The sequence below is a fragment of the Mobula birostris genome, chromosome 24 (assembly GCF_030028105.1).
Source record: "Mobula birostris isolate sMobBir1 chromosome 24, sMobBir1.hap1, whole genome shotgun sequence".
NCBI classification, from domain to species: domain Eukaryota; kingdom Metazoa; phylum Chordata; class Chondrichthyes; order Myliobatiformes; family Myliobatidae; genus Mobula; species Mobula birostris.
In genome coordinates this window covers 15,991,499-16,279,856 of record NC_092393.1, presented here as the reverse complement: position 1 = coordinate 16,279,856, position 288,358 = coordinate 15,991,499, and the positions used below count along the sequence as shown (strand labels likewise).

The 288,358-nt window shown below is 41.5% G+C and overlaps 1 protein-coding gene across 1 annotated transcript; it reads left to right on the top strand.

Moving 5' to 3' along the window:
* Positions 1 to 64,088: 64,088 nt before the first annotated feature.
* Positions 64,089 to 235,815, top strand: gsg1l2b (gsg1-like 2b). Its single transcript, XM_072242008.1, has 5 exons — positions 64,089 to 64,606; positions 65,908 to 65,955; positions 93,231 to 93,383; positions 219,268 to 219,379; positions 235,512 to 235,815. Exons 1-5 carry the CDS (start codon positions 64,306 to 64,308, stop codon positions 235,813 to 235,815), a joined length of 918 nt encoding a protein of 305 aa, XP_072098109.1. The 5' UTR covers positions 64,089 to 64,305.
* The last annotated feature ends 52,543 nt before the right edge of the window (positions 235,816 to 288,358 follow it).

Genomic DNA, 288,358 nt, shown 5'->3' with positions numbered 1-288,358 from the left:
TTAAAAACGTGGAAAAACAGAAATACTGCATATTTTTTTAAAAAGTGAGGTAGTGTCCAAAGATACAATGTCCATATAGGAATCAGATGGCAGAGGGGAAGAAGCTGTTCCTGAATGGCTGAGTGTGTGCCTTCAGGCTTCTGTACCTCCTACCTGATGGTAACAGTGAGAAAAGGGCATGTCCTGGGCGCTGGAGGTCCTCAATAATGGACATTGCCTTTCTGAAACACCGCTCCCTAAAGACGTCCTGGGTACTTTGTAGGCTGGTACTCAAGATGGAGCTGATTAGATTTACAACCTTCTGCAGCTTCTTTCCGTCCTGTGCAGTAGTCCCAGTGATGCAGCCTGTCAGAATTGTTTCCACGGTACAACTATGGAAGTTTTAGAGTATATTTGTTGACATGCAAATCTCTTCAAACTCCTAATAAAGTATAGCTGCTGTCTTGCCTTTTTCATAACTACATCGATCTGTTGGAACCAAGTTAGACCGTCAGAGATCTTGACACCCAGGAACTTGAAGTTGCTCACTCCCTCCACTTCTATGAGGATTGGTATGTGTTCCATCATCTTACTCTTCCTGAAGTCCACAATCAGCTCTTTCTTATTACTGACATTGAGTGCCAGGTTGTTGCTGCGACACCACTCCACTAGTTGGCATATCTCACTCCTGTATTCCCTCTCATCGCCGGCTGAGATTCTACCAACAATGGTTGAATAGTCATCAAATTTACAGATGGTATTTGAGCTATGCCTAGCCATATAGAGAGTAGAGCAGTGGGCAAACCACACACCCCTGAGGTATGCCAGTGTGGATCGTCAGAGAGGAGGATATGTTATCAACAATCACCAATCCACACAGATTGCGGTCTTCCGGTTTGGAAGTTGAGGATCCAATTGCAGAGGCCCAGGTTCTGTAACTTCTCATTCAGGATTGTGGGAACATCCTGTTAGCAGGAGTTCTGTGAGAGAAACACCTTGTTAATGAGATAGTTCAAAGGAAACCGGCCAGACTGGTTCAAGCTGACAGGAAGGTGACCGTAATTCAAAATAACCACAGTGTCACAACAGTGGTGTGCAGAATAACATCTCTGAAGACACAATAAATGTCAAACCTTGAAGCGGATGGGTTACAGCAGCAGAAGACCAGGAACATACACTCAATGGCCACTTTTTATATAGAGGGGGCACCTAAGATAGTGGCCACTGAGTGTGATACCAACAAAAATCTAGAAGTAGGCTCCATCATCTCAGTATTGAATTTGCATCAGTGACATAAGCATGATTCACCAGTGGAACTGCCTGGGTGAATTCCTGAAGATGATGACTGCAATCACATTCCATTTCCATACTAATAGGTTTCTCTGTGTGAAAAAAAAACACTACTATGCAAAAAATTCTCAGTAATTATATTTCCCCATCTCTTATGTCCTTCATGGAAGTCCATTTCACATCCTCCACAGACAGACCTACATATAATTCTAGATCGTTAGTGAGAAACAATCTGTTGGGTGGGAAGAAAGGAACTGTTAGCGTTAAGGGTGGAAACCCTGCATTAGGATGATTTTTCCCTTCCACGGAAGCAGATTGACCCACTGAGTTCCTCCAGCAGATTGTTTGTTGCTCCAGTTTCCAGCATCTGTAATCCCTCATGTCTCTAGATCTGTAGAGATGCTCTCAACTCTTCTCCATCCTCTGAAACAGACTAGCAAGCCACTTGTGGTTAGGAGTAAATGCTGGCCTTGCCATCAGCACTCTGATCCTGAAAGGGTAAAGTAAGGGAACGGGAAGTCATGGCTCAGCAATCGCATTCTTACCTTTCATATAGACAGCTGTGGATTCAAGTTCTCTGCCTGAGAACAAAGGCTAACTCTACAGGGGCTGTTTACAGATTGAAAAATCAACTGTGGATATATTTGCCCCATCTGAGAGACAGGAAAGCCCACAGTGTTACGTTTTGTTTTACTTCGAACCATTAAGTTAATTCAAAGTAAGACACGAGAGTCTAGGAATACAGGCGTAGCTCGAGTTTATTTTAAGTGAGGCAGACACATATTATGTGATGGTGTGACGATGTAGGCAGTTAACATATTTATACATATAACCCAAACAAGAAACAAACAAAATAGATTAATCTAACAATTGATATAAAAGATTACTCAAATATTGTTGAAATATCAATACACAACACAGGGCACTGTTTAATGAAATACAGGCAAATTGTTCTGGTCAGCATTAATCCCTCCACAAAGAGCCTGATAAAAACAATTGGGTGATTACTCATCATTGCACACAAATTTCTGGCAGCATTTGTTTAGAACAAATATTAGAGCAAAATCAGACTGGGTGGATCAGATGTGAATTTTCCTTTTTTTTATCGAGTGATTCAGGATAAATTTATGTTTTAAATATGCAGATAACAAAACTTCATGGTTTTTACAGATGGCCAGCGGGGACTCAGTGGACATTAACACAATATAGGAAATACCACCGTTGGTTGAAAACTGTATTCCTCTAAAAAAAAACTCCAGTTAAGCTTTTATTACTGGAGATTGATAAAAATCCTTGTTGACTAAGAGCCTTGTAAACATTTCAACCCACTAACAGGCTTATCTCAATTTAATATTTCAGGTTCTGTAATCACGGGATCTCTGGATTATACAACATCATCTTCAGCACAGCACACTAAGCAGGTTAAGGGAAATATTAAATTATCAATTCTTCTATATGATCAGCAACATCTTGGGTTAAAACAAGAAGGTTGTAGCAGCTTCCATTCCTCTCTCAAGTTTGCTGGTCAAAGACTCTCACAGAGTCCCATTCGTTATTATCTCAAAGAAGGTGCCAGTTGTAAAAATGAAACAATTTGAAATCTCCTTACATTTGCTGGTGAGTGATGTTTTTTTCTCATTAGATTCACACTGAACAGGTTGAATACACACTCATTGTTGAATTATATTTGCCAACTGCATCCATGAATGACAGGACAATTGGGAGTATTGATGAGCAGAGGGATTTTGATGTGTAAGCCCACAGTTCTGTGAAATTGACAACACAAATTGATAAGGTGGTACAGCATGCTTTTTTTCATTGGCCAGGGAATTGAGTATAATAGTTGACAAGTCACATTACAAAATCATGTATAGAAATTTGTTTAGAGCATGTTTGGGGTATCATATAGAGTTCTGGTCATCACACTTTAGAAAGGATGTGGAGCCTATGGAGAGGATGCAGAAGGGAATTACTATGATGTTGCCCAGACTGGAGTGGATTAAGCCTAGGATAGGCAGCTTGGATTGTTATCTCTGGGGCATTGAATGTTCAGGGGTGACCTTATAGAAATGTATGTAATATAAGAATAAACAACAGGGTAAATATGTCGAGTCCTTTCCCTAGGGTGGAAATAATTCATGCTAAAGAACAGCAGTTTAAAGTGTGAGGGAGAAAGCTTAAAGGAAATGTGTGAGGCAACTACTTTTTTTTCCCCTGACAGTTTGGTAGCTGGAATGCACTGCCAGTAGAGCAAGTAGAATTGATGCAGGAACAATATTTTATGATTGAGACATGATGAGGCAGGGAGTAGAGAGATATGGACCATATGTAGGCATATGTGATTAATTTAATTTGGAACGTCATGGTCAGCACAGATATGATGACTTACAAGGTCTGTTCCTGCAATGCTATACAAAGGTTCTAAGGTTGTATCCAATCTACAGCACCAGCATAAGAAATAAACTTTCAGTGGCATATCGGCATCCTTCAATAACAAAGGATTATGTTCTTAAAAATAACATTTCATTTAGAGAATATTTGTGAATTAAAAAGGCTTTTCCTATCAAGGAAAATATTTTTTTCAATATAAAAACTCTCAGATCTCAGGAGCTTCACGTAAAAAAACACAACATTTTAAAAGATATCAATGCAATTATCTAAAGCAATAATACTCTGTTCTCTTAAGACTTAAAAAAGATAGTAAAAACAATATATTTGAACAAAAAAAACTGTAAGTGCTTGTAATCTTCAAACAGAAAACAAATAATATTGGAAGTGTTCGGCAAATCATGCAGCATCTGTAGAGAGAGAAGAGTTAACTTTTTGGGGAACAAAGCTGACTTTTGGTCAGTACTAGCAAAACAAGATAAAGCTCTTTTTTAAGTTGCAGAAAGAGGGAAATGTGCAAAGTACAAAAGGGACTGGTTGGGCTAAAGGAGATAACTACTTTTAAAACTCACAGTTGCAGACAAGTAAAGAAAAGTAAGAATCAAAGTCAAATAGATACCAGCACGTCTTTGGAGAGAAAGAAATACTGGCTGTCTAATTGTTAAACTGAGGTTTGCAGCAGCATACTGCAATGAGAGAGAAGTGTTTTTCTCCAAGCTTACTTTGGGCATTATTGGAACAAAATAGGAGCCAATGTCAGACCAGGAGTAGGATGGAAAATTGGAGCAACAGAACAATGGAAGCTCAGGGTCATCTTGCAAGCTGATCAAACATATTCTAAAAAACTTTCAACCAGACTGAATTTAGGTTCTCAGGCATGGGAGAGAATACAATATGAACACCAAATGCAGTACAGCAGGATGAGACATATGCAAGTGAATTGTTGCTTCATTCTGAAAGACATTTTATTTGGTTCTCTTGATGGGGGGAAAGGGAAAAGATAAAAGGAAGATAGACATATCAGTAACAGGAAGGGAAGAAACAGTTGGGGACCTTATGAAAGAGAGAGCAGGGTCAAAGTAGAAAGCAAGAGTAATGACATCTTTGGGTGTTGAAAAGGTGCAGTATGCAGAGCCCATGTAAGAGAGTCGGGTCTAAATTGAAATGATGCAAGGACTGTTCCGTGCATCCAACAAGGAGACTAACAGAGCTTGGGTCCATGAGAGTTCCTGTGGTAACCCTCGTCTAGGAGGGAGTGGGGTGGAGTTGAAAAAGGAATTGCTCAATGTAAGACTGAGTTCAGCAAACCAAAGGAGCATGGAGATAGAAGGGGATTGGTTGCAGATGTGTTCAAAGAAATAGTGAAGGGTCCTTAGATCATCTGGGTGAGGGATAAAGGCGTAGGTGGACTGGATTGTAAAGATGGCATTTGGCATTTGGGTTTTGGAGATGATTAAAGTGATGAAGGGCATCACACATGTCATGGATATAAGTGGAAGGGCATGGATAAGGGGAGAAAGAATAGATAGAAAGAAATAAGATCTTGAAAAAAAATAGATTGCAACAATGAATCTGCTTGGACAGACCTTTCTGTTGCTCTTGGAGAGGAGGTAGAAGAAAACTTCGTGGGGCTGGGAGACTTCATTCTGGAGGAAAGATCTCCTGAAGATAAGATCAGAGCCTACCTGAAAGACAATGGTTAGTGAGCAAAAGAAGTCAGAAAATTGATAAATATATTGGAAAATTAGTTTATTATTGTTGCATGTTCCAAGGTCCAAGGAAAAACCTTGTTTTGGATGCCATCCAAACAGATTGCTTAACAATATGTTGAGGAAGTGCAAGAGAGTATTTAATAATATATTGAATCTCTTGCTTTGTCACTCACCTGCTTCAAGACTGATTCACTTATACCTGTGGCTGAGAAGAAAATGGTAACCTTACAATTGTGCAGTTACACTTAGATCCACCGCGATGAAGTGCTTTGATAGGCTGTGATAAAACATACCAACTCCACCGAAAAGATAGGATGGCTGACACTTTTTAAAAGTAGAGGAGGTGGAATATAGTTCACGATAACTCATCATGGTGAACAGATGTGGCGGCTGGGTTTCATCCTGTTGATCCATGCTGGAAAATCTAGCAGTCAAGTGTCATCCATTTTACCTGCTGAGGGAGTTTTCCACCAACATCCTGGTAGTGGAGTACATTCCACCTCAGACCAATGGCGGGCAGACATCAGAGGAGCTGAGCATCATGATCAGCAGTCGCAAAACAACGCACCCTGATGTCTTCTCAATCATTGCAGGGGACTTCAACCAGGCCAACTTAAAGAAATCTCTGAACAGCTACCACCAAGATATCACCTGTTGAACCAGAGGCACCAACACATTTGACCCTTGCTACACCACCATCAAAAACGCTTACGGTGCCATCCCACGCCCACACTTTGGAAAGTCCAGTCACCTGGCTGTACTTCTACAACCAGCCTACAGGCAGAGACTAGAGACCATAGCGCGAGCGGCGAAGGCCAAAAAGCTATGGTCAAAAGAGGCAGAGAAACACAAGGCTACTTTGAGTTGGTACTGGACAATACTCAGGGATTGATCCTTCATTTTAAATTAATGCACCACAGTTGTCACCAGCTTCATCAAGACATGTGTGGATGTGCGCGTGGCTTCGAGAACATACCGGACATACCCAAACCAGAAGCTATGGACGAACCAGGAGATTCATGGTTTGCTGAGGGGTAGATCTATGGCATTCAAGACCAGTGATCTGGAACTATTCAAGAAGTCCAAGTACAACCTACAGAAGGCTACCTTAAGAGTGATAGAACAATTCTGACTGAAGTTAGAGATGGAATCGGATGTACATCAACTCTGGAAATACTTACAGACCATTACTCCGACAAGGCGAAACCTAATATCATGAATGCCTGTGATGCTTCACTCCCAAATGAGTTTAATGCCTTTAATACATGCTTTGAAAGGGAGAAAAAAACTATACCTGCTGAAAGCCCTGCAGCATCTCGTAACCTGTGATCTCTGTCTCAGAGGCCAACATCAGAACATCTTTTAAGAAGATGAACCCTTGCAAATCATCAGGCCATAATGGTGTACCTGGCAGGGCACAGAAATCCTGTGTAAACCAGCTGGTGGGAGTGTTCAAAGATTTCTTCAATCTTTCGCTGCTGCAGTCGGAGGTTCCCACCTGCTTCAAAAATGCGACAATCACACCAGTGCCCAGAAAGAGCAGGGTGAGCTGTCTCAATGATTATCGATCAGTTGTGCTCAGATTTACTGTGATGAAGTGCTTTGAGAGGTTGGTCATGGCTAGAACCAACTCTTGCCAAACAAGGACATGGACCCGCTGCAATTTGCCTAATACTACAATAGGTTTACAGGAGATGCAATCTCACTGATTCTCCACTTGGCCTTGGCCCACCTAGATTGTAGTAATATCTACATCAAGCTGTTGTTGATTACAGCTCAGCATTCAACAAGCTCCAAAACCTGGGCCCCTGTAATTCTCACTGCACCTAGATCCTTGACTTCCTCACCAGGAGACCACAGTCAGTGCAGATTGGAAATAACATTTCCTCCTTGCTGACAATCAAGGAGGCACCTCGAGGATGCCTGCTTCGCCCACGGCTCCACTCACAGTGACTATATGGGTACTGTCACGTAATCCGTGACGGAGATTAAGAAACCAGCAGAAATAGAAACCACTTGGAGTCTCGTATTGCTATAAACTACTTAAGTTACTTCCAATGCCTTAAAGTGACAGTCCAACCATTGATCTTGGTCTCTCTCTCCTTTCCAAACAAACCATCAATGATAAATGTCTCTCTCTGTCTCTCTTCAAACAGTTAATAGGGGCACTCCTGGATCCCCTCACAGGACACACAGGCCAAATGCTATTTATTAATTTGCCAAGGACATAACTATTGTTAGCAGAATTACAGATGGCAATGATTTGGTTGAATGGTGTCACAACAGCAACCTTGCACTCAATGTCAATAAGACCAAGGAATTCATTGTGGGCTTCAGGTAGGTGAAGTTGAGGGAACACACACCGATCCTCACCGAGAGATCAGCAGTGGAAAGGGTGAGCAGTTTCAAATTCCTGGATGTCAACATCTCTGAAGATCTATCGTGGGCCCGACATATTGATGCAATTACAAAGAAGGCACTACAGTGGTTATATTTTATCAGGAGTTTGAGGAGACTTGGTATAACAACAAAGACTCTCACAAGTTTCTGCAGCTGTATCGTGGAGAACGTTCTAACTGGTTGCATCACTGTCTGGTATGGAGAGGCCACTGCACAGGATCAGAAAAAGCTCCAGAAAGTTATTAACTTAGCCAGCTTCATTATGGGCACTAACTTCCTGAGCATCAGGGATACCTCAGAAAGGTAGCATCCATCATTAGGAACACCATTACCTAGGACATGCCCTAGTCTCATTGCTACCATCAAGGAAGAGGTACTCGAGCCTGAAGCCACACACTCAATACTTTAGGAACAGCTTCTTCCCCTCCACCATCAGATTTCTGACTGGACAATGAATGCATGTATACTACCCCAATATTTATTTTTCTATTGCTTGCTTTTTGCACGACTTATTTAATTAAATTTTTGAATGCATTTCCAATTGGAATTTATAGTTTTGTTATTATTATGTCTTTCAAGGTACTGCTGCCACAAAACAATAAATGTTACAGTATATGCCAGTGATTTTAAACCTGATTCTGTTTCTGACATAATGCCTCCCGCCTGCAACATTAAATCAATTTTTCTTTCTCCTGATCTGCAAGTGACTCCCAGTATTCATTTTTTGTTTCAGATTTCTAGGTGTTGTTGCATTCAGTGTCTGACATTTCCAGAACATTGTTTTGTTATTTTTTGGTCTTTAACTTCTGATGTTCAATTATTAACCAAACATCTCTGAAAGCTTTGTGTAACCTGGACAACTTTGGTCTCTACTCTATCACAGGCATTACTTCTGTTATCTCACTTTTCCAGTTCCAATGAAAAGTCATTAACCTGAAACATCTGTTATTTTTTCTCTCCAAAGATGTTGACTTTATACAGACAAATGGTGTAGGAGGGGGAAGAGCGATGGGAAGATGAAGATACACTATATATAGGCAGACAGTAGATGACTTGTGTGTATGGGGCTGATGTCAACTGGGGGCAATTGTCTGTGCAGTACTACAAATATTATTAAAGACATAATGGAGTGTGAAGTAGTTTATTTATTCTCAGTGGCATGAAGACAACAATATTGGACAGAGTTCAAGGAAACCTCTTTTTTCTTTGACAAACTTTGACAAAAGTTATTGCATCTCCATAGAAAGCTCTGAAGTACAGAAGAGGCCATTCTAAACCTTGTTGGCAAGGCACCCTCAATTGCCCTTCCAAACCCAAATAAAGTATTATGAAAGGGATTCAAGTTCAAACCTTTACTTGTTCAGAATCATAAGCTGGAGTCTGAATAGACAAGTGCAATGGATGCAAAACATGTGCCTATTAATTGCCGGTCAAGAATGGTCTGGAGTCAGGCCACAAACAACAGGTATTACAGGTACAAGTTTCCCCATAGGAGAAAGGAGGAGAGAGGAATTGGATAAGGAAACCTTTAGATGATAGATATACACAAACAAATACTTGGTTTCTAGAAAGCCAGCATTCAATGCCAAGAGCCTGGTAGTGTTCAGCCTCATTTCTGCAGGGATCCTTACACATTGCAAACTTCCGCAGCACGCTGGTAATAAGCAACTCAATACAAATAATCAAAATGCTTGCTACTGCCTTTAAATAGCACAGGCATTAGGGTCATCCCTCTCAGACGTTACAGCATGGGATGAAGGTAGCATCATTTGTGAAGATTGAAAAGAAACTACAGATACTCAGAATGGAAGAAAATATCTAAAAGCTAAATACTGGAAATAGTCATCAGGTCAGACAGCCTCTGTGGTCTTCTTCCCACAGGTGTGGTCTGACTGCTGAGAATTTCCTGCATTTTCTGTTGTTATTCTGAATTTGCATAGTTTTGGTAGCTGTGGTGTGGAATCAGCTTTTAGATACAACAGTTTCCTCCCATCTCTTAAACTTTGGATGGTGTATCAACGTTCCTAACATTAAAGCAACCAGAGTGAAGATTGCCACTAATGTGCACATATGCAGAGGTGCCAAACTGGAACCAGTAACACCTAATTAACAGGTGGTGAGGATCAGATTTCTTGGATTGATTCGTCCCATAATACATCACAAATTAAGCGTGCAGAATAAAGCTCTATTTATATAGTAAATCATCTGAAGGCGAAGTTGAGAATAGGATAGACGCCAATGGTGCACAAAGTGTGTTTTAAAATAATATCCCAATGGAGAGGGGCAGAGCAGTTAACGGATGAAATTCCAGAGCTTTGGAACTTGGCAGCCAAAAGCAATGATGTTGATACAAAGTGATCGTGCCCAAGAGGCTAGAATGGGATGATTGGAGAAATTTCAGAGGATTAGTTGGCTGGCAGGGGTTGCAAAGGAGGGAAATAAACTGTTGCACATCCTGCCTAGCCTAGGACAACATAATTTAGTCAATTAGCCACTGAACCAGTGAGAAACCCAAGATAAATCTCTAGAGGTTAGGAATAATCACATCACTTAATTGGAAATTCTAGTTACTGAGAACAAAACTCAAAGTGTTATTGCATAGAAATTGGATTTCTAGGTGCATGAAACTGAATAATTACCATCCCTTTCCGAATTAGTCTCCAGGCTTTTCAGTTGAGAGCCAAGCAATATAGTGGCACAGCTGTTAGAGCTGCTGCTTCACAACTCCAATGATATGGGTTCAGTCCTGGCCTTGGATATTGTCTGTGTGGAGTTTACATGTTCTCCATTTGACTCCATGTGTTTCTTTTGGGTACAGCAGTTTCCTCCCATCTCTTAAAGATGTACCATTGCTCGGTTAATTAGCTGCCTTGAGTGTATAGGTGGGCTGCTGAATTTTGCAAGTGCTGATGGAAATGTAGGTTGAATAAAACAGGATAAGGGCAGGATTAGTGCTCAAAGTTTGAAGTAAATTGATGATCAAAGTACATATATGTCACCATACACAACCCCAGGATTCATTTTCTTGCAGACAGTCACAGAATGCACGAAACACCATAGAATCAATGAAATGACATCCCCAACCAATGTGCAAAAGACGGAAAACTGTGCAAATACAAAAAGAAAAGAAAAGAAATAATAGTAATAAATAGTTAAGCAATAAACATCAAGAACATCCATAGGCTCTGGGAACAGTTCAGCAATGGAATGAATGAAGATAAGTAAAGCAGTGAGACGAGAGCGTGGCCTGGGTGGTGGGTGTCCTTGGTGCTTTCATGTAGATGTACTCATTGGTGGGGAGGGCTTTACTGTGATGGACTGGGCTATATTTTTTTGTAAGCTCTTCCATTCAAGAGCACTGGTTATTTCCAAACCAGGCCATGATACAATCAGTCAATATACTCTGCACAACACTTCTATAGAACTATAGTGCTGGAGAGTTCATAGAAATGTAACTTAGGGCTTGACAGTTGGCACAGACACAGTGGGCTGAAGGACCTGTCTCCAAGCTCTTTGATTCTTTATAAATATTGCCTTGTCACACAGTTCATGTTGTATTATATTCTGTTAAAGTCATCCCTCTCATTAGCCTCAAAACTTAGTTGCTAGGACTTTATCATGGAATAAATCAGAAAATCTACAGCACAAGAACATAGCAATTAAATACAAGTACATGAGTGGAACAAGTTGCTGCTTCAATCTGCTTTCACAATATTTAAACTTTTGTCTGATAGGCCACTCATACAGTATGGAAAAATAATTAAGCTGACTTAAAGCATCTGGTGTTGATCTTGAAACATGTTGGGAAATTTGGAATTCTGGGTGTATGCTGGGTATCCTCTACTTATTCTACAACGCACTCTCCCAGTTTCTTGGAAAGAAGGTGAAAGACTCAAACTTTGCTCTAGGCAACATAGGTAAACAAAGATAGAAAAAATAATCTGGAAAACTGATGTGAGTTGCAGGAGAATGTATTTTTTAATGGAGAGTCCTTTACTGAAAAGTTTTATAATTCATGAGACCCGGGGTATCATATGCAATAGATAGGTCATGATTCCTGCAAAGGTCAAAATGAGAGAAATGGCAAGTTTTAGCCATTATTTCAGAAGTTAGTGGAGTCACAACTTTCAGGATCTTGTCAGGTTGAGTGCAGCTGAGGTCATAATAATCTATTAGGAGAGGGTTGGTGTTGTGATTGCATGTGGGTAGTGGGTTGCTGTGAGGAGTGAATATGTTAACTAAAGTCAATTTCAACCTTATCATCAGGTCTCCTTTAATCCAGGTTGAAGATTATTTCACTCTCTGAAGACTCTTTTACATGAATTGTCCACACCGTTTCTGTATCACTTCTGTGTAAATGAAGAATGGGGCATCCAGACATGAGCTGTTCATCACATATACCCACACATTGACAGTTCAGATCCATGTGGTGGCCGGAAGGAAAGTAACACATTTTGTGGAAAGATTGGTAAGTACTCAATCATTCTTTGTCCTTGGATTCCCCAAGAAATTTTATTGTAAAGCACACATAAACATCACACTGCAAATAGAGTTTATTAAACACATTCAGTAAATGATCGATTGTCCGTTGTACCCAACGACGATAGTTAGGACCTGTGCGGGAGAGTTTTTAAAGAGAAAAGCTTTGCACTGAAGTAGTTCCACTCTCTTGACCTCAGAAGTCTGGTTTCAGTGCAATGGGCAGTTTTCTTTGGTTGCAGGGGACGACCATGACATCTATGCCACGCCATGCCCTTCGCTCTCCATGGAGCATGGCAGAACTGCTTTCCTGACCATTGTATCTCGCTGTTGATCTCATCTGCCTAGTCCACTGGAGCTGTCTTCGCACATTAGGACAGGGGCTTGAGACCCGTCAGTTGAAGCGGTTACTGGGAATGTGGCGACTGTAAGATGCAAACTGTTATTTGGAGACATACGTGAGAGTTGAGTGTCAGGTGGGAACCGAAGGTGAGTAAACCACACAGAATGGACACGACAAGCCCCTTCACCAGAGATGCTAACCCTCCCTGGCCATCCTGTACACCACTATTCACCCCACTGTGTCAACATATAGCAATGTATCTACACCAGATGGAAAGACCATTGGCTCAGTTTTATGTTTCTCGTGGCCTAGGTGCACTTGGTACTGGAAAACAGAGTGCTGTCTCTCAGCATAAGACAGTTATTCATTGAGTGTATTGTAAAGCTGCAATTAATGTATGGTTGTGATGCAGGTGGAACTATCTAAATCTTGGGTCAGCCCACCCATGATAAGATACATAAATTATAAAGGTCATGGGGAAAGAATGACTCCTGAATTTCTTTGATGGATGCGAGAACTGAGTTAAATTTTGCCTAAACCCTTGGAGACATTACCTACAACTTTCCACACCCATACGTACCTGGTCCAGATATGCAGGCCTAGTCTCTTAGATCCAAGAGATTTAACCAGTTATAAAATGTTAATTTGTCCTTCGGTTTCAATGATGAATTGTTTCAGATTTCTAAATGTCTCCCTATGGAGAAAAGGTTCCTGAAAGCAATGCTGAACTGTTCAACTCTAATAAATCTCCTTTTTTCATATCTCAGTATATCATTCTTTGCCCTGTCAATTCCTCTAATCATATTAAACACTACAATAAAAACCTCTTTTTAATCTTCTATGCTCAAAGGAATACATAACCTAATGTATGCAGTCAGCTCTTTTACACTGGTATAATTCTGGTGAACCTTAAAAGAGAGGGAGCAACCAAAGGAGAGCAACAAGGCGGTAGAAGGAACAAAGAAAGCAGAAGCTCCAGGTGATGATAATGCTTCAGAAGTGTCTCCCAGTAAGAGAAGACATGAAAACACAAGGGAGATATGTATAACCAGTAGCTGGAACTCTCGAGCACAAAGGCAATCCAAGAATGAGGAGACCTCAAAAGCTAAAGACTTGGAAAATAATGCAAGCATTATACCATGGCACAAAAGCAATAGCACCACAACTGCAGCACACACAGCTTGAAGACTAAAGGAAAAGCCAGCTCCCAAAGGGAGGCAGAAAGAAATAAATGAAGTAGAAAATTTTAGTAAAAGCACAGTATTCTTGCTGTGGGATTATATATATATCCGTGCATGTTGGAAATTCATGTCCCCTCTATTTTGGGAGAGATATATGTTTTACGGTTCATATCAACTCTTCAGCAATGCCATTTTGGAGTTCCATGAGTTCAGTGAAAAACCAAGCAAGGGGAGAGAATTGTAGGGGAGCTGAATAAAAGGAAAGTGTGGTGGCACAGTGGTTAAGGGAACTTTATAATGTTAAAAAATACAAATCAATGCATAAGGAATTTCACTTCACAAACTCAATGGGTCCATTTTTCCTCATCCATCCCAACTGACCCAATAATTCCTTAAGTAGTTAAACAAGTTATTTTCATGTGATAAGGATCTCTGCTAGCACATTCTTTCAAGCAGTGAGTTTAAGACCCACATTACTCTTTGGAAGAAAAGAAAATCTCAACTCACCTCTAATTTTTCTGCCAGTTCTGGTTTTGCGACCAGGTTTGTAGACAATACAAAGACTGGTGGAGGGACAGGTAGTATTGAGGAAGCAGGGACTCTACAGATTAACAGATGTAGGGAAGAATGAATAAAGACTTACACTGTTTTCTAAATGTGTAGAAAAAAATCAGAAATCAGAGGTGCAAAGGGACTTGGGAATCCTCATGCAGGATCCCATAAAGGTTAACTTGCAGGGTGAGTTGGTGGTAAGGAAAGCAAATGCAATGTTAGTATTCATTTTGAGAGGACCAGTATATAAAAGCAAGGATTAAATGCCGAGGCTTATATGGCATTGATCAGATTGCACTTTGAATATTTTGAGCAGTTTTCTGCCCCTTATCTAAGAAAGGATTGGAGAGTGTAGAAGAGGTTCACAGAGGAATGAAAGGCTTAATGTATGAGGAACATTTGACGGTGCTGGGCTGTGCTCACTAGAGGTCAGAAGAATAAGGGGTGATCTTATTGAAACCTATCAAATATTGAAAGGCCAAAATAGTGCGGATGTGGAGTGGATGTTTCCTTTAGTAGGGAAGTCTAGGATCTGATGGCACAGTGTCAGAATAGAAGGATGTCCCTTTAGAACAGAGATGAGGAAGAGTTCCTTCAGCCAGAGGGTTGTGAATCTGTGGAATTCATTACCACAGATGGCTTTGGAGGACAAATCATTGGGTATATTTAAAACAGAGGTTGATAGGCTCTTGATTAGTCAGGGTGTCAAAGGTTATGGAGGGAAGGCAGGATAATGGGTTGAGAGGGACAATACATCAGTCATAATAGAATGGCAGAAAACACTCGATGTGTCATGGTCCAGATCGGGATCCCTTTAAATTTACTTTGTTTATGTTACGATCCAGACCGTTGATTCCCTGTTTTCCCGTGTCCCTCGGCTTTGGTGATTAGAGACAATTAACAGTCAGCTGAACCATCAGTTTATAGTCTCCGGCTTTCAGTCGTTCGGCGCGGGAGCGTCTGCGAAGTCATCAAAGTCACGGTGTGCCAATCTCATCTGGCCAGAGCAAGCCTAGTCTCTGCCGAAGCGAGTGCCGGTAATTCGTCCTTCCTCACCGGAGCAACCCTGTCCAGTTACCTCACCGAAGCGAGCCTGCAAAGTTTCCTCACCGAGGTGGTCCGTCAGTTAACCCACCGGAGAGAATCAGGAGCCGCTGTCTACTGTTCCTGGGCCAAGTCTAGAGCTTGCCACTACCCGAAGGTTCCAAGTACCACGTCCTGGCTTCGGCGACATCCAAGTCAGGCTGTCTTGCCGTTGCTCCACGGAGGGTCATGTCTTGTCTTGTCTTGTCCTCGCCTCCGCGGGGTAAGTCAGGCCGTCTTTCCGTTGCCCCGCGGGGGGGGGCAGGGTAGTGTCATGAGTCCCAGCCCTATGTCCTGTACCCAAGGAGGGGTCCCGGCTCTCTGTTCTGTGTGTGAGTCCCAGCCCTATGTCCTGTTTCCAAGGAGAGGTCCCAACTCTGTGTTCTGTGTATGTGTCCTGGTTCCATATACCTGCTCTCCAGAGACCGAGGCTCTGTTTTTCCATGTTACTCCTCTCCCTAGCCCATGTCATGTCCATGCCTGGTTCTGGGATCCGAGCCCGAGGCAAGACCCAGGTACTGTGTCCTTGCCCAGTCTCTGGCTCGGAGTCCATACCCTAGCCTCTTCATCTCCTCTAGTTCTGGGAGCCGATTCCGAGTCCAAGCCCAGACCCTTGGTCCCAGCCTAGTCGTAGTCCTCATCCTGTTTGCTATTCCTCCTTCTGCTTTGCTCTCCTGGTGTCAAACAATAAACTAAATCTAATTAACCTCAGAAGATGTGTCTTGCATTTGGGTCCACCCTTGCTCCCTGTGCCCCCCCCCCCCACTGTGACACGATGGGCCAGATGGCTTAATTCTACTCCTATGTTTTATGACCTTTTGGTCTTATTAACTTAAAGTTTCAAAGGTTCAAAGGTTAATTTTATTATCAAAGTATGTATACAGAATACAACTCTGAGATTCATCTTCCCCAGTTAGCAATGAAATACATGGAGGTTGTTGAAAAAAAGACATCAACCTCCCCCACCCACATGAAAAAGAAACAAAAACTCAAACCCCAAATTCCCCCCACCACCCCTCCATTACACAAAAACTAACAGATAGTCCACCTGCAAAATGGCAGCTAGGACATCAAAACCCCAAACTTCTAACCCCTTCTTCTTGCAAAAAACTAACATTTCATCCACAAGGAAAAAAGACAGCAACAATAAAATCAAGCCCCCAATTCCCTCTCTCATCCACAAAAAACACCAACAAGAACACCAGAACCCAAATCCTAAACCCCAGCCTCGCACAAAAACTAACGTATCACCCTCAAGAACATCAAACCCCCAAATCCCACACCCCAACTTGTCAATCGGCAAAAGAAAGAAAACATAGAAAACTGAAGAAGACCAATATAAACTACAGTCCACACCAATAATGACATAAATCTCAGAATTTCAGAAACATCCTCCAACAGCATCGATGAGAGTGGCTGCTTGAACTCAGTCCTTCCATAGAGAGCCTCTGCCGACCCACGGCCTCTGTGGAGAGCGACCATTGACCTGGCCTTCTCCGCATTCAGCTCAAAATCTTCCTCGATGCTCTGATCGGTGAGTAATGGAGTTGATCATGGCCCACACCCCTTCTTTGGTCTCCTCCTTGAGGCAGCTCATGCTCATGGTCCTCTCCTGGAATTTTCTTGGGGAACAGCAGAGTGTTAGATCACTCGATCAAATGCCAAACTGTAAGTCACAGGCTCCAACAGCTTCTGAAACAAAATTAACATAAAAATTAAAAGTAGAAGACACAGAAAAAGTAAAATAATTGACTGTCTGGAAGATGTTGCCCAATGAATCATTGTTCATTGGTGTCATCTTGACCAGGATGATTGAAATGCTTGTGTCATCTAGTTATCTGCCAAAGGAAACCTTTGCTCTAGAGCCTGGATAATCTCTTTTCTTCCTTCTTCCAGAAGGTTAAGAGTCTGGTGTTCTCTGATAATTCCACAGAACTCAATGAGTAGGAGAGAGAAGACAGGAAATTCCGTCTGATATTTAAAAATGGAAGATTTCCTCACCAAGAACAATTCCACCCTAGGGTACAGTTCAACCAGGCACATTGAGCCTGTGCTTCGAGAATTAGGAACAGGTTGCATGCTCTGGCAAGTGGCTCACACTTTGACTACTCCAAGTAAACCTCTCCATAAGCTAGAACATGATGTTTGAAGTGTGATAAATTTCTCATCAGGATTCCTGCAATCTCAGCTACAAGAACGATCTGAAGCCTTAGCAAAGAGATCAATCAGTGATGGGCTATTGCATTCAGAATGCGCACTCTTCAGTACTATTACATTTTCACTTGAGCCTACACCATTTGCAATGTATAATTAAACAATTATAAAGTTAATTTTACTGAATCAGCAGAATCAGGAACATCACTGATGCTATTTCACCAGTTTAGGATTAGAGTTACTTTCCTCCATATGGAAAAAATCATTTGGCCAACCAAGTCAGTTTCCATTCTATTCCCATCAATGTCATTCCCCATTTTTTTTTCACTGTAACCTGTGTGCTGGGTGGTGTTGGTCAGAGTCATACAATCTGAGTGCCCAAGAGATGGGGTAATTTGTGGTCTCATTTATTATCATAATAATACAGAGCACAAACAAACCACAGACAATGCTACGTACTAAGTAACAAAGATCTTAGGGCTCATGAGTCTTAGTCACCACTTGATTGTTGCTGTTGTTGGGGCAACTCCAAAATCCAACTCATGAATTCACCCCAGATCTTAGCACCAATTGTAATACCTAGGTCAAGGGGTGAAGTCCCAATAAGCGACTGAAAGGTACCCCAATAAATAAGAGTTCCACCAGTGTAGAGAGACATACAGAGACAGGCAAACCCTTTGATCTTTTGCTCTCATGCCATTAACTCAGCATGGTTTCCTTCATTCAGGCAACTTATGTGTTCATTAACACGGTATTCAGCATCGCCGTTAACAGACAACCTCATGTTAATGGTGCCTGAGACTAAGAAAGGACCCATCGATCATCAGCAAACATTAGACATGAACGAACATACAATGTTTAACTTGTACAGACACTCTACATGCTGCAAGCTCACAAAGAGTTAAATTGTCACATTGAACCATTCAGACGTTCATCGAGTATTCTATAAAATTTAATGCAACACAACTGTGTCTGACTTCCTCATCAATTCTACTCACATTCTGCTGCCATCTTATTCCATGAAGGTTAAGTTACAGTGGCCAATTATCCAACTTTCCAACACATCTTTGATATGTGGGAGGAAACCAGAGCATCTGAAAAATAATACACAGATTTGCAGACAGAAGTGTGTGAACTTCATGAAGGCAGCCACAGAGGTTAGGATGGAACTTGAGCTGTTGGACCTGTGAGGCAACAGCATTACATGTCATGCCACTGTGACAATACACACCCATGTACTCATCTCTCTGGTATACATCCAATTAATTTCAACAGAAGCATTGCCTTTTCTCTAGATCCATGATCTTGGGATTGCTTGAAACTGAAACAGAAAGCACTAAAAGCACTCACCAGGCCAGACAGCATCTGTGGAACAAGATTAACAGAGTTTACATTTCAGGTCAACAAATCATTCCAAGATAGCCCTGAGCAGCAAACTCCAATGAGTCATTGCTCAGATTTAGTTGTTTTTAATTATTTAATTGTTTAATTTTTGACTGCGTTTTAGGTTCATAGGGTTGGATGGTTTTGGGGATGGAGAGGAGAGTTGGTGGTCAGGTTAGAGTTTCAGAGTAGGTACATGGGAGATTTAGAATACAGGCTGTAGTCTGAATCTCCACTCCACATTCAAAGACCAGCAATCCGGGGTCGGAAGTCAGGTGCTGAACCGGCAAACAGTAGCTGAGCGCACCCCACCACAACCCCCAGGTCAGCAAGTAGTCGGCATGTTCCATGCAGGCTGGGGGAGAAAGTTCTGATGACCCCCGCCCCGGGTTTGTGAATCAGTGAGACCTGAGATCGAGGCCTGGTGCTTGGGATCCCGTCATCTGCGAGTCTGGAGTTTGAGGCCCAGTGTTCTGTGATCGGCATGTCATCATATCGATGATGAGGATCAAGGCCAGAGTGTTGAATTGGAAGTCCGGAATTTGAGGCCTATTGAGGCTGAGTCTACGAATCTCTGACTTGCTTGGAGAGGTCAAAGCCCGTTTCCTGCAGACCCAGGACGCGTCTGTTGGAGGCCTGTGTTATGTGCTTGGGTTATGGGCTTGTTTTTGCTGTTGTAATCTCCTGCTTGTTGCATTCTGCATTGGTATGCTGTACATTCTGGGTATACTATGTTGACGTCAGAACATGTGGCAACACTTGCAGGCTACTCCTAGCACACCCTCGGGTGCTTTGGTTGCTAACGCAAATGATGCGTTTCATGGAATATTTCGATGTACGTGTGATAAATAAACTTGAATCTTGAATCTGGGAAGTGATGGAGCAGCAAACAGTATGGAAGAACTATAATAGAGTGAAGATAGAGGAAGAGTGGAGTCTCAGCCTCAGGTGAAAGGAACGTCTCTTTAGGACTGAGATGAGGAGGAATTTCTTCAGCTAGAAAGCAATGAATCTGTGAAATTTGTCACCACCAAGGGCTGTGGAGGGAAAATCATTGGGTATATTTAAGGCAGAGATTGATAGGTTGTTTATGGATAAGAGAGTTAAGAGTTTTGAGGAGTATGCAGGAGAATGGATTTGAAAAAAAAATCAGCTTTGATTCAATAGGATGAATGACCCAATTCTGATTTTATATCTTATAGTTTTATGGTAAATAGTAGGAATTATTAAATGGCATAAAATGAATGAAAGGGTGAAGAGAGTGAGTGATAATGGGATAAGAATGTAAAGAATCAGTGTCTGGACTTCTGTCATTTGTGATATATACAAATGATCTGGATGAAAATGTAGGTGGTTTGATGGGTAACTTTGCTGAAATTGCAAAATCAGTGGAGCTCTGGATCATTTGGAACATTGTCAAAAGTCACAGCAGGATAAAGATCAGTTGGAAATCTGGGCAGAGAAATGGTGTTTAATCTTGACAAGTGTGAGGTGTTACAATTTAGGAGGTCAAATGCAAGAAGAAAGAGGACAAAAATGGCAGGAATCCTTAGAAGCATTAATGTACAGGGGATCTTGGGGTTCAAGTCCATTAGGCCCTGGAAGTGTCTGCGCAAGTAGGTAAGGTGGTAAAGAAGGTGTTTAGCATATTTGTTTTTATTAATTTGTATCCCTCCATTCCTTGCCTGTTAATGTGGCTATCTAAACATAGATATTTTATCTGTTTTCACCATTTCACCAGATAGCATGAGCTGGCAACTTCCATTCCCCCCATTAAGAAAAACAAATGCCTCATAACTCTGTGTTAAACCTTCCCTCTCTCACCTTACTAATGAGCGAAATGTGTTCCTTGGTCAGAGTTGATACGACATGACAATCACCATCTATGTAGGAATATAGTCTTTGATCAGAGCGTTTGCTGTTTATGTGGCAGTGGCTTTCGTTGCTGGAATAGCTTCCACCCATCTGGAAAACTTGTTCCACTACTACCAGTACGTCTGATTGTCCTTAATACTTCGGTAAAGAAATATAGCCCACTTGTAAAATATAAAGATGGACCAGGTGGGGAAGAACATTCAATTGTGATATATTTTCCAATGCTCCTTAAACTATTTTCTGGCATGTCATGCATCTTTCATAGATTTGTCAAGCTTGTGCCATGATCTCTGGATTCTCCCAACACAGGGAGAATCTGTCGATCATCGTTTGCACTCCAGTGTGTGCTAGGGAGTGTATCTGCTGTACCAGACAGGGAAGAAACATAGTTAGAACTATGGCCTATGACAGGAGCCATATCTCCATACTCCAACACTGTTTAATCTCCCACCATTCTCTACTCAGAAACACTTTTTCTGTTTAGAGCTTTGAGGTTGCATCTCAAATATTTTTTATGTTCATCTGTGATAACGAGTTCAACTTCGTTTCTATAATTGTATAATTTCAGTTGTCTTCTTGGTACTTCTTTTATTTCTTTGACCTTTCTTACTTCTTTTGCCCATTCCTCTGCTGCCCTTTTTGCAGTTTCATCCACAAGTGCGTTTTCATGGCTTCCCATTGTCACTTTAGAGCGGCTTTTACATTTTAATACAACAACTGCTGACAGCAGTCGAATGACATCCATAAGTTCATGTACTAATTGGGTATTCTTGATTGGGGTTGCTGTAATAAATCCTCTTTGTCTCCATAAGTTTTCAAAATCATGAACAACTTCCAAAGCATATCGAGAATCAGTGAAGATGGTAGCTGATCTTCCTTCTGCCAACTTACAGGCTTCAAACAAAGCTTTTAGTTCTGCGTGTTGCACAGAGGTGCCAGGAGCCCTGTTTCTTGATGCCAGCTCTTCAGGTTCAGAAACAAGTACCCATACAGTCATTCAAATTCTTCCCTCAATAGATGAGGAGCCATCAGTGTACAGAATTAGATCTGGAGTTGATAAAGGTGTTTCTTTGTAATAGTTTGCATCTTCATGGAATATTGTTGTCCTTGCACAGTTGTGGCCATCATAGTCTTCCATGTCCAACGATAACAGAGCTGCATTTTCTGGACTTGCTTGTTGAATGATGATATTAGGTACCTATTTCTTCAGCAGTTTGAATGGGGCATGACTGTGCAAGCGCGTGGAGGTCGGCCAGTGAGAACAGCAGGAAGGGATTAAAAGTGAGCACAGTTGAAAAGGTGACAGTTATTTCTTCAGCAGTTTAAACAGGGTACAACTGCGCAAGCGTGTGGAGGTCAGCCAGTGAGAACAGCGGGAAGAGTTTAAAAGGAAGACAGATTTACAGAGCAGGCGTCAGAATAGTGGGAGACAGAGTAGGAAGGCTTTGGCTCAACGGGGTTTCTGTGATTAAAGGGCCAAGGCCAGGTAGGTTAGCTGTTTAAAATAAAGTCAGAGAGTATGTGTGTGAGGCTGGTTTTCTGTGTTCAGTGTCAGATGTGGGAGGTCCTAGAGACTCCTGGCCGACCACATCTGCACCAGGTGTGTCGAGCTGCAGCTCCTTCGAGACCGCCTTAGGGAACTGGAGATGCAGGTCAATGACCTTCGTCTGGTCAGGGAGAGTGAGCAGGTCACAGAGAGGAGCTATAGGCAGGTAGTCACTCTGGGACCACAGAAGACAGAGAAGTAGGTAACAGTTAGGAGAGGGAAGGGCAAGAAACAGGCACTAGAGAATACCCCAGTGGCTGTCCCCCTTAACAATAAGTATTCCTGCTTGAGTACTGTTGGGGGGTACGGCATACCTGGGGGAAGCAACAGTGGTCATGCCTCTGGCACAGAGTCTGGCCGTGTGGCTCATATGGGTAGGGAAAGGAAGAGGATGGCAGCAGTGATAGGGGACTCTGTAGTTAGGGGGTCAGATGGGTGATTCTGTGGATGTAGGAAAGAAATATGGGTGGTAGTTTGCCTCCCAGGTGCTAGGGTACAGGATGTTTCTGATCGGGTCCTCACTATCTTGAAGAAGGAAGGAGAACAGCCAGAGGTCATGGTACATATTGGGACCAACAACATAGATAGGAAGATGGAGGAGGTCCTGAAAAAAGATTACAGGGAATTAGGAAAGAAGTTGAGAAGCAGGACCTCAAAGATAGTAATCTCAGGTTTACTGCCTGTGCCACAGGACAGTGAGTATAGGAATAGAGTGAGGTGGAGGATAAATGCGTGGCTGAGGGATTGGAGCAGGGGGCAGGGATCAGATTTCTGGAACATTGGGACCTCTTCTGGGGCAGGTGTGACCTGTACAAAAAGGACAGGTTGCACTTGAATCTGAGAGGGACCAATATCCTGGCAGGGAGGTTTGCTAGGGCTCTTGGGGAGAGTTTAAACTAGAATTGCTTGGTGGGGGGGGGTGGGAACTGAACTGAAATGACTGAGGAAGGGGAGGTTGGCTAACAAATAGAGAAAGTTTGGAGACAGTGTGAAAGGGAGGATAGGCAGGTGATAGAGGAGGGACGCGCTCAGTCCAGTGGTTTGAGATGTGTCCATTTTAATGCGATGAGTATCATGAATAAAGCGGATGAGCTTAGAGCATAGATCAGCACTTGGAGCTATGATGTTGTGGCCATTACAGAGACTTGGATGATGCAGGGGCAGGAATGGCTACTTCAAGTGCCAGCCTTTAGATGTTTCAGAAAAGACAGGGAAGGAGACAAAAGAGGTGGGGGCATGGCACTGTTGATTAGAGATAGTGTCACGGCAGCAGAAAAGGAGGAATTCATGGAGGGGTTTTCTATGGAGTCTCTGTGGGTGGAAGTTAGGAATAGGATGGGGTCAATAACACTACTGTGTGTTTTTATAGACCACCCAATAGTAACAGGGACATCGAGGAGCAGATAGGGAGACATATTCTGGAAAGGAGTAATAATAACAGGGCTGTTGTGATGGTGGGAGATTTTAATTTCCCAAATATTGATTGGCATGTCCCTAGAGCGAGGGGTTTAGATGGGGTGGAGTTTGTTAGGTGGGTTCAGGAAGCTTTCCTGACACAATATGCAGATAAACCTACGAGAGGAGAGGCTGTACTTGATCTGGTATTGGGAAATGAACCTGGTCAGGTGTCAGGTTTCTCAGTGGGAGAGCATTTTGGAGATAGTGATCACAATTCTGCCTTCTTTACCATAGCATTGGAGACGGATAGGAACAGACAAGTTAGGAAAAAGTTTAACTGGAATAAGGGGAACTATGAGGCTATCAGGCAGGGACTTGGAAGCATAAATTGGAAACAGATGTTCTCAGGGAAGAAATGTGGCAAATGTTCAGGGGATATTTGCGTGGTGTTCTGCGTAGGTACATTCCAATGAGACATGGAAAGGATGGGAGGGTACAAGATCCGTGGTGCACAAAGGCCGTTGTAAATCTTGTCAAGAAGAATAGAAGAGTTTACAAAAGGTTCAAAAAACTAGGTAATGATATGAATCTAGAAGATTATAAGGCTAGCAAGAAAGAGCTTAAGGATGAAATTAGGAGAGCCAGAAGGCGCCATGAGAAGGCATTGGCGGACAGGATTAAGGAAAACCCCAAGGCATTCTACAAGTATTTGAAGAGCAGGAGGATAAGACATGAGAGAATAGGACCTTTCAAGTGTGACAAAGGGAAGTGTGTATGGAACTGGAGGAAATAGCGGAGGTACTTAATGGAAACTTTGCTCCAGTATTCACTATGGAAAAGGATCTTGGCGATTGTAGGGATGACTTGCTGTGGATTGAAAATCTTGAGAATGTAGATATTAAGAAAGGGGATGTGCTGAAGTTTTTGGAAAGCATCAAGTTGGATAAGTCGCTGGGACTAGACGAGATATACACTAGGCTACTGTGGGAAGCGAGGCAAGAGATTGCTGAGCCTTTGGCAATGATCATTGCATCATCAATAAGGATGGGATAGGTTCCGGAGGATTGCAGGGTTATGGATGTTGTTCCCTTATTCAAGAAAGGGAGTAGGGATAGCCCAGGAAATTATAGGCCAGTGAGTCTTACTTCAGTGGTTAGTAAGTTGATGGAGAAGATCCTGAGAGGCAGGATTTATGAGCATTTGGAGAGGTATAATATGATTAGGCATGCCTTTGTCAAAGGCAGGTTGTGCCTTTGAGCCTGATTGAATTTTTTGAGGATGTGACTAACCACATTGATGAAAGGTAGAGCAGTAGGTGTAGTGTATATGGATTTTAGCATGGCATTTGATAAGGTACCCCATGCAAACCTTATTGAGATAGCAAGGAGACACGGGATCCAAGGGAACATTGCTTTGTGGATCCAGAACTGGCTTGCCCACAGAAGGCAAAGAGTGGTTGTAGACGGGTCATATTCTGCATGGAGGTCGGTCACCAGTGGTGTGCCTCAGGGATCTGTTCTGGGACCCCGACTCTTTGTGATGTTTATAAATGACCTGGGTGAGGAAGTGGAGGGACGAGTTAGTAAATTTGCTGATGACACAAAGGTTGGGGGTGTTGTGGATAGTGTGGAGGGCTGTCAGAGGTTACAACGGGACATAGATAGGATGCAAAACTGGGCAGAGAAGTGGCAGATGAAGTTCAACCCAGGTAAGTGTGGTTCATTTTGGTAGGTCAATTATGATGGCAGAATATGGTATTAATGGTAAGACTCTTGGCAGTGTGGAGGATCAGAGAGATCTTGTGGTCCGAGTCCATAGGACACTCAAAGCTGCTACGCAGGTTGACTCTGTGGTTAAGTAGGTACACAATGTATTGGCCTTCATCAATCGTAGGATTGAGTTTGAGAGCCGAGAGGTAATGTTGCAGTTATATAGGATCCTAGTCAGACCCCACTTGGAGTACTGTGCTCAATTGTGGTCGCCTCACTATAGGAAGGACATGGAAACCATAGAAAGGGTGCAGAGGAGATTTACAAGGATGTTGCCTGGATTGGGGAGCATCCCTTATGAGAATAGATTGAGTGAACTCAGCCTTTTCTCATTGGAGTGACAGAGGATGAGAGGTGACTTGATAAAGTTGTACAAGGTGATGAGAGGCATTGATCATGTGGATAGTCAGAGGCTTTTCACCAAGGCTAAAATGGCTAGCATGAGAGGGCATAGTTTTAAGGTGCTTGGAAGTAGGTACAGAGGAGATGTCAGGGTTAAGTTTTTTTATGCAGAGAGCGGTGAGTGCGTGGAATGGGCTGCTGGCAGCGGCGGCGGAAGTGGAAACAATAGGGTCTTTTAAGAGGCTCCTGGACGGCTACATGGAGCTTAGAAAAATAGAGGGCTATGGGTAAAGCCTAGATAGTTCTAAGTTAGAGACAAGTTCAGCACAGCTTTGAGGGCCGAAGGGCCTGTATTGTGCTGTATGTTTCTATGTTTCTATCTCAGGGACAGCAGACGATTTGAACCACCAGGTAGCTGTTTCTTGAGAGGCCCTATTCATAGTCAATAAAGCGTGTCCCGAGAGTCAATATCGAATATTTACAGTTTGATCAAGCATGACGCTATAAACAGCCATGACTGCCAGATAGATTGCCTGCACTGGTGACAGTCAGACTCCATCCTAATGCTACGTTATCCTAGTATTGGAGATTCCTAATGCAGCTGCAATACCCGCTGTGAGCTTTAAACTTTGAAACACTTTCAGTTGTTCTTCACTAAGAGTTACAAAAACGTCTGATCACTTACTGCCTTTCGGCAGATTGTTAAGTGGTTGAGCAACAGTTAACGGATCTGCCACTGGAATGGTTAGCTTCCCAATACATTCATTAGCAATGGCCTCATCTTCAGTCCTATTGTACATGTCTTCACTTCCTTGGTCTTTATTGGAGGAAGCTGAAAAATTGCTTATTGTTTCATCGCTGTTATCTTTTGCTTCATCACTGTCATCCTCACTTGAGTCACGAGGAGTTTCTGTGGAGTCCATATAATGGCCATCCTGTAGTTGCACATAGTTCAAATGTGTTGCTGTCTCGGAGGACTGTCCGATGTTGGCTGTCGTTCTTCGGAGTTTGCATGGTGTCACTGTGTCAGGGTACAGTCCAATGTAGGGAGTGTTTCCCAGGGTGAAGCTTCAGTAGCAGCTTCACTGGCATCATCACCAGAAGTGTCACTGTAAGTACCGCCCACTGGGCTGGCAGAACCGTCCACCTTAGGTCCTGTTCAGTTCTTTGAAAGCGACTCAGCTGGCTTTGAAACTTTATACACTGCACATCGAGTTGATAACATTCATTGTGTTCTTTTTTGCTTGTTCAGTTAACGCAGACATTTGGTTTAATTGTACCCACTATTTTATTACTTTGACCATGATCTTGAAGTATTAATAGATTACAACCAAAACATTAATAGGTTGTCCTTCAACCCAAAGTTTTCACACATACTCCACTGGCTTGCCCATATTGTGCCTCTACTGTTTGTACATACAGTATTTATATTTTTTCACCCCACGCTACACTAGCCTGCACTTATTTAATGCTTTTTGAGTTCCACTGGCTCACACATGACTTCATCGCTTGTAAGCATTTAATTATTAATGCTCTACTAGCTTGCTTTCAAAATTATTTTCTACTGGCTCCATTGGCTTGAGTATTTAATTTTTATATTCTTGTTTTATTAAAATAGCAATGTTGCAGTTTCTCACTTCTAATTCCCGTCCAATGATGTATTGAAGCCAAGTTGTCAAGTTGTCTCAGACAATTTCTTACCTCCTTTGTTTGTACACTAAAAATTTCTACTTGATCTGCAATTCTTCCAAGTCCTTAGTCATAGTCATTGTCATACTTTATTGATCTCGGGGGAAATTGGTTTTCATTACAGTAGCACCATAAATAATAAATAGTAATAAAACCAAAAATAGTTAAAATAGTAATATGTAAATTATGCCAGGAAATAAGTCCAGGACCAGCCTATTGGCTCAGGGTGTCTGACCCTCCAAGGGAGGAGCTGTAAAGTTTGATGGCCACAGGCAGGAATGACTTCCTATGGCGCTCTGTGCTGCATCTCGGTGGAATTAGTTTCTGGTTGAATGTACTCCTGTGCCCAACCAGTACATTATGTAGTGGATGGGACACATTGTCCAAGATGGCATGTAACTTGGACAGCATCCTCTTTTCAGACACCACCATCAGAGAGTCCAGTTCCATCCCCACAACATCACTGGCCTTACAAATGAGTTTGTTGATTCTGTTGGTGTCTGCTACCCTCAGCCTGCTGCCCCAGCACACAACAGCAAACATGATAGCACTGACCACCATAGACTCCTAGAACATCCTCAGCATCATCTGGCAGATGTTAAAGGACCTCAGTCTCCTCAGGAAATAGAGACGGCTCTGACCCTTCTTGTAGACAGCCTCAGTGTCCTTTGACCAGTCCAGTTTATTGCAAATCGTATCCTCAGGTATTTGTAATCCTCCACCATGTCCACACTGACCCCCTGGATGGAAACAGGCGTCACCGGTACCTTAGCTCTCCTCAGGTCTACCACCAGCTCCTTAGTCTTTTTCACATTAAGCAGCAGATAATTCTGCTCACACCATGTGACAAAGTTTCCTACCGTAGCCCTGTACTCAGCCTCATCTCCCTTGCTAATGCATCTAACTATGGCAGAGTCATCCGAAAACTTCTGAAGATGACAAGACTCTGTGCAGTAGCTGAAGTCCGAGGTGTAAATGGTGAAGAGAAAGGGAGACAAGACAGTCTCCTGTGGAGCCCCAGTGCTGCTGATCACTCTGTCGGACACACAGTGTTGCAAGCACACGTACTGTGGTCTGCCAGTCAGGTAATCAAGAATCCATGACACCAGGAAAGCTACGCAACTAGACTTGCTACTACACCAAATTGTTGGATTCTGGTGTTTTTAATCCAATGTTCTTTTGGAAATCTGGAAAGAGGCACAAAACTTGATGTTTCATGATCTTTTTGGAAAACAAAGTGTTAATAGAACAAAGAAGGTTGAAAAACAGACAGTAACAAGAACAGAAACTAGTGGCAGAAGGCAGAACAAGGACTAAAAGGTAAAAATGATACTGCCGTGTAGTAAGCTTTTACACACATAGATAAGAAACATTCTATTCAGATTTGCAGATAAGAGTCAACCAATCAGAAAGCTACTATTCAAATAATTCAGACGATTTTCTGGAGCTTTCCAGATTCAGGCAAATATAACCACACACACAGCTGTTCAGTGTGTCTGCTTGTGGTTATGTTTGTCTGAGATAGATAGATAGATAGATATACACACAAATATACATAGATATATACGTACACACACACACATACACATATACATACACATACATATACATACGCACATACAGTTGAAGTCAGAAGGTAACATACACCTTAGCCAAATACACTTAAACTCAGTTTTTCACAATTCCTGACATTTAATCCTAGAAAACATTCCCTGTCTTATGTCATAAACACAAGGAAATCTGCAGATGCTGGAAATTCAAGCAACACGCATAAAAAGTGCTGGTGACCGCAGCAGGCCAGGCAGCATCTATAGGAAGAGGTACAGTCGACGTTTCGGGCCGAGACCCTTCGCAAGGACTGTTTTTTCAAGAAAGAGAAGGAAGTCCGTAGGCTTATAGTAGACATCAGTGGATAATCTGTCTCCAGAGAGAGAGACTGAAAGATCTAGAAAGGGGAGGGAGGTGTTGGAAATGGACCAGGTAAACTTGAGGGCAGGGTGAAAGTTGGAGGCAAAGTTAATGAAGTCAACGAGCTCAGCATGCCTGCAGGAAGCAGCACCAACGCAGCAAAGGAAAAGTGGGGGACAGATACCAGTATAGGCTTGGAATATGAATTGTTCCACAAATCCAACAAAAAGGCAGGCATAGCTGGGACCCATACGGGTGCCCATGGCTACGCCTTTAGTTTGGAGGAAGTGGAAGGAGCCAAAGAAGAAATTATTAAGAGTAAGGACTAATTCCGCTAGACAGAGGAGAGTGGTGGTAGAAGGAAACTGGTTAGGTCTGGAATCCAAAAAGAAGCGGAGAGCTTTGAGACCTTCCTGATGGGGGATGGAAGTATATAGGGACTGGACATCCATGGTGAAAATAAAGCAGTGGGGGCCAGGGAACTTAAGATCATTGAAAATATTCAGAGCTTGAGAAGTGTCACGAACATAGGTAGGAAGGGATTGAACAATGGGTGATAAAACAGAGTCGAGGTATGCAGAAATGAATTTGGTGGGGCAGGAGCAAGTTGAGACAATGGGTCTACCTGGACAGACAGGTTTGTGGATCTTGGGTAGAATGTAGAAACGGGAAGTGCGGGGTGTGGGAAAGACAGGTTTGTGGATCTTGGGTAGAAGGTAGGAACGGGAAGTGCGGGGTGTGGGAACTATAAGGTTGGTAGCAGTGGATGGGAGATCCTCTGAGCTGATAAAGTTGGTGATGGTGTAGGAGACAATGGCCTGGTGCTCCTTAGTGGGGCCATGATCATGGGGTAAATAAGAGGAGGATCCGCGAGTTGTTGCTATGCCTCGGCAAGGTAGAGGTCAGTACGCCAGACTACAACAGCACCTCCTTATCGACGGGTTTTATAGTAAGATGAGGATTAGTGCTGAGGGAGTGGAGAGCAGAGCGTTCGGAAGGAGTGAGGTTGGAATGGGAACAAGGTGTGGTGAAGTCGAGATGGTTGATATCCAGTTGGCAGTTCGCAATAAAGAGGTCCAGAGCAGGCAGAAGACCAGAGAGGGGTGTCCATGAAGAGGAGGAGGGTTGAAAATGAAGGGTTTCAGCCTGAAACATCGACTCTACTGCTTCCTATATATGCTGCCTGGCCTGCTGTGTTCACCAGCATTTTTTATGTGTATTGCCTGTCTTAGGTCAGTTAGGATAACTACTTTATTTTTAGAATGTGAAATGTCAGAATAATAGTCGAGAGAATGATTTATTTCAGCTTTTATTTCTTTCATCACTTCCCAGTGGGTCAGAAGTTTACATACACTTTGTTAATATTTGATAGCATTGCCTTTAAATTCTTTAACTTAGGTCAAACGTGTTGGGTTGCCTTCCACAAACTTTTCACAGTAAGTTGCTGGAAGTTTGTTCCATTCCTCCAGACAGAACTGGTGTAACTGAGGCAGGTTTGTAGGCCTCCTTGCTCGCACACGCTTTTTCAGTTCTGCCCACAAATTTTCTATGGATTGAGGACAGTAAATGATGTCAAGTCTGGTTCATCCTTGGGAGCAATTTCCAAATGCCTGAAGGTACCACATTCATCTGTACAAACAATAGTACACAAGTATAAACACTATGGAACCACGCAGCCGTCGTATCGCACAGGAAGGAGATGCATTCTGTCTCCTAGAGATGAACGTACTTTGGCGCGAATAGTGCAAATTAATCCCAGAACAACCTTGTGAAGATGCTGGAGGAAACACATAGACAAGTATCTATATCCACAGTAAAACGAGTCCTATATCCACATAACCTGAAAGGTTGCTCAGCAAGGAAGAAGCCACTGCTCCAAAAATGCCATAAAAAAGCCAGACTACAGTTTGCAAGTGCACATGCGGACAAAGATCTTACTTTTTGGAGAAGTGTCCTCTGGTCTGATGAAACAAAAATTGAACTGTTTGGCCATAATGACCGTTGTTATGTTTGGAGGAAAAAGGGTGAGACTTGCAAGCCGAAGAACACCATCCCAACCGTAAAGCATGGGGGTGACAGCATCATGTTGTGGGGATGCTTTGCTGCAGGAGGGTCTGGTGCACTTCACAAAATAGGTGGCATCATGAGGAAGGAAAATTATGTGGATATATTGAAGCAACATCTCAAGACATCAGCCAGTAAGTTAAAGCTCGGTCGCAAATGGGTCTTCCAAATGGACAATGACCCCAAGCATACCTCCAAAGTTGTGGCAAAATTGCTTAAGGACAACAAAGTCAAGGTATTGGAGTGGCCATCACAAAGTCCTGACCTCATTCGGATAGAAAATATGTGAACAGAACTGAAAAAGCGTGCGCAAGCAAGGAGGCCTACAAACCTGACTCAGTTACACCAGTTCTGTCTAGAGGAAAGGAACAAAATTCCAGCAACTTGCCGTGAGAAGCTTGTGGAAGGCTACCCAAAACATTTGACCCAAGATAAACAATTTAAAGGCAATGCTACCAAATACTAAAAAAGTGTATGTAAACTTCTGACCCACTGGGAAAGTGATGAAAGAAATAAAAGCTGAAATAAATCATTCTGTCTACTATTATTCTGACATTTCACATTCTTAAAATAAAGTAGTGATCCTAACTGACCTAAGACAGGGGATGTTTTCGAGGATTAAATATCAGGAGTTGTGAAAGACTTAGCTTAAATGTATTTGGCTAAGGTGTATGCAAATTTCTGATGTCAACTGTACAGATACATACACACACACACATACATGTGCACATATATACATGCACACATACATTTACACATATATACATACACAAATACACATACATACATATACATATATGCACATACATATACATGCATACACACATACACATACATATACAGTGGCATGCAAAACCTTCAGCTTGCAACCCTTGAGGTAGTCCATTGTGGATTTTGACGTGTGTTTATCATTATCCTGTTGGAGAAACCATCTTCTTTTCATCTTCAGCTTTTTTACAGATGGTGTGATGTTTGCTTCCAGAATTTGCTGGTATTTAATTGAATTCATTCTTTCCTCTACTAGTGAAATGTTCCCTGTGCCACTGGCTGTAACACAAACCCAAAGCATGATCGATCCACCCCCGTGCTTAACAGTTGGAGAGGTGTTCTTTTCATGAAATTCTGCACCTTTTTTCCTCCAAACATACCTTTGCTCATTGCCGCCAAAAAGTTCTATTTTAACTTCATCAGTCCACAGGACTTGTTTCCAAAATGCATCAGTCTTGTTTAGATGTTCTTTTACAAACTTCTGGCTCTGAATTTTGTGGTGAGGACGCAGGAAAGGTTTTCATCTGATGACTCTTCCATGAAGGTCATATTTGTGCAGGTGTCGCTGCACAGTAGAACAGTGCACCACCACTCCAGAGTGTGCTAAACCTTCCTGAAGGTCTTTTGTAGTCAATCGGAGGTTTTGATTTGCCTTTCTAGCAATCCTACGAGCAGTTCTCTTGGAAAGTTTTCTTAGTCTTCCAGACCTCAACTTGACCTCCACCGTTTCTGTTAACTGCCATTTCTTAATTACATTACGAACTTAGGAAACAGCTACCTGAAAATGCTTTGTTATCTTCTTATAGCCTTCTCCTGCTTTGTGGGCATCAATTATTTTAATTTTCAGAGTGCTCAGCAGCTGCTTAGAGGAGCCCATGTCTGCTGATTGTTGGGACAAAGTTTGAGGAGTCAGGGTATTTATAAAGCTTTGAAATTTGCATCACTTGGTCTTTCCTAACAATGACTGTGAACAAGCCATAGCCCTACGGGTTAATTAAGGTCTGAAACCTTGGTAAAAGTTATCTGAGAGCTCAAATCTCTTGGGGTGGCCAAACTTTTGCATGGTGCTCCCTTCCTTTTTTTTCACTTTAAAATTGTACAAAACAAAAATAATACACTAATCTTGTTTAAAATGTTGAAAAGAATGTTTCATCTTTAACTTTATGACTTTTGGAGATCAGTTCATCATCTACTCACTTAACTATTCACAGTAACAGAAATTTTGACCAGGGGTGCCCAAACTTCTGCATGCCACTGTATACATACGTACACATACATACTGTGACCACTAGGAAACATACTAAACAGCTGACAATCAATTGTTAAAATGCAAAGAAAATAACAATTAAACAATCAAATCGAAGAATGGAAGCATCTGATAGATCATAGGTGTGAAAAGAAGTGTTAGATCATTCGCTAAAATGACCAAAGAAAAATAATGTGCTTGCTGAGAATCAAAATGTAAGTAGAGAATGCAGAGAGTGCTCTTTACCTGAAACTTTTGAACTTTGTTGAATACAGAAAGCTATAAGGAGCAACAAACTGTTGTCATGACACCATCACCCATTTAGTGATGCCAAAACTAAGAGCTAAGGAAATAATACCTTAAAAAACTGGTGGCAGTTTTTATTATTAACATTATTTCACAATGTTTGCCTCATTATAGGAAGGACGTGGAAGTATTTAACAGGGTGCAGAGGAGATTTACCAAAATAGAGAACATGTCTTATGATGAAAGGTTGAGTTAGCTAAAGTTTTTCTCTTTGGAGCAAAGGAGGACGATTGGCAGCTTGACAGAGGTATACAAGATTATAAGAGGCATAAATGGAGTGGACATCGATTGGCCTTTCTCACCATAGTGACAACAGCTATACCAGCGGCCATTCTATTAAGATGAGTGGAGGATGGTTTAAGGGAGATGTCTGAGGTGTTTTTACTTACACAGATTTGGAATGCACTGCCGGGTATGGTGGCTGAGGCTGATGCATTGGGGATATTTGAAAGACTCTTAGATAGGAAAATGAATGTAAGAAAAATAGAAAATGATTGACTATTTAGGAGGGAACAATTGGATTGATCATGGAGTAGGTTAAAAGGTTGTCTGAAGTCAAATCAAGGCAAGTTTTTATCATTTAACTATATACATATACACCCTCAAACAAGACAACGTTTCCCCAAACCAGCGTGAAAAGCACTGTAATACACCTAACACACATATAACTGATGAAAGTAAGGATGAAGTCTACAAATGAATTATGCATGAATAAACATAGTAAAGGGCTTAAATTAAATATTGTAGGGTACAGAACAGATTAACTGGTGACACCTTGAATGTGATGCGGCAGACAGCTCAGAAGCCTAATGGCCTGCGGAAAGAAACTGTTTTTCATCCTGACCATTCCGGAATTTATGCATCGTAGTCTCCTGCCAATGGTAGGCAGTCAAAGAGGATGCTGAATGGTTGAGTGGGAACCTGATTAATACTAAGGTCCTGCATAAAAATGTCCCTGATGGATGGTAGAGATCCTCTCAGCCATTCTCACAGCCCTTTGCAGGGACATCCAGTCCAATGCCCAGCTGCTCTCATACTAGACAGAGATGCAACTTGTCAGGTGCTCCTATAAAATGCAGTTAAGATAGGCGGTGAGCGAGCCTTGCTTGTCTCAATCACCTTAGGAAATAGAGGCGCTGCTGTGCCTTCCTGTTCAGGCAGGTGATATTGATGGACCAGTGAGGTCATCTGTGATGTGATCTCCCAGGAACCTGTGCATGTAACTCTCTCTACAGAGGAGCCAATGCTCTGCCATGCAGTTCTATGTCCTAATTTCTAGAAACATAGAAAACCTGCAGCACAATACAGGCTCTTCAGCCACGAAGTTGTGCCGAACATGTCCCTACCTTAGAAATTACTAGACTTCCCCATAGCCCTATATTTTTCTAAGCTCCATGTACCTATCCAAAAGTCTCTTAAAAGACCCTATCATTTCTGCCTCCACCACTGTTGCCGGCAGTCCATTCGACACACTCACCACTCTCTAAGTAAAAAACTTACCCCCGACATCTCCTCTGTACCTTTTCCCCAGCACCTTAAACCTATGTCTTCTTGTGGCAACCATTTCAGCCCTGGGAAAAAGCCTCTGACTATCCACATGATCAATGACTCTCATCAACTTATACACCTCTATCAGGTCACCTCTCATCCTCCATCGCTCCAAGGAGAAAAAGGCCGAGTTCACTCAACCTGTTTTCATAAGGCATGCTTCCCAATCCAAGCAACATTCTTGTAAATCTCCTCTGTACGCTTTCTATGGTTTCCACATCCTTCCTGTAGTGAGTCGACCAGAACTGAGCACAGTACTCCAAGTGGGATCTGACCAGGGTCCTATATAGCTGCAACATTACCTCTCGTCTCCTAAATTCAATTTCATGACTAATGGAGGCCAATACACCATATGCCTTCTTAACCACCGAGTCAACCTGCGCAGCTGCTTTGAGTGTCCTATGGACTCGGACCCCAAGATCCCTCTGATTCTCCACACTGCCAAAAGTCTTACCATTAATACTATATTCTGCCATCATATTTGACCTACCAAAATGAACCACTTCACACTTATCTGGGTTGAACTCCATCTGCCACTTCTCAGCCCAGTTTTGCATCCTATCAATGTCTCGCTGTAACCTCTGACAGCCCTCCACACTATCCACAACACCTTCAACCTTTGTGTCATCAGCAAACTTACTTACCCATCCCTCCGCTTCCTCATCCAGGTCATTTATAAAAATCACAAAGAGTAAGGGTCTCAGAACAGATCCCTGAGGCACATGACTGGTCACTGACCTCCAATCTGAATAGATGACCCCACTTCAGCCTTAGTTAGAGAGCTGTGCCCATTTTTGCATATAACATTTAGGATGGATGAAAAGACCTGAGGAAGTCTCAAAGGAGAGTTCACTAAAACGATGTGGGTTATTAGCCCTAGGGAGACAAAGAAGAACCTGAGCTTCTCCTTCTCAGGGAAAATAAGGCTGGTAGCAAAGTTCAGAAACAAAAGCAGTCTGTGGAATGTGTATGGAACTGAAAGGTCTCCACATTCACTGGCAGACTGGCACGGAAGATGCAAAGATGAAACAAGGATAGCAATTCTATAACTGAGCTCTCATAACATGAAGTTCATTGCATAAAATGGAAAATGTAGTCATGATTTTTGAAGAGAATCTCATAAATGAGAAGAAAAACAATTATTTATTTAATTTAATTATTGCGATAGAGCACAAGATAGTCTACTCCAGCTCTTCAAACCACGCCATCCAACACCCCCCGATTTAATCCTAGCCTAATCGTGGGACAATTAACTTACTAACCGATAGGTACATTTTTGGACTGTGGGAGGACACTGAAGCACCCACAAGAAACTGACGCAGTTACAGGGAGAACATGCAAACTCCTTACAGACAGCAGCAGGAATTGAACTCGGTTCGCTGGTACTGTAAAGTGTTGTGATAACTTCAATGCTACCGTGCCACTGCAAATTTTCCTTGTGCATGGGGAAAATGGGGGTGCTAATTTAGTTAGCTCTTCCATAGAGCCAGTGGGGGCTGAAGGGCCTCTCTTTCTCTGGTGTGATTTGTCGGGTTTACTGCAGCTGCAATGCAACACCATCAGACAGAAGACAAACAACTGGCCATCGAAGGGGCATTTTAAAACTCTCAGTTAACAAGAGTCATTTGAGCTTCTCGTTCTTACACTAAATGGTTATCATCCTTTGTGTGCAAGTAGGATTCTGTTAACCTCATTGGCAGGTAACAGCAATGCAGAGACACTGGTAGATCTGACAGCACCCCTGTACCAGCAGCATAACAATATTCAGGTCGCTCAGCAGGAACCGATCAGGATGGGGAGGTTTATGATTTGATGGTGCAACTGCAGTTTTACTTTGCAACCATGACAATTGTTTTAATCGGTGATACAGCTCGTCAGAGAAGATCAGATGCATGAATATTAATTCACCATTAGTCTGAATTTCACAATTATTGTTATTATTGGAGGTATATTTTCACAAGAAGGTATATCGATAAAGTAGGTGTTTATTAACATTTTACATGCGTAAAGGTAGCATCTGCCACAGGAGAAAACTCAAATTTCATTCAGGCAGGTTTTAAATGGGATCACATTATCTGGCTTATATACTGTGAGCATAATTGTCTTCACACAGACAAGGACACTGTGTCTGATTCAATGTCACAATACAGTGTCTTTTGTAGGGTTGGGCTGTGGAAGACGTTATATTGAATTTTGCTGTTTTGCAATTTAATCCTGTTGCATCCCAGATTACTGAACTTGATTTATGCTGAGTACATGGATTGATATTATATCTGCCCTGAATGCATCTCTGATCTATAAAGTATTTGAATAGATTGAGCACAGTCTAGTGCTGGAAACAAATCAGGCATTTTGTAAGAGCAGTAAATTCCAACTAAGCTAAACCAACAACCATATAATTTGACGTTAGTGTGGTTGGTATGGTGTAAAATTCAGGATCAGGTGCTATACTCCAAATAAATCAATGCAATTATAATTAATTAACCAAATCACAAAAACAAGCGGTGTTTAAAGCAGGATTATTTGAACCTTTGTCTCCAAGAGCTACTTACAGAGATAAAGTATTGCTGGTGCTTCCTTCCATGTGATGTCTTGACACACAGCCAATAAGATACGGGAAAATTCCTGTCTGAGATAAAATCTTAACTTTATTCTAAAGACGCGGGAAAATTCCTGTCTGAGATAAAATCTTAACTTTATTCTAAAGACGCGGGAAAATTCCTGTCTGAGATAAGATCTTAACTTTATTCTAAAGACATGTTTAGTCAACTTTACCCATGCTAAGGAAGATAGATTGTGAATAATATTAAAAGTAAAAGTCAGGCATATAATGGACATAAACAAAAATTTACAGAGCAAGCAAGGCCTCAACAACATTGAAAGAATCCTTAACTAGATAACGAAGTCTAAAGCAAAAACAGTGTTCAAGGAACTCAGCATGTCAGGCAGCATCTGTGGAGACACAAGGGTAGTTGATGTTTTGGATGAAGACCCTGAATCTGTTCTGAAATGAAGACTAAGGCCTATCTGTCCATCTTTTTGCAAAGAGGTGTTCTCTTTAATACTTCATTACTATTTTCATCCCAGTTTCATCTTCACTCATCTCACTGCTAAAAGACCCCACAAAGACTCAAATATTTTTTCCTCCTTACACCCGTCAAACACATCACGCTCCCCAGAGACAGTAATCGAGGAATAGCTGTAGTTAATAAAATACCTCAAATGATGATCTAATAACCAAATCCTTAAAATGGTGGACAGACTTCTCAACGACAGTGCTGAAGGGACACTCCCTCTGTTGATACCATAGGTTTATGGGTGAACTTGTCTCAAAGTGAACCTGGCAATGGGGCCTAAAATTATCAGGTACCTACATCAAACATAAGTGCACCAGGTTGAATTGTTTTGAATAGGTCTGCCTTGTCACAATGTAACCAGATTGATTTAATAGAAGGCATACCTTTAACTCATTGAATCAGTTGCTTAAACATCTGCTAACACCTGAGAAAATAGTTTGCAGCTGCCTAGTTAGCGCATTGTCCTGGCACAGAAATAACAAGGACACAGCAGGCCTATTTCCCCGGCTGCACTGGGACCTGTAGATCCCATATGCTTGCCCTTATCCTGACTGGATATGGAGAACCATTCTCACTAACTCAACGTTCCAAAGTACAAAACAGAATGATCTGGAACTGTCTCAGAATCTTCCAGGGATGTTGCCAGGACTTGAGAGACTGAGTTATAGGGAGAGGATAACAAGCTGTGACTTCAGTCCTTGGAACATAAGAGACTGAAGGGTGATCTCATCGAGCTGTATAAAATCATCAAGGGCACAGGGAGAATGCACACATTTTTTCCCTGAGGGCTGATATCAAGAACTAAAGGGCATAGGTTTAAAGTGAGAGGGGAAAGTTTTAATAGGAATCTAAGGTCTCAAACACTTTGACAATAGCATTATTCGCAATAGTACAAGGATGATATCAATAACTGGGAAAATGCTTGAATCCATCGTGAATGTAGTGATAACAGACCTCGTGGAAATGAAGTCGAGTTCTGTGAAAAAATGACATGGATTTACAAAAGAGGAGATGCAACAAAGGTTTACCAGATAAATTCTTGTGATTTGTCACTTGAAGAGAGGCTAAGCAGACTGGGGCTATCAAGTTCTGAAGAAAGAATGGTGAGTTCATTGGAATGTACAAACTTGTTATGGGGCTTGACAGGAAAAATTGTGTGCCTTAAGGATTTGAGTTGGGACCCATACCTTGACGGGCAGACACTCTGTCTGGCCACAGATGATGTGAGGAAGATCCAAGCAAGAAGCGTCAACACATAAAGTTGCGGGGCCTGATCACATGCCTGGTTGGGTGCTGAGGGACTGTGCAGCCTAGTTAACAGAATTTCGTACAGTCATTTTCAACATCGCTCTGGGACAGTCCACTGTGCTCTCAGGCTTCAAAATGGTCACCATCATCTCAGTGCCTAAGGGAGTGACAGTAACATGACTCAGTGACTACTATTTAGTGGCACTGACATCAACAATAATCAAGTGTTTTCAGCGGCTGCTTATGGATCACATTAAATCCTATCTTCCTGCTACATTGGACACTTTCCAGTTCGCTTATCACTCCAGTCGGTCCATTGATGATGCCACAGTCTTTGCACTCCACTCCATCCTGTTCCACCTGGAAAATGGTGTCTCATACACCAGGATATTGACCACCTTTGTGATTAATACAATCATCTTTCAGAACTTGTCCTCATCGAGTCTCAAATCCTCTCTCTGTAACTGGATCCTGGATTTCTTGACAGAAAGGCTGTCATCAGTCCATGTTGGCAGAAACCACTCTAGCTCAACACCTCCTCTTTGGTCAAGAAAGCACAGTAGTGTCTCCACTTCCTGAGGAAATTGATGTGAGTGAAGCTATGACACCCCTCTCCGACCAATCTAACCAACTTTTACAGGAGCACCATTGAGATTGTCCTGACCAACTGCATCACCATCTGTTATGAAAATTGCAAGACATCTGAACACTAGTCCCTTCAATGGATTACAAGGACAGCTGAGAGGATCACTGGGGTCTCTCTTCCACCTGTCAAAAATATTTATCAGGAGCACAGTGTATGCAAGGACTTTAGCATTGTCAGTGATTCCTCCCACCTGTCCAACAATCCCTTTGACTGCCTACCATCAAGCAGGAGGTGCCATAATATTTGGACAAGAACTGTTAGGATGGGAAGCATCTTCTTCCTCCAGGCCATAAGTCTACTGAGCTCTCGGATACCACCCAGGTCTCAGCTGGCTTAAGGCGGCAGTAGTGTTATACTGTTTATTTTTTAACTTGTGTTATAAATGCACCTTATTATTTGTAAATTTATGAGTGGTAATACTACTTCATGTGTTATGTGTGAGCTATATGACTATGTTGTGCACCTTCGTCCACAGGAATGTTGTTTCATTGGACGGTATACAGGTGTCCTCCGCTTTTCAAACGTTCACTTTACGAAACCTCACTGTTATGAAAGACCTACATTAGTTCCCTGTTTTTGCTAACAGAAGGTGTTTTCACTGTTACAAAGAAAGGCAACACATAGGGAAAAGCAGCGTGCGGGAAAAAAAAGCGCGCGATAAAAAAAAGCAGCACGCCGTGCGCCCTGAGCAGCCGCTCTCCTCCCGATTCGGAACGGCATTCTCGCCGGCATTGCTTAAACACGTGCCTGTGAGCAGCAGTTTGCAAGATGAGTTCTAAGGTATCAGAAAAGCCTAAAAGAGCTCGTAAGGGTGTTACACTTAGCGTAAAACTAGACATAATTAAGCGTTTCGATCGTGGTGAACCAAGTCAGGACAAAGTGAGTTTGGCTTGTGGAAGCTGACGAAGATGATGTTGAAGAGGTTTTGGCATCCCATGACCAAGAACTGATAGATGAAGAGCTGAGGCAATTGGAAGAGGAAAGGATAACAATCTAAACCGAATTCAGGAGCGAAAGTGAAGTCATCCAGGAACTGAATGTGAAGCAACTACGTGAGATTTTCACTGCAATGATAAAGTACGACTTTAATTTTGAAAAGTACATCGGTTTAGGGCATACAGTATTTGCCACATGGTTTGAGTGCTTACAAAGAACTGTATGATAGAAAAATGCGTGAGGCTCAGCAGTCAAGCATGCCTTCCACATCAGCCACAGCAGACGACGAATCTCGATTTTGACATCAAGGCGGGCAGTCATAGGAGAAGATGAACTGTCTGCCCTGATCGATGATGAGATGACACCCCAGTGTCCCACCACCCCAACCCCCAGGCCGTGGACAGATACCAATTCGCGGAGAATGCAGCGGTAGCCGGGAGGCACCCAGCACATCTTTAAGAAAAAAGCCAAAATAAACAAGCTAATTAATTAGGTGCTGCCTGGCATGTAAATGTCAGCCCAGATCAGAGGTGATTGCCGACAATTACGTGCCAGGCGGCACCTAATTAATTTTCTTGTTTATTTTGGCTTTTTTCTTAAAGATGTGCTGTGTACCTCCTGGCTACCGTTGCAGCCCTGCGTGCTTCGCGGATTGGTATCAGTCGGTGGCCTGGAGGGTGGGGGCCACTGCACCACCCAAACTCTGACAACTCAGCCTAACACACCATCATCAGTGTGCTCGGCAAGCTGCCTTCCCAATTCCCGTAAGTGATACTACATTGTACATACATTATTTCTACTCTATATCAGCTGTGTATTTTTACATGTTATTCGGTATGATTTGGCAGCTTCATAGCCTAAAGGGTTGCTGGAGAGAGAGTTACTGGAGAGCCAATAGCGCTTGCGTGAGATTTTCTGCCGAGAGCGCTTGCGTAAGATTTTCTGCCGAGAGCACTTGCGTGAGATTTTTGCTACGGAGAACAGTGCAATGATTGTGGAAAAGTATTTCTACTTTATATAGGCTGTGTATTTATCATATCATTCCTGCTTTTACTATATGTTACTGTTATTTTAGGTTTTATGTGTTATTTGGCATGATTTGGTAGGTTATTTTTGAGTCTGCGAACGCTCACAAAATTTTTCCATATAAATAAACGGTGATTGCTTCTTCGCTTTACCACATTCCGGCTAACGAACCGTTTCATAGGAACGCTCTGCCTTCGGATGGCAGGGGAAACCTGTACATGAACATGGTGAATGACAAGAAACTGAACTTGAACTTGAAGAAATACAGAGATGATGTTTCACCTGGCTGAAGAAATGAGAGTCAAGGGTCAAAATCAATAAATAAGGGTTTGTCCATTCAGATAGAGACGGGGAGAAATTCCTTCCACCCAGTAAGTTACTGTTAGATACATGGGTTATGACCAAAGAGAAACAAAATAGCTGGAGTCACTGAGCACTTTAGTGCAAGGGTGTTTATTAGATACATCAAAAATCAAACTTACAACTAAATCAAACTATTAACAAAAATAGTGAAAAGAAAACTGTCCATAATTACAAAAAGATATCTATCAGAAAATGCAATAATAGTTTCCGAATTTTTTTTCCGAATATTTTTTTTCCGAATGAACTCCTTGCAGGCCCCATCTCTCTCACTGAGGGCAACAAGTTTCTTTTTATTCAGCACTATGACATACCATCTGTAATCACTAACAAAATTATCTTAAGACCACACATGAATTACAATACGATGCACCACACAATGTGGTTACGATCATATTACAAAATGAACAGTAATATCTACCTTAAATACAGTATAAAGACAACATACACGCATTTACACATCTCTATTATTAAAGAAATGGAATATTCCACCATGTATGGCAGGAAAGGTTCCATAAATCCAATCCGAGAGCATCATCTCGATTTGGGATCCATGTTGAGAATATACTGGGGAGACATTGAAACGTGTGCTGTCAGCACAGTAACAGCAGAATGTCTAGGCAATATTTGTGTGTGTGTGTGTGTGTGTGTGTGTAAGAAGTATGTTTAACAAGTGCTCTCCATCACATTCTAAGTGCTTGGAATTCCCTATCCAAAGGATTCATGGAAAATCATTCACTGGACCATGGGATTAGTGGTGGAAGTGGCACTAAGGTAAAAATGTCAATGATGGCCCATTGAATATAGAAGCAGGAACCTGGAGCTAAATGGCCCACTGCTGCTCGTGTTTCTTATGTCCTTAACTCTTGTAATTCTGCACAGGAACGATTTAATCAGGAAATACTGGCTCCATGCCAGTGTTGTTAAAGCTGGCTTATGAACAAGCTATCTCATTTGTCCTGTTGCTGGTGATTACAGAAACAGAGTTATGGCACATATACACTGCTTCATCATGCAATTTCAAAACACGGGTCAAAGTAAGAGATTTAAAATGATAGTTGGTGACCTCGAGCTCTTTATCATAACACCATGGTAAAGGTGGAGAAGATATTAATATAGATGCTTATAACTTATAGGTCAAGGAGGAATGAAGTCTTTGAGTATGCTAATACATTTTCCCATTTTTATGTTGAAATATGATTCAAAATATCCCCACATATCATATGTTTCTAATGCATCTTGAGATACGGAAATATGTTTATTTAACATATTTAAATTAAGCTCCAGAGTAGGGGTCCCCAACATTTTTATGCGATGGGCCAAGATTCTAAGGCAAAAAGTCTGTGGACCTTAGGTTGGAAAGCCCTGCTCTGGAGTAATGCTGAACGATTATGAAAGGGGTAGAGGGAGTTACAGAGTAGCTCCTTAGGGGAAGAAATCTACTTCCAGATGGGGTTGATATTACAGTGACATAGATTAATGGGGTGGACGGGCTCTGTATCACTAAAAATTACGACATGATAACGGTAAATTCGAAACCTTAACCACACACTGCATAAAATACTTTTCCTCATGTTAGTTTTGGTTCTTTCGCAAATCAGCTTCATTCCATGCCTCATAAATTTCAGCTCATCTGTTAATGGGAACTGTTTCTCTATCACCTCCGGCCATAACTTTCATGATTTAAATATCTCTTAACTAATCCCTTCTCAACTCCTTCTGTTCCAAGGAGAACAAATCCAATTTATTCACAGAATTAAAATCCCTCAGACCCAAAATTATCTTCATAATTTTTTTATGCAACCTGTCTAAGATCTTACATCTGATGTTAAAACACCTCAGTTGCACCCTGAATCAGGGATTTATAAAGGTTTAATATGACCTCCAGTGACCTCCTTTCCTTCTAAAGCCCATGATTCTGAAGGTTTTAACTACTTTCTCCACCTGCCCTGCCACTTTGAATTAACTACTTGCTATTCAGAATACCAACATCTTGCTATTCAGACAGCACTTTTAGAATTGTACCCTTTAGTTTATTTTATGTTTTCTTAATTCTCTGCCAAAATATGACAATGATGATTTTTCAGCATTACATTTCATTTGTCATTTATCCACCCCTTCCATCAACCTACCTCTATTTCCATGAGGTCTATTGTTGTCCTTGGCACAGATCACTATGCTTCCAAATTTTGTGTCTTAGGGTGATAGAGCTATACAGAAGGCCATTCGATCTAACTCAGCCATGCTGACCAAGTTGTCTACTTGATTCAGATCCATTTGCCTGCATTTGGCCAATAATCCTCAACACCAGAGGTTCCCAAATGGGATCAATGGACCCCATGGTTAATGGTAGGGATCCATGGCATGAAAAAGGTTATGAACCCATCCTCTTAGCCTTTCCTATCCACATACCTATCTCAATATGTTTCAACAGGTACATTTAATGTCAGAGAAATGTATACAATTTACATCCTGAAATTCTTTTAAATGGCTTCTAAATGTTTTAATTGTGTCTAGTTCTACTGTTTCCACCTCAGCTGTCCCCTCTACTTCTGAGTACATTTCCATTTTGTTTTTTTTATTGCCCCACTTCTTCTCCTATCCTTTCACTAATCAAATGATTGCAGAACATTTTTGGTTCCCTATTTTTGTCTACCACTGGTCTTTTCTCACAATCTCTCTTCGCCTCACTTATTTCCCTTCTTACTTACCCTCTGAACAATTTTCAAGTTTCAGTTTATCATTCAGCCACACATAACAGCGTTCCTCCAGGGCCAAGCTGCAGAACACATTACCAACAACACACAGCATACTGCTCATACCACATCTAACAAGTAGCACATGTGCCTACAATTTCAGAAAGACATGCAGTCACAGGGAGAAAAAATAATAATAATATAGCCCAAGTCCCTTGATTATCCTGGTCTAGCTTGTGTTTCTGCAAGGGGAGAAAAAAACCAGAGGACATGGGTTAAGGGTGAGGGGGGAAAAGTTTAAAGGGAAAATTAGGGGGGGCTTCTTCACACAGAGAGTGGTGGGAGTATGGAATGAGCTGCCAGACGAGGTGGTAAATGCGGGTTCTTTTTTAACATTTAAGAATAAATTGGACAGATACATGGATGGGTGGTGTATGGAGGGATATGGTCCATGTGCAGGTCAGTGGGACTAGGCAGAAAATGGTTCGGCACAGCCAAGAAGGGCCAAAGGGCCTGTTTCTGTGCTGTAGTTTCTCTGGTTCTATGGTAAGTGAACAGAAAAGGGCAACACGAGTGAACACTAGGCAGCAGTGCCAATGGGAGGGACCTGTCACTAACCCAATATGAAATCCAGCTGCATGCAGCCAGCTCCGGCATCTCCTTCACCTGTGACTTCTACAGGCCTCTCCAAGGCCTGAAGGCCCTGCCTGTACAATAACTGAGGCAACACTGCACCCCCAATATTGACCTTGCCAATAAATCAGTGAACTGAACTTGCAGTACCTTACATTGCCAATGTTCAACAGGGTCTTGCAATCACAATAAAAACATCCAAGACAATCAGTCACACCAGTTTTTTGGACCGCACACCATCTCAGCACAATGGTACACAACAGGTCCAGGTAACAACACAACAACGCATACAATCAGTCCAGCTCCATCGATATTGAGCAACTTGCTGATGGAATAGTTCTGTAGTATTTGACGTTCTTACTATCCAGCAGTGACTTGCGATCATAAAGGTATTGTACAAGATGAACAAGTACATATTTGACTGGCCCTGGAGTGGCTGCTGCATCCGAGTGTGCTGCCATCTTACCAGAAGGCAACCTTTTGCCACTGACTTGTGTTCACAACCTGAATCTGCTGTGTCTTTCTATATTTCTGCTCCACTTTACTCTCTGTCTTGGTCATTCGGGTAAGTAGCTTCACTTTCTGTTGTCCTTTTTGCATGACCCCAGACTGTGGTTGAATCACTTACAGTTTAAAGATTCAAAATTGTAATTCTTCAACTAAGTTTTGCCTGTGATGCTTTAGTTCCAATTTAACTAGCCTATACCTATTCACATCCTGCTGTAATTAGCTGTCCTTGAGTTGACTATATTTACTTCAATGGTTCAATGGTTCGATTTAATATTAGAAAACGTATACAGTATACAACCTGAAGTTCTTGCTCTTTGCAGACATCCTTGAAACAGAAGAAAACCCCAAAAAATGAATGACAGAGAAAATGTTAGAACCCAAAGATCCCCTCCCCCTTCCCATGAACAAGCAGCAGCAAAGTGTCAACCCTCCCCCCTCCCACTTCTCCCATTTGATGCATCAGGAAGCATCAGCCCCCGCTACCCTCCAAGCAAGTAATAGTAAAAGCCCCCAAACAGACCATGATCTAGACCCATCAAAAACTGCAGTCCGTAACCTAGCACTTTGATGTGCCACAGGCTCTCTCTCTCTGGCAAGTGAGAGGGGAGACCAACTTGGAATGATCTATTCCCTTTTTCATAGTTATTCTAAACCTTCTGACAACAAAATTGTCAATTCTTTTGGAAACACAGTGAGGAAATTAAACTGTGGAATTCTATTCATTGAATTGAACTGATTATTCAGGCGCTTTGCACTTACTTTTGTTCAGAGCAATCAAAGGGCAAGGAAAACTGTATCTGTATCTTCAGGTGAGCTACACCATAATTTTGCTAGTGAGCACCACTTTGTCAGAAACATAAGAAATTCTGCAGATGCTGGAAATAAACAGTCAATGTTTCAAAGGTCTCAGCCTGAAACATTGTCTTTTATTCATTTCCATAGATGCTATCTGACCTGCTGAGTTCCTCCAGCATTTTGTGTGTTCCACACTGTCATGGTTGTTTGAACTGTGCGTTACCTGAGTTGGAGTTATAATCCAGGCATTAGAAGCAGGGAAGCCTTACCCTGAGATCTTGAAGGAGCAGGGAAAAGATTCATCTTTACAGTGTTATAGTATGCACCCGACCACACCAGACTCTGGTGTTTATATGCTTTGATTCTCTTGAGTAAAATAGCTAGTGTGGCCCCTTTAAAGATTCTGGCCTACTCTGCTAATTGGCAAATATGTTTTCTCACCAAGATTTGGATATTTACAGAGCATCTGAACCCTGGTTCAGTGCTCAATTGTCACCTCAGCTTTGGTTCTGTCTGCAATTGCATTTAGAATTTCTGTCTCATTTGGATTCTTGCCTGGTCTCGTCAGGTTTTCATTGAGTACCTAGTCAAGAACCCTGTTCTCGTCTCAGTCTCGAAGTTGTGTCTCGATTCTAGCCTCGGATACTCCACCAGTTGGACCCTTAATATCCTTGCCTATGCTTCTTGTCACCTACAGACTCTTTTCACAGGAATCAATGATCTCACTGCCAATTCTACAAGGAATATTTGATTTAGAGGCTAAATTTTCCAAGACTGTGGTAACAGAGACCTGTAATCTTCCTACCACATGCATGTGCCTCAAACTATTCTTCCTCTGGAAGAGGAGACCGTCATCAATTTAGGTTCCTAGTTCCTGATTCATTCTAGTTGATAGATCCCAGGTGGATACACATCACACACGTGAGCACATCACAGATGTTCTTCACACGAGGCATATGATGGTCCCCCTTTTCCGTCAGTGGATATATTTATGCAGAAGAAAAACATTATGTCATTTTGGGTGTCTTAAAGATTTGGAGTGATGAATTCTTGTGATTTCTTCAGAACTTCAGTGGCACAGGCAATAATTCCATTTGTGTACAACCAGCATATAGCCTTGAAAAAAACAAGAGTCATTGTCAGAATCACGTAGGTCAGGAGACCATGTGACTATTTTACCCAGACAAACCGTCCTCTCCTGCTATTTTTTTTTCAATATCACTCTGTATATGGACCAGACTAAGAACTATCTCTTTGACAAGCCAGCGAGCACTGTGAGGGTCATGTTTTTTGACTTCTCCAGTGCGTTCAACACCATCCGCCCTGCTCTGCTGGGGGAGAAGCTGACAGCGATGCAGCTGGATGCTTTCCTGGTGTCATGGATTCTTGATTACCTGACTGGCAGACCACAATACGTGTGCTTGCAACACTGTGTGTCCGACAGAGTGATCAGCAGCACTGGGGCTCCACAGGGGACTGTCTTGTCTCCCTTTCTCTTCACCATTTGCACCTCAGACTTCAACTAATGCACAGAGTCTTGTCATCTTCAGAAGTTTTCAGATGACTCTACCATAGTTGGATGCATCAGCAAGGGAGATGAGGCTGAGTACAGGGCCACGGTAGGAAACTTTGTCACATGGTGTGAGCAGAATTATCTGCAGCTTAATGTGAAAAAGACTAAGGAGCTGGTGGTAGACCTGAGGAGAGCTAAGGTACCGGTGACGCCTGTTTCCATCCAGCGGGTCAGTGTGGACATGGTGGAGGATTACAAATACCTGGGGATACGAATTGACAATAAACTGGACTGGTCAAAGAACACTGAGGCTGTCTACAAGAAGGGTCAGAGTCATCTCTATTTCCTTTAACATCTGCCGGACGATGCTGAGGATGTTCTACGAGTCTGTGGTGGCCAGTGCTATCATGTTTGCTGTTGTGTGCTGGGGCAACAGGCTGAGGGTAGCAGACACCAACAGAATCAACAAACTCATGCGTAAGGCCAGTGATGTTGTGGGGATGGAACTGGACTCTCTCACGGTGGTGTCTGAAAAGAGGATGCTGTCTAAGTTGCATACCATCTTGGTCAATGTCTCCCACCCACTACATAATGTACTGGGTGGGCACAGGAGTAAATTCAGCCAGAGACTCATTCCACCGAGATGCAGCACAGAGTGTCATAGGAAGTCATTCCTGCCTGTGGCCATCAAATTTTACAACTCCTCCCTTGGAGGGTCAGACACCCTGAGCCAATAGGCTGGTCCTGAACTTATTTCCTGGCATAATTTACATATTACTATTTAACTATTTATGGTTGTATTACTATTTATTATTTATGGTGCAACTGTAAGGAAAACCAATTTCCCCCGGGATCAATAAAGTATGACTATGACTATGACTATGACTATTTCTCTCTGACACGAGGAAATCTGCAGATGCTGGAATTTCAAGCAACACACATAAAAGTTGCTGGTGAATGCAGCAGGCCAGGCAGCATCTCTAGGTAGAGATACAGTTGACATTTCAGTCCGAGACCCTTCATCAGGACTAACTGAAGGAAGAGTGAGTAAGAGCTTAGAAAGTGGGAGGGGGAGGGGGAGATCCAAAATGATAGGAGAAGACAAGAGGGGGAGGGATGGAGCCAAGAGCTGGACAGGTGATAGGCAAAAGGGATATGAGAGGATCATGGGACAGGAGGCCTAGGGAGAAAGAAAAGGGGAAGGGGGGGGGAAAGCCCAGAGGATGGGCAAGGGGTATAGTGAGGGGGACAGAGGGAGAAAAAGGAGAGAGAGAAAAAGAATGTGTGTATATAAATAAATAACTTTCAACAACAACTTCCTCTCTGATTCTTGATTTCTGTCCATGCTGTGATTGATACAGCAAAGTGTATTTACAATGAGAAGCATGGGAGCGTGGAGTGAAGGGTGTCACCAGTGTCCTCACATTGGGTGTTTTTATCACTCAGGAATCTCTTACAGTACCTTTCCTAGAAACTTAGATACTTCATTATTATTACACCCTGGTTAAGAATTTACTGTAATGCCGAAAGGTATTTCACTAACAGTTTTCTGTGGAAGCAGTGTGTTCTGCTGATAGTTTGGGTTTCTAAGGGTTTGTGAATGCTGTGTCACCCAATCAGGATGGTGGAATTGGGAGAAGGTTCTACAGCAAGCTGGGTGAAGAGGTTTTGTGACAGACACTGGTGTGGGTTGAGATCCTTTTGGTGGCAGCTGGGAAAAGACAGGAAGAAGATGGCTGAAGATGCCATCCCAGTTGCACAGGGTGCTTTGTACAGTTGAATAGTGTCAAGCAGGACGTTCAGAAGATAGTGTGTGCTTTCATGCAGACTGTGGGTACAGCAAGTGAGTTAAAGACAAATTCAACATGACTTCCAACTTTATGTGCAATTTTGGACTGGGTTAACTGCAATGCGCTCTTTTATTTTTTATTTTTCTTTTTCCTACTAACTGTTCGATAAAGCTGAAATTTGTAAATATAATTTTTTATAATTATATGCAGTGTACAATCTGTTATTTCTTGCCGACAGCTAATTGCGTGGGGGCAGTATTTACGTGGTTTTTTTCACAGCTTGGGTGATTGAAGCTTCGCAACTTCCCAGCTGGTGGGACCCAAGTCATACAGACCCTAGATGCATAGTGTTTTCTCACCTCTGGGTCCAGTGGCTGTTAGCAAGCTGTGTTTCTATAGACGTCTAGTAAAAAGGAGTTTCATTATCATTTGCTGAATACTTCATAACCTTGCCAAACATAGCAACTTTCCTTATGATAATTTTTCAATATACTGTATTCAGAAGAATTATTAAGTGGAATCAATAGGACCGCAAAGGTAGTAATCTCAGGATTACTGCCTGTGCCACGCGACAGTGAGAGTAGGAATGCGATGAGGTGGAGGATAAATGTGTGGCTGAGGGATTGGAGCAGGGGGCAAGGATTCAAGTTTTTGGATCATTGGGACCTCTTTTGGCGCAGGCGTGACCTGTACAAAAAGGACGGGTTACACTTGAATCCTAGGGGGACCAATATCCTGGCAGGGAGATTAGCAAGGGCTACTGAGGTGACTTTAAACTAGAATGGTTGGGGGGTGGGAATCAAATTAAAGAGGCTAGGCGTGAGGAGGTTAGTTCACAACAGGGGGATGGGAACCAGTGCAGAGAGACAGAGGGGTGTAAAGTGAGGGTAGAAGCAAAAAGTACTAAGGAGAAAAGTAAAAGTGGCAGGCCGACAAATCCAGGGCAAGCATTAAAAAGGGCCACTTTTCAACATAATTGTATAAGGGCTAAGAGAGTTGTAAAAGAGCGCCTGAAGGCTTTGTGTGTCAATGCAAGGAGCATTCGTAATAAGGTGGATGAATTGAAAGTGAAAATTATTAATGATTATGATATAATTGGGATCACAGAGACATGGCTCCAGGGTGACCAAGGATGGGAGCTCAACGTTCAGGGATATTCAATATTCAGGAGAGATAGACATGAAGGAAGGGGAGGTGGGGTGGCTTTGCTGGTTAAAGAAGAGATTAACGCAATAGAAAGGAAGGACATAAGCCGGGAAGATGTGGAATCGATATGGGTAGAGCTGCGTAACACTAAGGGGCAGAAGACGCTGGTGGGAGTTGTGTACAGGCCACCTAACAGTAGTAGTGAGGTCGGAGATGGTATTAAACAGGAAATTAGAAATGTGTGCAATAAAGGAACAGCAGTTATAATGGGTGACTTCAATCTACATGTAGATTGGGTGAACCAAATTGGTAAAGGTGCTGAGGAAGAGGATTTCTTGGAATGTATGCGGGATGGTTTTTTGAACCAAAATGTTGAGGAACCAACTAGAGAGCAGGCTATTCTGGACTGGGTTTTGAGCAATGAGGAAGGGTTAATTAGCAATCTTGTCGTGAGAGACCCCTTGGGTAAGAGTGACCATAATATAGTGGAATTCTTCTTTAAGATGGAGAGTGACATAGTTAATTCAGAAACAAAGGTTCTGAACTTAAAGAGGGGTAACTTTGAAGGTATGAGACATGAATTAGCTAAAATAGACTGGCAAATGACACTTAAAGGATTGACGGTGGATATGCAATGGCAAGCATTTAAAGGTTGCATGGATGAACTACAACAATTGTTCATCCCAGTTTGGCAAAAGAATAAATCAAGGAAGGTAGTGCACCCGTGGCTGACAAGAGAAATTAGGGATAGTATCAATTCCAAAGAAGAAGCATACAAATTAGCCAGAGAAAGTGGCTCAGCTGAGGACTGGGAGAAATTCAGAGTTCAGCAGAGGAGGACAAAGGGCTTAATTAGGAAGGGGAAAAAAGATTATGAGAGAAAACTGGCAGGGAACATAAAAACTGACTGTAAAAGCTTTTATAGATATGTAAAAAGGAAAAGACTGGTAAAGACAAACGTAGGTCCCCTACAGACAGAAACAGGTGAATTGATTATGGGGAGCAAGGACATGGCAGACCAATTGAATAATTACTTTGGTTCTGTCTTCACTAAGGAGGACATAAATAATCTTCCAGAAATAGTAGGGGACAGGGGGTCCAGTGAGATGGAGGAACTGAGCGAAATACATGTTAGTAGGGAAGTGGTGTTAGGTAAATTGAAGGGATTGAAGGCAGATAAATCCCCAGGGCCAGATGGTCTGCGTCCTAGAGTGCTTAAGGAAGTAGCCCAAGAAATAGTGGATGCATTAGTGGTAATTTTTCAAAACTCGTTAGATTCTGGACTAGTTCCTGAGGATTGGAGGGTGGCTAATGTAACCCCACTTTATAAAAAAGGAGGGAGAGAGAAACCGGGGAATTATAGACCGGTTAGCCTAATGTTGGTGGTGGGGAAACTGCTGGAGTCAGTTATCAAAGATGTGATAACAGCACATTTGGAAAGCGGTGAAATCATCGGACAAAGTCAGCATGGACTCGTGAAAGGAAAATTATGTCTGACGAATCTCATAGAATTTTTTGAGGATGTAACTAGTAGAGTGGATAGGGGAGAACCAGCGGATGTGGTATATTTGGATTTTCAAAAGGCTTTTGACAAGGTCCCACACAGGAGATTAGTGTGCAAACTTAAAGCACACGGTATTGGGGGTAAGGTATTGATGTGGATGGAGAATTGGTTAGCAGACAGGAAGCAAAGAATGGGAATAAACGGGACCTTTTCAGAATGGCAGGTGGTGACTAGTGGGGTACTGCAAGGCTCAGTGCTGGGACCCCAGTTGTTTACAATATATATTAATGACTTGGATGAGGGAATTAAATGCAGCATCTCCAAGTTTGCGGATGACACGAAACTGGGTGGCAGTGTTAGCTGTGAGGAGGATGCTAAGAGGATGCAGAGTGACTTGGATAGGATGGGTGAGTGGGCAAATTCATGGCAGATGCAATTTAATGTGGATAAATGTGAAGTTATCCACTTTGGTGGCAAAAATAGGAAAGCAGATTATTATCTGAATGGTGGCCGATTAGGAAAAGGGGAGGTGCAACGAGACCTGGGTGTCATTATACACCAGTCATTGAAAGTGGGCATGCAGGTACAGCAGGCAGTGAAAAAGGCGAATGGTATGCTGGCATTTATAGCGAGAGGATTTGAGTACAGGAGCAGGGAGGTACTACTGCAGTTGTACAAGGCCTTGGTGAGACCACACCTGGAGTATTGTGTGCAGTTTTGGTCCCGTATTCTGAGGAAAGACATCCTTGCCATAGAGGGAGTACAAAGAAGGTTCACCAGATTGATTCCTGGGATGGCAGGACTTTCATATGAAGAAAGACTGGATGAACTGGGCTTGTACTCGTTGGAATTTAGAAGATTGAGGGGGGATCTGATTGAAATGTATAAAATCCTAAAGGGATTGGACAGGCTAGATGCAGGAAGATTGTTCCCGATGTTGGGGAAGTCCAGAACAAGGGGTCACAGTATGAGGATAAAGGGGAAGCCTTTTAGGACCGAGATTAGGAAAAACTTCTTCACACAGAGAGTGGTGAATCTGTGGAATTCTCTGCCACAGGAAACAGTTGAGGCCAGTTCATTGGCTATATTTAAGAGGGAGTTAGATATGGCCCTTGTGGCTATGGGGGTCAGGGGGTATGGAGGGAAGGCTGGGGCGGGGTTCTGAGTTGGATGATCAGCCATGATCATAATAAATGGTGGTGCAGGCTCGAAGGGCCAAATGGCCTACTCCTGCACCTATTTTCTATGTCTATGTTTCTTAAGGACCCTTGGAGAGAAATGCTAGGATTAAGGTTTTTATTCTTGTACTGAATAATCATCCACACACTTGATTTCCTTGTTATGGGGCAGAGCAGATTAGCATTAGTCTGACTCTCTGAGCCTCGCCCCAACACACTCAGTATCTGCATTAAAATATTAGTTGTCAGGTTATTGGCTGCAGCGTGAAACCAGAGGCATTTCTTATCAGAGGCATCAGTGGCGTATGGGACTTTGTTCCACTCCTTAACTTTTTGCAGATTACTGTGGCTGTGATGAGCATTCAAGCTTGAAGGACAGTTCAAAGCCTATCAGATGCTCTGACCCTAGAGTTTACCATGCAAGGAATGGAGATTATTAACAATGCAAGCTACTGCACTCCCTTAGGCAGTTTGGGTGTCCCGTTTTCTAATACATTATAGCCTAGAATATTTGATGGAGGCTTTATTGGTACATTCTAAAGGACCACCATTGTAGCCAAGAGGAACGATGTCCATTCCGTGGAAATATTACCACTCAGCAGTAGCATCACTTCCTGTTATTCCACATCCTTTAGCAAAAATGAGTGACGAAGGGTCCCGGCCTGAAACGTCGACTGTACCTCTTCCTAGAGATGCTGCCTGACCTGCTGTGTTCACCAGCAACTTTGATGTGTGTTGCTTGAATTTCCAGCATCTGCAGAATTCCTCGTGTTTATGTTGAGCTTTGAATGGGCACATGATGCAAAGATAGTTTACCTTGCATAATGTAAATGAGTACTATCTCCCCTGCCTGATGACATCACCATCATGGTGCCTTCACCTGCATGGATATTGGTATTGGTTTATTATTGTCGTATGTACCAAGATACATGTCTTGCATACTGTTCATACAAATACTTATTACTGTTGTGCATTTAATATTTCAGTTATATTTGAGGAATCGTGTATACATTGACCTGCACTTTGGACTCCTGTGACTTCCTTTGATTAGTTTAATGTTTTGAAGTTACAAAACATAACAATTATACCTTGCATTGAACTAGAACAAGGTAAGACAATAACAATGCAGAATGAAGTGTAAGAGCTACTGAAAAAGTGCAGTGCTGGTAAACAATAAAGTGCAAGATCATAACAAGGTACATAGTGAGCAACATGCCTTCTGTCTAAATATGATTCTCCAACAATGTTGTCAGATGGTGCCAGTCTAGAGAAGGCCCAAATTTCCTCTGATCTGATCCCGGAGTAATAAATTACTTGGAGAAAAGCTGGAGAGCAAGTTAACAAGACAGTGCGAGCACTTTCAAAGCCTCTGGTCCCAATCCACATACCTAATCTCTACCTCATATTTCACTGCTAACTGTCAACTCTGAGCACTCTTCAGCACATTGATCTTGTTTTTTTCTTTCATTCTGGGATGTTAACCGTGCTGACAAGGCTGAAATTTATAGACGGTCGCTAATTATCTTGACATTGAACAGGCAGGTAAAATTCTACAACATCAGTTGATCTGGATACATATGTTGGCCTGATCAAGTAAGGAAAGCAGTTTTCTTGACCTGAGGATTTTAGTGATCCAGAACTTTTTATACAGGAGCTATTGTTCTGAAACTATTTTTGTTTTTGTAAATTTCAAAAATGTTTAATTACCCAAACTTAAATTCCCCAGCTCTGCTGTGTGATTCAAATCTCATGCCTCTGGATCAATGGACCAGAACGCTGACTGCCAGTCTGGTAGCTCAACCAATCTGGCACCGTCCCCATCTGCAGATGCTAAACAGAAATGTCACGGCCACAATGTGCCTTCTCTCACAAGCATACATTAACTAGATAAAGGTCACCCACACAAAGAGCTTGGCACCATGTAGATTCTGTTTTCTTTCAAAGCTTCCCACCCACCACACATCTGCATGGTTTATTAAAGCATCTAGGCAGAAACAAATTGGTTAAAAGATTTAAATGGACAGATTTTATTTTTATCTATTAAAGTCAAATGTAACTAATTGGCTTAGAAATTATGTTAACTAAGTATTCCAATATTTCAGTTAGTGTTATCTTTCCAGCTAAGCTTGCCAATATTTCTATTTCTGGGCAGCAACTACAGTGGAAGCCAGCTGATGGAAGACCATTCACTTTGAATTGCAGCACCTGCAAGGATACCATGGGTGGCTCAGTAGTGTTGTGGTGAGCACAATGCTTTACCGTACCAGCGACCCAGGTTCAAATCCTGCTGCCGCCTGCAATGAATTTGTACATTCTCCCCCTGCAGCTGTCTGTGTGGGTTTCCCCCAGGGGCTCCAGTTTCCTCCCACAGTCCAAAGACATACCGGTTGGTAGGATAACTGGTCATTGTAAAATTTCTCATAATTAGGCTAGGATTAAAATTCAGGGGGTTGTTGGTGGTGTGGTTCAGAGGGCTGGAAAGGCCTATTCCAGGCTGTATGTCAATAAAAAATCAAATGAAATAAAAGATTAGCTTTACTTGTCACATGTACGTCGAAACATTGAAAGATACAGTTCAATATGCCATTTGCGTCAATGACCAACACAGTCAGATGATGTGCTGGGGGCAGCCTGCAAGTGTCACCATGCTTCTGTTGTCAAGATAGCATGCTCACAAGTCACTAACGCTAGTCTGCAAGTCTTTGGAATGTATGAGGAAACTCGAACACACAAAGGAAAGCCACACAGTCATAACAAGAGTGCACAAACTGTTAACGGACAGCAGTCTGTTAAAAGTTAACCCAAATCACTGGTGCTGTAAAGCATTATGCTAACTGTCACACTACCATGGCACTCCGTGAAAGTGGAGGACTACAATCAACTCTAAGCCTCAGCGATCCAGCTGCCAACTGCACCATCTTGGGGCTCAGTGAATGCAGTCTGGGCACATATGCTTCACCATATCACTGGTAGTCTCCCAGAACCACGCATCCACCAGGCTCCACATTCAGACTGCACTGCTGTGGTCAGCTTTGGTGGGGCAGCAAACTGATGCCTTCTTCAGTAGCATTGTTCAGAGTCCGTGATACAGCAGTCTGCTCCCAAATGGAAGCAACAAGTATTCTTGTTGGAGTATCTTGAAAATTCACTAAAATAAGAAAACTTTGTATTGCACTGCTTTGTTCGTCAGTGGAAGCAAGAAGCTGATCCATCACTTGGTGAATGGTACGAAGACATCTGCTGCTTCCCAAATGGCAGGAATGTTCTCAGAAAATCCTACAAGAAGCTGAAAGAACTATATGTGCACAACTGAATTTTATATATATGCTGGAGCTCTGAAATAAAAACAGAAAATGCTGAAGAACCTCAGCAGGTCAGACAGCATCTGCAAAGAGAGACACAGTCAAGGTTTTGGTCCTATGTCTCTTAGTCATAATTGCAGACTTTAAAGATTCTTGCTGTTTCTCTTTGCACAATGTTCCTTGATCTGGTGATTTTTTTTGCAGCATTTTCCATGTATTCAGAAGCTGGAATAGTATTGGGTCTGATTTAGAGTCCCTGAAAAACTAGGATAGCTCCTTTCTCCAAATAATTTCCCTAATTTTTCTTCTATTTAACAGGAAGAATAGGGCAGGCTGCATTGTGGTCTGGTATGGCAATTCAAATCAGCAGGAATGGAGACAGCAGTGCGCTCAGCCCAATACACTGGGGGCACATCTCTTCCCACCACTGGAAGAATCTACATGCTGTGCTGTCTCAAGAAGGTGACATTGATTATCAAAAATCCTCACCATATGGGCCATGATATCTTCTGCAGCTACCTCCTACCAGGGGCAGGAAGTACTGAAGACTGAAGTCCACCAGTTTCAAAAACAACTACTTCCCTTCTGCCATTCAGTTCTTGAACCAGCTGGCACAACTCTAATCACTACCTCTGTACGGTAACACTATGACCACTTAGATCATTTTACACTACAATAGACTTTGTTTTGTTTGCTCTAATTACATCCCTTCTTGTAAACCAATGTATAATTTATGTTTCATTTACATTTTTTTCATCTGTATGCTGCTTATCTGATGTTATATGCCTGTGATGTAATTGCAAGTAATTTTTTCATTGCTCCTGTCTATAGATGTATTTGTGTATATGAGAATAAACTTGACTTTGACTTTGACTTTCAGGATGATAAAATACATGTTTCTGGCTAAAATGGAACTGTCAGCTTGAAGCATTGATATCTAGGCAAAGTCTAACATGAGAGAGCTTAGAGATAAGCAGATGAACTGGAGAACAATTCCAATGCCTCAGTTCAACAAAACAAAATCATATTAATGTTGCATCCTATTGTAATCTTGGACCATCCCACACAGCTCATTTCCCTATTTGTATCTGTTATCTTGATATCAAAAGGAAGACAAAGACAAATGATGATGGTGACAGCAGATAGAGAACAGGAAATGAATACCAATGAATTGATTCTCTTGACCTGAAACAGGAGTGTGTGGCCATGGCAGTCAAAGCTCAAACTGGGCATGGCACCTGATGATGATGAGGATGATGATCTCGACAATAAACTGAATTGCTGATCCTGTTTCTCTTTCCGCAGATGCTGCCTGATCTGAAAAGTATCCTAAGATTCTATGCTTTCATTTCAGATTTCCATTCTTTCACTTGTGCATAGGGTTGATCAATTGACTTGGACCATTCGTGGCAGATTTTAAATGTTGCTAAGACAGAATAAAAACAGCTTTCCTCAGTTCATTATCTCCAGCAATCTTTTAAACAAGTTTATACTTCTTGCTGCCTCAGTAAAGCAGCTGACATAATCAAAAACTCCTCATATCCTGCACTTTTTCACTTCACACCAGTCCCCATTGGACAGAAAATGCAAAAGCCTGAAACCACATGCTAACAGGCTCAAAACAGCTTCTCCCCTACTGTGATAAGACTATTGAATGGATCTCTTGCATAAGAACTTAAGAAATAGGTGCAGGAGTAGCCCATCTGGCCCGTCGAGCCAGTTCTGCCATTCAATAAGATCGTGGCTTATCTGGCCATGGAATCAGCTCCACCTACCCCATAACCCTCAACTCCCCTGCTTTACAAAAATCTGTCTAACTTGTCTTAAATATATTTAATGAAGTCGCCTCTACTGCTTCCCTGGACAGAGAAATCCACAGATTCACTACACTGTGGGAAAATCTCATCATCCTAAATCTACTCCCATGATTTTTAAGGCTATGTTCCCTAGCTCTAGTCTCACTTACCTGTGGAAACAGTTCACCACTGCTGTCTTATCTATCCCTTCCATAATTTAATGTTTCTTTAAGATCCACTCTCATTCTTCTGAATTCCAGTGGGTATAGTCCCAGATGCCTCAACCTCTTCTCATAGGCCAATATCTTGGTCTCCTGAATCGTCCTGGTGAGCCTCCTCTACACTATCTTCAAAGCCAGTATATCTTTCCTCAAGTAAGGAGATTGAAACTGCATGCAGTACCTCAGGTGTGGCCTCACCAGTGTCCTGTACATTTGCAATATAACCTCCGTGCTCTTAAATTCAATTTGAGCAATAATGGCCTTCTAGATAACCTGTTACCCCTGTAAAGTAAACTTTTGTGATTCATGCAAATGCACTCCCAAAAATCTCTGCAAAACAGTCACGATCTTTTGCCATTAAGAAAAAATCAGGTATTTTAACTTTCCTTGGAAAGTGAATGACCTTACATTTAGAAACATTGTACTCTATCTGCCATACTCTTGCTGACTTTTGAATTGGGAAAAATGGGTGTTTCTCTGGTTGACAATCAGTGGTGAGCTGAGTGACGAGTCAATTCTTGGCCCGCAACTGTTCACAATATACATTAACAATTTTAAAGAGTGGACCGAATGTATCATATCTAAGTTTGCTCAAGATACTAAATTGAGTGGAAAAGCAAATTGTGCAGAGGATGCCGATTCTGCAGAAGGATATAGATAGGTCGACTGTCCTGACGAAGGGTCTCGGCCTGAAACGTCGACTGCACCTCTTCCTACAGATGCTGCCTGGCCTGCTGCGTTCACCAGCAACTTTGATGTGTGTTGCTTGAATTTCCAGCATCTGCAGAATTCCTGTTGTTTAGGTCTATAGTTATCTGCCTTTTGCCTACATCCTTAATTAAATAATGGTGTGACACTTACTGTCTTCCAATCTGATTAGGATCCAGAGAACTTTGGTAAGTTATCACAAATGCATCTGCTGTAACTTCTGCCATTACTTTCAGTGCCCTGAGATGAATCCCATTAAGTCCAAGGGACTTCTCTACATTTTATGCACACTAGTTTGCTCATCACTACTTCTTTAGTGACAGCTATTACATTGAGGTCCTCACGTCCCATTACATCCTTAATGCTTCTCTTCGGCATGTTAGGTTCAACCTTCACCATGAATACCAACAGGAAATAATCATTCAAGGTCTCAGCCCAATATTAATTCCCTCTTCTCATCTTCCAAGGGACATATATTCACTTAGCCACACTTTCCTGTTTACTATCTGATTTTTTTTTTACATTTTGTGTTGTTTACTTTTATAATTTATCTTCCCCTTCCTTTGCTTAGAGTCTGTGTTACTTTTTAAAGTTTTCCCACTCTTCCAGTTTCCATTACTCTTGGCAATTTGTATGCATAGGGTTTTAATACGATGCCTTATTTTGTTTCCTTAGTTATCCAAAGCTGGCTTTTGCCACCCTTGCTGTTGATGCTTTTAATGATAAGAAGTCATGAATGATAACATGGACCCTTGACCAATCTCCTTCATCATGGCTTGCACCTTATTATCTGCCTGCACGACATTTTGTCCATAACTGCAACACTGTATTCTAAAGTTACTGCTTCTCCCTTTGAACTACCTCAATGTACCAATATGATGAAAAGATCTGTTTGATAGCAAGCAAAAAAAAAAGGTTTTTACTTCAGTACATGTGACAATTTACCAATAAATGCCAGACAACCACTTAGACAATAAGTTGAATTAGATATACAGAGAACAAAATAGATAGAGAGTGGTGATAAAGTTCATTTAAAAGGAAATGATGTACGTGAAGGAAAAAGGAAAAAAAGAAAAAGAAAAAAAAGAAAAGAAAAAAGAAGAACAAACATGCTAAAGTAGGCTGAGAGGAGGCTCATTTAGACCAGAAGCACTGTGATAAGCCCATTGGGCTAAATGATTTGTTTCAAACATATTAATTCTGTATAATTCTCTATAATACATTTTACAGAAAATATGACTCATTTTTCTAGAGGCAGAAAGCAAAGCAAAAGTTTCACTTGCCTTCCCCTTGACTCTGATCTACTTGGAAGTATCCTTACCTGAACCATGAAGGTTGAATCATTCAAGCCTCACTTTACAACTCCAACAAAAGCACATAGGCTATCTTAGCTGTCCAATGTGCTGACTTGTGGAAGATAAAGTGAATGGAGACCCGACATGCATTTTCCGATTTGGCTTGAAGGATCTTTCCACAATGGGCTGGATGATAACGAGACCTATGGTGCACTAATTTAAATTGTCCCAAACCTCTGTACATGTCCTGTGAAGCTTGGGAATCTACTGACAGGAAAGCTGAACCTTGCTGAGTATTAGTAGCTGGTATTGTCTAGCATTGTGGAGATGAGACCTGGATCACAGTCAGGTATCGCTCAGTGTTACCCACACCTCTTTGTACTGCACCATTGGATATCAGTTGACAATGGATACTTGGGACAGACCTTCCTCATCAAGCCCAGTCAAAGGCTAGTGTGGGACCCAAGGTACTCCAGCATCCTCTAACCCATCATTTTGAAGAGGTGCCGGACTGTCTTCTGCATGTTGCTCAAACTCCATTAATCAATGGCATCTGATTATCATCCTTTTTTGTATAGGCGCTTGCTGTGTTAAAATAGGGATATTAAGTCTTTTTTTTCTGGAGTTGTTTTGTGGGAAGCAATAGAAAGGTGTACAGAGAAAACGATTAGTGGATGTACACAAAGCCTTCTGGAAGAATTGAAACATCCCATTGACTCCCTTGAATCTCTGGTACATGACAGCTCAGAGTACAAGAACACCAATGGTACTGAAAACCTCATGGAGGTTCTTAAGTCCTGAAGGAGTATTCTTGTATTTCAGTAATAACAATAATGCACTTTATTCATCATAAAGGAACACATACAAATTTTAAAACACATTTAGAACCAAGTTATTAATTTCTTAGCATCATGTGGTCAATGCATTGGGAATTGTTATCAGTCTTTTTTTGTACCGAGCACCGCTGCCTCTCATGTGGCCCCTTGGTGTGATACGCTCTCCCAGTGTTTGAGGGACTTCCCCACTAGACTCAACCCTCAACGTCCAGTCGCAGAAGGAGCCCAGACTGTGGTCCTTCCCTACGGAACCTGCGCATTGGCAGTGCCCTGCTTCAGTGCGTCTCTCAGCACGTACTCCTGTCGCCTAGAATATGCCATTTGACGGTGTTCCCTTACGGACACGTTACCGTGCTGGAAGACCGAACAGATTGAAGAGGGTCTTTCACTAAATCGATGACCTTCCAACGGCACTTGATGTCTGCCTCTGTATCTGCCCCTGGGAACAGCTCATAGTTCATACTGGCTTCTAAACATAAATGCTCAGGATGAACTCAATTTAAGTCCATCTCACAAACTATCCATCAATTCACCCGAACTTGCACCTCCTACCTCACCCAGTGGAAGTGTCTGTGCTTTCGCCATTAGCCTCATCTGTCACCCCTAACCCAGGGAACTGGAGCGGAAGGGAATACCCTCCAACACGCAAGACGGCCTAAGAAGACCAGTTCCAGAAACCAGTGACAACACAAAATGTTTAATCGCTCTACGGTGCTTGGTCCGCCGGAGGCTGGGTAATGCGTCTCGGCGATGCAAACCTTACAGTCGTAATGAAGCCAAAACGACAGGAGGTTAATCTTCCCACTTGGTGAACAGCACGACCCAGTGTCGAAACTTAAAATTCATCAGTTCCTTAGCGAGTCTGTAGTCCCAGTCATTTGCTGAATAATCCATAATTCCACATTTATATTTAAATACGATAAAAGCAAACTTCCCAGAATTATATATACAGACTTTATTAAACTGTTTTAATTTGAGTTGCAGACAATGTCTGTGATTTTTTCTTGATGTTTTAACTGGACGCTTTGAGGGTCGCTCTCAATGCCAATGCGCCAGTTCAGGTTCAAATGACAGACTACTTGGCAGACTGGCTGAGGAGAATCACTTTCCTGGTAAGGCAGGAGTCCATACACCTGAGCCTATGTTAATTCATCCAAGGGGCTCCGTACCATATACAGTACCGTGGGTCAGTAGGTGGGATAACTTGTTGCACTGAGCTGAATTCCACTGGTTCGTGTGACCAGTGCGCGCTTATTTCGGTATGGTCGAATGAACAGAGCACGATAGGCTTGGATAACGAGACAGAAAGAGAAAGAAAGAGTGGGGGGAGGAGAGAGAAAGAGAGAGAGGGGGGACAGAGAGAGGGTGCGAGACAAAGAGGGAGCGAGAGAGTGCGGAAGAGAGAGAGAGAGAGTGTGTGTGTGTGTGTGTGTGTGTGTGTGTGTGTGTGAGAGAGAGAGAGAGAGAGAGAGAGAGCTCTGCGGATTTCAGAACGAGGAAATGCTGCCTCCTATCTGAGACAACCGCAACCCCAGTCACAGACACAACATGTAACGGGTGGACCTGCGAACACCGGAGAGCTTCAACAAATTGGTAAACGATGGGCTCCGAACAGGCGGCAGAACAACACTGGACATTTAAGAACTACAGGACGGATGACTGTATCTGAAACCTCCCTGCGTTAAAATGGGAATCGACAGGAGACACCGGGCGTCCTTAGCTCTTACTCTCAACTTTATCGCCCTGGTCTTTTGTGTCACCGCCTTCAGTACCAGCTACTGGTGTGAAGGGACCAGGAAAGTAGTGAAACCCTTCTGTAAAACTAACTTAAAGGAAAAGCAGAACAACTGTATCGAATATAACAGTCCGGGCAATAACGACAGCAGCGTGGTCCAATATAGTTGGGAAACCGGCGATGATAAGTATGTGATCTGTTATTTCCACGCCGGCATCTGGTTCTCCTGCGAGGAAAATATCAGTGGACAAGGTAAATAAGTCTAGCTACTCCTTTTAGTGTGCGCACATACAAGCACACACACGTGCGTATAGCTGTAACATATGTATGTGGGTGAGAATATGTGAATTTCTGTATATGTCCCGTGAATCTAAATAATACTTTATATTATCTTTATCTGGAAACCCAGCTATTAAATCTATTTTAGCTTTTCTATGCATCGAAATATCTTTAAAAGATAACTTTTTGTCAAAATTATTGTTTATTCCAATGCATTCATATAGCTGGAGCATCTATATCCATGTATATCATATGCATAAAATTTAAATGTGTATGTTCACAAATTTCCCGTTGAATAGGCGCACCCATATTAAAATAAAACTAGCACTAGGTGTAACTCGATTCAAATAGGAAACTCTCTCGGTGCGAAAGTTTGTGTAGATTATGTTCTGACCTTTTCCGAAGTCGATTCCCACCTTTAGTACACTGACAGCTGCGGGGTAGATTTGTTTACATCTGGACAGTGACGGCAACGGAGGCTAGAGATGATTGTCGCGGCCTCCAGGACGCCCGGACGCACAGACCTAGGACCGAGGCGCGCTGTGGAACTTTTTAAAAAATCATTGTCGCCTCCTCTCAGTATTTTCATTTTCATCCTTCTAATGTGACTGCGATTGATCTGCCCACACGGATAGGTGTTTGGGACAGGAGTGGGAGGGAAGGGATGCGAAATTCGAATGCGAATTTCTAAATGCGTTGGCAGTAGTGTTCCACCAGTGCGAAGACTACTGTATCAGGGAAACAGCGGAGACACATGCCGAGCCAGTGGCGCTTGCTCTATGACTGATTAGACCAATGCGAGACGAATATGCTTCGAAGTATTCGTCTTTCATACTCAGTGTCCACATCTTAAACGGGACATAAGACCCACTTTGGGGGAGGGGTGTATTTTGTTAACATGAAAGCTACAGGTGGGAGTTTGACTAAGGTAAACGCAAAATCAAAATTAACACAATGATATTTTCAATATATAAAATAAATAGGTTTTAATTGCACAGCTGTTATTGTTACATCGGTGATTCTTAAAGGATAGGTTATTTGGATATTTCAGTTTGCCCCGTTTACTGCCTTGTATTTCTATCGCGAATGTTGATTTGTTTTCGAGCTTTCCGAATAAAGCAGCGATTCTTAATGTCTTGCTGCACAATATCTAGAATCTCCTATTCCAACTCTTGTGTCATTGATAAATGCCTTGAATTGTATGAAGCTGATCTACATTTTGAAACGATTACTATGCAACATGCTTTAAGGACATTATTTGTGTTGTTTCGCAGGGGAAAAATGCAGAAGTTTCATTCATCTGACTCCACCTACTGAACGAGGTTAGTTTGGGGCAAATATATAAGGCCTACCCAGAAGTTACAGCCTCCATATTTTTCCCATTTGAGACTCCTATCATCTCTCTAGTTATTGTGGCCTTAACAAATGTCTTAATATTATGCTAAACTTTTACCTTCTAACTGCAGAGCATATCCAATTACTTAGGGAACCCTCCCATTATAAAGGCAGTAGGAGCCATCCTCTTCATTTTCCAATGGCCCACAGTCCACATGTTCCAACTTTGCTTCACTAAAATTTTGGAAATCTCTTCCTGGTAGTTCTGTAGAGGTGCCTTCATCATCGGGACCACAGCTAGACAGGAAAACTTCCAGGTTTAGCTGTTGATGTAAATCTCCATACATGTGGAGCTGACTTGGAGCAATAATGCTTCAAATCTTTTTTTTAATCTGCGGGGTTGGTGCACCCACGATAGAAGAAATTACTAAATTAATTGACAGGACAATAGGGAATAAGTAGTCATCAGTTCTGATTATTCTGGTTAAATAATAGTCTCCAGGATCAGACGAGCTTGCCTTTATCAGTTAGGGCATTGAGTACAGGAACTGGGACACCATGTCGAAATGGTACAAATCATTGGGGAAACCAAACTGATCTCCCAGTTACAAGAAGGGCGATATTAAGCTGAAAAGGTAAAGAAAAAGTGCATGAGGATTACACTGGAACTGGAGGGCTTGAGTTATAATGAATGGCAGGATAGTCTGTGAATGTTTTCCTTGAAGGATAGAAGGCTGAATGGGTGAATCTATGGTTATATATATGTAAAACGACAGAACTCATAGATCATTCGTAAGGCCAGTGATGTTGTGGGGATGGAACTGGACTCTCTGACGGTGGTGTCTGAAAAGAGGATGCTGTCTAAGTTGCATGCCATTTTGGACAATGTCTCCCATCCACTACATAATGTACTGGATGGGCACAGGAGTACATTCAGACAGAGACTCATTTCACCGAGATGCAACACAGGGTGTCATAGGAAGTCATTCCTGCCTGTGGCCATCAAACTTTACAACTCCTCCCTTGGAGGGTCAGACACCCTGAGCCAATAGGCTGGTCCTGGACTTAATTCCTGTCATAATTTACATATTACTATTTAACTATTTATGGTTTTATTACTATTTAATTATTTAACTGTAATGAAAATCAATTTCCCCCGGGATCAATAAAGTATGACTATGACTATGACTATGACTATGACTATAAGGTGGGTGGTAAAGGATAGAGATTTCAGGTGAGAGGGGAAAGATTTAAGTAGTACCTGAGAGGAAACCTTTGCACACAGAGAATGGTGGGAAGATGGAATGAGTTGCTAGAGGAGCATATATATGGATGTGCGGGTAATTATGGAAGACATTTAGAGAGGTACATGGGTAAGAAATGTTTTAGAGGGATATGGGACCAATGCAAGCAAATGGGATTAACTTGGATAGACACCTAGATTGGCATGGATGAGTTGGGCTGAAGGACCTTTCCCTGTGTTGTGTAACTCTGTGACTCTATAATCACAAAGTTGCAAGGAGCAGGCTTGCCACTCTTCACTCCAGATTAATCAATATACTAGCCTTTCATCAATATCCACATCCCAAAACTAATGTTTTGAAAAACAAATTACCTTGGAGTAATTTTACAATTTAGAGTGGTACCCATTAGGAGAACACTCAAGAATCCAGGATACCATTACCACGTGAGATGCAAGTTGGCAATTAGGTTTGCTTTTCAAATTCCTTAGGTGTTAGCATGCGATTGGTTGATGAATTCCTAACATATTATTTTGCACTCTATTTTAACAGAGATATTGTTTGTGTAAACTTAAAATTATTGTCTCCATTTAAAAACACAAGGGAGAAATTCATTAAATGTCTTTGTGTAACTCTTTGCTTGGAATAAATTAACCTTCAAACTACCATTATCTATTATCTTCCCAAATATGCCCTTCGGATAACCTTTGGAAACAGAGGATGTTCAATATTCTTCTGAATTACAAAATTTCCCAAATCTGCAGCCTACACTGGCCTACGAATAATGAAACTCCACACCAAGTGTGCAAATTCTATAATGTCCTCCTTGTCCTTGAGGAATCAGTTTAGATGGAATCAATTATAACGTTTTTCAGTAGTATGGAAGATAGTTGAAACTCACTTGACCCTTGGAGCTGAGGTGAGTTGTACATCTGATGAAACTGCAGGAGAAATGAAGCGACTCACCATAATTGTTGGCTAGCTCTCTAGAGAGTTGGAGGTGATTAGAAATCTATTTGTTGTTCTTCAGATAGAGTGGTGTCCTTATTTGTCTGCTACCATTGTCCTTCAGGGGAAGCAAGCTGTGGGTTCGGAGATGTTATAATGGCGGAAAATACTGAGGGTTGAATTTCCTTTGTTTCAAAAGCTATCAGGTTGGTGCAATTGCCAAACAAAAAAACAAACAATTAGCAAGGTACTTTATGCTAAGTAAAGAGTTGCATGCATATGTCAATGTATTTAATCCTTCCTTGTGCACTGTAGTGAAAGCAAAACTTTTTAAATTTTGCACAGACTCCTTTTTACGAAGTCCATTTTATATGCAGATAATTAAAACAATGTTTAAGCCAATATCTTAGGGAGATATCGAACTGTGGCATGCTAATGTTCAGATAATATGATTCATTCAGAAATAACTTTGAACTGAGACCCTATTTGTCCTCTTGGGGATTTGTATTTGAGCGAGAGTAGGGAAAGATTTTCTTGATGTCTTGGAAAAAAAAATCAACCATTAAAATAAACCATCTGAGCATTCATCTCATCAGTGGTTCTGATATCTTGGCATGTGCAAATTGGTTGCTCATTTCCCCAATGCTACAAGAGTGATTGTGCACCATGTGTGCTCTACTGATTTTGAAGCACTTTCTGAGACATTAAGGAAATGAAAAATTGTATATGAATTCAAATCCTCTTATTCTACAGACAATTTACATTTAAGTCAAGCCAAAGATATATCATGCTCATTTGCTTTCTTAAGAACCAAAGTTACTTTCCCCACCAATCAATCAAAGCAATTTCAAAGCATCACTCAGAAAATGATAAACTGAAAAGATGTTGGTAATGCAGGTTTTAGTCTGAAGTGGCTGGTTTGTTTCGTAAGGATGGTGACTAGGAGGATAAAGCAGCTCTTCTGGCTAAATGCTGAATAGTAAATAGATTTACAATAAATTGGACTCTTTTCAGATAGGCAGGGTTGGTTGATGGTTAAGGTGAACCACAGTGTCCCTCTGACTAATTTATTAATCATGTAGCTTACAAGCAGGTCCATTAATCAAATTACATTCCAAAACCTTCTACACCACTTAAGTAAGGAAATAAAATAGTTCACTAGTGAGTGGTGGGAACTGAGAACCAAAATTTGACAATATGGTGGAGGCAAAAAGTTTTACGACATTTACAAAACAGCTGAAGTAGCTGGATGTAGGCTTGTAAATGACTTTGTCCTGAGAAGATAGGATAATAAAAGTCAATAAGCTCCACCCGTGCTCTAAATGTGCATGGTTCTGTGATTCTAATATATGCTTGCAGTAAAAGGTTACAGATTCTCTCTGAAGGCATCACATTCCAAGAAAAAAAAACATTCTATCCTTGTATTGGTTTAAGATAGTGCTGGTGAAGCACAGCGATGACTTGCTGCTGGCAATCAAAACAAACAAAACTATAAATTACTGTATTAATCACACTTTTTCTGGGATATAATGACTGCAATCAGTTGCCCGTGGCTTCCCTTTTGGAACTGGGCTTTTGAATCACGTGTGCGGCCCGGTATTTCTGCAGTGTGAACAGAAGTCTTGAAGGTGCAGAGCAGTTCGGGCTGAATTGAGGGAGCAGGACCTGGGCTCTAGGGAGGGGAATAAGCCAATGTTTGACCATCACTGGAGTGGACGGAGGCGATTAGATGTGGCAAAACCAAGACGAGGTGGCGGGGTCCAGGCTCGACCCAAGGTTTGACCAATTTAAGCACCAGACCGAATTGGGAAGGTCAGGTACGGGCTGAATCAAGGCAACAGGGCCTGAGCCTGAGAGCACATTGAAGCAACAGGGCCTGGGTTCAAGACTGAGGAGCAGCCTGAGGCTTGGCCGAATTAAGCACCGGGCCATATTGAAAAGATCAGGGTGTACTCGTCTCTATGCTGAACTGAAAGCTGTGCCCTGCAACTAACAGGCTCCTGAAATAGCTGCAGTGATGACTGGCTTTGTTGCTGTGGACTCACTTTCGTGAACTTCAGTTCCGAATGTTAATTGCTTACTTTTATTGTTTACACAATTTGTTTTTTTCTACACATTGGGTGTTTAGTGGCCTTTTTTTAATGGGGTCTATTAGGTTTCTTTGTCTTGTGGCTGCCTGTAAGGAGACGAACCTCAAGGCTGAAAATAGTATACATACTTTGATAGTAAATGTACTTTGAACTCTGAACTAACTAGTAAAAAGCATTTAGAAACATTTCCCCTGGTTATTCTTAAAGATGGGTCATGTTAACAAAGGTGTTAATTTGTTCAACTGAAATCAAAATAATCTTCAGTGAACTAACTGTGTACCAAACAAATGATTTTACAAAATTTATTGCAGTAAGAATTCAGTGTAGTTTTAGTTCTGTTGATTTAGTCAAGTATCCTGAAGCTACTTGAATGATTCCTACAGGATTAGAATTACCAATTGCCAGTAGTCATGTTGTTCAGCTACTTTATTTCAAATGTTCCTTGTGTTCACATATCTAATTATATCTCCAGCCCTTGCTATTCCTATACAGTTGTCCAAGCATGATTTCTGTTCAACCGAATATTCCTTTTGATGCTACATTCTTTAGTCCTGGCCTAATTTCTTCTTTTTTCCTCTTCAAGCTTATGGTTAGTTCATGTCTCATCCTGTCACCTCTTCCTTTTGCCCAGTCTATGTAGTGGCAGAGTTACACTGCTATGTTGTCTTTGGATATGGCTGTCATCAGTGCTAATCCAATATATGTCCTAGGGCAGGGGTCCTCAACCTTTTTCGCACTGCGGACCGGTTTCATATTGTCAATATTCTTGCGGACCGGCCGACCGGGGTTTGGGGGAGGCGGTGGTAGGGTTGCCAACGAACAAGAGTAGCAGTCAAATACGTTGGATATACCCCGAGAAAGACTACAATGACCATGAAGCCTTGCGTGGGCACCAGTGCACATGCGTGTACGTGCCGATTTTTTTCTACAAATCGGTGTTTGGTGATTCTGTCGGGGGGCAGTGTTAATCATGAACGCAATATAGGTGATAAGTGGCTAATTCACTCAATTTTGTTTCTAAAAGGGTTTATCTAACGAATTTAATATTAAACACTCAGCGCATATTTTCCTTGCTTGAATATAGCGATAAATCAATTATCAGGGGAGCTTGAAGTAAGTCTTGAATGAACTTCCAGTAGAAGTAATAGAGGCAGGTTCGGTATTATCATTTAATTAAAAATTGGATAAGTATATAGACAGGAAAGGAATGGAGGGTTATGGGCTGAGTGCAGGTCGGTGGGACTAGGTGAGAGTAGCGTTCAGCATGGACTAGAAGGGCAGAGATGGCCTGTTTCCATGTTGTAATTGTTATATGGTTATATAAATCAATAGCATCATAACATTTTAAGTAATGTTTGGATATTAAACAAGCAGCACATATTTTCCCTGTATGAACATATAAAATCATTGCAACACACCAACATTGCTGAATCAGTGGGAGCACTGGGCTTGTTTTCCTGCAACAAGATGGTCATCGAGAGGTGACGGGAGACAGCGATACTCGAAGGGAGTTCCTTATATCCAGTCTATTCCGCAATTTAGTTTTCGTTGCATTCATTGCAGAGATATGTTGGAAATGGAAGCAACGTTTTCAGTGCTTTCGTGGCTATCTCAGGATATTCAGCCTTGACTATGATCCAGAATGCCGGCAGAGATGTTATGTCAAACATACTTTTCAGCCCGCCGTCATTTGCAAGCTCGAGGAGTTGATCTCCTTCTTTGCTGACATGGATGACGCGTGCGTAATGACCTCGCGTGCGTTCAAGCTCAACAGTGGCCGTGACAGGGAAAGAGAAAAGGTGCAGCTGACTCCTATCGGCAAATCATATCGTTTCTTCGCAGCCCGGTAGCAAATGCTCTGCGGCCCGGTACCGGTCCGCGGCCCGGTGGTTGGGGACCACTGTCCTAGGGTCTACTGTGAGGTGACTGTGCATTATATGTTTCTCATTTTTTCAGAAAAAGTAGCAGAGACACACCATGATTAGTGAGCTGACTTTAATTCTTTGGTGAGACTAGAGTACAAATTGTCGACCTATCTCTTGTTCTAAGAGAGAAACAATCTATGGCTCTTATGAGATTTCCATTGATCCTGAAAATAATCATTTTTCTGAACTAGCTCAATGTTTACAGAACATATTGCTAATCTTTATAAATCTTATAATTACCACACAGAAAAATGCAAATTGTATCCCCTCCCTTACACTCAGTGGCCACTTTATTAGGTCCTCCTGTTCACCTGGACTCTCGAAGTTCTGAGGAAGGGTCTTGGCCCGAAACGTTGACTGTTCATTTCCACAGATGCTGCCCGACCTGCTGAGTTCCTCCAGCAAGTTGTGCGTGTTGCTTTGACCCCAGCACCTGCAGAATATTTTGTGTTCAAGAGGTTCAGTTATTGTTCAGACCAAACATTGGAAGTGGGGAGAAATACGATCTATGTGACTTTGACTGTGGAATGATGCCAAATGGAGTGGTTTGAGTATTTCAAAATCTATGGATCTCATGTGATTTTCATACAATCAGTCACTAGAGCTTACAGAGAATGGTGCAAAAAAACCCCCCAAAAAAACATCCAGTGAGCAGCAGTTCTGTGGGTGAAAACACCTTGTTAATTACAAAAGTCAGGGGAGAACGGTTCAAGCTGATAGGAAGGTGACAGTAGCTCGAATAGCCATGCATTATAAAAGTGGTGTGCTGAAGAGCATCTATGAATCCACAACACATTGATGGGCTACAACAGCAGAACACTATATAGAGCAGAAGGCTGCTTTATTAGGTCACTGCTGTACTTAATAAAGTGGCCACTGAGTGTAGTACCGTACCCGAGTTACTAGTATACAACTGCTTTTAATGGACACCTTGGAGGTTTTTCCTAATAGTGTCGACCATTGGATATTGATTTTCAAACCCGTAATTCTTCCACTAGCTTTACCCCCGTCTGAAAAATGTGCCCCTTGGGCACCTTTTACATTTTTCTGGTCCCTTTTAAATCAATGTCCCCAAGTTTTAGACTCCCATGCCATTGGAAAAAGACTGATCGTAGACCTTATCTATGCCCCTCCTGATTTTATATACCTTTATAACGTCACCTTGCAACCTCCAACGCTCCAGGGAGAAAGGTCCCAGCCTATCCAGTCCCTCCTCATAACACAAAACCTGCAGCCCCAGTAACAACTCTATGAATACGTTCTGCACCATTTCCAGCTTAATAAAATTCTTCCTGTAGCTGGGTGACTGGAACTGCACACAATGCTCTAGCTGTGGTCTCACCAATCATTTGTGCATTTCTAGCATGATGTCCCAACACATGTCATAGAGGCAAAGAGTCATAGAACACCACAACATCTATCCAGTCCCATCGACCCGCACCTGAACTATAGCCCTCCATAACACTTTCCATCCATGTACTTATCCAAATTTCTCTTAAATTTTGCAAATGAACCCATATCCATTATTTTCACTGACAGTTTGTTCCACACTTGCACCAACCCTCAGGTTCCTCTTAAATATTTCACCCTTCATGCTAAACCCATGACATTTAGTTCAAGTCTCCGCCAACTTCAATGAAAGAAGCTTACTTGCGTTTACTCTATCTTTACTTCTCATAATCGTGTATCCCTCTATCAAATCTCTCTTCATTCTCCTGTGCTCCAGGGAATAAAGTCCCAATATTCAAACTTTCTCTATAACTCAGGTGCTCAAATCCTGGCAGCATCCTTCTGAATGTTCTCTTTACTCTTTCAATTTTACTAATATCTTTCCTGTAGATAGGTGATGAGGCACACAATACTCCAAATCTGGCCTCACCCATGATTTATACAACATCAACATAACATCCCAACTCCAATACATTGTTGTCTGAATTATGAAAGCCAGTATGACTAAAGCTCTCTCCACAACCCACCTATGTGTGACACCACCTTCAAGGAATTATATATCTGTATTCACAAATCTCTCTGTCTACTGCTCTTCTCAGTACCCTACCACTCCCTGTGTTAGTCCTAGCCTGTTTGTCCTCCCAAACTGCAACATCTCACACTTGTCTGCATTGAATTCCATCTGCCATTTTCAGCCCATCTTTTTCAGCTAGTCCAGATCCTACAGCAAGCTTTGATAGTCTTCCTTGCTGTCCAGTACACCCCCAATCTTGGTGTCCTCTCACAAATTTAATGATTCAGGTTAACACATTATCATCCAGATTGTTGATATATATACCAACTTACAATAATCCCAGCACTCCACCAGTCCTCCAGTCAGAGGCAACCATCTACTACCACTCTTTGGCTTCTCCCACTGAGCTAATGTTGAATCCAATTTACTACCTCATCCTGAATGCCAAGTGGCTGAACCTTCTTGAACAGCTTCTTATGAAGGTTTTTGTCAAAGGCCTTGCTAAAGTCCATGTAGACAATCTCCTTCTTCAACTCACCTGGTAACCTCCTCAAAAAACTCTAAGGTTGATTAGACATGAACTATTACACACAAGGCCATCTTGACTATTCCTAAACAGGCCCTCTCTATCCAAATACTTTTTTATATTCTGTCTCTTGGAATACTTTCCAATAATTTACCTGCTATTGATATCAGGCTCACAGTCCTATAATTTCATGACATAATGTCGAGTTTTTCTTGAACAACAAAACAATAGAACAACATTAGCTATCCTCTACTCTTCTGACACCTTACTCATGGATAATGATGTTTTAAATACATCTGCCATGCCCTGCAATTTCTGCACTAGCCTTGCACAGGGTCTGAGGGAACACCTTGTCAGGCCTTGGGGAGTTATCCACCCTAATTACCCTCAGGACAGCAAGTCTGTAATTCATATATGATCCTTGATCTCCCTTTTGTTTGCCTCAGTTCTATACTGTACTTATGTCCGACTACAGAGTATATACAAATGCAAATAATCAATTTAAGATCTCCTTTATCTCCTTTCAACTCCATGCATAGATGACCATGCTGATCTTGAAGTGGACCAATTTTGTCCCTTGCTATCCTTTTGCCCTTAATATATCTCTAGAAGCCTTAGGTATTCTCCTTCACCTTATCTGTCAGAGCACCCTCATGTCCTCTTGTAACCCTCCTAATTTCACTCTTAAGTGTTCTCTTGCATTTCTTATACTCCTTAAGCACTTCATTGGTTCCTTGCTGCCTATTCACACAATGCACCTCTTTCTTCTAACCAGAGCCTCAAAATCATCTGAAAACCAAGGTACCCGATAACTGTTAGCCTTGCCTTTTATTCTAACAGCAACGTACAAACTCTGTATTCTCAATATTTCACTTTTGAATGCCTCCCACTTAACAAAAATTATTTTGCCAGACAATAAGCTATCCCAGTCCGCACCAGTCAGATCCTTTCTGATGCCATCAAAATTGGCCTTTCTCCAATTTCAAATCTTAACCTGAGGACCAATCCTATACCTCTCCATAATTTGTCACAACCTTACTTTTCTTGCAACTATCCACTATCTCTCTGCAATTTGCTCTTCCAAATCCTACTGACTATTGGGAGGTCTATAACATAATCCTACTAAAGTGGTCACTCCTTTCTTCTTCCTCACTTCCAACCATATGACTTCACAAGCTTTCATGCTCAATCTCCTGATTCCTGTCTTCGTATGTAGGCACAACCACTCTACTAGTTCCACTGGTTCTCTGGCTCCCATCACTTTGCAGCTCTAGTTTGCTGCCCCTGGAGCAGTAATTGCAAGACTTCTCACAAGGAAATTGGTTCCTCTCCAATTCAGGGGAAAACTTCCCATCAGTACAGGTCCCACCTATCCTCGGAGAGATTTCTATGATCCAAAATCTGAAACATTCCCTCCTGCATCATCTCCTTATCTACATGTGAAGATTTCTATCCACACTAGAATGTGGCACAGGTATAATTCTTGGAGCTCATGTCCTTTAGCTTAGTACCTAGCTCTCTGAACTCACACTGCAGGACCCCATCACCCCTTCTGCCTATGTCATTGGTTCTGACGTGAACCACTGCTTGGCTGGTGAGCTTTCTTCTTAAGAGTGCTATGGACTTGATCTGAGGTGTCCAAGACCCTGGCACCTGAGAGGTAACATGCACTCCAGGAATCTTGTTCTTGTCCACAGAATCTCCTTTCTGTTTCCCTAACCAAGGAATTCCCTATCGCTATAGCTCACCTCTTCGACCCCGCCCTTTCTTTCTGAGTCACAGAGCCAGACTCAGAGGCAGAAACCTGACTGCTGTGGCTTTCCTCTGCTATCTTATCCTCCCCCACAGTATCTAAATCAATACACTTGTTCTTAAACAGGACAGTCATAGGGTTACTCTGGTTGCTTATTCCCTTTCCCTCTCTTGATGGTCTCCCAGTTAGTTGTGTCCCGCACCTTAGGTACAATGATCTTGCAGTATCTCCTGTTATCAACCCCTCAGTCTCCTGAATGATCATTCAGCTCCACTTCCAGTTCCTTAATGTGGTCTGAAGGCAGCTGCTGAGTGGTGCACTTCTTGCAGCTGTAGTCGTCAAGGATACTGATGGTCTCCTTGTCTTCTCACATCCCTCAAAAGGAGTATTCCTTTGTCCTGACCATTATTTCCATTGCTCTATCTGTGCAATAAGAAAGAAAGAAAGAAAAAAAGAAAGAAACAGACAAGATGTTTATGTTAGCCTTCTCATCAAAATTTCTTAGATTAGATTGCGAGGACACGCAGTCCTCTTTATTGTCATTTAGTAATGCATGCATTAAGAAATGATACAATGTTCCTCCAGAATGATATCACAGAAACACAAGACAAACCAAGACTGAAAAACTGAGAAAACAACAGAATTATAACATATAGTTATAACAGTGCAAAGCAATACCGTAATTTGATAAAGAACAGACCATGGGCATGGTAAAAAAAAAGTCTCAATGTCTCTTGAAAGTCCCATCACCTCACGCAGACAGTAGAAGGAAGAAAAACTCTCCCTGCCATGAGCTTCCAGCACTGCAAACTTGCCCTGGAAGCACCCGACCACAGCCGACTCTTGAGTCCGTCCAAAAACTTCGAGCCTCTGACCAGCCCTCCGACACTGAGCACCGAGCACCATCTCTGCCGAGCGCATTGACCCCGGCCCCGGCAACAGGCAGTAGGCAAAGCCAGGGATTAGGGGCCTTCCCCTCCGGAGATTCTCGATCGCACAGTAGCAGCGGCTGTGAAGCGGGCATTTCAGAAGCTTCTCCAGATGTTCCTCCGTGCTTCTCACGTCTGTCTCTATCAAATCAGCATTGTGCATGGTACCTGCTTACAAATACGATATCATTTCGGAGCGGCTGCGTGCGCTGCCTCAAGATCCCTCCTCTAACCTGATCCCACTCACGCAATGGCCTCTCCCACCATGGTCACTTTTTATTGGCCCATTTCAATTGCCTAATAAACCAAATGAACTCAAACCCAACACTTGTTTAAATCTTACATTTGCTCACCAAAAGCAGCAGACTGAACAATCTCAAGTCCGCCAAAAATACCTATAGGTCCTACCAGCTTATTTGAAATTTGTGCTCACTAAATGTACTCATTGCTTTGATCAATGAAGGCAGGCATGTCGTATGCCTTCTTCAGCAGCCTGTTTATCTGTGTTGCTGCTTTCAATAATCCATGTACCTGAATCTATAGGTCTCTTGGTTCTTTAATATTCTGCAGGGTCCCACCATGTTGTGTGCAAATCTTGCCTTGGTTTAACTCTATTAAGTTCTATCTGTCATTTTTGGTCCTCTTCCCCAGATGTTCTAAATCTCTTTTCCATCTTGAATGTATAAATGATTTTTTAATGATCTTTATAAATGCTGACCACTTATACTATTTATTTTATAATGGGATATAGATTTTTTAATGTCTTTTGCACTGCACTGCTACCACAAAACAACAAACCAAGGTTGCTTGTGATCACAGATCTGATTCTGATTCAAATGAATTGACTTCTCTATATATTCAAGATGTAAATAATCAGACAGGCCAAACAAAATAAAAAGAAATGTTGATTGTTAAGGCATTGATCATCAAGTTATCAGAACATGATGATTTGTGGACACATCAGCCATCTTGTCTTAATCTACCAGATAAATACAGATTATTTTAACTATTACTGTTACACACTCCTTAAATATCTATTATATTTCAGTTCTGAATTTCCACTACTTTATATTAATCAGAGCATTGAGTATAGGAGTCGGGATGCAATGTTGAAATTGTACAAGGCATTGATGAGGCCAAATTTAGAGTATTGAATACAGTTTTGGTCACCGAATTATAGGAAAGATGTCAACAAAATAGAGAGAGTACAGAGAAGGTTTACTAGAATGTTACCTGGGTTTCATCACCTAAGTTACAGAGAAAGGTTGAAAAAGTTGGGTCTTTATTCTCTAGAATGTAGAAGTTTGAGGGAGGACTTGATAGAGGTATTTAAAATTATGAGGGGGATAGATAGAGTTGATGTGGATAGGCTTTTTCCATTGAGAGTGGGGGAGATTCAAACAAGAGGGCATGAGTTGAGAGTTAAAGGGAAAAAGTTTAGGGGTAACATGAGGGGGAACTTCTTTACTCAGAGAGTGGTAGCTGTGTGGAACGAGCTTCCAGCAGAAGTGGTTGAGGCAGGTTTGATGTTGTTGTTTAAAGTTAAATTGGACAGCTATATGGACAGGAAAGGAATGGAGGGTTATGGGCTGAGTGCAGGTCATGGGACTAGGTGAGAGTAAGAGTTCAGCATGGACTAGAAGGGCCGAGATGGCCTGTTTCTGTGCTGTAATTGTTATATGGTTATATGGTGAATGATAAATTTTTCATTATAATCTTGCCTCTTTTGAAGGATATAAAAGGCCTCTTTTAGAGGATGAACCAGGATGAAAATGCAACCTGAGAATGGTTTACTGGATTGTAACTAGGAAGACATCAGTCTTACCGAAACTTTACCTTCCTTTGCATTTGTCTCAAAGGGATCTTTGCAAATTCAGGGCACAAATTGAGGAACACAAATGCTTCTGGAATATTCTTTCTACTGTCATTGAATTGCTGCCTGGGCTTTCAGTTAAAGTATGATTTGGCTTTCTATGGTAAGCCTGATTTTCACATACTTCTCACATTTTGATAGCAATAAGAATAATTGAGATGACCTTATATTTCTCACAATAATTTCTCACGCATACATTGAATGCTCCTAGGAATCTTACATATACAAGGGGTGATTGATAAGTTCATGGCCTAAGGTAAAAGGAGATGAGTTATTAACTTCAAACTTTCTGAATTTTCACTCAAAGAGTTGAACTGCACGTGCATGTAACGAGAGCTGTATAACTCATCTCCTTCTACCTTAGGCCACAAACTTATCAATCACCCCTGCTGTGGACCACCTGGAGGTCGAAGACGTTCTCATTACATGCATGTGCAGTTCAACTCTTTGAGTGATAATGCAGAAAGTTTGAAGTTAATAACTCGTCTCCTTCTACCTTAGGCCACAAACTTATCAATCACCCCTGCTGTGGACCACCTGGAGGTCGAAGACGTTCTCATTACATGCATGTGCAGTTCAACTCTTTGAGTGATAATGCAGAAAGTTTGAAGTTAATAACTCGTCTCCTTCTACCTTAGGCCACAAACTTATTAATCACCCCTGCTGTGGACCACTTTTACAAAGAAGGGATCTGTATGCTCCATGACCGCTGGACTAAGTGTGTAAATGTAGGAGGGGACAATGTTGATAAATAAATGTGCTAGGTTTTCTAAAATTGACTCCTTCTACTTTAGGTCATGTACTTATCAATCACCCCTCGTACTTATAGAACGATGACATGTTGCTACAAACAATGAATTGATTCATACTACTCTCTCTCTCTCTCTCTCTATCTTCCTCATCCCCACATCACATTTTCTGTAAGCTACTCTTCCAATATATGAAATTTAGCACACTTATGATGGGTGTTGCAGCAGTACTGCCTCTTGCTGCTGTGGATGATTGAACGCTGTCCTCGTTTCGATCACTTACAGTGAATAAGACCACAAAGTTCAGCTGTGTATAATCACATTTAACAGTGTTTCCATCTAAAATTGTGGCTAGCTTTAGAAAATTCAGTTAGAATTACTTTGAAAACTCATTGCATTTCAGTAGCCATCCATTTTTGCTACATTCATTAAATATCTGATTGTTTAATCACCTAAGCATTCAGGATTTCTTTCCATCACATTGACATTATTGAGGTGCTAGATGCTCTTAAGTCCCTTCTCTTCCAGCTGTGCTTCTGCTGCGTCATCAAGTTGTTGTGTGAAGAAGTCACAACAAACGCAGTAATAGGAATGTCCCGTTTTGCTAAATAACACAAAGACAAATATTTAGTGACCTGCCTGGGAACAAGGGAGACAAAAGAACCTGCAGATAAAGGAATCTGGATCAACTAATAAAATGCTGCAGAGGCCCAATGGGTCAGGCATCTGTGGAGGGAAATGAGCAGTCGACCTCTCAGGTCACCACCCTTGATCTTGGTCTTGATCTGAAATGTCGGCTGTCCAATTCCCTGCACAGATGCCACCTGAGGTGCTGAGTCCCTCCAACGTTCTGTTTGTTGCTTTAGTACAGGGAAGCCCTCATTTCAACGTTAAGGATGACTGGGTAGTCCATGAGGTGGTGTACTCCCTTTGTCATTTATGCTTGGATTATGCATGAATGCACCTTCTCCAATCTGAGTGGGCACTGGCCAAGGATTCACAGGAATCAGTAAAGTTACTACACTTTTTCAAAGAGATGCTGAGCGCATCCGAGTATATTTTCCTCTGTTTGATAATATCCTTCTGTGACAGAGCTCAGAATAGAGTGTCCGTTAAGATGAATTAATGCAGTGTGTGTCCTTGTGAATGAGTAAATGACTGCATGATTTACTGCATGCAATTCTTCACAGACCACTTAGGCAGTCAGTAATTAATTAGTACCTGAGAAAAAGTCAATGGTAGATGCACTAATCTGAATTTTAGTCATTGGCTAAAGAAACAAACAGCCCAAAAGCTCAAAGTGGACAGCAAATGAGAAAAGCTGAAGAATTGTGCTTAATCATCGAGGTAATTAGATCACCTCAAAGATTGTGTTAGTGACAGCAGTGCATGATTCAGGATAATCATGTTAAAGCAGGAGATCTCACCATCAATCAAACATCCCTTCCACACCAATAACTTCTGTATCCTTATTTCAGAAGAGCACCTGCTGTGTCATTCATGACCACCTTATTCCTCTCCAGCTCCCATAAATAATCTACCTCCACAACTGGGACTTGGGACGTGAAAGTAACATATTCTACCATGTCCACTAATCTGCCTTGTTCAAAATCTGATTGTTTCAAATCTACTTAGATATTCGCACTGTGTAGGTAGAGACACTTAATCTCTTATCTTGTAAGTTAGTCATGAAATTGTCACTGAAGCAGACACAGACTTTTTGAATGACAACTCTGTTTCTCCGTAGGAGGCTGGGTTTTTGCCCTTTACTATTAATCATAAGTGCTTTTTCTTCTCAGTTATCCTTATTGTTGTGCTCACTTATCCAGTAGGTAACTGAGATTCTCCAAGTTTTATACTACTCATAAGTTCTAATCGTAACAGTTGAACAGCTATGGGATGCAGGAGATGTAGCCCCCTGCGTATGTGTTGGTCCTAATAATTCACTCAAAGGAGCACAATAAAACATTCAGCCCATTCTGACTCTTCTGCAATTCATTAAGATCATAGTACATCATTTGCCTCAGCACCATTTTCCTGCACTAACCCCATATCCTCATATCTAAAAACATGCTGATCTTCGTTTAGAGTATATTTAGCATAGATCCTTCATACCTCTGTTGGTTAATGAATTCTAAAGACTTACTCATCGCTTGATGAAGACATTTCTCCTCATCGCTGCCCTAAATAGCCGATGAATGAGGAGTAATCTTATTTAAACATACAAGATCATAAGCGGCCACAACAGTGTAGAATTCTCTACCCCATAGTAATCTAGAGCCTAGATGATATTTTGGAGGTAAATATACCTGATAAAACTGAAGGCTGTAGTGGCACAGAGAGGGAGGCAGGGCCTGGGGCAGATCAGAGATGATTATATTGAATAGAAGGGCTCATGGTCTATCTAGACTTGACTTCCGACTCTTTACACTTCAGGTTCCTGTCTGCAGTCTGCTAAGCTGAAATCCTGCAAAAGAAATTATCCCAGTAGACTCCTACCTAATCATCCTCACAAACTTGACCATTTTTCAAATCATCCTCTTCCCCACTGAGCTCGGACAATGATCTTGACAGACCTGTGTCTCATCTTCTCTTACTCTCCCGCAGTCATCTTTGAAAGTACCCCAGTCACCTCCCCATGTCAACACACACTACTCAATGCCCCCCTCCATCCCTCATCTCACACCTTATTGCCACTTGTATGTTTTGCATTACAGAAGAATGCCGAAATTGGACGTTTTGTGTTTAAGTGGCTTTTGCTTGCCCCGCTAATGGGAAAAAGATAAAATGAATCACGAATGAATGATGTGCAATTCTAATTTTTGTTTACATATTTTTAATTTCTACTTTTAATCAGCATTTGACCAAATTGAGTATTTTCAGTTGTGAAATAAACGTTAAAGAGGTTCATCCATTTTTGATCTCCGTGAAGTTCAATTAAAGCAGAAGCTCAAATAAAACAGAATTATATTAATATTCATTATGGGCAGATTCAAGCTTTAATTATTGTTTTCTGCATATCTATCACTTTTACAGCCTATATCAGTAACATGTCACCAACCAGCCACCCTGCAGAGAAAATACATTGATCAGTAATCTATTTAAACATTACAAGGCCCACATATGCACCTTAAAGCAAATAGTCCTGCATGGTTGGCCTTCTAACATAGGTTTATATCAGTAAAAGCAAACTTAGTAGAGGTGAACTTATAGAAACTTTAATAGACCTGTACAAGATAGTAAGAGGCATAAATCGAGTAGAAAACAAGAGATTTTTTCCCAGAGCAGAAATGCTAGTAGGAGCGGGCTTAATTGCAAGATGATTGGATGAAAGTATGGTGGGGGGGGGGGAGAATATCAGAGGTAATTTTTTTACACAAAGAGTGCATGGAACGTCCTGCTAGGGGTGGTGGTAGAAGCAGATACATTGCTGGCATTTAAGGAATTCTTAGATTGGCACATGGATGATGGAAAGAATAGAGGGTTATATAGGAGGGAAGGGTTAGATTTATCTAAGAGTAGGTTCAAAGCTTGGCACAACATTGTGGGCTGAAAGGCCTGTGCTGTGCTGTAATGTTCTATATTCTACAAACGTTTGTATGTTATAATTTTTCAAGTACTCTGTCAGGGGTGTTTCATTGTTTTTTTTTTGTTTAAGAATCAAAATTTCAAATGCAACTGTTTCCATGATCAAAAAACTTAATTGTTCCATTTTCTGTTCCAAAGAGGACATCCCATCTTTCCCAGTTTTCCTGCAAAAATGAATCCCTATCCCATAGCTCCATGCTGCTAAATCCCTTAAAGCATTTTCTATGGGGCTTTCATGCCCTCCTCAAAACGTAGTTAGCACAGTGCTCCCAACCAAAGCTTTGTGAAAATTTAATGTTACTTCCTTAGTGTTATAGTCTGTCTCCATTTCATTAAATCTGCTCTTTCACCTTTAAAATAATTTGTGTGTGTATACCCCAAGGCAACTTTGTTCTTATCTGTGACAGCTTCAACTGTCTTAGACCTTCTGAAGTCTTTTGCTCTTTGCACTAATGCAACAATTTCACATTCAGTTTTGGTGGGCCAAGATACTAGTGAGTTCTCTTATCCCTGGAGATTTACTTCATCATAACTCATAAATTGCAGAAGAGGGTGAGGAAAAACAGAAATAATTTTGAAGAATATCTTTAGGATAACACATAAGCATATATTGATAAAGTAATAACGTCCTTTACACAGAGAAGATGGCCTAGCCGATTCACATAATCTCAGTTGACATTTCAATGCTGCATCGAGGATGCCAGATCGTCAGTGTCACTGTTCAGTTGAAGTTTTAATTACTGAGGATCCACGTGACTAGTTGGATGGATAAAAAAAGATTCTGTTCAGGTAGAGCAGAAGAACAGGAAGTTGTCATGGTTTTCCACACATCATTTATCCTCTAGTGAATATAATCAGTATAGGTTAATTGGCCACAACTCATTACTCCCTGTGGGATCCTGCTGTGTACAAATTAGCTGCTGCTTCACTTCCCTACAGAACAGAAGTGGCTTTACGCATATTTTTGGAGGCCCTGTTGATCTGACTGACCAGACCGTCTACACATTGCACAATGTTAAATACGACTGCTTACACTGACACTAGGTGCCTCCTTCCAAGTCACTGTACAATTTTCATTGCACAGGACATCTTCAGTGACATCATACAGCTTGTTTTACCAACATCATCATCATCATCAGGTACCATGTACAGTTTGAGCTTTGACTGCCATGGCCCACACACTCCTGTTTCGGGTCAAGTGGATCAGTTCATTGGTATTCATTTCCAGTTCTCTGGCTGCTGTCTCCATCATCGTTTGTCTTTGTCTTCATCTTGCTTTCTTCCCTTCAATCTCTCCCATAATTACCGTGCATTCTAACACCTCTTTCCTAATCCTTCCTAATGAAGTTACGTTGCCTTTTCATGATCTCATACATTATTTTTCTTTTTATGTTTGCTCTGTTCATGACATCCTCGTTAGATATTCGCTTTGTCCATGATATTCTTTGCATCCTCCTCAAAAACCACATCTCTGCTGCTACAATTCGTTTCCTCGTGTTACTAGATATTGTCCAACATTCTGAGCCATATAACATAACTGGATAAACGTAACATTTTAGTACTCTGAGGCGGATTATCATGCCTAGTTTAGTATTGGTCAGTATACTATTCATTCTCATAAAGGTGTCTTTTGCCATCCCTATTCTTCTTTTAATGTCCATATCACACCTGCCATCTGATGTCACCCAGCTTCCTAAGTAACAAAAGTTCTGTACTTGTTTCATGTCTTTGCCATTTATTCTCAGCCTGCAGATAGGATTCTCCTTCTTTTTGGATATCACCATACCTTTTTGCAATTGATAGATAGACACATTTTTGCACTTCCTTCAACAATTATATCAATTAACTTTTATAGTTCTTCCTCTGTACTTGCAATTAACACAGTGTCATCTGCATATCTGACATTATTGATGTTTTCACTGCCAACTTTGATTCCCAAGGTGTCTCTTATTTTTTGTAATATTGTCGCACTGTACACATTAAATAAATCAGGGGAGAAAACAGACCCTTGTCTAATGCCTGTCTTGATTTTCATAAGCTGACTCACTTCTCCATCTAATCTTACAGCGGCAGTTTGTTCCCAGTACAGATTTCTAATTAGGCAGAGGTCTTTTGAACAGATTTCTAATTAGGCAGAGATCTAGGGTTTTCTGTAATATTTCAAATAACTTATTGTGCTTCACTTTATCAATTGCTTTTGTGTAGTCGATAAAATAAACAAACAAATCTTTTTGCACTTGAATAGCTCATTCTGATAGTATCCTTAACATCAATATTGTGTTTCTTGTACCTTTGTCTTTCACAAAACCACATTGTTCTTTGCCTATTTCAGCTTGTATCTGACTTTTAGCTCTTGTCATCAAAATTCTTAGAAGTATCTTGGTGGTATGACTCATTAAACTTATGGTCCTATGTAATTCACATTCTATTGCTCCAAGTTTCTTAGGAAGAGTTATAAATACTGATTTTTTTCATCTCTTCTGGTACTACTCCAGTCTCATAAACGTCGTTGATTAAATCAGTAAGTTTTTCAATTCCATAATCTTCAAGGGTGATAATTTGTTCCATTACTAATTCATCAGGACCTGCTGCCTTTCCTTTATTCATCTTATTTATTGCATTACGAACTTCAGATTTTAAAATAGTTGGGCCTTCAATGTTTTTCTTAATTTCTGGTTTTTCGCCTCGATCGTCTTCAAACACCATCACCCGAACCAAATTCCAATTCACTCTGATGGCACAAGCCTTAGGTACCTGGATGCTGAGATTGACTTTGATGTTGGTAGAAGTACCACATCTATAACCAAGGAGTGCAGAGCTCTGTTTTCCACCCACAAACCCATGCTGCTGATATCCTCACTCCTCCCCAATCATCTCACCATCACCTTCTCTTAAAAGCCTTTCCTAGCCTGACCCCATCCCTCTAAATCATCCCAAAAGATACCCACCTAACCATCCCCTAAATTCTTCTTTGCCCACCTGTCAAATCACTTCCTCTGCATGAATTTATCTCATTTATCCTCACAGACCCATGCTTCAAATTCTCCTAACTCTTCTCCTTTATCTTTCAAATTATCTTAGTCACCGTCCCACTCTAACTCATTTCCCTCAGTGCCGATATCTCTCCATCCCTCAAGCCACTTTCCCATTATCTTCCTTAGTGACTTATCTAAATCATCATGCAGTTGCCCAGAGTGTCATCCCCCAAACTCCACATGTCCCCACAGACTCTCGAGTCACTCAATCACAATTGTCCTGGCTTACTTCCCAAGCTATTTCAGTAGGTTGTACTATCAGTCAGCCCCTAATCTAATTGGCCACACTGGCTTCACATCAATCACCGGAAGAGCAACACCTCATATTCGATTTGGTTAGTCTCAAACTATATGGCATGAACATCAGTTTCTCTAACTTACAGTAACCACTCTCTGCTGCCTCCCCCACTCCCCCTTTTGTTTTCTTCCTCCATCCGATGGCCCTCTCAGCCCCTTCTCTTCTGTCTTCCAACCTCAAGATCTGTCCATCACCTCTCTGCAGTTCTCCACCTTCCCTTCATTCCGATGAGATTCTTTCTTCAGCCCTTTACCTCTTCCACCTCTCTCCTTTCAGCTTCACAACATTCATCCCTTGCTCACCCACTCACCTTCCCCCTCACCTGTGTCACCTGCTAGATTGAACTCTTCAGCCTCCCAAACCTTCTTATTCTAGCATCTGCCTCCTTCCATTCCAGTCCTGATGAAGGATCTTGACCTGAAACGTCGACTGTTTAAATCTCTCCATAGATGCTGCCTGGCTTGCTGATTACCACTAGCATTTTGTGTGTCACTCCCAATCATCTCTGTGGCCCTAACCCCACCACCTCCTTGATCTCCCTTTTCAATGATCTCCCTATGTGTTGTCCTGCTCACCCTCTAACCTGCATTCACCCTCATTTTATTCTTGATGGATCATTATTCTGCAGCCCACCCCTTCATCCAATCATCAAAGGGTCTTGAGAATGACAAAGTGTGAAGGTTTGGGAACCTTGGACAATAAAGGTGCAGGTTTCTTGTGCATTGTCAATATAATATGCATTGTAATGTCTATTTGCAGATTTTTTAAAATGAACTACATTCCTGGAGAACAACTCCATGCACAATATCAATGATCACTCCCTGATAAAGACTAGTTCCTTCTCTGTACCCTGTAGTACAGCAGTGCAGAATGCCAACATGTTCTGTAGGCAGTGGTCCATGACCAGCGTATTCCTGTACTCTGCCAAGAAGAAGAATATAAAACAATAAGAAATTGATAGAGCAGAATTTTTACGCTGAACTAATTCAAGCTCAATATTGGTGTGAAGTGACTCATATTAACTGACTATGTCTAGGAGACAGTCTCACTCTTTTTTGTCTTCTCACCAATTTCTGAACATGTATGCTCAATGCAAAGTCAACCATGTCAGAATTCCTGGTTCTTCAATAATTTAAATTGTTTTTCTTTACTTTTTAAAGGGTGGCGCCTATTTGTGTGGCATCTCGCAAGTCTAAGTGTAAACTTTTCCCTTTGCCCGCCTCTGCAATCCCCTCCCCCACCTGTTGTGTATTTAATATTTCAGTAATATTTGAGTAATCTTGTAAATACATATGCTCGATTAAGCACTCTTGTTTGTTTAAATAATTCATTATGAATTACATGTATAAATACATGAATTGCATATATCATCACACTACCACGTGATATGAGTGAGCCTCACTTAAAGTAAACTCAAAGTTAACCCACATTTTCAGACTCTCATGTCTTCCTTTGAATGAGCTGAATATTATGAAGTTACAAAGCATACCACCTGCCCTTCATTTCCACCCCATCTGGTTCCACCTATCACCTACAATCCTCTGTACCTATCCCTCCATTTCTTTCCCAATGTTAGATACTGGCAATCTTACTTGTTCGCTCTCAGGACCCCATATTCCTGATGCAGGCTCTGGTCCTGAAATTACATCCTTTGCCTTCATAGATGCTGCTTGAACTATTGTGTTCTTCCAGCGTTCTGATTTTTGTTCTAGATTCCAACATTTGCCGTCTAGTTTGTCTTTCCTGGATGACCCAGTGCTACCTTCACCTACTATGATGGATAATACTGGTCCATCTGTAGTTCTTACAGTAAAGTATTTGCATTTGGAACAGCATCTGTTTTCTGTTAATTTATCCTAAACAATTCCCAAACCTGTCAAATAAAAAGGCCAACCCTCAAAATATTTTACCTTTCCTTTGTCTTCCTCTTGTCGCTGTGTAAACTCTACGTCTACACACTAAGTGTTGACTATTCAATTTTGCTGGATCTACTCAGCTGTGAGTGTTGTGATAAAGCAGCTCTATCTTCATTCATTCAGTGAGGATACACTTGTGTCTTGATGAGATGACTGTATACCTAACAAGGTTCAAACACGTCAGCTCCTTTTCTGTTCACTAACAAAACATATTGCCCCTAGTCCTGCCCTAGTTGAGATCTGCCAGCTCAGAAGATGCCAAGTTACTCTCCCTGTTTCAGTTAATACATGGGATTATTTACCTGAATTGCTCATCTTCCAAAATTATCTGGAAGCTCCTAACCTGCTGCTTTCAATAGAAAAACACCAAAAGGTAGTTTGAAAAGAAAGGTGTAAAATTTTATTTGGAATAGTTGTAATTCCCTTAGGTCTCAGTTTGTTGAATCATCAATTTTTTAGGCATTAAATTCCTGCAGCTTATATTCCAAGATGGTCTGCTGTCCAAGTATTAATCAAGCCTGCTCTGCTGAACTGGATAATCACAAGCATGACAAAAAAAGGAATGGAAATTCATTTATTTTCTGTACAATAGAAGAGTCATGCTTGCAATTGTTTGGTCTGAAAATATAGGAGTCTAAATAAAACAAGCCATTGTGTTTACAGGATTTTAAAGCTGTTCACACTGAAGTCAACACTATGGGGACATTGTGAGTGTGCAAACTTTTCATGCAATGTTAGACATGATTTTTTTAAGAATGGTTATCATTGAGGCTGACCACATTTCCCCTAGGCGCCAAAAATAAATGAAGTGTAACTGGAACTTGACAGCAATAGAAGCAAAACACTATAAGGTATAAAATATTATCCGTGTGGCCTAGAAATAATAGGTCATAACAAATAATTCACATACAGATTGTTATTTTCCTAACAAACATATTTACTGCTAAAACCAAGAGAGGACCTGGAGCTGAAGGGACAGATTGATGCCATTAGTGTAAGGGAGCTGAATTAAAATAGGCAGCACCCTGTGTTGGTCAATGGAGGTTCAGCTTTGCAACACAACTGGCTCTGGGAAATTTGTCCAAACCCAAATATAAAGCAGAAAATTCTACAAGCATGTGACAGATCAGGCAGCATTTATGGACAGAGAAACAGAGTTAATATCTTGGGTCAAAAATCCTTTGTCAGAAATGGAAAGAGAATTTGTTGGCTTTGAACTTCAGGGAGGATGGGAGAGGACAATGAAGCCCCACTATCTCTGAAATTTAAAACAAAACTGTTTTCTTTCCTCCTAAAGTAACCTGGGAAATTATAGGCCGGTGAGTTTAACGTCGGTAGTGGGTAAGTTATTGGAGGGAGTACTAAGAGACAGAATCTACAAGCATTTGGATAGACAGGGACTTATTAGGGAGAGTCAACATGGCTTTATGCGTGGTAGGTCATGTGTGACCAATCTGTTGCAGTTTTTCGAGGAGGTTACCAGGAAAGTGGATGAAGGGAAGGCAGTGGATATTGTCTACATGGACTTCAGTAAGGTCTTTGACAAGGTCCCGCATGGGAGGTTAGTTAGGAAAATTCAGTCACGAGGTATACATGGAGAGGTGGTAAATTGGATTAGACATTGGCTCAATGGAAGAAGCCAAAGAGTGGTGGTAGAGAATTGCTTCTCTGAGTGGAGGCCTGTGACTAGTGGTGTGCCACAGGGATCAGTGCTGGGTCCATTGTTATTTGTCATCTATATCAATGATCTGGATGATAATGTGGTAAATTGGATCAGCAAATTTGCTAATGATACAAAGATTGGAGGTGTAGTAGACAGTGAGGAAGGTTTTCAGAGCCTGCAGAGGGACTTGGACCAGCTGGAAAAATGGGCTGAAAAATGGCAGATGGAGTTTAATACAGACAAGTGTGAGGTATTGCACGTTGGAAGGACAAACCAAGGTAGAACATGCAGGGTTAATGGTAAGGCACTGAGGACTGCAGTAGAACAGAGGGATCTGGGAATACAGATACAAAATTCCCTAAAAGTGGCGTCACAAGTAGATAGGGTTGTAAAGAGAGCTTTTGGTACATTGGCCTTTATTAATCAAAGTATTGAGTATAAGAGCTGGGATGTTATGATGAGGTTGTATAAGGCATTGGTGAGGCCGAATCATGAGTATTGTGTTCAGTTTTGGTCACCAAATTACAGGAAGGATATAAATAAGGTTGAAAGAGTGCAGAGAAGGTTTACAAGGATGTTGCCAGGACTTGAGAAACTCAGTTACAGAGAAAGGTTGAATAGGTTAGGACTTTATTCCCTGGAGCGTAGAAGAATGAGGGGAGATTTGATAGAAGTATATAAAATTATGATGGGTATAGATAGAGTGAATGCAAGCAGGCTTTTTCCACTGAGGCGAGGGGAGAAAAAAACCAGAGGCCATGGGTTTAGGGTGAGGGGTGAAAAGTTTAAAGGGAACATTAGGCAGGGCTTCTTCGCACAGAGTGGTGGGAGTATGGAATGAGCTGCCAGACGAGGTGGTAAATGCGGGTTCTTTTTTAACATTTAAGAATAAATTGGACAGATACATGGATGGGAGGTGTATGGAGGGATATGGTCCGTGTGCAGGTCAGTGGGACTAGGCAGAAAATGGTTCGGCACAGCCAAGAAGGGCCAAAAGGCCTGTTTCTGTGCTGTAGTTTCTATGGTTTCTATGGTTTCTATTTCTGACAGTCTTTGACCAGAAACATTACCCCAGTCTCTCTTCCACATATCCAACCTGGTTAGCAGTATTTTTTTGCTTCTGTTTTATTTTTCCAGGACCTGCACTTGTTTTGATTTTCACTTTCTGTCCAAAACCAAGTTTCCCAATAATCTCACACCAGTGATTTCAGATAAGTGGACTCTCAACCTGATTAAAAAAAGATAAACCAGAATAGACTTGTAAGAAATCTCTTTTGAAAGGGAGCATTCACATAATAGCACAGTTAGTAGAGCCACTACCTTACAGCTCTAGAGACCCAGGTTCATTCCTGACCTGTGTAGCTTGCACATTCTCCCTGCAACTATATGGGTTTGTTTTGAGGAACCTCATTTCTTTATAATTGCAAAGATGCACAAGTTGTTAGGTAAATCGCCCTTGGTGTATGAAGGAGTGGCAGAACGAGGGTAGTTAATGCGGATGTGGTAAAATAAAAAGCAGGATTAATAGATGATTGATGGTCATTGTAGAAATGGTGGACCAGTTTCTGTACTGCATGTCTCTGTGACTCTAGATCTGTTGCTGAATCTGAAACTTTAATTAGAAGTTCAATGCTGATGTGCACATCTTTGATGTGAACCATTTTGCAAAAAAGTTATGTTTCACAAAATAAGTGCATTTCCACTGAGCTAATCTGGATTCAAGCTAACATGCCAGTTCTCTTGGGCACTGGGAATGAACGAATTAGTCATGTGATGGCAAGTTCCAAGTTGCGGTAAGCATCCTCCCCGTGAGCTTAAAGTTAGAACTCTGCAATTATATCTTCAGCCTCTTGTGCTTTTGCTGCCTGGTTTGGTCCAAATTCCATCCAAAATGTTGAATTGCTCTCTTTCCCTGAGTTGCTAAGCTCAAAGTCCTATATTGGGGAGACTGTAATCATCCTTGATCATTGCTCCTGTATTTAGAAAACACTAAATACAGGAGCATCAAGCTGATAATTTAATACTTATGAACAGAGTGCGTCTGGATGTTCATAAATCTTGGAAAATCCCGTTGTGTTCCTGGAATGTGACACTGCCATGCAGATTGCAAGGTTGTGTACTGACAGCTGTGACATCCTGCACTCGGTAATGCATGTGCTGAGAAGGACAATCTGCAAGGTGAACAATGCTGTAGTCATACATTGCAAGTTAAGCTTATGATTTTTTGCTGTGATTCTTTAAAGACAGTGCTATAGTCGCATATAATGCCCATGTTTTATAAAAGGCAAATGAATTTCTGAGCTTTCATGATATTTTAAGCAATTTTTCCCCAGTGATTTTCTTTCTATCTTTTCTCAAAGGTAATGAGCTTTGTTACTGGATGATTTGACAGGTGTCATCACCTCAGCAGAGTGATCATTATTGTGGATGTTAGCTGATCAATTCATGGTGATTGTTTATACGAGGCACTACAGCCAAGGTCAGCCCACATCTATTAGAAGCCACAGAAATAATCATCAGATCAGACATTGCCTGGGAGGAGAGGAACATTTAACACCTCATCAAGTTTCACCAGTAGCTTTCCCCTGATTTTAACAACCTTGCTATCGGAAGAAGGATATATAATCATAAATAACAGATCAGAAAAGATGGTTCCTTCGATTAGTAGCTTAACAATGTCTAGTTAGTGGTTGCTTTTAATCTGATGGTTCCTTACACCTTACACTGGAGGTACAATTATTTCTCTCATTCATCTGTTTCTTTAGGTGTCCTCTGGTTGTCCATTGTGGCTGAAATCCTTTATATTCTCTTGCTGATCGTTGGCCTCAGTCTCATGTGTATAGAGATTTGCCACTACACAAATGTGATCGATGGGTTAAAGCTGAACGCCTTTGCTGCTATCTTTACAGTTCTATCAGGTAATTGTTACTTAAGCATTATGTATTTGTCCCTTGGGGAACATTAAGATCAATATATATTTTATTTATGTTCTGAGTTTGAAGTTTGGCATGGTTTTGGACAGATTACAGCAGCAATTACTCTGAATATGTAGCTTGTGCTGTAGGTGTTCAGAAGTTAACTAGTTACTGAGCCTGTATATCAAACAAATTTGTAAAATTGAAGGAAAAGAGTATATACATAGTCTGGATACCAAGACATATATTTAAATGCTTAATAGGTAAACAAGTCCAAGCTAGTGGCATTGTGGCATCAGCGCAAGACTGCAGGGTGGGAGGTCCCGAGTTCGAAGCCAGCTGGCTCCCCTGCACGCCTTTCATCTGTGCTGGGTTAAGAGCTGGTGATCTCTTTGAAAAACTCACCAGGCAGAAGGCAATGGTAAACCACTGCTGTAACTTGCCTCGTATGCGATTCCCAACTACGTCAGAATGGCGTAGGAGGAAGTTGTCCACTAACTGGAAAAATTCCAATGCGACTTTACTGAGGTAAACAAGATATAGAGAGGTGGGATAATATGTAAGGCATGTGGTTTAATGAGATTGTCTATGAAACATTGTAACAGAATCTGATGGTGACCTGGTAATTGAATGATAAGAATTAATGTATGAATAGATTTCAGCTACAGATGGAAATGTATGACAAACTGATTTAAGAAATTATTCTTAAATTTGCAATTATCAACTATGTCAGATGATTTTTTAAATTAATTTTCCCAATTTTAGTAAAATAAATGATTCTGAATCAGCTTCTAAAACTAAATACGAAAAACTAAAGGTGCTGTAAATCGGAAATATAAAAAAATTATGCAGATAATCAGCAGGCCAAGCAGCATCTGTGAAGAGAGAAGCAAAGTTAACATGTATCAATCTTTCAGCAGAGCTATCCTAAAACTTAAACTCTGTTTCTCCCTCTACAGATAATGCCTGATCTGTTGATCATCCTCAGTATTTTCTAATGAAAGCTTGTTGAACAATTGGGGAACTAAAACTTGCATGTTCCTTCTCAAGATTAGTCAAAATTTTGTATGTATCAACATCTTTACCCTTCACTCTATAAAATAAAGGCAATTGTCAGTTGTAGCTAACAATGAGCATACATTATTAAATACAGAAAAGCTTATGACATTAGAAAGCATTAACATTGTGATTTCCTTCCAGCTTCCAAAGCCAGAGATCTTTGGGGTTAATATCCTCACTGAAATGACTAATCAATCACATACTTAAATTCTTAAAGTGGTGCAGTTTTGAAATAGCAGTCCTTGTTAACAATGAGTATTACATATGACACATATGTTGTTGTTTTGTGTCATTACTTTTTATACATATTGACTTAGTCTAAACATACAGATTTAAACACCAAATGAGTTTCCTCTTGATGGATATGATCCTTGTGCACATGGTCATGGCTAATAATTTGAGGAAGATAGTAAATGATTGTATAGCTCCTTGTTGGCAGTAAATCAGTCATTGCACCACACACACAACAGGTACTGTTCAAATGAATTTTGTAGTCAGATACTTGTAACTACAGGGGTCAAGCTAATATTGTTCAGGTCATAGTTGGAGTGTTAGATTAAGTATTGATTGTCATTACTATTTCAACAACAGATATTATGGAATGGAATATGAATAACTAAGTAAAGGGAATTTACCCTCGGCTAATTAGAAAGAACTTGGCCTTTGGTTGCTCCTGTCAAATGGCAATACACAGTAGTGCTGCAGCCTGATCTCTGATAGGGAAATTCAATCCCATTGACTTCGGTACATTAATGCAGGAGGGAGAGAACAGCATGCAGCCCGTGCTTCACATTGAAATCTGAAAATCTCAAATGCGGTTGAATTGCTGAAATGTTTGAGCCTACCAAGCCAGCTGAATGAGAGTAGACATAAAAAGATTTTGAAAATAATGTTTTTCTTTTAAACACAGCAAAGTGGTCAGTAGTTTGATAGATAAATAATGAGTTCTTCAGTATAGCATTTGGGGAAATGACAGTGCTGGTGACCTGGAAGACGGAGAGCAAATAAAACAAAAACACGACACTTACAATAGTGGGTGACTTATACTGGTTTTATCGAGGTTAATGAAATGGTGATATGATATATCATGCAGAATATTTGATCAATTTGTTCAAGACTCGAGATTCAAGATTGTTTAATGTAATTTCCTGTACTCACATGTAATGGAGATGAAATAGTCGTTACTCCAGATCTGAGGCAATACAAAAAAAAGGCACAAAAGATAAAGAACAAATAATATTAATAATAATAAACTGAATAAATATTGTGCACAGAACAAATTGCTGGCGAAGAAAGCAACACTCTCTCCCAACTCCTCCCCAATACTCAGCGACATCCTCCTTCCCAAATTAAGCAGCGTAGTGTCCCAAATAAACAAAGAGAATTCCAGCTATTTTCTTGATTAGTTTTTATTTGTTTTTTAAGAGTTGTCCCAAATAAGCGGCTGACCTGATTAACCGATGGGCTAATTAACCAGAATGCACTGTATATACTATTTACTAATACTATTTACTGATAGTAATATTACTATTACTATTTCTATTACTATTTATTATTTATGGTGCAACTGTAATGAAAACCAATTTCCCCTGGGATCAATAAAGTATGACTACGACTATGACAATGTATTTGCAAGAATAGTTTTTTTTTGCCCAAGCTTCCCAACACTACTCCAACTACAATCTGTTCTTTAGCTGTCATTTTAGTTTTTGAGGTACAGTTTGAAATATTTACAGCTAAGTATTTTACACATCCTAAACAATTTCCAAACATGCTTTATTTTAATATAGCATTAAGTAAATTGATATCACTTGGATATCATGTGCCTCTACTCCAGCCAATTTCTAAAGGTCCAGCCAAACAGCAAATGAAATTTGCTCTTGCCATGATTTCTTCAAAGACTGGAATATCCATGCTCAAACCAGCACTGACCGAAAGCAAACTGCTGTTGGCATCATAATGAGGAGGAAGGCCAACAACTATATTTGCATTCATGGCCATCGATCAATCATTCAGCATTGTTATAATAGTCAGCACATTTTCATTCACATCAATAAATTTAGAATGATTTTTGAAGTAGAAAAAGACAGATGAAAGAAAAATAATGCATGTGCTGTAAAACTACTAATAAATGCTAGGAACACTCAGCAGGTCAGGCTGTAATCTCAGGAGAATGAACATGAGTTGACATGTCTGATTGGACTTCCTTCATCAGCATGGCAAAAGAGATAGAAGGGTAACACACACAAAATTCAAGAGGAACTCACCAAGTTAGGCAACATCTATGGAGGGGAATAAACTGTTAACCTTTTGGGCTGAGAACTTTCATGAGGGCTGGAAAGGAATTGGGCAGAAGCCACTATCATTCAGTGAGGGGAGGGGAAGGAATATGAGCTAGCAGGTGATACATGAGACCAGGTGAGGAAGAAAGGGGGAGGTGGGTAGCATAGTAATAGATGAAGTGAAAAGTGAATAAGATAAAGAGCTGGAGATGAAGGAATCTTCTAAGAGAGACAGTGAACCATGGAAGAAAGGGAAGGAGGAGGAAAACAGAGGGATGTGATGGACAGGTGAAGTGAAGAGAAAGGGTGAAAGGGTAACCAGAATGGGAAATGGAAAAAGAGGGAAGGAGAGCTGGGAGTGAAATTACTGGAAGTCAGAAAATTGATATTTATGCCATTGAGTTTGAGGCTTCCAAGATGGAATATAAAGGGTTGCTCAACCAACCTGAGTTTGGTCTTGTCATGGTAGTAGAGGATATTTTATTTTATTTATTTTATTGAGATACAGTACAGAATAGGCCCTTCTGGCCCGTCAAACAATCGGCCCAGCCTAACCCTAGCTTAATCACAGGACAATTTACAATGACCAATTAATCCACCAACTGGTTCATCTTTGGACTATAGGTGGAAACCAGAGTACCCAGAAGAAACCCACACAATGATAGGGAGAAACTCTTTGCAGACAGTGGTGGGAATTGAATCCAGGTGGCTGGTACTATAAAGCACTGTGCTAATCACCATGCTACTGTGCTGCCCAACACGGTATGATGAATATTTCAGAATGGGAATGGTAAGCTGAATTGAAATGGGTAGCAACTGGGAGATCCTGCCTTTCTCAGCAGACAGAGTGAAGATGCCCCAAAGGAAAGAGAAAACCAGTCCTCCAATCTGTGTCAGGTCTCAGAGGTGCTGAGAAAATACCACAGAAGCATCAGAGAAGGGTCTTCAATCTAAAACATTAAGTCTGCTTTGCTTTTTGCAGATGCTTCCAAACTTGTTGAGTGTTCCAAATTTTTTTTGCCTTATGTTAAAACACAATTTGAATTATGTTATTTTTATTCTGTTTATTAATGCAGTAGGTGCCCCAGCTAGGGAGGGAACTGTGGTTTTCCTTGTAGTGTCTATTTAAACAGAGATAAATTAGACACTGAGTGGAACTGTGAATATCTGGCAGAGCCTAACAGGCCTTTAATATCTTGTATATGATAATTAACCATTGGTAACGTTTCCAGTAGAAGATTTTTTTTTTGGCTTAATTCTTCATTGAGAGTAAAACTTTATGATTTCAGTCCAACAGGGCAACCTTTAGTGCTCAGGTGTTCCCAATGACAGTTCACCATTGTCAGACCACAGAGGTCATCATTTGGCTAATTATGCCTATTCCTATTTCAGTCCCAATGCAAAGAAGATTTTAGATGGAGGTCCAGGTATTTAATCCCAACACCACACAATAATTTCAGATTACAATCAAGGTGTCATTCCATTTAATTTATTTTCTGTGTGATAGAATAGAAGAACAGGATAGTTAGTTATTCTGACACTTCTCAGATATCAATTTTTCTATAAATTGGTGTTTATTGCCAGAATCACACAATCATTTCAGATTACATCCAAGAGATTTTTGTTCAAAATCACCTTCTGCCTCGAATATACAGATTACTCTCTCTGTTGGGGAATGCTCCGAATTGGTAGCATTTTTGATTTCATGATGGTAAATTGTGGGTTTAAGCCCCATTGCAGACGAGCAAATGATCCCTGATTTCACCTCAGGGGGTTGGAGAAGCATTTCTGCATGAAGTGTTAAAAATCCATGTTAATGTGTCCATGGGTGTTCACATTTGTTTGTACACCAACCCAAAGGCCAAATGACCCAGTCACAATCATCTTGCTTTCTGAGGAACTTTGCTGTTGCAAAAAAGGTGACTAGTTTCTGTATGAGTCTCCATACTTCATAAAACACAAAACTGCTGGAACGCACTTTAAAATGTCCTGCAGTGAAAAGTGCTGCATAAATGAGATTCTATGCACTTATTTCTTTCTTTCCCAGTACTTCATGGTTGAGCAATCAGTGTCTCAATTTCTATTGCTACTTCCACTCTGGGCTCTGTGTGCTCGGCTGTAATGCTTCATGGTTCAATGCCTTTCTTTTTGGCATCCTATTAGTGCTTACAGCAATGGCTCTTCATTAATTTGCATTAATCCCTGCACAAATTTCTCAGCCAATGTTGCAACTCCTTAAATCTGAGCTCAATATCATATTCGTGTCATTACAGTTTCCTTCAATGGTATGAAGTGGTGGAAGACTTTATGCACAGAATTATGATCTGATAGCTATGGCATACAGGCTCCTGGCCTTTTCCATTTTTATACCAGCTTAAAGAGGATGGTGAACAGCTCCCATAACCCATTGGATGACAGATACCCTTTCATTGGTACGTGTATTCCTCTGGATGTTAATGTAAATTTTAAACCCAGACTTTGGAGTTAGAATCAAACTCTTTGTCTTGCTGGGCAACTCTGCAAATGATACCATTATTACAGCTATATAGGACCCTAGTCAGACCACACTTGGAGTACTGTGCTTATTTCTGGTCACTTCACTACAGGAAGGACGTGGAAACCATAGAATAACATAATAAATAGAGGAGATTTACAAGGATGTTGCCTGGATTGGGGAGCATGCCTTATGAGAATAGGTTGAGTGAACTCGGCCTTTTCTCCTTGGAGCGACAGAGCATGAGAGGTGACTTGATAATGAGAGGCACTGGTCATGTGGATAGTCAGAGGCTTTTCCCCACGGTTGAAATGGCTAGCACAAGAGGGCATAGTTTTAAGGTGCTTGGAAGTAGGTACAGAGGAGATGTCAAGGGTAAGTTTTTTACGCAGAGTGGTGAGTGTGTGGAACGGGCTGCTGGCGGCGGCGGTGGAGGTGGAAATGATAGGGTCTTTTAACAGACTCCTGGATGGCTACTTGGAGCTTAGAAAAAAATGGGTAGCCATGGGTAAAGACTAGGTAGTTCTAAGGTAAGGACTTGTTTGGCACAACTTTGTGGGCCGAAGGGCCTGTACTGTGCTGTAGGGTTTCTATGTTTCTAAAGACTGACTACCCCAACTGTACTGAACACAGTGACTCGATTTCCTCCCAATCTCTATTCCATTTTCTGCTGAGGCGCCAATGCCTTATCCTTGGTGCTATTAATTTATTACTAGTTCATATCAAGTCACACATTTTAAAGTAATTGAGAACCCTTGTGAATACTGAATTGACAAAAATGTTAAGCATCTGATGGTGCATGCCCCTTGTTGCTCTAAATACAGAAGCACAAGCTAATTATTTAATAATGGATTTATTCCAAACTGAGATTCCACCCATTATCCCAATGCACTTGTCTTTTATCTTGCCTATTTGGGAATATCTGCAGATATATCAGAAACAGGTTAATGATCAATAAAGCATAAGTTCTTTCAGGCATAACATCAGGACCATATTTGTTCAGGATTTCTTACATCATCTTTACGTTCCTGTATTCCTTGTTTAGTATTATTAACAAACAGCTTTTGAAATATTAGGTGTAAGGAATTCTTTGAGACTTCAATGAATCTACAACAAAGAAACTATATATTTGTTTCCACTGGATAAATGGGCAGCACATTAATAATATGAGGTATATAACTAATCCTTTGAATTAATAAAATATTCTCAATCCTAAACCTCCATCTTCATTCCTCTGCAATATATGATTATTCACTTGAAAATAAGATGGAATATTTCTTGTTAAGTGTCACTGATACTTTTAGTGTTATTTTGTCACTGAGAAGATGATTGTCTTTTGCTCATTTATAGTCGCCTCTGAGAAGGGGCATACAGTTTATGGTTGGATAGTAATTATGGACTAATGATCTGAAGATATGAATTCATGTTTCTATCCAGGCAGATGTGGAATTTACTTGATTATTTTGTTGAATAAATTGATGATAAGTTACCAGACCGATGACCACACGGATGTCTTGTTCTATAAAATAAAACATGTAGTTTACCTTTTGCCTTCAGAGCAGGAATTATGTCAACTTGGCCCACACACGATCCAAGTTCTCGGTAGCGTGGCTGATACTAAATTCCCATCTGAAGCAGCCCAGAAAACTTGTGGTTACTTACACATAACCGCACATTCCGTGCATGTATCTACATCTCATGGTCTAGGAGGCATTTCATTACCACCTCCTGAAGGGTAATTAGGGGCAGGTAATAAATATTGAACTTGGCAGTAATGTCCACATCCCTCATAAAATATTCATCATACACTGCTTAAATAGTGTGTCATCAATCTACTTTCACAGTCCTGTCGGGTATGAAGTTCAAGGACATTAACCCAACAATGATGAAGGAATTGCGATTATTCTGAGGAAAACTGAAAAAAGAGAAAGCACGAGGGACAGAAAGAGGCAGCTCAGGAGCACTGCAAGCAAGAACATCAGAGACTGCAAAATGACGAAGCTCCTTTGGAACGAATGACCTCCCTCACACCGGAGGATGTCATTTGGAGATGTGCTGTGATATATCCATAATTTACAGATCAAGGTATCACCATAACACAGGATCAAATTGAATGTTAACAAAAACACCTGTATCAAGGGGCTACTCCAGAATGAAGCCATGACATGGAAAACGTATAAAACTCCAGATGCTGGAATCTGTAACAAAAGCAGAAATACTGAAAGAACTCAGCCAGTCAGGCAGCACGTGTGGAAAGTGAAATCAGTTACCATTTCAGGTCAGAGACCCTTCCTCAGTTCTGGGGAAGAGTGGGGGGGTGTCCGCTCGTAAGGTGTAGCTGGAAGGAGAAGTGTAAGACAAAAGTCTAAGCAGAGATCAGTTAAAACGGATCAGGTGATGACCAACGTGAGCTGCATTGAGGCATTTAAGGAACTGGAGCGAGAAAGGGACTTGGCACTGAGAGGGCAGTCTGACTAAAGTTGGAAAATTAAGTATTCATTCCAGAGGGTTGCAAAGTGCCCAGGCGTAAGATAAGGTGTGGTTCCTCTGCTTAACTTTGGGCCTCGCTATGGCAGTAAAGGGGAATGCTGAGAGATAGTTTGGAAGAGGAATGGGACTGAGAACTAAAGGGCTTGCAACAGAAAGCTAAGCTCAGCCTACAGCCCGAGTGCATGTGCTCTGCATTTGTGTTTGGTTTCTCTAACGTAGAATAGTTTAACCAATGAACCTCCTTTTATTGTTTTTACCAATCTGAATAACTTCACGCTTATCCACATTCTACTGTACGTTGCTGTTTTTTTTTTGCCCTTTTTCTCAATTACCTTGAACCCTTTGTATCCTCCTCATAACTCACAGTGCCACCCATCACACAGTTTAGTGTTACAGGTAAACTTTTAAATTATTACATTGTGATCCTCATCCAGAGCTCCATTACCTCTGGTACCCATGAACAGTCAGAATTAGGTTTATTACCACTGGCATATCTTGTGAAATTTGTTGTTTTGCAGCAGCAGTCCATAATAATAAAAGCTATAAATTACAATAAGTTTATTTTAAAATAGTTAAATCAACTAAGTACAGTAGTGCAAAATGGGAGAGAAAGAAAAAAAATACTGAGGTAGTGTTTGTGCGTTCATTGTCCACTCATAAATCTGATGGTGGAAGGGGAAGATCTGTTCCTGAAATGTTGGCGTGAGTGTGTGTGTGTGCCTTCGAGCTCTTGTACCTCCTCCTTGATGATAGCAATGAGAAGAGGGCATATCCTGGGTGACGGGAGTCCCTAATGATGGACACTGCCTTTCTGAGGCATTGCCTTTTGAAGCTGTCCTTGGTGATGGGGAAGCAAGTGCCCATGATAGAGCTTTCAGCAGTGTTTTCCGATCCTGTGCCATGGCTCCTCCAGACCAAAGAGTGGAGCAACCAGTTAGGATGCTCTCCATGGCATACCTGTAGATATTTGCGAGTGCCTTTAGTGAGATGCCAATTCTTCTCAATCTCCTAATGAAATGTAGCCGCTGTATTGACTTCTTTATAATTGCAACAATACATTGGGCCCAGGATAGATCCGCGGACATTTTGAGACCCAGGAACTTGAAACTGTTCACCCTTTTCACTTCTGACCCCTCGATGACGACTGGTGTGTTTTCCTTGATTTCCCATTCCTGAAGTCAACTATCAGTTCCTTGGTTTACTGACACCAGGCACCTGGAAAATGGCTATTTATTGCCACTCTCTGTTTCCTGTCTATCCATCAGGTACCAATAAATGTCAACAAATTGCCCCAATACCACACACATCAATTTTGCACATTAATCTTTTATGTGAGACTTTGTATCAAGATTTTCTAAAAATCCAAGTTGACTACATCTACAGGTTCTTCTTTACCTATTCTCCCTGTTACAAACTAAAAGCTCTGGCAGATTTGTCAAACACTGGATCTAAATCTTAAAGAGGCCTTTCAGCCTGATACCTAGTGAGTTTTGAATGTGGTCTTTTAAACTGCAGAAACATGTGAATTTTCTGGGTTTAACCAGGCAAGCACAATTCGTGTAGATTGGAAAGTAAATTTCAATTAATGCCTGACACTGTGGGGGCCAGTCCTTTGTATTGCATCCATCAATCTGAGGGCTCAAAATGGTGTGTTGCTGGCCAGAAAATGTCTTGTTCCAGGACCTTGTGCTATAGAAATTTTTCAGCTCATTAGGTCTGTCGCATTCAGCTAGGTAGTGTGGCTTACACACACAAGGACCTGCTTATTCTACCATATAGAGAGCTCAAAGGAAAACGGGCAAGTCCTGAGTCCTGAAGTTACGGAGGGTGGAAAGGTGTTCAGTCAATGGTTGCGAGGGAGGAAGATCCTTGTAGAATGTGAGTGATGGATCTCGAGTACTATTTCTGCAGTGGTCCAGTTTGTCCAGTTCAGTCAGTAGAGCACAAAGTTGAAGACTGGCAGGGAGAAGAGTTGGAAGACTGTTAGGCAAGAGATTATTGGGGATGATGAAGACCTGACAGGGCTGGGAGTGGACTAGGGAAAAATAGAGGCCAGCCATGCCAACAAATATCTTCCTTAATGAATATCTCCTGAGATGAGCTCTCAGTACTAGACTCTGGGGTTTGACAGTAATGCTGGCATTATTGTTTTAAGTAATGACAAAGCAGATCTTACATAGGCTGTAACTGTATGAATGTCAATGCTATTCACAGCACACACACTGCTAGGCCAAAATCATGGCCTTGCATACTTTCCAAACCATTGAATTACTCTATCCCTGTCTGGGCTCCTTTTTAAAAGGTCAGATTCACAGAAAATCAGAAAATTGCAGACTTCATGAAATTCACAGGAAGTTCATGACTTTTCATTGAAATAATACCACAGCACACAAAGCATGGCCCCAAACAACCCAGTATCTGGATTGCTTAGAATTATGATTGTATATGTGGACTTTGCATCAAGACTTTAGTAAACAATAGCTCGGCATTTAATACTATCGCTCCCTCAAAACTAATCAATTATCTTCAAGACCTTAGCCTCAATACCTCCTTGTGCAATTGGATCCTTGATTTCTTCACTTGCAGACCCCAGTCATTTCAAATTGGCAAAAACATCTCTTTCACAAAATCTATCAGCACAAGTGTGCCACAAGGCTGCTCTACTCACTATACACTTATGACTGTATAGCTAAGCACATCTCCAATGCCATATTTAAGTTTGCTGACAACACCACTGTCATAAGCCAAACCAAATGTGGTGATTAATCAGCATATAGGAGGGAGATTGAAAATATGACAACAACCCCTTACTGAATGTCAGCAAGACCGAGGAGCTGATTATTGACATCAGGAGGAGGAAAGTAGAGGTCCATGAGCCAGTCCTCATCAGGGGATCAGATGGTGGAGAGGGTAGACAATTTTAAATTCCTTGCTGCTGTCTTCTCAGAAGACCTGTTCTGGGTCTAGCATTAATGGAGAAAGCACAGCAGTGCCTCTACTTCCTTAGGAGTTTACAAAGATTTGGCTCGCCATCTATAAATCTGACTAACATCTATGCATGTGAACTGGAGAATATATTGACTGGATGCAGCCAATAAATGCCAATACCCTTGAATGGGAAATTCCACAATAAGTAGTGGATTCAGCCCAGCCCATCGCGGGTAAAACCCTCCACACCAATGAGCACTTCTGCATGGACCGTTGTTGCAGGAAAGGTCCCCCGAACTGATGACACCAAGGAATTTAGCATTGCTGACCCTCCCCACCTCTGATCCCCCAATGAAGATTGCTTCATGGACCTCCAGTTTCCTCCTCCTGATGTCAATAATTAGCTCCTCGGTCTTGCTGACATTGAGTAAGAGGTTTTTGTTGTGGCATCTATCGTCAAGGACACCTACCACACAGGTCATGCTTTCTTCTCGCTGCTGCCATCAGGAAGAATATACAGGAGCCTCAGGACTTACACCACCAGGTTCAGGAACAGTTATTGCCCCTCAACTATCAATCAGGCGCTTGAACCAGTGGGGTTAACTTCACTCAACTTCAGCTGCCCCAACACTGAACTGTTCTCACAACCTACTTTATACCTTATTGTCGCCAAACAATTAATACTAGAGCGTACAATCATCACAGCGATATTTAATTCTGCTCTTCGTTCTCCCTGGAGTACAAATCGATAGTAAATATTAAAAATTTAAATTATAAATCGTAAATAGAAAATAGAAAAGGGAAAGACAGGTAGTGCAAAAAAAAACGAGAGGCAGGCCCAGATATTTAGAGGGTACAGCCCAGATCCGGGTCAGGATCCGTTCAGCAGTCTTATCACAGTTGGAAAGAAGCTGTTCCCAAATCTGGCCGTGCGAGTCTTCAAGCTCCTGAACCTTCTCCCGGAGGGAAGAGAGATGAAAAGCGTGTTGGCTGGGTGGGTCGTGTCCTTGATTATCTTGGCAGCACTGCTCCGACAGCGTGTGGTGTAAACTGAGTCCAAGGATGGAAGATTGGTTTGTGTGATGTGCTGGGCTGTGTTCATGATCTTCTGCAGCTTCTTCCGGTCTTTGACAGGACAATTTCCATACCAGGTTGTGATTCACCATAGAAGAATGCTTTCTACGGTGCATCTATAAAAATTAGTGAGGGTTTTAGGGGACAAGCCAAATTTCCTTTGCTTCCTCAGGAAGTAAAGGTGCTGGTGAGCCTTCTTAGCAGTGGACTCTGCTTGGTTGGACCAAGTCAGGTCAATTGTGATATTGACCCCGAGGAACTTAAAGCTTTTGACCTGTTCCACTTGCGCACCACCGATGTAAATGGGGTCGTGCGGTCCGCTACTCCTTCTGAAGTCAACAACCAATTCCTTCATCTTGCTGACATTGAGGGATAGGTTATTATCTTTGCACCATGCCACCAGGTTCTTAATTTCCTCTCTGTACTCAAACTCATCATTACCCGAGATACAGCCTACAATTGTGGTGTCATCAGCAAACTTATATATTGAGTTTGATGGAAACTTCTGGTTAGCCTGGGCTTCCAACTTGGCTTGATATTGCCTCTTGGCGCCCTTAATGGCTTTCCGGAGTCCACGCCTGGATTCCGTGTAGCGACTGGTATCCTCGGACCTAAAAGCCGCAGCTCTAGCTTTCAAAAGGGACTGGATCTCATAATTCATCCAAGGTTTCCGGTTAGGGAATAACTGGATCGTCTTGCGAGATACACAGTCCTCTGTGCATCTCCAGCTAAAGTCCATGACAGCTGAGGCATACTCATCGAGGTTAGCTGCCGAGTCCTTGAATACTAACCAGTCCACCGATTCAAAGCAGTCACAGAGGACCTCATCCGTTTCCTCCGTCCAACGCGACACTACTTTTGACACCGTGACCTCCCACTTCAGTTTCTGTTTATAAGCCGGGAGGAGGAGTATGGGCTGATGGTCCGATTTTCCAAAGTGAGGTTGTGGGACGGAACGGTAGGCATCCTTGACTGCTGTGTAGCAGTGGCCAAGTATATGGCCAACCTATGGACTTACCTTCAGGATTCTTTATCTCATATTCTCAATATTTGTTGCTTATTTATTTATTATTATTATTGTTACATATTTTTCTCAGTTCAAGCTGGTAAAACTAGAGGTTAGGGCATAGCCAAGCACGCTGATTTCTCAATTGCTAGGAACTTTCAGACTATTCTAGTGGTATTTAGTATTGTGGCTTTTTGGAGATTTACATAGATATTGCTAGTGTAGCTCCAATTGTTTAATGTTATTGTGTCGTGACTTTGGGATAAACATAGCAAGATAGAAAACCTACAACACAATACAGGCCTTTCAGCCCACAAAGCTGTACCAAACATGTTCTTACCTTCGAACTACCTAAACTTACCCATAGCCCTCTATTTTTCTAAGCTCCATGTACCTATCCAGGAGTCTCTGAAAAGACCCTATTGTTTCCGCCTCCACCACTGTCACCAACAGCCCATTCCACACACTCACCACTCTCTGCGTAAAAAACTTCCCCCTGATACCTCCTCTGTACCTACTTCCAAGAACCTTAAAACTGTGCCCTCTTGTGTGAGTCATTTCAGCCCTGGGAAAAAGCCTCTGACTATCCAAACAATCAATGCCTCTCATTATCTTGTACACCTCTGTCAAGTCACCTCTCATCCTCCGTCTCTCCAAGAAGAAAAAGCCGAGTTCACTCAACCTATTCTCATAAGGCATGCTCCCCAATCCAGGCAACATCCTTGTAAATCTCCTCTGCACCCTTTCTATGGTTTCCACATCCTTCCTGTAGTGAGGCAACCAGAACTGAGCACAGTACTCCAAGTGGGGTCTGACCAGGGTTCTATATAGCTGCAACATTACCTCTTGGCTCTTAAACTCAATCCCATGGTTGATGAAGGCCGATGCACCAAATGCCTTCTTAAACACACAGTCAAACTGGCGGCAGCTCTGAGTGCCCTATCGACTTGGACCCCAAGTTCCCTCTGATCCTCCACACTGCCAAGAGTCTTACTATTAATGCTATATTCAGCCATCATACTTGACCTAGCAAAATGAACCACCTCACTCTTATTGGGGTTGAACTCCATCTGCCACTTCTCAGCCCAGTTTTGCATCCTATCAATGTCCCACTGTAACCCCTGACAGCCCTCCACACTATGCACAACACCTCCAACCTTTCTGTCATCAGCAAATTTACTAACCCATCCCTCCACTTTCTCATCCAGGTCATTTATAAATGTCACGAAGAGTAGGGGTCCCAGAACAGATCCCTGAGGCACACCACTGGTCACCGACCTCCATGCAGAATATGACCAGTCTACAACCACTCTTTGCCTTCCATGGGCAAACCAGTTCTGGATCCACAAAGCAATGTCTCCTTGGATCCCATGCTTCCTTACTTTCTCAATAAGCCTTGCATGGGGTACCTTGTCAAATGCTCTACCTTCATCAATGTGTTTAGTCACATCCTCAAAAAATTTAGTCAGGCTTGTAAGGCACAACCCGCCTTTGACAAAGCCATGCTGACTATTTCTAATCATATTATGCCTCTCCAAATGTTCATAAATCCTGCCTCTCAAGATCTTCTCCATCGACTTACCAACCACTGAAGTAAGACTCACTGGTCTGTAATTTCCTGGGCTATCTCTAATTCCTTTCTTGAATAAGGGAACAAAATCCGCAACCCTCCAATCCTTCAGAACCTCTCCTGTCCCCATTGATGATGCAAAGATCATCACCAGAGCCTCAGTAATCTCTTCCCTTGCCTCCCACAGTAGCCTGGGGTACGTTCCATCCAGTCCCGGTGACTTATCCAACTTGATGCTTTCCAAAAGCTCCAGCACATCCTCTTCCTTAATATCTACATGCTCAAGCTTTTCAGTCCGCTGCAAGTCATCACTACAATCATCAAGATACTTTTCCGTAGTGAATACTGAAACAAAGTATTCATTAAGTATCTCCCATCGACCAAAGTCATACCAGTTGGTAGGTTAATTAAGACAACAAACTATGCAAACACAACAAGAAATAATAATAGTACTATATAGGACAGAAGGAGTAAGGGGAATTACGAACATTAAAAAATTATACAGCAGTCCAATAAAACTTCTGAGGATATATTTTCATCAATGAACACTGGATTCAGTACTCCACCTGAGCATTTGCAATTCTGATAAGAAACACAACATAGAAAAAAGAAGAATTTATCACTGCAGAAGAAAAAGTTAACCAATGGAAGAGCGTGACCTTCCATGGAAGACATACCCATGATCCAACCACTGCAGATGTCAGCAAGGAAGTGTCAAACGCCTGACTCAGAGTTTGAGAACCCCTCACAGAAACAAAAAGGTTCCTTGTGGCATTACAGGACCAAGTGAATAACACAAAAACTTTATCAATAATACATAATAAAAACCAACAATGTCAAGGTGATCATTACAGAAAGTGGCAAGAAAAGACACAAGCAATCCAACATATTAGAGGGTCCTGCAGCAAGTTTACTCGATCTGATTACTTACACGAGCACAATCAAGTGGCAAACATTGTTCACCAAAATCTTGCTATAAAATACAAGCTCATAAAATAAATCATACCTTTCTACAAATACAAGTCTTCTCCAGTTTTAGAGTCAGAGTCCCACAAATCATATTACGACGGATTGGTTATAATAACTGTCCTGATAAGTTAATACTGGATAAACACGCAAGAACAACCTAATAGATGTAGCCATTCCAAACATACATAACATACAGAAATCAATCAATGAAAACACCAGAAATATGCTGAATTCAAAGAGGCAATTGTAAGAGTATGGAACATGAACAGAGTAAATATTGTCCCACTGGTAATATCTACAACTAGTATTATTATTACTTATTTTTACATTTGCATAGTTTGTTGTCTTTTGCACACTGATTGTCCGTTTGGTGCTGTGGCCTTTCATTGCTTCTTTGATTTATTGAGATACCGTGTGGAATAGGCCCTTCTGGCCCTTCTCGCCACACCACCCGGCAACCCCCAATTTAACCCTTGCCTAATCTTGGGACAGTTTACAATGACTAATTAACCTACCAACTGGTATGTCTTTGGTGTATGGGAGGAAACCAGAGCCCCCAAAGGAAACCCATCTGGTCACGAGGAGAACGTACAAGCTCTTTCCAGACAGCAGTGGGATTCTATTATAGTTGTTGGATTTATTGAGCATTCCTGCAAGAAGGTTATTCCCAGAGTTATAAATGGTGCCATGTATGTACTTTAATAATAATGTAGTGAGCATTTGGTCCTAAATGACAGATGAGGAAGGTCATTAACACAACAATCGTTTTATTGTGACAAACTCAATACAGACCTGGCACCACGACCCGGAGAGTGAACCCAACCAGTCTCACACCGACGGGGAGGTGACCATCACACACCCCGGTTACAGTTTGGGTGATCCACAAATACACAAGCAATTAACTGTATAATCCAAGCTAAAATGTAATGATAAATGAACTGGAACTTCCCATCATAATCCCACAAAAGCATTTTAACATAAGAACAATAAACAGTACTGGTCATTAGAAATGCAGGGGTGGGCTGTCGACCACGTCCCCCAACAGCATCACACCATCCCCACCCAAGGGGTCAGCCGTCCCTGGAAACCCCAGGGTCCACAGCAAAGTCCAGAAGTCCTGGTGGGCATCGACACTGCCGCCTGTTTGTGTGAGGCAAGAGGCAGGGCACCCGGAGTGTCACTTCCTTCCTTCAGCCTCGCTGGGTTAGTGGTGGCCGAGGACTGGCACGGTGCCAACCGGTCCCGGTGCAGCACGTCTGCCTTCCGCTGCTCAGGCAACCACACCCGATATACCACATTGAATATGCAGTCGAGCACCTCTCCCGGCCCCTTCCAGTGGCTTTCAGGCCTGGAGAATAGTCTCTTCTTCTGGGAAGGCCAGTAGACCCATACTGGGGCCCCCACCATGTACTGCTGCATTGGTACCCTAGACTGGCAGCCCAGCCCCTTCTGGGAAGTGCAAGCTTCACAGCGGTGTATGAACAGCCCTCCGTCCTGCCTGTACCCAGGCCAGTAGAAGCGTTCACACAGCCTATCCAATGTCTTTGCAACTCCGGAATAGCCGTCCCCCTCCAGCCTGTGCATGACCTCAGTATCGTGGCGCGGAGCCCCCGGGGGACCACCAGTTGCAAAAGGTGTCTGTCACCGTCAGACAACTGCCACCGCCGGAACAGCTACCTATCGCGCACCTCCGTCGTTCCTCACAGCAAGTATGGGGCTTCGGTCTCTGGGTCCAGGCCGGAGACCTCGGCCCAGTCCGGCCGTCTCCCACACTCAGCCATTCCCTCACCTGGACCAACACGGGAACGCTCACCTGTTGGCTGCGCAGCTGCTGGTCCGTGGTGGCGAGATCGTCGTGGGCTGTCACCTGAAGGGCCGTCACCGTCGCTTGCTCCTGGTTCAGCTGTGTTGCACTGGGCCGCTGCCGGGTGTGCTACACCACCGCGGGCCGCTGTGAAACCGGTGGTGGTTGCTGCTCCCGCTGAGACTACTTTTCGGAGCTGCCCTGCCGGAGGGCTATGGCATCAGCACCGAGGTAGAGTGTTGCCCCCGACACATACACATGCGCTCTCCCCCCACCACCCAGCAGGGCAGCGGGTCCAGGCCAATGATGTAGGACCCTTGGATGCTGGCGAGCCACACCTCGTGCTCCACAGCAATGTGCAGCCTCCTCTTCCCTCGCTTTGCCACAGTCGTCGGTGACTGTAGCCAGCGGGACAGCCGTCGCTGTCCACCCAGGTGGGGATAGCTGATTCGTGTTGGGGAGAACACCGGGATGGATGATAGTGATGGTTGACCCCGTGTCCACCAACGCCCGGCATCTGATGCCCTCCACCATGCAGTCCGCGTATAAGCCTTGCTCTTCAGACAAACAGTCCACCCGGAGGGGTGACCATGGAGGGATTCTGCTGGAGGACGCGGGCGGCACTGCCCAATGGCTGCTCTGAGCTCTGGCGTGGTGCTGGTGCAGGGCAGTCCTCACCACACTGGTAGCGGAGATCGTTTCCTGGCCGCCAGCGGGGTCGGTGCGGCACTGGTCGGACCTGTCTCATGGGCTCCTCCTCATCAGTTTCCTCCTCTGCCTCGGTGACACAGGCCTGAGCTCGCTGCATGTGGGATGATCCTTGGGAGGCTAAGATTGCTTCTGCCCTCTCCACCTTGTCTAGCGACAATGCTGACTTCAGGCGAACATGCTGCTGAAGGCACTGAGGCGTCAGTGCCTTGACAAAGGCATGGAGGGCAACCTCTTCTTAGGCCGCGACAGGGAACTGGGGTTAGCCATGCCGAGCACAGCGGTGGAGACCATCTGCCAATGCCCCCAGACTTTCTACCATACAGTGCCGTCCGCTACATAGCTCTTCCCTCATTGCTTCCGCCCACGGCCTCTGCTCGAAACACCGCTCCAGTGCCATACGAGTGCCCTGTAGTCACACTGCTCCGCCGGCGTTAGGTCGAGGAGGGCCCACAGGGCACCTGCCACCAATGCCAGGGCAAGGTGTACCACCATCTCGGTGGCTCCATCCGTTGTGCCCCACGGTAAGTTTGACCTTCGACAGGTACGGCTCCAGGTGGCTGGTACGGTTGTATCTGGGGAGCTTCAGGGTAGACCTTTTTTTTAGATTATGAGGACACTCAGTCCTCGTTTATTGTCATTTAGAAATGCATGCATTAAAAAATGATACAACGTTCCTCCAGAATGATATCACAAGAAAACACAGGACAAACCAGGACTAAAACTGACAAAACCACATAATTATAACATGTAGTTACAACAGTGCAAAGCAATACCATAATTTGATGACGAGCAGACCACGGGCATGGTAAAAAAAAGTTTCAAAGTCCCGATAGACTCATCATCTCATACAGGCAGCAGAAGGGAGGAACTCTCCCTGCCGTGAACCTCCAAGCGCCGCCAACTTGCCGATGCAGCACCATTGGAAGCATCCGACTGCAGCAGACTCTGAGTCCGTCTGAGAACTTCGAGCCTCCGACCAGCCCCTCCGACACAGCCTCTCTGAGCACCATCCTCTGCCGAGCGCTTCGACCTCCCACCCCGGCTGCCGAGCAACAAGCAAAGCCGAGGACTCGGGGTCTTCTCCTCCGGAGATTCTGGATCACACAGTAGCAGCAGCAACAAAACAGGCATTTCAGAAGTTTCACCAGATGTTCCTCTGTGCTCTCACGTCTGCCTCCATCAAATCAGGATTGGCACGGCACCCTACTTGACAAATAACAGACATCACCACCGGAGTGGCCGCTGCGAGCTGCGTCACACTGCCATCTTCTCCTCCCGCCTCCCGACCGTGAGGCGTAAATCGAGGCGGCCTTTTCATCTTCCTGTTTCTCCTGCAGGGTCTGCCATGGTGCCCATCCTCCCATGGCTACAGATTCTTGGGTTCTCCAGTGTGGGCCGCGGCGGAGGTGAATGACGCGTTCTGCTCTGTCCCTCGGGTTGGGGAGCCTCAATACGCTCGCTCCGTTGGGGTTCCCTGGGAAGGCATGATGCTCATTTCCCAGGTCCTCCCTCCAGGTCTCGTCTTCATGAGCCCTGCCCGTGGGTACAGGGGAGACATATTGCTCGGTCCTCGTCTTGTTCCACAGATCTTAAGGCACTCTACCTGATGTTGTAGTTCTTCAATCTCATCGTCAATCTCACATCCCACTCCTGACACCAATTTGGTGAGCGTTTGGTCCATAATGACAGACGAAGAAGCTCGTTAACTCAACCACCATTTTATTGTGATAGACACAAAACAGACCAGGCACCATGACCGGAGAGTGAACCCAACCAGCGACCATCACACAAATTGTATAATCCAAGCTAAAATGTAACAATAAATGAACTGGAACTTCTCACCATAATTCCACAAAAGCAACTTAACACAAGAACAGTAAACAGTACTGCTCATTAGAAATGCAGGACAGGCTGTCGACCACACACCCCCCATCCCCAGAGCATCACAATAAATTTACTTCAAACTTTGAACTTCTGTTATGTGGATTGACTGAAAAATCTGGGATTTTTCTTGTTAAATGAAGGATTTGCGAGGAGAGCTTACAAAGGATGTATATGGGGTGAATAGGGATAAACAGCTCCCATTGGAAGTGGGATTAAGATTGAAGGGACATAGAATGACACTGATTGGCAAAAGAATCAAAACATGAGGAAAAATGAAAAAAAGAATTTGGACCACAGAAAGGGTTGGTGCTAACTCAATGAACTCCCACCATCCCACAGCCATTCTGTGAATTGTTTTTTTTTCTGAAATTTGTCTCCTGTGAGACACCTTGAGTCATTTTATTATGTTAAAGGTACTCTGGCAATACAATTTGTTGATGTTGCCTTTGGCACTGGAGGCAAGTTTCCTAATTTAAAGGACACCTCACCTCGTTGACTAGCACTAATTGATTAGATTAACTTTTATTTGTCAAATATAAATTGAAACCTACAGTGAAATGCATCATTTGCATCACAACCAGCACAGTCCAAGGATGTGCTGGGGGAAGCCCACAAATACTGCCATACTTCTGACACCAGTACAGCATGTCCACTACTTACTAACTCCTGTGCGAGGAGACCAGAGCACCCAGAAAAATCCCGCCCAGTCGTGGGAAGAATATATAAGCTCCTCACTGACAGTCGCAGGGTTGAACCTTGACCGATAGTGCTGTAAAGCGTCATGCTAGCTGCTACACAATCGTGCGGCCCATGCTGCCAATTGGTTGGTGTTCCCATTAGTAATCAAGAGGCTAATCAGAATTTAGCATTACAAAACGGTGATGAATTTCCATTAGTTCATCTCCATGAGAAAGCCGCTGTGTAAAATAGTAGATGATCAGTTTTATGGGTTGAATAGTTGTCCTCAAAGGCTAACAGGTTTTCAAGTTTTAAAAATTGGAATGATATTGAAATTATGCGTGATATTTAGCAGGATGTAACAGAATCGGATCAGGATGTGTGAGCAGCTGTGATTATTTAAATAGCAGAGAGGTCAGTGTCTTCATATTCTCGAGCAGTGGATTAACATTTCAATGCAGGATTCATTCTGTTTCGGAGTACAAAAGGTCAACCGTCAAGCGAGACTCTCAGCTACTATATTCTCTGAGGAATGTTATTTGATTTTAGGGCACAAGTTCTTATTGCTCATACAAAGTAATAGCTATCATTCAACCTTTCTGACATGTTCAAAGAGAAGGAATGGGTCAGCAGGAACCCTTCAATTTTGTTCAGCCTTGCATGCAGGTCATTTCTGTTGGTATCGAAACCACAACATGCACTGCCATTGACGACATCTGTAGTGAGGATGAGAGGATTATCCACTTCTTTATGGACTGTGAATTTGTATTGGCCTTCAAAAAAATACAAGAACCCTTGTCAAGGTTAATACTGAGCATTGGCTTAATAGGGTTCTGATCTGCAGGCTGTTCCTGAAGACATACACCAAGACGGACATCCAGTGCTGCAGAAAAGTCATCATCTTAAGAAAGTTGTACTGTTCTATGGTCTGTCCAGAGCTTGACGGTTTGCCAACTCATTGAACTATCTGTAAAGGGCTGCTGCTGAACGGCACATCCCAGGCTGCTGGTGTACATGCTAAGGAATGCACTGAATTTTGGTGCAGCCACTGCAAGCCTTTGTCAGGAAGGACTGTAATTTAATGAACCAACACACATCAAAGTTGCTGGTGAACGCAGCAGGCCAGGCAGCATCTCTAGGAAGAGGTACAGTCGACGTTTCGGGCCGAGACCCATCGTCCTGACAAAGGGTCTCGGCCCGAAACGTCGACTGTACCTCTTCCTAGAGATGCTGCCTGGCCTGCTGCGTTCACCAGCAACTTTGATGTGTGTTGCTTGAATTTCCAGCATCGGCAGAATTCCTCGTGTTACTGTAATTTAATGCCCTGCCACCAATAGAGGTTGAGGGACCGAGTCCTGAACAAAGGCCACTCAAACTCTTGAGGCCACACTGGTGGCAATGGAACCTTGTAACTACAAATGCGCATATCCGGAATGTTACGACTGGCTGACACTATGAATGTAAAGAAAGCCAGGCACTCTTTCTTTATTGCGATCATTGTATATATCTTTACAAGCAAAGTTTCCATTTGAAATAAAACTAGAGGTCTCCAACGAATATCTGAAAGTTTGGATTCTTGTATGTTTCTCCCAGCTTGCTGCTGGCATATGTGACATTTGACCATATTCTCTACCCTAACTTCTAGATTCTTCTGGTAACTTCCAGTAACTAACAAGAGAATAGGGCCCCTCAAAGATCAAAGTGGAGTCACAGGCAATGAATATTTCTACTCTGTTTTTACCATGGAGAAAAACACAAATAATTCAGAACTACGAAAGATACGTAGAGAGGCAAATAAGAGGCTGGAAAGTGATGCCTAAATCGAGGACAGCAATTTGAATAACAGGCAGGAGGATTGCCAAGGGTGGGCAAAGTCTATTGGATTAAATTGTATTTATTTCAATGCAAGAGGTCTGACAGATAAGGTAGTTGAACTTAGGGCTTGGATAACTACGTGGTACTGGATTAAGCGCAACACCCCTACTTTGGAGCATAGGCTGCTGACAGCTGCTGACAGCAACTTGCCAGAGGCTTCTGTCCTGGGCCAATCTTTCAAGTTGTCCCCTGGTGTAACCCACTTTCTTAGGAAGATCCTGGGATTTGCTTTTTGGAGCCTCTGTTGGTGTTTTCTCTGCTCTGGGTTTTTATGGGATGGGGTTACTAGCCCCATGCCCAATCATCCTCCAGGCGTACGACCATTCATGGTGCAGTCACTGCGATAAAATAGCCGTTATGGAAACATGACTAAGGGAGGGACAGGACTGGCAGCTTAGGAGGGAAATTTCACTCTTCATTAAGAGGTCAGAGATGTAATTACTGAAAGGTCATCCAGTGTGTTTTTAGGTTTTATCGTACCATAGGCCCCCGAATAATCAATGGTATTTAGGAAGACAAACATGCAGAAAGATTGTGCGAAATTGCAATATTAATAAGGTTGTCACAGCAGGAGATTTTAATTGTCCCAACCTAGACTGAGAATGCAAAAGTATTAAGTACTTAGATGGTATGGAATTTGTTAAGTGCTTGAGGAATCTTTATCTGAGTACCCCACTAGGGAAAGGGTGATGCTTACACTACCCTTGTGAAATGTGGCAGGATAAGTGAGGTGAGCTGACAGGGAGAGAGCACCTTAGGGCCCAGGACCATAGATGTATATGCTTCAAAATAGTTATGGAAAGGGACAGGTCCACAGGTTCTAGTTCTAAATTGGGGTATGGTGAATTTTGATGGTATGGGTCAGGAGCTTGCAAAAGTTGATTGGTCTAGGCTAATTGTGGGCAAAAGGACCACAGGCAAGTGGAAGGCTCTTAAAAGTGAGGAAGTGGAAGCTCAAGGTCACTGTCTGCATGTTCCTGTTAGAGTGAAGGGCACAGTTGATAGGAGTAGGAAATCCTGGATGGCAAGGGATATTGAGGCTCTGGAGAGCGTTGTCGAACAGAGGAAACTTGGAGTACAAGTAGATGGCTCATTTATAGTGGAGTCACAGGTACAGAGGATGGTTAACAAGGCCTTTGGCGTGTTGGCCTTCAGCAGTCAGGTCATTGAGTACAAAAGCTAAGAACTTATGTCACAGTTGTACAAGACACTGTTGTGACTTCAGTTGGAGTATTGTATTCAGTTTTGAACACCCTACTATAGGAAAGATGTTATTAAACTAGAGAGTGCAGAAAAGATTTACAGGGATTCTGCCAGGACTTGTGTGTATTCAGCTGTCAGAAGTCTTTGAGGCAGGTAGAAGAGCAACTTTTATAAAACAAGTTGACAGGTAATGAATTAGGAGTGTGGGCCAAACGTTGGCAAATGGGACTAGCTTGGATGGGTCATCTTTGTTGGCATGAACAAGTTGGGCCAAGTGGCCTGTTTCTGTGCTGTATGACTCCATGATTCTGACATATTCTTCCAGTTCTGCAATAGTCAGCATTTACCAAGTCCAGCCCATGTACTCCACTGACGTCTCCAAACCATTCTGTTCATAGGACACTCATTTCAAAAGCATCCAAAATGATAAACAAAGCCAAATATACAGTGTTACGTAACCCGTAACTGGGTTGCCAAACCAGCAGAAATGCACCACTCAGTTGGAGTCTGGATTACTGGAACTAAGAAAGTTTTATTAAAGAAATAAGCAACACAGTACTCTAATCGAAAGAATAATAAATGCAACAGTTCAGCAATGATAAACACGCATGTCCACAGAACTAGGATAATAGGATCAATCAAGCTCTATCGTCGTCTAGGAGTAAATGACCAGTTTCAAAGTGACGCAAAGTTCAGTTCACAGTAATCACTGCAGTGCCGGTGGACGGGGTGGGAGTGGGGGGGAGGAGAGAGAGAGCGAAAACGAATGAATATTCAAAACGGCTTCCACTCAGACCTTCGATATTCCTCTCAGTCAGCTTTCCGGCGAACCCTTTGTAATGTCTTCTGAGGTCACCGACTGTGACCCCTCCGTTTCAGATACGATCGTTCTTCCGCGGTGAACCCAGCACCCAGGCAAGGGTGGACACACACACCAGGTTCCCGCCGATCTGTACCTTTCTACCCTGTGCGTCTCTGGCTTGGTCCCACGAGCAGCCCTCCAAAAACTCCTACCGACTTGTGGGAGGCGCACCGCTTCCAGGGTCTCGTTACCTCATGGTGTCGTGTGTGTCCTGCCTTAGCGAACCTGTCCCTTTTTATCCCCCTGCTGGGGTATCGCCTGTCCATCACACTTCAAACAGTTCAGGGTTCAAAAAAAGGAGCCGATCTTGACAGCTCTCAGACCGTGTCTCCTTCCGTTAAACTCTCCCGTCTCTTCATTAACATTTCCAAATGCTGCTCCATTGTCTTCCTTATCTCTCTTTCTCCTGAAGACAGGTGGCAGATCAACTGTTGATCCCACTGGTGCCAGCACAGGACAGTTAACATCTTAATCTATGTGTACTCTTTGTAACCCTCTTTCATCACAACAACACCTATAAAAATATTTACCTCCCACCCATGGAAGGATTTATATTTTATTGTTTTACAACAGTGAACCAGTGGATTTAATTTGGCTTGACACCGATGAACAGAAAAAGACTCTTCTGTGTCAAAGTGAAAACAGATCTCTAGAAAGTGATCTAAATTAATTACAAATATAAAACACAAATTAATTGATTGCATATGTATTTAGCTCTTTAATATGACACACATAATCATCACTGGTGCTGCCAATTGGTTTTAGAAGTCACATAATTAGTTAAATGGAGATCACCTGTTAAATGGAGATCACACAAGATCACTTGTGTATAGTCAAGTTGTTTCAATTGATGGTAGGAAAAAAAACCCGTGTATCCGAAAGGTCCAACTGCTGGTGAGTCGGTATCCTGGCATGAAGATAAATGAACACTTCAAGCAAAACCGTGAAAAGCACAATTCAGGAGATGGATACAAGAAAACTTCCCAAGTCAGTTAATCATCAAGAAATGAAAATAATACACTACAGCTGTAAATTTATCTAGAGTTGGCCATCCTCAAAGTCTGAGTGATGGTGAAAGAAGAGGACTAGAGAGAGAGGCCACCAAGAGACCTTTGACAACTCTGGAGGAGTTACAAGCTTCAGTGGCTGAGATGGCTGAGAGACTGTGCATACAACAGTTTCCTGGTGCTTTATGGAACAGTGGCAAAGAGAAAGCCACTGTTGGAAATAAAACCTCACAGGAAATCTCAGCCAAAGTTTGCCTGAAGGCATGTCGGAGACTCTGAAGTCAGCTGGAAGAAGGTTCTATGGTCTGGTGAAACCAAAATTGAGCTTTTTGGCCATCAGACTAAACGCTATGTTTGGCATAAGCCAAACACCGCACACCATCAAAAAGACACCACCCCTACCGTGAAACATGGTGGTGGCTGCATCATACTGTGGGGATGTTTCACTGCAGCAGGCCCTGGAAGGCTTGTGAAGGTAGAGGGTAAAATGAATGCAGCGAAATGCAAGGAAATCTTAGAGGAAAACCTGATGCAGTCTGCAAGGGAACTGTGACTTGGGAGAACTTCTGTTTTCCAGCAAAACAATGGCCCCAAGTAAAAAGCCAAAGCTGCATAAAATAGCAAAGTTAATGCCCTGAAGTGGCTAAATCAGAGTCGAGACCTCAATCTAACTAAGAATTTGTGGCTGGACTTGAACAGGGCTGTTACAAAGGGACATTTACAAACACAGGTGTGTAAAAAGGGCCCTAAAGATCATTGGGAACCCGAGTCACCTCAACCAGAATCTGTTCCAGCTGCTACCATCCGGGAAACGGTACCGCAGCATAAAAACCAGGACCAGCAGGCTCTGGGACAGCTTCTTCCACCAGGCCAGCAGACCACCAGACTGATTAATTCATGCTGATACAATTGTATTTCTATGTTATATTGACTGTACTGTTGTACATACTATTTATTATAAATTACTATTAATTGCAAATTTAAATGGAGACATAACAAAGATTTTTTACTCCTCATGTATATAAAGGATGTAAGTAATAATATCGATTCAATTCAATTCACTTACGATCCCCATGCAATCTGACAGAGCTTGTAAAGAAGAATAGGGAAAATTGCAGTGTCCAGATGTACAAAGCTGATAGAGACCTATCCACACAGACTCAAGGTTGTAATTGCTGCCAAAGGTGCATCTACTAAATACTGATTTGAAGGTGGTGAATACTTATGCAATAAATTATTTTGTGTTTTATATTTGTAATTCATTTAGATGACATTGTAGAGTTCTATTTTTACTTTGACAAGAAAGAGTCTTTTTCTGTTGATCAGTGTCCAACAAGCCAAATTAAGTCCACTATGATTCAATGTTGTAAAACAATAAAACATGAAAACTTCTGGTGGGGGGGGGGGTGAATACTTTTTACAGGCACACTTTGTTCTGACTTTAACAATACTGTATTACTTTTTGTTCACTTTTAAGCCAATCCCATCTTTTATTAAGTCTACTGATTTTCAATTTCTTTAAAAGCAGTTTCTAAAGTCCTATGCCAAGTCATATGAAATGTTTTACAGTCGGCCCTCCTTATCCATGAGAGATTGGTTCCGGGTGTGGTGGACATTAGGACCCGGTGGAGGAGCTCTGAATCCGCAGTGTTTCTGTTCTCGAAAATAATCGCCATATCAATTGAAAATAAAGTGGAGCTAATAAAGCGGTCAGAAAGAGGTGAAACACCAACGGTCATTGGAAAAGTTTTAGGCTACAGTCGGTCAACGATCGGAACAATTTTAAAGGATAAAGTGAGAAAGGCCCTGCCCCGAGAAAGCTACAATTATTACTAAGCAACTCAGTGGTTTAATTATAGGGTTTTGGGGTTTTGGGTTTTTGATCCTGCACATCAACCCGGCAGGGATGGAGAGCGTGCTTGGGAGCGGTCTGTCACTGATCGAACTCGGGAACTTTCGTTCCCGACTCGGCGCTGAAACATACATTTCTTAAGTGTTTTATATGCATAGAAAGGTAAAATATATACTATATACTAAGACAAATATTTGACTAACTGACCCTAAATAATATCGAATGTACCTGTCCCAACTTACTTAGTAAGAGAACTTCCATTTTTTTTCCGATCCCAATCCACGATAACCTACGCACATTCTCCCGTATATTTTAAATCATCTCTAGATTACTTATAATACCTAATGCAATGTAAATGCCATGTAAAATAGTTGTTATACTGCATTGTTTAGGGAATAATGACAAGAAAAAAAAGTCAGTACATGCTCGAACAACAAGTGCTGGAAGAGCACTTCCGGGTTTTCTCGATTCACGGTTGGTTGAATTCACGCATGTGGAACTCGTGGATAAGGAGGGCCGACTGTATTTTACATTATAAGTTTTTTTTTGCCAGAGCAACAATTCCACTACACAATGACATTTAAACCTTGCAAATCAGTCGCGGACTGAGATTTCATATGATATCTGGTTTACAGATGGTGGTTGAGTACAGTATGTTTCAATTTTGTTTTGAAAGTTATTAATTGTGAAAATTTGAGTTTCACCATTCTCCAACACTTCCTAACAGTTTCATCAGTCCTTTGCTTGCTGCAAGATATTCTGGTTCCCGCATCCATTTTAACTGCAATCCATGTACGGAAACTGGTACATCCACTCTGATCTTACCAAGCAGGAGTTCTGAACCTTTTTTATGTCATGGACTCCAACCACTAACCAAGGAGTTCATGGACTCCTGGTTGGAAACTCCAGGTGTAGAGGGAATTTGACAACTATATTTGAGTAGATGAGGGAGTTAGAAAGTAGAGAATGCATATAAAGGCAGTGGGGTGCAATAGTGTTCTGCTGCTGATCTCGGTATGGTAATACAGCAGAATAGACATTAATCTTGAATAGATATCCTTAAAATTCAATTTTGCTACCGCTTATTTTCTGAAACACTTGGTTCAATGCCAATGAAAAGCTGTTAACAAAGGAAATGTCCAGACTCACTGCAAGTCCCATGCAGTCAAATTTTCACTCGTACTTGATTCTTGTTACAACGGTGAATGAGGTTATTCAGGCCATGAAGTATATGCCAGATCTCAGAGCCTCCTATCTCCCCTTTCAAAAACTGCAAAAATTATCCCAAGAAGCTTAAGTTCAAGTTCAACTTTAATATCCAACAGTATCTAGTGTTGGTAAAAAAGACAAAGAAGGAACGATGACATCTTTGTTTGACCGAGAGAGGATGCTGTGACTGGGCACACCGCCATATAACCAGAAAATCAGCCGCAGGTCTACCCCACCAGCTATTTGCTTGATAGCGGAGGAGATAGATTTGTTGCACGCCGGGTTGCAGTCTGCTTCAGCCACCCATGAAAAAATGCATCAGAAGTGGTGCACGGTCCATCAGGTGGTTCTTATTTTGATCACAAGACCCTGCTGTAAACTGCTAATGCCTTATGCCTTGGGGTCACCTATTGCAGCCACCAGAGCTGGTTGTATGCCGCTGGATTCCAGGCTGTGCTGGCCGTTGGTCCCTCATGTCAGTGCTGCCCTCTAGCATTCACTTGTCTCTGATTGCACTTGTGTGAGATTAGGAATTGCTGCAGGCTTGTTCTTGCAGGAACATGGCTTCATGACAACATTCATGTACCATCAATCTGTAGACATGACCCCCAGGGACTTGCACTATATTTTTTAAATATTTTTTGTAATTGTACATTATATGTGCTATATGTGCTGTGTTCTATGTGTGACTATTGGTACTGTGGTTTGCACCTTGGACCCAGGGGAATACTATTTTGTATGTCTATATTCATGTCTATGGTTGAATAACAATTAAATTTGAACTTGAAATTGATAGTGGGCCTACAATGTCTAGGAGTGGAGACACATTGGAAGTGCACTGGGACACAGTGTGTTAACAAACTGCAGAATACTTAACATTTCATCAAAGTGGGAAAAATAAAGACAATTCTCTGCAGAAAAATGCAATTCACTTGCAGAGATAGGACTGGTAATTCTGTAAGCAGAGAAAGCATTTTAACATTTTGACATCTACTGCAATACAGCCTTTCACCCACAGATGTTTGAAGTTTGAAAATTAGAGTGCTTGTATCGAATCCAGTTCCCTGGTACAAGGGGCACTTTGGCCTGCTGGGATTAACCAGCCTGAGTTTATCGTGTTGATTTTTGAGCTGACATGATTCATATCAGAATTTGGAAAAAACCTAACGTCGTTCAATGCTTGAAAAACCCTACATTCTGGAATACTGGGTGTATCCCACTGCTGTCCATTCCCATTCCTGGCCTCCTCCTCACTCCTACTCTTGACCCTTCTCCTACTTCTGCCTCTCTCTCACTCCTACTCACAATCTCCTATCCAGCTCACTTTCACACTCCACACCCGACTGTTCCTAACCTCCCTTTGTTCTCCCAGTCCTTCTTGCCTACCTCTCCTGGGCTCCCTACCCTCTTACTGCTTAATTCCAAAACTTTCTTCTCCCAGATTCTCTCATTTTCTACCGCCATTCTCTCACTCCATCCTGCATGCAATTGGAAAATGTACTCTGGGGTTCTCTGTCCTACCATTACCAATCTCTCTTTGCTCTTACCCCCAGACTTCCTGCTCCCAGAGTTAGAAACATAGAGAAACATAGAAAACCTACAGCACAATACAGGCCCTTCAGCCCACAAAGCTGTGCCGAACATGTCCTTACCTTAGAAATTACCTAGGGATACCCATAGTCCTCTATTTTTCTAAGCTCTATGTATCTATCCAGGAGTCTCTTAAAAGACCCTGTCATTTCCGCCTCCAGCACCGCAGCCAGCAGCCCATTCCACGCACTCACCACTCTGCATAAAAAACCTATCCCTGATATTTCCTCTGTACCTACTTCCAAGTACCTTAAAACTATACCCTCTCATGCTAGCCATTTCAGCCCTGAGAAAAAGCCTCTGACTATCCACACGATCAATGCCTCTCATCATCTTGTACACCTCTATCAGGTCACCTCTCATCCTCTGTCACTCCATGGAGAAAAGTCCGAGTTCACTCAACCAATTCTCATAAGGCATGCTCTTCAATCCAGGCAACATCCTTGTAAATCTCCTCTGCACCCTTTCTATGGTTTCCATGTCCTTCCTGTAGTGAGGTGACCGGAATTGAGTGCAGTACTCCAAGTGGGGTCTGACCAGGGTCCCTGCCTCTCACTTTCCGGTTCCCAATCTGCCACTCCCAGACTATCATTCCACCTCTCATACATGTTCGTGGGCCCTCCCACTCCACATCATCCCTTCCACTCTCAGAGTCCCACTCCACCTCATTCCAATTCACCTCTTGGCTCTTCCACTTCCACTCTCCTTCTCTGTCTCTCTACCCACCCCCCACCCCCTCATTCTTTACCTTACCAGTTCATTTTCACCCTCTCGCAGCTTCGGTTGTTGTTCCAAGCCTACACTGGAGACCTTCCTGGACTTTTCCTAAACTACATTGATGATTGCATTGGTGCTGCTTCCTGCACCCAAGCTGAATTTGTCGACTTCATCCACTTCGCCTCTACCTTCCACCCTACCCTCAAATTTATCTGGTCTATTTACGACACCACCTTCCCCTTTCTTGATCTCACTGTCTCTATCTCTGGAGACAGCTTATCCACTGATGTCTATTATAAACCCACAGACTCTCACGGCAACCTGGACTATACCTCTTCCCGCCTTGTTACTTGTAAATATACCATCCTCTTCTCTCAATTTCTCCATTTCCACTGCATCTGCTCTCAGGATGAGGCTTTTCATTCTAGAATGAAGGAGATGTCCTCCTTTTTCAAATAAAGGTGGTTCCCTTCCTCCACCATCAAGGCTGCCCTCAGCTACATCTCTTCCATTTCACATATGTCTGCTCCTACCCCATCCTCCTGCCACCCTACCAGGGACAGAGTTCCTTTTCTCTTGACCTACCATTCCACCAGCCTTCATGTCCAGCACATAATTCTCCGAAACTTCCGCCATCTCCAACAGGATCCCACCACCAAGCACATCTTTCCCTCCCCCCAACTTTCTCCTTTCCGCTGGGATCACTCTCTACACAACTCCTTTGTCCATTCATCCCTCCCCACTGATCTTTGTCCTGGCACTTATCCTTGCAAGCGGAACAAGTGTTACATCTCCTCCCTCACTATCACTCAGGGCCCTAAACAGTCCTTCCAAGTGATGCGACTCCTCACCTGTTAGTCAGTTTGAGTCATATACTGTATTCAGTGCTCCCAGTGTGGCTTCCTGTATATCGGTGAGACCCAACATAGGTTGGGAGACCACTTCACCGGGCATCTACGCTCCGTCCTCCAGAACAAATGGAATCTCCCAGTGGCCACTCATTCTAATTCCACTTCCTACTTCCATTCCGATATGTCCATCCGTGGACTCCTCCACTGTCATGATGAGGCCACACTTAGGTTGGAAGAACAACACCTTATATTCCGTTTGGATAGCATGAACATAGATTTCTCAAACTTCCGGTAGCACCACCATACCTCCCTCCCATGCACCATTTCCCATCCCACTTTCCCTCTCTCACCCTATCTCCCTGCCCACCCATTCCCTCCCCCTGGTGCTCCTCCACCCTTTTCCTTCTTCCATGGTCCTCTGTCTCTTTCACCAACCAACTTCCCAGCTCTTTACTTCATCCTTCCCCCTTCAGGTTTCACCTCTCACCTTGTGTTTCTCTCTTCCCTCCCCCATTTTTTACGTCTACTCCTCAGCCTTTTTTTTCCAGTCCCACCAATACCATTCAGTGTTATAAACCACTTAGAAGAAATTTTATTTGATAATACTGTCAACATCAAATTGTATTGAATATATTCAATATTGAAGCAGTGTTTTCACTTTATTCACTCAGTAGTCACTCCCAAACCCAATAAAGTGGCCTCTGAGTCAATGTTCATGGTGTTCTGCTGCTCCAGTGCAACCACTTCAAGGTACAACCTGCTCTTCAGAGATGTTATTCAGTACATCACCGATATAACACATGGTTACATGAGTTTCTGTCACCTTCCTGACAACTTGAACCAGTCTGGCCATTCTCCACGAACCTCTCTCATTTACAGAGCATTTTCACCCACTGAATGCTGGTCACTGGAAGTTTACTTTCCCTCTTTTTTTCACACTGTTCATTCCAGAGACAGTTGTGTGTGAGAACCCCAGAAGATCAGTTGTTTCTGTGATACTCAAACCTGCACCAACAATCACTCCATGGTTAAAGTCATTTACAGCCCATTGCTTCCACATTCTGATATTTAGACTGAACAGTAACTGGGCCCGTTGACCATGTCTGCATGCTTTTATGCATTGAGTTACTGCCACGTGATTGGCTGATTAGATATTTGCCTTAATGCACAGGTGTACCTAATAAAGTGGCTGCTGAGTGTGATCTGCAATCTATTTGGACAGCTACAATCTTTTTTAAAACTATTCTTAATGATTAAATACAGTTTCTTCTGTTGTTTAGGAAGCTCCTGAGTTTGATTACCTTGATGTTCTGTCAGCTTGGACGGAAAGGACTATCAGGGTATTGAACGGGAGAAAGCTTCCACTAATGAGAAAAGGTGCAAGATGACTTTCATGGGTGAAGACGCTGCTTCAATATTGAAAAGGAACAGGAGAGTTTGACTATATACAGCAGCACATAGGGTGTTGCATACTGCTAAATACTGGCAATATTTCCTGTTCCACCTCAGTTCTAATGCACGGTCTCAACCAGAAATGACCACTTACACTTTTTGCCTCAGCAGATGCTGGTTGAACACTGAGTTTTTCCAGTGCTCTGTTTTTTATTTAGATTCCAATACCTGCAGTCACTTCTGTCTTCAAGCTTCTAATGATGTTTTACTAGGAGCTCATGTGTGTAGCTATTACTAAGTGTAGGAATGTGTTTAGCTATGAAACATTTCACAGTCAAATGCACTAACTATGCACTAACATTAACTCTACTTAAGTGTGAAGAATGGCTTTTCACGTGAAGTGGCTTTATCACATCTAGAGTTAGTGAACAGAAAAGCAAAGGAAACAAAATAGGATTTTTTTTATAAATAGTTTAAAACGAATATTAAACAGGGACAAACATTCAAATTGTTGCTGCTAATAGCACTATATATAAATATCATTAGGAAATAAATTCTAAAAAGATGGGTGGTGATTAATATATTACTATATCATCTTAAAGCACAAACTCAAAAATAATTTTGTAAGTTTGAGTACAGTGATGTTGGCTACGAGTGAACTTAGTATGTGGAGATAAGATTGGAGCCCAGTCTTGCTTAAAGTTTTATTTAAAGACTAAATTTACCTCATAAATTTCTCATCATTAATTTTATGGAAATTAAATTTGTAAGAAAGGAAGCATTTCAGTTATAGATAATAATTATATTCAAAAGCTTAACAAAAAAGAAAGATTTTAAAGCTAAATCTACATTTTTTAAATATTTTGCTACCATTTTGATAGCATGTTATTTTTCAACAATGATTATAAATGGTGCTACTAGTGCCATTGCTCATGAGATCGACAGTTCCACCTTGTGTCTAATTATTGCAGAAAAGAAGAATAACATCCATACACTTGATGAATATTTGTACTATTTCTGCCTGTCTACAGTATGTAGCTAAAAATAACTCTTACACTTGCATAGATTCCAAGCTAGAGTGCCACAACGGCAGATGTACAATAAGTGCAACTCATGATAAGTGGGTGTATATGCTTTGATTTTATGGTAAGCAGGAATGAGTCAGCTCGTCTATGTATCTTTCTAAATAGGTATTTCATTGTCAATTTTATAAAAGGGGGTTTATTACACTTATCAATAGCACTTCACTCTCCCTTGTTGTTACTTGACCCTGCATTTAAAGAAGATCAAAGATCTTGTCATTACATCATCACTATTTGCAAGATTTTGCTGAATAATATTACTAAAGTGCACTTCAAAGAATTCATTGGCTGACAGGTGCTTTCAGATGATGGTCAAGAAAGATTGTTTGTAAGTGTTAACATTTCTTTCTTTTATCCCATCATAAATTAGTCCAAGAAAAACTCACCTTTAAGTAACTACTCAGCCATCTGTATGTTGATATCCAGCGCTACAACTTCCTGAGGTGAGATGGCATAGCCCATCATATTTGATGCCAAAAATCAGGCACCCATTTGCACGTTAACTTATTTTATTCTCCTCACATTGCCATCAACTCCACAAATCACACGACTCACCGACACACAAGATGAAATTTACAGTGGTCAATTGAACTACTGGGATGTGTGAAGAAATAAGAGCACCCAGGGGAAACCCACAAGGTCACAAAATGAAAATGCAGACTCCACACAGACAGCATCTGAACGAGGATTGACCCCAAGCCCAGATCGTTGGAGCTGTGAAACACTCGCCGAACTAGTTGCATCACAGAGCTCCCTCCTCGTCTGTTTAAAAATCAGAGGCAACTCCTTTGCAAATTTGTGCTTTATTTCATCATTATTATAGTCAATATATTATTATATGATTAATCACCCAAATGAGTGTCGAATAATTTCACATACTCATTTCATTTTTGGAGTCCAGTAAATACAAAACTGCACTGAAACAAAGCAGAAGCCTGTTAAGACTTATTTCTTTAATTCCATTGGAAAACAGTCCAAGGAAAACACACCATGAAGTAACTTCAGTAAAGTTCCTGAATCTGAAATACTAGACGTGATAGATCTTCACATTTCAGAACCCCAGAGGCTTATTGCTAATGTCAGCTTTCTAACACCGTTGCATGACCTGTCCAAAGGGTCAAAGTTGTTCGCAACAAAAGTAAACTTCTAACCAACATTCCTTGCTCAGTGTCTTGTCAGGTGAGGTTTTGCAGACCCATGTTATATCAATGTAAGGCAATAGGGTAATGTTAATTGGACTGCATCAAACCAGGCAACACTGGCAAATTTATCTGCACCATTGTGATTGAATTCAAGGAATCTTGCAGACCAGATTAATTTTGTCACTTAGCACACCAAACATGGTCACAGGTATGGTTGATCAATCAACAGTTGGGATATTTATGTACTTAGGTGTCCAACTCTCACAGCAGTAATTTTGAGTGTCTGGGATCTCTATCCCCAGATGCTTATGCACTATCTGCATAAGCACTATACACTATCCGACGTCACCATTTTCGTTGCCTTTTAGAAAGCCACCAAACATTGTTTTGTCCATTGCCATTTCTTCCTCATCTGTATTGATGAGTTCAAGGGGTGGAGCACAGTCGCTAGGTTTGGCAGATAACAGTTATAGTAATTGACAAACCTAAAAAGGACCAAACTGTTAAATGTCCTTTGGCCTGGGGCATCCACCAATGTTTGAATTTACTGTGCAAACTTGAGTAAATCTTGGTACATCAATGGTGTGACCACAACAAGTGATGCTCGGATTAAAGAAATCACACTTGTCTCATAGTGCTCTGAGTCCTTAATCGTTTAATCATTTTAACACTGTCTGGAGATTTCTGGAGATGTTCTTTGTCAACCTCAATGGTAATAATAATGTATGACTATGACTATGACTAATGTCATCCATGTAACAATGATTTCCTGGACAGCCTTGCAGCACCTGGTAAATAGATTACTGCCAGAGTGCAAGTGCAGATGCTACTATAAGCCTATTATAGCGATAAAAACCTTTGTGAGTGTTTATGATGAGAAACACTTTGGATTCTTCTTCCTTTATCATCTGTAGATACGCCTTAGCTAAGTCCACTTCGCTGAAGTGTTTACCTCCAGAAAGGTTTACACCAGTATCTTCTATCCTGGGCAGAGGGTATTGAACTACCTTCAGTACTGGATTGATGGTGACCTTAAAACACCACAGATCCTCACAGACCCATTTTCATGGTTATGGGGACCAATGGCGTTGCCCAGGGGGTCCACTCAAACTTGGAAAGAGTTCCTTCAGCCTCCATGATATCTATCTCACTGGTAACTTTATCACAGATGGTATAAGGAACCAGACTGGTTTTGTGAAACTTGGGTGTGGCATTTTCACTTAACACCATTTTATCCTTCATATATTTGAATTTTCCATTCTTGAACACTGCAGTGGCATCATCCAGTGCCCTTCTAAATTCACTTTTAGTTGTCTCTCTTGCAAGGGATCAAATGGGAGATGGATCTGCAATCAGCCAGTCATGCCCCCACAATACTGGCCCTCCTGTTTTTACCACATACAAGCCCAATATGGTTTGTTTGTTGTTGTATTTCACTGTTACAGATGTCATTCCCACAGGAAATATATTTTCTCCAGTGTGAGATCTTAGTTGGATATCTGCAGACTTCAGTTCATTATCTTTGAAGTGCCATTCAAACTCATTTTGTGTTATGGTTGAAACAGCTGACCAAGTTTCTAATTACATTTTAATTAATTTTTCTGTTCACTTCTTGAAAAAACCGTATTGCTTGTGTTCACGTTATAAATCCCAAGGCTACCCAGTCCTGTGTCACTCTCATTATCAGATTTTTCATCAAAGGCATGCAGATTAGTATTCTTTTGGAACTGCAACTTGACTTTTTAATCTTACCTGTGCAATACATTTATTTTTGTCTGACTGACATGCTCTTTGTATATGTCCTACTTTTTTGCATTTTCTGTAAGTTTCGCCTTTAACTCTGCATTGTTTTGACGCATGTGAGCCCATGCCACAATAGTAACATAATTTATTTGGCCAGGCAGGTTTTTGTTTAGACATTGCAATTTCATTCATCCTGTCTTTTATTCCTGACTGCAACTCTATTTCATCTCTGGCTGCTGTTTCTATTGACATAGCAATTTCAACTGCTCTTTTAAATGTGAGTTGTGCTTCAGTTAGGAATTGTTTTTGAATGTTTTCTTGTCACAATCGGCAATCGGCAATTGACTCTGATCTGGGCCGACATTTACGTGCCGGGCGGCACCTAATTAATTAGCTTGTTTATTTCGGCTTTTTTCTTAAAAATGTGCTGGGTGCGTTCTGGCTACTGCTGCATTCTTCGCGGCCTGGAGGTTGGGGACCACTGTGCTATGCAATAGAACGTGTCTATCTTTCCAGTGTAGCCAGCCATTTCTGCTTATTTTATTATCATCATCCAGTACTCACTCACTGTTTATGAAGCTGTGAATTTCATTAATTTTCTACCCTTTTTAAAACTTGACGAACTCTGTTTCCTTCTAAGGAAGCAAATGCGCACTTTTTTTTAAACTCAAATGTCTTTCTCTCCTTGAAAAGAAAAAACATGCTTCACTTTAGCAGGTAGGTAGTCATCTAGGGTTCATTTTAAAACGTACTTGTCATTACTGTTATGTTATGTAACTCCAGGCATTGATCAAAAGAAATACATGGGAGCCTGGGAAAACATATCCACTTTGTTTTTACTTTAATGAAGCACTCACATATGACGTGGTGATGTATGCCATTGACATACTTCTTATATATAACTTGTGTAAACAAAGAATGGTTAATCAAACAATATAATTACAATAGTACTCAAATATTACTGAAATAATAAATACACCAGCAGTTATCTTGAAAACAAATAATAAATGACCATCCTGTCAGCAGGCATTTTTGTTCTGGGAATGACTTAAACCAAAGTTTTCCGGCCTATTTGCTGCATATTTTGTGAAGGTCCAGAGAAGCTGTGGGAGTGAGATGGAATGTTTGAAATTATAGGGAAATCTCAAAAAGATATAAGCAATATAGAACAGTGATAATGGGGAATTCTCGTCATTAGCTTGTGGACTGGGTTAATTTGGCAGTGAGAAAGGACAATGAGAAAAAAAATGCTGCAATATTTACAGGGTAACATTTAGGCCTAGTAAGGAATAAAGCTGCATAAGATCAAGTTCTTGATAAGAAGTGGGGTGAACAAAATTGGATTCAAAATTATGCATCCTAGTATCCTTAGGTTTGGAAATGCATTGGCAAAAAAAACCCCCATAAAAACCTGAATTGGAAAACTCCTTTTGTTGACTTGAATCTGCATCTGGCTACATGTAGCTGCCTCAAAACTGGCCATCAGAATAACAAGGACATCCAGGCTGGAATTCCCTGGATGATACACGGTGCAGGGATGAAATGAAGTAAAAGCAAAATGCACATGAGATTCATAATGCAAGAGTAAATTATTTGCAGAGAGGTAGTAAGAAAACCTGAGAAGGGTAATAAGAAAATCAAAGCTCAAAGTTCAAATTACCTTGATATGGAGAGTAACTAGTGTAGAATGTAAAAGGAAACATTAAAGTTATTCATAAATATAAAATCAAAATCATAGCCTAACGAAGGGTGGAACAGAACAGGCATCAGAGAAGAAGTCCTCCTGTGTGGTAAATGAATGACTAAGTTGCTGAATGAAGATTCGCTACTTTCCTTTTGGCTGGTGGTGTAGTGGCATCTGCACTGGACTTTGAGGAGAGTGGTTCTGGGTTTGAATCCAACTGGCTCCTTGTACGCTCTCCATCTGGGTTGGGTTGAGCATCAACCTAGCAATTGGCCTTGTAAAAAGCAGACATATGCTAAAGAAGTGCAGTTCAATGCGCCACAAGGTGCAGAGAGGAATAACAATAACTTTCCTTAACAGAAGAAATGAATCTCACGAGAGTGAGTTTGCTGAATGCCTACAAGATGGCTTTTTAGAGCAGTTTGTCATTGACCCTACTAGGGGATCGGCTACACTGGATTGGGTGTTATGTAATGAACTGGAGGCGATTAGTGAGCTCGAGGAAGAAGAACCCTCTGGAAGCAATGATCACAATATGGTTGAGTTCAATTTGAAATCTGATGGGGAGAAAGTGAAGTCTGACATAGCAGTATTTCAATGGAGTAAAGAAAATTACAGTGGAATGAGAGAGGAGTTGGCCAAAGTACATTGGATGGAGATGCTGGCAGGGATGTCAGCAGAGCAGCAATGGCTTGAGTTTCTGGGGGAAATGAAGAAGGTGCAGGATGGATGAATTCTAAAAACAAAGAAATACTCAAATGGCAAAATAGTACAACTGTGGTTGACAAGGGAAGTTAAAGCTACTGTAAAAGCAAAAGAGAGGGCATACAACAAAGCAAAAATTAGCAGGAAGACAGAGGATTGGGAAGTTTTTAAAAGCCTACAGAGAGCAACTAAAAGAATCATCAAGAGGGAAAAGATAAAATATAAAAGCAAGCTAGCAAACAATATCAAAGTAGATAGTAAAAGCTTTCTCGAGTATATTAAAAATAAAAAGGGAGATGAGAGTGGATGTAGGACTGCTAGAAAATGAAGCCAGACAAATAAAATGAGGAACAAGGAGATGGCTGATGAGCTAAATGAGAATTTTGCATCAGTCTTCACTGTGGAATACACAAGCAATCTGCCGGATGTTGAAGCGTGTAAGGGAAGAGAAGTGAGTGCAGTTACTATTACAAGGGAGAAGGTGCTCAAAAAGCAGAAAGACCTAAGGGTACATCAGTCACCCAGACCAGATAAACTACACACTAGGGTTATGAAAGAGGTAGTGGTAGAGATTGTGGAGGTATTAGTAATGATATATCAAAAATTATTGGACTCTGGCATGGTGCCAGAGGACTGAAAATTTGCAAATGTCACTCCATTCTTTAAAAAAGGAGGAAGGCAGCAGAAAGGAAATTATAAACCAGTTAGTCTGACCTCAGTGATTGGGAAGATGTTGGGGTCAATTGTTAAGGATGTGGTTATGGAGTACTTGGTGACACTGGACAAGATAGTACAATGTCTGCATGGTTTCCTTCAGGGAAAATCCTGCCTAACAAACTTGCTGGAATTCTTTAAGGAGATTACATGTAGAATAGACAAAGGGGATGTAATGGATGTTGTATATTTAGACTTTCAGAAGGCCTTTGACAAGGTGCCACGCATGAGGCTGCTTACCAAGTTAAGGGCCCATGGTATTACAGGAAATTTACTGGCATGGTTAGAGTATTGGTTGATTGGTAGGAGGCAGCAAGTGGGAATAAGGAGATCCTTTTCTGGTAGGCTGCCAGTGACTAGTGGTATTCCACAGGGGTAGGGCTTCTTTTTATGCTGTATATCAATGAATTAAATGATGGAATAGATGGCTCTGTTGGTAAGTTTAGAGATGATACAAAGATTGCCATAGGGGCAGGTAGTGCTGAGGAAACAGGTAGGCTGCAGAAGGACTTAGATAGATTAGTAAAATGGGCAAGAAAGTGGCAAATGAAATACAATGTTGCAAAATGCGTGGTCATGCACTTTGGTAGCAGAAATATATGTGCAGACTATTTTCTAAAAAGGGACAAAATCCAAATATCTAAGGTGCAACGGGACTTGGGAGTACTTGGGCAGAACAACTTGAAAGTTAACTTGCAGGCTGATTCGGTGGTGAGGAAGACAAATGCAATGTTAGCATTGTTTTCAAGAGGTCTAGAATACAAGAGCAGTGATGTGGTGCTGAGGCTTTATAAGGCATTGGTGAGGCCTCACCTTGAGTATTTTGAACAGTTTGGGGGTCTTCGTCAAAGAAAAGATGTGCTGGCATTGCAGAGGGTTCAGACGAAGTTCACAAGGATGATTCCAGGAATGAAAGGGTTATGATACGAGGAAAGTTTGATAGCTCTGGGTCTTTAGAAGGATGAGGGGGGATCTCATTGAAACCTTTTGAATGTTGAAAGGCCTAGATAGAGTAGATGTGGAAAGGATGTTTCCCATGGTGGGGGAGCATAGGACAAGAGAGGACAGCCTCGAGATAGAAGAGCATCCTGTTAAAACAAAGATATTGAGAAATTTCTTTAGCCAGAGGGTGGTGAATTTGTGGAACTTACTACCACAAGTAGCTGTGGAGACCAGGTTGATTGGTATATTTAAGGCAGAGCTTGATAGGTTCTTGATTAGACATGGCATCAAAGGCTACAGGGAGATGGCCAGGGAGTGGGTCTGAGGAGGGGGAGAAATGGATCAGCCATGATTGAATGGCAGAGCAGGCTCAATGGGCCACATGGCCTAATTATGTTTTTATGGAATAATACCCATGTTTCAGCAGCTTCTTGGAAAGAATGAGAATTGATGTGCAAGAACTATTTTGAAGCTTGACAGCACCCAGAAGTAGAATAGCCATCCAGTTCAGATAGGATGTACCTTAGTTTTCTAAACACAAGTCATCCTAGGCAATCTCCCTATCCTCTTGAAGTGTTGGAGGGGTATCAGTGGACTGCAGCTTTTCAAACATAACAAAGGTAATGATCCAAAACAAAATTAAGAGTTACTTGGAAAATCAATGACAGGATGTAGATTTGTTAAGGGCAAATTGTGTTTGACTTACTTTGTGCAGAAGAGTATCTCGTAATGTCTTGTTCTCAAGATGGTGAACCCTGAAGTGGGTGAGCTACAGCAGCAAAAGGCCATGAATAGGTACCTTAAAAAGTGGCCACTAAGTGCATATTAATGAACGGGAAAACAAAGTATACTATTGAAATTCAGAGTGGTGCAGTGACACAGCTAGTAAAACTCTCTCACAGCTGCTGTGACTTGGAAACAGCCCTGACTGTGGTGTCATCTGTGTGGAGTTTTCATGTTGTCCCAGTGACTGTGTGGATTTCCTTCAGGGGCTCAGGTTTCCCCCCACATCTCAAATATGTGCAGGTTGGTTAGCTGCTCTGAACTGCTTCCGGTTTGCAGACAAATGAACAAATCTCGGGAGCTGATGGAGAAAGTAAAACAGGATTAGTGCAAACGGATACTTGATGGTTGGCAGGAACTCAGTGAGCCAATGGGGTGTATGACTTCCCAAAACATGAAATCTGGAACAGTGAGGAAGAGGGTCAAAAACATCAAGGAGCTGTAGATAAACAGAAATATGCCAAGTAAAGTTTAAAGCGGGGATGTGAGTATGGAGGCTAATTCTATCCAAACAATTTGCTGCTGCTGGCAACCCCCATGGATTTGTTACACTTGCACGATGCACCCTCAGTTCCAATATGATTGTTCCGAAGTCGAAGATGTGCACTTGATCCTTTATTAGCAGTTAGCAACCATACTATCTTGATGCGATGAAACGAAGCAAAATTAAGTGTAATTGAGCAGTGAAAAGATACGGCATATGTCAGTCAATAGCCACAAGCTGCATCAAACAAAGAATATGTAACTTATTCCCTTCCCTTTTGCTATGCCCTCACTTATGTGACTAGTTGCCATAAACATGCAACACAGAATACAATGCAGATAGAGAACAGATGCATGGCCCCAACAGTGAGTCATTCACTTTGATAGTCAATATGATCTAAATCAGTGGTTCTCAACATGGGCCATATGCCCCCCCATCCCCCTCCCCGGGGGTCATGCTGGATATTGTAGGGACCACAATTAAATAAACAAGAAACTGAGGACAACAGGAGCTTCTGAATGGACCGTGAGAAGTTTACTGTTTTATTACTAAAATATATTAATAAAAATGAAATGAATATACTGCATGTATGTAGTTTAATTTGGGGTGACTATGAATGATGTTGACACCACATTGCAAGAGCATCTTATTGAGCTGCAGAGTGATATAACAGCTCAAGCAAAATTTAAATGCAGTATGCCTACGAAATTTTTGGATAACTAATAATATTCAAAATAAGTTTCCGCGAATCTGGGAGAAAACAAAGTTATTCTAATTAGATTTCCCATCTCTGATCTAGTTGGATGTGGTTTAGGTCAAGTCTTTCACCTGCAATAAAAACCTCAAAACTGTTGTTGTTGTGAAAAGAGATGATCTTAGATTTTCTTTTACAAGTTGCAACTAGATATTCAAAACTCGCTAGTTTGCATCAGTCACAAGGATCTCATTAAATACCCAAAGTAACAATATTAAGTGCTTTTTCCATTGTGGTTTGGAAGAATATTATATATATTATAAATAAAGTATCCTATTCAGAGCTTTGAAACAGTTCTATTTTTATATACACCTCTAACATTATGTCTAACATGTAATAATATGTACTTATAACCTGTTAAAACATAAATGTTGACTCTATCTTGGAATAATTAGTATTGTTGACCAAAAATAACATTAGCATCTCACAAGACTATGGAGGTAAGTGCAGGTTACAAGTGGATCAGGTACAGAAAAAGGTTTAGAACCACTGACTTAAATTGTATAATGCTAATGGGTTGCAAGAACAGTGTCCTGGTGTCTGCAGGTATCTTTTAAGGTTGTATGGTGTTGATAAAAAAAATTCATATGAGATCCTTTGGTTCAAAAATTGAGGAATGGAGTGAAAATAAAACAAATTTTTCTGAATACTAGTTCAGCTTGTTGAATAAAAATAGAAAATACGGGAAACACTCATCACTGGAGACAGGAACAAGTTAATAGTTCAAGTTAATGGCCTTTTAACAGAAATACTAGAAGACGCAAATACTAGCCTCTCATGTCTGAAGTCCAGTGAAGTGTCTAATATTAGAGTGGATGCATATACCAAAAGGTGAGAAGGGATGTGTTTTGGGACATGTGCCAGGTATGTTTGTTTTTTACACAAAATGTGGCAGATGCGTGCAACGTGCTGCCATGGGCAGTAGTAGAGGAAAATACGATAGATGCACTTAAAATTACCTCAGATATGAATGCAAAGAGAATAGTTGGATATCCTCTCCCCTCTGCCCCACCTTTCAAATTTACTCATCAGCTTTTTCTCTCCAGTCACGCCAAATAGATTCGGCCCAAAGCGTCGACTGTGCTTTTTTCCATAGATGCTGCCTGGCCTGCTGAGTTCCTCCAGCATTTTGTGTGTTTTGCTTGGATTTCCAGCATCTGCAGATTTTCTCTTGTTTGAGATGGATATGCACTTGTGTAGGCAGGATGGACTAGTGTAGTTAAGCATTTAATTATTAGTTTAATTAGTTTAGTACAAAATTGTCGGTCAAAGGTCCTATTTCTCAGCTGTACTTTTCTATGTTCCAAATCCGGAAATTCATAGGAATGTTAGTTTTTAGTTACAGGCGTTGAAAAATATACACTTACATGCTTAAGAGCAGAGACAGAAAAGGGGCATTTAATAAACGTGATCAAAATTGTGAGGACTTTTTGGAATAAAAGGAAAATAAAGTGTTTCCAGTGACTGAAGTACTGGTAATTTAGTTCAAAAAAAGTACTCTAAAGAAATAAAAAATGCTGATAACTTTTGGCAGCAGCTTGCACTGAGTCAACAGAGAAAGGAGGATAAGGAAGGTGAAAAGTATTGTTCCTCTAGCCCAAGCAACAGACACAGCTGTCTTTCTTCAACCATAATAGAATGAGGCTAATTGCAAAAAGAAAATCTCAAGATTGGACTTTTTCCAATCTGATTGCTCTGCTTAGTGTGAAAAATGTCACAATTTCATAGAAACTTCAGTAAACGTGTCAGTTCTTTGTTTTTAAAATATCAGAGTTTGAAATAAACGATATGCTAACACCTAGTCCCAGTGTTATTTGCTGACATTTAGATTGGGAACCGTATATCTCCCACTCTGAATCTTTCACCTCCTGAGCTGTGTTTCTAATTGTGACTCTGGCTTCAGCTCTCCAGATTCTCCTTTGTAGTTGGGAAACTAATGCTGTACAGACAGCAGAGTTATACAGCTCTTGTTACATGCACGTGCAGTTCAACTCTTTGAGTGATTATGCAGAAAGTTTGAAGTTAATAACTCATCCCCTTCTGCCTTAGGTCACAAACCTATCAATCACCCCTGCTACGGACAACTTTCTGGAGGTCCAAGACGCCGACTTCTACAAAGAAGGGATCTGTATGTTCCACGACCGCTGGACTAAGTGTGTAAATGTAGGAGGGGACTATGTTGAAAAATAAATGTGCTAGGTTTTCTAAAATTGACTCCTACCTTAGGCCACAAACTTATCAATCACCCCTCGTATATTGATGTAGAACCCTTATGATATCAGAGGATTCCTGTTATATCTTTCTCAACTGTGGTCCTGGAAAACAAATTTCCCACCATAAGCATCCATAAATAGCAGTGTGTTGATGATCAGATTGCCTGTTTTGAGGATTGTTTCCAGGGGAATAACTACTGATCAGGATATCAATAAGTAAACCTTGCTCTTCTTCAAGTAGTATCATGAGATTTTCTTCTTTCTCTAAGGATGAGACACAAGGCTTTGATTTGATGCTCACACCACTGTTATCCTTCTAACAGAACAGCAATGTCATTATGAGTTACATGCTTCAGAGGAGACTCAGAGGTATGAGCTATGAGCTGAGGTAAAGATGGAAAAATATAGTTTATGTCCATAAATAGCTATAAATTCAGCTACAGATTTAATATAGATGAAAATAAAGGCAGCTTCTCTCTTGAGTTTATGGAAACTTGCAAGGAGATGGCATTAGGCAGGGGGAGAGCGAAGTATATGTGAATAAATAAGTAGATTGAGAATGCAGACTGAGGAAGGAAAGACTTAGTTATCCTGGTGTGCTCTATTCTCCAAAAGGAGCATTGTATGTGGAGTGATGTTAATTACAACATCGATGTGGAATTACATCAGAGCACAAGGGTCATTTACACACAAAGTGGATTTTGCAGAATGACCTGGCAACAGAAACAACTTTGTAAGGGGGAAATGTTTTTTTTTAAATCAAAACACAGAAAATACAGAGTTGTGCAATTGTACAACATTTCCTTGACAGGATTTATTTACTTGTAAATGTTATTTGGTGGTAAATCGTAACTGGAGCTGAACTGGTGGTGGAGGATCCGAGCACAAAATCCAGAGTAATAATGAACGCCTTACAACAGACCATTACACTGTCATCGACCCAATAGGCTACTCATCCCTCTGAGCTAGTTATGTCGATCAATGAGCAATCTATTATGTAACTTACCCTAGGGAGAAGGTGTTATTGTGGGTATGTTACTGGATCAGCAAACCAGGAGTTTAAATCAATGATCCAGAGTTTAAATCTCATCTTGGAATTTAGCACTTTATATCCATCCTATTAAACAAACTTAGAAAAAAAGATAGTATTGTAATGGCGTTGAAGAAACAACCTGATTATTGTAACAACACACATCAAAGTTGCTGGTGAACGCAGCAGGCCAGGCAGCATCTGTAGGAAGAGGTGCAGTCGGCGTTTCAGGCCGAGACCCTTCGTCAGGACTAACTGAAGGAAGAGTGAGTAAGGGATTTGAAAGTTGGAGGGGGAGGGGGAGATCCAAAATGATAATGATATTTTGGATCTCCCCCCCCCCCAACTTTCAAATCCCTTACTCACTCTTCCTTCAGTTAGTCCTGACGAAGGGTCTCGGCCTGAAACGCCGACTGCACCTCTTCCTACAGATGCTGCCTGGCCTGCTGCGTTCACCAGCAACTTTGATGTGTGTTGCTTGAATTTCCAGCATCTGCAGAATTCCTGTTGTTTTCTGATTATTGTAAACTGATTCCTTTTAGAGAAGAGACTTGATTGTGCTAGCCCTTTATATGACCCTCACTGTATGAAATGTCAGGGCTTTAAGATGGCCTGTGTTATTGGACCCATTGCATTTGATGAAAGGGACCATGATCAAACCAATCCATAGGTGGGCTTGGTTTGGGCGCACTCAGAAATAACAATTTTCCCAACTGTTTTTCCTTCTTCCCTGAAATTTGCCTGTCAGCCAGTGAGGTGGAGCAAGTCTTCAGTGTGAATGACATCAAAGTTGCTGATGCTGGAGGTGTGGGAACCACCCCTCTTGAGGTTAGACAGTAGGGAAGAAGACAGGAACCACAGACAACCACAGGGCAGATACTGAATGCTACATCCTTTAACCCCATTGCTACTGCCACTGAAATACTGTAAACATGGAAGCTGGATTATATCTGGTTGGTTATAGGCATCCGTTAATCTCATGAGACCATGGATTTGCACCTTGGAAAGTTTCCAGGGCGCAGGCCTGGGCAAGGTTGTAGGGAAGACCAGCAGTTGCCCATGCTGCAAGTCTCTGCTCTCCACGACACCAATGTTGTCCAAGGGAAGGGCATTTGGACCCATACAGCTTGGCACCAGTATCGTCGCAGAGCAATGTGTGATTAAGTGCCTTGCTCAAGGACACACACGCTGCCTCGACCAAGGCTCAATCTAGCGACCTTCAAATCACTAGGCAAACTCGTTCGTTAGAACTTTTTTAAATAAGCAGGCACCCAATACCACCTCTTGAGGGGTCTCACACCAAATAATGGTATGGATTTTGCTGGATTTATTTACCCACGGAAGTGCTGGAATAAATAGATTTCCACTTGTGGCAGTGACTATCCATAAACAAGTTTGCAGTCACACTGCAGTACTGAACCCTGTGTGGAGTCCAACAGCAGGGGAGAAGACCGCTGAGACTTCCCCACACTACCCTACACCACCAACCACCAGGTTTGGGATCCACACACCCATTCACTTGAATTGAGGGTTGCAAGTTTTAATTATAAGCATGTTCTTTAATATTGGTATTTAAAAGGGCTACCATGTTTCTATATTAATATATTTAGTGTAGTATTTATTTTATTCTTAATGATTTTAAGTGTTACTGAATGATAGGGGAATTCAAGAATCATTAACAGTCTTTGATAAAGGTCAAAGATGGGGTTGTGGCTTTTCTGTCATGAACCGGTCCATGAAGTCCGTATTCCGGTTCATGGTCCGGTCCATCGACCCTTGCTCCAAGTTTTCCTGTCTACCCTGTATCTGTTCTTGTTGAGCTCCAATTGAGGCAGCTGATGCTAGTTGGGATTGGCTGCATAAATACCTTCAGAGACCAGGGCATGGCTGCTGGATTGTTCTTGTCCTTACTCCTTGTATCCCTTCCTCTGCTTTCTGTTTCCTCGCCTGAAGCCTTGCCTTGTCTTGCTGGTAACTCTCGCTTCACCTGAAGTTCTCGTTTCTCCTTGCATTGCCTGAAGACTTGTCTTGTCTTGCTGGTAACTCTCACCTCATCTCGCCTGCAGTCTTGTCCTGGAGCCACCCCGTACCTAACTCCCTTCCTGTCCCTTGCCTCCGTCGGGTAAGCCAGGCTGTCTTGCCGTTACCTGCGGTTGGCTCTGTCCCTTCTTGTCCCTTGCCTCCGTCAGGTGGAGATCCGCGCCCTGCCCAGGAGGAGCTTCCAGTCTCCTGCCTCCAGCCTCCAGCCTCAGCTCGCCTCAAGTCTCCTGCCTTCTGCCTCCAGCCTCGTCTTGCCTCAAGTCTCCTGCCTCTAGCCTCCAGCCTCCTGCCAAGCCTCGCCTCAAGTCTCTAGCCTCAAGCCTGAAGACTCCAGCCTCCTGCCTCCTGCCAAGTCTTGCCTCAAGTCTCTAGCCTCTAGCCTCAAGCCTGAAGACTCCAGCCTCCTGCCTCTTGCCAAGCCTTGCCTCTAGTCTCTAGCTTCTAGCCTCAAGCCTGAAGACTCCAGCATCCTGCCTCATACCAAGCCTCGCCTCAAGTCTCTAGACTCAAGCCTGAAGACTCCAGCCTCCTGCCTCCTGCTAATCCTCACCTCTAGTCTTTAGCCTCAAGCCTGAAGACTCCAGCCTCATCCTGCCTGCCAGCCAAGCCTTGTCTTTGCCTAGTTCTGGGGTCCGAGCCAGAGGCAAGACCCAGGTACTGGGTCCTTGTCCAGTCTCTGGCTCGGAGTCCAAGCCCGAGCTCCTAGCTCTCTTGTCCAGTCCTGTTCCAGGTTCCCAGTTTTTCGTGTCCATGTCCTTGCCCTCACCCTGTATCCTAGTCCTGTCCCTAGTACTTCAGTGTCTGTGTCTTGCACTTGGGTCCGTTCCCAGCCACCTCCTTATGACATTTTCTGCCGAGCAAAAAGGTGTTCACTGAAGTTGGGGGGAAGGTAAGTGTTCTAGCGGTCCACATATATCATTCAATCACTTCAGCTGGGGCTCAAGTGACACAAAGGGATGCCTCAATGTCTTCAGGATAAAGCTAGTCAACAGCAGAACTTGTATGTAAGGATCTGTGGGGAGAGGGGATGGGGGTTGCAGGAAGCTGGACTAATGGACAATATCTGGGCCATGGTGGATATCTGTCAAGAATGTTCTGTAGATTTTTTAATACATTGGCTCCACAGTTACTCTGGAGAGACTTCTTAGTTTTATTGCAGTCCTTGATAGTCTAACCTAAATCCTGTATAATTTCTTGGACTCTTAAATATCCCTTTTGTTACAAGTCCCCCTTCTCTTGTGATTCATTCCACCAAGATGCAACACAGAGCATCATAGGAAGTCATTCCTGCCTGCGGCTACCAAACTTTACAACTCCTCCCTTGGAGGGTCAGACACTCTGAGCCAATAGGCTGGTCCTGGACTTATTTCCATCTGGTGTAATTTACATATTATTATTTAAAATTATTTATAGTTTTATATCACTATATATATACTCTATTCGGTTGGTGCAACTGTAATGAAACCCAGTTTCCCTCGGGATCAATAAAGTATGTCTGTCTATCTATCTATCTATCTATCTCTTCACTCCATGGAACAATGTGTTCAATCATCCTGACTGTGGTCATCTCCCAGATCCTAATCTTCACATTACCATAGTAAGATCTTTATCCACTGCCACCCTGTGGATCCCTCTCCCTCTCCACCCAGAATTCCTCTCCAACTGTGGCTCCTGGGATTCCTCTCTAATGCCAATTCACAGGATCCCTCTCCCTCTCCACCCAGAATCCCTCTCCAACTGTGGCTCCTGGGATTTTCTCTCTCAATGATACTGATGGGATCATTTACCCATGGAAATGCTGGAGCTAATAGAATTAAACATGCTTATGCTTTCAACCATGTTTGAGCAGTCCTGTTACATGCAGCATTCCTACATACTATGCTCTTTGTACACCAGAATCCTTCCTCGTGGGCACAGACGTTTCAGGGATACAACAAACTGAAGATCTCTTTATTACATGGGATATTCGGGTAGTTGCATTACTTCCATAGAATGGCACTGCAGCTGAAAGCCGATGGGAAAAATCCAACTGTTCAAAGACTTCTATTGAGAACCAAATCTTTCCTCAATCTTCACTTATGTAAGTGAAACATTGCAAGCCCAATTGTAATACTTGTTCCAGTTAAATATTTATAGATCTGCAGTTGTCTGGTATGTTCCTTAATCCCCTGTCTTTACTGGGCCATTGCTTGTGAGGTGAGATATTCATTTCTTGACTCATTTGATTCTGCATATGGGACCCTGAAGCAGGATTGTTTTTAAGTGCCTGCTGATTTTATTTACTGCAATTTACAAATTTATTCAATCCCATTGTTGCTGAAACATACTTATCATAATACCCTCAACCATCCAAGCTGCAATCAAACTCCAAAGATTGACTCTTTTCTGGCATGTAGCATTTTCTTGATATTACCGTACCACAGAGACAAACAAACTATACTTCCAGTTTTCATTAAGCAGTATAATCCTTTACAGTCATGAAATTAGGCTTTTTGAAATATTCTCTCTGATGGTTTCCCTGAATGATTTTTTTATAAGTTTCAGTCAAATGTGTTGGTTTCTGATATCATCTTTGTCTCAATAATTACCTGTCCTTTGCTAATCACAGTAGACCGCTTACTATCAGTAATGAGCTGCTTAGATTATCTCCCGTGGGTTCATAGCTGTTTGGTTCTTTCTTATTTGCTATTCATGCTACATTTCAGTCTCCTACCTTCTCTTTGAGTTATAGAATCAAACAATTTTGGCCTATCATCAAGTATCCATTTACAATCATCCTATTTAATTCACCCTGCATTCTCATCAGCATCCCACAGCTTTATATTGTTTTGAGGTTGGGAAGAAACCCAATGGAGTCATTGGGCAAAATGGACAAAGTCAGGTGTGAACTGGCCTCAATGAAGTCGTGGAGCAGCAGCTCTACTCACTGTACCACCATGTTGCTGTTTCTGTCCTGAGCTCTTGTTATTCTTTGCCATCATTTGTTTTCAATGTAACAGTGGTGGACAGAGGCAAGTAATAAACAGCACTCCAACCTTTTTAGCAGACAGCACACCCTTCCATGCGTGAAGTGAGTTACAAAGACCATTCCCCTTACTAATTCAGTCCACAACAATAAAGTATGAAACCACGGCAACTTGACAGGAGCATGGGGAAAGGGTTAGTGAGGGCCTTCAAAACAAAATACAACAGGTTGGCATGGTGTAAGAGGAATTGTACATATGTAGACCATAATAGGATATTGCCAATTTTTATTTATTATACAGTAATAATGTTAAGTGTTTGTTTTTTGCGATACAAGCATGAATGGTAATGTCTCATTTTACATAAAACTAAAAGAAACACCAGTTGAAAGCTCAAAATACTCAGCAAATCACAATGAAGTGTCTATGACAGAAAGTAATAACTTTGCCTCTTTTTCTGCAGATACTACTTGACCTGGTGAGTGTTTCGAGCATTTTCAGTTTACATTTTTTTATATAAACCTCATTACTCTTAAGGCACCAGTTTTCAACCCAGAGAGTTGGATAGGCTGCAATCATGGCCGGGTGTATGTAGTGTATTTCTTTTCCTACTAAGCATTATGACAATCTGCCATTTTTCATTTTCTGGCTCCAAGCCCAGATTCATCAAATTAATTTCACAGCTTGTAGTGCTGAAATTTTAGCCTTTGGGTTGCCAGTCTAATTCCTTAATCCTACACTATCAATCCCTTCACATAAGTATAACAATTTTGTAAAAAGCAAAACAACCCATTGAACATTTACTGGGCAAAAGTGAAAGGAACCATTATAAACACGATGCAAGAAACAATCAGAATATACACGAGCAGAAGAACCAAAAGCAATCCTGCCCAAGCCTCACGGCCAACATTTTGTAGCTCGTACTCAGATCTCATTTCCCTTTGAGCTGAAAATAACATGTGTCCTGGGTTGGTGATAGAACTTTAGTCAATCCCAATTGCTCCAGTTTCCTTTCAGTATCTCACTTGCTTATGGTGCCTAATATTATATTATATTGATATAATATTTGTATTATATTGTATTTATATAATATATTTGCTGTTTATAGTTCACATAGTTTGTAAATATACTGGAATCTGTCAGTCTATGTTAGGTCAATATGTATTGCTCCCTGACTGATTTTTTTGGTCAATGTAACACATTGTTCCTCCTAACTTGTATTCTCAATAGATGCCAAACAATTACTTGTACTGTTGTTGAACACAAGAAAAAGAAGAAAATAGGGGCAAGAGTCAGCCACTCCAACGGGCCCCACCATTTAATGCGACTGTGGTTGATCTATGCTGGCCACAACTCCTTATGTGCCATATCTCCACACCCATCTATTCCACAATCTATTAAATACGTATTCACCTCTACTTGAAGTACTTCTAATCTTCCACCACCAACTGAGGCAGAAAATTCTACAATTATGAGTCTGACACTCCAGACTCGTTTTCTATTATTTCTTCTTAAACAATTTAGCCAAATCAGGAAGAAGCTATGAGGCAATGATGCAGACAACAATGAAGATTAAGATTCAAAATTCAAAGATTCAAAAAACTTTATTGTCATTCTAACCGTACATCAGCTCTGCAGGGCAGAATGAGACAGCGTTCCTCAGGAGCAGTGCAATCATAACATAACAAATGTAACACTAAATAATAAACATAACAATAAATAGTAAAACACAACAACCACATGTCAATTAAAATCAAGTTATAAATGTCCAGTGCAAGTTAAAAGTGTCCAAAGTCAGGTAGAGCAGCTATTTAGCAGTCTGACTGCCTGTGGGAGGAAGCTGTTTAGTAGCCTTGTAGTTTTAGTCTTGATGCTCCTGTAACATTTGCCTGATGGCAGAAGAACAAACAGTTCATGGAGAGGGTGTGAGGGGTCTTTAATGATGTACCGTGTCTTCTGGAGGCATCGACTCCGAAAGAGGTCTTGGACAGAGGATAGGGAGACCCCAATAACCTTCTCTGCTCCCCTAACCACCCTCTGCAAGGCTTTTTTGTCGACAGCACTGCAGCTGGAGTACCAGGTTGTGATGCAAAAGGTCAGCACACTCTCAACCACGATTCTGTAGAATGTAGTTAAGATGTTAGTGGGGAGTGATGCTTGTTTAAACTTCCTCAGAAAGAGCAATCTCTGCTGGGCCCGTTTCACAATCCCAGTGGTGTTCCTGGACCAGGTGAGATTGTCCAAGATCTGCATTTTTAAAAAAAATACAAAGAATTCTGTGCTGAAATAATAAAATAACTCTTGAAATAATTAAAAGTTCAAAGTAAACGTTATTTTCAAAGTCACCATATACAACCCTGAGATTCATTTTCTTCTGGGCATTCTCAGTAAATCTATAGAATAGTAACTATACCAGCATCAATGAGAGATCAACCAGAGTGCGAACTATGCAAATACAAATATCAATAAGTAGCAATAAATAACAAAAACATGGGATAATGAGAGAAAGAGTCCTTGAAAGTGGAATCATTAGTTGTGGGAACATTTCAATAATGGGGCAAGTGAAGTTGAGTGTAGTTACCCCCTTTTATTCAAGAGCCTGATGGTTTAGAAGTAGTAACTGTTCTTGAACCTAGTGGTGTGAGTACTGAGGCCCTTGGATATTCTACCTGATTGCAGCAGAAGAGAAGAGAGCATGATCTGGATGATGGGAATCTCTAATGATGGATGCTGCTTTCCGATAAGGCAGCGTTTCATGTAGACATGCTTAATGGCTGGGAGAGCTTTACCCAGTGGTAAATCCACAATTTTTTGTAGGATTTTCCATTCAAAGGCATTGGTGTTTAGAGACGTGCTTTAGAATGAATTGAGAGTGAAAAAATATCACTGTCCTTGACATATGTTGGGAAGTTTGAGGTGTTTAGTGTTTCTAGGATCTGGGTAAAAAGGGATTAATAAAGTATAAAGAAGTTGAAGCAACAGTGAGTCTAATGTTGACAAATGATAAATTGTTATCCATTGCTGATTGTAAGGATGTTTGCAATTTAAAAGGTCACTTCTATTTTTCTTTTTTAAAATTATCTAAACGACTCCCTGAAAATGTATTTCTGATTCTCCTCGATATTCCAAATTCTCCCTCAAACTTTCATTTTAATGATTCTTCTTATGTGGTTGTAAACATCTTAGTAAATGCACAACCTAAGTTCTAAACCTCAGGTTGTGCCTTGCCTTAAGGGCTAACAATAGCATTCATTCTTTAAGTCATCAGATTTTTAAGTGGTTTAGACAACCATTGTAAATTGGCAAATGCTATTTAAATCTGTAATGTCAGGTTTCACTGACCTGACAGCTGCCTAACCGTCAGTTTGAGAGGTTACCATCTTTAGATTTTCTTAAATTTCTAATCCTCCATCAAAGTGGAAGAAAAGAGTGTTTTTATAATTCTGATCTTTTGAAGCCTAACTCTTTTGCAAAAGATCCAGAAATGCTCTGTTATGAAATACATGTATATAATTTGTGGCAATATTTTGGAAACAACATTTGAATGAAACAGATCAGAAAACTCCACAGGATTTTTATTTGCTTGGAGTTGCACTGATTTTACATTCAGCCCTGCTGTAGCTGTACCTTAGTAATCTGGTATTAATTAACTCCTCGGTTAAGATTAAAAATTAATTTATTGCCATATTGATGTAAAGCTACTAATTTACTTCACAACATCAATGAGTTACTGGGCACACTGCTGGAATTTAAATTTCTCACAGGGAAACAATGATTAGTGGAATCATAGGGGACAGAGGCAAACAAAAGCTAAACTGCTTCAAACATCCCATTAAGGATAAGAATGAAAAAATCTGAATTGCTCTGAAACAAAGTACTCCCATGCGATTAAGAGAATAATCACAGAAGCAGAAGAATCATTGATTTTATTATGACTCAGGAATATCTGAGGATTTTCATTCTTCACTAACATATCTACCTGTAACTCCACTTTCATTTCAAGAAACTCCCAATGTCTGCCCACATCATTTCAACTTCCTATTCCCATACTGACATGTCTACTCTGGGCCTCCTCTACTGCCACAATGAGGCCAAACTCAGGTAGGAGTAGGAGAAACAACACATCATATTCCATCTGGGTGATTTCCGACTAAATGGCATTAATATCAACTTCTCTAACTTCTGGTAATTTTCTCCACTTCCCTCCCCCTTCTCTCTTCTGCTCTGCTTGCCCTCCCACATTTTCTCTTCACCTTACCTGTCTATCACCTCCCACCCATCCTCCTCCTCCTCTCCTTTATTGTTATTGGTATTGGTATCAGTATTGGTTTGTTGTTGTCACATCTACCAAGATGCAGTGAAAAGCTTATCTCGCATACTACTAACATTATTACACAGAGCATCAAACAAGATTATGGTAAAACAATAACAACGCAGACTGATTAGAACAATAATATCAGAAGTAATTTGGCAGGGACCTTGCAATGAGTTGCCACAGTCTGGCCTATCATTTCCAACTATCATCTCCCAGTTTCTTACTTCGAAGGTTTCAAAGGTACATTTAATGTCAGAGAAATGAATACAATATACACCCTGAAATGTTTTTTTTCTTCCATGAAAACAGAAGAGCGTCTCAAAGAATGAATGAAAGTTAAATTTTAGATCCCCAAAGGCCCCCCAGCTCCCCCATCTCACGCATAAGCAGCAGCAAATCCCCCTCCCCCACCAGCAAAAAAAGCATTGGCAACCCCTACCAAGCACTCAAGTGTGCAATAAAGCATCAATAAAGACACTGACTTGCAGTACCCTAAAGACTACTCATTCACCAGTTAGCCTAACATCGGTGGTGGGGAAACTGCTAGAGTCAGTTATCAAAGATGTGATAACAGCACATTTGGAAAGCGGTGAAATCATCGGACAAAGTCAGCATGGATTTGTGAAAGGAAAATCACGTCTGTCAAATCTCATAGAATTTTTTGAGGATGTAACTAGTAGAGTGAATAGGGGAGAACCAGTGGATGTGGTATATTTGGATTTTCAAAAGGCTTTTGACAAGGTCCCACACAGGAGATTAGTGTGAAAACTTAAAGCGCACGGTATTGGGGGTAAGGTATTGATGTGGATAGAGAATTGGTTGGCAGACAGGAAGCAAAGAGTGGGAATAAACGGGACCTTTTCAGAATGGCAGGCAGTGACTAGTGGGGTACCGCAAGGCTCAGTGCTGGGACCCCAGTTGTTTACAATATATATTAATGACTTGGATGAGGGAATTAAATGCAGCATCTCCAAGTTTGTGGATGACACGAAGCTGGGCGGTAGTGTTAGCTGTGAGGAGGATGCTAAGAGGATGCAGGGTGACTTGGATAGGTTAGGTGAGTGGGCAAATTCATGGCAGATGCAATTTAATGTGGATAAATGTGAAGTTATCCACCTTGGTGGCAAAAACAGGAAAACAGATTATTATCTGAATGGTGGCTGATTAGGAAGAGGGGAGGTGCAACGAGACTTGGGTGTCATTATACACCAGTTATTGAAAGTGGGCATGCAGGTACAGCAGGCGGTGAAAAAGGCGAATGGTATGCTGGCATTTATAGCAAGAGGATTCGAGTACAGGAGCAGGGAGGTACTACTGCAGTTATACAAGGCCTTGGTGAGACCACACCTGGAGTATTGTGTGCAGTTTTGGTCCCCTAATCTGAGGAAAGACATCCTTGCCATAGAGGGAGTACAAAGAAGGTTCACCAGGTTGATTTCTGGGATGGCAAGACTTTCATATGATGAAAGACTGGATGAACTAGGCTTATACTCGTTGGAATTTAGAAGATTGAGGGGGGATCTGATTGAAACTTATAAAATCCTAAAGGGATTGGACAGACTAGATGCAGGAAGATTGTTCCCGATGTTGGGGAAGTCCAGAACGAGGGGTCACAGTTTGAGGATAAAGGGGAAGCCTTTTAGGACCGAGATTAGGAAAAACTTCTTCACACAAAGAGTGGTGAATCTGTGGAACTCTCTGCCACAGGAAATAGTTGAGGCCAGTTCATTGGCTATATTTAAGAGGGAGTTAGATATGGCCCTTGTGGCTAAAGGGATCGGGGGTATGGAGGGAAGGCTGGTACAGGGTTCTGAGTTGGATGATCAGCCATGATCATACTGAATGGCGGTGCAGGCGCGAAGGGCCGAATGGCTTACTCCTGCACCTATTTTCTATGTTTCAACATACCACAGGTGCGCTCGCTCTCTCTCTCTCTCTCTCTCTCTCTCTCTCTCTCTCGCTCTCTCTCTCGGTAATAAGGGTAAAAGAGGTCTCCACGTTTCACAACAAGAGGGGAGACATAACAAACAACTCGCTGATTTACAATGTTAAAAGTCTGTTGCATCGCTTTTTCTGAGCTCTTTGCCCAAAGACCTTGGATCTCTGGGCACACAGCCAGCTTGCTGCTTACGATCTTCCATCTCCCATGATGTACCAGACGGTGGCACCGACCTTAAGTCTGCCCGCCTCCAGAGCCACAAAATCCCGAAACTCTGAAGGTGCGCTAGTCTTCTAGGCCACGTCCTTGGTATATAAAATAGCGGCCAATTGTGAGACCCCAAGAATGGGTCCCATTCCTACAAAGAACTGAAGTCAGCGTGTAACTCCAGGTCAGGATCTTCAAAAGAACCCTGAAAGGGAAAAATAGAGATATTAAAGATAGAAATAGAGTTGCTTCCAACGATGCAAGCAAAGGAGTGGCCGCCAAGCGTCATCATCTCCTAAGCTCCACCCCCTTCATGTGCCCTCTCCCACCCACCCATTATCATCCTCATCTGTTCTCATTTACTACTTGCTACCTTGCATTCCTTCTCTCCCCACCTCATTATTCTGGATTCCACCCCTTTCCTTTCTAATCCTGATGAAGGGCCTCAGTCCAAAATGCCAACTCTTTATTCCCCTCCATAGCTGCTGCCTGACCTGCTGAGTTTCTCCAGCATTTTGTGTGTGTTGCTCCTAAAATGCTTACCAGATAGTGCTTCATAATTCATTATTCCTTCAATATTGTCTTGAGGGTCCGTGCTTTTGCATCAGGTACTTTAGCAGGAAGAGAGGGGAAAGGCAGCTGCAATCAGCATGAGAGGTCATTCATTGGTGAGGCAGTGTGAGGTATAAGAAGAGAATGGGGCCTTTTGGGACTTCTTGGCAGGCTGCAATCATTGTGCGAGGACGTTCATTAGTGATACAGTGTGAAGTTTAAAAAGAGTGTGATGCCCTAGATAAGATTATTACTGCTATGCTGTATGTATTTCATTTTAGCAGTTCTGTAAGAGCACTCTGTTCTGCTTTTAGTATGTTTGGGTTTGAGCTTAAGATAAGTGGTTATGTTGTTCAACTTAGGAATTTCTTGTCAGCTTACCAGGATGATGGAATTGGGAGAATGTTCTGGAGAATGCGAGGCGGAGAGGTTTTTGTGATGGACACTGGTGTGGGTCGAAGTCTTTTTGGTGGGAGCTGGGGGGAGACAAGAGGGAAGCTGGCTGATGACGGCATCCCTGGTGCACAAGGTGCTTTGTGCAGATGAATGGCTTCAAGGAGGAATGATGAATACTCAAGTGGAGGAGTCTGTTTGTTCGAGATGGATCTCGAGCAACATTCGGAAATGATGTGTGCTTTCACGCAAACCATGGGTCCAGTGCATGAAATCAAGACAACTTTAAGATAAGCTCCAACTTATGGGCCCTTTTAATTTTTTTTTCTTTTCTTTTTCCTACAATGTTTGATAATGCTGAGATTTGTAAATATACTTTCTTTAAAATTGTATGCAGTGTAGGTTCTGCTATTTCTTGCTGACGGCTAATTGCATGGGGGCAGTATTTATACAGTATTCACACAGATAAGGGTATGAGTGGATGAGACATCCTAACTTCCCAGTTTTGGTGGGACCCAAGTCATACCAACCCTGGACATATGGAGTTTGAGAAAGGGGTGAATTTCTCACCACTGAGTCCAGTGGCTTTAGCAAGGGGCTAACAAGTCACATCTCTATAGACGCCTGGTAAAAAAGGGTTTCAAGAGCTTTGGTGTTTTTGGAAATTTTCTGCGGGCTGTAATCTATTTGGCACTCGGCAAGGGTTAATAAAGATGTAAGCAGAGAGATCAGCGTGTGAGTGGTTAGTGTTACACTGGTCAGGCTTTGGCACAACAGGCTTGGGCAAACACAGGCAGAGGTTCTTAATAAGTTTCTAGTGTTTTTTTTCTCTGTAAGTACATAACTAGTGTGGTGAGAATGGGCCCAGATTTAGTGGTATGTTCCTTGTGCAAAATGTGAGAACTTTGGGAGACCATCAGTCTCCCTGATAACTACATGTGCATGAAGTGCACCAAGCTGCAGCTTCTTAGAGACTGTTAAGGAACTGGAGCTGCATTTGGATGACCTTAGGCTCACACAGAAGAATGAGGAAGTGATAGATAGGGAATACTACTTCCCATAGCTCCTAAGTTACAGGAAGGCAGGTTCCTGAGTGACTGCCAGGACAGGCAAAACAGAATAGGCAGCCAGCACAGATTACGCTGTGGTTGCTCCCCTCAATATTAAGTATACCATTTTGGATAATGTTGGGGCAGCGGGGTGGAATGGATGACTTATTGGGGGAGGCTGGATTTGTGTGGGCACGTGGCTAAGTGGTTAAGGTGTTTGTCTAGTGATCTCAAGGTCGCTGGTTCGAGCCTCAGCTGTGGCAATGTGTTTGTGTCCTTGAGCAAGGCACTTAATCACACATTGCTCTAGTGTCTGTGCGAGGAGTGGCGCCCCACACAGACTTCCAATCTGCACCTTGTAGGCATGAAAATGCCCGACGCAGGCCTCTCATGGTCTGAGTCGACGTTCAACGTTCCCTCCCTCCCTGAATGACCTGATCTCTGGCATCGAGTCTGACCTGTGATCTGATCTCTGGCACCGAGTCTGACCTGTGACCTGATCTCTGGCACCAAGTCTGACTCTGTGGCTCATAGGGAAGAGGAGAGAAGGGTGTGCAGTGTGATAGGGGATCCCACAATTAGAGAAGCAGACAGCAGATCCTGTGGACATGAAAGGGACAACCAGATGGTGTATTGCCTCCCAGGTACCAGGGTCGGGGCAGCTTGGGTTGGGACAACAGCTAAAGGAGGAGGGTGAACAGCTGGAATTTGTGGTGCATATTGGTACCAATGACAGAGATAGGAAAAGTGTAGAGGCCTTGGAGAGATTATAGGGAGTTAGGAAAAATGATGAAAAGTGGGACCTCCAAGATAATCATCTGTGGATTGCTGCCTCTGCTCAATGAGATCCAGTCCTGGTCAGCAAGGTTGTACTAGTGGAGGTGAGGTAATGCACCTTCATCATTGTCCATCAGACTTCATTTGTCAAGGACCCATGGTTAAAGGTGATTCTTGTGATGCAACTCCAGCAGACATTTACATTTAAATACTCCTGAAAACCCAAATATCTGATTGTAGTGAAAGGCCTGAAAAGATCACAGTAGGCAACTTCAGATCAGGGAAAGGATAATACCCAGCCATGCAATAATCATGAACCAAAGAATGGATAATTCCAAATTATAATATCTTTCAAAAAATTTTCAGCTTCAAGTAGGTAAATTATGTTGGAGGTTTGTAGAAAATGAAGACTTGTGTTAGTCTAGCCTTTAACATGAAAAGGAAACATTAAATTTTTTAAGGTGAAATCTTTATAGATTTCAATCAACCAGATTCATGAAGTGTCCTTATGCAGTAACTGAAGTGTGAATAACTGAAGAAACAGTACCAGAGATGTAATTGCCAATCACAGAGACAAGAAAGACTGCAGGTGCTGGAATCTGGAGGAAACAAAAACAAGAAAGTATTGGTCAGACAGGATCCATCAACTGAGACATCAACTATCTATTCCTTCCACAGATGCTGCCTGGCCCATCGAGTTTCTCCAACATTTTTTTTTGCTAATTAATGATTACTTTACTCACTGGAGAATTCTGTGGTTGTTTCAATTACAGTCTTGGAAGAGCCTAGGCAACAGGCTAGCCATACTTTGTGGTCAGCTACTGAGGAGCTGACAATATTCCAGAAGAAAAAGTCAGCTGAGGGATTTTGTGCCTTTGAATTACTTACAATTTAGAACAAAGTTAGTGCCAAGAAATATATCCAATGTCAAACCTTACATATAATATGGAGAACAAGCACTAATCATCACGAACAAACTGCAATTTATTGTAGATCTATGTTCCTTTATTGGGAATAACCTCTGTCATGATAAAACAATTTTTTGAAAATGGAGCAAAAGGGATTAAACTCCATTCCTGTGAAACAAGGCCCAAGTGACCACTAACAGCCTTTCTACACATTGGCTGAAATGAATGGGCACTTGCCACATGCAGGAATTTTCAGTAACAATGCTTCATAATATCAGAGGAAGGATTGTTCACAGAACATGTAACTACTTGGATTCCAGGAATGGATGATTCACAATCCCTTCACTTTTTTTTTTTACAATTGATTACAGATAACTTTCAACTGAATCCTTAGGAGTGTGGGAATGGGAATGTCAAGGAAGGGATATTCAAGTGATATGAAGAAAGCTCTCCCTAGTACAATGAAGGACAGCCTAACACTGCATATTTTGGCATACCTTCCATTTTTCTCATGAAATCTCTGTAATATTTCCATGTCATTGATTAGATGGAAGTTTTAGAATCACCCCCCCCCCAACCCCACGGTATAGGCCAAGTCCCTCCAGGAAGCTATTTCCATGGCCACCTACATCAATCTTCTCCTGAATAAAGCCCAAGTAGATCCCTAGCCACTAGACCAAAGGACATCCCTTCCCCTTTCTCTTTCTCTTTTCTCAACCCCTTTGTAATTGCAACATGGCATGGGTCTAGCAGAGCTGTGGCTAATTACAGTGTATCTTTTAACATCTCCAGATGCTGCCTATTCTACCATTCAGAAGTGTAAGAGGATGCACTATTTAATCAACATATGGTCAAAATCGGCAGCACAGTAGTGTAGTGATTGGCACAATGCTTTACAGTACAGGTGACCCAGGTTCAATTCCCGCAGCTGCCTGTAGAATTTATACATTCTCCCTGTAACCATGTGGGTTTCTTCCAAAGACAACCCGGTTGGTAGGTTAATTGGTCATTGTAAATTGTCCCGTGATTAGGCTAGGATTAAGCTGGGGGGTTGTTGCGTGGCTCGGCTTGAAGTGCCGGAAGGGCCTATTCTGTGCTGTATCTCAACAAGCAAATAAAAACTTCTGTATGTACAGAGCAGAACAAAAGCTACAATGATCATGATTGAAAATTGTCTCCAAACCCCACTTCTGTAAATAGGTATGAGTTAATAGATTTCGATCCTATCTAGGAGCAGCTCAAGATAGCAGGTTTATAATCGTCCTTTTTGCATTGAGATAAATTTCACTCCATTTTCTGCAAAATAAATTTTAAACATCAGAGGCTAAGTAATCAAATTGTCTTCTAACAAAGCCTCATTTTAGTTGCTTCATTACATAATTCCAATTATCATTTTTCTCATGATTTCCTCCAATGCATTTGCAATTTGGGATTGTGTTATCCTCATGAGGAGAAATAGATTCAATTTTAATTTAATTTTGTTTCTAAAATTCTTTTACATAGAAGTTAAAAGCAATTCATGCTGAGTTTAATTGCTTGAATCATGTGAGACACCTTCACTTTAACTTGGTAAATGCTGATGTATTACTGTATTTCTCAGAGTATAGTCAGATCAATCATATGCTATCATTTTGACTAAACTATTTAATAATGATGAGTTTTTGATAGTTATTTTATGTTCCTATCATAATAAGGGCTAGATCAATAAGACTGAAAGATTCCCAGACATTAAAATAATAAAGGGTAATGTTTTAAAGACTAGAAAATCTGCAGAAGCTGGAAATCTTTGGCCTGCTGAGTTCCTCCAGCATCTTGTGTGTACTGCTGGCGTTATGTTTTGTTTGGGTTTAGCCTGATTATCAAGCTAATTCACAAGCTCTTTGCCAGTTGACAAAGTCTGCAGCAGATTATTTGGATTGATGTTCATTGAAGTGAGTTACAGGAAAAGATCTACCATCAAAGCAAAAAGAACTCTGGGTAAAGCAGCATCTGTGACAGTAAAGAGAAAGTCAATGTTTTAGTTCAAGACCCAGCTTTAACAACCAAGAGCCCTGCGTGCAACACTAAGACAGTCCAAGGAAGAGCAAATCTCAGTTACGATGGTTGACTCGGAGGCTCCAACACAACCACCAACTTCTCCTCGTGGTTTATAGTGTCTGTAGCTTCTCAGGTGTTTCACAAAGCAAACAACAGAAGAGCTACCAATAAGCATTCAATTATTGAAGGGGGTTAACTGTTTATGAATAGTAGTGTTGAAATCCTACTGCATGGTATCCTCAGTTCTTAAAGGTATACCGATAGTTTCACCATTAGGATGATATAATTGATATTAAAATTATAAAGAGATTCAGTGGGATAGAAATCCAGAACTCATTTCTCAGGATGAGGAAAGCAAAACATGGTATAATCATCAGAGGATCAGTACAATAATCAGAAACTCAGTTAGATTTCATTATGTAGAAACATTTTTATAGGGTTCCTGAAAATTAAAGAAAATATAAATGCTGCAGATGTCTAGCTTTGTACAAAATTATGATCAGATTAAATTCTTCTTTTTCACAAAATTGCAGAATTGTAAAAGACATCGGTAGGAATTCAGATCTGTGTAATCTCTCAGAGTGCCGAATTTCAATTAAATTATTCTACTAGTGCTTCATAACCACCACAGCTATTTTAATGTTAATAAAGAACACAATTGATTATCCTTGTATGTTGTTCTTGAACAAAGATATTTGGAAATGTATTCACACCCTCAGCTGGAGTAGATTATTTCACAGGTCAGTCCTCAGTAGGAAGTTTATCTATTAAGGTCACAATTGTAAAAAGTTGCATTTATTGGAAAGAAAATGCAGGTACTCTGCTCATTGGTGTTCTCATATGACTCAATACCCACATAACAAACCCCTCTAAATATTGCAGAAAAATATTCATTCATGTCCTCAGATTGCTTCAGCCTTTTAGAATGAGGGATGTACTGTTGAATGGTAGTCATTATGTTAAGGGAGAAAACCTGGCAACCAATTTGTGCAGAGAAATCTGTCAGGCATAGTGATGGAAGGATCATCCTTTGTTTTATAGGCTGATTGGGAGGCAAATATTGAGAGCTGCCATGGGAGATTACCCCTGCTGCTCGACAAAGCACATCTGTAGCTCTTTTAGGCCACGTAGAAGGCTAATAGGAGAACAAGAATGCCGATGGAGAAGTTCAAAGTTCAATGTAAACTTATTATCGAAGTACGTACCTATATGTTACCATATGCTACCTTGAGATTCATTTCCTTGCAGACATTTCAAATGTTCAAAGGTTCAATTTAATGTCAGAGAAATGTATACAATATACATCCTAAAATGCTTTTTCTTCGCAAACATCCACGAAAACAGAGAAGTGCCCCAAAGAATGAATGACAGTTAAACATAAGAACCCCAAAGTCCCTCCTAGCTCCCCCCTCCTGTATGTAAGCGACAGCAAGTCACGATCCCCCTCCCCCTCCTAGCAGAAAAAAAAGTGCACCAGCTGCAGAGCACAAATGTGAGCTAGGCAATAGCAAAGACACAGACCTTGCAGTTACCCCAAAGACTATCGCATTTCATCTGTCATTTGGCAAACCACAGATTCTCTCCCTCCCTTCTAAGGGAGAGGGCGATGTCCCCCATTTTCACAGCGAGCAGGAGACATAACAACAACCCGCTGGTTTACAATGTTAATAGTCCATTTTGTTGCTTTTTACGAGCTCTGTCTGTGCCTGAAGATCACAAAGATCTCGGGTCTTCGGGCCCACAGCGAAAGATTTTCCGGCCTTCTCCGACGACACACGAGTCTCCTGCTGTGACACTGACCCTCAATCCGTCCATCTCCAGAGCCCCGAGATCTTAGGCTTTCGAATTTGAGACAGACTGTCAGGCCAAACCCTTAGCATGCTGAACAACAATGGCCGGTCCTGAAACCCTGATAACAAGTCCCATTCCCTCAAAGAACCAATGTCTGCGTGTAACTCCAGGTCAGGGTCTTCAAAAGAACTCTGAAAGGGAAAAGTAGGGATATTAAAGATGGAAATAGAGCTATTTCCGAAGATGCAAGCAAAGAAGTCACCATTTAGTGCCATCTTAACTTCACCTTCATTTACAGTAGAACAAAGAAACAATTTAACCAATGAAAAACTACACAGAGACTGATAGGCAAACAATATGCAAAAGAAGGCAAATAGTGCGAATGCGAAAATAAACAAGTAACGGTCATAATAAATAAGTAAATAAATAATACTGAGAAATTGAGTTGAGGAGTCCTTGAAATTGAGTACCTAGCTTGTGGAATCAGTTCAGTGTTAGTTAAGTGAAGTTATCCACACTAGTTTAGGTGCTTGATGTTTGAAGAGTAAAAACTGTTCTTGAACCTGGTGGCATGGAACTTAAGGCTCTGTCTATCCTTTTCGATGGCAGCAGTGAGAAGAGAGCATTGTCAGTTTGGTGGGGTCCCTGATATGGATGGTGCGCTCCTTGTAATTGTGGTTAATTATGGGGAGGGATTTCCTGTGGGCTGTGGACTGGGCTGTATCCATTACCTTTTGAAGGCTTTTACTTTTTTGGGTATTGGTGTTTCTATTCCAGACTCACCAGAATTTCTTTTCGCTGTGCATCTCCGGAAGTTTGTCAGAATTTTAGATGATGTGCCAAATCTGCAGAAACCTCAATAAAAGTAGTGGCACTGTTGTGTCTTTGTAAGGGCACATACCTGCTAGTCCCAGAACAGATAGTCTGAAATGATAACTCCAAGGAATTTAAAGTTACTGACCGTCTCCTCCTCTGATCTCCTAATGGGGACTGGTTCTGGCTTTTATTATGGTTCCATAGCTCCTGGCTGGCCCAAAATGTGCAGTGCAGACTGTGGACGAGAGAAAATGACAGGAAGGCAGAGAGTAAATTGAGAATACTGATTTAGACACATGATGCATGAAGGGAAAGAAAGGAGAGGGTAAACATTGAAAAAGGAAATGACTATAGTCAACACTGTGATTGAATAACCAGTTGACATCTCCTGAATATCTGAATCCTATTTTGTCATCTATCCCTGAATAATCAAAAGGTAATGGAGATCAGATCATTTACCCTCCATCTTATGGACTAACCAGGATCTGTGGAAACATAATAAAAAAAACAGAAGAAAGCTGGGCTAGGGTAGGTGGAAACAATATCATCCAGAGGGCAGACTCAACAGGTACTGATGAGAACCAACCATGGATTAGGTGTGGCTTCTTGTAAGTTAAAGGAGAGGTACAGAAGTTTATCATGACGCAAAATAAGTGAAAAGTTCAGTTCAAAGTGGACTAGAAATGACTTTCTGATCAGCAGCGATTAAAGAAGGCTCTCAGCGCACAAGGTTGACTGTTTATTCATTTCTATAGATGCTGCCTGACCTGCTAAGTTCCTCCAGCATGTTGTGCATGTTGTTCTGGATTTCCAGCATCTACAGAATTTCTTGTGTTTATGTAGGGGGACAACAAGTACTACCGGAACCCTATAAAGCCCTGACAATATGTCAATATTTATCATACCGGACTTTTTGCCCATTTTTGTGAGGTGCATGAGAAACTGCAAAAACAAAATTGGTGCTTACATTATAAACGAATTAGGTGAGTTTCTAACATCACTTATTGTCCCATTCAGTAAAGTGATCTCACCAGTGGCCAGCAGAAGAGATAGGTCATGGATTGGGTAGTGAGGTGGGTCCAGTGTAAGAGCAGAATTCTTAGTCTCTGATCTTCATTACCCTCTATGCCCACAAGTCATTGGATAGTGGTTGTCAACTGTTAAGGCTCAGCCCTGTATGCGGAGATGGGGGAAAGCGAACCTGTGGTGAATTTCAAACAAGTGCCTTCACTTTCTGAGTGCTGTCTTTCTATAACACCAGAAATTTGAAGGACAGCGTTCTGACCACCTCTTCCTCCTGCTGTAGTGAGAAGCTTGGGATTTTGATTTATGGGGGCATCTAGCAGAATGTGATAGACCAAATGGGAAGAGATATCAATGGTTATGAAACGGGAAATGTATCTTCACTAAATCATCTGAACTCATTCACTTGCTGGAAGAACAAAATGATAGCTGACAACCCAGGTAAATGAAAAGGGAGAAAAGTAGACTTGGATCAAAGTGGTATTTTCTTAGTGAAGTGCAAAGCTGCTGTACTGAGATATTAAAATGCTGATCTCTTTTTGTGTCTGCCCCTTGCCTGGGGCTGAAATTCCAATCACAATAAACATATTTTTATTCCGTAAACTAAAATGGAAGGATCGGAAGAGGACACGGTATTAGTTTTATAGCTATTGAGAGTTAATGGAAGTTGTATCTTTTAACTCATTCTCCATATGTGGGCATAAGTGACAATCCGGTATTAATCACGAGTTGCCTTAAGATGCTGGCGCTAGGAGACTGCTCTGTGAATTAGTGTTTGATGAAATTGAAAAGCTTCGCAGGCCATTACAGAAGGCTTTAAGCACAAACTACGTTGCTATGGAGCAATGAATACACCAGAGAAGGCAAGCACAGCATTTGTGAGCTGGTTGATTTTGTATCCGTCCAAGTTTCTGGTCCTATATTTGAAGTGCAGAATGAAAGTTATAGGTGGGATCTGAGGAAGAATTTTTGCAAATTGTCTATAATCTGGAATACACTACCAGAGAAGGTGGTGGAAGCAACAATTCTACCAACTTTTGAGTCACCCGCAAACTGCTGCTCTTGCCTCTCATATTCAAGTCCACGCCATTCACATATACACAAACAGCAAGAATCCCAGTACTGATCCTTGTGGGACACCACTAGTCATAGGCCTCTATTTGTGAAAACAGCCCTCTATCCCTCATTGCTAGGTGAATTTTGGATCCAGTTTGCCAACTTCCCCTGAATCCCATGGTCCAGTCTCTGATGCAGAATTTTAACTGTGTGAATGATGTCATCTTCCCTGCCCTCATTGATACATTTTGTTATGTCTTCAAAGAATTCAGCCACATTGGGCAGATAGATATGCTATGACAACCCCACATTTACTGTCTACATTTAGTACTTCTCTTTCGAATGATTATTATCTCTTCCCTCAGAAATGTTTCCAATATCTCCCCTACCATTGATGTTAGGTTCACAGGTCACTAGTACCAGGGTTTTACCTGCTGTCCTTGTTGAAAATGGAACTGTTTGCTATCTTCCAGCCATCTGCTACCTAACTTGTATCCAGCCAAGACTTAAAAATCTCATCAGAGCCCAGCAAACTATTTCCTTGCTTCCAGTAACAGCCTGCGTTAAATCCCATTCAATTCTGGGGAATTATCCACCTTTGTCTCTACCAAGGCATTGAGTGCCTCCTCTTTATTTATGGAGACCTGAACTGGACCTTGACCCTTTGATGAGTTCTCCAACTACAAATTCTGTTTCTTTTCAGAATACCAATTAAACTGTAGCAATTGTAGTAACTGTTGCTGTGAACTAATTTTATAATAACCTACAAATACGATACTTCCTCATCCACTTTTCAATATACCTGCTGATTTCTAAAGATATACAAGAAAACAGAATAGCCATGCATCTTGCAGATAGCTTAGTTACAGAACGACCTTGAAATCTGAAACCTGCGCAAGTTATCTTTAGCACAAAGATGTACACTGCTGAAACCCCCATAGGAGCTTCCTCATTGCTCAAAGTGGCCTGATTTTAAATTTCTCCACTGAAAATTGATCAGACCTATATTTTTGACATATTCAACTACTAGATGTTTTGGTGGACCTGACCCAAGTAAATTTTGTCCATCTGAATGACAAAGGAAAACTGAAAGTGTCTGTACCAAGTTTCCGGAAAGGACCAGCTATGATTTCAATGAGTTGAATATATCTGTGAGAAAGAACCAAGTTTAGTGAAATACAAAATAGATGACTTTAATAATATTTTACAGAGGCTGTTGCAAAAGAAATCATCTTATTTTCTGATGCTACTCATGGTATGGGAAAACCTTTCCCTATTAGATTACTTTTGATGAAATTCCTGGGCAGGACATCAGAATAGCTTCCACACTTCTGACAGAGGGGAAACTGCACATATGGCTTTTAAACTTCCTTTAAATTTGACAATTGTGAGGACTCCAACATTTAACATTACTTGGGGAACTGTAAACAAAATATTCTGAAAGATTGTAAACTTACTTTCTGGGATTAATGTACAATGGCTCAGAAAGCAGCCATTGAAGCATTAGGTTGATAGTTGCAAGATTTTAGCCACAATAGTAAATTAGTAGGAGGTGTTACTGGAGAATGTTTCAAGTGCTTCTGGTATTACAATGAGGCACTAACCCGGATGAATTGAAAGTCTATTTTAATGCATTTTATATTGGGAGAAATGTTAAATTACTGCATTTGAAAACAAAAATGTGATCACATCTGATAGGTAATCATTCTGTGAAAGATTTCACTTTAAATTTGCTCAAGTTGGGAAATGAGGATTTTAGACAAAGACTCAACAAAATTATTTTTAAATGAAAATTTTGGATTGAATTATTACATCACTTCATGATCTAATATAAAATGTTCTCCCAGTGTCACTCAACACTATTTGAATGAAAGAACAATTTTAACATCAAAAATGACACAATTCAGATCACAAATAAAGACCTTAACAAGTATCCTGGGCAACCTGTGAATTGTAAATCTATCAACTCTGTGATGGACACTGATGAGGTTGTATAGTTTCCTGTTAACTTTTTAAACTCTGTGACTACCTGATATGTCATCACATACTTTAGAATTGAAAGAAGGAGCTCCAATCATGCTACACAGGAATATGAATCTTGTACCATATAGTACAAGACAAACAGTTCAAAAATTATACCCACGAGTAATTGAGACTACGATAAAGACAATTAATGCTGTTGGGGAAAATATTTTCATCCCTTACATTCCAATTATTACAAATAATCTACCTTTTCAACTCTTGACTTCACTTCCAAGTTCAATTGGTTTTATTATAAGTTTTCACATGGCACAAATGCAATTACTAAGATTTGTTTGTCTTAATCTTAACATGCTCTAATCTTTCCCATGTCAGTTGTTCCAGAGTTGGAGATAAAAATAATCTATAGATTTTTACACCAGATTCAAAACAAAGAAATACAGTTTCTAAACACAATGAAATATAGTTTAAATGAAGATACACAACAAAACTTCTGCCTCCGAGTAGAGCTTAAGAGCTGAACTGATTATTCTCCAGGTGGCTTGGTAGAAAACTGTACAATATGGAAAGGACAAGGGATAATGTTCAATTAGTCATTTCCTGCCTCCTGCTTGCTCACCTCCAATGATATTTTATTATTTTATTATTTATTATTTTATTATTTATACTTTATTTTTGCCAAACAATTGGTACTAGAATGTATGATATTTAATGTGAATGTATGCTTCACACTCTCTGGATTACACATATTAAATATTAAAGATATTAAAAATAGTTAAAATTAGTAAATATTAAAAATTTAAATTATAAATCATGAATAGAAAATAGAAAAATGGGAAGTAAGATAGTGCAAAAAAACCCAGAGGCAGGTCCGGATATTTGGAGGGTACGGCCCAGATCTGGGTCAGGATCCGTTCAGCAGTCTAAGCACAGTTGGAAAGAAACTGTTCCCAAATCTGGCCGTACGAATCTTCAAGCTCCTGAACCTCTCCCGGGGGGAAGAAGGACGAAAAGTCTGTTGGATGGGTGGGTCGTGCCCTTGACTATCCTGTCAGCACTGCTCTGACAGCGTGCGGTGTAAAGTGAATCCACGACGGAAGATTGGTTTGTGTGATGTGCTGCGCCATGTTCATGATCTTCTGCAGCTTCTTTCGGTCTTGGACAGGACAACTTCCATACCAGGTTGTGATGCATCCTAGAAGAATGCTTTCTACAGTGCATCTATAAAAATTAGTGAGGGTTTCAGGGGACAGGCCAAATTTCTTTAGTTTTCCCAGGAAGTAAGGGCACTGGTGGGCCTTCTTGGCAGTGGACTCTGCTTGGTTGGACCAAGTCAGGTCATTTGTGATATTGACCCTGAGGAACTTAAAGCTTTTGACCTGTTCCACTTGCGCACCACCGATGTGAATTGGGTTGTGTGGTCTGCTACTCTTCCTGAAGTCAACAACCAATTCCTTCGTCTTGCTGACGTTCAGGGATAGGTTATTGTCTTCACACCATGCCACCAGGTTCTTCATTTCTTCTCTGTACTCAAACTCATCATTACCCGAGATACAGCCTACAATTGTTGTGTCATCAGCGAACTTATATATTTGAGCAGCTCTTGCATTTCCTTGTCACAAATTTTTAAACCTACTATTGCAGTTACAACACTTTTATCTACTCAGTAATGTGGAATATTACTCACTTATGTCCCATCCTCAAAACAAAGCAGGACATCTCCAGCGTGACTGATTACCAAGCTATCATTCTCCTTTCAATCATCAGGAAAGTCACGGAAGTTCCCTCTAACAGTTTCAGCAAGTCACACATACTCTTCAATAACATATTCACAGAAGCCCAGTTCAGGTGTCACCAGGGCCAGTTAGCTCTAAATCTCATGCAAAGAGCTGAAATTGTCACAGGAGATTCTGCTACGGGGTCTACACACCCACGCAGGCAGACTGTGCAACAGAATCTGCAATGCTGCTTGTGACAATACACATTGCAGCTAATTACTGTTTCATTCTGCTGGTGTCTAACTCCCTTCTTTTCATTCCAGTCTTGTCGAGACTTGACCAAAAACATAGCAGCATTTATGCTCCCTGCTTATCCTTGTCCTTGTCCAGGAAAGAGGACTACCATTTCTGCAGACACTGTGAAGGAGCAGTATACATTTAGTATTTAGTTATTGCTTCCAGTCACAGTGTTGGCATTTCACTTACAGTCTGGGAGTTTTAGTCAACGGCCTTGTTGGCCTAGCATTTATTGGTTTTCTTTTCCTTTAACTTCAGCAACAATTCTCCGGTGAGCGGCTTCAGCGAGTGTGTCTCTCACTCTTCCTGTACTTGAGCCATATATGAACATTTTGATAGAAATGCAGAGGTGGGATGAGAATGACAGCCCTTGATGTCAGAGCAATATTTGACTGAATATGGGATCAAGAAGCCCTAAAATCAATGGGCATCAAGCACTTCAATGGCTGGAATAACACTCGTGGGGCTGGCCATATAAATATTGTGGTTACAAGAACAAGTTAGAAGCCAAGTGTTCTGTGGAGTATGGTTCATCAGACACTCCATCTCCAAGTCATGAAGAAGAAGAATCTTATTTTCACTATGGATGGCCAGTCCTTCTCAACCTCCATCCCCCACCAGGAGGGCCACAAAGCTCTCAGTTTCTTTCTGGGCACAGTCCCAACTAGTTTCCCTCCACCACCACACTCCTCTGTCTAGTGGAACATCTCTTCACTCTTAAATTCTCCTTTGGCTCCTCCCTCTTCCTTCAAACAAATCGGGTAGCCATGGGCACTCGCATAGGTCCCAGCTATGCCTGCCTGTTTGTCAGCTACATGGAGCAGTCTATGTTCCAAGCCTACACTTGTGTCCGTCCCCCACTTTTCCTTTGCTACATTGATGATTGCATTGGTTCTCTTTCCACCCTGTTACTCTCAATTCTCTCAATTCCTCCGTCTCCGCCACATATGCTCTCAGGATGAGGTTTTTCATTCCAGAATGAATAAGATATCCTCCTTTTTCAAAGAAAGGAGCTTCCCTTCCTCCAGCATCAACACTGCCCTCAACTGCATCTCTTTCATTTCACGTACATTTGCCCTCAACCCATCCTCCCACCACCTTACCAGGGACAGGGTTCCTCTTGTCCTCATCTACCACCCTACCAGCCATCACAACCAGCACGTGAATCTCTGTAACTTCTGCCATCACCAATAGGATCCCACCACCAAGCAAATCTTTCCCTCCCCTCCATTTTCTGCAGGCATCGCTCCCTACAAGTCTCCCTTGTCCATTCATCCCTCCCCACTGACCTCCCTCCTAGCACTTAACCGTGCAAGCGTAACAGGTACTGCACCTGCACCCACACCTCCTCCTTCACTACCATTCAGGGCCCCAAACAGTCCTTCCAGCTGAGGCGACACTTCACCTGTAACTCTTTTGAGGTCATATACTGTGTCCAGTGCTCCCAGTGGGGCCTCCTATACATCAGTGAGACCCGACATAGATTGAAAGACTGCTTCGCTGAAGACCAACACTCCAATTGCCAGAAGAAGCGTGATCTCCCAGTGGCTGCCCATTTTAATTCCACTTCAATCCATGGCCTCCCCTTCTGTCGTTATGAGTCCACGCTCAGGTTGGAGGAGCAAAACCTTACATTCCGTGTGGGTAACCTCCAACCTGATAGCATGAACATCAATTTCTCCAGAATCCAGTCATGCTTTCCCCCCTTCACCATTCCTCATCCCCTTTTCCCTCTCTTACCTTATCTTCTTGCCTGCCCATCAACCCCCTCTGGTGCACCTCCCTGCTTTTCTTTCTTCCATGGCCTTCTGTCCTCCTATTAGATTCCCCCTTCTCTAACCCTGTATCCACACCTTGTGTTTCTCCCTCCCCTCCCCCTTTTAAATCTATTCATCTTTTTTTGTCCAGTCATGCTGAAGAGTCTCGGCCTGAAACGTCAACTGTCCTCTTTTCCATAGTTGCTGTGTGGCCTGCTGAGTTACTCTAGCATTTTGTGTGTGTTTCTTGGATTTTCAGCATCTGCAAATTTTCTCAGATTGAAGGAGTTCGAGAAGGAGGCCCACCAAAATCTTTTTAAGGTTACTCAGGGTTGGACAATAAATTATGGCTATAAAAGTAATTAACAACTGGATCTTAAACTCAAAGACCCTTCTGTTCAAATGTCATCCACATTACATGGCATCTACTTCTGACATTTGAATCATTATAAAGCTTGTCAATATTCACTAATGCTTTAAAAAAATACTAACAGAGCATCATCCTTAGTAACTCTGTGAAGTTTGTTTTGAGAGACAAAGGAATCTATTGACTGTGCAACCTACCTCATTAGTTGACTAGGGCTGATACACCATCAGCCCAACAGAGAAACAGCTAAGAATCCCAGATTAAAAAGGTTTACTTATTTCTATGCCCAGAATGCATTGTCTCCCATAGAAAGGGTATCAGCCTAAATACTGCAAGTTGCAGCTCAGGATCATTTGAGTCTCACCAGATCTCTGGTAAGCTGACTATTTCACTTGTGTCACTTGTTGGAGTATTCATTCCCTTGTTGTACTGAAAGACCGGTGATTGAGACTATACTTCAACATCCCATTGTCAACGATATCGAGCTGTGCATCTGTACCCTGCAGTTTTATATCATATTTGCATTATTAATAATTCATGATGTAGTGTTGGCAATCATAAAAAGAAATTACACTGAATTGGTGAATAATGCACAATATTAATCTCCCGGATTTCCTCCCCATGAATTCATTGGACCAAGGTAGTTGAAAGGCCTGACCAGTTCCCTGCCAGCCATCCTTCATCATCTACTTATTTAAGTGCAACTTTTCCTCTGCATTGAACAGACACAAAGTACCATTTTAAGAGAAGTATTCACAATTTTGTTGGCTCTTTTGATTACTCGGTCACAGCTTTGGTAGATGAAAACAAGCATCATACAACTTCATTCTTGACGTGAAGATGAGTTAGTGTAATATTGCTTGAAAAAGAAATGTTGACAAAAAAGAAAACAAGAAAACTTCACTGATATTCCTCAAAATGGTGCTATGCCATGTATAGTGCCCATGTAGTGGCAAATAGATTTAGCATCATAACAAAAGCTCTGCAGCTGGAACAGCAAACATGGTATTGTACTGAGTTACCAGCCCACCAGCCTTGGTATTTACTATGGGAATTGAGGGAGTGAAATTCTTTTTTTTTGGTGTGTACCTGTGTGCATGCAAGTCTGTGCATGTGCGTCTGCGTGTGCGTGCGCGTCTGTGCATGTGCGTCTGCGTGTGCGTGCGCTTCTGCGTGTGCGTGCGTCCGTGATGATGTCTTTTTCATGGCTTTTTACAAGGCGTGGAGCGAGAGAGAGACTGTGTGGCGCGCCACTCCTCACACAGACATTTTCGCAGTGCTTTTCCCTTTAATTTACGAGGTCGAGTTGCAATCTCGACACTCAACCCGGCACAGATGGAAAGCATACTCGAGAGCAGACCCGACTGGTTTCGAACCCGGGAACCTCCACTCCCGGGTCTGGCGCCGATGTCATTGTGTCACCAGCTGGCCCGAGGGAGTAGAATTCTAAAAAAAAAGGCTTGATCCATAAACATAAGATTTCATGACTGTGATTCTTTCAAAGGAAGATGTAGATATAATTATAACACTGAAAAGACATTTGAACAAGTACTGGGAAGCTTAGCAGTTCCTTGCAGTTAATATAGGCAATGGCTTGGTGCAGTCAGGAAAACCCAAGTTTAGTGGTGGAAACGTACTGTTTCCTGCATTTCATAAATACATCACTGCAAAATGATCCATCATCCATTGAAGGTCTCACCATTGTTCTTCATTCTACAAATTCAGATCAAACCTATTCAGGTTTAATTATCATTCAAACCATACATAGATACAGCTGAATGAGACAGCGTTCCTCTGGGGCCAAGGTACAAAACATTCAAAATAACAACCAAACATTCAAACATTGCAAGTAAAATTTAAAATATAGAGCAAAGAAGCATATTCACTAAAAAAAACATACAGTTCAAGACCCTGAGCGACAATATCCAGCAATCAATGGTACAGTCTTCTGGCAGTGTATAAAGACATAGAAACCAGCCTGGCATTCCACGATTCAAACACGGGTATGCTGCACCGATGGGTGAGGAGAGGCCCCAGCCAAGCTCATCCACACTGTCGTGCTTCCACCTCATGCATTGGGCCTGCTGCAGCAGAAAAGGTCAAGGGTTGAGGCCCAGTTCTCACTACAACTGAGGCTACTCAGCTCCCTCCACCAGACAAGGATAATAGGCCTCAGTCATTCTTTGGCATATCATCTTACAGCATCTTGAGGGCTCTATGGATTTAGATTTGACACCTACAGTCACAGAGCACATGCTAAGCTCTCAACAGGTCAACCCAATAATTCGGTTATATTCAACAAGTACATATCAACATTTTTGCATACCTCATCAATCCCCTGAACAATAGAGATATGGATGCCACCAACACTGTACAGTGAAACATAGAAACATAGAAAATAGATGCAGGAGTAGGCCATTCGGCCCTTTGAGCCTGCACCGCCATTCAGTGCGATCATAGCTGATCATCCAACTCAGAACCCTGTACCAGCCTTCCCTCCATACCCCCGATCCCTTTAGCCACAAGGGCCATAGCTAACTCCCTCTTAAATATAGCCAATGAACTGGCCTCAACTGTTCCCTGTGGCAGAGAATTCCACAGATTTACCACTCTCTGTGTGAAGAAGTTTTTCCTAATCTCAGTCCTAAAAAGGCTTCCCCTTTATCGTCAAACTGTGACCCACCGTTCAGGACTTCACCAACATCGGGAACAATCTTCCTGCATCTAGCCTGTCCAATCCCTTTAGAATTTTATACGTTTCAATCAGATCCCCCCTCAATCTTCTAAATTCCAGTGAGTATAAGCCTAGTCGATCCAATCTTTCGTCATATGAAAGTCCTGCCATCCCAGGAATCAATCTGGTGAACCTTCTTTGTACTCCCTCTATGGCAAGAATGTCTTTCCTCAGATTAGGGGACCAAAACTACATACAATACTCCAGGTGTGGTCTCAACAAGGCCTTGTACAACTGCAGTAGTTCCTCCCTGCACCTGTACTTGAATCCTCTTGCTATGAATGCCAGCGTACCATTCACCTTTTTCACCACCTGCTGTACCTGCATGCCCACTTTCAATGACTGGTGTACAATGACACCCAGGTCTCATTGCACTTCCCCTTTTCCTAATCAGCCACCATTCAGATAATAATCTGTTTTCCTGTTCTTGCCACCAAAGTGGATAACCTCACATTTATCCACACTAAATTGCATCTGCCATGAATTTGCCCACTCACCCAACCTATCCAAGTCACCCTGCATCTTCTTAGCATCCTCCTCACAGCTAACACTGCCGCCCAGCTTCGTGTCATCCGCAAACTTGGAGATGCTGCATTTAATTTCCTCATCCAAGTCATTAATGTATATTGTAAACAACTGGGGTCCCAGCACTGAGCCTTGCGGTACCCCACTAGTCACTGCCTGCCACTCTGAAAATGTCCCGTTTATTCCCACTCTTTACTTTCTGTCTGCCAACTAATTCTCTATCCACATCAATACCATGCCCCCAATACCGTGTGCTTTAAGTTTTCACACTAATCTCCCGTGTGGGACCTTGTCAAAAGCCTTTTGAAAATCCAAATATACCACATCCACTAGTTCTCCCCTATCCACTCTACTAGTTGCATCCTCAAAAAATTCTATGAGGTACGTCAGATATGATTTTCCTTTCAAAAATCCATGCTGACTTTGTCCGATGATTTCACTGCTTTCCAAATGTGCTGTTATCACATCTTTGATAATTGACTCTAGCATCTTCCCCACCACCGATGTCAGGCTAACCGGTCTATAATTCCCCGGTTTTTCTCTCCCTCCTTTTTTTAAAAAGCAGGGTTACATTAGCCACCTTCCAATCCTCAGGAACTGATCCAGAATCTAACGAGTTTTGAAAAATTATCACTAATGTATCCATTATTTCTTGGGCTACTTCTTGGGCACTCTGGGATGCAGACCATCTGGCCCTGGGGATTTATCTGCCTTTAATCCCTTCAATTTACCTAACACCACTTCCCTACTAACATGTATTTCCCTCAGTTCCTCCATCTCACTAGGCCCTCGGTCCCCTACTATTTCTGGAAGATTATTTATGTCCTCCTTAGTGAAGACAGAACCAAAGTAGTTATTCAATTGGTCTGCCATGTCCTTGTTCCCCATAATCAATTCACCTGTTTCTGACTGCAAGGGACCGTACGTTTGTTTTAACTAATCTTTTTCTTTTCACATATCTATAAAAGCTTTTACAGTCAGTTTTTATGTTCCCTGCCAGCTTTCTCTCATAATCTTTCTTCCCTTTCCTAATTAAGCCCTTTGTCCTCCTCTGCTGGACTCTGAACTTCTCCCAGTCCTTAGGTGTGCTGCTTTTGCTGGCTAATTTGTATGCTTCTTCTTTGGAATTGATACTATCTCTAATTTCCCTTGTCAGCCACGGGTGCACTACCTTCCCTGGTTTATTCTTTTGCCAAACTGGGATGAACAATTGTAGTTCATCCATGCAATCTTTAAATGCTTGCCATTGCATATCCACCGTCAATCCTTTAAGTATCATTTGCCAGTCTATCTTAACTAATTCACGTCTCATACCTTCAAAGTTACCGTTCTTTAAGTTCAGAACCTTTGTTACTGAATTAACTATATCACTCTCCATCTGCTGAAGAATTCCACCAGATGATGGTCACTCTTACCCAAGGGGCCTCGCACAAGATTGCTGACTAACCCTTCCTCATTGCTTAATAACAAGTCTAGAATGGCCTGCTCTCTAGTTGGTTCCTCGACATGTTGGTTCAAAAAACCATCCCGCATGCATTCCAAGAAATCCTCTTCCTCAGCACCCTTACCAACTTGGTTCACCCAATCTATATGTAGATTGAAGTCACCCCTTATAACTGCTGTTCTTTTATTGCACACATTTCTAATTTCCTGTTTAATGCCATCCCCAACCTCACTACTACTGTTAGGTGGCCTGTACACAACTCCCACCAGCGTCTTCTGCCCCTTAGTGTTATGCAGCTCTACCCATATCAATTCCACATCCTCCTGGCTAATGTCCTTCCTTTTGATTGCGTTAATCTCCTCTCTAACCAGAAATGCCACCCACCTCCTTTTCTTTCATGTCTATCCCTCCTGAATATTGAATATCCCAGAACATTGAGCTCCCATCCTTAGTCACCCTGGAGCCATGTCTCTGTGATCCCAACTATATCATATTCATTAATAACAATCTGCACTTTCAATTCATCCACCTTGTTACGAATGCTCCTTGCATTGACACACAAAGCCTTCAGGCTTGCTTTTACAACACCCTCAGCCCTTATACGATTATGTTGAAAAGTGGCCCTTTTTGATTTTTGCCCTGGATTTGCCTGCCTGCCACTTCTACCTTTCACCTTATTACTTTTTTATTCCACCCTCATTTTACACCCCTCTGTCTCTCTGCACTTGTTCCCATCCCCCTGACACATTAGTTTAAATCCTCCTGAACAAAAGTAGCAAACGCTCCCCCTAGGACATTGGTTCCAGCCCAGCCCAGGTGCGGAACGAGAAGCTCTGTTGAATCTGTTTGCTGAGAAACTCAGATAAGGCACATCATGGCAGGATATTTAGGTGGCACATTAGCACAACTGTTAGAGCTACTGCCTCACAACTTCAGTGATACAAGTTCAATCACCTCTAATTCTGTTTGTTTAGCATTTGCATGTTCTCCCTCTGACTGCGTGGATTTCCTCCTGGTGCTTCAGTTTTCCCCAGAATAAATCGTAGACACAAGTGAGATTATAAAATCCTAAAATTCCCTGAGGAAAGTAAAATGCTTGCACTCACTTGGTGCTAATCTCTTGGGTCTTCAGCTGCCTTGTTCAGATCTTCATCCACAAAGTTGTTCTTAGTCAGGCAGTCTGTCTCTAAAAGGCATTACATGACAGGGCCTTAACAAGCCCCACTCACACACAAAAAGCTCCTGACATCTGGCTAGACTATCTGTCAAAGCTGTCACGCTGCTTACAAATACCTCTGACTTTCACCTACATTCAAAATCATTTAAAGGTTAGCAATGCCATTTAAAAAAGTTTTCAGCTTTATTCAAGAAAAGGAAAAGTAAAATAACTTAAAACAGAAATAACACAGAAATTATTATCTATATATTTGTTAATTCAATGTATTTGTTAACTGCCTACAGTCAATGATCAGCTCTTTTGATTTGCTGATCTTCAATGAGAGTGTTGCTGCGGCTCTACTCAGCCACATTTTCAATTTCCTTTCGATATGTTGATTCTTCGTCACCTTCAATTTGGCCAAAAACAGTGATGTCATCAGCAACCTTAAATATGGTGCTGGAGAAGTATTAGCCTTACAGCTATAAGTGGACAAGTAGAGCAGGGGGCAAATCACAGAGCCCTGTGGTGCACCTGTGCTGATAGCTACTGTGGAGATGTTGCTAATTCGTGCTGACTGGTTTCTGCAAGTGAGGAAGTCGAGGATCCAGTTACAGGAGGATGTATTGATGACTAGGCCAATACTCAAGATGAAGGGCCAGTCTCTAGTTCACTGCTTCAGACTGTTGACCCACACTGCACCTCGTCTGTCTCTAATTAACCAGGCAGAAAACATTTAATTTGTGTGGTGTTGGGGAACATACACTTTTAATATTTTTATATGATTAAGTATCTGACTGAAAATGATACTTCTACTAAACGCCAACACAACTAACTGCTCAGTTGAGAAGCACTGAAGGGTATGGGTGAGCAAAGCAATTTGGTTGTAAAAGGGCATGGATTATTGAAAAATAAATACACAGATACAAGAAAAATAATCAAAATATAAAATGGAAGCTTGGCTGTGAGTGCAAGGGATTTGGAAGATCAAAGTGTGGAGGTTGAGTATGAAATGCATAAAGCTTTAGTCATATTCCTTGTGGAGGATTTCAGAGCTGGGTACTGAACTCCTGGAAAGATGTATATGTGTAGATTCATCAGTGTGATGCCAGAGTTGAATGCAGAAGATTAACGGGTGAAGGAATCAAAGCACTTAAATTAATGGAATATTCCATAGGACAGGCAAAGTATTTGCACTGATGTAGAAATCTTTTACAGTATAATGTATGTATAACTTATCACCTGCATTTGTAAGGAGAGAGCTATGGGTGGTGGTGAACCCGAGCTGACTGTCAGGACATTATTGGACAGTAAATGCAGTACCTCTTCCTCCTTTTTTCTCTCTTTCAGCTTGAGGGAGCCTGGTCTGGTTTACTTCCATTGGCTCCTCGGAGGCGCGGATCGGCAGCAGTCGAGGAATCCTAGCCCAGGGAATAGGAGAGGACAGAGAATAGTCAGGGGGAAGACTCTTTTTGGAATAACCCCTCCTTTCTATTAATTGGATATTGAGTTGAATAGCCAGATCCATAATATTCCCTAGGTCTTTGGCCACAAGGGCATCCTTTAGCTCATCGCTCAATACCTTTTGAGATAGAGCTTCCATTTTCCAACCGCTCTCTGCGGCCAAGGTACGAAATTCAAAGGTTCAAAGGTGCAATTTAATGTCAGAGAAATGTATACAATATACATCCTGAAATGCTTTTTATTCACAACCATCCATGAAAACAGAGGAGTGCCCCAAAGTATGAATGACAGTTAAATGTTAGAACGCCAAAGTCCCCCCCAGCTCCCCTCCCTCCCGCGCATAAGCGGCAGCAAGCAACAATCCCCTTCTCCCCACCGGCAAATGTAAAATGCACCCGCTACCAGCACTGAAGCATGAGCAAAGCAATAGCAAAGACAAAGACTTGCAGTTACCCCAAAGACTACATTGTTCACTCTATAATTCGACATGCTGCAGGTTCGCTCTCTCTCCTAATAAGGAGAAAGAGGTGACTCCATTTTCCAACGAGTGGGGAGACATAACAAACAACTCATTGGTTTACGATGTTAAAAATCCGTTACATCACTTTTTTCGAGCTCTGTGCCTAAAGATCGCAAAGATCCCGGGTCCACGGGTACACAGCAGATTTTCTGACTCCCCCAACGACACACGGGTCTCCTGTGGTGACACTGACCCTTGATCCGCCTGTCTCCAGTTCCTTGACATCCCAGGCTTCTGAATCCGTGCCAAAATCTTAGGCCAATCCTTTGGCATGCTGAATAACAGCCAATCGTGGAACCCCAAGAGCAGGTCACATTCCCGCAAAGAGCCATAGTCAGCATGTAACTGCAGGTCAGGGCATTCAAAAGAACCCCGAAATGGGATTAAAGATGGAAATAGAACCGTTTTTGAAGATGCAAGCAAAGGAGTCACCGTTCGGCACCAAAACTACTTAGCTCTGCCTCAAGAGGCATCAGACTGATTTCCTTCCACAAGGTGAGTTTTATCATAGGCCCATGTCCTCTGACAGAATGATATAACACACTCAAGTCTCTGAGGAGATCTGCACTGGCATAAGTGGGTGAATCCTTCTCTCAAAATGAAGTGGCTCAGGCAAAGTTTCTTCCAGTAAGGAGTGAGATAATGTACACTACCTTACTGCATTCTGACTGGAACTCGGATGACTGGAACTCGGATGGCTGGAACACAAAGGTCAAGGGGCATTGTACCAGGAATTCTTGGCATACTTTGATGTTACTGTCATACTACTCAGGAGCTGGTAGGTGCAGCGATGCCTCATGAGTATTGAGGGATTCTCCAGTTTGAACGTGCCCAGAACTGGCAGCCAGTCCAGCCAAACTCAGATCCTACCTACCAAAGAGCGGTGAGGATTGAGGATCTCCTCAAGCATATTGCCGTGTTTACCTACAGTTGCTCCCTGGTAGGCCAATACAGTCCACAGATATTCATAGTCTGCTAGATTCATAATGGTTCAATCATGCTGCAATGAGAGAGCAATGGACAATGGTGAACCCAAGTGCAGTCAGGTCCAGAATAAGCTCAGATTCAGACTCAAAACAAACAAGATGATACAAATAAAATCCAAATTACAATTGAACACTGAATGCTCAGCCTGAGGCCCTTAAGTACAGAGATTCCATGAAGGAATGTGTCAGGCACTAATTGGCAGTCTGAGTCTTAAAGGGACAGTAGCAGCTACTCATACTCTGGGGAACTAGAATGCCTGCCACTGTTTGGGCGGGACAATCACAGTGTGTTATCTGAATCAACGTACGCATGGTGTTTGCAGCAAACAGGTTTTTCTTTGATGCTGTACCTCACCACGCTTGTGCACATGACAATAGATCCATGACAATAGTGACTTGACTTGAAATTTTCATCCAATCCCAAAAATCTAGGCAGCAACGCATTCCCATGCAATCTGTCTGCTTCCTTCCTTCATTATCATCCGTCCACGACCACCACTGAATCCCCATAGGTGACTGGGACCTTCATTACCTTCCTCCCATCACCACCACTGAATCCCCATAGGTGACTGGGCCCTTCATTATCTTCCTCCCATCACCAACACTGAATCCCCATAGGTGACTGGGACCTTCATTACCTTCCTCCCATCACCACCACTGAATCCCCATAGGTGACTGGGACCTTCCCTTGACAGAAATTTCTGACAGCAATTGTAACCTCCTCTAACCTCTCTCCATCCATAATCTGTACATCTTCTTCATCATTTTACCTTCCTCACTAACAGAGAGGGTCCAGGCCCAGAATGCATCAATGCAAACAGGGCCTAGGTCTTGGAGCAAGGAAGGACCTGATGTTTGGATGATTGAAATGCCAACATCAACAGTGCAAATTCCAGTGAGTGTGAGAGAGATTGATTTCTATTGGTTACTGATTATGTAATCTGCGATTGGTTTGTTAAAATCCGATTAGGTGATAATTGTTGTCTGGGCTGTGCTAGTCGACCGTTATGTAGGATTAATGTCGTCCTCATTGTTTGTGTGTAGTCAGGTGTGAATTAGATCTTGTCTTTAGACTGACGACTTTACGTGAAAGTGAGATGTAAACCTGGTTTATTTTGTTGTGCTTGTTGATAGAATTCTGTGTGGAGAATAAAGCCTCTAAGAATTCTCGGGCTTATCGTTGACGGGCTTGATTTAGGATAGTGACATTGGTCCAGTTGAATTGATGTGTTTCACTGTCACAATGTCTTTACCAGAATCAAGTTCACCAGAGAACAATAACAACCGACTTCCATTCTTAGATGTATTGGCTGAACGACAAGCCAACGGCGAATTTCAAACAAGTGTCTACTGAAAGGCAACTCACACAGATCAAATACTCAATTTCCACAGCAACCACCCAGGCGTCCGCAAGCAAAGCTGTGTCAGGACATTATTCAAATAGGCCAGTACACATTGTAGCATAGCATTACTACGGAAAAGTAAAGAAGAATATCTCCACAAAGTTTTCAAGAACACTGAATACTCAAGGAATTTTGTTTGGCGCTGTTCGTCCAGCCGACAAAATCAAAGAAGCGCACGATGCCCAACCAAGCTGGTTACCCTACTCTACATCAAGAACATATTGGAAATGTCCAATAGATTTCTGCAACCATTTGACATCACAGTAGCACACAAACCTACAGCCATACTACGCCAATGTCCATCAAGAATAGAGGATGCCCCACCTATGACGCACAGAACGAACACCATATAAAAAATTCCATGCACCAACTACAACAAACATTATATTGGACAGACTGGTAGGAAGCTATCAACAAGGGTACACGAACACCAACTGGCTGGAAACCGTAATGATCAACTTCCCCTTATATCTACACATTGTGACAGCGAAGCACATCAATTCGACTGGTAGGCCAAGCCCATCAAGGATAAGCCCGAGAATTCTTTCTGAATTTACACAGAATTCTATCAATAAGCACGTCAAAATAAACCTGGTTTACATCCCACTTCAGTGTCAAGTCGTCAGTCCAGAGCCGAGAGCCAATTCACACCTGATTACAAACGTCCATCAATGAGGACGATGTTAACGGTCGACTAACGTAGCCTGGACAACAATTATCTCCAAATAGGATTTTTACGAACCAATTGCTGAATACATAATCGGTAACCAATAGAAATGGCACATATACCCTCTCTTCTCTCTCTTCGGTTGTCCATCAAAATCCGATGAGGACGTCCACTCCTTTATCGGTGCGATCTTTGATGACTATACAGTCCTATCCTGGACCCACAAGCTCTATTGCAGCTGGGACATGTATATGTAGTAGTTGTAGTAGTGGTGACAACCATGGCTGCATTTCTCCTGGCTCTCTTCTGCTGTCTTCTGGTTGTTCTTTCCACCTCCAGAATATAAACCCCATCCCTACATAGCTGTCGCCAAGTGGTACGGTCAGCGGCAACCTCTTCCGTGTTCTTGGGTCTGATCTTGCACTTCCTTAAAGCATTCTTCATCTGATCCTTATAACGTTTCTTCGGCCCTCCAGCTGAGCGTTGACCATGATGTAGCTGGCCGTATAACACTCTGCGGGTAGCCGACATGGGGGCATCCTTATCACGTGCCCCAGCCACTGCAGCTGACGCTGGGTGATCACGGCCTCAATACTCCTGCAGTTGGTCTTTACAGGTATTTCAGTGTGAGGCACCTGCTCACGCCAGGTAATTCCCAGGATGCTCTGGAGGCAGCTTATGTGGAAGCGCTCCAAGGACTTGATGTGACGACTGTAGGTTACCCAAGCTTCACAGCTAGAAAGGAGAGTGGTGACACAGACTGCATGATATACGGCAACCTTTGTGGAGGGACGAAGGCTCCTGTTCTGAAAGACTCTGCGCCGAAGTCTCCCAAAGGCAGCTGGTGCCTGTTTAATGCGGCTCTGGATGTCGTTGTCAATGCCGCTATCCTCAGAGAGAATGCTCCCCAGATAGTTGAAGGATGGCACTACTGACAGCTTTTGATCACCAACAGTGAAGGCAGGTAGAGTGGGTGGGACTCTGGAACTTCATTGGCAAACCACTTCTATCTTGGTGGTATTGACAGTCAGCTCCATCCTGCTGTACGCTCTCACCACCACAGCAAGGACAGTCTGAAGATCTTTCGGAGTATGGGCCATGAGAGCACAGTCGTCTGCATACTGCAGCTCCAGGATCCACTCTCTACGGAGCTTGGTGGAGCCTCCTGATGTCAAAGAAGTTGCCATCTAATCTGATGTCCACTGCCACACCGCTGCTGTCTTCAATCTCGTTGTGGAGAAGCTTGGTAACACACACGAGGAAGATGTTAAAGAGCATTGGTGCTAGCACACACCCCTGCCTCACCCCTGTGCGTACAAGGAAGGGCTCGGACTCATGTCCTCCTATGGTCACCCGAGCAGTCATCCCATCGTGGAACTGGCGGAGGATATTAACAAGTTTATTGGGACAGCCAAACCTGAGGAGGACATCCCATAGGAGCTCTCTTTGCACAGTGTCAAATGCTTCGGAGAGGTCGACAAAGGCCATAAACAGGTCCTGATGTTGCTCCCGGCACTTTTCCTGAAGCTGCCGGGCTGTAAAGATCATGTTGATCGTGCTCCTGTTCTTCCTAAATCCACACTGCGACCCAGGCAGCGTTGACTCGGTGATGTTGCTGATGAGTCTCTGAAGCATCACCTTAGCCAGCACCTTTCCAGCAGCAGCAAGGAGCGATATGCCCCTACTATTGCCGCAGATGGCCTTGTCACCCTTGTTCTTATAAATGACAACGATGTTTGCATTTCTCCATTGCTGTGGTGTGTTCTCATCAGTCCAGGCCTTGGTAATGTACTGGTAGACGGTGCACATACACACGTACTCTCCGTTCTTCAGTAACTCAGCAGGGATATTGTCAGTGCAAGGGGTCTTGTTGTTCTTAAGGGAATGGACAGCTGATAGAACCTCCTGGAAGGTTGATGGTAGACTGAGGTCGTGGATAGGAGGAAGTTCAGGTAGTTCGTCCAGGATGGTGGGGTCTGCGTCAGAGTCCTGATTAAGTGGAGTGTTAAAATGTTCAACTCACCTCAGCAGAATGTGGGTGGGAGTATTTGCTCACAGGATGTGTGTGAAGCGTCTAGTGCAGTGGTGCATTAGTGTAGCAGTGCTTGTAGTTAGTGCATGCTGTATGCTGCATAGTGCTCTCTGCTTACACATATACCCACACGCACACAAACAAACTAATCACAGGACATAAAAGACGAACAATGTAGTTCACCAACATTTCATTTGACGTTGCACTGGTGATGTTGCCTAGCTGGGTAACGAAACGTCTACAAGCCAGCTCGGCGAGCCACCCAACAACAACATTCTCAACCAGGGCTACAAATCTTTTCCAACATCTTAAATCAGGTGCCAGAGGGGAATTCTCTGGCATAGATTCTGGATTCAACAGACTGCGTTTATTTGTGTTCGTTTTGCTGCTGATTTTTTAAAAACTGGTTATAGGTGGCATGATTTTCTGAGCCAAGCCCAGAGTGAAAACATCCCTGCAACTACTGACATGCTCCCACACAGATGTTTTCCCCTTATTGACTTCACCCACTGCCTAGTTACAAGGAGGAAATGACAGAAAGAATCATACATCCAAATGAAGGCACAGAAAAGAGGACTGAGCAACGCCTATGGTGAAACAGTAGGGAGCTCGGGTAAATGCTGTTCAACTGGCTGGTGGCCTTGTGTTTATTCTCTGCTCAGCTACTCCACTGCCTCATGTCTGGATCACTTTCTAGCCTCATTTGTAGAGTTTCATATTATTTCATTCTTACTCTGTCATTCTGAATCTGTTCTGTTAATCCATTTCTCAAAGCATAATTCCCCCTTCTATTTGGGGAAAACGATACCTTTCAGAATCTTGTCCTCCCTACCAGTTCCCATTATCTGTGCATGTCCCAATCTAAAACCAAACTCTTGTACTCTTTCCTCAAAGCTTCCTCTAATTCAATAATGAAGTGAAATGTGTTATAGTTGCGTAGGTTAGTTGTGCATTTTCTTGAGTACAGATGAGATTTGTTGAAAGCAATGTCTTTAAAATAATAATTGCTAGTGTTAAAAAAAAAATTGGTTCGTAGACATCCTGGAGCCTTAATCCTATAATTAGAGCAAAGTTATTTATTTCTCTACAACAGAGCTAGAGGAATTCTGGAATAGAGTTACAGAACAGAAACAGGCCCTTTAACCCATCAGATCTGCACTGACCAGCGATTATCCATTGGTATAAATCCCACAATAATCCTATTTTCTTTAATTCTCCCACATTCTCTTCAATGCCACTCCCCCCCCCCCCCCCTCCACCGATTCTGCCACACACCAGAGGCTATATATGCAGTGGCATGCAAAAGTTTGGGCACCCCGGTCAACTGTTACTGTAAATAGCTAAGCGAGTAAAAGATGAACCGATTTCCAAAAGGCATAAAGTTAAAGATGACACATTTCTTCAATATTTTAAACAAGAAAACTTTTTTTGTTTCCATCCTTTACAGTTTCAAAATAATAAAAAAGGAAAAGGGCCGGAAGCAAAAGTTTGGGCACCCTGCATGGTCAGTACTTAGTAACACTTCCTTTGGCAAGTATCACAGCTTGTAAACGCTTTTTGTAGCCAGCTAAGAGTCTTTCAATTCTTGTTTGGGGGATTTTTGCCCATTCTTCCTTGCAAAAGCCTTCTAGTCCTGTGAGATTCTTGGGATGTCTTGCATGCACTGCCTTTTGATGTCTATCCACAGATTCTCAATGATGTTTAGGTCAGGGGATTGTGAGGGCCATGACAAAACCTTCAGCTTGCGCCTCTTGAGGTAGTCCATTGTGGATTTTGAGGTGTGTTTAGGTTCATTATCCTGTTGCAGAAGCCACCCTCTTATCATCTTTGGCTTTTTTACAGACGGCATGATGTTTGCTTCCAGAATTTGCTGGTATTTAATTTAATTCATTCTTCCCTCTGCAAGTGAAATGCTCCCTGTGCCACTGGCTGCAACACAAGCCCAAAGCATGATCGATCCACCCCACAAGCCCAAAGCATGATCGATCCACCCCTGTGTTTAACAGTTAGAGAGCGGTTCTTTTCATGAAAACCTTCACCCTTTTTTCTCCAAACATACCTTTGCTCATTGTGGCCAAAAAGTTCTATTTTAATTTCATCAGTCCACAGGACTGGTTTCCAAAATGCATCAGTTCTGTTTAGATGTTCCTTTGAACCTTTGAATAGACCTTTTTGGCCACAATGAGCAAAGGTATGTTTGGAGGAAAAAGGGTGCAGAATTTCATGAAAAGAACCCCTCTCCAACTGTTAAGCATAGGGGTGGATCGATCATGCTTTGGGCTTGTGTTGCAGCCAGTGTCACGGGGAACATTTCACTAGTAGAGAGAAGAATGGATTCAATTAAATACCAGCAAATTCTGGAAGCAAACATCACACTGTCTGTAAAACAGCCGAAGATGAAAAGAGGGTGGCTTCTACAACAGGATAATGATCCTAAGCACACCTCAAAATCCACAATGGACTACCTCAAGAGGCGCAAGCTTAAGGTTTTTCCATGGCCCTCACAGTCCCCTGACATGAAAATCATCGAGAATCTGTGGATAGACCTCAAAAGAGCAGTGCAGGCAAGACATCCCAAGAATCTCATAGAACTAGAAATCTTTTGCAAGGAAGAATAGGTGAAAATCCCCCAAACAAGAATTGAAAGACTTAGCTGGCTACAGGAAGCATTTACAAGTTGTGATACTTGCCAAAGGGGGTGTTACTAAGTACTGCCATGCAGGGTGCCCAACCATTTGTTTCGGGCCCTTTACCTTTTTTGTTATTTTGAAACTGTAAAAGATGGAAATAAAATAAGTTTTCTTGCTTAAAATATTAAAGAAATGTGTCACCTTTAACTTTATGCCTCTTGGAAATCAGTTCCTGTTCACAGTAACAGAAATTTTGACCAGGGGTGCCCAAACTTTTGCATGCCACTGTATATACACCACTTAGCTATCATCGCAATAATACTACATCACAAAAAGTTTAGTTGAACCAGAAATTAATGGACCCATTGGCTCTACTGACCCACCTCACCATCCCATGTTCCCCTTCACATCATAACCTCAACTCTACCTGGATCTGGTCTACCAGTCTTGGCTGCTCAGACATTTCCAGTGCCATGTACTAAGTGGTAGTTAGTACCATCAAAGCCTTCAAAGTTGTCCCACGTTACTGATGACTCCGAATCTGAAATGTAGTAAGTAATCATAACATTAAAAATTAAAATAAATCAAACCATTTAAAATAATTTGAAAAACAAGTAATGAAAGAAAAGCAACATACCTTGCCCGTGCCTATATTGAGGCCATGCAATCCTCATTTAGATGAATTATCTTGTGGGTAGTGCAGTTGGTTTAAGCTGGCACAGAATATGAGGCCTTTTGCTAGAAAATCCCAGCAAGCTTCAGCTGTGCTAGCAGACTCCAGTGCTGGTATGCATCTAAATGATGGAATAGGTTCAGAATATTTTCCTCCATGTGGGAGTGCTGAAACTCACTGTCCATTAGATTTTTATTACATATTTCTTTGCAGTTTATGACTCCAAGGAAAATAAACGGAATCAAAATGCCAATTAATGAGATCAAATTGTGTGACAGAACAGGAAAAAAGGGATGGCTCCTGTTCCTAGGTTCAAGTATCTTTTTATCCCTCAATCGACAAACACAGTGGCACCTGCTTCAACTAACCTATGCCGTAAATGACTCCATCCTTCAAACCTTTCTGATCAATTTCCTCATTGACATCTGGAAATTTTATCACCAGTTCTCTCAAAACAGAAGCAGATGTTCACTATTCACACTATCAAACTGCATCATTTTTTCAAAGACATAAGAGACACAAGAGACTAGTTTTTTTGTATTTTGAATAATCATCCCCTTAACCTTCTACCTGCTGACGAAAATGGTCCCAGCTGATGTGGAAACTATAGAAAGGGTGTAGAGGAGCTTTACAAGGATGTTGCCTGGATTGGGGAGTATGTCTTATGAATATAGGTTGAGTGAACTCGGCCTTTTCTCCTTGGAGCGACAGAGGATGAGAGGTGACCTGACAGAGGTGTACAAGATAATGAGAGGCATTGATCGTGTGGATAGTCAGAGGCTTTTTCCCAGGGCTGAAATGGCTAACATGAGAGGGTATAGTTTTAAGGTGCGTGGAAGTGGGTACAGAGGAGATGTCAGGGGTAAGTTTTTTATGCAGAGCGTGGTGAGTACGTGGACTGGGCTACTGGTGACGGTGGTGGATGCGGAAACGATAGGGTCTTTTAAGAGACTCCTGGATAGGTACATGGAGCTCAGAAAAATAGAAGGCTATGGGTAACGCTTGGTAATTTCTAAGGTAAGGACATGTTCAGCACAACTTCGTGGGCCAAATGGCCTGTATTGTGCTGTAGGTTTTCTGTTTCTATGTTTCTCTCTTCAATAGATATGGTTTCTCATCAATATCAACACCTTAGAAAGTCAATGCACAATGTAATGTTTCCCTCACATAGAATGTGCTAAACTGCATCCGTTAATATAATTTAACTTAGTTCATTTCTATAAGTTCCTGGAGTTATTGACCTTCTTATGGCTTCTTCCTTTCAGCACTTTCTCTTCAAGGAATGGAATTTACTTGTGTTTCATTCCTTACTTTTCCAAAATACATCCTTTACATGTTCCCACTAAATTGCACTTTCCTCCAGCTTGCTGTTTATTCTTATCTCCTATCTTCCTTGTCTATTTACAGTCCTCTTTTTTTACTTCGTTCACTTTGTACCATGTCATATGATGTGGGTGATCACGATCTTTCTGTGACCCTGTTCGTTCTTGGTAAGTTTTCTATAGTAGTGGTTTGCCATTGCCTTCTTCTGGGCAGTGTCTCTACAAAACTGGTGGCCTTAGCCATTATCCATACTCTTCAGAGATTGTTTGCCTGGCATCAGTGGTTGCATAGCCAGGACTTGTGATATGCACCAGCTACTCACGCAACCATCCGCCACCTGCATCCATGGCTTCACGTGACCCTGATGGGGGCACTAAGCAGATGCTACACCTCGCCCAAGGGTGACCTGCAGGCTATCAGAGGGAAGGAGTGCCTGACACCTCCTTTGGTGAAGACATATCTCCACCCTGTCAAACAACAGTACTCATTATTTATTAAACTTGGTCATTATGTTTCATCAGCACCTCTAGATATTTGCTCCCTTTGCCTGAAAGACCAAAGTGATGGCCAACATCAAATGGGAAACCTTCCTTTGCACGCCATGTTTCCAGCTGTGTGCCCTAATAAGGAAACATTTTAGTAATTGTATTTAGTTTGATCAGTCCACAAGTCAAATATCAAGCTTGTCTTGATTTAGTGCAGCATCACCTGCTATATGGTTTTACAGAGCTGCCATTATATAATGCTGGACAAAGTATATGAATATGATCAGCAGCAGAGTGAAAATCAAACTGCATTTAAAACCATGTACCTGCTGAGAGCCAGAGTCATTGTATCAGTGGGTAGAGATCATATCTTACAGAGAGTTCATGCTAACTGAGAAAGTCACATTCCCATGCAGTATCTTGTGACCAGCTCCTAATAGTTTAACCTTTAGTTTCATCATACCCTGTGATCAAATATTTTGTCTTTAGTGCAGTAAAGGCAGTGGCATGGATACCTTTGCTGTTGTATTTCAGGTGACTGCAGTGCCCTGTAGTCTTGTGGCATTGTTTAACTGGCTGAATCAATCAAGGACATCTGCTCTCTGCTGTCACACACTGCCCTGTCTCATCCGGATGAGACAGGAGAAAAATCCAGACTAAAAGCTGGAGACTTTCTTGGCTGTGCCCTTGACATTTTAGTGGAGATGACGTCTGTTCATTATCAAGATGTGAATACCTGGGGGGGTGGGAGGTTTCATGCATGCACAAGCATACTAAAGCCTTGTGATTGATAATCAAAACTCCTGATGTTTGATTAAACTGAAAGTAAATGCTACTCCTTGTAGAAAGGCATTTATGTAGCAACTGTCCACATTTTTATTTCATGCATAACATCGTACTTCTGAAGTATATGGGATGGTATATGAGAATAATTAGCAGCCCTGCTGCTCAGCAGAATCCAACACAGGAGAGTAGGTGAATAGTTCTTTTACTGAGAACTGATTAAGAAATGGATGTTGTCTAGGGCAGGGATCCCCAACCTATTTTGTACCGTGGACCAGCTTAATATTGACAATATTCCTGCGGACCAGCTGAATGGGGTTGGGGGGGCGGGGCGGGTGGTGGTTGTTCAACGTGTCTTTTACAGTTAGGTTTGCCAACTTTCTCACTCCCAAATAAGGGACAAAAGTAGTAGTCAAATATGGGAGACTTGGGTTTACCCCGAGAAAGACTACTATGACCATGAAGCCTTGTGCGGGCACCTGTGTGCGCATGCGTGACGTGCGCATATGTGATGTGCGCATGCGCGTACGTGCCAATTTTTTTTTCCACAAATCGGTTTTGACTTAATTTTCCCAACTATACTATACATACATTAGTTCTGCTTTATATAGGCTGTGTATTTATCATAACATTCCTGCTTTTACTATATGTTAGTGTTATTTTCAGTTTTATGTGTTATTTGGTATGATTTGGTAGGTTATTTCCTGGGTCTGGGAACGTTCAAAAATTTTTCCCATATAAAATTAATGGTAATTGCTTCTTCACTTTATGCCATTTAGGCACGAAAGGTTTCATAGGAAAGCTCTACGTTAACGGGGGAAATACGGGACAAGGGTGGTCCCGTATGGGACAAACCAATTTAGCCCAATATATGGGATGTCCCAGCAAATACGGGACAGTTGGCAACCCTATGTTCAAGTTCAACAGTGCGTGACAGGGAATGAGGAAAGGCACAGCTGACTCATATTGTTTCCTCGCGGCCCGGTAGCACATGCTTTGCGGCCTGGTACCGGTCCGCGGCCCGGTGTTTGGGGACCGCTGGTCTAGAGCACTGAGAAAGGAATGTGTTCACCTTCAGGTTAAACTGTGATTTCCTGTAATACCTAGGTTAGTTCAAGAAGAGTCAATTGTATCAATGCTTTAGTTTAATGACAGCATCCCCGAAACTGTGACACTTGTGCAATGCTGTATGGGACTGACAATTAAATTCTGGCCAAAACTACACGATTTTAGGTTGAATTGATGATTCAATCAAACCGTCACAATTAAGAAGTGCACATACATGTACACACGCACACACGTGTGCACACACACACACACACGTGCACACGTGCACACATGCTTGCACACATTCAGACACACTCACATATACACATACAAAACTGCACATGCACACACCCATAAAAGAAGACACACAGCTGCTAGAAAAGCTTCAAAATGCATGAAGGTTCAAGCAGCTTCTGTGGTGAAGGAAACACGGTTAATATTTCAGATTGACAGCTTTTTGTTAGAACTCCTGGAGATAAAAGTTTTAAAATGTAAAGAAATGCAAGAGGGTGGAAGTGTGATGGATTGAGGATGGAGCAAACAAACTGGATGATAGTGTGGCTGATAACAAAATTTGAATGACCAAGGATAACATTTAAAGGTGGTATAAAGACAAGGAAGGTTAGTTAAAGGGGATTAAATGAAGATGTAAATACAGAATAATTATATCTTTATTGTAGACAGATGAAATGACTGTAGAATTCTCAGATTGAAATACCAAAAATGCTGAACATCTGAAACTATTAAATCATCGTTCAGTCAGGATGATCAGGATCTGATAGGGAGGAAGAGGAGCTGCTGTTCCTTGAGTTTATATTGATGTGCCAGTGACACCTTTGGACTCAATGGAAGTGATTGAAATATAAGTGGCTTCACAGATGCATTTCCTTGTCTATGAAATTAAATACATTTAAGTATTTTTGAGTGCTTCTCATGCTGGGATGAAGATCCTATTTTACATATTCTTTATTTTGCATTTGTATGGTATTGTAATTTTGTTTCATTTTATCCTCTATCCCTTGTAATGTAAGTGTCCAGTGTTAATTTATGCCACGGTGCTGATTGATGCCTTGCAGAACTGTGTCTCACCGAATCATTCACATCCTTTACAGCGCCGATCGATGATCCGTGACTTTCACAGATTTCAGCTTTAACTTTCTTTTGCTACAACAGTTCCACCTACAGTAAGAAGGTGTAACATGCAGCATTACATTGAGGTGAATTGCACTCAACGTACATATAAAAACAGAAGAAAATGTTGCAGGAATAAGTTTATTTAACCACTTGCGGCTGATCCACCATTCAATAACAACACTGACCTTTTAACTCACTGCATTTCCAGCACTAAACCCATATTTTATGAATCACTAAAGGTCATTTAATCTCTGTCTTGAACATCCATAGCCCTCTTGGGTTATAAGTTTGCAAGATCCATGTCCCTCTGGTTGAAAACACTTTTGGTAAATTGTAAATTAGTAAAACAGTTTATTATTGTCACATGTACCGAGATACAGCGAAAAGTTCTGATTTGCATGTCATCCGTACAGATCATTTCATCACATCAGTGCATTGATGTAGTACGGGAGAAGAACAATAACAGAATGCTAAAGTTGCAGAGAAAGTACAGTTCAGACAGACAATAAGGTGCAAGGCCATAAGAAGATAGATTGTGAGGTCAAGTGTCCATTTTAAAATTCAACCATCTTCCTTTCATCTCCGTCCGGAATGCCATCTGATTTTGAAACTGTTTCTATACAATCTAGGCAGAGAAACACTGGAGAAAATCAATGTGAACGATAGTTTCTCCAACCAGAATGGTCTGTGGGGATATTGTTTCAGGAAGAGCTGCTCTATAATGATTTGGTTTGATTACACTTAATTAAAAATTTTCACAATTAACATCATGGGCCACTGAGTCAAACTGGGAGAAATGAATGCTTATTTACTGAAAAGCTTGTTGTCCCATTTCTAATAGAGAAACGACTGAACAACAGATAAGTGATAATTGAAGTTTTGCCCAGCTGGTGCCCACTCGGCTCATTATACCTCTGGCTTAATTTTAGTTTAGTTGGAAGCAGTTCAGAGAAGATTTACTGCACCAATACCTGAAATGGCTATGCTGTATAATGAGAAAAGTTGGCTAGGCCAGACTTGTATCTGTTGGAGTTTAGATTAATGAGAGGGAACTTGACTGCAAAGTATAAAATCCCGAGAAGTCTTGACAGGGTAGACATGGAGGCATGTCTCCTCTTGTGGAAGGATCTAGAAACAGAGGTGAATGTAAGAATAAGAGGTCACCTACAGTATGTCAAGACTTTGAGGAAATAACAGGCAGGATAGACAAAGGAGAGTCAGTGGATATTGTTCACTTGGATTTTCAGAAGTCCTTTGACAAAGTGCTGCACATGAGGCTGCTAAGCAAGATGAGATCCCGTGGAATTACAAAAAAGATAGTAGCATCAGTGGAAGATTGGCTGATTGGTGGAGGCCAAGTGTGGGAATAAAGGAGGACTTTCCTGGCTGGCTGTTGGTGACTAGTGATGTTCCACAGGGGACAGTGTTGGAACTGCTTCTTTTCACGTTGTATGTTAATAATCTGAATGACGAAACCAATGGCTTTCATTTTGAGAGGGCTAGAATATAAAAGTAAGGATGTAATGCTGAGGCTTTATAAGGTATTGGTCAGACTGCACCGGGAGTATTGTACGCAATTTTGGGTCTCTTATGTAAGAAAGGATGTGCTGGCATTAGAGAGAGTCCAGAGAGGTTCACAAGAATGATCAAAGAAATTAAAGGGTTAATTTATGAGGAGCATTTGATGGCTGTGGGCCTGTGTTTGCTAGAGTTTAGGAGAATGAGGGAGGGAATCTAATTGAAACCTATCAGATATTGAAAGGATTAGATAAAGTGGACTTAGAGAGGATGTTTTCTATAGTTCAATGGTTTTCAACCTTTTTAGTGCCATGGAGCCCTTCCATTAACCAAGGGGTCTATGGGTCCTAGGTTGGGAACTCCTGCTATAGTGTGAAAGTCTAGGACCATAGGTAACAGCCTCAGAGTGGAAGGATGTTCCTTTAGAACAGAAATGAGGAGGAGTTTCTTTAGCCAGAAAGTGGTGAGTCTATGGAATTTATGGCTGTCAAGGCCAGATCATTGGGTATATTTAAGGTGGGTTTGATAGGCTTTTGATTAGTAAGGGCGGCAAGGGTAAGGGAAGAAGGAAGGAGAATGGGTTGAGAGAGATAATAAATCAGCCATGATAGAATGGCGGAGCAGACCCAATTTGCTGATTGGCTTAAATCTGCTCCTAGTCTTATAGTTTATGGTCTTTGAATATTTTTAAGATAAATGGAGATGCAATTTTGATTAACAAGAAAATAAAGGAAGTTGCAGATGAGAGTGCAGAATTAAGGTTGAAACTAAATCATTCAGATTTTATTAAATAGCAGAGCAGGTATGAGGTACCATTACGACACACCAAAACGATGGAGGAACTCAGCAGGCCAGACAGCATCTGTGCAAAAGTGTAAACATTTGACATTTTGGGCTGGGACCCTTCATCGGTACTCGATCCCTCAAGCACAGTCACGAGTATAGTTGATCAATCAATAGCTGGGATATTTGTGTACTCAGAGAGTCATCCCTCACACCATTAATTTTGGGTGTCTGGAACCTGTTTGCAACAGCTTTTAGACCATCTGTGTGAACTAGCTTGTCCCAGAAAAGGTCTTTGAAAAATGTGATATGCTGATAACGTCAACTAGTAGCAAAATAGCATGAATGTTAGAAAGCATTAGGGATTGTTAGGAATTGACAAGGAGAATGACAGAAAGACAGGATGACAGAAAGACGAACTAGAATTCATTACTCAACTTTCAGTTTCTGTGGCAGATGACTCACTTATCTGCAACCTGTTTGTTTGTCCTTTTAGTTTGTAAGAATTGTACCTGGTTTGGAAATCCTTTGTAGTTCATAGATCTACTTAATTTGGAAATCATATTTAAATCAGAAATTCTCTTTGAATGCTAAATATGTTGTAAGAAATATTTGTCTAAAATTAAACGTGCATCATAAAAAATAAGGTAAATTGTTTACATTATTTTGTTAGTAAAGTATCTCCTCCTTGGTAAGGAGAGGGTTTCCACCACTCAAGTAATGGGTATTGGCAGGTAGATTTGACAAGGAAATAAACTAGTCTTGAAGAGAAAGCTGATACATTATAACCACCCTGCAGTGAGGGTAACCATAGATACCTATATTGGATAGGACTTAAACTTTCCTTTTGAGTTTAGGGCTTTGCAGACAGTGAGCAAAATACCAGCACAATACAGCTTGCACAAGATCATGGAGTAAAATGGTACGTATTTCCATACTATATTACTCCAAGACTTACTGTAGCAATAATTCAAGTATGGAAAACTAAACTTTGTGATCAGTAACTAGGTGTAAGAGAATCTGTGTTAGACTTTCCATGTACAAGGTAACAGTGTTCCCGGGAACAAAGACTGCTTGCTTTAATAGCTATATAAGTGAGTGTGCTTGGGAAAGATAAAGGCTCAAAGATATATAAATATATAAAAATATATAAGATAAAGGGCGAAAGGATATATATATAAAATAGCAAACAAATAGATTGGGACATTCTGAGGTATTATTGCAGGCATTTTGTTTGTACTTTGCAGCTACATTCGAGCTGCTGATGCTATTATCAAAATTGATAGATAGGATACACACTGCTTTTGGAGAACAAACATCTCGTTTATCACTTTGAATTTTTTAAATAAAATTGCAGACAAGGTATTAGTATTTCCCTGAAGGGCAGTGGAATATTGCTGGCATCTCCAGCTTCTGTGACCTTGTTCAATCATGACCTCAAGTGCTGTCTATGTGGAGTTTACAGATATTTCCTATGTCTATTTGGGGTACGTCCAGTGGCTTTGGGGTCCTCCTAAATCCCAAAGGTGTGTAGGTTATTAGGAAATTGACCACTGAAAATTATCTTTCAATGGTAGTGTTGTAGAAGGGGGAATCCTAGGAACATAGATGCACATGTCTTTGAAAATGGCAACACAGCTGGACAGGATGGTGCAGAAGGCTTTTGGTATACTTGACTTCATCTGATAAGACACTGAGTACAGAAGTTGGGATGTCATGTTACAGTTGTAGAAGATTTTGTTAATGCCATATTTGGAGTACTGCATACAGGTCGGGTTACTGTAATATATGAAGGCTGTCAGAAAACAGGAAAGAATGCTAAAAAGACTTACAGGGACGTTACCGGAACTGGAGGGTCTGAGTTATCAGGAGAGGCTGGATAGGCTAACAACTTTGCCATGAGTGGTCCCAAGCCCGGCTGCGAAAAGAGGGGGTCTGGGCATGGGGCTAGCAACCCCATTCCATTTACAAACTCAGAGCTACAGAAACTCTTAAAGACCTCTTCCCTGGGAGAGGAAAGATACACAAAGAATTATGGGCTACACTTGGGGACAACTTGAAAAACTAGCCAGGGACAGAGGACTCTGTTGAGCTTCTGTCAACGGCCTACGCCTCAGTATGGGTTATGGGCTTAAGTAAAGTACTTAATGGGCTAAGACAGTTTTTCCCCGGAACATAGGAGGCTGTGGGTGGCCTTACAAGCTTTATAAACTTATGGGGCATAGATAGGGTAAATAGTCACAGTCTTTTCCCAGGGTAAGGAAGCCCAGAGTTAGAGGGCATAGGTTTTAGTGGGAGCAGAAAGAACTGAAAAGGGCCTGAGGGGCAATCTTTTCACTCAAAGGGTGGCGCGTATATGAAAGAGCTGTCAGAAAAAGTGGACAAGGCAGATGCAATTATGACATTTGTTCAGGTAGATGGATAGGAAATTTTTAGTGGAGGTAACCTCAGGAAGTTATGTTGCAGTTTTATAAAACTGTAGTTAAGCCACATCTGGAGTATTGCCTACAGTTCTGGTTGCCCCATAATAGGAACGATATCCGGGCTTCAAATGGCACCAGAAGAGGTTTACCAGGAAGCTGCCTGGATTAGAGGGCATGTGCTAGAACGAGTGGTTGGACAAACTGGGTTGTACTGTGGAAAGCATCAGGAGTTGCACCCCTGTCTGGTATGGAGGGCGGACTGCACAGGATCAGAAAAAGCTACGGAAAGCTGTGAACTCAGCCGGCTCTGTCATGGGCACTAGCCTCCCCAGCGTCAGGGACAAGAAGGTAGCATCCATTATTAATGACCCCCATCACCCAGGGCATGACGTTTTCTCATTACTACCATTAAGATGAAGGGTACTGGAGCCTGAAGACACATACTCAGTGTTTCAGGAACAGCTGCTTTCCCTCTGCCATCATATTTCTGAATGGACAATGAACTCATGAACACTACCTCAGTACTTTTCCCCTCTCTTTTTGCACTACTTATTTAATTTAATTTTCCTCTTTTATATTTGCTTATTGTAATTTATAGATTTTTATTATTAGGTATTGCAATGTACTGCTACTACATAACAACAAAATTCACAACATATGCCAGTGATATTACACCTGACTCTGATACTGTTTTCTCTAGAGTGCCAGAGGCTGAGGGGTGATCTGATACAGGTTTATAAGAGAATGACAGGCATAGAAGGAGTATACAGAAAATTTATTTTTCCAAGGGTTGGAATGTCCAATACCAAAGGGCATACATTTAAGATGAGAAGGGCTAATTTCAAAGGAGATGTTAGGAGCAAGATTTTATACACAGAGAGTGGTGGGTAGCTGGAATACACTGCCTGTCGTGGTGGTAGAGACAGAAACATTAGGGACTCGTAAGAGACATTTAGATCAGCACATGAATGTGAGGAAATTGGAAGGATATGGACCTTGCACAGGCAGAAGAGATTAAGTTTTTTGATAACTGATTTAATTGATTTTGCATATCATTGCCAGCTGAAGGGCCTGTTCCTGTGTTGTACTGTCCTAAGTTCTATGTTCTATGAATATACATGTAGGTCAAATTCAGACAAATGTCATTAGGCAATTTAGATGGCATGGACAAATTGGGCCAGGTGCCTATTCCTGTGCTGTATAGCTGCAAGACTCCATGTGTAGATGAGTTATAGAATCTGGGGAAAGTTGATGGGAATGTGGGGAGGATAGAATAGAATTAGTGTAAATTGGATTTTAATTGTTGGCACATCCTGCTCACTGACGTCAGAATAAGACCACTTGTGTCTCTCATGCTGCTTTCAAAGAAAGCACATCAGATAAGAAGATTGAATCTACTTGATTAAATGTTTTGCAGTGAGAAACTTCACCTGCATTAAATGTTACCTCTACGTGCACAACATCGAAATAATAATATGTTTATTTCCATAGAAACAACTCCACTAAGTACTTCAGAAAATGGGTGATTTTCTGCTAAGTGTAGAGTTTTGCAGTCTATGCACACAATTAATTATTGACTCCAGTCTCATTTTTTTTTAAATCATCATGTTAACACTTCCATCACAGGATGAACCAGCTTAGAAGCAGAGCTGGCACTAGAAACTGCAAAGAACACATGGGCAGACAGTTCCTCCCTGCTTGGAGCACCAAATGCTTCAACGATTGTCTCGATCAAACAAAGCCTCAGACTTTTAATCAGCAAAATAGTATTTGAGCTAAATTCCAGCAAGTAATAACAAGGGCATTGTGAGCAGGAAGAGAAGAAACAATCAGTAAATAAGTTGAAATTATTGAAGGTGAATTATTCTTCATATAGTGATGACAAGAAAAGGGATAATTAGATCAAACATAGGAAAAGAGAGGTGAAAGTGGGAAAGGACTGCATGGCATGTACGTATTTTTAGAAAGGTAACATCTGTGTTATACAATGACTCAAAGTTATCCCAGCAAAGAGTGACTTTGCTCCTGTATTTATTGATGATGAACTGTGTCAAGATCACAGAGAATGGGCTGAAAACTCTCCAAATCTGTGCAGTAGTGAGAGGTGGCCATTCTCTGATCAGGAAAGGATATTGATTTACACACACCAATAATTCAGGAACAAGTTGGAAATACTCAGCAAGTGAAGCACTGTGAGGAGAGAGTAACTGCCCAAACTATGCTGGCTGATAGCCAACCACACATTGCCCGATTAAAGGCAGAATTCTGAGAGAACTAAAGACATTTCTAACTTCTTCTCGGCCACTAGACTAATCATGGAACCTAAAGCAGGGCAGTGAAATGTAGAAGGGTCTTTAAAGATACTCAATCTATCATCTCATTTACAACAGGACAGATTGGTGTACAAGTGATACCCTCATTCATCATTCCTGGGGAGAAAGGTGAGTGTAGATAATTGTGTCACATATTCACTTCAGATTAATGTTTTCCAAGTATTTACAGTACTTTAACATCTTTATTGCATTATTTATTGATGTTTAAATGTCTTTCAGTGACATTTGATGGTAATTAAAGAGCCTTGGATACTTAAGGCCTCTTAAGTATCCTCTCTGAGGAAATTCTGTGTAAGGAGACAGTGAGCTAGGACTAGGATGACCAATCCAACCATCATCCTGGACTTCTGTATCACCATGCCCCTCTCTTCTTTATACTGGTTATCTCCCCTCTCTATTATCAATCCTGATGTATGGTTTTCACCTGAAACTTCAGCTGTTCCTTTCACCTACAGATATTGCTCGATCTGCTGAGTTCCTCCACAAATTCTTTGTTGTCCTTACATCAGATCTGAAATAGGACAGGGGTCAGGGTGTCTTTGGCCTTGACTTTCCAATCAACTAGGTTATTATATATTGGGAATGGAAGATCGCTGGAGGAAATGATTTAATCCAATTTCTGTCAACCAGAATAAATTCTTCTTGGGCTTCCAGCTGAGTACAGGTATCGATTTTAACTGATGTTGCCATGACAAACTCTGCCATCTTCATCAGGGATGATGCCAAGTCCAGTGGTATATATACCCTGTCATCCATCTCTCCTGATTGGCTAGTCCTCATCAATTCAGGTTTCCATTGTCCCAACTTGTTGACAATCAAATTCTAGTTCTTACTTAGAGCGAGACCTTCGTCTTTGTTAAAATTCTTTTCCTCTAGTTTTATTTCAATGGCTCCCCTCACCAGATGGTTCCAAAAGCCATTACGTGTGGCACAGTAGTTTTGTACCATTCAAGTCAATCCTATGAGCATTGTGAATGCAATGATTTGCTACTGCCGATTTCGCTGGGTAACCCAAATGGATACACCTCTTGTGCTCTTTGGTGCAGGTCTCCACTATGTGCCCTGTCTGGCCAATATATGTTGCACCGCATTCACAGGGAATCCTGTAAACGCCATCCGTCCTATGTCATCTTTGATCCATATGAGCTGCGATTTGAGCTTCCTTATGGATTTGTGGATGGCATTAATCCAATACTTCTTCAGGATCCTGGCAATCCTTCCAGAAACCATGGAAGTATAGGGAAGACAGGCAGTACTGATGGGTTCCTCCTCATTGTTAAGTTCCCTGGCTTTTCCAGCGGCCCTCTTAAAGGCCTGATTGATTTCCTTCACCTGATAGTCATTTTGTAGGAACAAGGTGTGTAATCGTCTAATTTCTTCATGGGGACCATGTGAAAACCATTTTGGACCAGAAGAGTCTCCATGAAGAAATTAGATAATTACACAAACATACGAGACATACCCAAACCAAAAGCCATGGATGAACCAGGAGTTCATAGACTGCTGAGGGCCACATCTGTGGAATTCAAGACCAGTCATTGAGAACTGTACAATAAGTCCAGCTATGACCTAGGGAAGGTTATTTGAGGGGTGAAAAAAATAATTCGGATTGAGCTTAGAGATGGAATCAGATGCATATCAACTCCGGCAAGGTTTGCAGGACATTAGTTCCTACAAAGCAAAACCTAACATCTTGAGAGGCTGTAATGCTTCTCTCCCAGGTGAACTCAAAGCCTTTTATGCACACTCTAAAAAGGCGAATAAAACTACCTCTGTGTGAATCCCTGCAGCATCTGGTGACACTGTGATCTCCGTCTCAGAGGCCAGTATTAAAGCATCTTTCAGGAGGGTGAATCCTTGTGAGGTGTCAAGCCCAGATGATAGGTATCTCTGGTAGGGCTCTGAAAACCTGTGCCAACTAACTGTCAGGAGTGCTGAAGGACATCTTCGATCTCTCACTGCAGCAGTCAGAGGCTCCCACCTGCTTCAAGAGGGTGACAATCATGGAGGGCATGGTGAGCTGTCTCAACGGCTATCGTCCAGTGGCATTCACACATACTGTGGTGAAGTGCTTTGAGAAGTGGGTCAGATCCAGAATCAATTCTTGTCTAAGCAAAGACCTGGACCGGTTGCAATTTAGCTATCATCACAATAGATCTACAGCAGGTACAATTTCACTGGCACTCCGCTTGGCCTTGTATCACCTGAACAATAGCCATATCGATGTCAGGGTGCTGTTTCTTGACTACAGCTTAGCATTCAACACAGTCATATCCTCAGTTCTAAGCAACAAGCTCCAAAATCTAGCCCTCTGCACCTCCCTCTGCAGCTGGATCCTTGACTTCCTCACTGGGAGACCACAGTCTGTGTGGATCTGAAATAGCATCTCCTCCTTACTGACAATCAACACTGGCACACTTCAGATATGCATGCTTAGTCCACTACTCCTCCCCCCCCCCCTCTCCCCCCTCCCCCCACAATTGTGTGGCTGGGCACAGCTCAAATCCCATTTATAAATTTGCCGATGAGATGACTATTAATTCGCAGAACTTCAGGTAGTGACAAGGAGTCATATAGCAGTGAGATAGATCAGCTGGTTGAGTGGTGTCACAGCAACAATCTTGCGCTCAATGTCGCAAGAACAAGGAATTGACTGTGGACTTCAAGAAGGGGAAGTCGAAGGGACACACTACAGTCCTCATCGAGGGATCAGAAATGGAATACAGTTTCAAATTCCTGGGTTTCAACATCTCTGAAGGTCTATCCTAGGCACAACATATTGATGCAATGGCAAAGAAAGTATGACACCTGTTATATTTCATCAGGAGTTTGCGAAGAATTGGTATGTCACCAAAGACATTCGCAAGTATCTACAGATGTTCTCTGCAGAGCATTCTAACTGGTTGTATCACTCTCTGGTATGGAGGGGCCACTGCACAGGATCAGAAAAAAAAGCTGCAGAAAGTTGTGAACACAGCTAGGTCCATCATGGTCTCCCCAGAATGGAGAACACCTTCAAAAGGCGATGCCTGAAAAAGGTATCATCCATTATTTAAGAGCCACATCACCCAGCACATGCCCTGTTCTCATTGCTACCATCAGGGAGGAGGTACAGGAACCTGAAAACACTCCCTCAGTGTTTCAGGAACAGCTTCTTCCCCTTGATCATCAGATTTCCGAATGGACAACGAACCCATGAACCTGCCTCACTACTTTTTGCTCTCTTTTTTGAACTACATATTCAATTTAATTTTCTTTTTTTATCTGTACTTAGTGTAGTTTATAGTTTTTATTATTATGTATTTCAATGTACTGCTGCTGCAAAACAACAAATTTTAAGACCTATTCCAGTGATAATTTAAACCTGACCCTGATTCTATTATCCGACAGCTATTTGCATTGCATCATTAACACAAATAGAGATATTTGTTCAGGCACTTTTTCATTTAACAATACTTGATCTTCCAACTATCTGGGCTGTCCAGTAGCATGGTGTGAAATCCCTGATGCAAATTCCCACTGGATTATTTTGGAAAAGGGCATTTTATTTGTTGCAGGAAAGAGGCCAGTCACTTAATATCAGCAAATTCAGGCTGTCAGTCGCATTACTAACTCCAGTTGACATAACACAAGCATAAGTCCACTCAGCTGTCCATGTAACTCTGGGAGGTCATCAGTGAACTCAACTCCAGGAGACCATAAGATATAGGAGCAGAATTGGGCCATTTGGTCCATTGAGTCTGCTCCACTATTTAATTGTGGCTGATCCAATCTTCCTCTCAGCCCCAATCTCCTGCCTACCAACCATATTCCTTCCTGCTCTGACCAATCAAGAATTATCACCCTCTGCCTTAAATATACATCAAGAGTTGGCCTGTGGCAAAGAATTCCACCGATTCGCCTCTGTCTGGCCAAAGAAATCCCTCTTCATCTCCATTCTAAAAGGTTGCTTCTCTATTCTGTGTCTGTGTTCTCTGGTCTTAGACTCTCCCACCATCGGAAACATCCTTTTCACATCCACTGTATCAAGGCCTTTCATTGTTCAATAGGTTTCAATGAGGTCACCTCTCAATCTCCTTAATTCTAGTGAATACAGGCGCAAAGCCATTAAAAACGCCTTTCATATGACAAACCATTCAATCCTGCAACATTGATTCCAGGAGATCAATAATTGCTCAGATACCATCAGACAAGTACAATACATGATACTTAGCATTAATACTTTAGGGATCAAATAAAATTGGTAAGAAAGATCTGTGTTTTTATTAAACTCTTTACCTCCTTCCAATGTCCCATAGGATCACTCTGTTTTTAGTGACATTGGTTAAGGATACAAATTGGCAAGAATACTAGGAGGTGGTGCCCTACTACTTCAGTCATAAATTTATAGAGTTAGTTATACAGCACAGAAATAAACCCCTCAGCTCAACCTGTCCATTTCAACTAAGATGCCTTCCTGAGCTTATCCTATCTGACTGTATTAAGCCCATATCCCTCTAAACCTTTCCTGTTCGTGAATCTGTCTGAACATCTTTTATATATTCTCATTCTTCTGGCAGCCTGTTCCATATATCCACCACCTACTGTTCGGAAGGTCAAGTATTGTTAAGTGGAAGAGGGCCTGAACAAATATCTCTATACATGTTAATGATGCAATGTAAATGGCTGTCAGATAATGTAAGTGTACTTGGAGTTTTCATAGTAGGTATAGTCATAGTCATACTTTATTGATCCCAGGGAAATTAGTTAATCACATAATTTGTCCCCTTGAAATCTTTCCTCTTTTAATTTAAACCTGTGCCATCTAGTTCTAGATGTCAGGTGGTATTAAACACATAGTCACATTAGTATTTGCTCTCTGCACCCAAAAGTGATTCCACTGAAATCAATGATGTGCCTTACTCATAATTCACAAATGACTCATTCAGATCTGTCTATCTCTATGAAATCTAGCACTTGCTTTGAGACAAGTAATATGCTGATATAAATAGGTGATAGTATTTCTCATATTTATTTCTGGTGTGATCAGAGTAAGTAATTTAGTATTTTCAGAGTATAAATATTATCTTGAAAGTTCTTAGTTTGTTTTGTGATCTGAATTCTTGTCCAACAGTCCGTATGGTGACAAATCTGTGGAATTCATTGCCACAGATGGCTATGGAAGCCTAGTCATAAACCCGTAATACCATAAGGCATAGGAGAAGAGTTAGCCCTTTCAGCCTATTGTGTCTGCTCCACCATGCCACCATGGCTGATTTATTATCCTCTCAATGAATTGTCCTTTCTTCTCCCTGTAACTTTTGATGCCCTTACTAATCACGAACCTATCAATCTCCGCTTCAAATATACCCAATGACTAGGCCTCTACAGCAGTTTATGGCAATAAATTCACACTTCACCACCATCTGGCTAAAGAAATGCTTCCTCAACTTTGTCTAAAGGGACAAATTTTCATTCAGAGGCTGTGTCCTCTGGTCTTAGACTCCCCCACTGTAGGAAAAATCTTCTCCACATCCACTCTATCTAGGCATTTCAATATTTGATTGATTTCCATGAAATTCCTTCTCATTCTTCTAAACTCCAGTGAGTACAGGCCAGGAAGTATCAAACACTTTTATTCCAGGAATCATTCTCATAAAACTCCTCTGGACCCTCTCCAATGCTAACACATTCTTTCTTAGATAAAGGGCTCAAAACTATTCTCAATACTCCAAATGCGGTCCGACCAGTGCCTTATGAAGTCTCAGCATTACACTTTTGTTTTTATATTCTAGTCCTCTCAAGATGAATGTTAACATTACATTTGCCTACCTTACCACCAACTAAACCTGCAAGTTAACCTCTAGGTAATCCCTCACAAGAACTCCCAAGTCATTTTGCACCTCTGATTTTTGAATTTTCTCAACATTTAGAAAATACATCACACCTTTATTCCTTCTACCAATTAACATGAACATACATTTTCCTACACTATGCTACGTCTTCCACTTCTTTGCCCATTCTCCGAATCTAAGTACTTCTTCAGAATCCCAGCTTTCTCATCACTACCTGCTCCTCCAAATATCTTCATGTCATACACAAACTTGACCACAAAGCAATCAATTCCATCATCCAGATCTTTGGCATTTAACATGAAAAGAAGTGGTCCAAACTCTGACCCTTGCAGAGTACCACTACTTTCTGGCAGCCAACCTTAAAAGGCCCCCTTTATTCTCACTCTTTACCTCCTGCCAATCAACCAGTCTCCTATCCATGCTAGTATCCTTCCTGTAAAACCATGGACTATTGTCTTGTTAGATACCTTCATGTGTGACACCTTGTCAGAAGTCTTCCAAAAATGCAAATAAACAACATCCACTGACTCTTCTTTCTCTGTCCTGCCTGTTACTTCCTCAAAGAGTTCTAGCAGATTTTTCAGGTAAGATTTAGTTTGAAGGAAACCATGTCCTTCCTGACATGGAGGATCACTCTGCTCATCAGGAGACACCTGTGGCTGTGAAACAATCTCAGGTTCTGCTTCGCTGTATCTTGTGCCTCCAAGTACCCTGAAACCTCATCCTTAATAATGGACTTTAACATCTTTACAACCACTGAATTCAGGATAACTAGCCTATAATTTCCTTTCTCCTGCATCACTCCCTTGTTAAAAGATGGAGTGGCATTTACAATTTCCAGTCCACCTGGAATTCCATTCTAAAATCTACTGATTCTCGAAAGGTCATTACTGTTGTGAATTTAATATTTCAGTATTATCTGCGATTATCAGAGTAATATTGTAAATATATTGTTTGAGTAGGCATTCTTGTTCATTTAAATAATTCATTACAGGTTACATGTAAAGGTAAGTAAATTGCATATATCATGACGCTACCAGGTCATGCATACACGTCTTGCTAAAAGTAAAACGTACATTCTAGTAGTTATATTTCACCTTACTTCTCTCTTAGAAGGGGTACCCAACAGGGTTCCTCACTCTCCCCGGTGTTGTTCTGTCTAGCTTTGAAGCCCCTGGCAGCAGCTATCAGAGAGAATGAGAACTTTATAGGGGTATCTGTGGGAGGACAGGCTCATAAACTCATGCTTTATGCGGATGATGCGGATGATATTTTATTATTTGTGTCGGACCCTAGTCAGTCAGTGACATGTCTTTTTAACATAAAGTCTTACTCTAGATTCTCAGATTATAAGGTTAATTGGACAAAATCAGAAGCGCTACCACTGACTGCATACTGCCTTGCAGCTGCTTTTCACCTAGGCCAATTTCACTGGCCAAAGAAGGGTATACAATATTTAGGTATTAATTTTCCCCCTCAACTGAAGGATTTAGTAAAGGTAAATTTTGATCCATTATTGCAGAGAATTTAATGTGTTGTAGACAGATGGTCATCATTGTATTTGTCAATGTTGGGAAAAGTAAATGCCTTGAAGATGAATAGCATTCCAAAGGTTAATTATCTGCTCCAATCGATCCAGTGCAAATCCCATTAACATATTTTAAACAATTTGATAAAATAACTAAGGCTTTTATTTAGAATGGTTAATGCCCATGCTTAAACTTTAACAAATTACAATTGCCAGTTGAAAGGGGGGGGGGCTTAGACTTGCCAAAGTTAATATATTATTACTATGCCTTTACTCTTAAACATTCAGCACATTAGTCTCTCCCTCCGCAGAGAGCGCCTCCTTGGTATCATATTTAGTGTTCTGCTCTTCCTCCCATCCCTCCATTACAATGTTTGTCTATCAAGTTACCTCCTGAGGTAAGGTCTCACCCAATTATATCGCATATGCATTTGTTCTGGAATAAAATAGCCAGATTATTTAAATTTAATCCATATTTGAATGAAGCCTCGAGCATCTGAATGAATCCAAAGTTGAGTATTGATAAGTCCCCTTTCTTCTGGAGGGAATGGCAAGGGAAAGGCATAATTAAATTGGGAGACCTTTATAATGGTGATAGTTTAAAATCTTTTAATCAATTAATCCAACAGCATGATCACAATTTTGGAGATATCTTCAACTACGTCATTTGCTACATATAACTTTTGGTTCTACACAGCAACCCCCACAAGTTGCTACGATATTGTCTACTGTACTGGCTGCATATGGTAAAAGTCACGAAACTTCAACTTATTATTCAGCTTTAGCACAAGTCTCAGGGGACAAAACTCTGTTGGGTCTTAAAAGAGCATGGGAAAAAGACCTGAGTGTGACTTTTGAGACAGAAGAGTGAGACAAAATTTGCAAAAATGTCAAAACAGTGTCAGGAGACCTGAGGGTGAGCCTTATTCAGTTTAAGATCCTACACCGTTTTTATTGGACTCCAGCAAGGTTACATAGATTAGGGTTGAAAAACACCCCTGAATGCTGGCGCTATGAGGCGGATAAAGTGGACTTAGTACAGGCACTCTGGTCCTGTCCCAGAATTCAAGAATTTTGGATTATAATACTTAAGTATATGGGTGAAATTTCAGGTATTCACCTCCCTTTCTGCCCTAGACTGTTTGTCTTGGGAGACACATGGGTTACTTGGGGATAAACACTCTGAAAATTGGATCCAGACAAGTATAATGCTAGGAAGACAAATTATACTCAGAGGTTGAAGGAACTTGGGGGAGGATCATCATTTCAGGAGCAGGTCACAGAAATAGCCAAAGTGGCAGCTTTTGAACGTATGTCTTACAAACAGTTTGATAGATTGGACATTTATACACAAAAATGGGGCAAATATTTAGGTTTTCTGGGGGGGGAGATAGTGGTGAATGTAGTGGTGAAGTATATTGCTGAATGGCAGCCTTTTCTGTTACTAGAGGTCTAAATAGACACATGTGGTTATTATATTGATATTTATTTCTGCCATGTTTGCTTTTATTTTATGGATAATTTTATGTTTTGTAAGCTATGATTTATATAATTCCAACACTGACTCAAGGGTTCGGGGTTAAAAAATTTTCTAGAAATAAAATTTGAAAAAAAAGAATGTGCATGAGTTACTCTTGGCTCCATGTTTTTCCTTCAATTAGTTTCTGTTTTGGAGTTATAAACATAACAGTAACAAAGAGAAAGGTTTAAGTGAACCCAAGATGACTAACTACTTGTTGAAGCATAACAAGATGTTCACGTTTTTAAAACAACTTTTTTTAATGGTTGAGTGAAAAAAGCAGAAATCACTGGCTACATTGGGAAGATAGATGCGTTCAATTTCATAACGGTTAACTAGATATTTTATACTGAGTGGACTGAGCAACATTTTAAAGTAAATGGAATAGCCAGTGAAAAGTGAGTACCAAGTTTACTTGAGTGTATTGGATTTAAAGACATACAGTTTGCTTAGAAGTTAGACTGTTCCAACCAAACCAACTGAAATGAGTCTTGCTGATATCATGAAAATAATTTAGAGCATTTAGAGCTAAAATCTTTGTTGATTGCAGAACACCTTAGCATTCATAAGCAGAATCAAAAGGAAGGGGAGACCATTTCAATGGCTGAATTGAAGAGATTCTCTGAGCATTATCAGTTCGATATTGGGCTTAATGATGCGCTGAGAAATTGTTTCATTTGTGGAATCTTACAAGAAATCATTCTAAAGCAGCCCCTAACTGAAGTGTAACTTACATTTAAAGGTGCAGATGAAATAGCAGACAGAGATGCAATTGAGTTGCAGTAAGAAATGAAAGTGAGCATGAAAAAAAATTGCAACATCTAAACAGAAGCCAGCCTGGATGAAGAAATTGTGTTATTGTTGTGGCAGAGGCTCACATGCACCAAAACAATGCAGATTCAAAGGCAAAACTTGCAGAAAATGTGACAAAATAGGACACATGCAAACAGTGTGTCAGGCAGGCAGAGTTAAATGGACTGCTAATTTGCATGCTGTTGATGAAAAATCTGATTATGTTGAGAGTGAAACGGAGCTAGGTAGACTTGAAATTTGTAATGTGAACACCTACCAGAGACAAGCAATATGGCTTGTATCAAAACTGAATGGCAAATTAATTAAAATTCATTTGGTCACTGAAAATGAGTTTGAATCGTATTTCAATGATACTGAATTGAAGCCTACATATATCCAACCAAAAACTTATACTGGAGAAAAGATAACTCCAATGGGAATGACATTTCTAACAGTGAAATACAGCCAACAAGCTACATTGGGCTTGTATGTGGTAAAAAAAATACAGGAGGCTAGCATTGTAGGGTCCCGAGTGGCTGAGACAACTACTACTTGACTGGAGATCCACACACCATTTGTGTGCAACATCCCCAGCAATGTAGTCTACAGAAATTGAGTTAAGAAAGGTACCGTTGATGCCACAGCAGTACTCTAGGACGACACTGGAAGACTGAAACATATCAAGGGCAAAATAGTGTTAAATCAAATTGCCACACCCAAGTTTTATAAAGCCCATCTGTTTCCTTACAGTCAGTAATAAATTTGCCAGTAAGTTCAAATGCACGGAGGCTGAAGGATTTTTTTTCTAAGGTTACATGGAGCCCATGGGCAGCACCGATGTTTGCAGTAGCCAAGAAGAATGGGTCTGTCAGGATCTGTGGTAATTTTAAGGTCAACCCAGTACTGAAAGTATATCAGTACCCTCTACAAAAGATAATATTTTTGCAAACCTTTCTGAAGGGAAACACTTCAGCAAAGTGGATTTAGCTGAAGCCAAACTATAGATGCAGATAAAGAAAGTATCTAAAGCATTTCTCACAGTAAACAGAGGGCTTTATCATGGTAATAGGCTCATTTTTGGAGTATATCTGTACCTGCACTCTGGCAGAAAGTTATGGGCCAGGTGACACAAGGCTGCCCAGAAAACTCAGTGTTAACTGGATAACATCATTGTTACCGGTAAGGATGACAAGGACTATCTCCAAAATCTCAGGACAGTTTTAAAAGGATTGGGAAATCATGAACTCAGAACATGACACAACAAGTGTGAATTCTTTAATCGAAGCATCACTTTCTGTGGTCTAACCATTAATGCACAAGCACTACACAAGTGTGCTGAGAAGATTCAAGCAGAGGTGAGTGTACCAAGGTCAAAGGATGTGTTACAGTTACAATCCATTTTAGGATCTGTCAATTACTCTAACATGTTCCTGCCAAACCTAGCTACTATGCGCTACACCTTGAATTCATTACTATAGATCAGGAAGAAATGGCAGTGGAAAAGCAGTGTGAGGTGGTCTTCAGAAAGGTAAAGAATATTGTGACATTAGACACTGTACTCACATGTTATGATCCACATTGTCCAGCGAAGTTTGCCGTGCTCTGTTGAGTGCCAACACATCAGTTGTCCATAGCCGTCCAAACCACTTCCTGCAGTCCTAGAGTCAACTCCTACAACCACCATGGTGGAGGTCCCAGAACCTGAGATGGTTTCACAGCCACAGGTGTCTCCTGATGAGCAGGGTGATCCTCCATGTCAGGAAGGACATTATTCCACATGAGTAAGAAAGCCTCCACAGCAATTAGACCTTTAGGCCTGAATGGGGCAATTTTAAATTTACTATGCTGAGCTGAGTTGCATTCTACATTGAGTTGGAGTTTATAGCTAAGCATGGAGGAATGTTGCATATTTAATATTTTAGCAATTAGTTTTGTTTGGGAGTTACAAAACCTAACAACTACTAATGCCTCTGTATTAGGGCAATCGAGTTTTTTTTAAGGTGGCAGTGACAGTATTCTTAATTTGTAAGGATGTCAAAGGTTATGAGGAGAAAGCAGGCGAATGGGGTGAAAAGGAAAAATAAATCAACTCTGATTAAATGATGGAGCAGACTTGATGGACTGAATAGCCTAATTCTGCTGCTATGTCTTATGGTCTCATGGCACAGTAGGATTTACTGATGCCACTATTTAGTACAAAGCTTTCCAAATCTTTTACCTGCACAATTTTATTTTAGTATTTGATATTTCATATGATCCTAAATCCAACCAAAACAAAGTAGCAAAAGATGTAAAGCTGAAGGCTAACTACTGTGCGCATGTGGCTCCTTCTTCAGTGAGTCAGTGCTCTACTACTGTGACCAGTCCAGACGTGCTGCAGACAGACAGTTCCCGACCCTCGGGGCAGCCCGATTTGGCACAGTGTTAAATTAAAGTGGTGTGAGTTCATGAGTCAGTGCAAGTCAATCAAGGCAAGCACTGAGGATGAACAGGGCAGGAGACTGGATGCATTCTCCATTGCAGTCTCTTGTTCTCAGCAGATGAGAAGCGTGAAAGGAAGGATGGCATTTCTGACAATGGTCCAGAAACATTGAAGATTTCAATCCTACATTGAAGAATTTGATTTCTGCACAGAAACTATATAAGTAGACTATCCTCACTAATTGCCCTGGGTCTAACAGATATTAGAAGTATTTTTTGTAAGATGTAAAACTTTAAGCAAAGTATTACCTATATTATATGTATATAAAATATTCAACCATGATTTTAGAATCAGAATCATAATCAGGTTTATTACCACTGTCTTCTATGACATGAAAATTGTAGCTTTGTAGTAGCTGCACCGAAGGTCATAAGTAACTATGAATTACAAAACAAATAAATAGAGTAAAATAAAAAGACATAATGTGGTAGATCATTCCAGCATCTGCAAATTGTCTTGTCTTTATAATAATGAGCTCGTGTTCAAGGCTTCGTGGACTGATCTGATGATGGAGGGGATGAAGATGTTCTGAATTGTTAAGAAGGGGTCTTTACTCTCCTGTACCACCCCCCCCCCTTTACAGGTAAAAAGAATAGGTCATGTCACAAATAGTAAGAGTCTTTAATGATGGATGCCACCTTCTTGAGGCACGACTTCCTCAAGATGTCCTCAGTGGTGTGGAGAGTTGTGCCCAAGAGGGACTAGCTAAGTCTGCAACCCTCTTCAATCTTTGCAATCCTGTGCACTGGAGCCCCCATACCAGCTGTGATGCAGCCAGTCAAATGAACAAATTAAGATTTTACCAACAATAGTAGTGACATCTGTGAATATGGATTAAGAGCTTTAGAACATAGAACAATGGGACAGCCCAGAAACAGGCCATTGTACCCACAATATTGTACTGAACCAATTAAATCAGTAATCAAATGGCCCACTAAACCAATCCCCTCTGTCTACACAACATCCATAACCTTCCATTTCCCTCACATTCATGTGTCTATAGAAACTTCTCTTAAAAGTCCAGAATGCGTCTGTCTCTACCATCACCACAGCCGACATATTCTGGGCACCTACCACTGTCTGTCTGAAAGACTTGCTTCTCACATCTCCTTGAAATTACCTCCTCTCACCTTGAATGCATGCCATCTAGAATTAGATATTTCAATGCCGGGAGAAGATACTGTCTGTGTACTCAATCCATGCCTTTTATTATCTTATAAACCTTTCAGATCTCTCTTCAGTCTCTGCTGCAAGTCTAGTTTGTCCAACATTTTGTTATAGTACATGTCCTCTAATTCAGGAGCGGCTACAGGGTTGCTTCAGGGTGGACTGTGGTTGTTCAAAGACTTATCAGAGGATCTGAACGAATATACCACAGTTGTCACGGACTTCATAAAAACTGTTGTAAATGAGTGTGTCCCCAGAAATCACTCAGTCTTCCCCAGCCGGAATCCCTGGATGAACCATGAGATCTACAATCTTCTGAGGGCCAGATCAATGACGTTCCGGTCTAGCAACCAAGTAAAACATAAGTGGTCCAAATACATTCTCTGGAACCTGTACTGATCAACTGGCTGGAGTGTTCACTGAGATCTTTGTACTCTTGCTTCTGCAGTCTGAGGTACCCATCTGCTTCAAGCAGATTTCAATTATACCAGTATCCAAGGAGAACATAGTAACCTGCCTCAACGACTATCATCCAGAAGCACTTATATCTACTGGAATGAAGTGCTTTGAGAGGTTGGTGGCAAAACATAATCAACTCCTGCTTAAGCAGTGACTTGAGTCCACTCCAGTTTGCCTAGCATCACAACAGCTGTTCACTCAACTCTGGAGCATCTGACAGTGAAGGTGCATGCGTCAGGATACACTTCATTGACTACAGCTCAGCATTTAATACTATCATCCTCTTAAAACTAATCAGTAAGCTTCAAGACCTTGGCCTCAGTACCTTCTTGTACAACTGGATCCTTGATTTCCTCACTTGTGGACCTCAGTCAGTTCGGATTGGCAATGACATCTCCTCCACAATCGCCATCAGCTCAGGTGCACCACAAGGCTATATGCTTATCTTCCCTGCTCTGCTTTATACATGTGAATCTGAGGCTTGGCACAGCTCCACTACAAAACATATTTAATTTTGCTAAGTTTGCTGATGACCAACGTTCCCTCTTTTTTTTTTACATGGATCAACCATTGCCCTGAGCAGGACATCTTTACACAGCCTGAAAACTGTGCTACATTTTAAATCTATTTTTGTATTATGAATATTTTTAGAATTAAAATTGAAAATTCACATACTTTTGATTTTATTTATTAATTGAAGGTGTAATGAAATACAGTACAACAAAGAAAATCTTTCACATTTCCTAAAATGTTTCTAGCTGTGCCCAATTCCAGCAGCGTGGCAACAAAGGCTATGTGCGTAGGTGCATTTCAGTTACTGCATGGCTGTGCACTCGTGCAGTTTAGATGGAACAGTGCTGATGACACCACTGTCATTGGCTGAATCTGCACAGAGGAGGGGGATTGAAAACCTGGCTGAATGGTGCCACAACAACCTCTCGCTCAATGTCAACTTGTCCTCGACTTACCATATCAATGTAATTGCAGAGAAAGCATGACAGCGTCTCTACCTCCTCAGGAGTCTGCACCGATTTGGCATGTCATCAGAAACCTTGACAAACTTCTATAGATGTGTGATGAAAAGTGTACTGATTGGCTGCATTACAGCCTGATATGGGAACATCAAAGCCTTTGAGCAGAAAATCCAACAGAAGGTAGTGTATTGGCCCAGTACATCATGGGTAAAACCCTCCCAGACAATGAGCACACCTATGTGAAATGATGCCATAGGAAGGCAGCATTCATCATCAAAGGTCCTAACCACCCAGGCCATGCTCCTTTCTCATTACTGCCATCAGGTAGGAGGTACAAGTGCCTCAGGATGCACACCACCAAGTTCAACAACAGTTACTACCCCCCAGCTATCAGGCTCTTGAACAAAAGGGGATAACTGCACTCATTCTCTTTCCGGAATTCTCACAACTGACGGTCTCACATTAAGGATTCTTTATGTTGTTATTTCATGCTGCCATTATTTATCACTATTTACTTATATTTACATTTGTGCAGTTTGTTGTTCATTGATTCTGTTTACAGCTAAGAATGCCCGCAGAAAAAAAATCTCAGGGTTGTGTATAGTGACATGTACGTACCGTGAAAATAAATTTTACTTTGTACTGTTCTACAACCTATGTATTCACACTCAAGGACTTTTCGTCTCAAGTTATTTATTATTATTCCTATTGTATTTTTATTTTTTCTCAGCTCAAGTTGATAAAACTTGAGGTAGGGACATAGCCAAGCACACTCATTTCTCAATTGCTGGGAAGTTTTGGACTATTCTAGTGGTGCTTAGTATTGTTGCTTGCTGGTGATTCGCATACAAATATTGCTGTGTTGGCCTAATCATTTAATGCTATTGTGTAGTGATTTTGGGATGATGATGATGATGATCAGGTGCCATGCACTGTGAGATGGCATAGACCAAAAGGGCTGACCGGCCTCCCTGTATCATTAGGAAATATGTGAAAATTACTTCTGGTAGAGAGTGTGATTGAGAGAAATAAATATCAAGTAAATTATATCTTTATGATTTAATGAAGTTTAAACGTGTGTAATCATATTCGTGTTTCTGCTATATTTGTTTTATGTTGGAATTGCTAAAATAGCATTTTTAATAGCTTTAATGCTTACAAATGTCAGCTTACTGTTGGAGTCGGAAAGAGATGTTTAAACTGGAAGAAAGTAGGGATGACAGGGAAAGAGGATGTATGATTGGGCAGTGATTACATTATCAGACTTGTAGGCCATAGGCCAGGGCTAAAAATCCAGAGACATGAGTTCAAATCCACCACTGCAGCTGTAAAATTTTAATTCAGTTAATAATTTGGAACAACTAATATAAGTAATGAAGTAAAAATCTACTGGACTTGGTCTTGGCTTTTCAAGGGATCAAACCTGTCAGCCCTTCCCCAGTCTGGCCTCTGTGTGATAGCTGACTGACCTCAAGTGGCTTACTTGAAAAGGGCAAATAAACCACTCAGTTGGGCCACTACTGCTACATCCAAGCAGAGCAAGAGTAGCTCCCTACCCATCAGCACAGTAGAAGTATCTTCACCAAAAAGACTGCAACAGTTCAGGATGCACATGGTCAAAGTCAAAGTTGAGTTTATTGGCATATGTGTCTGCATAGGTGCAATGAAAAAACATACTTGTGATAGCATCACAGACACACAGCATTAGGGGAGCAACATTCACAAGAAAATCATAAATTATTTACAAATGTTACAGGAAAGGACACTGGTAGGATGTAAAAAATCATTGTAGTGCAAAATGATCAACGTGCTCACAGCTTTGCTATATTGAGATAGTGATTAGGAGTCAAAGCTCAAAGTAAATTTATTAATCAAAGTATGTCATCATGTAAGTTTATTTTCTTACAGGCATTCACAGTGAGCCAAGAAATACAAGAGAATCAAATAATAACTACACACAGACAAAAACTGACAACCAACCAATGTGCAAAAGTAGGTAAATAGAACAAATAAAATATTAAATAAATAAGTATATAAATAACATGGTAAACATGAGTTATAGAGCCCTTGAAAGTGAGTCCATTGGTTGTGCAATCAGTTCATTGGTGAGGTGAGTGAACGTAACAATGCTGGGAGAAGGATAAAAACTGTTCCTGAACAGTGGAAGCCAAGAGTCCTGTCCCTCATTCCCAATGGCAGCATTGAGAACAGAGCCTGGATGGTAGGGTCCTTGATGATGGATGCTGCTTTCTTGTGTCAGGACTCCTTGTCGATGTGTTCAATGAAAGAGAGGACATTTCATGTGATAGACTGGGCTTTATTTTGGACTTTCAGAAGGACTTTGACGAGGTGAAGCACATGAGGCTGCTTAACATGATAAGAACCCATGGTCTTACAAGAAAAGTACTAGCATGGGTGAAAGGTTGGCTGACTGGCAAGAGGCAAAATGAGAATAAATGGGGCTTTTCTGTTTGGCTGCTGGTGACTAGTGGTGTTCCACTGGGCCTGGTGTTGGGACCGCTTCTTCTCACGTTGTATGTCAATGATTTGGATGACTGACTGGATGGCTTTCTCTGGCCATGTTTGCAGACAGTCCAAAGATATGTGGAGGACCAGGAAGTTTTGAGGAAGCAGGGAGTCTGCAGAAGGACTTAGACAGATGGGAGAATGGACAAAGAAATGATAAGTACAATATATTGTATTGAAGTATATATTCATGCACTTTGATGGAAGGAATAAAGGTGTAGACTATTTTCTAAACAGGGAGAACATTTTAAACAATCAGAGGTCCTAAGGGACTTGGGAGAACTCATGTAAGAATCCCTAAAGATTAACTTGCAGATTGGGTCAGTCATAAGGAAGGCAAATGCAATGTTCGCATTAATTTTGAGAGTACTAGAATATAAAAGCAAGTATATAATGCTGAGGCATTATGAGGCAATGGACAATGGACAGACAGCATGGAGTATTGTGAGTAGTTTTGGACCTCTAATCTAAAAAAGGACATGCTGACAATGGAGAGGATCCAGAGGAGGTTCATGAGAATGGTTCTGGGAATGAAGCAATTAACATATAAGAAGTGTTTGATGGCTCTAGGCCTGTGCTTGCTGGAGTTTAGAAGGCTGAGGGGGGTCTCACTGAAACCTATTGAATATTGAAAAGCTTAGATAGAGTGGATGTGAAGAGGATGCTTCCTGTAGCAGGGGAGCTAGGACCAAATGGCACAGCCTCAGAATAGAGATGAGCAGGAATTTCTTTCGCCAGAACACGGTGAATCTGTGAAATTCATTGCTACAGATGACTGTGGAGGCCAAATCATTAGGTATATTTAAAGCAAAGGTTGATAGGTTCTTGATTAGTCAGGGCATCAAAAGTTACAGAGAGAAGGCAGGAGAATGGGGTTAAGGGAGATGAGCTAAGATAGAATGGTGGAGCAGACCCAATGGGCCAAATGGTCTAGTTCTGCTTCTATGTCTTATGATTTTATGGTCTTAATGTATGTGGCTACTTTTTGTAGGCTTTTCTGTTCTGGGCCATGATGTAACCAGTCAGGATAATCTCCACTGAGCATCTATAGAAGTTTGTTAAAAGGCATATTGATTCAAGAGCTGAATGTCAGAAGGAAAGTAGCTGTCTTGAACCTGATTGTTTGGGAGAAGGTGGCGTGGCCTCAGTGCTGGAGATCTTCAATGATATATGTTACCTTCTTGAGTCAGCATCTCATGCAGTTGTAAATATTGCTCACTTCAACAATGACCAACTCCATAAAAATGAGTAAATAAATGTTCACAAACATCTTAGGACTTAGCACAACCTGATTGGCAAAACTCTATGTTGTACAGAGCTTTACAATCAGGTTTTGCTCCATTCAGGTATTTTACCCCATAGTGTTGAGTGAGTTCAGTGTAAGAAATGGAGGCTTCTCATATCTGGTCTGTCATTCAATTATTTGTGGCTGGTCTTTTACCTCTTTCCTGCACTTTTGGTGAAAGGAGTTGATGCAAGTGAAATAAAAACATGATATGCTAGAAAAATTCAGAAAGTAAGAGAAACTCTGGACCTTTCAGAGTTCCAGAGTTTTTTTTTCCTCCAGAATATTGAGTTGTATTTCTAAATTCCAGTATCTGTGATTTTTGTTTTGTTTTTCACTGCAGATACATAGCAATTTTCACCTGTGAAATAAACAGGAAAGTTAATTTTCAGGGTGAACAGCTGTTCAAATCTGAGAAATATGAAAGAGCAACAAGCATGTTAATAAAACACAACGAAGAAGGAGCGAGAGTGGACTGGCTAATCAACAAAACTGGAAACTGATGGATGATTGAAGTCATCCTTATTTCACACATGGGAAAGGAAAGAAATGGAAGTGTCTAAAGGGGAGAATGGAATGCAAACTCCCACTGACTGTCTTTTGAATCTCAACAGGAGTTACTGTATCATAAACAGGTGCTTGTCCATAGGTAGGTGAGACAAACCAAGGAGCAGACATAATTGACGGAAATTTAAAATAAAAAAAACAGACAAGGTGAGAATACAATCTGTAAAACCAGTTAGAATTCCCTGTACAGTGAATAGCTGAAACCAAACCAGAATGTTTGCAGCCTTGGTGAGATATTTCACCCCTAGATGGGCTGCCAATCACATATCCGCATTAAAACTGCTTATTTGCATCTTGGTGGCATTATCCCCGTCTTGATTTATCTGCTGTTGGAATCCACAGGCACACTTTATTACCTCTGCACTTGATTACTCCACTGCACTCCCAAACAGACTTCCTCTTTCTGCCCATCACAGACGTGATGTTGTGCACCTTCTCTTGATTGTCTCTTCATTTGCATTGACCCCGTTTCTTCCCATCAACCTTCTGCTTGCTGATCTACACTGATGCCAGGTTAAGCATGACCTTGATCTTAAAATTCTCACTATTTTTATATTTTGTATGTACAGTAATAGCCCATTCAGCCCATTGCATCTGTTCTGCCATTCAATAACATAATGGTTGGTCTTTTACCTTTCCCTACACCACTTTCTTCTTGTAATGCTATACCTCTTATATCACTGCAATCGTTGCATCATTCATCTGTTTTGTGCTTGTTGGTGTTTTTATTATTGTATCTATCACTCCCACGTATACTGTTAACTCTGGGAACTTCATCCAGGCAAAAAATTTCATTGCACATTGGTGCATATGCCAATGAATTAAACTGAATCTGAATTCCCTTAATATTCATCTATCTCTGTATTAAATCTGTTTATTGATTGAGGCTACAATCACTGACCATAAAGCCCTGAACTGAAAAAGAGATTTTAAGTCCTATCTGATGTAGGTATCATCAGGTACCCTCACTATAGGGAGATTATACTGTATCCACCTATTCTTCAAAGACTAACTTACTTACCTGTGTAGAGCCTGCAGTAAGGTCTAGCTGCCAATACCCACAATTTGAGGTGTTGGTCCTCTCTCCATACCAAGGAGGAAGGAGATCCTTTCAGCTAACAAAGTAGTTTAAAAACAATTCATTTTATTTTTAATGATACATGTTTAAATTTAGACAAATGTTCTTAACACACATTTAAAACTCACCGAAGATTTTGGATTTTTCAAAGATTTCCAAATTACAAAACATTAATAACTTATAAAGGATTTACAAATACTGGTACAATTCTTATGAACTAAAAGAATGTAGCAACAAGTTACATACGAATGAGTCATCTGTCACAGAAAGCAAAGGTTGACAAATGAATTCTAGTTCTTCTTTCAGTCACCCGGTCTTTCTGCCATTCTCCTTGTCATTCCTGACGATCCCCAATGCTGTCTAACATTCATACTATTTTGCTGCTAATTAATTTTTACCACCATGTTATTTTTTTTGCAGTCACAGTGCTGCAAATAACTTAGTCAATGGTGTCTGGATTGATGCAGGCCAGTTAACATAACCCCATTGTCTTACATTGATTTAACAAGGGCCTGCAAGACCCTACCGCTTGCTTGTTTACAAAATGAAGCTGAGCAAGGAATATTGGTTAGAAGTTTAACTTTGCTACAAACAACTCTGACCCTTTAGAAAGGTCATGCTGCTGCACTAGAAAGCTGAGGTAGGCAATAAGCCTCTTGGGCCCCGAAAAATGAACATCCATCACACATTCTACTTAGGTAGAGTTCCCTTGTCTTTGCCACATCTGTTCCCAGGAAGCAACTTTCCAGGACATCAGAGGTGTTCTCCTCCTTCAAAGAGAAGTGTTTCCCTTCCTCCATTGTTGATGCTGCTCTCACCCACGTCTCCTCCATTTCCCGAACATCCATTCTTACCCCATCTTCCCACCACACGGAGTTCCTCATGCCCTTACCTACTACCCCAGGAGCCTCCACATCCAACATACCATTCTCTGCAACTTTTGTCATCTTCAAAATGATCTTAACACCAAACCTTCTTTTACCACCTACCCACTATCTGCTTTCCCAGGGATCTCTCCTTCCATGATTGATTCCATTGTCCCTTCATCCTTCCCTACTAATCTCCCTCCTGGCAGTTATCCTTGTAAGTGGCCAAACTGCTACACCTTCCCATTCACCTCCTCCTTCACCTCCATTCTGAGTGAGGCAAGACTTCACCTGCAAATCTGCTGGGGCTGACTCCAATGAATGTTGCACCTGATGAGACCTCCTCTACTTTGGTGAAACGTGTCATAAGTTGTGCGACTGCTTCATAGAGCACCTCCACTCCATCCGCCAAAACCAAAACTTCCCAGTGGTCAAACATTTTAATTCCCATTCCCATTCTGACATGTCAGTCAATGGCCTACTTCTGTGCCACGATGAGACCACCCTCAGGGTGGAGGAGAGCACTTTATATTCCACCTCGGTAGCCTCCCAACTTCATGGCATGAATATTGATTTCTCCTTCTGGTTAAAAAAAATCCATCTCACTCCCCTCTTCAACTATTCTGGCCTCTTACCTCCTCTCACCTGTTTATCATCTCCCCCCTAGATCCCTTCCTCCTTCCTTTTCCCCTGTTGTCCATTCCCTCTTCTATCAGATTCTTTTCTCTCCAGCTCTTTACCTTTCACACTCACTTGGCTTCACCTTTTAGCTATCCTCCTTCCCTCCCCCCCCCACACTTTTTTTATTGTGGCATCTTCTCCCTTCCTTTGCTGAAGAAGGGTCTCAGCCCAAAATGTCGACTGCTCGTTATTTTCCATAGATACTGATTGCCTGTTAAGCTTCTCCAGCATTTTGTTTGCGTTGCTTTGGATTTCCAGCATCCGCAGAGCTTCTTATGTTAGATTAAAGTCTGTCACAAGCGTAGTGGCCCATCAGGCCAGTGCTTAAGCTGGTTTCCGTGGCGTGAAGCGACTGAAAGTACGAGACTTCCCCCCCCCCCCCCCCAGGTAGGACGCCAGTCTATCGCGAGGTTAACCATTTTTTGCCGGTACCCATTTTCAGCTGGGTTGATTGAAGCATTGTGTGGTTAAGTGCCTTGCTCAAGGCTGCCTCGACCGAGGCTTGAATCCACGACCTTCAGATCACTAGTCTAATGTCCTAACTGTTTGGCCACGCTCCACACAGTAGAGCTTCTCATGTAGAGAATTCTAATGACTGATTGCCCTTGTTCAGAACTAGGATAATGACAGATAATCTGCTCTAAGGAAGTTCTGGCCATTCCTTTGTATATTCTTCACCGTGTCTTTTATTTTTGCTGTATAATTTTTTTTCCCCTCTTTACACCCTATCTATTTCCTTTTGCCCACAGCTCCCAATGATAAATCTCAGTACATCTTAAAATTGCTATCTTGAAGATTAGGCTGGTACAGAATTCAGGAATTGGTCAACATTGGTATGGGATTCAGACACCATCCCCTCCTTACTAACTCAGCCCCAGCATGTGGCAATATTACAGCTGGTCAGTTGCATGTAGGTCAGTCTAGGTAGCTGCAGCACATAAGTCAGATGCAACTGAAATGGCTTGAATCCTAACGTCTGTCAGTGTCAACATGTGGAGGCCACACTGAATTGGTTCCAATTAGTTCTCTGTATTAACCTAGCAAGATTAAGGATGGCCTGAATCCAAGAATCTGCCAGCATTAACAGTGGGAGATCTCACACGCACAGACTGAACTCACACTGCCATCTAATGCTGTGAGACTACAAATGATTTGAATATAGACAGGACTAACGAGGCGGCACTGCATTTTAGGAAAGGGCTGGATGCTTCAGAATATTACGATTAGAACATTCACTTGTTCCTTCCCAGTTTTCAGTTTTGCTTACTTCCCAATATCCTTGTGACTTGGTGTTGCAGGTCTCCTGGGAATGGTAGCCCACATGATGTATACGACTGTGTTTCAGATGACCGTCAACCTTGGCCCAGAAGACTGGAGACCACAGACCTGGGATTATGGGTGGTCATACTGGTAAGTGTATAGTATGTAGAAACCAGAAATAGACATATATTGACTGGGTAGTTAGAATATAACTGAATATCAATTATTCTGTAGAATGTGCCCATGATCCATGTCACTATTTTTATGTTCTACAAGAGTCTCTGTCTACCATCTTCATTGGAACTAGAAGCTTTTTCTCCTGTTTTTTTTTCCTTTGACGTGTGTGCACCCAGCTGTTTGTATGATGCTGTTCCTCTTTTTATCAGTCCTGTTTAGTTCCAATTTTATACTGGGGGGAGAGGAAGTGGCAATGCTTCATGCTGAAGCCCTTCATTAGGGCAATCAGAGGTGCTGGTTGACCTTCTGAATATTTGTTGCTCTAGGTTCCATCATCTGCTGTCTCTGTGTCTCCTCTGATTCTATTTACAAACTATAACATATATTTTTCCTTCACGCATGTCAGATGTTCAAAAATAATAAATATTATTCAGAGATTGTGGATACATTATGCTCATGAATTCACCACCCCTCTCCAAATCCTTCCCGGCTATTTACCTAGGATACAGCCATGTCACTTCTGTATTACTGAGAGAAATGCAATAATTCCTGGGGTTTATTATTTCAGCAATTAATAAGCTGGAAATGGTGGAGATTTCATTCTAATTCCTATTCAGAACCTTCTGCTGACTCACTCTGCTGTCCACGCTACAGGGAACACACATACACAGCTGAACCTCTGATCCAGATGATAAACTGGCTGGGCATTCACTGAAAATAATTACACCAGCAATAGCTGATTCCCCTGCTTGACATTGCCCCAGTTAGAGTATATCCTCTGGAGCCTGCTTCCATTGATCTCTGCATGAGTTGTTTTTATTGATCAGTTTTATTTCCTTTAAATTAAAGCATGAACTGTGGGAGATTGCCAAATGAGATTTAAATGATGCCAGCGCTGTAAATGTGAGAGGCTGCTGTATTATCCCAACAGATGAAAGACTGCTGGAGAGGAGCAGGCCTGGAAGTTCTGGTTAACCCATGGATGAGATAGGTGTTAAGGGCACACAAGACAAAGAACTGGACACATTCACCTCAGGGCAGCACAGTAGCCTGGCAGTAGGGTAACACTGTTACAGCGGCAGTAACCAGGGTTCAATTCAACTACTGTCTGCAAGGAGTTTGCACAATCTGCCCATGACTGTATGGGGTTCCTACTGGTGCTTCGGTTTCCTCCATTATTCCAAAGATGTACAGGTTAGTAGGTTAATTGGTTACTTGGGTGCATGTGGGCATGTGGCCAAGTGGTTAAGGCATTGGACTAGCGACCTGAAGGTCGTGAGTTCAAGCCCCATCTGAGGGAACGTGTTGTGTCCTTGAGCAAGGCACTTAATTACACATTGCTCTGCGATGACACTGGTGCCAAGCTGTATGGGTCCTAATGCCCTTCCCTTGGACAACATCGGTGTCGTGGAGAGGGGAGACTTGCAGCATGGGCAACTGCCGGTCTTCCATACAACCTTGCCCAGGCCTGCGCCCTGGAGAGTGAAGACTTTCCATGTTCTCACAAGACTAATGGGTGCAGCTGGGTGGTATGGGCCAGAAGGGACCATTAAGCTGTATCTTCAAATAAATAAAATAAAGTAATAACGTGTTAATGGCCATCCATTCAGAGCTGTGTTTGGGAGAGGGATGGGGATGGAAGTTTAGGTTTGAGGTGGAATTGACATTGGAGTCCTGAAGGTGCATTGCAAAGGATGCAAAAGGTTGGCACTAGGGAATGGGAGAATGGAGACTGTGATTCATGGATGGAATCAAGAAAGCATATCAACACCAGCATTTAGCGATAATCTGAGTATGAACTGAGATACTGAGTTCTAAATGTCAACCAATGAGGGCTCGACAGAAACAATTGCATAACTTGAAATGTTATTCAGCAAGCTTCTGGAAGCATGAAAATGTGTTTTAGGTGTTGCAGCGGCTCTGGAGGAGCACTTGAAGTTCATCTAGCAAGGTGTCAGGAATGAACTGACAGGGTGAAATGGAGTGATTGCACAATGTGGGCTCATGCCACAGGTGCTGGGAGCAGCAAGTTCAACATGGAAAACTGCTCCCAAAACGTTGTTTTCAAAATCAACCAAGAGCTATGCTTTTATCTTTGACATGAAAAGAAATTCTAAACATTACACAGGAGCATCAGCAGAACCAAAAAATGTATTCAAGCAGGAAAGCTTTAAGGTTCTGATTTAATCCTTTCCCTAGATAACAAGAGACTATCTTGGATGATGTGATTAAATGACAAGTTATGAAACCATGATGTGATTTTATTCACTATACTTTTTTGATTATACTTCTTGCCTCCTGTTGCATAGAACATAGAACCGAGAACACAGAACAATACAGCAGAGGAACAAGCCTTGCAGTCCGCAATGTTGTGCTGAGCCAGTTAAAATGCAAATCAAAAACACCCAAACATTAATCCCTCCTACCTATATCATAACCCTCCATCGGATATGTAACATCACGATTTTTACTCCTCATGTATGTGATGGAGGTAAGAAATAAAGCCAGTTCAATTCCTTACATCCATGTACCTATCTAAACGTCCCTTAAAAGTCTCTGATGTATTTGTCTCTATCACCATACCAGATCCACATCACAGATCCTCAAAATGCACAGGAAAAACCCTCTCCCTCTCCTTCTCCCTCTCCCACTCTTCTCTCTCTCTCCCATCTATTCCACAGCCCACCAGCTCTCAGATTTTACTTTCCATCAAAGTCAATGGAAGTAAATCAACAGGTCATTGTTGAAAACAGCTATTTCCATCCATACATTAGTTCACAGTAATAGTGCCATTCAGTCGAGGCAGTAGTGAAGGTGGATCAGGAGGAATATGGCTGACGTGCTCAGCAACTGAGGAGTTCCCACACATTTGGTATCTACTTTGGAGTGCATGCTTTACACTATCAAGAAAAGCATTAATTATGACTGTTGTGGGAGTCTGACCCAAAATCGTACAAGGATAATTTCATTTCTGGAATCCTGAATTATTGTGACTTCTATCCCAGCAGACTTCATAATTGTTTTATTTTAGATCAATATTTCTGAGCTATCACCTCTTATAAAGTAAAATCTGGCAACACAGGTGACAACAGGGCTTTGTTTCCATATGAGCTTAATGCATTCTTTGTTTGCCTTGAACATAAAAACATGACGGAACCATCATGAACTCCCACAGCTCCCGATGATCCTCTGATTTCACTCTCTGAGGCCGACACGTGAGCAGTTTACAGGAGGGTATAGCACGAAAAACATCCAGCCCAGATGGGGTATCTGGCCAAGTTCTTAGTACCTGTGCTGATCAACTGGCTAGGATGTGCTTTAATCTCTTGCTTCAGCAGTCGGAGGTACCCACCTGCTTCAAGCAGGGTTCTATTATACCCGTGCTTAAGAAGAACATGGTGACCTGCCTTAGGACTATCATCCAGTAGCACTTACATCCACAGTAATTAAGTGTTTTGAGAGGTTGGTGATAAAACCTGCCTGAGAAGCTATTTGGATCCACTCCAATTGGCTACCTGACCAACAGGTCCACAGCAGATGTCATCTCATGGGCTCTCCACACAAGCCTGCAACATCTGGACAGCAAAGGTACTTATATCATGATGCTCGTTATCAACTACAGTACAGCATTCAATACTCTCATCCCCTCTGAGCTAATCATAAAGCTCTAGGGCCTTGGCTTCAATATCTACTTGTGCAATTGGATCTAGATGATTTCCTTACATGCAGACCCCAGTCAGTTCAGTTTGGCAACAACACCTCCTCCACGACCTCCACCCGCACAGGTGCACCACAAAGCAGTGTGCTTAGCCCCCTGATCTACTCACTTTACACTTAAGGCTGTGGGCTAAGCACAGCTCCAATGTCGTCATCAAATTTGCTGATGACACCTCTGCTGTAGGCTGAATCAAATGTGGTGATGAATCAGCATATAGAGAGGAGATTGAAAATCTGACTGTACAGAGTCATAACAACAATCTGTTAGTCAATGTCAACAAGACTAGGGACCTCATTTTTAATTTCAAGAGGAGGAAACCAGAGGTCCATGAGTCAATCCTCATTGGAAGATCGGAGGTGGAGAGAGTCATCAGCTTTAAATTCATCAGTGTTATTATTTTGGAGGATCTGTCCTGGGCCCTGCGGGTAAGTGCAATTACGACAAAGGCATGGCAACACCTCTAGTTCCTTAGGAGTTTGAGACTTGTCATGGCATCTAAAACTTTGACAAACTTCTATAGATGTGTAATGGCGAATATATTGACTGGCTGCATCACAGACTGTTTTCCAAACACCAGTGCCCTTGCATGGAAAATCACATAAGAAATAGTGTATCTAACCCAGTCCATCACAGTTAAGGCTCTCCCCACCAGTGAGTACATCTATAGGAAACACTGTTGTAGGAAAGCAGCATCCGGTATCTGGGACCCACACCACCCAGGACATATTCTCTTCTCGCTGCTGCCATCAGGTAGAATGTACAGGAGTCTCCGAATTCACACCACCAGGTTCAGGAACAGTTACCCAGCTCAACCATCCGGCTCTTGAACCAAAGGTGAAAACTTCACTCAGCTTCACCCACCCCATCATGAGATGTTCCCACAACCTATGGACTCACTTTCAAGGACTCTTCATCTCATGTTCTCAATATTTATTGCTTACTTATTATTACCATTATTATTATTATTATTTTTATTTTTGAATTTGCATAAATCATTGTCTTTTGCACACTTGTTGAATGCCCGAGTTGGTGTGGTCTTTCTTTGATTAAATAATGTTTATTATTCCATAGATTTATTGAGTATACCCGCAAGACAATGAATCTCTGTATATGGTAACATATATGTTCTTTGATTATACATTTACTTTGAACTTAACCCCAATACTTCAGTTTGCTATATCAACAATAAATCTTCTGGGCCTTTTTTTGTCATGGTCCGGATGGGGTTCCCTTTAAATTTCCTTTGTTTGTGTTACGATCAGGACCATTGACTCCTTGTTTCCCTTTAATTCCCTGTTTTCCCATGTCCATCGGGCATGGTGATTAAAGGCAATTTACTCTCGACTGAACCGGCAGTTTGTAAGTCTCCGGCTTTCAGCCATTCAGCGTGAGAGCGTTAACAAAGTCACCGAAGCTATGTGAGCCAATGTCATCTTGCCGGAGCCAACTAAGTTTCTTGCTGGAGCAAGCCAAGTCTCCTCCCCGAAGCAAGTGCTAGCAAGCCGCCTTCCTTTGCAAGTGCAGGTCCGTCAAAGTTAACCCGCCGGGGTGAGTCAAGAGCTTGCCGCTGCTTGGAGCAAACTTGTGTCCAGATAAAGAGCTGTCTATCATTGTGCGGTCTCCGTCTCCCTGTCCTGTGTCAAAAAGGGGTCCCGGCCCTGTACCCTAGAAGGGTCCTGACCCTGTGTCAAAAAAAGCCCCAACTCCGTCCTGTGTCCAAGGAGGAGCCCTGGATCGGTGTTTCTTGTCCTGACCTACACAGGGTAGGCCTAGCCATCTGCCACTACCCTGAGTTGAGAACTGTCTCTTCATGTCCAAGTCCAAGTCCAGGTTTCATGAATCAAGTCCTGGCTCTGAGGTTCAAGTATCCAGTCCTGGCTCCGAGGTTCCAGTATCAAGTCCGAGCTCCGAGGTTCAAGTATCCAGTCCTGGCTCCGAGGTTCAAGTATCCAGTCCAAGCTCCGAGGTTCAAGTATCAAGTCCTGGCTCCGAGGTTCAAGTATCAAGTCCGGGCTCCGAGGTTCAAGTATCAAGTCCGAGCTCCGAGGTTCAAGTATCCAGTCCTGGCTCCAAGGTTCAAGTATCAAGTCCGAGCTCCAAGGTTCCAGTATCAAGTCCGAGCTCCGAGGTTCAAGTATCCAGTCCTGGCTCCGAGGTTCAAGTATCCAGTCCTGGCTCCGAGGTTCCAATATCAAGTCCGAGCTCTGAGGTTCAAGTATCAAGTCCTGGCTCTGAGGTTCCAGTATCAAGTCCGAGCTCCGAGGTTCAAGTATCCAGTCCTGGCTCCAAGGTTCAAGTATCAAGTCCGAGCTCCAAGGTTCCAGTATCAAGTCCGAGCTCCGAGGTTCAAGTATCCAGTCCTGGCTCCGAGGTTCAAGTATCCAGTCCTGGCTCCGAGGTTCCAATATCAAGTCCGAGCTCCGAGGTTCAAGTATCAAGTCCATGTCTAGGTCCCGAGTTCCATGTTCCAGTTCCAAGTCCAAGTCAAAGCTTTGTGTTCTTGTCCTGTGCAGGAGTTCCTGGTCCAGTCCTGTAGCCTAGCCACATCCAACCTTGTAGCCACGTCTTGTCTTCACCTAGATCTGCGGTCCGAGCCCAAGTGAAGACCCAGTTTCTGGGTCCCTGTCCAGTCTCTGGCTCGGTGTCCTAGTCCAGGCTCCGAGATCCAAGTTCCTTGTCTTTGTCCCGCTTTCCTGGTCTTAGCCTTAGCCCCGACCCTGAGTCCCAGCCTAAGTCCAGGGCCTGAGTCCTAGTCATTTACACTTATTCCCGCTTCTGCTTTGCTCTCTCCTTGATTTCTCTCTGTTCTATTCTTGCGTCATGGCTTTCCTTGTAATTATTAATAAACTCTGTTTAGTTAACCCTACAAAATGTGCTTGTGTCCCACATTTAGGTCCACCCTTGCTCCACACCTGTGATATTTTTAACCAATATGCACTTGACAAGGTCCCACATGGCTGGCTGTTCAAGGAGTATGATACTGTATATGGGATCCCAGAATCTCTTAGTATTTGGTTAATAAGACCTGAAATTGGTTTGGTGACACAAGGCACGGTGTGGTGATGAACATTAATTTTCTGGCAGTAAGTTTGTGACCAGTGGTGTGCCATAGGAATCATGATGCAATCTTTGATATCTGTGATGACTTGGATGCAAGTTAGCTATGGTTAGGAAATTTACACATGACATAAGAATTGGTAGTGCTGTAGATAGTGAGGAAGCTTGTCTACGGCCACAGCAGGATATAGATTAGACAAATAGCTGGGCAGAGCATTGGAAGATGAACTTAAAGGTGTGAGGTGATGCAATTTGGGAAATTAAATCGAAGTAGGACAAATAATGCAAATGGTAGAGCACTATTGAGGAACAGAGAGACCCAGGAGTCCAAGTTCATAAGTTCCTGAAAGTACTTGATATGGTTACAAAGAAGGCATGTGGTATGATTGCCTTCACAGGTATGGCTCTAGAATATAAGAGTTTGGGCTTATGACAACCTCGACCTCAATGCCAGACAGGCCCTCAATACTAAATTTATAGAGAAGTAAAGTTCAGAAACAGGCCCTTTGGCCCACCTAGTCCATGCCAAAAACCATTTAAACTGCCTGTTCCCAATGACCTGCACAGGGACCATCTTCCTCCGTACCTCTACTATCGACGTACCTATGCAAAGTTCTATTAAACGTTAAAATCAAGCTTACATGCACCATTTGTGCTGGCAGCTCATTTCGCATTTTCACAAATCACTGAGTGAAAATCTTTCCCCTCATGATCCCCTTAAACTTCTCACCTTTCACCCTTAACCTATGGCTTCTGGTTTTTGTCCCACCCAACCTCTTGGAAAAAGCCTGCTTGCATGAACTATATCTATACCCCTCATAATTTCATACACCTCTGTCAAATCTCCTCTCAATCTTCTATGTTCGAAGGAATACAGTCTCAACTTATTCAATCTTCCCTTATAACTCATGTTTTCCAGACCCAGCAACATCCTTGTAAATTTTCTCTAAAATCTTTCAATCTTGTTTACATCACTCCTGTTAGTAGGTGACCAAAACTGCATACAGTACTCCAAATTAGGTCTCACTAACATTTTATATAACTTCGATACAACATCCCATCTCCTGTACTCAGTACATTGATTCATGAAGGCCAATGTGCCAAAAGCTTTCTTTACAACCGTATCTATGTGTGACACCACCTTCACCTGGATTCACAGATCCCTTTATTCTACCACACTTCTCAGTGCCCTATCGTTTGCCTTGTTGGCCCTACCAAAGCGAAAAACCTTGCACTTGTCTGCATTAAGTTCCATCTGTCATTTTTCAGTCTATTTTTCCAGCTGTTGCTGATGCCTTTACAAGCCATCTTAGGCTTTCTCACTGTCCTCTACACCCCCAATCTTGGTGTTACCTACAAATTTGTTGATCCAGCTGACCGCATTATCATCCAGATCATTGATATAGATGACAAATAACAAAGGATCCAGCACCAATCCCAGCGGCACTCCACTAGTCAGAGATGCAACCATCTACTACCAGCCTCTGGATTATCCTACAAAGCCAATGTCTAACTCATCTTGAATGCCAAGGAACCGAAGCTGTTTGACCTTGTCAAATGCCTTGGAGACAACGTCCACTGCCTTGCCTCCATCCACTTTCCTGGTAACTTCCCTGAAAAAAATTTATAAGATTGGTTAGACATGACCTACCGTGAATGAAGACATGCTAACTATCCTCAATTAGTGCATGTCTATCTGAATATTTATGTATCCAGTCCCTTAGAATACCTTCCGATAGATTTCCCACAACTGATGTCAGACTCACCGGCCTATAATTTTCTGGTTTATGTTTAGAGACTTTTTTAAACAGCGGAATAACATTGGCTATCTTCCAATTCTCTTGTACCTCTCCTGTTGCTAAGGATGATTTAAATATCTGTATTACAGCCCTGGCAATTTCTGCACTTGCCTCCCATAGGGTTTGAAGGAACACCTTATCAGGCCCTGGGGATTTATCTTCCCTGATTTGTCCTAAGATAGCAAACAGCTCCTCTGTAATCTGTACAGGGTCCTCTATGAAGTTGATACTGATTTGCCTTACTTCCATAGACTCTGTATCCATCTCCTGAATAAATATAGATGCAAAAAAATGACTTAAGATCTCCCCCACATGTTTTGGCTCCACACATTGATTAGCATTTTGGTTTTCCAGAAGACAAATTTTGTCCTTTGCAATCCCTTTGCTCTTTGGGATTCTCCTTCATGTTGTCTGCTACAGCAACTTCATGCCTTCTTTTAGCCCCCCTGGTTTCTTCCTTAAGTGTTCTCTTGCATTTCTTATACTCCATTAGCACCTCATTTGTTCCTGTCTACCTATACCTGCCATGTAGCTCCTTTTTTCTCTTAACCAGGGCCTCAATATCTCTTGAAAACCAAGGTTCCTTACACTTGGTATCTTTACCTTTTATTATGACAGGCACATACAAGCTTCGTGCTCTCAAAATTTCACTTGTGAAGGTGTCCCACTTACCAAGTACTCCTTTGCCAGAAACAGTCTGTCCCAATCTGCCAGAATAAAATCAAAATTTAGAATCTCAACCCATGGACCAGACCTATCTTTTTGCATACTTACTTTGAAATGAATGGCATTGTGGTTACTAGATAAAAGTATTCCCCTGCACAAACTTTTGTCACGTGCCGCCTCATTCCCTAATACCAGATCTAGTTTTGCACACTCTCTCATTGGGTCTTCTACGTATTGATGGAAGCATTCCTGAACACATATGACAAACCCTATTCCTTCTAGTTCTTTTACAGTATCGGATTCCCAGCCTACTATAACAACCTGATGTTACTTGCAACAGTATCGTCACAAATTTGTACAGGTACCTCTAAATCCCTTACGCTGTTGGGTGGTGTGTAATATAGCCCCATTAACATGATCAGTCCTTTCTTATTTCTCAGTTCCACCCATAAAGCCTGACTAAATGAGTTTTCCAGTCTGTCCTGAGGGATTACTGCCATGACATTTTCCCTGACCAGTAACAACACCCTCATCCTTTAATCTCCCTCGTGCTGTGATGTCTAAAACAATGAAACACCTTAATATTGAGCTGTCAGTCCTGCCCTCCTGCATCGAAGTGTCACTACTGGCTACAATATCATCATCCCATGCGTTGATCCATGCCCTGAGCTCATCTGCCTTTCCTACGATATTTCTTGCATTGAAATATACACGGCTCAGGATATTAGTTGCACAATGCTCAACCTTTTGATTCCTGACTTTGTCTGAGGACAATTCTAGTTTAAACATCACAGGCAGCATTAACAAGCCTTCCCGTTAGGATATTAGTCCCTTTCCAGTTCAGGTGCAAACCATCTCTTCTGTACCGGTTCCCTGGAAGAGAGCCCAATGACCCAAGAATATTATGCCCTCTATCCTGCACTAACTCCTTAGTCATGTGTTAAACTATATAATCTTTCTAATTTTGGCCTCACTAGCACGTGGCACAGGTAGCAATCCTGAGATCACAACCCTGGAGGTCCAGCCCTTTAACTTAGCATCTAACTCCATGAGCTTCTGCAGAACCTCGTCACTTGTCCTACTCATGTCATTGGACCGTGGACCATGACCTCTGGCTGTTCACCCTCCTACTTGAGAATGCTGAGGACTCGATCGGAGATGTCCCAGACCTTGGCACTTGGGAGGTAACATGTCATCCAGGAATCTTATTTTCGCCTACAGAACCTCAAAGTTCAAAGTAAAATTTATTATCAGAATACATGCATATCACCACATACAATTCTGAGATTCTTTATCTGCGGGCATACTTAGCAAACCTATAGAACAGGAACTGTAAACAGGATCAACGGAGAACAAGCTGTGCAAATCCAAATATAAACACTTAATGAGCATGAAACCTGATTTCAGCGAGAAAAAAAGCATGGCCTAGGTGGTGAGGATCTTTGATAAGGGATGCTGATCTCCTCCAGCAATGTTTCATGTAAATGTGCTCCATGGTTGGGAGAGTTTTACCTGTGATATATTGGGCTGACTCCACTTCTTTTTGTTGGATTTTCTGCTCATAGGCATGGGTGTTCCCATACCAGGCTGTAATGCAGCTGATCAGCTCTCTTTCCACCACACTTCTATAGAGTTTTGCCAAAGTTTTTAATATCAGGCTGAATCTCTGCAGACTCCTGAGGAAGTAAACATGCTGCCTGGCTTTCTTCACAATTATGTTTATATTATGGGTCCAGCACAGGTCTTCTGAGATAGTGACACCCAGGGATTTAAAGTTAATGACCCCCTTCGCCTCTGATTCTCTGATGAGTACTGGCTCATGGGACTCTGGTTTCCTTCTCCTGAAATCTATTCCTTCATCTTATTGACATTGACTGAGAGGTTGTTGTTATTACATCACTCAGGCAAATTTTCATTCTCACTCCCGTGTGCTGATTCATCACCGCCTTTGACACTGCCCATCAACAAACTGGTATACAGTGTTAGAACTGTACCTAGCCACACAGTCATAGGTGTAAAGTAAGTAGAGCACGGAGCTAGGTACACATCCCTGTAGTGCACCTGTACTGATGGAGATAGTGGAGGAGATGTTTTTGCCAATCTGAACTGACTGGGGTCCACAAGTGAGGAAATCCAGGATCCAATTGAGCAAGGGGATATTGAGGCCCAGGTCTTGAAGTTCACTGATTAATGTTAAGGAGATGATGGTGTTAATGCTGAGCTGTAAGTGATAAAGAACTTCCTGATGTATGCATCTTTACTGTCCAGATGTTCCAGGGTTGTGTGAAGAGCCAACGAGATAACATCTGCTGTAAACCTGTTACTTTGGTAGTTCAATTGGAGTGGTCCAAGTCACCACTCAGACAGGAGCAATATACTTCAACACCAGCCTCTCAAAACACTTCATCACTGTGGATGTAAGTGCCACTGGATGAGAGTCATCTTGAAGCATGTGGGTAAGCCACATGCACCGGAGCTAGATTTTGAAGATATCCATGAATACTCCTGCCAGTTGATCAGCACAAATCTTCAGTACTCAGCCAGATACTCCATCCAGACCTTGGATTCTTGAAAGCAGCCGCGGGTTATCTTCAGATGCTGAGAGCAAAGGATCTTCGGTAGACATGCGATGGTTCCTTCCTGTTCTAGTGATCAAAGTCAGCATAGGAGGCATTGAATTCATCTGGAAGTGGAACTCAGCTGTCCCCTATGTCACAAGATTTAACTTTGTAGAAATTCCTTTCTGTTCCCCTAACAAACAGATCCCCTATCTCCACAGTGTGTTTCTTCTCCCCACTTCCCTTCTGTGTCATGGAGCCAAACTCAATGTCAGAGACCTGACCACTGTGACTTTTCTCTGTAGGTCACTCCCCCCAACAGTATCCAAATTGATATACTTGTTATTGAGAGGTTGGCTATAGGGCTACTCTGCACAGCCCTCTTTCCCCTTCTCGATTGTCACCCAGTTTCCTGTGTCCTGACCTTGTGTGTAGCTACCTCTCTATATGTCCTATCTATCACCTCCTCAGACTCCCAAATGATCCGGTGTTCATCCAGTTCCAGCTCCAGCTCCTTAACATGGATTATTAAAAGCTGCAGCTGAATGCAGTTCTTGGAGTTGTAGTCATCAGTGACACCGGATGTCTCCCTGCTGTACCACATCCCATGATAGGAGAATTCAACTATCCGGCCTGGCATCAATATTGTTCTAACTGAGCAAACGTAAAGAAGGTGGGGGGTGAACTCGACTTGCAGCTTTTCCATTTTACTTTCTCAGACTGAATCTTCCCTTCTTTTGAAGCTTCAAAGAGCTAAGGCCTCAAAATCACCACACTAATTCTGTCCATGCGTATTATGGCTGCTGTGCTTTCCCCTGCCTTTGTTTAACTTGTTCCCGCTAACCAATCCCAAACTCCGATTGGTCGCTGGTCAAAGCGCCAAAAAAAAACCTGCCGCGAGTTGCTGCCTTTTTCTACTTGGTAGCGGACCCAAGTAAAATTCCATCCTCTCACACTTCTGATTTCCTGATCAGTTGGTTGTCAAAGCTCCAAGTACTTGCCAATGACTTCAGTAAACGGGTAGGTGCGCATGCTCTTGTCAACATTAGTGCGGAGATTAAGAGGGTTTGAGAGCTTCAATTTTCTAGGAGTGAAAATCATCAATAATCTGTCCTGATATAACCACATAGATACTACAACTAAGAAAGGTCACTAATGCCTTTAATTTCTCAGGAGGCTAAAACAATTTCACATATCCCCATCAACCTTTTCAACTTTTATCGATGCACCATAGAAAGTATCCTGTCTGGATGCATCACAGCTTGGTTTGGCACCAGTCTGCATGTGACCACAAGAAGCTTATGATCTTGCACTTTATTATTTACCTGCACTGCACCTTCTCTGCAGGTGTTACATTTTATTCTGCATTCTTATTGGTTTACCTTGTTCTACCTCAATGCACTGTGTAATGATGTGATCTGTATGAACAGTTTGCAAGACCAGCTGTTCTTTGTACCTCAGTACACGTGACAATAATAAACCAATTCCAATTCGAATAATGTTACATTGCAACTTTGCAAAATACTGGTTGGGCCACGCTCTAGGTGTTGAGTGCAGTTCGGGTTTCCACACTTTTGAAAGGATGTGATTGCACTGGAGAGGGTGTAGATGAAGTCACTAGAATATTGCCTGGATTGTTATTGTGAAGAAATGGATACAGAGTGTTTGTCTTCTTGAAGCAAAAGAAGCTGAGAGGGTAACCTGATAGAAATTTTTAAGATTATGAGAAGCATGGTCAGGATAGATAGACAGAATCTTTTTATTCCTTGGAAGGGGAAACAAAAACGGTGAGATAAAGTTTTAAGGTGGGGGGAGAGTGTTAAAGGATAAACATATCACAAATAAAATAGTTGTTATCTATGCTGGCGGTCCCCAACCACCAGGCCGTGGACCGGTACCGGGCTGCTTTGCATATGTTACCGGGCCATGAGGAAACGATATGAGACTGCTGCACCTTTCCTCATTCCCTGTCACGCACTGTTGAACTTGAACATAGGGTTGCCAACTGTCCCGTATTTGCCGGGACATCCCGTATATTGGGCTAAATTGGTTTGTCCCATACGGGATCGCCCTTTTCGCGTATTTCCCCAGCTAAGGTAGAGCATTCCTATGAAACCTTTCCTGCCAAAATGGCGTGAAGTGAAGAAGCAATTATCATTAATTTATATGGGAAAATGTTTGAGCGTTCACAGACCCAAAAAATAACCTAACAAATCATACCAAATCACACATAAAACCGAAAGTAACACTAGCATAGAGTAAAAGCAGGAATGATATGATCAATACACAGCCTATATAAAGTAGAAATAATGTATGTACAGTGTAGTTGGGAAGATTAAGCCAAAACCGATTTGTGGGAAAAATCGGCACGTATGCGCACGCCTCATATGCGCAAGTCACGCATGCGCACACAGGTGCCCGCGCAAGGCTTCATGGTCATGGCAGTCTTTCTGGGGTAAGCACAAGTGTCCCGGGATTTGACTGCTACTTTTGTCCCTTATTTGGGAGTGAGAAAGTTGGCAACCCTAACTGTAAAAGACACGTTGAAGTGAGTTTAACCCTACTTGAACACCACAACCTCCCACCCCCCCCCCCCCCGCCCCGGTCGGCCGGTCCGCAAGAATATTGTCAATATTAAACCAGTCCGCGGTGCAATAAAGGTTGGGGATCCCTGATCTATGCTGCCAGAGGAGATGGTGGAAACAAATGTTTAAGGGGCATTTAGACGGCTACTTGAAGGGCAAGACATGAAAGGTTACAGTCTTAATGCACACAAATAGGTTTGATGCAGATCAGCAAAAAGGTTGGCGCGGATGTGATGTGTCAAATGCCATTTCTTGCTGCATAAATCTATGATTGGAAATTTTATTAAATTTCTATATTAATGCTGATGCTTATATAGGAATAGAACTGCTCATTTTACATCTAATATAAAAAAAAATTTAGTCATTTGGATTAACATCAATAGTTCAAGAACCTTCTGAGGAAATAAATTTGTGCTGTATTTTACGCAAATCTGATTCATGTAGAAACATGAAGGAAAATGTGGGGAGGAATTTATAAACATGAGAAAGTTTGCAGATGCTGGAAATCCAAAGCATCACACCTCTCCAGCCTTTGACCTTTCCCACCCAGCTGGTTTCACCTATCACCTTCCAGCTAGCCCCCTTCCCCTCCCCTACCTTGTTATTTTGGCATGTTGCCCCTTCTTTCTCAGTCCTGAAGAAGGATCTTGTCCCAAAACGTTGACTATCTATTCATTTCCATAGATGCAGCTTGACCTGCTGAGTTCCTCCAGAATTTTGTGTGTGTTGCTGAGGAATTTAATAAACCCAGTTTCAAAAATGATGTTTTAGAAGTTTGGCTACATTCACAACATGTAGCCCAAGAAATTGCTCAACATGGCAAAGAGTTCAAATGCCAATAGATGAGAGTTAGGAGTAGGTCAGCCGGATTTTATTTTGGTGAATAAAAGGCTAAAGATTCAAGAAATCGATGCCCTTGGGAGCAGGCAGTTGATAAACTGGTAAGGAACTCCAGAATCTGCTGCAGAGCCAGAAGCAGTTTTGTGCTGAGCTGTACTCTGTGTGTCAGCAGGTATCATTTTGAACATTCACCTTATTCAGACCAGAAGATCATGAATTAGTAATTAACAGAACTTTGACAGGAAGAGTAGGATTTGTCCTTTGTTTTGACTTGTGTGCCTACTTGGAACAAGACAAGGGAACATTGATAAATGATGAAGCAGTTAGAGTTTCATCTTGTTTTCCTCTGTGCCATCATTTATTGTACTTTCCTAAAGTATAATAAATATTTTATAGACATTTCTATAACATTCTTTATTTAACTTGTACAAATGATGCAATTTTCTACTATCCTAAATCGTTTGGGTTTAAAATGCCTGGAACGTGTGCATCATGGGTGTAGTGATACAAGAAAAAGGGAAAGGAAAGGCTGAATACATTGCCTGTGGATCTTGGCATCATTGCCATCCCGTAATCATGGCAAACTGTTCTGCTCATTCTAGGTCTTGAGGGAGTCTGTTTCAGAGCTCTGCCATCTGTGGTAAGAACACCTGTTGCCAAGTTGCAATGAATGTTGGCACTACTAGCAGATGCCAAGGTCACCACTGCTTTTAAACTTAATCTTCATGACACATTCTTTGCTGCCACTATATAACTCTGCTTGCACATGTAGCTGAAAGAGTCCCATTAAAGCATACTGCAATTAAACATTGGGATTTTCATTATTTTAACCTGCTCATGAAATTTCTATTTTAATTTGTTAATTTTTGTATTTTCCTGCAGTCTGGCTTGGGGCTCGTTTACCTGCTGTATGGCTGCATCAGTGACAACAATAAACACTTACACAAAGACCATCCTCGAGTTCAAGCACAAAAGGAAGAACTTGGAGAGAAGCTTAAAATCAAAGCCCAAACTGATTGAGCATGAAGTGCCAGCAGAACGAGTTTGGGACAGATATATTAGCTCAGTACCCAGCTCCACAGAGGAGTTCCTTGACCTCTCCAGTAACGGTCGAAAAATGTCTAGTGGCTCCGTCTTTGCAGATTTGAATGACATCTTGGAGGCACAGGGTGAAGAATACTGTTGATTTCTGGGACATCATGGCAGATTGATCAGAGATATTACTTGCACATTCTGGAAGGTTTTCTCTCTACAGTTTCCTTTTCCCCACAAATTTGATGATGTCACATATCAGACGGAATCAGTATGGAATCCTTGATCAACTATAGTATCGTACTTTGGTTGGTAAAAAGCTCTGTCTAAGAGGGAGATGGTCATATCTGACTGTTGGTTATTTACACACGTTACATGTTTACATGCTGTATGAAAGTAGTCCTCATGCCTTCAGTTTCAAAACATATCTTATATTCCATAGCCCGCAAAAACTGTTAAAGAATGAGGTCTAATTTGCGCTGTAGGGTAAACACTTATCTTTGTAGAGACAGCCAACAAGCACTTTATGGGAAAGTGTATGAATTAAATAGATACAGGAGGATAAGCATCAATCTTCCACTATGGGTGCTAGAATCTAAACAAAGAAATTAACTTTGCTCTCAGTGAGTGTCCTTGGATAAAATTAATTTGACCATAATCCAGAAGTGCAAGTTGGCCTAATTTGGCATTTGATATCAAGTTCTTCAGCCATCCATGATCAAGAGGTGGATGAAATTATCCTTTGATACCATCTTTAGACAGCGAGTACACATAATGGAGCCAGCAATGAAAGGGTGGCTTTTTCTAAAGTGGTTATTGAGGTGTTATACTGAGGCAGAATGAAGAGGTACTGTACACAACCTAAACACACATAATACTGGCACTAACAATCTGAAAGTGAAACAGTCCCCTGCCCCAGTATTAATGCTCTTCATCTTTATTAAAGATGCATCATCAGAAGGCTCCCAAGGATGACATGGTCATTTTGCGGAATATTGTTCCAAAAAATGAATTGTCTACAAAAATGTTCTTTTTTCATCCAGAGGCTACACAATTCTAGAAGTTTTCTGCTCTAGAGTTCTTATTAGTAGACAGTACCATAAATGAAAAGGAACAGTACAGATTGTCATTAGATTAGAATGAAATGGATAGGCTGTACACATGGCAACACTACCACCACCATCATTATCATCATTATCATCATCAACATCACCATCATCATCATTATCACCATCACCATTATCTTGAGAAAGAGCAAGATAGCTTAATAGCATCTGGGAGCCTAGTTAGAGACTTAGCTGTGGGGTTTATAGAGAGACCATTCAGACCTGCTGGAACTTTCACTGTGTTTTTGGTTCTCAAGTGTTGTATCATCTTGGAATTTAGATTTCATTTGCTGTTCACTGTGGATTTTGCATGGTCTCGTACAGGAAAATCTGTACCTTCTTTTCTAAAATAATAATATCACAAAAAATGAAGACCTGGAAAAGTAATCCAACTCCACCATTGCTTGAAAGAAGTAAATTTGTGTTGACCTTGCCCAAAATCAATGCCATACCAGAAATATTCAATCCCTCCATTTAATCCAGTAAAAAGTCATAATCTACCTTTTCACTTCATGAATAAAGGGGAATTGTTCATTCATTATTTCGTAAGTGTTGCATCGTCTGTCACTTATTTTGTAGCATTGTCTAATTATATTTAAAATTTCCAGCAATGCCCAAATTTTTCCAGTTTATTCCTTAGTCTCTTAAATTATTTCTCATTCGGTTCCATTGTGACAAGGCCTGTCAAAAACTGGAAGTGAAAAAACACCAGTCACACATTCAATGAGTCCCACAATTTACAGTCTTGTGACCATCCCTTTACTGTTTATTGCAGCACAGTCAATTCATGTTGATGCTTCCCCAGTGTGAAGGAAATAGATCAACAGTTTTCCTTTGTCTTAATAATTTTGTATTTTTCCATTCAAATTGTTCAAGAGGTACTGTGATTTAAAACAGAATGACAATCTGACTGGGATAATAACGAAACACGGAAATGCCTGTGCAGTTGATAGATAGGTTTCAAGATAATAATTGGTTTCAGATCATTGAATCATTGGGTGGTGCAGATGGGGAATTGCTCATCCATAATTTCAGTAGATTTGTCTACTGAAATACAATGAAAAGCAATTTTAATATGAGATTTCAGAACTGAGACTTCTTAGCTGAAATGGGAACCAAACATTTTGAATGTATCTTCAAGTAATACTGAGAATCTCTATACAGAATCTATACATTACGGAGAACATACTAAGGATGGAAACTTGCTCAGTCCTAAACTGGAGCATTTTATCGAATAATCAGACATGTTATTGTCGAATAGATTGCCATAATTTTCATTCACAAGGTGTTTAGATCTTTGTGTGATCATTTTAATGTGTTTTACAAGATTTTAATACCTGATACAATATATCTAAGGATTGTGAAGAAGGGAAAGAAGTATTAGATATCAGTGTCCTCCAACTATAGTACCTATTTTATCATTTAAAATATGTTTATTTCACACTTTGACCAATTTACCAAGGCCCTTCACAGAATTATTATAATACTGAATTATAATATTGAGTCATCAAAGAGGAACAGTAGCTTGTAGATGATTAAGAGTGGAGGGGTGAAGAGAGAACTGGAACTGGCGGATGTCAGAATGTGTAGAGCAAAGTTGTGAATCCCTTCAAACTTCTGGAAACTGGAGCTTGTGGTGTTTGTCATCAATACTTTAGAATAGTAATGTCTAAAGATACCTCTTAACCTTTGAACAAAGAAATAGGTTTCAGTAGCAGACAGGCTGATTAATGTGTGGTGTTTTAGAAGTGGTGTAGAAATACTGTCCAAAGCTTTTTTGGGTTTAAATATGGCACCAAAATTGCAAATAGCCTGGTTTAGTTTCACACATAGGAGGAGAGATGGTGTTGGTGACTGAAGAATAGAATATATGATGCGAAGTGGAGACAATAATTCCACACTTTGTCATTAGTTGTCCAAGCGCCACCTTAAATGCAGATGAAAGGTCAAGATAGGAAAACTGTACACAATAGAAATCTGGAATAACACACACAAAATACTGCATGAACTCAGCAGGTCAGGCTGCATCTGTGGAGGAAAATGTACAATTAACACTTTGGGCCAAGACCTTTCATCAAGACTGGGGGGGGGGGTCCGGATTAAGAGAGATAGTAGTGATGTAGATATAGGTGACACCAACATACAAAAGGAAACTGAGGATGTTTCCAGATCACTACTACTACCATCAAACAGGAGGTACAGAAGCTTTACAACTATACCATCAAGTTCAGGGACAATTATTATTCTACAACTATCAGGCCCCTGAACCAGTATGAATAACTTCACTCACCTCATCACTGACTGCACAACCTATATACTCAATTTCAAGGACTCCACAACTCATGTTTTCAATAATTTTTAAATTTATTATTTGCACAATTTATCTTCTTTTTCACATTGGTTGTTTATCCAGTCTTTATTAAGAGTAGGGTTTGATAAATTCTATTGCATTTCCATATTTTTCTATAAATACCTGAAAGAAAATTAATTTCAAGGTATTATATGGTGGCATAAACATACTGTGATAATAAACTTGCTTTGAACTTCGACTCTTGTCCTTGGACACCATTGTGTCTTCACCAATTTCCATTTCCATGCCAAACGTCTTGAATATTTTAAGCACTCTTCTATCACAGCCCTGCCCCCGCCAAATTAATCCTCACTTTCCTGATTTGAATCCCTCCAATCAGAATTCTGCTGAAGACTCGCAACAACTGTTCAACTTCAATTCAACTAATTTGCCACTATCAACTGTGGCAAACTCCAAATTAATCCCTGAGCAGTGTAATTTCTGTTAGTAATGTACTATGCTGCTGTTGCAAAGAGCTAATTTTCATGTCATTTATACCCTAGGTATATACGACTTTATGAATGTTCAATAAGCTTGAATTTCACAATAAACTTGACATTGAATAAATAAAGCTGGATAATCTCGGACTGGAAAGATAGTAAAATTGTTCCAAAGACTTGACAAGATCCAAACTTAATTTTCATATCCTCTCACTTATTATCTTTAACCTTGACTCTATTCCCCAAAGCTACAATTCACTTCACTTCCCTACTGGTACCAATGTTAGCCATTAACTGAGATAAATTGAATTTTAAGAGTTGTTATGAGATTCAAGCAGAATTCTGATTGGAAGGCTTCAACCCAGGATAAATGAAACAATAAGAGGCCTAGGGAGTGTGATCAGGCAGAACTGCTTTCCATTAGCAGAAAGGAATAAAGCAAAACACTTTACACTTTATTTCCTTTTGCATGCTGGTGTCATCTGCTTCATCATTGCTGCTACATCTCTTCACCCTTCCTCTGCCTCTAAGCTGACAGAAGGTTTGTCTGTTGAATTATTGGCTTTATTCCCCATTGCATCTTCTCAGCCACCAGATCCATCCCTTTTCCTGATAGTTATACGAGACTGAACATGGCAACTGCAAACTTGGTGCCAAGCTTAACCCAAAATGAGCTTTGAATTTAAAGAAATTAGTAGAAGATTGGAGAGATGTTGAAACTGCCTGGGTGGGAAGTAAAGGCAGGAATCTTCATCATATTTAAAAAGAGAACTAATTTACCATTGGCTACAAGGTTGTGCGTCAGCTGCAGAGAAGAAGTTGATGCCTAAGTAGCTTTGTTTTGGAGTCATGGATAGGATGGGCTGAATTGTTCACTTTCGTACAATTAATTTCTTTGAGCCTACAACTCTTTCTCCCCAATATCCTTTCCGTAGTTGAAGAGCAGGCTAATATAAGATTGTTATTCTTGAATCATAAAAGACTTCCAAAATAATTGACCAAAAACAGCGTAAAATTAACTCAAGCATTTTTATGGAAGTTCCTTTTACTGAGAATGGAATCATTAATAACCTGTACAGTATATACTATATTCAAGTTTGACAAATGTAGGGTAAACTGAAGGTGGGATGGAATAGTGTAGATGGGTGATTGTTCTTGTACCTACAATGAGACGGTGCAATCTGTGGCCGCTTATATAAGATATAAGTTGAGATGTAACACAGACCTTTTTGTTTTCATGATGGTGTCCAAAGTTCAGCTTTCATATATTGCACCATGACTTGACCAATTTCTGAGTTGTTTTTCTAAGATGCCAGTTGTGTCCAATTCAGACTAGTTTATCATGTATCATTTGACTTGAAGTTCCCAAGAAATGTGAGATGAAATACTTACACCTATGTCTAACTTATAGTTTCAAAGAAATGCCAGCACTGAAATGACAATACACTACCAAATGATGAAACCAAACCTATCATTTGTGCTGTTGTGAAGTCTCATAATATGATCATTCTTGGTTTGATCCTTCTTCAGATCAGTTAACCTAATTGGACAATGATTGACATGTTTACAATTAATATCTGATTTCCTGGCTATCAGAAAGTGATTTAATTTTGCATTATCTGGTATAGTCTGCCAGTGCTTTAGAGTCAAACTTCAACTTATTGTGAAAGGTGAAAGATTATGCTCAATGTCCTAAAAATGATGCTGAAGAGCCTATACACCAAGGATGTACAGAGCATCATCTACTCTTCCTTCTGGATAGTTGGGTCCATTTTTTTTATTGGGTCCCATCGTACTGAGGTAATGTGACTTACTATGCAACACATCAGCTCAGTCACACTCATTCAAACTCTGTTTCACAATATTTTTGTAATTTTAGTGGTGTAAACATTTCTGAGCAAAAATGGAACAAAGAATTGCTTTTGTAAATACCAGCAAATGAATGGTTAATATTAAGTATGTACTGGTACAATTGCACCACCTGCTGTTGCTGCTTATGGCAATTCTCCATTCCTATTTTCTAAAGAAGTTCACCACTATGGGCTTGTTAGACTTGGTCCAATCAGTTTCCATCTGGGCCAGAAGTTACTGATAATCCTTTCCTGGTGCACTTAAGTTCTGTTGTCACTGGATCACTGAATAAATCAATTGGTGTCTATTGCAATATGGAAATGGAAGGTTTACGAGGGAACCTCTCCCAGCTTGTGTAGGTCCCAGCTTCTTCTCCCTCCTGGGCTTCATTGACGAGGATTCTTATGTTTGTCAGCCTTCCCTTCCTTTGCTGAAGCTCTGGAAGGTGGTGGAATACTCATGCCTTATATTCAATACATTTATATTTAAATCTAGCAAAAAAAGTTATTGCTGTGCACAAAGTTTGCTTTTCAATTTGGATTAGTCCTATTGAAAGTGTCTATTTGGTGTGTAATCTAATATGTATCTCACTGGGAATATTTATGTGCCACCAAGATTTTGCCGTTAAATACCTTCTAGCAATCCCAGAGAGTGTGTGTTATGTACAAGCTGACATATATACAAGATGATTTCATTAGGTTTTGTATAATATTTCTCAGAGAGGTGCAAACAGCTGTAATGTTTCTCGCTAACAAGTATTAGACCAAAAGAATCCAGCTTGTACCTTTAACTTAAATCATCAGAAATGCATCAGATCATTATACTTGTGTGAAAGTTTATCTTAGGTGTGCAACATCAGATGACGGGAACATTTCTTTTAGTGTGCAATCCTTTGATTTTGCTATACCCTTGAAATACATTGATAGTTATGCACCTGGTACTAATCCATAGTCTAAATTTATATAAGTAGTAAAAGTCGCTTTAAAATGCATTTAGAGTACAATAGTTTTGTGCAGTCCCCATGTGTTTGGCAGTTCCCATTATCTTAGAATGTGAGTGTCAATCTTGCACTATACTATTCTGGAAAGACTCAACATTACTTATTGCAGGAATTCAAGCACACAGAGTTCTAACCTGAGTGTGAAGTTGGGAAGATATGTTCCTTCATAACATTACTATACTTTTGGAGATCCTGAGCAGAGTGAGAGAGTGTGCCTCCAACCATAAGCACATGCTAAATATTGAATTAAAATTCTATTTCAGTGTCAGGAGAGGACAGGTCTGTCTCTGGTCACTGTGTGTTAGTGAGGATAAAAGGCAATGCTCTCATGTTAGCCATAGCCTATTGACAACACACTTGCCTTCCAATTAGAAGATCCTGAGCTTATGTCACATTCCAAATAATGCAACACGAAAGTCTAAAATGGCAATTGGGGAGATTTGTGCACTGTGGGAGGAGTCAGATTTCTTATGACATTTTTTAAATTTAAGGCCTGTTTAATCCTTAGTAGTATGTACAAATGATCCCTTACCATTATGCTTAGAAGAGCAGGAAGTTCCCTAGGTGACCGGAGCATTATTTATCTCTTAACTGATATCTCTAAAACTTAGCTGGGAATTTTCATAATGGCGTCTGCACACTTTCACCCCCTCTGAATGCTACATTAGAGTACAATAGAACAGAATGCATTTTGGGCTTCCTGCGAACATGTTTGGCGTTGTGTAAATGCAATTACTTTATTCTTAATGTACCATTCCAGTGAAAGTGTGGTGAAATTATTGAAAGCATTTCAGTCTAATCTTAAAAAAAAACTGCAGAAGCTGAAAATATGAAATAAAATCAGAAAATATTGGAAAATATCAGCAGGTCTATGGAAAGAGAGCAGAATTAACATTTCAGGCCAAAACACCTGAGATACAAAATAAGTTAATTATAACATACGAAAGGTTGAGTTAGGTTGGATAGGAAAAAAAGGGAATTTCACTGATAGAGTGAGGCCAGAGTTGTGGATGTGACAAGCTATTAATGAATTGATCTGTTTGAAGCCACAACTTTATCAATAGATTGTTCCGTACAGTAAACCTAGTCTCACCCTATCAGAGGTATTTCCTTTTGACCTATCCATCTCCAATCCCATTCACTCTGCATCCTGTTTCACCTTCATACCAGTTCTAACAAACTGAAATATTAACTTTGCCTCTTTTTCCATAGATACTGCCTGACCTGCTGTGGGTTACCAGCATTCCTTGTTTTTGTTTCCATGATAAATGTCTCTCATAACAATGTCATTAACACAGAGAGGGCATAAGAAGTATTCTTTCCCACCATTCAAAAAGCATTTCTCTCCTTAGGTCAGCTTTCATAAATCTCACCCAACTAATGATCAAATCCTCTTCCTCCTCTCAATCAGGAGAGAGCAACACAGGCAAGTACATTATATAAATGATATGAACTATGGCCGGTCAGTCTTGTGTTAAAATTCCACTCTATGATTTAAAACAGAATAATTATTTGATCACAAAATTTTCACTGCCATTTTTTCTGGAATTTAAATAGCAATGTGTATACTTATGGGCTTAAATTATTGTATGTACTTTCTAAATATTAAATATTGTTTATAATATATAAATGATTACTTTTCAGTAGTACATGTCACTGTAACTACATATTGATCAAACCTTCATGTGAAAAAGTTTCAATGTTTTTATGTACAACTGTATATTTTTCAGCAGTGATCAGTAAATAAAGCATTTTCTAATGTAACATTTCCGTGACAGACTTTTTTCTCACTTCTTGCACTTTCGTTGAAGGAATTGGTGTCTAATTTAAAAAAGTGATGTTCTCCTCCCCTTTCGAATCTTTCATGCCCACATTATTCTTGCAAACCTCAGTCATGTGGCTATGCATGATGTCAAAAATTGCTTTGTTACAAGTGGCTGATAAAGAGCAGAATTCATGAAATGTTTAACCAACTCTCTTGGCCTGGAAATTGCACAATGCCCACAAGCCCCATCATTTTGCAGAGCATGAAGGGATTCTGTAAAGTAATCCAGTCACAAATTACCTATGTGGAAAGATTCGAATAAAAAAGAGATACATGTTATAAAGTGAGGCAAGAGAGGATCTCAGGCAGAACAATTTGCTACTGTTGAAACAGATGGCAAAATGGATTTTAGAATAACTAGGTTCATTTCTGAATCAAATGAATTGTAGTAAGATTCTGGTAGGTTGTGAATGAGCAATGGCGCAAGAGATAACTTATTATCAGTCACCTATGTAAAACAGAAAATCTAGTTCCATGTTTCCAAGAGCATGTGGAAGAAGTAAGAACTTAATAGCATTGAAAAAAGCTGAATTACTGGTTTTAACAAAGTTCATAAAAGGAATTTAAAAGGATAGAAGAATCTTTCAGATGTTGGAAACCTGAAAGAAAACAAGAGTAAGTCAGAAAAAAAATCAACAAGTCAAGCAGTGTCTGTGGAGGGAGAAACATGTTTAACATGTTAGGGAGAGGAACTTCTGTCAGCTTCTTTTCTGCATTATTTACTTTATCTCCAGTTTATAGCAACTTTGGTATTGTATTTTTGGTCATGCGGTTACTCCTCTTTCTTCCATTCAAAGCGATGTTCTGGTAAGTCTAAAATACATTCATTAGTTCACTCTAAAAATACCTCCAGTTTTGTGAAGCACAATTTCCCTTTCATAAACCTAAACTGACTTTCTCCAAGTCAATTAATGTTTTCCATGTAATCTGTTACTATTGTTTCTAATTATTTCTTTCTCACTTGTGCAATACATATTCTAGGATAACCTGTTCTCTATTTAGTTCTTCAAAGCAATCATTTTTAAAAAAGCATCATATTCACTCGAAGTATACCTCCCACAGCCTGTTGTTGCTAATTTGGTTTGCAAATTAAGTTGCTTATAACTAAGATTGTACCCATATTGTAAGTGTTGGAAATTCTCAAGTTTGATTCTATTCTCACTACTATTAGGCTACCACTTCTATTTGGGGATCTTTAGACTATCCTCATCAATATTTTCTGTCTCAAGGTATTGCTCAGCTCAATCTGTTCAGTTCCCCATCATGGTATTCTGAGTAAAGGTCCATCACATTAATTTTCTATATTTCTAAAAAACATAACTGATCTCCTTTCCTTCATTGCTTGTCCTTCCAAAATATTGGATACTCCTAGAAGTTCTCTCTGTAGCTATGCCTCTGTAATACCACCAATATCATCACAGTTAAGTGGCAGGGTGGAGATATGTCTCTACCAATGGAGATCTAAGGCATTCTTTCCTTCCACTAGCCTGAGGTCACCCTTGTACCACCTGCTTAGCTCCCTTGATCAAGGTCACATGAAGTCATGGGTCCAGGTAGTGGGAGGTTGTATGAGCAGCTGGTGTATATCTCAAACCCTGGCTATGTGACCACTGATGCCAGGCAGACAATCGCTGAAGAGTATTGACAAAGGCTGAGGTCACCCGTCTTGTAAAGAAGAAGGCAATGGACAACCACTAATGTAGAAAAATTTCCCAAGAACAATCATGGTCATGGAAAGACCATGATCTCTCACATCATAAGACATGACACATGATAAACGAATGACCAATCATAACTGTAAGTCTCTGTCCTCTCACATTAGCTGCATTTATTGCAAATTTTCCATCAATTAAGGCACACACCTCTTACACTTGTCATTTTCACATTATTAACCCCCTTTGCCTTATTGTGCACAATGGCCTTATTTGCTCTCACCCTTGATATCTCTGCATTTCACTCATTGCTTCTTCCTTTTCATTCTTTCAATGCTCTCATGGTCCTCTCCTCCTCCATCACCACTTTGTTTCCATGCTCCTGCTGTTCTAGCTGAAGCTACCCAGCCAGTATCAGCCTCACACACTCCCTTTAATCTTTCCCCTCGTACATTAAAGCTATGCCCTCTACTATTTGACATTTCTCAGAAGAAAACTAGATAATAACAATATCCCCTTGTTTGACAAGTGAGTAGAGATAAACCAGAAACTTAGTGACTGGTGAGCATTATTTACATTGGTGATAGGAAGCTGTTGAATATTCTGAGGGACAGGATTTGCATTCAATTGGAAAGGCAGGGACTGATTCGGAGAGATCAGTACCGGTTAGAGTAGGGGAGACCATGTCTTAAGGTGTGACTAAGAAATTTGTTGAAGGCAGAATGGTAGTTGTGGCTTACATGGACCTCATTAAGGCTTTTGACAATATCCTGCAGGGTAGGCAGGTTCAGAAGGTTAGAGCATGAGAGATCTGAGACATTTTTGCAAACTGGTTCCAAAATTGGCCTGGTGATGGGAAGAAGAGGGTGGTTTTGGAACAAGTCTATAACAACAGACGTACTACAGGGACTGATGCTGGGATCTTTGTTGTTAACTGATCTGGATGATAATATAGGTGTCTGTCTAATGAGTTGGCTGATGAGACAAAGAATGGAGTCAGAGATGCTGCAAAAGTTTGTCTAAGGATACAGTGGAGCATAGATCAGCTGGAAAATTGGACAGAGAAATAGCAGATGGAATTTATTCCAAACCAATGTAAGATAATGTAATGAATATCAGGGTTGTATATAATGATGTATATGTAGTTCAAAAGTAAATTTACTTAGAACATTAACTCACTTTGTGCTGTTGAATTCTTGAAGTACAATGAAGTTAACTCTTCCCACCATCCAGGAACGTAAACTCTGCTTCCAGATGAAGCAGCCATTTCCTTTCACGCCCACACTAGTTCCCTGTATTTGAATCTAGAAACGTGGTATCCTCTACAATAGGAGAAAGTAAACATAAATTGGGTGATCTCTTTTGTAGCGTGCCTACATTTAGTTTGATGCACCACAGCAACTGTGAGCTCCCTAGAGCTGGCCACATTAGCACAGGTTTTCCTTCACCATGAATGTGGTCTGCCCTGCTTAGCTCTGTCTACCATTCAAAGTTCAAAGTTCAGAGTAAATTCATTATCAAAGTACATGCTATGTCAGCATATACTACTTTCAGATTCATTTTCTTGCAGGCTTTCACAGTAGAACAGAAAAATACATTAGAATCAGTGAAAAACTACATGAAACAAAGATTGACAAACAACTAATGTGCAAAAGATGACAGCATGTGGAAACAACAAAAAAAAATCAGTAAATAAATAATACCGAGATCCTGAGTTGTGGAGTCCTTGAAAGTGAATCCATAGGCTGTGAAATCAGTTCAGGGTTGAGATGAGTGAAATTATTCACGCTGGTTCAGAAGCCTAATGGTTGAAGGGTAATAACTGTTCCCGCACCTGGTGGTGTGGGACCTGCGGGTCCTGTACCTCCTTCCCAATGGCAGCAGCAGGAAGTCAGCTTCACCTGGATAGTGGGGAAGTGTCCTTGTTTCTTGCAGCAATGCTCCTTGTTGATGTGCTGAATGGTGGGGAGGGTTTTTCCTGTGATGGACGGGATTGTGCTCCTACTTTTTGTAGACTTTTGAGTCCATGAATATTTGCAGCAAAATACAACTTGACTTCTGCTGAATGAACACTGGGGGGGGTGCGGGCAGCACAGACCCCAGTGTGGACACTCCGCTACGCCATCTTCTGCACTCCAGTGCATTGTCCGATTCTGATGACTCGCCTTAGGTGGCTGTAGACAGGCAACACCGCGGCTTGACGCCCAGCCCTCACTGCAACTGAGGTTACGCACCTACCCACGCGGCATCTGCTATTTGCCGATAAACCAATCAATTAGACTTGCAGCATCCCACACCACTGATGTCCAACAGAGCTTTGCGATCTCAGGAAAAGCGACAGGTGATCACACGCTGTGAGAATGCTCACCGCCTTCGCACACTGATGCCTCTCTGATGCGGCAATGGCACGATCTGCACCGTCCTTCAGTTTCTCTGCCAATGAGCAACTCACTGATTGCATAGACCTTTACTTTAAGGTTTTAAGGTGTAGCAAGGTCTTGTGATCATAAAATATGCATTTAAAAAAGGCAATAACATATTTGGTTGACCACGTAGAAGGCGCTGTGTCTGATTGCACCACCATCTTACCAGATTCCATAACTTTTATGTTACCTCTAACTGCTCTCATTAACCCATCAAAGAAATTACTTCAGCAACAACTTATTCCAACAAAGATGTCCACTTTGTCTTATCCATCTCTACCCCACACTTTCTTCAACTAAAACAAAATTGTTTTCTCTTTCCCAAATGTGTTGTGGTCTTCAATCTGAAATACTGACCCTTTCTCTTTCCACAAATGCTGACTGAGCTGCTCATTGTTTCTTGTGATGTCTGCTCTTTCTCAGACTTGTAAGATCTGCAGGGGTTTAGATTTTTCAGATAAGGTATAAAAGACTGCACTGTTGTGCAGATATTAATGTAACAGAAAAGCTAAGAACAGACGTTGTAATCTATTAAACATCCAAGTTTTAACCTTCCCTGTAACAAATTAAGAATTTGTGAAAACAGAAGTGGCTGACATTGCTTCAAAGATTTAAAGATTCAAAGTACATTTATTATCAAAGTATATACGCAGTATACAGCTCTTACAAACAGAGTCAAGTAAAACTTGTCCAAGACCCAGGACTCCAGCTCCATCCTTTGGCAGCATCGAGCGAGAGGAGAGAGAGGGAGTATTCACATACAGGGGCCTTCCTCTGGGAGCAGGGTGAGAGAGACAAAATCTTTAAATGATCTAGCTTCTAATTCCAATCCATACCCCTACAGACCATGAGGGGTTGAGCATGGGGAGAGGCTAGACAGGTTAGGACTTTAGTCATTAGGCAGCAAGAGACAACAGGATGATCATATAGTGGAGTCTAAAACCATGAGTGGCATAAATAGAGTGAATGCATTCAGTTCCTTTCCCAGGAATCAAGAACAAGTGGCCATAGGCTTAAGATAAGAGGGGAAATAATTAATAGGAACATGAGTGGCAACTTTTTTACACAAAGGGTAATATCTATGTTGAATTAACTGCCAAAGGACGTGGTTGAGTCAGGAACAGTAACAACAATTAGAAAGCATTTGGATGGGTACATAGATTGGAAAGATTTAGAAGGTAAAGGGGCAAATATAAGCAAATAAGTTGAGCTTAGATGGAAACCTCGGATGGCATGAACCAATTAGAGCAAAAGGCCTGTCTTTATTCTGTATGACTCTATGACGAGGACTCTAAAATCTCCCCAAGAGGAAAGATCCCTGTTCTTGTGTAGCCCATCCTGCTTATAGTGATTAAACCGCACCCCCCAAGACCATTCCCAAAATTCCACAAGCCTGAATTCCCTCCTCCCACCCCAGTTGTCCAGTCACATGTCCATCCATGCTATACTCGCTTACACACGACTCTAGGAGTATTCGTCAGAAAGCTACCTTAGAACCCTTGGCTCTATCCCTCCCCCTCCTGTCTTCTCCTATCATTTTGGATCTCTCCCTCCCCCTCCAACTTTCAAATCCCTTACTCACTCTTCCTTCAGTTAATCCTGACGAAGGGTCTCGGCCTGAAACGTCGACTGCACCTCTTCCTAGAGATGCTGCCTGGCCTGCTGCGTTCACCAGCAACTTTGATGTGTGTTGCTTGAATTTCCAGCATCTGCAGTATTCCTGTTGTTTACCTTAGAAGTCCTATCTTTTAGCTTATCTCCTAACTGTCTATATTTGGCTTGCACAACCTTATCCTATACTTTTCCTATGGTGTCAGTAACAATATGTACCAAGATATCTGGTATCCTTCCCTGTCACTCTAAGGTTCCCTTGACTCCAGCACCTGGGAGACAACATAGCATTCTGGAGACAAAGCTACTCCCAATACCTCCCTCTGATTCCTCACCTCCTTCCCTCAATTCCGTGGTCCATTGTCATTTCCTATCAGATTTCTTCTTCTTCAGCCCTTTCCCTCATCCACCTATCACCTCTCAGTTTTTCACACCGTTCACCCCTCAGCTCTCAGCTTCTCACATCACTCACCCCTCACCCCTCCTCCACCCACTCACTTTCTCCTTCACCTGGTCTCACCTGCCGGCTTGTGTTCTCCACTTTCTTATTCTCGATTCTGCTCCTTTCCTTACCAGTCTTGATGAAGGGTCTCAGCCTGAACTGTCGAGTGTTTATTCTCCACCATAGATGTTGCCTGTCTTTCTGCGATACTCCAGCATTTTGTGTGTGGTACATGCCACTGTGGAGTGTCACTTGCAACTGCAGAACTGCCTCTCTATTACCTTAAACCTGAATCCCCATCTGTACAACATTCCCAGTTCTTTCCCTCCCCTCCTGTGAATCAGGGCCACTCATGGTGCCTGCTGCTTCCTTCCCCTCAGAATCCCTCTCTGCTATCTGCATCAAAAATGTTTAACAGGGAGACGGCTGCAGGAGATTCTTGAATGGGGCGCGTTTTTTAAAATTCTGCCTGCATGGTAACCACTCATCACCTGCCTATGTAATCTTTACTTCTGGTGTGACCACCTCACTCAGTGTGCACACCCCAGGTGCTCCACAAAGAAGTAATCCACGTTTCATGGTCTAAATGTTTGCAGCTAATTCAAGTAACACAACAAATGAGGAATACCCCTACACCGTGATTGGGTCACTTTATCTCCCTCCGTCCCCCACTACCTGGCCAGACTACACTTCCTAGTTAGCTGAAAGGGCAGCATCCATGATGATAGGACAGAGTGCTAAACATTTAAACCATCTGCAAGTCGGAAGACTCTCTGAGAGGAATGTTTATGAGCAGAAGGAATATCATGTAAGAGCATATTGTCATCCTCCATAGTGTCATCCCTGCAACTGATTTCAGTTTCTTTCATGAGAACTACTGTCTCTTCTATGGTGGTGAGAAGTAAGGCAGATGGAGGAAGGTGATGAGTCAAAATCAGGTTTATTGTCACCGGCATGTGACGTGAAATTTGTTAACTTAGCAGCAGCAGTTCAATGCCATACTTAATATAGAACAGAAAAAAATAATAAATAAAATAAAAAATAATAAACAAATAAGTAAATCAATTATAGTATACATATATTGAATAGATTTAAAAACTTGCAAAAAACAGAAGTATTGTATATCTAAAAGGTGAGGTAGTGTCTAAGGGTTCAATGTCCATTTAGGAATGGCATGGCAGAGGGGAAGAAGCTGTTCCTGAATCACTGAGTGTGTGCCTTTAGGCTTCTGTACCTCCTACATGCCCTGGATGCTGGAGGTCCTTAATAATGGATGCTGCCTTTCTGAGACACCGCTTCTTGAAGATGTCCTGGGTACTTTGTAGTCTACTACCCAAGATGGAGCTGGCTAGATTTACAACACTCTGCAGCTTCTTTCAGTCCTGTGCAGTAGCCCTTCCATACCAGACAGTGATGCAGCCTGTCAGAATGCCCTCCACTGTACAACTATAGAAGTTTTTGAGTGTATTTATTGACATGCCAAATTGCTTCAAGCTCCTAATGAAGTATAGCTGCTGTCTTGCCTTCTTTATAACTACATCAATATGTTGGGACCAGGTTATGTCCTCAGAGATGTTGACACCCAGGAACTTGAAACAGCTCACTCTCTCCACTTCTGATCCCTCTATGAGGATTGGTATGTGTTCCTTCTTCTTATCCTTCCTGAAGTCCACAATTAGCTCTTTCGTGTTACTGACATTGAGTGCCAGGTTGTTGCTGCAGCACCATTCCACTAGTTGGCATATCTCACTCCTGTACACCCTCTCGTCACCACTTGAGATTCTATCAACAGTGGTTGTATCATCTGCAAATTTATAAATAGTATTTGAGCTATGCCTAGCCACACTGTCATGTGTATATAGAGAGTAGAGCAGTGGGCTAAGCACACACCCCTGAGGTGCGCCAGTGTTGATCATCAGCAAGGAGGATATGTTATCACCAAGATTGTGGTCCTCCAGTTAGGAAGTTGACGATCCAGTTGCAGAAGGAAGTACACAGGTCCAGGTTCTGCAACTTACCTGTATCTTCTCTATTGCTGATTTTGCCTGTAACATTGTGGTAGCTTGTCCCCCCATTACTTTAAATGTGTCCAGTGATGCTTTCTAACCTCTGTGGATGTGACTCCACTACAAATCTCCAATAATGCAGCACTGGGAAGTGAGTAAACCTTTTTTTCCCTGTGCCAAACACTTCCTGAGCTACCATAGTTTGAGATACCTTGTTATCAAGCAGAAAGTAGTAAGTAGTTAAAAGAGTAAATTGCAGATTGGGCTTAATTGTAAAGAAATTGGAATTGAGAAATAAGGACTTTTTGTTATAATGTTGTAGGTTGTTTTTGAGAGTATACCTGCGTACAATACATAATTCTGGCCTTCTAACCTAAGAAAGGATAGAGTAGCATTGGAGACAGTCGAAAGAGTCTTATCAGGCTAATCCCTAGCAATAGGAGGATTATCTTACCAAGAGAGGCTAAAGAAGCTGCATCTGTATTCTTTGAAAATTTCTCAATGGTCTTATTGAAATATATAAGATCCTAAAGGGGCATGACAAGAAAGAGGTGAAATTATTTCACTAGTGGGAGAGTTTTGAAAGAATGGACATGATTTAAGGCAAGAGGCCTATCATTTAAAACCATATAACCATATAACAATTACAGCACAGAAACGGGCCATCTCAGCCCTTCTAGTCCATGCTAAACACTTACTCTCACCTAGTCCCACCGACCTGCATTCAGCCCATAACCCTCCATTCCTTTCTGTCTATATATCTATCCAATTTAACTTTAAATGGCAATATCGAACCTGCCTCTACCACTTTTGCTGGAAGCTCGTTCCACACAGCTACCATTCTCTGAGTAAAGAAGTTCCCCCTCATGTTACCCCTAAACTTTTGCCCCCTAACTCTCAACTCATGTCCTCTTGTTTGAATCTCCCCCACTCTCAATGGAAAAAGCCTATCCATGTCAACTCTATCTATCCCCCTCATAATTTTAAATACCTCTATTAAGTCCCCCCTCAACCTTCTACGCTCCAAAGAACAAAGACCCAACTTGTTCAACATTTCTCTGTAACTTAGGTGCTGAAATCCAGGTAACATTCTAGTAAATCTTGTCTGTACTCTCTCTATTTTGCTGACATTGTTCCTATAATTTGGTGACCAGAACTGTACACAATACTCCAAATTTGGCCTTACCAATGCCTTGTACAATTTTAACATTGCATCCCAACTCCTATACTCAATGCTCTGATTTATAAAGGCCAGCATACCAAAAGCTTTCTTCACCACCCTATCCACATGAGATTCCACCTTCAGGGAACTATGCACCATTATTCCTAGATCCTTCTGTTCTACAGCATTCTTCAATGCCCTGCCATTTACCATGTATGTCTTATTTTGATTAGTCTTACCAAAATGTAGCACCTCACATTTATCAGCATTAAACTCCATCTGCCATCTTTCAGCCCACTCTTCTTACTGGTCTAAATCTCTCTGCAATCTTTGACAACCTACTTTATTATCCAACAACGCCACCTATCTCAGTATCATCTGCATACTTACTAATCCAATTTACCATCCCATCATCCAGATCATTAATGTATATGACGAACAACACTGGACCCAGTACAGATCCCTGAGGCACACCACTAATCACCGACCTCCAATCTGACACACAGTTATCCACCACTACTCTCTGGCGTCTCCCATCCAGCCACTGCAGAATCCATTTTACTACTTCAATATGAATACATAAAAATTGAACCTTCCTAACTAACCTTCCATGTGGAACCTTGTCAAAGGCCTTACTGAAGTCCATATAGACAACATCCACCGCTGTACCCTCATCAACTTTCCCAGTAACCTCTTCAAAAAGATTTGTCAAACATGACCTTCCACGTACATATCCATGTTGACTGTTTCTAATCAGACTCTGTCTATCCAGATGATTATATATACCATCTCTAAGAATACTTTCCATCAATTTACCCACTACTGACGTCAAACTCACAGGCCGATAATTGCTAGGTTTACTCTTAGAACCCTTTTTAAACAATGACACAAAAGAGCTATATGCCAATCCTCCGGCACTATCCCTGTTTCTAATGACATTTGACATATTTCTGTCAAAGCCGCTGTTATTTCTACACTAATTTCCTTCAAGGTCATAGGGAATATCCTGTCAGGACCTAGAGACGTATCCACTTTTATATTCCTTAAAAACACCAATACTTCCTCTTCTTTAATCATCATAGTTTCCATAACTTCCCTACCTGTTTCCCTTACCTTACACAATTCAATATCCTTCTCCTTAGTGAATACCAAAGAAAAGAAATTGTTCAAAATCTCCCCCATCTCTTTTGGTTCCACACAATGCTATCCACTCTGATTCTCTAGGGGACCAATTTTATTCCTCACTATCCTTTTGCTATCAATATAACTGTAGAAACCCTTTGGATTTATTTTCACCTTACTTGCCAAAGCAACCTCGTATCTTCTTTTCGCTCTTCTAATTTCATTCTTAAGATTCTTTATACATTCTTTATATTCCTCGAGCACCTCACTTACTCCATGCTGCTTCTATTTATTGTAGATATCTCTCTTTTTCCAAACGAAGTTTCCAATATCCCTTGAAAACCATGGCTTTCTCAAACTTTTAACTTTTCCCTTCAACCTAACAAATAACATAAAGATTCTGTACTCTCAAAATTTCTCCTTTAAATGACCTCCATTTCTCTATTACATTCTTCCCATAAAACAATTTATTCCAATCCACTCTTTCTAAATCCTTTTGCATCTCCTCAAAGTTAGTCTTTCTCCAATCAAAAATCTCAACCCTGGGTCCAAAGCTATCCTTCTCCATAATTATATTGAAACTAATGGCATTGTGATCACTCGACCTGAAGTGCTCCCCAGCACATACCTCCGTCACCTGACCTATCTCATTCCCTAACAGGAGATACAACACTGTCCCTTCTCTAGTTGGTACCTCTATGTATTGCTGCAAAAGACTATCCTGCACACATTTTACAAACTCCAAACCATCCAGCCCTTTTACAGTATGTTCTTCCCAGTCTATGTGTGGAAAATTAAAATCTCCCGTAATAACAACCTTGTGCTTACTATAGATATCTGCTATCTCCTTAGAAATTTGCTCCTCTACTTCTTGCTCCCCATTAGGTGGTCTATAATACACCCCTATAAGTGTTACTACATCTTTCCCATTCCTCAATTCCACCCAAATAGCCTCCCTAGACGAGCCCTCTAATCTCTCCTGCCAGCACACCACTGTAATGTTTTCTCTGACAAGCAATGCAACACCTCCCCCTCTTGTCCCTCCGATTCTATCACACCTGAAGCAATGAAATCCAGGAATATTTAGTTGCCAATCACACTCCTCCTACATCCATGTTTCACTAATAGCTACAACATCATACTTCCAGGTATGATATCCATGCTCCAAGCTCATCCACCTTTCTTAGAGTGCTCCTAGCATTAAAATAAATGCATTTAAGAAATTTTTCACCTCTTACTCTCTGTTTATCACTAACGGTGCAAAAAACTTTATCGCATTTTTCTTCCTTCTCCCCTACATCTGTTCCTACACTTTGGTTCCCCTCCCCCCTTGTATCTAGTTTAAATCCACTGGAGCCTCTCTAGAAAACCTACCTGCAAGAATATTTGTCCCCCTCCAGTTCAGATGTAAACCGTCCTGCCGGAACATGTCCCACCTTCCCTGGAAACCTGCCCAATTATCTATAAGTCTGAAGCTCTCCCTCCTGCACCATGTCTTCAGCCATGTGTTGATCTGTGCTATCCTAGCGTTTCTAAACCTGCCTGCATGTGACACTGGTAGCAATCCTGAGACTGTTATCCTGGATGTCTTGTTCTTTAACTTGGTGCCTAACTCCCTCAGCTCACCTTTCAAGACCTCCTCGCTCTTCCTACCCTTGTCGTTGGTCCCTACATGGACCACGACATCTGGCTGCTCACCCTCCCTCTTGAGAATACTGAGAACTCCATCTGAGATATCGCGGACCTTGTCCCCAGGGAGGCAACAGACCATCCAGAATTCTCAATCTCTTCCACAGAACCTCTTATCTGTCCCCCTTACTATCAAATCCCCTATCACTACTGCTCTCCTCTTTTCCCTCCTTCCCTTCTGAGTTAAGAGTCCCGTCTTGATGCCAGAGATGCAAGCACTGCAACTTGTCCCTGGTAGGTCATCCCCATCAACAGTATCCAAAATGATGTACTTATTATTGGTGGGAATGGCCACAGGGGTGCTCTGCTCGTGCTGTCTATTCCCCTGCCCTCTCCTGATAGTCACACAGCTACCTGCCTCCTGACTCTTAGGGGTGATTATCTTCCTGTAACTCCTGTTTATTTCTGCCTCTGCCTCCCGAATGATCCAATGTTCATCCAGCTCCAGCTCCAGTTCCCTAACTCGGTTTGTCAGGAGCTGCAGCTGGATGCACTGAGGTAGTTAAAACTTTGCCCTTGCATTCTGTACCGAATTCCAGGAACTTTCTACCAGAGAGACTTGTTGAAGGTAGCTCATTTGAAGAACTTAAAGTGGAGGTATTGCGGATTAAAGTGGGTAATTTTTTGAAAGGTCAGGGGAATGAAGGCTCTGGTAATCTAGCAGCTAAGGCCTGGAGTAGATCATGCATAGTCATGTTGAATGGTGGGGCATGCTTGATGGGCCAAGTAGCCTACACCTACTACTATTATGTTTTGCACTCACAATGCATCTTCCCATTTAAGAGGCTGACTTTAAAGCCATGAACACAGAAAACCTGTACTCATAAAAATGCTCCAAATTTCAGATTGACACTCTCTTGTCGTAGAGGCATAGAGTCATAAAAAGCACAGAAATAAGTCAACCAACAATCAAATATTCATTTTTATTAATCCCATTTACTATCACTTGGCCCATAGACTTCAAGGTGTTGATAATTCAAACTTTCATCTGGATAATACACACAAAATGCTGGAGGAACTCAGCAGGCCAGGCAGCATCTATGGAAAAAAAAAAATCGATGATTCGGGCCAAGACATCAACTGCACTTTTCTCCATCAATGCTGCCTGGCCTGCTGAGTTCCTCCAGCATTTTGTGTGTGTTACTCTGGATTTCCAGCATCTGCAGATTTTCTCTTGTTTGTGATTTCATCTGGATACTGTAGTACTTGCTTCCACCATCCACTCAGGCTGTGGGTTCCAGATTCTAACCACCCTCAGTGTGAGAATTATTATTCCTCAGATTCCCTCTAAACCTTTTATAATTTGTCACATTCACTCTAATGTTAGACATATTTGTTATTCAGCAAGCCTATACGTAAGTAAATCTTATGTCCTAACTTGATGGAACATTGCAGAGCAACTCATATGTGCCATATCAAACATTGACACGAAGCCAGAGGAAAAGATATTAGAATGGGTGTCAAATTGTAAAACTGAGCCATTAGGAAGCCACGGGGTTGAGCGTAATGTTCATTAGAAGGAACAGCTGAGCACAGGTCTGTGAAAGATAGAGGAGCCTTTCTGCTATAATTACAGAGACAAGTGACGTCAGTAACGATAACAGTAATTAAAAAACAAGTGATGTATACAGTCAGCCCTCCGTATCTGCGGAGTATTGGTTCCGGGACCCCCCGCGGATACCAAAATTCACGGATGCCAAGTTCCTCATATAAAAGCCTAAGAGAGCTCGTGAAAATGTTACGAAAAGCGAAAATATCATTCAGCGTTTGTTTTGCAGCGAGCCATTATAGAGACAGTGTGCACCCTGAGCAGCGAGAGTGCTTTATCTAGATTTATTTTGTGCATCCATTAACAAAATTTGTCCTAAGGTATCAGAAAACTCTAAGAGGTGTAAAACTGGACGTAATTAAGCGTTTCGATCATGGTGAACGAAATAAGGACATTGTGCATGAGTTGAACTTGCCTGTGTCCACCATTTGTACTATTTACATGCAGAGAGAAAGAATCTTGAAAGCTGCTGATGTTACTATTGGTTCTGCTAGTAGCATATCATTCCTGCTTTTACTATATGTTAGTGTTATTTTAGCTTTTATGTGTTATTTGGTATGATTTGGTAGGTTATTTTTTGGGTTCGGCTTACAAAAGGTTTCATAGGAACATTCTACTTTCAGATAGCAGGGGATACTTGTACAGTATATGATTGGTTGAATCCGCGGATGCGGAACCCGTGGATACAGAGGGCCGACTGTATAAATGTCCAATGTAATGTAAAGGATAGACTGTTGGATGTGGACCTCAGGGTCTAACCGGGAAGTCAGTACTAAGAATCATAACTGGGAAATCATGACAATTTTTTTAAATTTGTGGAGTGACATGGCCAATCATTTTGGTGTTAATCAAAACTTAATGTCCCAACATGCAGTTATTCATCTCCCAGTGTTGATGGATATTCAAAGTTGTAATAGCAAAGTGTCTTTAATCTTAGTTTTGAATTGATAATCATGGTATTGAATGAGGTCAATTGTAAAACTACATGATGTAATAATGTACTAAAAGTACTAATAATTGAGAAAAATACTGATTTATATAATAGTGCGCAGAAAAGGACAAGACATTTTAGCTGGTCTAAGTTGATATGCAGTTGTGGCTGCTAAGTGGTGACAATTGCAAAATGTTGATCAATATCCATTTTATCTTTGTCAGGTTGTGGATGACATTCTCTCTGTAATCCACGGCAACCAAATACACAGCAGTGATCTTGTCCAAGGTGGATGTGGGAAACGTATGTCAGTTCAGGTTTGTCATCTAGGGAGTAAAAGATGTCTGGTATTGCTGTGTGAACAAACTTATTGCGTAATCACATGGCTGATGTGTGCAGGCAATAAATCAAACACTGAACCTTGCATCTTCCCATGGGTTATTGCAAATTGATATGAGCTTGCATCTTTTCTGTCAGGTTCTGAGATTATATATAACGTTGCACAATGAGAGGTTGGAGAACTTTGCACAGATACATGTCTCTGTAGAATATCTTTCCTTTGTTATGTAAAGTTAAAAGACATTTACTGTCTTAACTATTATTTAAGACAACAGCTGCCCTATAAAATAAATATTCAGAAGCAAAATATCCCAGATATCAGATTTCTGAATTAAAAGCAGAAAATTCTATAAATACTTGATATGTCGGGCAGATTTTGAGGAGACAGAACCTGTAAATGTTTTAGTTTGACAACCCAGTGTGCACCCATAACCTTCTCACTCAAGAAGAGGGTATTACTGAGTTTATTCAAGCCACAGATAACCTTGTCAAGCAGCTTTACAATACTCCGTATGGAGATCAGCAGTCATCGGCTTTACTCCATCTGCTCTAGTATCTCTTGATATTAAGAAGCAAATTGACTTAGTTGAAGACCGGAGAAGCTGAACCACATGAAAATATTTGCAGGTTCTTCCGTGAAGCTGGACTGAGGATGTAGCTGTCTTTAGAGCTTTCTCCTCTCATTCTTGAATGAAGGTGCTGTGGCTGTAGACTTTTGCTTGGGCCATGGGTTTGGGGTTTACATAAGTTTGTCCGTGCCAAGCTGCCATTGATTAGCATGCATGTAGCTTCATTATGTCAACTTGACCTCTTTTTAAAATTCCAATACATTCTCCTGTGTTTGTTAAAGCAGAGTTTTGTTGTCTGAATTGATGGTAATGGCAGACTGAGGGATATACTCTGCAACAACTTAAGATTGTTTAACATAGTTTCCAGTACACAAGTAGAAAGGAGAACAAAACAATTGTTACTCTGGATCTGAAGCAGGACAGAATGAACACAATAAGAGAGAGATGACAATGATAAAAAAAATCACAATAAATATAAATACATAAGATAGCTTATATACATCACTGGGCACAGGTGTGTCTGTACATAAAGCACTCCGGCAGGAAACAATAAAGCAGTGGTGTTAGAGTAGTGGGTGGAGGTGCTGATCAATCCTCCTGTTTGGGAAAAGTAACCTGTCATTGAGTTTGACGGTCCTGGTGTGAATGCTACGTAGCCTCCTCCCTGACGGGAGTGGGTCAGACGGTCATGAGCAGGGTGGGTGGGATCCTTCATGATATTACTGTTTTGTTTCTGGCTCTATTCTGTATATATGTTCTTGATGGCAGGTGAGCTGGTGCCAGTGATACATTGGGCAGTTCTGGCTACTTGCTGTAGAACCTTCTTGTCGGCTGCAATGAGGCTTCCATTCCATTCAGTGATGCAACATGCTGAGCAGAGTGTACAGCAGTTGGCCCAACACGAAGACTTGGAAGGTATCCATATTGAAGATGATGGGGAGGGAGGAGCAGTTGTGGATCCTGAAGCCGATAACTATTTCCTTTGTCTTGTTGACATTGAGGAAGAGGTTGTAAGCCTGGCAGCAGGCCTTGAGCTCTTATACCTCCTCTCTATAGGCCGTCTCATCATTGTTGGTGATGAGCCCCACCACCGTTGTGACATTGGTGATCTTGACAATGTGATTAGTCAGGTGTTTGGCCGTGCAGTTGTGCATCCTGACTATCTGAGGTCAGCTGATTAGGAAGTCCAATGCCTGTTCATAGAGCACATATGTCCAAAGATAAATTAGCTCGTTTTTATTCTCATATTAATCCTTTTTGTGATAGATGTCCGGGGCAGATAGCCTCTTTAACTCATATGTTTTGGTCTTGCCCTACTCTGGAAACTTTTTAGAGAGACATTTTTAATATTATCTCCAAGGTATTGAATATAGATATCTCTCCTCACCCTATTACTGCTATCTTTGGACTACCTAAAATTTCCAGTAATCTTTCTCCTTCAGCCCGTAGAATGATTGCATTTCTTACTTTAATGGCGAAAAGATGTATCTTACAACATTGGAAAGAGCTTAATGCTCCAACTACCTTTTTTTGGTTTTCTCAGACGATATTATGCTTGAATTTGGAGAAAATTAGAAGCAATCTTTATGATTCCTCACTTAAATTTGAACAGACCTGGAGATCTTTTATTCAATATTTTCATTTTAATGTAATTTTTTTTCTCCTCTTTTTTTGCTCCGTATTTATATACCCTTCTTGTTTTTTTCACTGTTTTTAATGGAGGTCGGGATTGAGGACGTGATTTTAAGTTTTTTAACTCTGCTTGGTTCCAAGTTAGCCCATTGCTTTGCTTTGCTTTTAGTTAGTTGCACGGTGGGGTTTTTTTGGTTTTTTTTTTCCTTTTCTCTATTGATATATATATATATAAAAATTAGTATACTATTATGTTACCTTAGTATGTTGTTTAAATTACATTGTTTGTATCATTTTTTTTGTATTAATACCTCCTGTAATTTTATTATATTCTAACAGTGTATTAGTGCCTATATGGCTTACCTTTTTGTATACTTATTCAATAAAAAGATTTAAAAAGAAAAAGGAAGTCCAATGCCCAGTTGCATAAGTAGAAAGGAGAACAAAATAATTGTTACTCTGGATCAAAATTAACACAGCAAGATAGATAACACAATAATAAAAAAATCCAAATAAAAATAAATACATTAGATAGATTGGCTGTACATACATAAAGTGATGCAAGACACAGGTATGTCTGTATGTAAGTGACCAGTTGCACAGAGGTGCATTTCAACCAAGGAGTAGGAATTTGTTCACCGAGGTCTGTGGGACAGTAGTTTTGGTGCTGAACTGAAATCCAGAAACTATATTCTGAGTGAAGTGTCATTGTTTTCTAGGTGTGAGAGGGGCTGGGGCATAACAGATGCTATGGCATCCGTCATAGAGCAGTTGTGTCGGTAAGCATATTGGTCAGTGTGTTGGTCAGTGTCCAGTGTGGCAGGAATAGAGTTTTTGACGTGTGCCATTCAAAGCACTTCACAATCATTGGTGTCAGTGCCTCCGGATGGTAGTTATTTAGATCTGAAGGTGGAGAGTTCTGGATGATGATGGATGACTTGAAGCATGTGGGGACAGCAGCAATGTTGAAGATTGTAATGGTTTATGGGAGCTTGCATGAAATTTAAAATTCTGCATGCTGTTGAACTTAAGGTGACTGCTGTGCTCTTGCAGATTGGCCTGTGAGCAACTGTAATTTTGGCACTTACCCAGACGTCAGCAAGTCTTTCAAGGACAATTGTGCTGAGGGGAACTTCCTTAAATCTTTTGTTTAAGTGGTTTTAAACATCGCTCTTTAATTTTAAAGCCATGTTTGTATATTTCTTTGAGGGCTTGTACAGAACTGAGAAAATGTTTTCTCTAATTGGATGTGACCTTGATATTTATTGAAACCTGACCTTCAAGCCAGTAGTAGATTGTTCCAAGGAGTCAGAGGATATTCTGCAGATGGTAGAAATCTTAAGCAACATACATAAAATGCTGGAGGATCTCAGCAGGTTGGGGAGAATTTATGAAGGAAAATGAACGGTCGACAGGACCAATATCCTTCATCGTGACTAGGAAGGTAGATGATAAAAGTCAGAGTAACACATACAATCTGGCTCCATTCTGGCCTCTGTCTCTTCCTTTCCAGTCCTGATGAAGAGTCTCAATCTGAAATGTTCACGGCTCATTTCCCTCCATAGATTGTTCCAACGGTTAGTTTATCTCTCGAGTTTCCATTTGACTTCAATGCCCTTTGAACTGAATCTCTCTGGGATAATTAATTCTTTCAGCATTTTATCCTCCTGCCATTTTGTTTTCTCTCTTTTCCTTTACTAGAATGATAGAGAGTTTGAAACGCAGCACTCACATGAGCTTTTTCTTTCAATGGCCCATATACCATTATGTTAGATGCACCTGTGCTTAACAGAGTTGTTAGGCATATCCACCACATAATCCTTGCAGAGAAGTCCTGCCAACACACCAAGGACACCCTGCATTATACCGTGTATCACAACCGCTGTGTAAAATGAGTTAGATTCGGAAGTTTGTCCGGCTTCATTTTCATTGCCTCTATCACATCATTGTCTCAAACTCTCTGATGAAGTGATTATCAAATGTTAACCACCAGCTAAGTGAAAAATAACTTCTGAGTTCCCAAATGCATTTACTAATGGCTAACATATTCACAACTGCTCTGTCCTGTAATTGGACAGGGCCCCAGCTCAAACCTCTGTTAGGTCACCTCTGTCTTCTCTTTCTGGAAGTTCCAAACTGTTGAATCTTTCCTGAATGGTATTCTATTATACTTTTACTTGTGCCATCTTTGGTATACCTAGGCTCTTTTTTATAACTGATTGATATAGTTTACTATACTAATAATGCTTAATGGGCAAGGCTCCATTGTGGCGTAATGCACCTACCGTTTCTTCCATTTCACTCCCCTTGCAGCTGGCTTGGCTTTTTTTAGGGCTATTATAAAATTGTGTCATTACTCTTTGTTCCTCAACTCCATCCAGGCATTTATTTTCCAAGAACCATCCGCACTCATTATTCTTCTTAGCAAATGTGGATCCTTTCTCCTTCCTATAATGACGATAATTTCAAAATTATAGGTTAATTTGTGTCATGGAATCACTGGGAGATACAACATGGAAAATGGCCCTTTAGTGCACCAACTTTTACACTGACTGTCAATCCTACATTCATCCAATTTTACACCCTTGTTCTCTTCAATTCTACGCAGATTCTACCCACTCACGTATTAATTTGGAGCAATCCAACATGTTTTTGGAAACAGGAGCACCTGGCAGATACTCATGCTGAATTTTTCTCCAACTTTGTTCTGAATCAACAATGTTCAAAGTTCAAAGTTGGAAGTGCATTTATTATCAAAGTATGTATAAATTACACAGCCTTGAGATTTGTCTGCTTACAGGCAGCCACAAAGCAAGAAACCTGAAAGAACCCACTGTTTTAAAAAGACCAAAATCCAACACAGAGAGAGAGAAAATAAACACAAATCATGCAAACAATAAAAGCAAACAACAACATTCAGAATGATATTGAGTCCATAGACCTAAAGCCCAGAGCAACTGGAGCAGGCCCATAACCTTAGAGTCAGTTCATCACACAGTGGGACAAATCATCGTGAAGCTCACAGACATTGTCTAACGCGCCTAAACTGTCCAAACTGTTGGTGCAAATTGTAAACAACAATACTGCCTGCACAACCTTGTGGAAAATTACTTCCAAACCTCTGCTAGGCAGGGCAATTACTTGTAATCTCAGCCATCTGCCATGGTTTTGCAATTCAGTCTACTTTTAATGTCATGAAGTAGTTGTGAGTCATGACCTTACTACTCAGCATCTTCATTAAGTCTTCTGGAAATTCAAATATATTACATCACCCTTATATATTCTTCAAAGTGTTCATTCTTGCTCTTCAAGTCTGTATTTAGTATTCTTCAGTGAGTATTACATTTTCAATCTCTATTGCATTTTTCAGTAAATATTTCACATTCTTTCTGCTCATCAGCTTAGCATGTTAATCCATCGTTCCATGGTCTTGAATTATCTACATTTTAAAGTATCAGAATTGCATTACCTGGCTGTCAGAATTCTGATGTTATTTTCCCTTATAATGAGATTCATATATATTTAATACTACCTCTGCTGTCTCTTTCCTTGCCTCTTTAGATATGCATGGTGCAGTCAACACAGATCAAAGGTTTTATTCATTTTGGTTGGCTAATTTTTCAGTTCTGTGACTACTTTTTAACAAAGATATCCTAATGTTCTTTTCAATCACTTCTATAATGTCCAAGTTCTCTTGGTAAATACTCATTCAATTTATTATTTTTGCCATTTCAGTGGCAATTTGTGAGAATTCAATTTCTCTCCCTTTGTACTTTTATTATAATCCTCCTTTGCCTCTGAAGTTTCTTGCTCTGTAATATACAGAATGTAATTCATTATTAATATTTAAATCCTTACAGTTTTCACTTTTGTATTTTGTGTGTAGCTTCCTCATTAGCGTTTCTTTCTTTAACATATCCTTTGTCATCTTTTCTATCAACCTTCCTCTTGTTTAAGCTTCAATGTTTCCTTCATTTCTTTATGACCAATCCTGTTTTGTTTAACTTTTCACAGAGTTTCACTTCTCCTGAAGTCTGACTAATAATATCAGCCCTTAATTATACATCGTCTTCAGAATGCCCGACCTGGAACTCACCCCTGACTCTATCTAGATACCTGACTTGCAATCGGTATCCCAGCCCTGACCATTGACCAGACCCCCAGCTCTGGCAGAACACTTCACTTAAACTCTGTGTCTCTGGCTCTCATTCCAGACTAAGCAGAAAGCCGAATGCTAGATTTACAGTTGGCTGCCAGATATTGAGTTTTACTGTACATCTTTAATAGTTCAATACTTCTGTTTAATGTCAGAGAACACGTATGAAACTCCACTGGTTTCTTTGGCTGCATAAGTCTATGAAAATACACACTCCAGCCTGCCAAACCCGTGAGATTGAGACAGCTCTCCCACTTCTAACCCCAGTTTATGTGGATGCTGTGTAATTTGCTACTCAGTGCCAAGATATAACAGATAACACATTTCATATTAAACACTGCATATGATTCATACATATTTATGAATATTGACTTAACTGAAGGGTTAGTAAAGCAAAGAAAAGAAAACAAAAAGGGCCCATTATAATTGAACAGTCAATGTGCACAACTTGGAGCTCAACTCTTCCAAAAGTCCCAAATATTCACTGGTCCTCAGTAGACCCCAGGACCCTGCTTCATCAAATCATGGTCCCCCACCGGGTCGAATACGATGACAGGTTCTCTCCAGCGTCTTCTCTCTTCTTCTCCCGCCAAACAAATAAAACCCAAGACCAACCTTAGTGTCCCTCACAAAACCTCCTAGTTCCATCACCCTAATTGGATGACACACATTCCTCAGCATCCCTTATCTTCAACAATAACCCAAACAGGCTGAAAGCAGAACAGAATGCTCCTGCAGAACTGTTAAAATGAAATGCCTACAGCATAGCAGTAAAAATGTGAACCAGGGTGTTGTGCATAGAATGTACAACCTGAAATTTTTACTCTCCACAGACTTCCTCTGAACAGAAGAAAAACCCCAAAGTATGAAAGACAGATAAAAATGTAAGAACACCGAAGCCGCCTGCCCCCTCCCATGCACAACTAACAGCAAGCAGCATCAGCCCTCCCTCTCCCCATACCCCACTTATTCTAGCATAAAGCATCAGCACTCCCACCACCCACCATGCAAGCAACAGCAAAGTCCCTTAGGAGAGATTATGATCAAAAACTAATTGTTCACTCCAATATTTTTGACATCCCACAGGCACTGTCTCTCATTTACAAGGAGATACAGACATCACTCCTTCCACAGTGACAGGGAAGACAATAATCGCTGTTTCAATGTCACGGTCAGTCTGAAATGTTGTTTTTTGGTTTGAGTTCCCCATCTCGAGAATCAGAAGCATACTCCCTCACCATCGACAGACAGAGAGAGATCGATCAATCAATTACCGAGTGCAGAGCCCTCCGACAGCCACCCTTGCTCTCATCGATGTGTTGGCTCTCGCTACACCTCAGTTCGCGACACTGGTGAGAATTCGTGTCCACAGGGCTGTGGGCAAGGCCCCAAAGTCACTAAATTTCAAGCAAAAGCTGGACATACTGAAACACAGCCGATTGGCAAGCTCCAAGGACCGGAACATGCCATCATGCAGAACCACACTTCCGAGTGCTGCTTCGGATCCAAGATCCCGATAGAACCCCAGGCACCCTGAAATCAAAATCGAGACATTAGAATACAAAGAATTTAACTGTTTCGTTAATGAAGTTGCTCTCTGGTGCCATCTTTAGTTCCACTCCATATTGCTCCTTAAATCACCAACATTCTCAAACCATGAGCTCAGTGAGAGTTGGAACAGGTTGATGGGATAAAGATCAACCCTTGATCTTACACAGGTACTCCCTATCTTACATATGCTAGTATGACATCAGTAGGATGGAATTTCCAGCTCTTGACAGGCTGTAGGGTAATTTCGCCATACACAGATTCAGTTTGTGGCCACATTTCTGACTTGCAAACTTTTCAGGTTATGAACAACTTACAGGAATGGAACCATGCGTCATACTGTAAATGCAACCTGTACCTTTAAATTTAACTTTTGGCCGCAAATTTTTTCCCATCAACTTTGCTTCACCCATGTTTTAGGAAGTTTCTACTGAATTCAGCTTTTATGCCTGTGTTTACAATTCAAAGAATGCTAAGCTGAAACTGATCAAATTAAATTGTGAACTCTATGTGCTTTATTGATGTAGAGGATTATAAAGGATGCTTCACTGTATAATCAATAAACAGGTCGAATAGTAGTGCTGGAAAAGAGATCCCCCATTTACTTGTGAAATACTAAATACAGGGACTTAAAGCAATCAAATGAAACTTTCCATATCTTGACGTACAAGGCAGTCTGAGCGTAGAAACATAGAAACATAGAAAATAGGTGCATGAGTAGGCCATTCGGCCCTTCGAGCCTGCACTGCCATTCAGTATGATCATGGCTGATCATCCAACTCAGAACCCTGTACCAGCCTTCCCTCCATACCCCCTGATCCCTTTAGCCACAAGGGCCATATCTAACTCTTAAATATAGCCAATGAACTGGCCTCAACTGTTTCCTGTGGCAGAGAATTCCACAGATTCACCACTCTCTGTGTGAAGAAGTTTTTCCTAATCTCGGTCCTAAAAGGCTTCCCCTTTATGCTCAAACTGTGACCCCTCGTTCTGGACTTCCCCAGCATCGGGAACAAACTTCCTGCATCTAGCCTGTCCAATCCCTTTAGGATTTTATACGTTTCAATAAGATCCTCCCTCAATCTTCTAAATTCCAACGAGTATGAGCCTAGTCGATCCAGTCTTTCATCATATGAAAGTCCTGCCATCCCAGGAATCAATCTGGTGAACCTTCTTTGTACTCCCTCTATGGCAAGGATGTCTTTCCTCAGATTGGGGGACCAAAACTGCACACAATACTCCAGGTGTGGTCTCACCAAGGCCTTGTACAACTACAGTAGTACCTCCCTGCTCCTGTACTCGAATCCTCTTGCTATGAATGCCAGCATACTATTCAACTTTTTCACTGCCTGCTGTACCTGCATGCCCACTTTCAATGACTGGTGTATGATGACACCCAGGTCTCGTTGCACCTCCCCTTTTCCTAATCGGCCACCATTCAGATAATCATCTGTTTTCCTGTTTTTGCCACCAAAGTGGATAACCTCACATTTATCCACATTAAATTGCATCTGCCATGAGTTTGCCCACTCACCTAACCTATCCAAGTCACCCTGCATCCTCTTAGCATCCTCCTCACAGCTAACACTGCTGCCCAGCTTCATGTCATCCGCAAACGTGGAGATGCTGCATTTATTTCCCTCATCTAAGTCATTAATATATATTGTAAACAACTGTGGTCCCAGCACTGATCCTTGCGGTACCCCACTAGTCACCACCTGCCATTCTGAAAAGGTCCCATTTATTCCCACACTTTGCTTCCTGTCTGCCAACCAGTTCTCTATCCACATCAATACCTTACCCCCAATACCGTGTGCTTTAAGTTTGCACACTAATCTCCTGTGTGGGACCTTGTCAAAAGCCTTTTGAAAATCCAAATATACCACATCCACTGGTTGTCCCCTATCCACTCTACTAGTTACATTCTCAAAAAATTCTATGAGATTCATCAGCCACGATTTTCCTTTCACAAATCCATGCTGACTTTGTCCGATGATTTCACCGCTTTCCAAATGTGCTGTTATCACCTCTTTGATAACTGACTCTAGCATTTTCCCCACCACCGATGCTAGGCTAACCAGTCTATAATACCCCGGTTTCTCTCTCCCTCCTTTTTTAAAAAGTGGGGTTACATTAACCACCCTCCAATCCCCAGGAACTAGTCCAGAACCTAAAGAGTTTTGAAAAATTATCACTAATGCATCCACTATTTCTTGGGCTACTTCCTTAAGCACTTTGGGATGCAGACCATCTGGCCCCGGGGATTTATCTGCCTTTAATCCCTTCAATTTACCTTACACCACTTGCCTACTAACATGTATTTCCCTCAGTTCCTCCATCTCACTGGACCGTGTGTCCCTTACTATTTCCGGAAGATTATTTATGTCCTCCTTAGTGAAGACAGAACCAAAGTAGTTATTCAATTGATCTGCCATGTCCTGTTCCCCATAACCAATTCACCTGTTTCTGTCTGTAGGGGACCTACATTTGTCTTAACCAATCTTTTTCTTTTCACATATCTATAAAAGCTTTTACAGTCAGTTTTTATGTTCCCTGCTAGTTTTCTCTCATAATCTTTTTCCCCTTTCCTAATTAAGCCCTTTGTCCTCCTCTGCTGGGCTTTGAATTTCTCCCAGTCCTCAGGTGAACTGCTTTTTCTGGCTAATTTGTATGCTTCTTCTTTGGAATTGATACTATCCCTAATTTCCCTTGTCAGCCACGGGTGCACTACCTACCCTGATTTATTCTTTTACCAAACTGGGATGAACAATTGTTGTAGTTCATCCATGCGATCTTTAAATGCTTGCCATTGCATATCCACCGTCAACCCTTTAAGTATCATTTGCCAGTCTATCTTAGCCAATTCACATCTCATACCTTCAAAGTTACCCTTCTTTAAGTTCAGAACCTTTGTTTCTGAATTAACTATGTCACTCTCCATCTTAATGAAGAATTCCACCATATTATGGTCACTCTTACCCAAGGGGCCTCTCACGACAAGATTGCTAATTAACCCTTCCTCATTGCTCAAAACCCAGTCTAGAATAGCCTGCTCTCTAGTTGGTTCCTCGACATGTTGGTTCAAAAAACCATCCCGCATACATTCCAAGAAATCCTCTTCCTCAGCACCCTTACCAATTTGGTTCACCCAATCTACATGTAGATTGAAGTCACCCATTATAACTGCTGTTCCTTTATTACACACATTTCTAATTTCCTGTTTAATACCATCCCCGACCTCACTACTACTGTTAGGTGGCCTGTACACAACTCCCACCAGCGTTTTCTACCCCTTAGTGTTATGCAGCTTTACCCATATCGATTCCACATCCTCCCGGCTAATGTCCTTCCTTTCTATTGTGTTAATCTCCTCTCTAACCAACAATGCTGCCCCACCTCCTTTTCTTTCATGTCTATCCCTCCTGAATATTGAATATCCCTGAATGTTGAGCTCCCATCCTTGGTGACCCTGGAGCCATGTCTCTGTGATCCCAACTATATCATATTTATTAAAGCAACATTAATCAGAATTGTGTCCAATGATCACAGAAAGGGCTATTGGATCACCAGAGAGCAATGGATGAGTTAAAGAGGAGGGGCCAATTTTCATCATGTGACCTCTGATGAATGGTCATCAGAGTTAGCACATTTGATGGGTCTGCATCATCTCATTCAAAATGAGTTTATTAAAATAAGGTTCTTAAATAAATGGAGATACTATATATGCAGTAAGTTGCAAAGTTCCATCACAGTTAAACAAAAAAAAAACTGCAAGGGTCTGGAAAGATATGGTCTTTATTTTCAGTCCATGTGATAATATGAATTCACTAATTTCCATGTTAGTATCTTTTACTTCCATCTACAAGGTTAAACAATCTCAAAAGTGCAAATCACACGTTCTCGTTGACCAAAGGTTAAAAACTCAGATGAAATGCGAGCATTTTCTGCTCATCCATTCTGAATAAACATCCTGCAACCTATTGGACTTCACTTGTCTATTGTCCCAAGGTATTATGTATTCTGTTTCTTTCCATACAACGGATCTGCTAGATTTCCCACTCTGACAAAGGATCATTGACCTGAAATATTAACTTTGGTTTTGCTGCCTGACCTGCAGAAGTTTTTTTTTGTCATTTTCTGTGTTTAGTTCTTAACCCACAGCAGTAGTAGCTGTGAGTTAAGTGGATGAGATAGAAAGAAAGTTATGCATGAAAAGGCATTGTTGTCAGCATCCACTTAACCCATGTCTACTTAAACAGTGTACTCTGGGGTAATGAGAACCATCTGTTGACAGCTTGAACTTCAAAGATGAACTGCTATAAAAGAACTAAAGTGATCAAAGGTGGGAACTCTTTAGCATAGATGTCACAAAGAGTACTTACAATATTTTAATTTCAAATACAGAAATCATGAAGTAGAATTGAAGGGAAAGAATCTTGATTCAACTCTAACTGAGTTATTGTCTCACCATCTCAGGCACTGATACAATGATAAGATCTTTCAAGCCCTTCCTGATCATTCAGAGTATGCACCAATACTCTGATTTCATGTATGTGCCTAGTAGGTGAGCATTCAGATGTTTTGTTAGTCCATCCCACTGCCGTCCATTGGGCAGAAAATAAAAATACTTGAAAACATGTACCACTGGGCTCAAGGACAATATCTATACTGCTGTCGTAAGAACCTTGACCAAGCCTTTTGTGTGTTAAAGATGATCTCATAGTTTTTTTTCTCATGGCCCTTGCTCTCTATTTGAATCCCTGTAACTGTAACACTATATTGTGCATTTAGTTATTGTTTTTCCATCTGTACTCAGTGTCGTTACATTTGGAGTGATGGTATGTACACAAAAACTTTTCACTGTACATGTGACAATAATAAACCAGTAACTAATTATTATCAGGCAGCTCAAACCAAGGAGAAAGCTCAATTTCCAAAAATGACACCTTCAATGATTGGAAAAGTCAATAGGATGTTGGAGACATGTTAGGGAAATTCCATCCTTATACACATATTTCCTATTGAACGTATGACCGTATCCAAGGTTGGTTCCAACAGAAGTGAAAGAGCTGAAAAGTCAGGATCCATAATTGAGATGTTCTGGGGCCTGTGAATTTTAAGGAATCTACCCTTACAGGTCCTGATTCTGTTGAAATGTTAACTGGAAATGTTTCTCAACAAACTAACTTCATTCCTTTTCTTTCCTGTTTTTGGTAAAGAATGCTTGTCTGAACCATTAACTCTGCTTTTCTCTCTCCACTTTACAGCCTGACTTGCAATATTTCCCACGTTTTCTGTTTTATTTCAGATTTTCAGCATCTGCAAGTTCTTACTCTTCAACCTCAAAGAGATCATTGGGACAACATTCTGAGTTAACATAGAGCATCTAAATCAAAGTTCTGATATGAAAGATTTTAAGCTCTAATATAAAACAGTTCTTCATCCAGAATAGCGGAGAAATGCTTGAAACAAATTCCAGAAAATGAGTGAATTGAATTATAATCCAGCATAAATTCTATTTTATATTACAATAAACTTGTGTCTGGAAGGGAATATTTCTCGTGGGAAGGAACATCAGGCCTTTCTTTTTATATGAGTATTGTGTAGAAAACTATGCTAATAACAGGTTGATTAGTTTCCTTACTTGAATCCATGTGAATTAGGTAATAGTAAAATTCCTTCTACAATTATAAAATTCCCTGACTTCATCATATCATCATCCCTGAGACCTGACATGGTCATTCCGTCAGACACCTTGAAGCAGATCATATGGTAGAACTGCGACTTCTTGGGGAAGACCAGATTAAGGAGGCATTTGAGTGTAAGGAAGCCAAGTACCTGTAGCTGGTAGACCTGTGCCAAAGTGAGAGGTGGAATGCACAATGTGAGCCTATAGAGGTGGGATGTAGGGGCTTTGTTGGCTGCTCACTGTGCAGAACCTACTCTCTCCTTGGCATTATGGGGGCAGGCAAAGAAAAGAGCCATCAAGACCATCACAGAGCCTGCTGAGTGAGCCTCCAGATGGCTATGGATCAAGAGATGTGACCAGTGGACCAATGTTGCTGGGACACAAGCTAGGGCCTGATCATCCCTGGCTTGGTTGCTTGAACGAGAGTGTCTTATGTTGAAAGACCCTAAGCTCCCAATGATCCCAGTTCACATCACTGATGATGTGTCCCAGCACATCCTCGGATGTATCTCAGCAGCATTCATTCAAGGAGCAGGTACAGCAGCCTTGTGATCAAGCACATTTGTTTTAAATACAAATTGTGTATAAAGTCGGCTTTACTTGGGACAAATTGCAGTAGTGATCGCTTCTGGTTGACAATGCTGCACCTGCAAAATTAGCCTTGGCATTTCCATGAGCGATTCGCCTTAAAAGGCTGATATTTGCTGAGCATTAGTTAGTCATAGTCATAGAGTAAAGCAGGGCCTTTCACCCCAATTCTTCCATGCCTTTGCAGGCCTTTCCATGCCTATCATGAGGCCCATCAAACTAGTCACATTTGTCTGCACTTGTCCTATATACCTCACATCCCCTTCTGTCTACGTCCTTACCCAAATATGTTTCTGACACCTACTGATGCGAGGTCACACAGCACACACCTCTCCCACCGCTGACACAAATTAGAGTTTTTAGGGACAACGTAGACCTTAAAAAATCCGGAGTACATTTGTGATCCCTGCATTATTTCCTATTCAGTGTCTTGAGATGAGAACAATGGAGGAATACTTGGAGGTTCTCCCTTACAGATACAATTTGTGGAAGGAACAGTGAGTCATGCAGCAGCTGTAAGAGGCAAAAAATTGCTGATGCTTCAGGAAGGAACCCTGCATCAGGACTGTCAGCCCAAAACGTTGACAATTCCTTCTCTTCCATAGCTGCTGCCTCACTCACTGAGTTTCTCCTGCAGGTAGTTTGTTGCTCCAACATCTGCAGCTTCTCTTCAGTACTTTGTATAGTTCACTTTTGAGGTGCCCTCTGTGACCATTGGTCTTCCACCAGCCAAAGGCTCACAGTGGTTTGGATCCACTCTAAGTGTAGGAGTCCTGAGATGAGGACATCGGGTGGAAGATGCTACAACACACTGGTGAGTGCCCTGCACCTGAGCCAATATTCTGAGTCAACTTTATGGCGGCTTTGTCTTCTGCTACACTATAGCTTCCAGGAGGAAAGCTCTTTAGGTGATGACTCACCTGCCAGTGGTCTATATGGCAATGATGATGCTGTGATCTTCCTCAAAAATTACACAGATCACATTTTTGTGGGTTAATTCATTTACAATGTACCATTGTTTTGGAGCTAATGGATTTCTGCCCAATATTGCAGATTTCCTTCAGTTTTTCCATATGAACTGCATGCAGCACCTATATAACTTAGTTTCCCGGTGGACAGTTGGAGACTCACGAGTCTAGAGTTTGTCTCCTAGAGATCCCTGTCATCTGAGAACTCTGGGTTGACACTAAAGACTGAAGCCCAAAGGTTGAAGACCAAAGTCAATGAGTCTGGAAGCCAAGGTCTGATGGCCAAAGCCTCTGGGAAGTCAGAGGCCCAATGTCTGTAAATCTACGAGCCCACTGGAGGTCAGAGGCCCAGAGGCAGGCTGTCCTGGGATTAGAGAGCTGCCTGTGTGTGAGTGGGTGGGAAGAAGAAAAGGGGCTTGTTTTGTTGTTACTGTTTGTTTGTGCTGTTCTGCTGAACATTATGGACATACTATGTTAGCACTGGAAAGTTTAGTGACATTGGCTGTTTGCCCCAGCATGTCTTAAGTTGTGTTGGTAATGTGAACAATGCATTTCACTGTATACTTTGATGTACATATGATAAAAAAATGAATCTGAATCTGAGTTACAGAGCAAAAGACAGTCCCATCAATTACTGAAAGCTTCCATGCTACAGTCGCTGCTGCCTCCCATTGTTGGCTCGGCAGAAAACAGGCTGTATTGTGTACATCTGCAGACTGCTGCAGCATTCATGGAATCAGGGACCTGGACTATGTTTTTGGTGTCACTCTATTTTACTGTTATCTTACATGTGCTGGCTACACATACAGTATGTGCTACATGTATCTTGTGCTGTGTGTGAATGTTGGTACTGTGTTTGCACCTTAGCCCCAGAGTAACACTGTTTCATTTGGCTGTATTCAAGGGTATTCATTTATGGTTGAATGACAACTAAATTTGAACTTGGACTTGAATTTTATTTAGCATGGACTATGTACAGAATAAAGCTGACATGCAATATGAATTACATGAGGATTATCCGTACCCAATGAAACACTGTCAGATGATTATCTCCAGTTGTTATGTAGGAGTTAGGGACATCCTAGTTCATTCATTAGACCCTCCCATTGGTCAGATTCTAAAATAATAATTTTAGTGGTATGGAATTTGAACATTCTCTGTGTGACTGCATGGATATCATCCAGGTACTCCTTTTTCTTCCCACATTCTAGAGTCATATAGGTGTATAGTATACAACCAGGCCATCTGGCCCATCTTGTCCATGCCAACCTGACACTCTGCCTAGTCCCATCTATCTGCACCTGGACACATCTTTTCAAACTCCTCTTATCTACGTACCTATCCAAACTTCTCTTAGATGTTACAGTTGAACCTACCACTGGCAGCTCATTCAAAGACTTAAGATTCAAAGTACATTTATTATCGAAGTATATCTGTAGTATACAGCTCTGAGATTCGTCTTTCCACAGACCATCATGAAACAAAGAAATCATGGAAACCCTTCAAAGAAAAACATCAAACACCCAAAGTGCAAAAAAAGAATGAATCGCGCTAACACAAAAAAATGAGTGAAAAACACAGAATATAAAACATCAAACCTCAGAGTCATTGAAAGAGTCTAGAAATGTTTAGTCTAGTTCAGTTCAATTTAGCGCTGTGTCGTTCGTTCACTGACTGCAGCCACTGAGCCAGTCTGCCTCAATCAAAATCGCACAAAATAGCAATTAAAAAAAGGAGTAACCAGAAACCAGAAGCACATCATAACATGAGTTACAACGTCCTATCCACAAACTCTGTTGATTAAACCTTGCGCAAGAACCAAGACTATGGCAAAATCCTCCAGCGGTATTGAGCGAGAGAGAGAGAGATGGATCACATACAGGCAAATGGTGCTGACCACCCACTTGGCTTCTGCTCTTGCCCTTGTTGTTTTATTGGGTGAGAACATTGAGAGATGGAGTTGATCATAGGCTTCATAGTCAGCACAGACTCAGTGATATCGGGAGCCCGTTTCCGTACTGTGTGGTCATGAAATGACTGCAAATCCCCTGCCAACTTCAGATAGAATCATTCTTCAGAATCGGTCCAAGATGCCTACCAATCTCCTGCTGCAATCTGTGCCATCTCACATACCCAGTATACTCACTGTCTAATTATATTACCAAATCTTTGCAAACTTGTGACTTACTGAATCCCGCTTTGTGACAAATGACTAATTGTTGAGTTATCAGAAACCTACCTTAATCACAAGCTATGTCATTCAGGGAAGGAGGAAAGAAACAGTCATAATGAGAATGAAACATTTCAGGAACTTTAATGTATTTTAATTTGCCAAAGATTTTTTGGTATTGTTCTTATAGAGTCTTAGTGTCATAGAAAATTACAGTGCAGAAACAGGCCCTTCGGCCCATCTAGTCCATGCTTAACCATTTAAACTGCCTTCTCCCATCAACCTCCAGCCGGACCATAGCCCTCATTTACCTCTCCCATCCATGTACCTATCCAAATTTAGTGTATATGTTGAAATTGAGTCACTTGTGCTGGCAGCTCATTCCACACTCACACTCTCAGTGAAGAAGTTTCCTCTCATGTTTCCCTTAAACTTTTCACCTTTCACCCTTAACTCATGAGTTCTGGTTGTATCTCCACACAATCTCAGTGGAAAAGGCAGTCTGCATTTACTCTATTTAAATATCTCTGCTCGGGCCCCTACAGCTTTTGCACTTGCTTCTCACAAGATTAAATGGAACACCTTGTCAGGTCCTGAGAATCAATCCACCTTAGTCTTCTTAAAGTCTATCATCAGTTATGCTCAATAATAATGAAAACAGAAATTGTGGGAAACACTCAGATGTCAGGCAGTCTCTGTGAAAAGAGAAACAAAATTAATGTTTCAGACCTAAGATCCTTCTTAGCATACAATTGTGTTTGTAAGTATACAGCCATCCAATAAAGTCTTAAATTTGTGGGTGACTGCAGATTAACTGAAACAACTAAATGAATGGTTTCCAATAAACTTTTGATAATCCTTGCATTGTATTCATACTATCCAAAACCTCTATAATAAAATTGTCTGAAGATAGGGTCATGTTTTGGAGCAAGGACTGTGCCTGAAAAAGAAATAAGAACAAAGATACTATGTAAATTTTTAGAACAGCTGTGCCCACCTAACCTTGTCTTGTGATGGAAGCCTTAAATTAATCCAAAGGGATAATTGGGAGCAAGTAAAAATTGCAATGCGGAATGTAGCTGCTTTTAATACACTATCATTGAAACTGTAGATAGCAAGGGACAAGAGACTCTTTTCTGTTCAAATGGCAATCAGTACCCAATAACTAACTCTGAGTGTCACAGAATGGCAACAACCCTTAATTTACACAATGGAAAGCGACGTATTAAATGTAATGACAGACAAAAATATATCCCAAGGCCATGACTGAACAGAGTTTGATTGAGTCTAAGCTGTAAATCTCAACTTGTATGGGTATTTTCAGATCTTGCAATAATTACACAGAGAGTTATGCTTTGGATGTTTATCTCTGGTTCGAAAGCCGTTACCTACATCTGGTGGAATAAAGTGGAATTGCTTCGGAGAGAGATACGTTTTCCTGCATTTTAGAGTCATTGAGTTATACAGCACAGAAATGGATTCTTCAGTCCAACTTGTCCAACTGACCAAGGTGACTTCTTGAGCTGCATCTGGCCCATTTTTCTCCAAGTAACTTCAACATATTGAGACAAATAATAAACACATTGGTCATTTATTCAGATAATTTCCAAAATAGTATCCAGGCTATAATTAAAAAAAAAACTTTTTTGATACCTTTGCATAAAATCAAATCCTTGCCTTATCCAAATCTAAGCAGACAATTCATCCATTTTTTAACCGTATAATGCCACTGTTTTCACCATCTATGATTTTCAAGGAACCTTGGCCAATGAAGTGATAAGTAAAAGAATTATGCCATTATTTTACCATGGTAAGATAATCATTGCATGATAAAAATTGGGGTCAATGTTATTGGTCAGATTTTGAGTTATAAGACTTGCAGATGTCAATATATTAAGTATTGTGCATAGAGAAAAGGGAGAGATTCATCAAGACATTTAACATCATCTAGTCACTTGCTGTCACATTTGAAGATGATGTGAATCACAGAATACCTTAATGAGCAATGTGAAACTAAAAGCTTGATAAAGCCCCTGTTTCAATCACCATTGCTAAAAATGCTTTACTTACAGTATTGCTTAGAGTGGCTTCAAGGACTTCATAGTTACAAAATATTTTTGTGGTTGTAGTTCATTTGTATGAACTTGTAACAATAAACACAGAATGGAAGTCGGTAGCTTATTGTTAATAAACTAAACGTAATGTGAAAAATTTTCTTTGTTGTACCGTATTTCATTACAACCTTCATTAATAAATAAAATCAAAAGTATGTGATTTTTCAGTTTTCATTCTAAATATTCAATGTATGCATGGTACAAAAAATGTTAAAGTGTCATGCAGTTTCAAGGTCATGCAAAAATTTACTGCTCAGAGCAATGGTTGATCTGCACTGCTGTAAAAAAAAATATAGGGAACATTGTATAAGACATATTTTTTGGAATCATCTACAAGCTTCTCAGTTACTCCTATTTTTGTCCAAATCATTGTCATTTGCCATGAAGGGCAATGAAGTGAGTACTGAGCTTACTGCAACTAATGTTCCTGTCACTGAAACAGTCTCCAAACATTACCCCTTCATTTCTGTCACTGAGACTTGGGCCCAACTCACCATCGGTCCATGGATCACATGACCTTTTACACTTTCATCCGGTTACCATTTAAATATTGTTCATCCTTCTAATGCCTTCAATACCTTACAATTAATTATGGATTATTGAATTAATGCAATTATATGTTAATGTAATTGCTTGATCTATTCCTTATTTTACGTACCAATATCATGCCCATAACTAAGATTATTAAACATATAGCCAGAGAAGATTGAAATATTAAGCAAAACATTCATGCCTTTTAAACAGAACAAAGAACATTACACTACAGTTCAGGCCCTTCTGTCCACAGTGCTGTGCTGATATTTTAACCTACTCTAAGATCAATCTAACCCTTTCCTCCCACATAACCCTCCATTTTCTATCATCCATGCGCCTACCTAAGAGTTTTTTAAATGCCCCTAATGTATCTGCCTCTATCACCACCCCTGGCAGAACCCACCCACCACTCTCTGTGCAACAACATCCCCAATATACTTTCATCCAATCACCTTAAAATTGTGTTCCCTTGTATTTGCCATTTCAGCCCTTGGAAAAGGTCTCTTGCTATCCATTATATTTAGGCCTCAGATCATCTTGTACACCTCTGTAAAGTCATTGCTCATCCTCCTTCACTCCACAGAATAAAGCCTTAGCACGCTCAACCTATCTTCATACGGCATGTTCTCTAGTCAAGGCAGCACCCTGGTAAATCCCCTCTGCACCTTCTTTAAAGCTTTCATATACTTATAATGAAGCAACCAGAACTGAACACAATATTCTAAGTGAGGTTTTATGGAGCTGTAACATTACCTCATGGCGCTTGATCTCAATCTCCTAAATAATGAAGGCCAACACATCATACACCTTCTTATCAACTCTATTAACTTGGGTGCAACTTTGAGGGATCTATGGGCATGGATACCAAGATCCCTTTGGTCCTCCACACTGTGAAGAATCCTGCCACTGTATTCTACGTTCGAATCTGACCTGTCAGAATGAATCACTTCATATTTTTCCATGTTACACTCCTTCACTCACTTCCCTGCCCAGCTCTGCATCCTGTCAAATCCCATTGCAAACCTTCAACAACATTCAACACTATCTACAACTCCACCAGAATTCAATTCATGTTATCTGCAAAATTACTAGCCCACCCTTTCAGTTTCCTCATCCGATTCATTTATAAAAATTACAAAGAGTTGGGCTCCCAGAGCAGATTCCTATGGAACATCACTGGTCATTGACCTCCAGACAGAATGCTCTCCATCTACAAGCGCCCTCTGTCTTCCATAGGCAAGCCATTTCTATATCCACACAGTCAGTTTTCCCTGGAACCTATGACCTTTCACTTTCTGAATGAGCCTACCATAGGGAACCTTAGCAAATACCTTACTGAAATCCATATACACTTCATTCACTGCTCTACCTTCATCAGTGTGTTTTGTCATATCCTCAAAAAATCCAAACGGGCTCGTGAGCCATGACCTGACCCTCACAAATCCAAACTGACAATCCCTAATCAAACTGTGTTTTTCAAATATTCATAAATCTTGAATTAAAACTCACTGGTCCATAATTCCTAGGGTTATCCCTTCTCCTTTACTTGAACAAAGGAATACATTTGCCATCCTCTCGCCATCCAATACTAATCCTGTCACCAGTGAGGGTGTAGTGATCATTGCCAAGGTCACAATGATCTCTTCCCTCACTTCCTGTAGTAACCTCAGGTATATCCCATCTGGCCCCATGGACTTATCTATACTAATGCTTTTCAAAAGTTCTAGCACATCCTCTTTCTTAACATCGACATGTCAAAGCATATCCCCCTATTTTACACCACCCTCACAATTGTGCTTGCAACACTGTGTGTCTGACAGACTGATCAGCAGCACTGGGGCTCCACAGGGGACTGTCTTGTCTCCCTTTCTCTTCACCATTTACACTCCGGACTTCAACTACTGCACAGAGTCTTGTCATCTTCAGAAGTTTTCGAATGACTCTGCCATAGTTGGATGCATCAGCAAGGGAGATGAGGTTGAGTACAGGGCTACAGTAGGAAACTTTGTCACATGGTGTGAACAGAATTATCTGCAGCTTAATGTGAAAAAGACTAAGGAGCTGGTGGTAGACCTGAGGAGAGCTAAGGTACCGGTGACCCCTGTTTCCATCCGGGGGTCAGTGTGGGCATGGTGGAGGATTACAAATACCTGGGGATACGAATTGACAATAAACTGGACTGGTCTAAGAACACTGAGGCTGTCTACAAGAAGGGTCAGAGCCATCTCTATTTCCTGAGGAGACTGAGGTCCTTTAACATCTGCCGGACGATGCTGAGGATGTTCTATGAGTCTGTGGTGGCCAGTGCGATCATGTTTGCTGTTGTGTGCTGGGGCAGCAGGCTGAGGGTAGCAGACACCAACAGAATCAACAAACTCATTCGTAAGGTCAGTGATGTTGTAGGGATGGAACTGGACTTTCTCACAGTGGTGTCTGAAAAGAGGATGCTGTCTAAGTTGTATGCCATCTTGGGCAATGTCTCCCATCCACTACATAATGTACTGGGTGGGCACAGGAGTACATTCAGCCAGAGACTCATTCCACCGAGATGCAGCACAGAGCGTCATAGGAAGTCATTCCTGCCTGTGGCTATCAAACTTTACAACTCCTCCCTTGGAGGGTCAGACACCCTGAGCCGATAGGCTGGTCCTGGACTTATTTCATAATTCACTGGCATAATTTACATATTACTATTTAACTATTTATGGTTCTATTACTATTTATTTATGGTGCAACTGTAATGAAAACCAATTTCCCCTGGGATCAATGAAGTGTGACCATGACTATGACTATGACTATTGTCAAGGACCCTCTCACAGGTGAATACTGAAGGAAAGTATTCATTAAAGATCTCCACTACCTCCTCTGACTCCAAAGTTCAAAGCTTAATGTAAGTTAATTATCAAAGTACATATATGTCACCATCTACAAACCAGAGATTCAGCTTCTTGCAGGATACACAATAAATCCAAGAAACACAAGCGAATCAACGAAAGACCTCACCCAGCAGGATAGACAAACTGTGAAGGTGCCAGTGGGAACAAACTGTGCAAATATAAATAAGAAACAAATAAATAAATAAGCAATAAATACCAAGAGCATGAGATGAAGAGTCCTTGAAAGTGAGTCTATATTTGTGGCAACTGTTCAGTGATGGGGTGAGGGAAGTTGAGTGAAGTTAACCCCACTAGTTCAAGAACTTGATGGTTGAGGGGCAATAACCATTCCTGAAACTGGTGGTCTGGATACCTTCTTCCTGGTGGCAGCAGCGAGCGGACAGTGTGGCGTAGGTGATGGAGTCCTTGATGATAGATTCTGCTTTACTGTAAATGTGCGTAATGGTGGGAAGGCTTTATCCATGATGGACTGAGCCATATCCAGTACTTCTTGTAGGATTTTCCATTCAGCAGCATTGGTGCTTCCATACCAGGTTATGATGCAACCTGCCATTATGCTTTCCACCACACAGCTATAGAAGTTTGTCAAAGTTTTAGATGTCATGCCAAATCTTTGGAAATTTCTAAGGATCCACAGGTTCTGTGTGCTTTCTTTGTAATTGCACATATATTCTGAGCTCAGGAAAGATTCTCTGAAATAATAATACTGAGGAATTTAAAGTTGCTGAACCTCTCCATCTCTGATCTCCCAATGAGAACTGGATCATGGACCTCTGGTTTCCTCCTCCTAAAGTCAATAATTTCCTCCTCAGTCTTCATGACACTAAGTGAGAGGTTTGTTATTATGGGACCATTCAGCCAGATTTTTAATCTCCCTCCTGTATGCTGATTCACCACCATTTTTGATTTGGCCAATGAGATTGGTGTCATCAGCAAACTTAAATATGACATTGAAGCCTCATGATCATAAAGTGAGTATAGTAGGGAGCTAAGCACACAGCCTTGTGATTCACCTGTGCTGACTGAGATTGTAGAGATGTTGTTGCCAATCTGAACAGAGTGGACTCTGCAAGTGAGGAAATCAAAATCCAATTACACAGGGAAGTATTGAAGTGAAGGTCTTGAAGGTTATTGATTAGCTTTGAGGGGAAGATAATATTGAATGCCGATAAAGGGAAGAGAAGATGGCGCTGTGATGGCAGCGCGCGCGGCCACTTCAGTGGTGATGTCTGTTATCTGTCAAGTCGGGAACCGTGCACAATTCTGATTTGATGAAGACAGACGTGAAAGCACGGAGGAACATCAGGGAAACTTCTGAAATGCTTGCTACGTTGCCACTGCTACTGTGTGGTAACCGGAATCTCCGGAGCAGAAGGCCCCGAAATTCTTCTTCGGCTCCATTATAGTGGAAGCCTTCCTAAAGTAGGTGTTGGGTACCTCAGACTGCCAAAGCAAGAGGTTAAGGATATCGGTAAACGCTCCAGCCAGTCGATCAGGGCAGGTATTTAGTACACAGTCAGGTAAACTTTCTGGACTGGATGTTTTCCACGGGTTCACGCTCTCGTCAGTCTTGGAGAATGAAATCACAAAGAAGGCATTGAGCTCATCTGGTTGTGAAGCCTTGTTGTCACCCTTATCAAATATGTCGTTTGGTTTTACTTAACAGGAGGTACTAGTATTCAAGCCCTACCACAGCTGCTGAGCATCCTTCAGTGATTCACCTTTGGTCTGGAATTGCCACTTGGTATGTGAAATGACTTTCCGGAGATCATACCTGGACCTCTTCCATCTTATTTGGTTCCCAGAACTGAATGCCACTGATCTGACCGTCACAGATTGTGGATCTCATGGTTCATTCAGGGCTTTTGATTGGGAAAGACTGAAAGATTTTGTAGGGAAGCACTCATTTACGACTGGTTTTATAAAGTCCATGACAACTGTGAGGTATTCAGGCAGATCATCTGATGGGTTTTTTAACATGGTCTAGTCCACTGACTCCAAGCAATCCCATAGGTTCTCCACTGCCTTCCACAACTACCTCTTTGTATCCTAATCTCTGAAGCTTTGCTCTTTGGCTTTTGCCTTTACGCAGGAAGGAGAAGGACAGCCAAGTGATCTGATTTCTGTTAATGCATGGAATGGTGAGCATTCCTTATCATAGTGGTTGAATGTTCAATGCTTCAATGGTTCTGTTTATTATCAGAGAATGTATACAGTATATAACCTGAAATACTTAGTCTTTGCAGACATCCATGAAAATCAGAAAAACCCAAAAGAATTAACGACAGAAAAGTGTTAGACTCCCAAAGCACTCTCTCCCCTCTCCCCCGTACAACCAGCAGCAAGTGTCAACCCCCCCCAGTGCCCACCACCCACCAAGGAGCAGCAAAGCCCCCGAAGAGAGACTACCATCTACTGTCAACAAAAGCTGTTTTTTACCTGTCAGCTGAAAACGCCACAGGCTCTCTTTCACTAACAATGGACAGAGAGATGTCATCTATTTCACAGAGAAAGGTGACATCTCTCTGTTCCTTGTTAGTGTGTTGGGTCCCCTGGTGCTAAAGGTTATATGCTAATGATAAATGAGTAGAGTTTTCTTCAAACAAGTCTGATTTAAGTCTCCAAATATGATTTAAAATGTGTTGAAGTGGGCTGTTTCTTGTTTGGTGATGGCAGCGTTCAATATCTCAAGTGTCTGATTAACACCAGCTTTTGGCGGTATGTAAACTATGGTCAGGAACACATTGGAGAACTCTGTTGGCAAGTAGAAGGATTGGTACTTAATTATTAGATATTCCAGACTGGGAGAACAAGAGTGCAACAAGACCACCACATCCAAATACCATATAGAGTTTCTCAGGAAACAGAGATTCCTACCATTTGCTTTCTCTGAATCAGCAATTCGATCTATCCTATTTAACAAGAACCCCTCAATTCTTACCGACATATCCAGCATATCTTGAGAGAGCCATGTCTCTGTAAAGCATAGAACACAGCAATTCCTCATTTCCCTCTGATATAGCAATCTTGCCCTTAGGTCCTCAATCATGTTTTCCAGTGACTGTACGTTTGTTAGCAAGATGCTGGATAGAGGAACTTTCATTGTTTAGGATTTCAGTCTAGCTTGAAATCCTCACCTCCTCCTTCTCTTCCATCCAAGTCAATGTACCTTCATCTGATTAAAGGTGCCATACCTGCATACATGAGAGTTAAGTACATCAAGTCCTTCTGAAGATTAGTTCATTAAGCCAGTTCTAAAGTACATTGCCTGAAGAGAGATTACAGGCTGCAGATTGCAGTGAGAGTAATTCAGAAGAGGTATATTTAGAAGTTTTATAATCAGTCTACAACATACTTCCGTGGTTCACAGGCACCTTCTTGGAGATCAGGCATATGTTTCTTCCATAAAATGTTGGTAAGTCATACCCTCACTCTAGCCATCCTCCTTTTCTTCACATACATGTTTGCAGCTTTTCTTAATCCTACTCACCAAGGCATTCTCATTCTCTCTTCTTGCTCTCCTAAGCCCTTTCTTAAGCTCCTTCCTGGCTACCCGTTAACTCTTTAGAGTCCTGTCTGATGCTTGCTTCCTAAATTTAAGCTTCTTTCTTCCTCTAGACTGGGTGTTTCACATCTCTTGTCAACCATGGTTTCTTCACTTTACCATCCTTTCCCGGCCTCAATGGGACAAACCTATCCAGAACTCCCAGAAGGTGCTCCCTAAACAGTCTTTGCGTTACTGTTGTGCATTTCCCTGAGTACGTTTCCAATTTATGCTCGCCAGTTCATGCCTAATAGCATTATAATCCACCCTCCTCTATCTAAACACTTCCCCAATACATCTGCTCCTGTCCCTCTCCAAAGCTAGAGTAAAGGTCAGGGAGTTCTGGCCACTATCTCCAAAATGCTCTCCCACTGAGAAACCTGACACCTAACCTGGTTCATTGCCTAGCATTCAATATGGCCTTTCCAATAGTCAGTCAGTCTACATATTGAGTCAGGAATCTTTCCTCGACAGACCTAACAAATTTGCCCCATCCAAGCTTTTTGCACTAAGGAGGTGCCGATCAATATGCGGGAAGTTGAAGTCCCACATGACAAAATCACTGTTACTCTTGCACTTTTACAAAATCTGCTTCCTGATCTGTTCCTCACTGTCTCTAATGCTAATGGACAGTCTACAGTATAGAATTCTCCCAAAAGCATGATTGCCCCCTTCCTGTTTCTGACATCAACCCAGTCTTCCATCTTCTATTTAAGATGGCGCTGGTGAAGCCCAATGGCTACTTGCTGGTGGTAAACAAAAGAAAGAAAATCAATTACCAACTACTTTATTACTCACATATTTTCTGGTAAGTGATCACTGCAATCAATAGCCTGTAATGTCCCTTTCAGAGTTCAGCTTTTGAACCACCTGAACAACCTGTATTATTGTGGTGTCAACTGAAGTCTCGAAGGTACAGGAGGGTTGCGGCATGGCGTGTATGGACTGAATCAAGATGCTCCCAGTGTGGCCTCTTGTATATCGATGAGACCCAATGTAGATTGGGAGACCGTTTCGACGAGCATCTATGCTTCCTCCGCCAGAACAAGCGGGATCTCCCAGCGACCACCCATTTTAATTCCACTTCCCAGTCTCATTCTGATATGTCCATCCATGGCTTCCTCCACTGTCGGGATAAGTGGAGGAGGCCATAGATGGACGTCACCTTATATTCCGCTTGGGTAGCCTCCAAACTGATGGCATGAACATTGATTTCTCAAACTTTCAGTAATGCCTCCAACACTCACCCTCACCATTTCCCATCCCCTTGTCCCTCTCTCATGTTATCTCCTTGTCCGCCCATCACCTCCCTCTGGTGCTTTCCCCCACCCCCCACCTCTTCTATCTTCCATGGCCTTCTATCTCTTTCACCAATCAACCTCCTAGCTCTTTGCTTCATCCCTTCCCTTCCAAGTTTCACTTATCAGCTGGTGTTTCTCTCTCCCCTCACTGCCCTTTCAAATCTATTCCTCAGCTTTTTCCCTCCAGTCCTGCCGAAGGGTTTCGGCAAAAACATCACCTGTACTTTTTTCCATAGATGCTGCCTGGCCTGCTGAGCTCCAGCAGCATTTAGTGTGTGTGTGGCCTGACCCTGCATGAGAGTGGGGAATGAGCCAATGTCTGACCATCGCTAGAGTGGACTTGAAGGTAAATAGATGTGGCAAAACCAAAGCGAGACGGAGTCCAGGTAGAGCTAGGTCCTGAGAGTGAGGAAAGACCCAAGGTTTGATCAATTTAAGCACTGGGCTAGCTTGGAATGGTTGGGTGCGGGCTAAATCAAGGTGGCAGGGCCCAGGCGCCAAAGCAAGGAACGGCCGGCGGTTTCGATGATTTAAGTGCTGGGCCAGACTGAAAAGGTCAGGGTCTTGGGGCCAAAGTCAAGGGAGGGATGGCCGATTCAGCTCACTGCTTGACGAGGTTTACTTATCTCTGTGCTGAACTGATGTTGTGGCTTGAATTTAATGGGTTGCTAGGCTGCTAGGATCAGTTGGTTCATGCAATTGGACTCACTTTCATGAACTTCAGCTCTGAATGCTGTTTGCTTACTTTTATTGTTCGCACAATTTTTTTCTCTGCATTTTGGGTGCTTGCTTGTCATCTTTTTCTTAATTGATCCTATTGGGTTTCCTTGTTTTGTGGCTGCTTGTAAGAAGACAAATCTCAAGATTGTAAATGGTATGCATATTTTGATAATAAATGTACTTTGAACTCTTGAACTGACTCTACAGCATCTTCCTTTTCTGCAGCTGTGATAATATCCCTGATTAGCAATGCCACTGACCATCTCTTTTATCTCCCTTCTTGTTCTTCTTCAAACATCTAAACCCTGGAACATGCAGCAGCCATTCCTATTCTTGTGACAGCACTCTGCAAAGGCCACGACATCATAGTTCCATATACTGACCCATGCTCTCAGTTCATCATCTTTGTTCCTAATACTTGATGCAGTAAAATTGGCACACTTCAACCCATCACACTGACTGCACTTTTGCCCTATCAACTGCCTGTTCTTCTTCCCAGACTCTCTCCATGTTGCAACTCTCTTTAACTCAGTGGTCCCCAACCACCGGGCCACGGACCGATACCGGGTCGCAAAGCATGTGCTACTGGGACAGGAGGAAATGTTATGATTTGGCGATATGAGTCAGCTGCACCTTTCCTCATTCCCTGTCACGCACACTGTTGAACTCGAACGCATGCAAGGTCATTATGCACGCATCACCCGTATCAGCGTGGGAAGGAGATCAACTCCTCGAGCTTACAAATGACGACAGGCTGAAAAGTATGTTT

Coding starts and splice junctions, on each gene's coding strand:
- gsg1l2b (XM_072242008.1), top strand. CDS start 64,306: ATGGGAATCGACAGGAGACACCGGGCGTCCTTAGCTCTTACTCTCAAC. Junction 64,607..65,907: donor GGAAAATATCAGTGGACAAG/GTAAATAAGTCT, acceptor GTTGTTTCGCAG/GGGAAAAATGCAGAAGTTTC. Junction 65,956..93,230: donor GACTCCACCTACTGAACGAG/GTTAGTTTGGGG, acceptor CTGTTTCTTTAG/GTGTCCTCTGGTTGTCCATT.